Source organism: Orcinus orca, chromosome 3 (assembly GCF_937001465.1).
Source record: "Orcinus orca chromosome 3, mOrcOrc1.1, whole genome shotgun sequence".
Taxonomy (NCBI): Eukaryota; Metazoa; Chordata; class Mammalia; order Artiodactyla; family Delphinidae; genus Orcinus; species Orcinus orca.
The window spans coordinates 149,571,244-149,838,419 of NC_064561.1; the positions used below are offsets into that span (position 1 = coordinate 149,571,244).

The window sequence follows — 267,176 nt, forward strand, 5'->3', positions numbered from 1 at the left end:
CTGACTTTGTTACATTGAAGATGAAATACTGATCAAGGAAGTCTAGGCTTAGAGGCACTGACATGTTTGCAAACAGAACGTCTGAAACAGCTCAGGAAGGATGTAAGGGAATACGATTTCACTATAGATCTGACACAAGAAGGAAAAAACAATCCATTCAGATTAAACACACACAAAAAGACAACATTTTGAGTTTGTTATTCATTGATGTTATGTTTAATATCCATGATCATGTCACTAAGAATGACAATGAAAATAATAATAATTGTAATTCAACAACTTATTTTCTGCCTGGGAATATCTAATTACATGACCTTTGTTATTGAATTTAATCATAAAAGTTACCTTGTAAAATGTTAAATTTTAGCTACCATCCAGGCAAAAACATGAGGATAAGAGAGGTTAGGTAACTAGCTGAGTCATATAGAAATAATAGACAGAACTTGTACCCAAACAGTCTGCATCTAGATCTCTAGACTTTGAGCCCTCCCCTCCTACATGTTGGCTGGAAGTCTGAAGCAATTTTAACTTAGAATTGAAGATCAGAGTGTCAGTCTGACCAGCAGTGTGATTTCATGCAAAGATGACCAACTTCTCATTCTGATCATCTGGGTAAAATCTGATGGTACTTTCCAAGCAGAAGGGCTCTGAGAATCAATGGACGTACAGTTAACTAAAAGTGTCGGGCACATAGGATACTTTTCATAAAGGAGTAACCTTCCAAAGAGCTCGTCTTGGCAGAGTCGCTGTACCTGTAATTCTTTAAAAAAAAAAAAAAAAACCAAACAACAACAAAAATTTAATTCTATCAAATCAACAAAATCGATTCAACTTCGAATAACTCCATCCAAGATGATTGGATTTTCCCCTAATCTCCTCAGGGCCCGCCTTCTGAAGCAATTTGAAACCTGAGAAAAACGACACCACCCATCCTAATATCCTCTGGTTGGACAGCTAAAAAGTTGGACGGGAAGGTATAAATTCGCAGGGAAGGGATCCCTGAAAACTTCTCCTCCTCTCAGGGGCTGAAGCGATGGAGCCGAACTTCCCCCGCTGCATGCGCGAGGCCTGGGATTCCGCAGAGGAGTCCCAGGAACCAGAGATGCTGCAAATCTTGAGCTTAGCGGACCCTGAGGAATGGCAGCTCCCTTTCTATCCTACGCTGGGCCAGCTCTCTGGGGACGACGAGGACTTCAATGGGGAACAACTTTCTACCGCCTGCGGGCGTCTGCACCCACACTGCCCGAAACACCGACCCCGAGCGCAGAGCACCTGCAGGCTGAGCGCTGGGCCGCCCGCCCCGGACAAGACGCCCACGACCCGCCAGGAGCCACAATCGTCCTCAGGAGGTGGGGCCGCCGCCCACCCGCAAAGCTTCCCTGGGCGGGTCTTGCGGCGTCGGGAACCCAACATCTGGAACCCGCGACCTCTGACCGCGGGGACCCTTCCGGAGCATCGCCCTCCTCCTGGCCTGGAGAGACACCACCGGACGTCCCAAGGCTGGTGGCCGCGGACCTACACGCAGTGGCCGGGAAGACCCTAGGCTGCCTCTCCCGCCGCCTTTGGACCCAGGAGCCCTCATCTCCGCTGAGACCCTTCATTGGATGATCCCTTGCGACAGATGTTATTAAAATAACACCTCTCCGTTCAGCAATCATGGAAGAATTCGTCTTCAGAGACATTTGTGAAGTTTTCTTTCGCTTACTTAATAAATTATACCAAATTCCAACGCCTTTCTCTCTCTTACTTTGGCTTTTGGGGAAGGACCCGACGCAGGGGCGGGGTGGCCGGTGCCACTTCTCACCAGGGACCCTCAGTCCCCTGATTTGCTGGGCGGGGGGAGGCCGGTGGGGTCTCTTGGGCACACCGGGTGGCCAGGGGTCCAGCATAGGCGTTGCCAAACTGGGTCACACGTGCTGGGCTCCGAGACATCCAGCAAAGAGCGGCCAGCAGCCCTGAGAACTCCACTTTGCCCGACGAACGCTCCTGCGCCCTCGCCCTGGCCCTGGCCCTTCCAGTCCATCTGTGGGGCCGTCCAGTCACCTTCACGTTGCTCCACAGCCCCCAGCGCCTGTCGCCGCTCCAAACGCATCTAGAAGCATTGGCCTCGGGTAGCGCAGAGCCTCCGTCTCCCTCAGGCACTCTCCTGGGCGTGTCCCTTCTTCCTGCTCGCCCCAAAGCCGACTTCCAGCACCTCAGAGTTGACCTACAGCCAGAACGCTGGGGCCCCCGGACAGGAGAAAACTAGGGATTGTCTTTTGCGGCGGGGCGTTTCTGCGGCCAGATTCTCGAGTGGTTAGGCTCGCGTCACTTCCTAACTCCAACTTGGCGACTTCCCAAGGCGCCTGACTTCTCATTACCATTCGGAGTTGAACTAGAGTGTCCACCACCCAATCCGGGGTTTGAAACGGGGCCTGAGAGAGCAATGGCAGGCGAAGTGTAAGTGCTTAATAAATGTCAATACAATTATACTGAGAATTTCTCAACTGCTGTGATTTTTCTGGGGGCAAAATCCTTCACTGGGATTAATCTCACAGGAGTCTGAATGTGGGGACTCCCTGCCTCGGGAGCAGTTTCCTGGAAACCCTTCACCTCATCGCTCTGGTTTCTGGCATCCCACCCAATCTCACCCTTTCTCTCCTTTCCCTGCCAGGATTCCATGGGCCACCTGTGCAGCCTGGATGCTGTGACTCAACCAGTATGTAACCCTGGCCGGTCCCCAGGGAATGCAAAAATTATCCTTTTCACCCATCTGTTAGACCACAGGGTGATAGTTTACTTTTTTAGACTCAAACGGAACTTTTCCATTGAGGCCTGAGCATGGGAAATATACAGCTCATAACAAGAGGATGCGATGACATGGGTGTGTGTTATAGACACTGCTATGTCTTTATTAATGTACTTTAATTTCCTACTTTGTCTTTTATTTCTTAAAGAGTGTATGTGAGAAATGAAATCAGTGAGAACTGGAAATAAAGAAATCACTTTTAAGTTTCATCCTCCCTTCTTCAGTAGTCATTTCAAATACTTAATCTCTTAAGCAAATAAATGAAATAGCCCTTGAATTCATGGAAAGACACAATTGTCTATAAGCCCACTTGTCAGGAATCACTAGCAGTATTTGGAGTACAGTTCTACAGTTCCTTTAGCGATTCTAAAATCCAAAATTTTATGCAACCTACAATTTGGTGTGTAAATTTTGGTACAAAACTCATTTGACAGCAAAATATGGCATAGACTGATGTGAGGCCGTAGTGTACTCTATCCAAAGTAGCATGAGTATTCATAGGAATGATTGATTACTGGGACTGTCCTAGACCATGCAGACAGGTACACTCTATCACGCAAGCTCTTATTGTCACTTTATAATTCCTTACATTTTAAATTATAACACACATCTAGACCCCAGTATTTTAATAAATATATTAGAGTATCTTTAATATTAAATAATGTATTAGCAATATCTAAAAATACAATATAGGTTGTTTTTGGTTGTAAAGTTGACTAGTAATGCTGAATACTGTAGAAGTGCCCTTTGCTGGTAGGAAGCTGGAGTCATTGCAGTATTTGATCATCCGTAACATTGTCAAAGAAAATTCTGTTCTGGAATAGATTGCTTCTGCCATTGCCTGTAACTATTTCTAGTAATGGGGTTTGCATGCTCCATTTTTTCTTTTCTTTTTACTTAAAAATTTTTTTTAAATTGACTTGTATTAGTCACCTCTACCCCTGCCCTTTGTACTTCCCAACAGCTAAAACAATGACTCACAGTATAAAGAGAATTTTTTTAAGCTGTTAGGTTTTATTATCAAAAAAGATTGTTTTTTCTTAAAGAAATGTTTTTGTGTAATTTTTAAGTAAGGGAAAGGAATTTTCACAAATGTACACAATGTCAAAATTTCTTACATGATTGCTAATTCATGCAATTCAATATGGGGCATGTGGAGAGCAAGGTACCTATATGTAGCTATTTCCTCAAGTCTAGAAATGGATAATTTCAAGAAGGGAAGGCAGGCAGGGGACACAAAAGCACGAATAAACTAATGGGACTACATCAAACTAAAAGGTTTCTGCACAGCAAAAGAAACTATCATCAAATTGAGAAGGCAACCTACTGAATGAGGGAAGATATATCTAATCACATATTTGACAAGGGGTTAATACCCAAAATATACAGAGAACTCTTACATCCTCTTAAGGTTTTAACTCAAGTTATACAACTCAATTTATATGATTTAAACTCCAAAGAAAGCAAACAACCTCCTTGAATAATGGGCAGAGGACCTCAACAGACATTTTTCCAAAGAAGACACACAGATGGCCAACAGACCCATGAAAGATGCTCAGCATCACTAATTATCAGGGACATGCACATCAAAACCACAATGAGATATCATCTCCCACCTGTCAGAATGGCTATTCTCCAGAAGACAGTAAATGACAAGTGTTGGAGAGAATGTGGAGAAAAGGGAACACTCATATACTGTTGGTGGGAATCTAAGTTGGTGCAACTACTATGGAAAACAGTAAGGAGATTCCTCAAAATCTAAAAATAGAAATACCATAGGATCCAGCTTTCCACTCCTGGGTATACGTCCAGAAAAAAAGAAAGCATGAGTTCAAAAAGATACATGCACCTATTTATAATATCCAATACATGGAAGCAACCCAAGTGCCTAAAAAAGGATGACTGAATTAAGATGTGGTAAGTATATACAGTGGAATATTGCTCAACCATAAAAAGAATGAAATTTTGCCATTTGCAGCAACATGGATGGACCTAGAGAATATTATGCTTAGTGAAATAAGCCAGACAGAGAAAGACAAATAGTGCATGATATCACTTATATGTGGCATCTAAAAATAATACAAATGAATGTGTATGCAAAACAGAAACAGACTCACAGATATAGAAAACAAACTTGTGGTTACCAGAGGGGAGAGGGAAGAGTGAGGGACAAATTAGGGGTATGGGATTAACATATACAAACTACTATGTATAAAATAGATAAGCAATGAGGATATACTGTATAGCACAACAAGGATTACAGCCATTATCTTATAATAACCTATAATGGAATATAATCTGCAAATATACTGAATCACTATGTTGTATACCTGAAACTAACATAATATTGTAAATCAACTGTACTTCAATTTAAAAGAAGATGTGGTATATATTCACAATGGAATACTACTCAGTCATAAAAAGAATGAAATCCTGCCATCTGCAACAACATGTGGACCTTGAGGGTATTACCTTAAGTGAAATAAATCAAAAGATAAAAGACAAAAACTATATGATTTCACTTATATGTGGAATCTAAAGAAACCCCAAACCACCCCCCCCCAAAAAAAACTGAAACAAAAAAACTGAACAAACAAAACAAGAGAACAGATTGGTATTTACCATAGGGATGGGGGTTGGGGGCTGGTTGGAATGGGTGGTGGGGGTCAAGTGTATGGTAATGGACGGTAACTAGATTTTGAGGATGATCACTTTGTAATGAACACATGTGTTCATAATGCTGTACACCTGAAACTTCTATACCAATTTTACCTCAATAAAAAAGAAGGAAAGGCAAAAAGAATATTTTATAGATTTCATAAGTGATCACTGATATTGATGTGAAATAAATGTAGATGGATTTTAGAATAAAATAAGCTTCCTTTCTTTATCCACTATTCCTACCTACAGGATATATCCAAAGTCATATACCTAATGAATGCCTACACAATCTATTCAATTTACTTTTCTTCAGGAAGGAAAGATAAAAATAATATACATTTCCTGGAAGATTTGGGGGAAATAATGTGGCTTCAAAAGAGTCCCTGTCCAGCAACAAATCCAGAGAAATGAGCCTGCACCCTGCACTGCAATATCCAATCTAGAGAAAGAACAGATAAATACTATTTATTCTAGTAAATAGAGAGCCTTATTTAGAAGCTAGAATGGAAACTCCTGAAACCAGAAATTTCAAGCGTCTCTGTAAGTGGACTCTAGGTGTCTAGATGGTGGATCCTGAGAGCAGGAGCAGCTTCGAATGGCAAGTGATTATTGGGGGAACTTCAGAAGTGGTCCCAGGAAGCTGACTGCAGCTTTGCTGTGCTAAGTAGCAGAGATATGTCTGTTCAGGTGTGAACAGTGAATGGATGTTTGCATCGTAGAGAAAGGAAGGTGCCTGGATGGCTGTAACACACAGAGGAGTGAGGTTTCCCAATGGGGAGCCCGATTCCCTAGACAAACACCTACTGAGCAGCCCTCCAGCTGACATCTCTCTCCCTCCAAACTGTGCAAATCATGGCATTAGTTCCTTTCAACTTCCCTAGACAGAAGCTGCTCACTAAGAGGGGAGATGATGTATTAGGGGATCTTCAATTTACACACTCCAGATTACACTGTTATACTATTTAAATCAAACTTTACTGTTCTCTAGTGTCTTGGAAAAGCTTCTTGAATAATCACAATATTTTTCTCTTCCACTTTATTTATTTTGTATCTACCCTGGAAAATACAGTGTCATAACACAGAAACTAAATAAACTAAATATGGGGTCATATAATCTGACAGAGTGAAGAAGAAATTGTGAACACACCTTCAAATACCATCAGTTAGGTCTCCCCTATCAATTCCTTGGCTACATCTATGGTCAATCTGATAACTGATTAGGTCAATATCATATATTTGAGCAGTCAAAGTCAGCAATTAAACTATTCAATCAAATCTAACACAAAATTTAAATCTTTCATCATAATTACCTATTAAGTATGATTGGATGCTAGCAGAGACAGAAGACTCTGAGATTGCTGTGGTACAGATATATCTCACTAGGGCCACAGAAAGCCAGTATCTGCCTTCCCTCCATCAATGACCTTATTAATCTTTTTCTAGGCTGAGCCTGTGAATTGGATGTTCTCTCTCGATGATGAGATTTTCCTTCCTCTAGATTTTCCATCACACTACTGAGATCTAAGTTGAAAGGACATGCTCATATCTCTAATAATGCTATTTTGACTCTTCAAGGTAAGTATAGTACCCTCCCAGTTACTTTCTTTCAATTAACTTAGAAAACATTCTTTATAGCACTTATACTAAAAGAGTTCTGTTTGTTTATTTATTGGCATGTTTACTGTCTGTCCCTCCCATGAAACTCAGACACTTTAGGACTTCCCTGGTGGCGCAGTGGTTAAGAATCCACCTGCCATTGCAGGGGACACAGGTTCGAGCCCTGGTCCGGGAAGATCCCACATGCCGCGGAGCAACCAAGCCCGTGTGCCACAACTACTGAGCCTGCGTGCCTAAAGCCCGTGCTCCGCAACAAGAGAAGCCACCGCAATGAGAAGCCCACGCACCGCAATGAAGAGTAGCCCCTGCTCACCGCAACTAGAGAAAGCCCACGCGCAGCAACGAAGACCCAATGCAGCCAGAAATAAATAAAAAATAAATTAAAAAAAAAAGAAGGTCAGACACTTTATGGCAGGTCCCATGTCTGCTGGTTGATGGCTTTAGCTCCAGGATCATGTATACATGTAGTATAATATTGGTGCTTAGTAAGGCTTTGGGAATGAAAAAGGAATGAATATAGAAAAAAATATTCTCCAGCCACAGGCTGAACAGAGGAAGATCAGATATCACTGAAAAGGAGAAAAATAACTCTTGGGAGGATTTATTTGTTTGTGTTTCCTTGCTGCTTCTCAGAAATGCTGGTAAACATGCTGTGAGCATCAAATGCTGGGATGACCCAACCAATCAGATCTGACCAAAGCCACATTCAGCTCGGTTTTATTGGATGTCATTCAGAAGAGTATATTAATTTTCTTCTTCTCGGGGGTCTGGTATCCTGAAGCAATGTGCACTGAAGGTTAACACCAACGTCTGTGTTTCAGCATCTTAATTCTGATGTCTTAGAGGTCCTAGGCTAGAGGACTTCTGCTTCCTGCTTCTCTGTCTTGGCCCAGTCATGCTGTTTCACGGTGTAAGAGAGTGAAGGTTTGGAACTTCATCTGTCTTGCTGTGAGGGTTCGGTTGTCTACAAGCAAGGGGCGGGAACCTGGCTACTGCCTTCCCTGCACTGGGTAGAAGCCTGGGTCTGGACAACCTCCAGGGACTGAGCAGAGGCTCAGGGGAATGCTCCACTTCTGGTAGGATAGGACCTACAGTGTGGGAGAGAAATAATGAGGACTCAGAGACTTTCTCTGTGCCATGAGTAGTTTGGAAGCTCCCAAAAAGTCCTGCCTGGGAGTTGACACTTGGGTTCCTGCCTGGTCCAACTTCAGCCCCAGAGAAGCCGAATATGGCAGATCAGGTGGCTGCCTGGATCCAGAAAAGCTACAAAACCCCGGTGCAGGTAGTCACGGGGTGCCCACAGGGCAAGGACCTGGAATTCTGCCCTCTCTAAGCCTACCTGGTTGGCTATCTCAGCGCTTTCCCCTCTAACTTGGTTAGAACCATCCCCTTGAAGTCAAGTCCCATTGCTACAGTCACCTCCTGCCCAGTGTTCTAGTTCCCCTACTGTACATTTGTTCTCTGGGATATCTTTTCAAAATCATGCCTTCCATTTTATTTCTAGGGCTGCGTAGTTTGGGATTGTGCAAATATGCCTATTGTTTATATATTTTTTTATACTGTATTGGAAAACACGTCCGTTTTTTAACCACAATTTCAGGCTTGTAGAACTGGAATTCTGGGTCAAGAGTATTCTTTTTTTTTGAGAATTATTTATTTATTTAGGCTACACTGGGTCTTCGTTTGGTGTGCAGGTTCTTGATTGGTGTGTGCAGGTTTCTCTAGTTGCAGAAAGCGGGCTTAGTTGTGGTATGTGGGATCTTAGTTCCCTGACCAGGGATCGAACCTGGGGGCCCCCTGCATTGGGAGGTCGGAGTCTTAACCACTGGACCACCAGGGAAGTCCCCAAGGGTATTCATATTGAAATGCTTAATGCATATTGTCACGTTGGCTTTCCAAAGACCCTTTCAAATTCATTTCTCAAAAGCTGCTTTGGGGAGTTACTACTTTAGCAATATTAGAACAAATGGAAAAGATTAATACAGACCACTGTGGTAGTCAAAGTTATATGTCATGGTTTCACTTTACATTTCTTTGATCTTAAGGAGCCCTGGCCTGGGTCCCAGCTCCCCTTTCAGCCATAGAAGCCCCTATACCGCTTCCAGGCCTGACTCTACCCACCCAAATCAATCCACAGGCAGAGAATAGGGAAGCAAGTTTTAATCATTGCTCATAATTGGATCAACATAAGAAACATGACAATTCTGAGTACAACTGCAAGAAAGCTCCTTAAGACAGTATGCATTCCCTGAAGAGAGATTTCTAATTGAGAGAGCTGTCAGTAATCCAGGAAAGGAGGGACAAATAAGGACTGGCCCCACAGAGTCCTCCAGGCTCATCCCAGAGCAAGGCGGGGCCCAGGGGAGAAGTCCAGGCCAGGGCATGGGTTGAAGGGGCGCCGCGGGTCGGACAAGAGTCTGCGACTCCTTTCCTTGCCGAGTTCCACAGGGATTCAAGCCTCCACAGGGTTTCCGCAGCTTCGGGGTAGGGGATGGGGATCGTCCTGGGCTCCTGGAGGCCATCTGGCCGCGTGTCTGTCGGCCTCCGCTGCTGCGGGCATCTCCTGGCTGTTCAGGCCCGATTGTGCCCTGTGGTGTGTGGCTTCGGCCTCTTCTTGACGGGACTGTCGCTCCACCCCGGGTTAGCCGTTGGCTCCTGCGCTTGTGGGTCTCGCCAGCGTTTGTGGCCGTTCTCCGCCTGGCGACCGTCTGCATGTCCGGGGCAAGCGCGCCGCGGCAGCCCACATGCACAGTAGTGCGCGTCCTCGCAGAACTGGGGGCTTTGGCAGGAGGGGCGGCTCAGCGCAGGGAAGTTATCCAGAGCCCAGGCCCAGGCCTGTTCTCGGTTGAGGCCCGGTGGCATGTGGGGCTCTGGATGCGCCCTCTTCCAGGACAGCTCTTCCCAGGTGTAGTATGCGTGCGGTTCCATGGCTTCAGCCTCCTCCCAGGCCAGACGCGTAGCGGGTCTAAGCAAAGGGGCGAATGATTCAGCCCCATGCTGAGTGTTCCTTTTATAGGGTCTGTTTAGTACGGAAGATCGGAAACCCAAGTCCAGATAAGTGGGGATAGACTCTCATTTGCCTTGCAAATTGCCTCGGAGCCTCGCGAGATTGAGGAGAAAACTGCATCTTGCTGGGAGGGGTTTGGAAATTCCGAGTGGTTTTGGTGATTGAGTTAAAGGAGGGGGATGGGAGGGAACGAGGGTCCCTGGCAGCTTCCATTTACTGGAAGAAGCCTCACTACTTGGAAGGAACAGCTATGCATATCACACCTCAGGTTCTCTTCTTTTAGTACAACAGAGTGGATGGACCAGTGTTAAGACGTGAAACAGCCAGGTTCCATCTTTGCCAGAACACAAAGGTAGTTCATGCTGCAGCTGGACTGAAATTCCAGGTTCTCCTACTCCCTCATCAAGTGGGGAGATGAGGAACGGAGTGATTAGGTAGGGGTGGGAAAAGGAGAGTCCCATGCCTACTTAGAATTCTAATACTTCTATTTTGGTCTACACTAGCTCAGCCGAATCAAAGGGACACCTCAAGTTTGCCCTGATTTTCAAAGCTACAGGGCACATTGAATTGAGTGAACACCATGTTTTTAATCGTGTTTGTTGGTAGGGCCCCTATCCTGTTTTATGTAATTATGGACATTCTATCATTAGTGATTCTCATTTCTCTGCTCCCCTTAAGTGTAATTTTTCCTATTAGTAGCTATTGTATTTTTAATGTGTATTTGGTATTTTTCAGTGTTGTACTATATATAATACTGTTTTGCGTGCCCACGTATTCAATTCATGTAAAGGAAGTGTGTTCTATTCTGATGTTATTCATTACTTTCCATCCGTTTGCTAATTTACAAGATCTTTATATGCAAATTTCATCTGCTGCTTCCAACTCATGCCTATTCCTCTCTGATGAGCTTCTGCCACACTTTACCCCTCCACTGTACCCCAGGGGACCTTCAGATTGCTACTGAGTTACCATTACCGTATGGAATCATCTCTTATGGATCAGTGAGACACTTTCTCTAGGATAGGTACCCATAAGCACAATTGTGGCACAGAAAATGTATAAGCCCAATTTAAGAGAGTACTACCAGATCATTCTTTGGGATGACTGTGTTACAGCAGGCAGGTAGATAGAGGAGCAGAGGAATGGGGGCAGGTGCCGGGTGGCAGGAAATTATGCAGCTTGTAAACAGCAGGGGTCCATGGGCAGACAAAGAAAAGCAGGAACCTCCAGACTGACAGGAAACCACAAGTTTGGCGTGATATGTGTCCTGGAAGCAAAGAAAGGTGAGGAAAGGTGGGAATGTCCTGCACCTGAATGTAACCTGTTGCTCATTATGCTCTCATTACAATAAAAGTATCCTTGCAGATAAGAAGTACCCATCATCTTGTCAATTATGTTCGCAGCCACCTGTGCGATGCCGTTCGCTCTCCAACTCTAGCGCCTTCTCTAGCTCCCCAAGCTCCAGCTGAAGGTGAAGGGGGGTAAGTAAGAAGGTCTCTATACCATGGCTCTTACAAAGCAGACTGCCACAAATCGACCGGTGGAAAAGCACCAAGGAAGCAACTGGCTACCAAAGCCGCTGGCAAGAGTGCGCCCTCTATTGGAGGGGTGTAGAAACCTCATCATTACAGGCCTGGTACGGGGCATGCCCTGAAATTAGATGTTATCAGAAGTCCACTGAACTTCTGATTCGCAAACATCCCTTCCAGCATCTGGTACAGGAAATTGCTCAGGACTTCAAACCAGATCTGCGCTTCCGGAGTGCAGCTATTGGTGCTTTGCAGGAGGCAAATGAGGCCTATCTGGTTGGCCTTTTTTTAAAACAATAAATTTTATTTATTTATTTATTTGGCTGTGTTCGGTCTTCGTTTCTGTGCGAGGGCTTTCTCTAGTTGCGTCGACCGGAGGCCACTCTTCATCGCGGTGCGCGGGCCTCTCACTGTCGCGGCCTCTCTTGTGGCGGAGCACAGGCTCCAGATGCGCAGGCTCAGTAGTTGTGGCTCACGGGCTTAGTTGCTCAGTAGTTGTGGCTCACGGGCCCAGTTGCTCCGCGGCATGTGGGATATTTCCAGACCAGGGCTCGAACCCGTGTTCCCTGCATTGGCAGGCAGATTCTCAACCACTGGGCCACCAGGGAAGTCCTGGTTGGCCTTTTTGAAGACACCAACCTGTGTGCTATCCATGCCAAACGTGTAACAGTCATGCCAAAAAGACATCTAGCTAGCACGCCGCGTATGTGGAGAACATGCTTAAGAATCCACTAAGATGGGAAACATTTCATTCTTAAAAAAAAAATTCTCTTCTTCCTGTTATTGGTAGTTCTGAACGTTAGATATTTTTTCCCCCACGGGGTCAACAGGTACCTAAGTATATGATTGCAAGTGGAAAGATAGGGGACAGAAATAAAATATTGGCAGTTTTTCCATTTTCATTTGTGTGTGAATTCTTAACATAAATGCGGGGTCATAAAGCATTAATGCAAGTCAAAATGTTTCAGTGGGGCTTCCCTGGTGGCGCAGTTGTTGAGAGTCCGCCTGCCGATGCAGGGGACACGGGTTCGTGCCCCGGTCCGGGAAGATCCCACATGCCGCAGAGCGGCTAGGCCAGTGAGCCATGGCCACTGAGCCTGCACATCCGGAGCCTGTGCTCCGCAACGGGAGAGGCCACAACAGTGAGAGGCTCGCATACCATAAAAAAAAAAAAGAAAAAAAGTTTCAGTGAAGAAGTTCCAGCAGTTCAACTTTATAACAATTATAAATAAACCTGTTAAATTTTTCTGGACAATGCCAGCATTTGGATTTTTTTAAAACAAGTAAATTTCTTACTGACTGAAACTAAATGGTGTTTGTAGCATTTTTATCATACAGTAGATTCCATCCATTCACTATACTTTTCTGAGTTGTCCTACATGCAAGTACATGTTTTTATTGTTGTCTGTCTTCTGTGCTGCTCCTGTAAGTTTGCTATTAAAATACATTAAACTATATTAAAAAAAAAAGGTACCCATCATGCACCGATGCCATGACACTTCTGATCTAAGCTAAATAAAGACAAAAAGGCCTCCTCCCCTCGGGAATATGGAGCTGGGATGAAAATCAGGGAATATGACCCCCAAACTCCTCCTTCCCTAGTGAATATTCCGCCCCTTCATTTGTATGCCCCTCATAACTGGCTTGCCAAAGAAGCCCAGGGCAGCAACTCCTCACTGTCTGCCTGCTCTCCTTCTGAGAGTGTATTCTTGCTTAAATAAAATCTCACTTTACTTTCTTAACCTCCCTGCTTCATCTCCGAATTCTTTTGTGATGAGACAAGAACCTTAAATTCACCGGGACCAAATGCAGCCTTGACAGACAATAGTGCAGGAGGATTACAGATTATGCATACATTCCCCACATATGTGGTGACCCAGCATTCTACCTCATGCCATGAGCTGCATGGTTCCAAAGAGAGCAGCTATGGTGGGTGTTCTGATTCAACATTTTTCTTTTTTGATTTCTGACAGTGTCTCTCTTGAGGGGCCAGTTTACAGTTTGGTTCTCAGAGTCTTTTCCCAAGGAATGTTCAGTCTGATGTCTGCGTCTTCCTTTTCCATCAAATTTCAGTTATCTTCTTCCTCTAATAAATCGCATGTGTAAACAATTCCAGGGTTCTGTTTGTTTCCTAAAAAGCATAAAATAAATAAAACAGTGACAACACACTCATCTTCATCCTTACTAACTTATTACAATCTTCTTTCTTTAATTAACCTCTTAGAAACGAATCTATGGGCTTCCCTGGTGGCGCAGTGGTTGAGGGTCCGCCTGCCGATGCAGGGGACACTGGTTCGTGCCCCGGTCCGGGAGGATCCCACATGCCGCGGAGCGGCTGGGCCCGTGAGCCATGGCCGCTGAGCCAGCGCGTCCGGAGCCTGTGCTCCGCAGCGGGAGAGGCCACAGCAGTGAGAGGCCCGCGTACAGAAAAAAAAAAAAAAAAAAATCTAGGTGCCCTGAATGAAATATGTATTTTTGAAGTTTACTTTCTGTGTTCAGGGTATTTTGAGGATGTTTGTTTTGTTATGATCATGATTTTTCAATGAGAAAAAAGGAAAAAGAAGAAAAATTCCTCACAATATTTCATCTTGAACTTTTACAGTTTTCCCTTTGTACGTGTATTTCCATCAAGAAATAAATAAAATATTTAAATAATGACGTTTTGTTACTTTTCTATGTGTTACTTTAATTAAAGTAGGATCCCAGGACAAAGCCAGGAGCTCTTCTGATCTTTGCTGGTCACTAAACTAGCCCAGGGATTGGGGCATCAGGAGTCTGAATATGGGGAGGGGCCAGGAGTGGTGGTAGATGAGGGGCGCAGGTAATGGAGAGGAATTGAAACTGAAGATGGAAAAGCAGCTCCTTAGCTAGACCCAGAAGGAAAATTATCCAATAGGAAGGCTTCTAGCTGAACCAGAATCCAGAGCCACATTCGTCTTGGTCCCAGATTTGAAGGCTGACTTTGAGACCAACAATTGGAACTCCTTTGCCACTGGCCACTCTGACCACCCATCTCAGACACACACCAAGCCTAGGGCTAGGAAGGGCACCTGCCCACACACCAAGAGGAGGAAAGAGCTTCTGGAAGTCCATGCTAGCATGACGCTTGCAAAAGTCAGGATCAGAGATCTGTCCCCTACCCCTTTTCATTTGCAGACTACTAATTGGATGCAAATCATTAAGAAGCCAGAGGAATGAGGTAGAGATGCCAGAACACCTGGAAGATCTCAGAAAGGCCCCTGAGGAGGGCTAGGACCCTAGGAGGTACAGGAAGACTTAGTTGGGGTAGATCCCAGACCCAGTGACGTTCTCAGAGATCCTGTCTGCCGGATCTCCTAGACGACGAGTGCACGTCTGCAAATTTGACAAGCAGCCACCTGGCCACCTCCGTGTGCACAGGGGACTCCACCACCCTCCTCACGCCCAGGAAAGTGAGAGCACCAGCCATCTCCACCCCTGCACCTCTTCCATCGCCAACAGTCAAAGTAGGAATAGACCTGAGAAAGAATAATTTCGCATTTATGGACAATTTTATTAAAAGAGCAGAAAAAATGGGTACACATTGTTTGAAGACACAATGTCGCTCATCGTGTGAGCAAATGGAGGGATGTTGCTGCAACTTCCATAGCCGAGGACCACCCAATGAAGGGTTTCAGCGGAAATCTCACGCTCCTAAGCGCCGAAGATGGAGGCAGCCCGTATTCTTACAGGTCTCAGCTCGTCGGATCCGCTGCTACCAGCACTGGGACGTGCGGTGGTGGCTCCCGGGGCAGGAGCCAGGCGATGCTCCGAGGGGTCCCCGCCGTCAGGGTGCTAGGGCTCCACTCGTTCATCCTAGGAAGCAGCGTCACCTGCTGAGGGAGGCTGCCTGGCTGTGGCTGCGGAGCTCCTCGTCATCGGCGGCCACCTCTCCCGGGGGCTCCTCTGGCGCCTGGTGGGTCGCGGGCATCCCGTCCTGGGCTGGCGGTTCTGCGCCCCGCCTGGAGATGGTCTGGTTTCTGAACCCTAACGCAGAGGCTCGCAGAGACTGGAAAGCAGTTTGCAGTTTAAATCCAGGTGATCCCAAGAGAGGTGGCTCGGGCGGGGTCCAGAATCTGTCGATCTTTAGGCTGGGGGCGTCTTTGGCGCTGGCGACTCTTTTGCGCAACCCCAGGCCCGCTGCTCACCACCGGGAAGTTCTATTCCAGCACGTAGCTCTCAGACCAGCTGACACAGAGCACCATGCTAGCAGTGCTGGAGTAGAGACTGAAGCGCAGGTCCCTCTGCCCAGGGGAATGGCCGTGGAGGGGACGCCTAAAGGATAGTCTGGGATGTGGGAACCAGGAGGATTGGGGTTTCGGCTTCTGATCCTATCCCACGGTGAGCCAGCTCTCTTGGGACCTCCAGTGAGAATTGCTTTCCAGTCTCTGGGCTTGTGCATTGCAACTGTCGGCGACACAGACCCAGATCGCAGCGCATCCAGTGGCGGGGCGCAGAGACGGCCTGGGGCCGACCCCTGCGGCCCGTAAGGATCCATAAGAGGCGACCCCAGGAGAGGCGGACGCCGCGGAGACCCGTTGATGACGGATCTCAGAACCTTTCCAGGCGGGGTCGCCCGGCTCCGGGGGCTGAGCACTGGAGCCTGAGATCTCTCCTGGTGTGGACACTTCTAAGCCTCATAGCTCAGCTCCTGCCCGCAAGGAGACACCATCACCCGGCCCAGTGCTGCGGGAAGCGGAGCCTGTGCCTCCGCAGTCTGTGCTCCTAGGAGCCCTGAGACTTCCGCTGAGACCATTCATTGGACAATGCCTCTGGTTTTACTCACACGGGATGGGAGGGCTCAACAGAATAGGCTTGTGGAATAGATAGAAACAGCGGACAAAGAGAAACCAGAAGGCTGCTAAACTTTGGAATCCTAGGAACAAGAACAAGCTAGCACAAAGAAAAGAAAATTCCAGGAAAAAAAAATTTAAATTTAAGATCAGAGTATAGGAAGGTTTGAGAATATGAAAGAGAAGGGTTGAGAGTAAATAGTGTAGAACAGGGAGAAGGCAAGAAAAAAAATAGCATGTAAATGGAGCTTGTAGACTGAAAAAAATGCACAACATAAAAGTTGAAAAAAAAAAGTTGAGAATTATGTTCTATTCAGTGGACTTTCTGAGGACTTCAAGCTGGAGAGGCAGCCTCTCAAATAGCTCTGAGGGACCGCTCCAGAGAAGTAAGGAAAGAGCCGGGATATATGAGTTTTGCAACGAAAACCAGGTAGTCGGAACATCACAAGATTACTGTTAATTTTTAGAAAACCGATTTCTCAAGTTAGTGAATTTACCGCTTTTCTATGTATGGAAGATGCAAGAGTCGGGGCTCATTGGAAACATTTCTTTGATGTGCACCTTAGCTATCTAAGGCCAGTATCCTGTTCTTTCCCATCTTGAGTTCCCTCAGGACTCACCGTCTGGGGTGGCTGTAGTGCCTGATGGCTCGACGGCCCCAGCATCCTTTGTTTGCTGTTAGGGTAGGCAACATTTTTCATCCACAGGCTGTGATGAAAGAAATTGAACAATAGGAACCGAATATCATGTGTCTCTGATGTGGTAACTGTTGAAAATTAGATTGTGTCAATTCATATTTTTTTTCGAGTGGTAGATTTGTCAGTTTAATGCATTATTGTAAACAAGTAATAAATGTAAATGTATGCACCATTAGGGAAAATGTGTCTTTAACAAAAGATTAGGATTACTCTGTTGCTCAATATCATGTTTCTAATGGGGGAAAAAAAGGAAAACCTCTAAGTATTCTGTAACATTTTTAAAAATTTATTTATTTTATTTTATTTATTTTTGGCTGCTTTGGGTCTTCATTGCTGTGCGCGGGCTTTCTCTAGTTGCGGTGCTTGGGCTTCTCATTGTGGTGGCTTCTCTTGTTGCGGAGCACGGGCTCTAGGCCCATGGGCTTCAGTAGTTGTGGCACATGGGCTCAGTAGTTGTGGCACATGGGCTTAGTTGCTCCGTGTCATGTGGGATCTTCCCAGATCAGGGATCGAACCCGTGTCCCCTGCATTGGCAGGCATATTCGTAACCACTGCGCCACCAGTGAAGTCCCTTTTGTAATACTTTTTCTCTGAAAACATTATGGGTCAAGGAAAAAAAATGTGAATGGAGGGGAAATTTGGCAACTGTGTGTTTGGTAGGCGACACTGTAGTCATTTAAGGATGTTTTATTCTATTTCCTCACATCTTACTTTCTTGCAACTTTGTAAAGATAGATGAGGCAACTCTCTGAGCCATAGTTTCCCACTGAGGATGTGAAGTACTTTGCACAGCTCCTACCTCAGGAGCTCACAGTTAATGATATGGTTTTCTTATTCTTTAGCATTTTACCACTTGTTGTCCTTGCCCTGGGCTTCTGTTCCCAGTTGTACAAACAAAACTGAATGTAAATTCAGAGCGGAAAAAGAAAAAGATGAACACAAATGTTAATCTTTGCTCTCTCTCCCCTTAAAAAAAAAAAACCCTAATAAAAGTTAAAAGATCAAGAAGAAGTGGGGGAATAATTTAAATTTTTTACAAAAGGTTAAATTCCATAAATAGAAAAAGTTCTTTCAAACAAATAAGAGAGATGTGATTGGGCTCATTAAATTTTTAAAAAATGCAAATTAAAACAATGAGATATAATTTAGACTAATATATGCTAATATGTGAAACTTTTCATTATAACCAACGTTGGTGAACTAGTAACTCCCAAACACTACTGGTAGGAATGAATTTGATAGGATCTTTAGAATCGTAATATGGCAACATGCATTAAACATTTCAACATCAATACTCTTTTGACTGGAAATTTCGTTTCTTGTATAAGCAAGAAATATTTAAAAACAAACGTGTTTTTCAGTAAAGGACTGAGAAAAATAAATCATGATGCATCCGCACAGTCTAAACGTATGCAGTCCTTAAAAAATAGAATGGATGCATTATTTTGAAAATACATCCCAGAGGTTATCATTATAGTATGGGGTCCTCAGCTCTGGACAGGCTGGTGGCCGTAGCACCAGGGTTTGGAAGGCATGGTCTGAGTGGGAGGGGAGAGCACTGGGGTTCCCATACCCAGCTACGAATAGAGAACAGAATTCCAGGACCCCTGCCTCCGTGAGCACTGTCTCTCGGTTCTGAGTCCAAATGGGAAATTCTGGCATTTCTCCATCACATGCAGCTACTTTGTATGCAGCACTCTCCTGTGCTGGAGCTGAATTAGGCTCAGACGGGAGCGCCAAGACAAGACTCGGCCCCAGAGCCCCGAGCACCTTGGAACCAAGCCCAGCCCAGCTGACCCCCGCAGGAGAGAGGGACCCGGCCGAGGAACTCGACAGCCCCGTGCTCCAGCAGCTTCCCTTGGCCAGGCCTGCCAGACCCGGCGGCGACAGACAGCAGGACATCGAGACTCCTGACAGCGGGCCCCCTTCTGAGAGCCGCCCTCCTCCAGTCCCCGCTTGGTGGAGCCACGAGCGTCTCCTCTCGGGCTGCTTGAAGCGGTTTGGTCGCAAGCTGCGGCTGCTGCAGGTCCATCTTCGGCTCCTAGGAACCCTGAGATTGCAGCCGGAGTTTTGGGCACTTGCCCCGTGAAAAGATTCTGGGTTACAAAACCTGCCCTCTTGCATGGAATAAAAATGCAGTAAGACCTAACTTCCGAGTTCGTTATCAATGTTTGCTTCTCTTTCCCCTTGAGTTTCTCGTTGCAGTTCTGGTCGCTTAGCACTTGCAACTTGCTTGTTGGACAGCGAGCGTAGGGAAAAAAAAAAACTGATATATCCGCTATTTCGCCCAGCTGGTCGTTTGCCCGTGGCAGTACCGCCCGTGTTGCGGAGCCGGAGATTGCTCGCCGGCTGGCAACAGCGGTAGTCGCCTCCTGCGGGCGCTCGCTCCTTCCCGGTACTTTTAAGCGTCCGGGGACTGTTTTCTGGGTCGAGCCTCTGATTGGTGCACCGGGAGGGCGGGTTCCCCGTCCATCCGGAAGTGCTTCCGAAGGAGCGCGCCAAACCCGGTCGTGTTTCTGGGCCGCAGGCGGGTTGACTCTTTCTCGCCGGCAGCACAGCTACTTGAGCAGCCCCGGGTGTTTTCCTTGGCAAAAGCGGTAAGCTGCACCGAAACCGCTGGTTTCTCACCCTCTAGTTCCATCGGAGTGCGGGGCGTGGCGAAGCTCTCCGCTGCAGAACCCCTAAATTCGGCCAGGAGCTAACTGGGTCCTAGCATCGCCGCAGCCCCGCCTTACCACGCCTATCTCATAGTCGTATCCCTTGGGGGTGGTACGGAGCCCCTGTTCCCGTTGGCACTTTCCGCGGTTGTTCTGAGCCCGAGGGTTTTCTCTCACAGAACGCGTTTGCCTAGATGTGATTACGGTGAAAATAAGGACCTTTTTTTAACCTTTGAAATTTTGGTAATTACTTTGGGGGTGTCCAGACTGCACGGTTTGATTATAAGTGATTACCTTGTTCCATTTCCAAAGAATGACATTCTTTAATTCCTATCAGAGGCATTTTCAAGAAATAACATAAATTTAAGTGTTGCTTATGTTTATGAGATAACGTAGATTTAATTTTGGTTAGGCGGCCTAAACGGTTTGGTTGGCTCTAGTTATTTTGAAGCATGGTGGATTGTACATTCATTTACCGTTCTTCATTAAAGGTACTGAAGTTTTAAAATTTTGTATTGTTTTATGTACACCTTTAAGTAATTAATTTTCAGTATATTAGCTTATTTGGAAATGATTTAGATATTCAAGGAACATCCGTCATTTAACTTTGTATAAACATTTATGATACTTATAGCTACTTACATTGCTGTGAATTATGTATATGTTTGGATTTGATATTAGACATTTAACTGTCATCTTAGGTTATTTTTCTTGCTGACAAATTTTGTTAGAGATAGCATGAGCTTATTTGACCAGTAAGCTCATGTAGATAAAGTTTTATGTTTGCTTTATAGTAATCTTTACAATTCTGAAGACATGGGCATTTTACTGAAACCTAAAAACTTAAAGTAGCCTATATTTACCAAAGATTATTCCAGGACATATGAGCTTGAAAAACCTTTTGGGTTAGTTTCTATAATTCTGAGAGTTCATGACATAATTTATATAATTACTTATTTTTCTTTTGCCAATTAGAGATCTTTAAACATATCACACATACATAACATACATACTTACATATACATAAACCTTTAGATACACAGTAACAGATTTACACAAATAGACATACACAGATTGTAGATTTGTAGATATTGTAGATTTTATTTTAAATTTTTAACTATGTGTCAGGTGCAATAATACAAAACTCAAAAGATTAGCTGATTCAAAACTGTGATGCTGGGAGATGCATTAAGTTGATGTTACCCGTTTAGATGGCTAAAGCTTTCTACTAATGTTTTTTTTTTCCATTATAAAGATTCTTTTAGTGAAGCTATTTATGGAATCATTTTGTCTTTTAGTAGCTTCTGCATACAAATGAAAGAATGAATTCTATTGCCTCCAGAGTTTTTGGGATTCTCTCTGTTTTTCTGGGAACCCTGAAAGTGGTCTCATGTAAAAGTTCCCCGAAGTGGCCACAATAATTACAATTGTTGATGAAAATTCAGTTAACAATTAAGTTAAGAAGAAAAAAGGCAATTTTATTTGAGTCAAACTGAGGATCATAACGTGGGAGACAGGCTGTCTGAAGCTCTGATAACTGGTCCTACTGTTAGCAAAGACACAGTCATTTACATTTTTGAAACCAAGGATCCTTCATCAAAATGACATACTGACGTTTTACATAAAGTCTACCAAAGATACACAGTCTAGGTAAACACAAACGAATTGAGCAGTAAGTCTCAATGACCACCTACAGAGTTGGAAAGAATGCTAATCTTTAAGAAGTCACATTGCTAGCATCGGAAGAAAGGAACAAATTTTGCTGTGGAGCAGCAGGCATTCCCATCTTTGAGGAGGTCTGGTTAATATGTGATGCAGATGCATTAGGGAGGGAGGAGGCTCAAGTGAAGAGAGAAGAGAGAATTTTATGCTTAACTTTTCTTTACCTGTCTTAAAATATAATTTCCTTTTTCACTTTCCCCTTTTGATCATTAATCTTTAGATAGCATTAGGTGATCAAATATTTGTTCCCCCAATAACAGGGTCTTTGCTTATTTGCTCTGGATCCATCATGTCCCTCAGTCTTATTACCCCAGTTCTTTCTTTCCTTTTTAGGAGTTATGCTAGTAGAATGCCTGGCAAAGGCTGATAGACAATCGTGCTCCAACAGACGCTTACAGCTTTTTCTTTAAAAAAAATTAGGTCCAAACCATATTTGTGTGGTGGGGTCAAAATTCCCCGTTTTTGTTACCGTATCTGTTTGTCTTCTTTAGTAGCAATTTCTTGAGCTTATAGATGACATCTTTTACTGGATTAGCACGGTTAACAGAGAGCAGTGGACAGAAAATTTCAAGGCTTTATGGCGTGAGTATTTAAAGCTGCGTGTTTGGCTGCAGCATCAGCAAGCTGATTTCCTTTAGCTTCCATAGTGTCGGTTTGGAATGTCCTGGTGTCAATAATTGCTAACTGGTTTTTTGGCAGTTGTATAGCAGTTAATAATTGCAATCTGTTTTTCATTTTTTAGGTTGTCCTGAAGAGGTTAAAAACCTCATTGTTCCCATAGCATTCCAAAGTTGTGTGCCACTCCAGAAGGCATTGCAACTGTCAGTATAAATATTTGCTAGCTGGTCTTTAGCAAGTTGAAAAGCTAAGGTTAGGGCAATTAATTCAGCTTGTTGTGCTGACTTTTTCTGGTAAATAAGAGCTTTCACTTATGTTCACTGTGAATGTTATTGCATATCCAACTCTATAATGCCCCTGCTTATCCTTTAAGTAGAACCCATCTGTAAATCAAATTAGATTAGCCTTATCAATAGGAGCTTCTTGTCATTCCCAGGAACAAGAAGATAATCTGTTAATAAATGCAGTCGTGATTGTCTTCTTCCTGTAGTTCTGGAAGCAAAGTTGCAGGCTTAAGGTTATTACAGAAAGCAACAATACTTCATAAGAAACTAGTCGGTTTACAGAAGTGCTGAGTGTGGTGAGAGTTTAGAAGGACTCAACTGAGTGTGGAGCATAAATAAAGAACACCCCCATTGCTATTTCTTCAATAGTCTTATGTAAGAGTGAAATAGCCCCCATACAAGGTGGAAGTCCTTTTGCTACGGAATCAAATTTAGTTTCAGAGCATAAAAGCAAGTCATCTACAAACATTTTTGTAAAAGCATCAAAGTAAGACAACTCTATAAATGACAAAACACTTAAAAAACATGGTTAAAGACCTGATTACAATGCAGTTGTTAAGGAAATTTGGCTATTTCTGTGACATACAACACTTTAAAATAATAACTAGAAATATGACTGAGAACATACCACAACATTTCAAATTTTAGGGAGTTCATATAATTTCTAGAACATTAGAACCTTCTAAGAAGGTTTATCATTACTTATTTGACAATATTTCCCATGTAATTTAACATACCAAAAAAGGCTAATTAATTTAATATCTCTCTTTGAGGTGTTCAGGGACCCTCTGAAACATTCCGAAGTTAACTAGAGGTCAAAAGAACATTTAGAATTTGATTTGAGGAAATTTGTCAAAGACACCAAAAGGTTTTTGTTTTTTTTTTTAACATCTTTATTGGAGTATAATTGCTTTACAATGGTGTGTTAGTTTCTGCTGTATAGCAAAGTGAATCAGTTATACATATACATATGTTCCTATATATCTTCCCTCTTGTATCTCCCTCCCTCCCACCCTCCCTATCCCACCCCTCTGGGTGGTCACAGAGCACGGAGCTGATCTCCCTGTGCTATGCGGCTGCTTCCCACTAGCTATCTATTTTACGTTTGGTAGTGTATATATGTCCATGCCACTCTCTCACTTTGTCACAGCTTACCCTTCCCCCTCCTCATATCCTCAAGTCCATTCTCTAGTAGGTCTGTGTCTATTCCTGTCTTACCCCTAGGTTCTTTGTGACATTTTTTTTCTTAAATTCCATATATATGGTTTAGCATATGGTATTTGTCTTTCTCTTTCTGACTTACTTCACTCTGTATGACAGACTCTAGGTCCATCCACCTCATTACAATTAGCTCAATTTCGTTTCTTTTTATGGGTGAGTAATATTCCATTGTATATATGTGCCACATCTTCTTTATCCATTCATCCGATGATGGACACTTAGGTTGTTTCCATCTCCTGGCTATTGTAAATAGAGCTGCAATGAACATTGTGGTACATGACTCTTTTTGAATTATGGTTTTCTCAGGGTATACGCCCAGTAGTGGGATTGCTGGGTCATATGGTAGTTCTATTTGTAGTTTTCACAGCAAGATCCTTTTTGACCCACCTCCTACAGAAATGGAAATAAAAACAAAAATAAACAAATGGGACCTAATGAAACTTCAAAGCTTTTGCACAGCAAAGGAAACCATAAACAAGACCAAAAGACAACCCTCAGAATGGGAGAAAATATTTGCAAATGAAGCAACTGACAAAGGATTAATCTCCAAAATATACAAGCAGCTCATGGGGCTCAGTATCAACAATACAAACAACCGAATCCAAAAATGGGCAGAAGACCTAAATAGACATTTCTCCAAAGAAGATATACAGACTGCCAACAAAGTCATGAAAGAATGCTCAACATCATTAATCATTAGAGAAATGCAAATCAAAACTACAATGAGATACCATCTCACACCAGTCAGAATGGCCATCATCAAAAAATCTAGAAACAATAAATGCTGGAGAGGGTGTGGAGAAAAGGGAACACTCTTGCACTGCTGGTGGGAATGTGAATTGGTACAGCCACTATGGAGAACAGTACGGAGGTTCCTTAAAAAACCAAAAGGTAAAAAACAAACAAACAAACAAAAAAACCAAAAGGTTTCAAACGTTTGGCTAAGTAGGATCATAGTCGCTGTGAAACAATAGTCATTTAACCAAAGGGACAATAAAAAATTTCAAAGGCAAATACAGAAAGTTACAAGAGATTGCTTAAGAGTTAGTAAAGAAACTTTACAAGCTATTTATCAAAAGAGATTGATATTTCAAGAAAACTTTTTTCTCTTAACAGAGTAAGAAAACAATTTCTAGTTTTGTACAACTTTACTATCAAAATTCATTCACTTGATTAAATTCAGTCTATTCTTAGTCTTTCCTGACCATGTATAAAACTTTTTACAGGGTTCCTTTTTTAAAATTTCTTTTATTAAATTTTTTTTTTCTGATCCATGCATCCTTCATTCCATCACCAACGGCTGTGCTGCATCCAAGCAACAGTACACAAACTGGCAACCAACCGCAATTCACCTGTACAACGATCGGAGGCTTACAGTACATTTAATGCTTTTAAATTTGGAAACAAATTTTTTAAATAAAACCAAAGAACCCTCAAACCCAAACCTCCAACCAATCAAGTAGTGTAGCAATTTTAAGCATCTTACACTTCTGATGCTTACTGGAGCAACTCCAGTGTGAAAACCCAAATAACTCCTATACTAGAAAGATTAGTTTAGTGAAATTTTAATTACATAAATTTTTTAAAGCATAAACTTGTAATTTTTTGTCTTGGAAGTGTTATTAAATTTTTAATAGAAAACATAGGAATAAAAACATACTAACAGGGACTTCCCTGGTGGCGCAGTGGTTAAGAATCTGCCTGCCAGTGCAGCAGATGCAGGTTCGAGCCCTGGTCCAGAAAGACCCCACATGCCGTGAAGCAGCTAAGCCCGTGTGCCACAACTGCTGCGCCTGTGCTCTAGAGCCTGTGAGCCACAACTACTGAGCCTACATGCCACAACTACTGAAGCCTGTGCACTTAGAGCCCATGCTCTGTAACAAGAGAAGCCATCACTATGAGAAGCCCATGCACCGCAACAAAGAATAGCCCCCGCTGTCTGCAACTAGAGAAGGCCCACACGCAGCAACGAAGACCCAATGCAGCCGAAAGATAAAAAAATAAAAATAAAAAAATGAAAACATATTAACAAAATGTAGGCAATCATTTACATTACAAACGAGGAATTTGCAGTTTGTTGTTGTAGACTGACAAAAGAAAACTACCCATTAAGAATCTATGCACAATGTAATTGCAAATATGTACAGTACTTTAAAAAAGCCTACAAGGAGGACTTTATAGAAGGACAGTCGGCTAGGTTCTTTGTTAGACCAACCAGACGAACGAAATATTAAAACTCTGTGGACTAGTAATAAATTTACTCTTAAAAAAAAAACCCAGGGCTTCCCTGGAAGCACAGTGGTTAAGAATCTTCCTGCCAATGCAGGGGACACGGGTTCGAGCCCTGGTCTGGGAAGATCCCACATACTGCGGAGCAACTAAGCCTGTGTGCCACTATTGAGCTTGCGTTCTAACTAAGCCCGTGTGCTCCAACTACTAAGCTTGCGCTTTACAGCCCAGGAGCCACAACTACTGAGCCTGTGTGCCGCAACTACTGAAGCCTGCACGCCTACAGCCTGTGCTTCGCAACAAGAGAAGCCACCACAATGAGAAGCCCACGCACCGCAACAAAGAGTACCCCCGAGGGGCTTCCCTGGTGGCACAGTGGTTGGGAGTCCATCTGCCGATGCAGGGGACACAGGTTCGTGCCCCGGTCCGGGAGGATCCCACATGCCGCGGAGCGGCTGGGCCCGTGAGCCATGGCCTCTGCGCCTGGGCGTCCGGAGCCTGTGCTCCGCAACGGGAGAGGCCACAGCAGTGAGAGGCCCGTGTACTGCAAAAAAAAAAAAAAAAAAAAAGAAGAGTACTCCTGCTCGCCACAACTAGAGAAAGCCTGTGTGCAGCAACAAAGACCCAACGCAGCCAAGAATAAATAAATATATTAAAAAAAAACCCAACCAGTTTCCTTTTGTTTAAGAATATTCCAAAAAAAATATTCTTAAGAATATAATTTATAATAATTATAAATATTATGTTTATATGGTTCCAGTTGATGAAGCTGTTCACAACAGTTCCAGTAAATTACCCTTTAATTGATTGGGGGAAAGATCGGCATCTTAACAAAAATTAACGAAGGAATTTTCATCACAATGGTTTCCAGTTACACTATCACAGTTTCACAAGTGGATTGGGCCCCTGAATCCAGGGACTGAAAGAGAGCTGCAGGTCAAATACTGAGAATGAGGATGGAGAGAGGTTGAGTCCTGCATAAATGAATCCTACTGTGATGGGTTAGGTAGAGAAAGGGATGTGAGCATCCTTTTTACAGCATGAGAAAACGGTCCCCCCACTCAGCTCTCATTCCCATTCTGCAAAGCAATGAAGCTGGAAATCACAATCAGTTTAACATGTGTGAGTTGGCAGAACCTCTAGATACAAAAAACCAAGATGTCCTCAGCTCTTTGACTGATTAGGACGCCTGAAAAGCTGGGCACTTCCTCGTGATTACCACGCCATGACAGCTATCCAGTTAAAGGATGTGCAAAACAGAGGACTCTTGTAGATGAGATAAAATCAAGTCATCCTGAGGAATTAGGAAGTTCGTGAGATATGAACTGTTTTAGTCTTTCTAGGTATTGTGCATAAAGCTCTATGTCATTATGTCTTTGACCCAGAGGGGCTCCACGGCCCGGGAACAGCGTTCATACATGGGCAGGCCATGGGAGAAATCGATGACCTCGTCCTTTGTACCGTGAATGACCAACACGGGAGAGGTGACTTTAGATATCTTGTCAATGCTGGGGAAAGCATCAAAGCACTATGTTTTCCTGGTATTGGGAAAAGCCACATGCAATCCAGGCATCAGAGGCGAACGGAGAATTACGGCTGCACACTCATACCCGGAGGCCAGGTGTACAGTGGGGACGGTCCCAATGCTCTGACCATACAGGATGATGTTCTCAGCACTTACGCCATACCAGGTGCGCAGCGCCTGCCACGTGGCGTCGATATCAGCGTAGAGGTTCTTTTCAGGGGGCTTGCCCGAGCTGACGCGCCGTAGACGGAGTAGTCGTAGGAGAAGATGTTGCAGTTGATGCGCGAGCGGAGGCCGATGTATCACAAGGAGCTACACGTCTGGCCCAGGTCCACGGCACTGCCGTGGGAGAAGAGCTGCGTGTAGCCGCTGGAGGGCGCGCAGCACACGAACATGCAGCCGAACCGGTTGTCCCGGGCCGTGCGTGAGAAGACCTCGACGGCGTCCAGCTTGCGCCGCGAGTACTGCCAGTCGGCGCGCTAGCTCAGGTGCAGGCTGCAAGCGCCGGGCCCCGTGCCCTCCTCGGGCCGCTGCTGCGCGGGCTAGGCTGCTGCGCAGGCTGGGGGCCGCGCTGCTCGGGCGCCAGCACCGTGTAGGTGGGCTCGGGCCGCAGGAAGGCCAGCTTGGCGGCGATGCGGCTCGGGCAGGGCGGGCAGCAGAAGAGCCAGCACAGCTCTCCCGGCGAGAAGCCGTTCATCCTGACGCCTGGTTCGGGCATCGGGGCGGCCTCGAGCGGCCAAGCAAGGCGGCTGCAGTCCGTCGGCCCTGCGGCAGGAGGAGGAGGAGGAGGAGCGGAAGGAGAGGCGCAGGAAGGGCGAGGCGGGGCTGGCCTAGCCGGCGTGGCGCTTCGAGCTGCGGCGGGTCAGCTGCGGCCCGGGTGGCCGGACGAGGGGCAGGCGGCCGGGGCCCGAGCGCAGCACAGAAAGCCGCGGGCCACGGCTGCTGCTGACACGCCGTTTCCAGTGCGCCGCCCCCAACCCCCCTCACGCCCGCCGCCTCCACTTTCGGGTTATCCAGGGTTCCTGTTTTTAGATTTAAATTAATTTCTACAAACACACCACTTCATAACACAATCTTACAATAAAGCAGAAAAGATACTAATAGTCTGGAACATGTTCTGTGTCTCGGTAATAAGAGGTCAAAAGTAGGTAAACATAAATTCCTTTAGCAGTTAATATTAATGTTCAGTATTTTATCTTATTAAAAAATGATCTAGAGGGAATTCTCTGGCGGTCCAGTGGTTAAGACTCCGGCTTTCACTGCCATGGACCCAGGTTGGATCCCTGGTGGGAAAACCAAGATCCCACAAGCAGGGAAGCGAGGCCAAAAAAAAAAAAGATCTAGACATTCAATGAATTTCCATCATTTAATTTAGCAGAACTCTAAAGCTTCAAGTTACCAAATACCTGGAGAAACTGTTTTTAGGCAGATATAAAACATAATTATTTCTAAAGAGCTCACCCCAAAATTTTATCTCTATTTCATTACTTATGAAAATATCATACCAAGTTAATTTTATTGTTGACCAATTTTATAACAGAGATAACATGAGCTTACTGATTTTCAGTAAACCTAGGTTTAGTATATTGTATAGTACATTAAAAGTACTATACTTAACGTTGATGACTCTAAGTACATGTCTATATCAATTAAACCATCAACTTAATCTTATTTGTATTCATTAAAAATCCTAGATCATGTGATTCTTTAAAATTTTTGGGCTAGTTTATGTTATATTTAGAAATATTTGATTTGTAAGTGCTTATTTTTAAGTCAGCTCTTTAACAAATTAATTTCGATAACACCATCCGAAGGTAGACACATATTATATATATAACATACACACAGACATATGAATATCCAGAAGGACACAGAGATCTCATAGTTTTCCTGCTTGAGTTTAAAAAGGTTTCTTTTCCCTTTTATTCTCTCAGTTTTAAGTTCTAATTTAGCCAGAGCTGTAGTCTCAGGCGATAAGTACTGTGTTTAAATTTCAAGGGCATGGTAAGTATTATAAATCCAAGCTTTCCCCTAGAAATACTTTTATTCTCTGAGTCAGAATTTTGGAAACATGTTTTATCAAGCTGGCTTTCTCTGCTTATGAAAAAAACAGTTTTGGAATGTCAGAAGAGCTCTATCCTGGCCATTTAAGAGTTAAGATAATGCTTACAAGTGTTGGCTTCGTTCCAATTGTACATGAAGCCAGCTGGAGTTCCAGTGCCTGGCTGTCCATCAGGGAGCTGTAGCGCCTTTGAAGCATGTTTTCCCATTACTAATTTGGTAGTCTAATTTAGATATGATCTGAACAAATTTCTCAGGGCAGTGTGATGAATGCCATGTGTGCTGCTTCTGAGCCTAGCTCCCCAAGGAGTTACCCTGGGGTCGGTTCCACTCTTCTGTGTGTCTCGGTTTCTCCCTCTGACAGTCTAAAACTGCCGTGAGTGCTTGGAGCACTGGGTGATCAGCCATAATTATTGTGCATCCCCATGAGCAGAAGTTACTTAATGGTTGTAGTGGGATCCCCTGTGGGACCACTGCTAGTCATGAGGACTGACCCTCAGACACTTCTGCTGGGTTCCCAGGTGCCTGAGAATGCCTTGTGGCCGCAGGAGCAAGGGTCCCTTTTCTTTTGAGCTGCAGGCTAAGTCTCTCATTTCACTAGCAAACATATATACAACATATACACCATATACACATATACACCACATATACACAATATTTCCAACTTAAGCCAAAAACTTAAAAAGCCAGCCAAGCCAGTTCACTCTAAAATTCCCCCTAGGTCCTTGCCTAGGAAATGCCAGTACATCCCTGGGACTCCAAGTCCCAAGAAAAATAGCTTGAGTAAAATTTAGGATGTCATTTAAAGCAGTGATGTCCGGACATCAGGAGAACTCACCAAAGCACCTGAGGAATACCTAGACGCCTGTGGGGCTCAAAGGGCCGGGGCTGGTACCAAGCACCGGTTCAGGGTAGACTCCAGGTTTCTACTGGTGGGTGTCTCTGATATCCTGCCAACTATGCCAAGCAAATGTTTACAGAAATTCAATTAACAATGAAGATAAGAAGCAAAAGAGAATTTTAATTCAAGTCAAACTGGGGATTATAACGCAGGAGACAGACGCTGAGAAGCTCTGAGAACTGTTCCTCCTGTTAGTAGAAGGCACAGTCATATACATTTTTGAGACAAAGGATCCTACAACCAAATGACATGCTGACATTTTACATAAAGTTCACCAAAAATACATTGTCCAGGTAAACACAAAGCAAGCAGTATGTCACTACGACCCCCTATAGAGTTGTGAAAGAATGATAATCTTTAAGAAGTTGCATTGCTAGCGTCAGGAAAAGAAAAAAAACTTTGCTGTGGAGCAGGCATTACTGTCTTTGAGGAGGTCTGGTTGATGTGTGATACAGATGCACATTAGGGAGGGAAGAAGGAGGCCGAAAGGGGTGCAGGAAGGGAGAGAGAGAGAGAGAGTTTTATGTTTAAATTTAATCATCCGATAGTTCACCCATTTTCCCAAAAGGCACAAGATTGTATTTCCCGTTTTGGACCAAGTAGAACCCATCTTTGCCTTTAGATTCCTTAAGGCAACTTAACTCTGCCCGTTTTTCAACAGCGGTTCAAAAAACATGGAATCACGAGTTTTCCCCCTTTTGAACAGAGCAGGGTGACTTACCAAGAAGCTTCCACAAAGGTCCCTCAACAGAATTGGAGGGCACAACACAAAGGGAGTAGATAGAGCTGGGTTCCCAGATCAGTCACAAATCAGTGAGCACAATGGGTTCCAGCATCAGTTACTCACCAGCCTCCGGATTCTTAATGGGTCGTCTTTCCATCCTACTTTTAACGACAATAACTAAAAGAAAACTCAGAGTTTTACTGGATATTGAGGAAGAAACAAACTGTTCGCAAAAATGAAGATTTCAAACTGAAAACTCGTATGAAGCTCTAAGGCTTGACATCTCCGGGAAGCTTATAAAATAAACAAGAGGAAGTTGTTTGACCTTTACAATGATTGGCTATTAAATACAATGGAGGTTTCCAGAGGTCAGGGGATTGGTTAAAGTGATTATCTTATTCCGTTACAGGAAGACAAGGGTTTTTTGTTTTGGTTTTTAAATGATTTTCAAAGGTATTTACAAGAAATAGCTTGAGTTAAATTACCCTTATGTTTTGAAATAAACTCGATTTAGTTTTGTTTACGTGGCTTATTCGGTTTTGTTTGTTGGGGGGGGGTTTCAAACCTGGTTTCTATTTTATTTCATTTCACCCCACTTCATTCACCTCATCTTATCACCTGCAACTCCCATCTTTCTCGGTGTGAGCACGGCTCAGTTCTCAGTGTCCGCAGTTTCTAGGTGGCAGCACCCTCGAAAGCGCCAAAACGGACCTTTGACTTTGGCCACAACGCCGCTATCTGCGCTGTGCCTCCCTTGCTGGGCCCCGGCACCCTTAGGCGCTCTGTGTCAGTGTTTGGTCGGTCGCGGTCCCGGCAAGTGCACTAGGCCGGCGTTTTCTCAGAAGTAGTTTCCACTAGAGTGCAGCCGGAGCTTTCTCAGGGTCGCAGCCCCGCGGCCTTCCCCATGCCTCGCAGCGGGTGGCTGGCAGCAACGCAATTGCTTTGAGCCATTTTCAAACAGCGAGTTCCGCATTAGCTATGCTGCACATTTCACTCATGCTAGTCGGAGTGTGCCTGGGAATGCGCTTTGGAGCGTGGCAAACACCGATTTAGCGAGAGTGACAGCGATCATCTAATCCTAGGACTGCCCCTTTCAACGGTGTTTTGCTGTTTGTTTCTCGTAGGGCTAGTTTCTCTGAACGATTGGCTTGTAAAAATTCTTTTCTGGTGTTTTGCTGTGTTGTTTTGTTTTCACATGTATCTTCATTTTAGGATTTCTTATGCATTTGTAGTATTTTAATTTACATGTAGTTTTCTACCGAGTTCCTGAGTGTGTCTGCGCTCAGCGGCAGCTCCCTGGGCCGCCTGCACCCGGGAGCGGAGGAGAGCCGCTGGGTCTCGGCCGCGCTAGCGCCCAGTTCCGCTCGCCGCGGGTGCTGCGCGGGGCCCGGCTCCTGACGCCCAGTCCGCGTTTTCTCAGCCGCACTTTCGCCAGCAGCGCCGAGCGGGCGCTTTCACTTTGGCCGCCACCCTCAAGGCACCAAAGGGAACTCTTCTCCCTCGCGTGGGCCTGGGTCCTATGCTGTCGCCTTCTCGGTCCTAGCACCGCTCCGTTCGTGGCCAGCCGGTTCAGCGTCGCGGCACCGTGATTCGCGCCCGTCTGGCGCTCCGTTGGCGTTTTCGCTAGGAGCGAAACAGGCCGCCGTTTTCCTGACACAACGCGAATTTGCACCCAGTGGGTGTCCAGTAGGCTGCAGCACCGTTCCTTCCTCCAACCCCGAAGTTCTCGGCCGCTGACCGCTAGTTTCTCAGCGTTTCTTGGGGACTTTCCAAGGCGCCAGGCGCCTTACCTCGCTGAAGAAAAGGGGAATTCAACTAGAGTATACGCCGCGTGCGGGGCTGACATGGGGCACTGTTGCGGTCCCGCACACACCTGCGAACTCCCCCGGAGAGGAACCAGCACCAAGGAAGAACACCAAGAGCCAGTGTAGATCAAAATTATATTAGTAATAGGCGTTTATTAAGCACAGAAACACAAACCGATCGATCGGGGCCTCTCCCAAAAGAAGGGTGAGACCCCGAGCCTTCACACAGGTGCTGTTTTATACCCCAGGGTAAACAGGATGTTCGTGCTAATCTTAATATCTCGGGTCGGCCACCTGGAACTCAGAACTTTCCTGTTCACGATATGCTTGGCAAGCAAAGCTCAGTTTTCCCAGAGGCTAAGTCACGCGGTTAGCAATAAAAGCAATTTCAGTACAAACAGTTTCAAACCAAAGCATTCCACCATTGATTCCAGGCATTACAATCTAAACTATAAGTTCTGGGACAATGTGTCTCGCCACATTCCCCCCTTTTCTTGTAAATCAATCAAATCCTGGATTCTGTTTCATCGGTATCTAAATGAGCATATGTCCTTCTTAAAGCTAAGATTTTTATTTCACTAATTTTTTGCTTAACAAACTTAACTAAAGCATTAAGTATACAGGGCCCAACTAAGAGTCCCAGGAATGAAAGGATTACTGGTCCTGCTAAAGCTGAGAGAAGAGTAGTCATCCAGGGAGACCAGGTATACATTCTTTGGTACCAAGGCTCAGAGGCCTGTCGATTCTTTTCTCTTTCTTCGATATTCTTCCGCACAAGAGCAAGGGAGTCTCGCACTACTCCCGACTTATTAGCATAGAAGCAACATGTTTCTCCTAGAGCTGCACATAACCCACGCTCTTTTAAAAACAGTAAATCTAGTCCCCTTCTATTTTGTAATACCATCTCGGCTAAGGAGTCCACCTGATCCTGTAGGGTTGTAATAGATGCAGTAAGATGTCGTAAGTCAGCATCTATCAAAACCTCTAAATTCCTCAAATTTTGGTGGCTAGTGATGAGTCCCGCGGTTCCTATAGCCGCGGATCCGGCGAAACCTAGTCCTACCAACAGGGGAATCAGAATAGGTACCGCACGATGAGATCTTCGGGTCCCTAGCAGGTGGGCTCTTCCTTCAGTCCCTTGGAATAGATAAATCTGGGGTAAAATATGAACTAAAATACAGATGCTGCTAAATTTAGTAGAGCTTACACAAGGGGTGATGTCTTTCATACAAGCAAACCAAGTTCCCCGGGGGGAGCGCAATATATATTCAAAACCCGGCGCACTGGGAATGCTTATAGTATGATTACAAATATCATGGTAGGTGTTAGGGTCACGTTAAACCCTTCACGAATTACACATGTTCCATTTCCCTTTACATCTCCCAAAGTTACATGGGGGTCTTCCCAAGAGCACCCTCTTGCATCCGTTGTGTTGCAGATGTGAGTTTCATTTTGTCCTATTGAAGCCCCAATTGCTAGCCCCACATAATAGGGGGGCTGTGGTTTGTAACAAAGCCAGCAGTCCTCAGCCAGTAAAGGATAAGTTTTGTTTATGAGGACATGTACTTCTTCTACTTGTTTAAGGAGGGTGTACTGAGGTGATTCCTGCAGAAGGGTACTTTGGGTAGGAGGAGGCAGTTTAGCCTCCTCGTTGGGGGAACTCAGGGCTGTGACTGGATTGAAAACGGGTGCTTGAGGTCGGTATTGATTTCTGTTTGGTCCTATGGGATTTAGTGTTCGGGGCCTTTGTACTCGTTGGAGTGTGAATAAAGCCCCAGGGTCTGGACCATATATATATAATCTTATTCTCCAAGTTTGCCCCGTTGTCCATACCTTAGAGCTTGCTTCCTTAATACACAACTCCAAAGGGTTACATTCCCTTGGGTTTTTGCAGGTGGTACTTTGAACCCGCCATAAGGTGATCAACGGGTCCTTATTAGTTACCCAGGGGGCCAAAGTTTCACAGCCCCATGCTCCACAATAGTATTCTTCCTCCAGGGCACATTCTGGGCTTCCCTCCCTGGGGCAAGCGTACCATTGGGTATTTCTAAGGGCTTTGGTTACCTCAGCACTGTCACAGCCATGGGGTTGACTCCCAAATCTTCCGTAGCCTTTGTGGCCATAACCTCTAAGACTGTTCCCGGCAATATCACAAAGATCGAACCTCAAACAGGGCCGAGTTGAAGAGGTTTCATTTTTAGTTATAGTGAGGCCCGTAATTCCATCTCTCAATTCCCAGACATAAGGGTACCCTTCTGCTAACAATATGATTCCTCCTCCATCTGGTCCTCCCCCCCAAATTTTCAATGGTCCCCATATTAACAAGACTTGCGAATAATGCGCAGCTTCAATGGATCCTGCGGATGAGCCTGGGCTTTCCATGTTGGAGGTTCTCCTTCTGGCTCTCCCGCTGTGTGGTCCTTCTTTATCCTGCTGTAATGGATCCAAGTCCGCACGCCGTCAACCTTGACTGCGGTCGGGGTGGTCAGCACAATGAGGTGAGGTCCTGTCCACTTGGTCTCCAGTGTCTGGGGGTTATGTTTTTTCACCCAGACCAAGTCTCCAGTCTGTAAGGCATGGGGTACAGCAGGGGGTGATGTAAAAGCGTCTTTTAACAAAGGTTTAATAAAGTCTTGAAACCGTTGCAAAGCTAGAAGAGAAGTGATTAAATTTTCCCTCTCTACCAGCAGATGGAGCTCTTCCCTAATCCTAGGCAGAAGAGGAGGAGGAACACCAAACAATTTCAAAAGGGGAGAATCCCTTCATATAAGGGGTGCATCGGACCCTCAAGAGGGCCAGTGGGAGGACATCTACCCAATTTTGGCCAGTCTCTGTAATTAATTTTGTCAATGTCTCCTTCAAAGTCCTATTCATTCTTTCTATCTGTCCTGAGCTCTGGGGCCTATAAGCGCAGTGTAATTTCCATCTTACCCCCAGGGCCTTACTAACTCCCTGTGTGACCTGCGCTGTGAACGCTGGTCCATTATCTGTCCCTACCTGAAGCGGCAGTCCAAACCTTGGTAAAATTTCCTGCAACAATTTCCTTACTACTATTGAGGCTGTCTCTTGTTTTACCGGCCAGGCTTCCACCCATCCAGAAAAAGTGTCTATGGCAGTAAGTAAATATTTATATCCATATTTTCCCGGCTTAATTTCTGTAAAGTCCATCTCCCAAAATCGGGCAACCTCATTTCCCCGGTACCTCTTCAAATCCTGGTGTGAGATGTTAGCTCCTTGGTTCACTTGAGCACAAGTCACGCATCATCTTGTAATCTGTTGTATCTTCTCCTTTAGTCCTGCTATTCGAAAATGTTGTTTTATTAATTCATATAATTTGGTGGAACTCCGGTGGGTCCCTTCATGTAGACGATGAATCAATGTTTTGCCCAAAGTTTCCGGTATGAATACTCGCTGGTATTCATCTTGGATCCAATTCTTCCCTTCTGCCTCCGTTAATCCCCCCCCCTTTTTTTTGTAATCCAGTCCAAATCTTTGGGGGAATATTTAGGAAACCGAGGCAGCGATGGATCTGGAAGTAAATTGGTAAGCTTGGGCTTTTGAGTTAAGACCTTAGTAGGAGTTCCCATGGCTGCCTGTCGGGCTGCCTGGTCAGCGAGTCTATTTCCTTTGGCTATTGGGGTTTCATCTCTTTGATGTCCGGGACAATGTATTATAGCAAGTCTTTTTGGTTCCCATATTGCTACCAAAAGATTCAATATTTCTTGTTTATTTTTAATGGTCTTACCTTCTGCAGTCAGGAGGCCCCTCTCCTGGTATATCTGTCCATGTACATGGGTTGTGGCAAAAGCATATCGGCTGTCTGTGTATATGTTAGCGGTTTTGTCTTTTGCCAGTTGTAAGACTTTTGTAAGTGCAATCAGTTCCGCCCGTTGGGCTGAAGTTCCGACGGGAAGGGACTGTTGCCAAAGAATTTCTGAAATTGTAGTGACAGCTGCTCCAGCTTTGCGCGTCCCTGCATCTATTAAGCTGCTACCGTCAGTGAAAAGAGTCAATTGAGGATTTTGGAGTGGAATGTCAGTCAAATCAGATCGCAGGGTAGTGTAGGTCTGGAGGGCTGATAAGCATTCGTGGGGCTGGAAATCTTTTTCTTCTGATGATTGAACCGTGGTCGGCAAGAGAGTTGCTGGATTCAATGTTGATGTAATTTCCAGAGTTATCCTGGGTTGGTCCAGGAGTAATGCCTGATATTGTACTATTCGAGCATTAGAGAGCCAGCGCTCAGGTGGGATACGCAGCAAAGTTTCAACTGCATGAGGAGTAAAGACATTTAAGTTCTGTCCCATAGTCAGTTTATTAGTATCTCGCACCAGCAAGGCAGTGGCGGCTATCTGCCTTACACAGGGTGGCCAGCCGGAGGCCACAGGATCCAGCTGTTTAGAGAGATATGCTATGTGTCTGCGCCAGGGACCTAGTCTTTGGGTTAGCACCCCTCTATCTACTCCCGACCGCTCGTCGATGAAAAGTTCAAATGGTTTATTTGGATTTAGGAGTGCTAGGGCTGGGGGTGAGGTCAAAGCCTCCTTGATGTTCCTAAAGGCAGCGGCCCGCTTTTCTGTCCAATCTCTATAGTGGTTCCTCTTAATGCTCCATATAAGGGCTTGGCCAATTCGGCAAAGCGTAGTATCCATAGACGGCAGTATCCGGCTGTGCCCAGGAATTCCCTGAGTTCTCTCCTGGTCTTAGGCTCAGGGAGTGCCAATATGGCCTGTGTCTGTGATTTCCCCAGCCATCTCTGTCTGTCCTTCAAAATATACCCCAAATAAGTCACCCGATTTCGGCAAATCTGAGCTTTTCTCGTAGAGATTTTATAACCAAGTTCCTGTAGCAATTTTATTAGTCCTTTTGTCCCCTTTCAACATTTCTTAAATGTCTCCCCTGCTAAGAGTAAATCATCCACGTATTGCAGAAGAGTCACCTCAGGGAATTGGTTGTGGAAAGGCTGTAAGTCACATTGTAAAGCCGTTCTAAAAAGGGTAGGGACGTTTTTAAATCCTTGGGGTAGTCAGTCCAAGTCAATTGGGTTGGTTGTCCCTTTTCATTTGTCCATTCAAATGCAAATAGCGGTTGGCTTACAGGTGCCAAAGGAATGGAAAAGAAGGCATCTTTCAAATCAAGCACAGAGTACACTTTGCGTTGTGGAAGAAGTAGGCTTAAAAGCATATATGGATTTGGAACCGTAGGGTGTATGTCAGCCACCCTGTCATTTACTGCCCGCAAATCTTGAACAGGTCTATAGTCATTACTATTAGGTTTCTTCACAGGGAGAAGGAGGGTATTCCATGGGGAATGGCAGGGGTCTAGGATTCCTTCCTTCAAGAGCCATTGGATGTGAGGGGTAATTCCCCTCCTGGCTCGGTCATTCATAGGATACTGCCGTAACTGAATGGGGCAGGCTCCCGCCTTCAGTTCGATGACCACAGGCACTCTGTGTGCCGTTCCCCCAAAGGGATGGTTTTCAGCCCATACTGTGGGGAATTCCTGTTTTAATTCAGCAATAAGGGGGTCAGTTTCAGGGCAGTCTGGCCCCAATAGCAGTCCTTCCTCTTGCAAAGGGACCGTAATTAAAATTGTGGGTATCCTGTCTGGTCCGAAAGCAAATTTGAAGCCGCCTTTGTCAAACTGGATACTGGCTTTTAACAGCTGCAATAAGTCTCGTCCCAAGAGGCCTTCATATGGGCAGTCAGGCATGACCAGGAAGGAGTGGGTGACTGTCTGCCTAAGTCCACCTTGCGGTTAGTAGTCCAGGAGCATTGCTGGGTTCCAGTAGCCCCCTGTACAAGGGTGGTACCGGGCAATTTTGGTCCAGAGTCAGTTTGTAAAACCGAAAAGGTGGCTCCTGTGTCTATGAGGAAGGTCTTGGATTTTCCCCCAACTTTAAGGTTTATCAAGGGCTCGGGGGGGGGGTGCGGTTAGAGCCCTGACCCCTTCAGTCTGAATCTATTTCCAAAATCTTAGGGGCAGCCGGTGACTGTTCTTTCTTGGTCACCAAGTCTGGGCATTTATCTTTCCAGTGGCCTTCTTTCTTGCAATAAGCACATTGATCTTTCTTTAAAGGCACAGGAGGGCCGGGGGTCCTTGTCTCTCTTTTGGGTTGGAAGCCTGACCGTTTCCTATCGTTAGGCCTATCATTTAGGACTGCCGCCATTACCTTAGATACCTGCCTCAATTGTCTTATTTCGGTGTTATCTCGATTGTTATAAATTTTTAAAGCGATTTCCACCAATTCTGACAAATTTTTCCCTTCAAATCCATCTAGTTTTTGTAATTTCTTCCTAATATCTGGGGCGGATTGGGCCACGAAGGCCAAGTTAACAGCCCGTCTATTCTCAGGGGCCTCGGGATCGATAGGAGTCCATAATCGGTAGGTTTCCATGAGCCTCTCTAAAAAGGCTGTTGGGGACTCCATTTGTCCCTGAGTAACTTCAGTGACCTTAGACATGTTAGTTGGCCTCCGTGCCGCCGCCCGAAGTCCTGTCAACAGAGCCTGGCGAAAACGGGCAAGGGCCTGTCCCCCACCCCCGCTCTGTATTGGGGTGCCAGTCTGGCCTGGTTGTCAGGAGGACAGTCTCAATGAGGTTTAGATTCTCAGTTGGTCGCCCATCTGGCCCGAAAACCTGTTTTCGGGCTTCCCTCCGAATCTTTTCCCTCTCCTCGGTAGTAAATAAAACTTGTAACAGCTGTTGACAATCATCCCAAGTGGGTTGTAACAAAAACTGTCTCCAGGAGAGAAATCAAGGCCTGTGGTTTCTCTGAAAAGGGAGGATTTTGCAATTTCCAATTATAAAGATCAATAGTAGAAAATGGCCTGTATGTAAGAAAGGGTCGAGCTTCCCCCGGTCGGGAAGGCTGCTGACGCAAGGGGAGGATGGTTTGGGCTGATTCCTTGATTTGTCTCCTAGAGCGAGTATGATGTCTCTTTGTTTGGTTCCGCTGAGTGGACTCCGTGGAACTAGAATCTGCATTTGGGGAAACATAAGGAGGGGGAGGTGCGGAAACTTCAGGAGGAAAGGTTTCCTCTTCTTCGGCCTCCATGAGTGGGGCTGAAAGTCCTTTTGGATCGTTTGAATCACCCTTTTTATCTCTAGTAAGTTTTGCAGAACAAATCTTATTTTTGTTTTTGGTGCAGTTTGGGGGGGGGGAGCCAGGGTTTTAGCCATGTTGGTGGCTCCTCCACCAAAACTCGCCAACTTTCGATATAAGGAATCTGATCATCATGAACCTTAAACCCAATTGCCTCAGTGGCTACAATAGTAGGAAGGGAAAAACGTACCTTCGGATGGCCATCCCACACCAAATGCAGGCCATTCGAGTTCACAGAAAGTACGTAATTTTCCCGGACTTACTTGACTTCCATAGCCCTTGGCGACCTGCCGAAAGTCTCTGAAGTGACTTAGGACGAGTCCCAAGGGTGCTGGGGTCTTACTCTTACCTTGACCCATGCTTACTGTTGGATGAAAAGTTAGAACAGAGAACCACAAAATCCAAACAAAGATAAAAGCGAACACAGTAGTAGCAGAAAGCAAATAGAAAGACCAGTGACCTGACAAAAGAAGGTCCCAGTTCAAGGTCGGGAAGTTAGAATAACGAACCCGACGTTGAAACCCCAGCGGGGGATCACGGCGTCCCGTGATCTCCCCTGACTCCGGACTTATAGCCGCGTCCGGCAAGTCCCTATGAGTCTTAGAAATGTTGCCGGCAGCCCAAGTCTGATAACTAACCCGTTGGAGATGCAGGCGTGGTCGTCGAAGGGAGGGACCCTGTTTCAGATCTTTAACCTCCGCTTCGGAGCTTCCAAAGACAGGGAGGGACCCTGTTTCACATCTTTAACCTCCACTGTCCGATCCCGGACGAGACCCCAAATGTTGCGGTCCCGCACACACCTGCGAACTCCCCCGGAGAGGAACCAGCACCAAGGAAGAACACCAAGAACCAGTGTAGATCAAAAGTATATTAGTAATAGGCGTTTATTAAGCACAGAAACACAAACCGATCGATCGGGGCCTCTCCCAAAAGAAGGGTGAGACCCCGAGCCTTCACACAGGTGCTGTTTTATACCCCAGGGTAAATACCCCAGGGTAAACAGGATGTTCGTGCTAATCTTAACATCTCGGGTCGGCCACCTGGAACTCAGAACTTTCCTGTTCACAATATGCTTGGCAAGCAAAGCCCAATTTTCCCAGAGGCTAAGTCACGCTATTAGCAATAAAAGCAGTTTCAGTACAAACAGTTTCAAACCAAAGCATTCCACCATTGATTCCAGGCATTACAATCTAAACTATAAGTTCTGGGACAATGTGTCTCGCCACAGCACTGAGTTAGAACCATGTCCAGCACGGTATAAACGCTCGGTTAAGTTTAACTACAGTTCTCCTTATAATCGTTCTCCTACTGCGATTTCTCAGGGGCAGCAAAGTTCAAGAGGACTGAACTCGGCGGTGTCTGAAAATTTGTACTATCTTCCCTGGGAGCTATCCCCTATAATCTTCTCACCTCGCTTTCTAGTTTCCGGCACCGCAACCCAACCGCACCCTCCCCCTCGTTTCCCTGCCAGGATTCCATGTGCCGCCGCTGTAGACGTGGGTGCTGTGACTCAGCTGTTACAGAAACCCTGGCCTGTTAACTGGGAATTGCAAACATATTATTTTTATAATCTGTTGGACCACGGGGTGATAGTTTACTTTTTCAGACTCTAAAAGAATTTTTCCAGTAAGGGCTAGCTTGTGGAACATACAGCTTTAACAGGAGGGCTGCTGATGTGTGTTGTAGACACTGATAGGCCTTTATTAGAATACTTTGGGTTTCTACCTGTCCTTTGTATACATGGGGAAGGAAATCAGAAAGCACAGGAAATAAATGACATTCTTGAATTTAATAAAATTTTCATTTAATCCTCAACATTTCCAGTTAGTATTTCAAAATACTTAATTTGGGGAGAATAAATGAACTATCCCTTGAATCATGGTGAGAGTGATTTATCTGTATTAACTTGTTTGCCATTATTACTGGTAATATTTGCCGTACAATTCTACAGTTATTTTAAGCAATTCTAAAATCCAAAATTTTCTGCAGACATACCCCTTTGAGTTTAATCTAAGAGGTTAAAGTGTACTCTATATCCAGTTAACATGAATATTAATAGGAATGGGTGATTACTGGGTAATGTCCTGACCCCGTAGGCAGGGTTACTGTCTTGCATGGCAAGCACGTATCATCACTTCATGATTTACACATTCTGAATTCCAACCAAAATAATTTCTGAGATGATTTTGTGGACCTGTAATTTTTCTAGTTATATAGAAATGAAAAACAGAAATGGAATCATGATATACATACCATTATGTAACTAGCTCTTTTTTACTTAATATCTTATATCTACATAATAACATTGCATTTTTCAAGTGCATATATTCCATTTTGGATTCAATTTTTAAAATTTCTAATATCTTATTGTTACAGATTTCCCAACATCCATGTTTTGGATTTGATCATCCTCAACTTGTGGGAATTTTGTTTGTGTGTGTACTACAGTGACCAAAAGTTAACATTATGTGTCAAGAATATGTTCGTTGTGAATTTAATTCATATCTTTATATTCCCCTTTAAATTACTGTACCAAATGTACTTTCACAGCATTACAGAAAATGTATATTGCCCTACAATGTCATGATCATTGGTGTAATAAAGTATGTTTTGAATTTATATGTTTGTTTAATATTTTGTTTTTAAATTTTGGTGAGTTTGAACATCATTTTACTCTATTTTTAAAGAAGTTTGTGCTATTTTATTGCATTATGCTTCCAACAGATATTTTATAGCTATTTTTTTGAATTATGTTTAAATAGACTTCATTTTACCCTATTCCCAAAAAACTGTAGGTGAAAGTGAGAAGAATGGCCAATTTAGTTATAAATAAAATGAACAAAATTTTTAACTACATTCAACTTCTAATTGATATAAATGTTGGGACAAAATCCACTAGTTATATTATGCAATTACTGTTTTATGAACCCTCCTCTCAAATATTCTTACATTCTCATCCACCACTATGTCTTTGCTTATGTATCTGGGTTTTATTCAAAGCCCTTCGTACTTGCTAGCTATGTGATCTTGAGTTTCAAATGAAAAATGCAATATTAATACGTGACATCTATGGAGTAAATATTTAAATCCTAATACTTTATGTCATAGAAGATGATTGGAATAAGTGAGGATACCTTTGTTCCTCTGGATAGAACCATGTAATTTAATTCTTTTGGAAGAATACTATACTTATGGACTTGATGACATATTTATGATCGTTTAGAAAATAAAAATGAAGTAACTATGGTTCAGGCCTCCAAAATGGAGCCAAGTGGGCATTGTGGATATGGTTTCAGGCACCTTTCTGCATCACTGAGAACCTGAACTTTCTGAACTGTATCAAATTCAAGGACACCACCAGTCCTTTTCAAAACAATACCTGCTAGCAGCTGCTAGCCCAACCTTGTAGTTTCAAAGTTCCTCCCCTTCACAACTATGTAATGATTTCCAACACCAACCAAACCCTGCTTAGCAAGCATTCTTACTTCTTGCCAAGGCCAATCCTAATTATCGAAAAATAATTCATGTAACCTTGCTCTATTTTTAAGCTTCCCCCATTTTGTAGTTCATCAGAACACAATTCAAGTGCTTTCTTGAATCTATGCATCTCCTACTGCAGTCCTAACAAACCCCAAATACAAGTTTTTTTTTAACATCTTTATTGGAGTATAATTGCTTTACAATGTTGTGTTAGTTTCTGCTTTATAACAAAGTGAATCAGCTATACGTATACATATATCCCCTGTGTTCTTGGAATTTTTGGTTAACAGACTTGTGCACTTGCACAAGCTCAAGCATATAAAAGTCTAGCACAAAGGGCTCACTGCTAGAGGTTGAATTGTAGGTGATGGCAACCTTGATCTATTCCAGAAAAGAATCTCCTGTAACAGTCAAATGGATGATCAAATATTGCAATGACTCCAGGATTACACTGAGCAAAGTGCACTTCTACAGTATCCAGCATTACTATTCAGCTTCATGATGGTGATTATGTATGCTCTAACACACTATCTAAATACTAAAGACACTCTAAAATATTTACTAGAATCCCAATTATATATCAAACAACAAATAGATTCAGCAGAAAGAAATTTACCTAAGTCCTTATCCTTAAATGTTTAAGAAGATTCCAGCACCTTGATTCTTACAGAAGTTAAGTCAGATGCACCCAGCATGGTTCATCATTATGTCTTACATGATTTAAGGCTTTGGCTAGTTCTGTAGATGGTTTCTTCATTTGGTCCTTCAGTGGTTACCGGCTGCAATAGTCATGGTTTCCAGCAAAACAGAATCAATATAAAGGAGATTCTCAAGGTATCCTTGAGCTTGTGCAAGTGCACAATCCTTAAATATGGTTTTCTTCCAAAAGAAACAAAGGCCAAAGTAGAAAATGAAAGTATTTTAGAATAAAGTCATATCAGTGTCCACAACACACATCAGCAGCCCTCCTGTTAAAGCTTTCTTTCTGTTGGCAGTCTTAGAGTCTTCTGTTGTCTCATCATTGGGTCTTTCCCCCCTTTCAAAGAAGCTCTCCAGCAACGTTTGTTTTTTACTCATCTTGGCTAGGGCTAGCTTGTGGGCTTACCAAAACTGTGACTGCGAAAAGTGTGCAGTGTGGGAAAGAGGCATGGATGGAAGTGGCAAATAAAATAATGGGTGGGCCGTGCGCAGACTAAAATAAGTGTCGGATTCTGACTTAAAGCCTGCCACCAGATGCAGCTGTACAACTGAAGTACATCAACTCACTTGCCACTATAAAGCCTGCCACCAGATGCACCTTAATTGTCACTTGCCACTCACTGATAGGGTTTTGATGAGTCTGCAAGCGATTGATTTATTTATTATCTCTCTGCTAATGATGATTTGCTCCCCAGCACTAGCATCACTGCCTCAGCTCCACCTCAGATCATCAGGCATTAGATTCTCATAAGGGGTGCACAGCCTAGATCCCTTGCATGTGCAGTTCACAGTAGGGTTTCCGCTTCTATGAGAATCTAATGCCTCCGCTGATCTGACAGGAGGAGGAGCTCAGGCAGTAACGCGAGTGATGGGGAGCGGCTATAAATACAGATGAAGCTTCGCTTGCTCGCCTGCCGCTCGCCTCCTGCTGTGCGGCCTAGTTCCTAATAGGCCACAGACCGGTTATCCATGGCCCAGGGGTTGGAGACCCTTGTCCTAGAGTAATGAAAATAAAGGCAATAATAAACTAATGGGATCTAATTAAACTTAAAAGCTTTTGCACAGCAAAGGAAACCATAAACAAAACGAAAAGACAACTCACAGAATGGGAGAAAATATTTGCAAATGAAGCAACCGACAGGGGATTAATCTCCAAAACATACAAATAGCTCATGCAGTTCAATAAGAAAAAAACAAATAACCCAATCAAAAAATGGGCAGAAGATCTAAATAGACATTTCTCCAAAGAAGACATACAGAGGGTCTGTTTTGTTATGTTTGTTCCTTTGTCTTTTTAGATTCCACATGTAAGTGAAATCATACAGTATTTGTCTTTCTCTGTCTTATTTCACTTAGCACAATATCCTCTAGGTCCATTCATGTTGCCCCAAAGGGCAAGATTTCATTTTTTGTTTCTGAGTAATATTCCATTGCATAGTTATACCAAATCTTCTTTATCCATTCAACTATTGATAGGCACTCAGGTTGCTTCCATATCTTGGCTGTTGTGAATAATGCTGCAGTGAACATAGGAGTGCATATATCTTTTCTATTCAGTGTTTTTGTTTTCTTCAAATAAACCAAAAAAAATGTAAAGATTTTAAATATTTAAAAAATAAAATAACACTATAAAATAAAAAATAAATTTAAATGAAATAAAATAGTAAAAATTAAAATTCCTAAAGTTGCATATAAAATTTAAAAAAATTTTAAATAAAATATGATAAATTAAAATAAAATAGACCATGCTTGAAAATCCCCCAAGCGAAAGTATTTAAGCCCCCTAAGCAAAACTAAATCTATCCTATTTCAGGAACATAAGCGAGACTTAATTTAGCGCATTTCTTGTAAATGCCTCTGAAATCCATAAAACAAATGTCATCCTACAAAAATGGTACAAGGTAATCCCTTTTAATCAAACCCTGCAGTCTGGACACCCCCACCGTAGCTACCAACCTTTGCTAGGGTTAAGAAAAGTCCTCATTTTCAATTTAAAGCCATCGTGTAACATCATGCCTTTGAGCTTCCTACTAGACTTGGGGCAAATGTGTTGGCATTCTTAGTAGCATTAGAAAAAGCGCCATTTAAGCTCTGTTTACAATAGCCAGGACATGGAAGCAACCTAAGTGTCCATCGACATATGAATGGATAAAGAAGATGTGGCACATATATACAATGGAATATTACTCAGCCATAAAAAGAAATGAAACTGAGTTATTTGCAGTAATGTGGATGGACCTAGAGGCTGTCATACCGAGTGAAGTAAATCAGAAAGAGATACGCAGACGTATGTCTACTACTTGGCAAAGCAATGCTGCGGTCAGCTTGTGGGGATCGCTGCTGATGTTACCCAATAATCACCTGTCAGTTACCTGTTCCTGCTCTCAGCATGCATCATCTAGACACCAAGAGTCCACTTATGGAGGTGCTTTACATTTCTGGTCTCAAGAGTGTTCCCATTCTGGTTTCTAATGTAAATTTATTTACCTCTTGCTTCTGTTGATGAAAATTCAATTAATAATCAAGCTAAGAAGAAAAAAGAGAATTTTATTTGAGTCAAACTGAGGATTACAACCCAGGAGACAGACTGTCAAAAGTTCTGAGGACTGTTCCACCTGTCAGGAACTAGATGTGCAGTTTTATACATTTTTGAGACAAATAATTATGTCTCATATTGAGAGGTTAACATTATACATAAAGTTCATCAGGGATGTTTTGGTCAGTTGTGCACGTATACAGTGAGTTGTTAGGTCAATGTGTGTTTTGAGTACCACAAAAACAAAAAACAAAAACAAAAAAATTACAGTGCTGGTGTCAGAAAAAGGGACCATTTTTCTCAAAGGTTGATTGCATCCTCCTGCCTTGAGGAGGTCTGGTTAATGTATTATGCAGAGGCACATTGCAAACTGGGAAAACCCCATCCCAAATGGGGACATGTTATGTGGGTTTCAATTCTGACTTACTTTGTCCTGCCATAGAGAAATTTATTTTTTTCCTCATCAGTTCTCTAGATTAGATACTGCAGTGCAGTGTGGAGGCTTATTTTTCTGCATTTGTCACTAGATGGGGACTCTTTTGAAGTCACATTATTTTCTCCATATCTTACAGGAAATGTACATCATTTTTATCTTTCTTTACTGAAAAAAACAAATGGAATAGATTATGTGGGCACTCATTAGCTATATAAATTTGGATATGTCTCTCTAGGTGGGAAGAGTGGATAAAGAAATGGAGCTTATTTTATTCAAAAATCCATCTACATTTATTTCACATCAATTTCAATGATCATTTGGGAAATCTACAAAATATCCTTTCTGCCTTTCCTTTTTTTATGGAGGTAAAATTGGTATATAAGTTTCAGGTGTACAACATTATCATTCAACATCTATGTTCATTACAAAGTGATCATCCCCAAAAGTTTAGTTACTATCCATCACCATACACTTGACCCTCTTCATCCATTTCAACCACCCACAGCTCCCATCCCCTCTGGTAGCCACCAATCTGTTCTCTGTGTCTATGAGTTCATTTCCATATCTCAACTGTTGTAAATAACACTGCTGAGAACATTGAGGTGCATCTATCCTTTCAAATTAGTGTTCTTGTATTCTTCAGATGAATACCCAGAAGTGGAATAGCTGAACTGTGTGGTAGTTCTATTCTTAACTTCTTGAGGAATCTCCATACTGTTTTCCAAAGTGGCTGCACCAATTTACATTCCCACCAACAGTGTATGAGGGTACAATTTTCTTCACATCTTCACCAACACCTGTTATTTCTTGTCTTTTTGAGAATAGCCATTCTGATAGGTATGAAGTGATATCTCATTGTGGTTTTGCTTTGCATTTCCCTAATAGTTAGTGATGTTGATCATCTTTCATGTGTCTATTGGGTCCTCTGCATATTTGAAAAATCAGGTTGTTTGGGGGTTTTGTTGTTGTCAAGTTGTATGCGTTCTTTATATATTTTGAATATTAACCCCTTGATGGATATGTGATTTGCAAATACCTTCTCTCATTCAGTAGGTTGCCTTCTCATGTTTTTTAAAAATTATTTATTTATTTGGCTGCATCGGGTCTTAATTGTGGCACATGGGCTCTTCATTGTGGTGTGCGGCCTTCTCTCTAGTTGTGGCAGGCGGGCTCCAGAGCACGCGGGCTCAGTAGTTGCAGGGCAGGGGGCTTAGTTGCGCTGCAGCGTGTGGGATCTTAGTTCCCCGACCAGGGATCAAACTCGAGTCCCCTGCATTGGAAGCCAGATTCTTTTTTTTTCCGGGCCTCTCACTGTTGTGGCCTCTCCCGTTGCGGAGCACAGGCTCCAGATGCGCAGGCTCAGCAGCCATGGCTCACGGGCCCAGCTGCTCCATGGCATGTGGGATCTTCCCGGACTGGGGCACGAACCCGTGTCCCCTGCATCGGCAGGCGGACTCTCAACCACTGCACCACGAGGGAAGCCCAAAGGCAGATTCTTAACCACTGGACCACCAGGAAAATCCCAGTTGCCTTCTCATTTTGATGATAGTTTCTATGGCAGTGCAGAAGTTTTTAGTTTGATGTAGTCCCACTAGTTTATTTTTGCTTTTGTTTTCCCTGCCTACCTTCCCCTCTTGAAATCATTCCATTTCTAGACTTGAAAAAATAGCTACCTGGTAGATACCTTGCTGTTTCACATTCCCAATATTGAATTACATGAATTAGCAATCATGCAAGAAATATTGCCATCATAGACATTTGTGAAAATTCCTTTTGCTTGCTTAATAAATTCTACAAAAATTCCAACATCCTTCTTTATCCCATGGGTTCCTGCTTTGGCTGTTGTGGAAGGACAAGGAGCCCAGGCAGGGGTGGCTGGTGCCATTCAGGTTCAAGACAGTTAAAAATAAAAGAAAAGAAAAAGGAAAAAAAGAAAAGAAAAATAAAATGGAAAAAGAAAGGAACACATAAACCCCATTACTAGAAATATTTACAGGTAAAGGCAGCAGCCATCTATGCCGGAAAAGAATTTTCTCTAACAATGAAATAGATGATCATATACTGCAATAACTCCAGCTTTCCACCAGCAAAGGGCACTTCTATAGCATTCAGCATTGCTTGTCATTTTCATAACCAAAACCAACCTAAATTTATAATTTTGCATATTGCAAATACACTAATATTAAAGATATTCTAATATATTTAATAAAATACTAGGGTCTAGATGTATGCTATAATTTAAAATGCAAGAAGTTATAAAGTGATAATAAGAGCTTGCCTGGTAGAGTGTACCTGTCCGCTTAGTCTAGGACAGTCCCAGTAATCAGTCATTCCTATGAATACTTGTGTTACTTTGGAGAGAGAACACTATGGCCTCACGTCAATCTATGCCATAGTTTGCTGTCAAATGAGTTTTGCACAGAAATTTACACACAAAAGGGTAGATTCCATAAAATTTTGGATTTTAGAATCGCTAAAGGAACTGTAGAACTGTACTCCAAATACTGCTAGTGACTCCTGACAAGTGAATTTATAGAAAACTCTGTCTTTCCATGAATTCAAAGCCTATTTCATTTATTTGTCTAAGAGTTGAAGATTTGAAATGACTACTGAAAAAGTGAGGATGAAATTTTAAAACAATTTATTTCTTTATTTCCAGTTCTCACTGATTTCATTTCTCACATACACTCTTTAAGAATTAAAGGACAAAAAAAAAAAAAAGAATTAAAGGACAAAGTAGGAAATTAAAGTACATTAATAAAGACATAGCAGTGTCTACAACACACACTCATGTCATCGCATCCTCTTGTTATGAGCTGTATGTTTCCCATGTTCAGGCTTCACTAGAAAAATTCCGTTTGAGTCTAAAAAAGTAAACTATCACCCTGTGGTCTAACAGATGGGTGAAAAGGATAATTTTTGCATTCCCTGGGGACCGGCCAGGGTTACATACTGGTTGAGCCACAGCATCCAGGCTGCACAGGTGGCCCATGGAATCCTGGCAGGGAAAGGAGAGAAAGGGTGAGGTTGGGTGGGATGCCAGAAACCAGAGCGATGAGGTGAAGGGTTTCCAGGAAACTGCTCCCGAGGCAGGGAGTCCCCACATTCAGACTCCTGTGAGATTAATCCCAGTGAAGGATTTTGCCCCCAGAGAAATCACAGCAGTTGAGAAATTCTCAGTACAATTGTATTAACATTTATTAAGCACTTACACTTTGCCTGCCATTGCTCTCTCAGGCCCCGTTTCAAACCCCGGATTGGGTGGACACTCTAGTTCAACTCCGAATGGTAATGAGAAGTCAGGCGCCTTGGGAAGTCGCCAAGTTGGAGTTAGGAAGTGACGCGAGCCTAACCGCTCGAGAATCTGGCCGCAGAAACGCCCCGCCGCAAAAGACAACCCCTAGTTTTCTCCTGTCCGGGGCCCCAGCGCTCTGGCTGCAGGTCAGCTCTGAGGAGGGGGCTGGAAGTCGGCTTTGGGGCGAGCAGGAAGAAGGGACACACCCAGGAGAGTGCCTGAGGGAGACGGAGGCTCTGCGCTACCCGAGGCCAATGCTTCTAGATGCGTTTGGAGCGGCGACAGGCGCTGGGGGCCGTGGAGCAACGTGAAGGTGACTGGACGGCCCCACAGGTGGACTGGAAGGGCCAGGGCCAGGGCGAGGGCGCAGGAGCGTTCGTCGGGCAAAGTGGAGTTCTCAGGGCTGCTGGCCGCTCTTTGCTGGATGTCTCGGAGCCCAGCACGTGTGACCCAGTTTGGCAACGCCTATGCTGGACCCCTGGCCACCCGGTGTGCCCAAGAGACCCCACCGGCCTCCCCCCGCCCAGCAAATCAGGGGACTGAGGGTCCCTGGTGAGACGTGGCACCGGCCACCCCGCCCCTGCGTCGGGTCCTTCCCCAAAAGCCAAAGTAAGAGAGAGAAAGGCGTTGGAATTTGGTATAATTTATTAAGTAAGCGAAAGAAAACTTCACAAACGTCTCTGAAGACGAATTCTTCCATGATTGCTAAACGGAGAGGTGTTATTGTAATAACATCTGTCGCAAGGGATCATCCAATGAAGGGTCTCAGCGGAGATGAGGGCTCCTGGGTCCAAAGGCGGCGGGAGAGGCAGCCTAGGGTCTTCCCGGCCACTGCGTGTAGGTCCGCGGCCACCAGCCTTGGGACGTCCGGTGGTGTCTCTCCAGGCCAGGAGGAGGGCGATGCTCCGGAAGGGTCCCCGCGGTCAGAGGTCGCGGGTTCCAGATGTTGGGTTCCCGATGCTGCAAGACCCGCCCAGGGAAGCTTTGCGGGTGGGCGGCGGCCCCACCTCCTGAGGACGATTGTGGCTCCTGGCGGGTCGTGGGCGTCTTGTCCGGGGCGGGCGGCCCAGCGCTCAGCCTGCAGGTGCTCTGCGCTCGGGGTCGGTGTTTCGGGCAGTGTGGGTGCAGACACCCGCAGGCGGTAGAAAGTTGTTCCCCATTGAAGTCCTCGTCGTCCCCAGAGAGCTGGCCCAGCGTAGGATAGAAAGGGAGCTGCCATTCCTCAGGGTCCGCTAAGCTCAAGATTTGCAGCATCTCTGGTTCCTGGGACTCCTCTGCGGAATCCCAGGCCTCGCGCATGCAGCGGGGGAAGTTCGGCTCCATCGCTTCAGCCCCTGAGAGGAGGAGAAGTTTTCAGGGATCCCTTCCCTGCGAATTTATACCTTCCCGTCCAACTTTTTAGCTGTCCAACCAGAGGATATTAGGATGGGTGGTGTCGTTTTTCTCAGGTTTCAAATTGGTTCCGAAGGCAGGACCTGAGGAGATTAAGGGAAAATCCAATCATCTTTGATAAAGTTATTTAAGTTGATTTTGTAGATTGAGAGAATTAAAATTTTTGTGTTGTTTGTTTTTAAAGGAACAACAGGTACAGGGCTCTGTCAAGACAAGCTATTTTGGAAGGTTACTCCTTTATGAAAAGTATCTTGTGTGGCTGACACTTTTAGGTAACTGTAAGTTCATTGATTCTCAGGGCCCCTCTGCTTGAAAAGTACCATCAGATTTTACCCAGATGATCAGAATGAAAAGTTGGTCATCTTTGCATGAAATCACGCTGCTGGTCAGTGACAGAAGTCAGACTCCCATCCTGGTCTTCTGTTTGTCAATTTATAAGTTAAAATAGTTTCAGAATTTCAGCCAACATGTAGGAGGGGAGGGGTCAGGTCTAGGGACCTAGATGCAGACTGTTTGGGTACAAGTTCTATTATTTCTATATGACTCAGCTAGTTACCTAACCTCTCTTGTCCTCATATTTTTGCCTGGATGATAGCTAAACTTTAACATTTTACAAAGTATCTTTTATGATTAAATTGAATAACAAAGTCAAGTAATTAGATATCTCTGGCAGAAAACATGTTATTCATTTACAATTATTATTATTTTCATTCTTAGTGATATGATCATGAATATTAAACATAACATCAATGAATAGCAAACTAAAAATGTTGTCCTTTTGTGTGTGTTTAACCTGAGTGGATTGCTTTTTCCTTCTGTGTCAGATCTATAGTGAAATTTCATCCCTTTACATCCTTCCTCAGATGTTTCAGACTTTCTGTTGGCAAACATGTCAGTGCATCCAAGCACAGATTTCCTCTATCAGTCATTTATCTTCAATGTAACAAAGTTAGTTTAATTCAAAGTTTTTAACAAGCATGTTTTGACAACCTGCCGTTAGCAAGGTGCTGTGATGGTTTCTGCACATACAGAGCTGTAGAACTGGCTCCTGCTTTGGCAGAGCTGAATTTTAAGGGGAGAGCAAAGTCGCAGTCAAGAGACCATGAAGACACAGCCAAATCTTGTTCCCTATGGTAGCTGATTCTCTGCCTGGAAAGAAAACGCTAATGTTTGAGATTACTCCCACCAAAGCCAGTCTTTTTGCATGAGTTGAGGAAAAAAGAAAATGCTAGGATAAATATGAGGAAAGGAAACAGAAAAGCAGGAAGACAATCAAAGTGAAATAAAAATGAGAAGTAAGGAAATAAAGTGGATGAAAGTATGGACAACAGAAGAAGTAGAGGGTTGGAAGCTCTAGTCAGGCAGTGGTAAATCGAAGGGGTTTATTGGAGCAACATGGAATTTTTGCCGCTGACTTGGGAGAATCTAATAAAGACAGAAAGCTCTGCTGGCCAGGTTTAAGGAAGGGACAACAACACTATTCCTTTGAAGACATGGAGCTATTTAGCTCTGGTGGTGTAGAACCTCCCCAGAGAGTTGTTTGAACCCCCATGTAATTTCCCCCAGAGAGGTTAGGGACAGCTAGCCTGTGTCATAGATGCGTAGCAAGAAGCCACTACAGTGAGAACCAGCAATGTGGTCAGACTGTGGATGGTCTATATCAGTCACCAATGAAGTGGGGATCACCTGATTTCAGACAGTGTCTACCCATTGTTACATGTAGTTGGGATGTCTTAATATCTCTTTTAATCTATAAGAGTTCCCATTCTCTTATTTTTTCCCTTTCAATTTTTGCAGAAAATGGTATGTCAAGTACTATGTCCTACCTGTTTTTTAAAGTTTCATTCATAGATGACTTTTCTGAGCATCAAGAATGGGAAAGTTCCACTGACCCTGTAAGCCAGCATGAAGCAAACTAACCCTTCAATACTGGGCACGTGAAATAGCAAGATATCTACCAGGTAGCTATTTTCTCAAGACAGGAACGAGGTGATTTCAAGAAGGGAAGGCAGAAAGAGTATTTTATAGATTCCACAAATAATCATTGAAGTGGATGTGAAATAATGTATAGATGGACATTAGAATAATATAAGTCCATTTCTTTTCCCACCTATACCAAAAATAAGTTTTGGTCTATTGTTAGGGAAAAGGGTGTCATGAAAGAATATAGATAGATCTGTGAGAAGAGTTAACAAGGACATTCGTAGGCAGGGATTGCCTTCTGGTGAGAGAGTCAGGGACAGTCTTAGTGTGAGGCAAATATTCCCAGGGATCCTAAGTATATGGTTCAAAAAGTGGGTTCCTTTTCTTGGGGGTTAGGATTCCAGTTTGGGGGTGAGGATGCCTTGCCTATTGACTGCCTGTATATTGATTATCTTTATGCTTTTGAGAAAGAAGTGGAACAAAATGTAGGCTCCTGAAGGAGGAACCAGTTAATGTCTTTCAGCCCTAGTAACACAAGTAGGTGATAGCTGTGGGCCCACGTGATGTAAGGGAGCAGTGTGATCTGGAGAGCCTGGGAAACCTGGTTGGCACTTTTTGGTGTGCGAGGTCAGTAAATATTCTGATTCTATTTTGAACCGTAATTGTGCCCTGTAAGTGGAATTCTAAAGAGGTTCATTTTCTATAGTGAGTCATAGGGTACTTTCAGTAACGATAACTTTAAAAAGGAAATCAATATTTAGTTTAATTTTCTCTCTCTTGATGTGTAATTTCTTTCAGTTACCTCCATCCTTCTGTAAAAATCGATACAGCTGTTCAACCTTGTGTGATGATACTTGGTGGGATTAAAGAATGGGCAGTAGAGGAAGTACATCCTGAAACAGAGTAACCCTTTTTTGGTACCAGTGCACAGACAGCAAGCAGTTTGCTATTAGGGTGACCATGTCCTGGCATACAGGGGGAGAGAAGCAGTGATGCAAAGTTTTCTTATACAGGAGCTGGGAATAGTGGAGTGGACCGCAGTGAGGACTGTGATGTAATGGCTGTGTGAATGATCCAGGAAGAGACATGAGAAAATCCCTTTACACGTAGACTTGAGAAAGATAACAAGAAATTGGGAGGGAAATTGGCACCTGGAGTACGTGTTCAGATCAAATTCTAAGTCCCAGTTGCACATTCCTTGGTAGGGACTTCTGACTTGGCTTGGGTAAGATGCCAAGACCTAGACCATCAACCAATAGCCAGTTAGCAGAAAGGTTAAGCCTTAACTTGCCTACTGCTGCAGACATGGATGGGGAAGTGGGGAGTAGTTGTTAAAATGGGAGAGGGTTTCCTGCAGATATATCATAATTTATTTTTTTCCAATCCCTTACCGAAAAGCACATTTGTTTTTTAAAGTATAATTCCTTGCTTGTAAGAAGTGGAATTCTGGGCCAAAGAATACACAGTGAGATGCTTGATGTGTATCTGCATACAGTATTGCCTTTCCAAAGACCCTTTCAGATTCATTCCCAAAGGCTGTGTTGTGGAGTTACTACTTTACCAACATTGGATCTAATGAAAACGTTTAATATAGGTCACTAAGGTAGTCAGAGTTATGTCATGGTTTCACTTTGCATTTCGTTGATGTTAATGAGCCCTGACCTGGGTCCCGGCTCTCCTTTCAGGCACAGGCCCACCTGTACCACTTCCAGTCCTGACTCCACACACCCAAATCAATTCCACAGGCAGAAAATAAGGAAACAGGCTTTCATCATTGTGCACAATTGGAATACATAAGAAGCATGAGTACAAGACTCTGAGTACGAGAAAGCTCCTTAAGATAGTATGGATTCCCTGAAGAGAGATTTCTAATTGAGAGAGCTGTCAGTAATCCAGGAAAGGAGGGACAAATAAGGACTGGTCTGCCCCACAGAGTCCTCCAGGCTCATCCCAGAGCAAGGCGGGGCCCAGGGGAGAAGTCCAGGCCAGGGCATGGGTTGAAGGGGCGCCGTGGGCCGGACAGAAGAATGCGACTCCTTTCCTTGCCGAGCTCCACAGGGTTTCAAGCCTCCACAGGGCTTCCGCAGCTTCGGGGTAGGGGATGGGGATCGTCCTGGGCTCCTGGAGGCCATCTGGCCGCGTGTCTGTCGGCCTCCGCTGCTGCGGGCATCTCCTGGCTGTTCAGGCCCGATTGTGCCCTGCGGTGTGTGGCTTCGGCCTCTTCTTGACGGGACTGTCGCTCCACCCCGGGTTAGCCGTTGGCTCCTGGGCTTGTGGGTCTCGCCAGCGTTTGTGGCCGCTCTCCGCCTGGCGACCGTCTGCGTGTCCGGGGCAAGCGCGCCGCGGCAGCCCACATGCACAGTAGTGCGCGTCCTCGCAGAACTGGGGGCTTTGGCAGGAGGGGCGGCTCAGCGCAGGGAAGTTATCCAGAGCCCAGGCCCAGGCCTGTTCTCGGTTGAGGCCCGGTGGCATGTGGGGCTCTGGATGCGCCCTCCTCCAGGACAGCTCTTCCCAGGTGTAGTACGCGTGCGGTTCCATGGCTTCAGCCTCCTCCCAGGCCAGACGCGTAGCGGGTCCAAGCAAAGGGGCGAATGATTCAGCCCCATGCTGAGTGTGCCTTTTATAGGGTCTGTCTAGTACCGGAGGTCGGAAACCCAAGCCCAGATAAGTGGAGATAGACACTCATTTGCCTTGCAAATTGCCTCGGAGCCTCGCAGATTAAGGAGAAAACTGCATCTTGCTGGGAGGGGTTTGGAAATTCCGAGTGGTTTTGCTGATTGAGTTAAAGGAGAGGGATGGGAGGAGAGGAAGGTCCCTGTGGAGAGAGGCCCATTCCTGGTGGTTTCCATTCACTCTCTGCTTGGGAGGCACACCTAAGCAAAGTCACTGGGTTGGAGTGGGGAGTGCAGCGATCACGCCCCTCCCGAATCCGAGAGCGCTCAGTCCATCCTATCAGGGCAGGGTGGCTGGTCTCCCCGGCCACTAGTCCACTGTCGTTATCCCCTTGGCTTCCACGCCAGCAATCTCACAGCAGGTCAGCTCGGCCAGTCGCTGGCAGGCACTGGGCAAGGGGGTTGCAGAGGGTCGGAGGGGTAAGGGACACTTGCTGGGATTTGGTTAGCGCCTGAGGAAGCCTGAACTTCTGGGCAAGTTCGGGGAGGGTGTGGGGGGAATGCGGTGGAGGCGACGCCAGAGCCGCCTGCAGATGCCTGGAGAGCCCTGAGATGGACTCGGGGCCAAAAAGGGCCAGGGCCACGGAGGAGGGACGCTTCCCGGGCGAGTGAAGTCCTCGGGGCTGCGGGCGGCCCCTCTGCTGTTCTTGGAGGCCCAGCCTGTATCCGGGAGTCACACGAGAGGCCACGCTCCACCATCCCCGGCTCCGTGTGCACAGGCGACCCCAGCATCCGCCGGCGCCCAGCAAAGCCGGTGACCCAGTATCCCGCCCGGGAACCGGCAGCGGCCACCGCTGCCCGTGAGCCTTGTCTTCCCAAATAGACAAACCAGGGACTCACGGGACAAATAATAGACTGTGACATCGTTTTTCGTCATCTTTACTGACTAGCGAAAGGAAAATTAAAGGAAAGGGCTCTGAAGACAAAGAGCTTCCATCCTTGTGGAGCAAAGGCAGAGACGATGCTGTAACATAATTTGTCCGCGGAGATGAGGGACTCAGCGCAAATCTCGGGGCTCCTGGCAGCCCTGGGTCTTCCGGGCCACTGCGCGTCGGATCCGCTGCCACCAGCCTTGGGACGTGCGGCGGGTCCCGGGGGCAGGAGCCGGGCGACGCTCCATAGGGTCCCCGCCGTCAGCGTTCTCGGGCTCCGCTCGTCCGTCCGGGAAGCGGTGCCACCCGCCGAGGGAGGCTGCGGGGGCGGCGGCCGCCTCTCCTGGGGCGCCTCTGGGTCTGGGTGGGTCGCGGGCGTCTGGTCCGGGGCAGGTGGCTCTGCGTCCCGTTGCGAGGGCTTTGGCCTCCAGCAAAGTGTCTGTTTCGCTAACGGTCCCAGCGCAGAAGCCCGCCGCAGGGACTGGAAAGCATTTCCCAGTCGAAGTCTGGGCCGTCCCAGGAGAGCTCGCACGGGGCGTGGTAGAAAGGGAGCGTCCAGGGCTCAGAGTCGGCTGAGCTTGGCGCTGGCGACGTCTGGGGCCCCGGCTCCCACAGCCGGGAAAAGGCTGCACCATTGCGTGGGTCTCACACCGGGCGATACCGAGTGTCTGGGATTCGGAAGCCCCCAGCCCGCGAGTTTTTATGCTCTTTTGGCCTCCTGGCCAGATAGGGGGAGTTTGGGTGGTAACATTAATCCTACAAGATCAGAAGACCTGATAATATTAATACAAAACCCAATCATCTTGGATAAAGTTATTCATGGTCAAATCTCTTCAAGATACAGATTCCGGTTGAAAAGGAAAAGTATTAGCACACTGGAGGGGGAAAATGTTTGGGCGGACACTGGGGTGTAGAAAGCTCCAAGTTGCTTTCTTGGAACAGAAACCGAAACCCAGATCTCCAAGCAGAAGAATGCTTTCGGGGAGAGGGAGGCGTGTGGCGGAGAAGGGGGCAGAATGCCAAAGGCGGATTTTCCAAATGAAAGAAGGGCAAGGGTGGTGACCCAATTCTAAACTTGAACTTTCACTCTCCTAATGTTGTCTTCTCCAGGTAAATTGCTCAATTCAAAGGAATTAAGACTGTGTTCAGACCAGTGTCATGACAAGAAGCCCCAGAAATGGACTGCTTGGGTGGAGGGGCAGTTCCACCCCTCTCTGAATGAGTGACTCTCAGCAGATTATCTCCTCTCTCTAGGCCTCCTTTTGTCGTCTCTGAAATGGAAGGCATTACAAAGCAGCTTTCATGAATGTATCCAATCATAAAAGTAAATAGGATTACCTGGCAGAAATTTATTTGCCCAATTATTACCATTATCATATTAACGATATCATCATGGATACAATTCCAATCTTAATGAGAATAAATGTTAAACACTGCCTTTTGAGGGGAGTTTTTTCCTTGTAAATGGATTTTTTCCTAGGCATATCATATCTATGGTGTATTGCACTGTAATGCATCCTTTTCAACCTGTTGAGAGAAGTATAAGTGGATACATTGTAGATTTCCTTGACTAGGAATTTATTTTACTGTGATAAATTATAGTCATTCCTAAGACTTAGGAAGCACATTTTGGTGTTCTTCCCTGTACCGGGTGCTGTGATTGGAGCCACACACAAAAAGATGAAAATCTGGGGGCTTCCCTGGTGGCGCAGTGGGTAAGAATCCGCCTGCCAATGCGGGCGACACGGGTTCGAGCCCTGGTCCGGGAAGATCCCACATGCCATGGAGCAACCAAGCCCTTGTGCCACAACTACTGAGCCTGCGCTCTAGAGTCCATGAGGCACAACTACTGAGCCCACGTGCCACAACTACTGAAGCCCGCATGCCTAGAGCCCGTGCTCCGCAACAAGAGAAGCCACTGCAATGAGAAGCCCACGCACTGCAACGAAGAGTAGCCCCTGCTCGCCGCAACCAGGGAAAGCCCGCGCAGCAATGAGGAACCAATGCAGCCAAAAATAAATAAATAAAATAAATAAATTTAAAAAAAATGATGAAAATCTGGCTACACTTTTCAGTCCTTACATCTTAATGAGAGAGCAAAATGGCAGTCAAGAGACCATTCACGAATACAGCAAAGGGACTTCCCTGGTGGTGAAGTGGTTAAGAATCCACCTGCCAATGCAGGGGACACAGGTTTGAGCCCTGGTCCTGGAAGATCCTACATGCTGTGGAGCAACTAAGCCCTGCGACACTACTGAGCCTGCACTCTAGAGCCCGCGAGCCACAACTACTGATCCCGTGTGCCACAACTACTGAAGACTGCACACCTAGAGCCTGTGCTCTGCAATAAGAGAAGCCACCGCAATGAGAAGTCCAAGCACCACATGGAAGAGTAGCCCCCGCTCGCCGCAACTAGAGAAAGCCTGCGCTCAGCATCGAATACCCAATGCAGCCAAAAATAAATAAATAAATAAATTTTAAAAAAAAGAATACAGCCAAGTCCATGAGCATTGCCATAGCTGATTTGATGACCAGAGAGAAACATTCTAAATGTGATGCCTCCCTTCAAAGCCAGATTTTTTTTTGTTCCCTGTCCTATACAGTAGGTCCTTGTTGAATATCAATTTTATGTATAGTAGTGTGCATACGGTAATCCAAAACTCCTAATTTATCCCTCCCCTCCAGGCTTTCCCCTTTAGTAACCATAAGTTTGTTTTTGAAGTCTGTGAGTCTGTTTCTGTTTTGTAAAGAAGTTCATTGGTATCATTTTTTTAGATTTCACATATAAGTGATATCATATGATATTTGTCTTTCTCTGACTTCACTTAGTATGATAATCTCTAGGTCCATCCATGTTGTTTCAAATAGCATTATTTGATTCGTCTTTATGGTTGAGTAGTATTCCATTGTGTGTATATATATATATATATACATCTTCTTTATCCATTCGTCTGTTGATGGACATTTAGTTTGCTTCCATGTCTTGGCTAGTGTAAACAGTGTTGCAGTGAACATAGGGGTGCATGTATATTTTCAAAGTATGGTTTTCTCTGTACTTATGCCCAGGAGTGGGATTGCTGGGTCATATGGTAGTTCTATTTTTAGTTTTTTAAGGAACCTCCATACTGTTCTCCATAGTGGCTGTACCAATTTACATTCCCACCAACAGTGTAGGAAGGTTCCCTTTTCTCCACACCCTCTCCAGCATTTATTATTTGTAGACTTTTTGATGATGGCCATTCTGACCAATGTGAGGTGATACCTCAATGCAGTTCGGATTTGCATTTCTCTAATAATTAGCGATATTGAGCATCTTTTCATGTGTTTTTTGGCCATCTGTATGTCTTCTTTGGAGAAATGTCTATTTAGATCTGTCCAGTTTTTGATTGGGTTGCTTGTTTGTTTTCTTTTGTTTTTGATATTGAACTGCATGAGCTGTTTGTATGTTTTGGAGATTAATCCCTTGTCTGCCGCTTCATTTGCAAATATATTCTCCCATTCTGTGGGTTGTCTTTTCATTTTGTTTATGGTTCCCTTTACTGTGCAAAAGGTTTTAAGTTTAATTAGGTCCCATTTGTTTACTTTTGTTTTTATTTTCATTACTCTAAGAGGTGGATCCAAAAAGATATTGCTGCGATTTATGTCAAAGAGTGTTCTGCCTATGTTTTCCTTTAAGAGTTTTATAGTATCTGGTCTTACACTTAGGTCTTTAGTCCATTTTGAATTTATTTTTGTGTATGGTGTTAGAGAATGTTCTAATTTCATTCTTTTACATGTCGCTGTCCAGTTTTCCCAGCACAATTTATTGAAGAGACTGTCTTTTCTCCATTGTATATTTTTGCCTCCTTTGTCATAGATTGATTGACCATAGGTGCGTGGGTTTATCTCTGGGATTTCTATCTTGTTCCATTGATCTATATTTCTGTTTCTGAAAGCCAGATTTCTATTGTTAACTTCAGGAGGAAAAAGACCATAGTAGAAATAATAAATGCTAAGTAACAAAACAGAAAAATCAAACAACAGAACAGACAGTAAAGATGGCAGATGACTGAAAGCTCAACTAGTTGAAAGTTTTATGAGGGCAGTTTAGGACACTCGCAGCTGAGGTGAAGATTCAGACAAAGATACTCAGAATAGAAGAGCTCTGCCTTGGTGGATGGAGGATGAGGCCAACTCAGAATTGTTTGAACCTAGTCAAAGCTGAAATCCAAGGCAGAGGGGAGGCACAGCTAGTTTGTGGTGTGGGTACACCCAGAAGAAGTCACTGCAGTTGAGATCCAGCAATGGCGTTCGTCTGCAGATGCTCAGTATCAACAACCAACAAGGTGCAAAGTATACGACAATAATAGCAGGGCAGGAATGAAGAGGTATCTGAGCACTCTAATATGTGATTGTTATATGTCCTGAAAATATTCACATAGTACGCTACCAAAAATGGTTGTTAGGAAGGATAGTACACGGAAACAAGAAACATTTCTATTCATTAGATTACAGACTGGGAGACCGTAATATCAAAGTCTAAAGTTCAGAAGTACTGAATATCTATGTACAAGCAATGTCAGCTCTGCAAATCAAAATGATAAAGCAGGCAACGCAGAGGAAAAATGTGAAAGAAGGTAGCAACAGTCAATCCATATTTGATCAGCACAGAACGTCTAAAACTTAAATGGAGTCTGAAAATCATTATATGTAAGGTAAATATTAATTAAAACTGTGAAAGCATCGAAAGGGAAAAAATTAGAAATGTAGATTATGCAAAGAGCTGGTGAGGATTTGCTGTGAACTGACCTCTCAAGAGGCCTGGTGTTACTATTAATTCTGAAAAGCAATATGGCAGTATTTGTGGAAGTTATGTAGGCTTTTGTTCATTGTCCCTCTAAACCCCCTCCAGCATCTATATCCCAGAAAACATCTCATACAGGTCCCTAAAGTACACACATAATGGAGTTTTTCTCATTTTTGTTTGTGATAAAGGGGAGTTGGAGGCATCCATGATGTGTATGTAAAATGCTGTGTATTCATTCTATAAAATATTCGGCAGCAGTTAGATGAAATAGACAAGTTTTACATATATAGCTACATTGATTAATCTTAAAATTATAATCATTAGTGAAAAATTAAACAGAAAGAGACATGTGTCAGCGTACCATTAAATACATTAAAATGCATTCATACACTCAATATAAATTATATATGGAGACACATAATTACATTTAAAATCCACTAATTCAATTAGTTATCTCTTGCTCTGTAACAAACGACTCCAAAATTTAGCAGCTTACCAAAAATATTTATTATCTCACGGTTTCTGAGAATCAGGAATCTGGAATAGCTTAGCTGGGTGGTCTTGCTCCGAGTTCCTCAGGAAGGTGCAGTCGGAAGCTTTGCCTTGGGCTGGAGGATCACCTTCTAAGCTCCTTCTTGACAAGAGGTCTCAACTGCTTAACACAAGGGCCTCCCCACAGAGCTATTCATGATGTGGCAGCTGGCTGCCTCCAAAGGGGATGATCTAAGAGGGAGGAGATAGCATGGTAGAGTGATCAAAATGGAACCAGTAGCATCTTTTGTAACCCAATCTCAGGAGAGACATCATTTCTACCATATTCTATGGATCACACAGACCAACCCTGGAACAATGTGGGAGGGGACTGCACAAGGCTGTGAATACTAGGAGGCAGGGATCATTGTTGGTCATCTTAGAGGCTGGCTATGAAGTCACTTTAAAGTTTAGTCCAAAGGAAGAAAATGTAGTTGCAACATAATTCTCAAGGGTGATAGACAATACCATTAACGCTGCAAAAGCACCTATGAAGAAATTAAAAAACTATGCTTACATTCCCCAAAATCAAAGAAGTGGAAAAAACTGGGATATACATAGTTTGCCTACCATAGGTATTTTAAGTGGGTTATAACCACTGCTATCGAGAGTAGGGCAGTAGACATATAATTCAAGTAGAAAATTATGGCTGCTATATTTTGAACACTAAATTATGTAAGTTAAGTTTATTATGCACAGAACGTTATACAACATAAAAATTTCACTTCTAGCAATGTATTCCACCAAAAAAAACCTCCATAGAATGGAGATTATTTGAGCCAAAAAGTAAAAACAAGGAAATGTCTAATATAGGAAATTTGAAATAGAATATTTTTACACCCACCAAAAAAGGTATGTGTAGTTGTTGAAAGAGAGAATTTCATTACATAGTCATTTAAAAAATTGGCCAGGATATTAAGAGGAGAGAGTTAGTTACATAATAATGTGTATATCATGATTTCATATTAACATGTAACTAGGAAAAATACAAGTCCTCAATATCTTTTACGAAATACTAGGGTAGATGTACTTTAGGATTCAGAATGTAGAGGATTTTAGACAGATTAGAAGGTGCATATCTTGAGATAATATAACTGTGACCATCCTGGTGTGGGGTAGCATTCTGTAGCATGTCATTGATACTCATGGTGTGGAAAGAATGAGTATTCATGCTAACTGGAGTAAAGAAAGAGCATAATATACATTCACCTAAGATCAGATCTGTTTTGATATCACATAGTTTGGGGGCCAAACTGTGATCTACAAAGAGTAGATTGTAAGATTATATTGTAGATTATATTGGACTTTAGAACTATTGCTAAGAAATTGTACTGCAATCTCTGTGTTATTGGCCAGGAGGATTGTAGAATACTGTCCTCTCTAAGTACATTGAGGGACTATGTATTCACTTTTCATCTCCTCTCTCCCAGTGATTAGTTATTAGCTTGGAAAAAAGAAACAAATGGTAGAGTTAAAAGTAAAGATAGAATTTCTGGCAATCTTTTATCTTCAACAATTTCTCTTTTTTATGTGCACTTCTTAGAAATAAAGATCAAACAAAAAAAATTGAAGTATTTAAGTAAAGGCACAGCAGTGTCTGCAACATACCCCAATTTCTCAGGTGGTATAATTTATGTTTCACAGGCTAACCCCAACTGAAGGACTCAGAATTGATTGAAATAATAAGAATATCAGCCTGTGGTCCAACAAATGGACACAGACAATACTTTTTCAATGTTCCATGGAAAGGCCTGAGTAAGTTACAGCCTCAGCTCCAGTGAAGGTGGCCCAGAAAATCTCTTAACAGGAAATGATGGAAAGGGTGGTGTGGTATCTTAGAAAGTGAAGAGGTGAGGGGCAAAGGGTTTAGGAAATAACTCACAGGGGAGAAAGTGTAAACTTTGAAGAGCCACAGAACTAGTGCTGGTGAAAATCTTACTCCCCAAAATTTCTAGAAGGGAGCAGTTAGAATAAAATTCTAGTTAACATTTTTGAGTTTACATTGTGTTAGATGTATGCCTAAGGGAGTGTGGCCATTAAACATTGATATGGTGGGTTCCATAATTATCCTCCATTTTCTTAGTGAGGAAAATAAAGCAGAAGGGATCGGCTCACTTCTGGAAGTCACTACTGAAGTTCTGTGGGTTTTGGCAGGCAGAGGTAGAGCAGTGAGGTGAGAAGTGTCCAGTTACTGACAATTTCCATAGACTATAGAAAGCCGCTCCACGTTTCAGACAAGCCTAGACAAATTCCTCTCACTAATTTTCTTGCCATATCAGAAAGGCATTGCCTGATTGTAGAGAATAGATTCCATGAGGTTAGATCATAATTCAAGATCACAAAGCTGCTGGTTCGTGCTGTCACTGGACTGAGAACCTAGGTCTTCAAGCATATGTATCAGGCAGGGGAATTAGCAAAGGAATCATCATGTTAGGTTGGGAAAAGGAAAGTCTCATGACTACTTAGAATTGTAATTTTTCTATTTTTCTCTACACTAGATTACCTCAATCAAAGGAATATTCAAAATTGTTATGAATTTCAGGGGCTTCCCTGGTGGCGCAGTGGTTGAGAGTCCGCCTGCCGATGCAGGGGACACGGGTTCGTGCCCCGGTCTGGGAAGATCCCACATGCCACGGAGCGGCTAGGCCCGTGAGCCGTGGCCGCTGAGCCTGCGCGTCCGGAGCCTGTGCTCTGCAACGGGAGAGGCCACAGCAGTGAGAGGCCCGCGTACCGCAAAAAAAAAAGAAAAAAAAATTGTTATATATTTCAAATCTAGAGGGCCACTGGGTTGGGATGTCACATTTTCAAGAATGTTTTTTGCTGATCCCTATCCTCTTTTATGTAATTGTGTGTATTCTATTCTTATTTATTCCCCTTATATGCTTTCCCTTCTTCCACTGAAATTCTTGCCATGAATATTTTATTTAAAAAGTCTCTTCTTGTGTCAGTCTTGTAATATGTTGTTTATTCTTTTGTGTGCTTATATTTTCAATTCATGTAAAAAGTATTAGGTTATACATGTGATTTTACTTACTATTTCCCACTCAGTTGCAATTTCCCAAGATCTTTACGTGGACATTTGATCTGCTGCTTCCAAGTCTGGCACGTTAGCCTCTGATGTGTCTCTGCCACTTTACCTATCTGCCGTCCCCAGTGGGTGCTCAGATAGCCACTTAGTCACCATCACCATGTGTAATAGTCCCTTATAGGACCTGTGAGAAAATTTCTCTAGGATATGTACCCATGAGCAGAATTGTGCCATGGAAAATGCATAAACCTAATTTTACTGACTTTTGCCAGGTTGTTCTTTAGAACGAATGAAGCATTTACCCTCTAACAATAGTGCATGAGGATTACTTGATGCGCACATTCCACACAAACACTTGGAATGACCCCAAATTCTAACATTTGCCAGGGGCTGCATAGTTCCCGAGAGAGCAGCTGTGGGTTGGTGGCCACAGATGCAGTATTTTCTGATTTTTGGCAGAATCTCTCTTTGTGCATCAGCCTGCAGTGTGCTGAGAGTTATTCTCCGATTTTCAGTCTAAAATCTCTGTTCACCTTTCTTCTAGATTTTAAGTTATCTTTATCTCCTAATAAATCCTTTTCTGCTTAAACTATTAAGTGCATTCTTTTTTTTTGTCGCTAAACACCAGAAAAAGAAACAACAATGACAAAACATTCAACTTTACACTTTTTAAAGCTTGTTGCAGTCTCTTTACCTTTTAACGACCTTGATAGAATGAATCTAGATTTTCCTCAGAAAATATTCAAGTATTCAAGTTTTTTCCCCCGTTTTCAGGATATTTTGAGAATATTGGTTTGACATTGTTCATTTTTATTTATTTATTTATTTATTTATTTTTGAAGGCGAGTGGCCCCAAAATATGGAGTGGTTAGTTTTTTTTAATTTTATTTTAATTAATTAATTCTATTTTTGGCTGTGCTGGGTCTTCGTTGCTGTTCGTGTGCTTTTCTCTAGTTGCCGTGAACGGGGGGCTACCCCTGGTAGCAGTGCGCAAGCTTCTCATTGTGGTGGCTTCTCTTGTTGTGGAGCACTGCTCTAGGCATGCGCTCTGCAGTAGTTGTGGTGCGCAGGCTCAGTAGTTGTGGCTTGCAGGCTCTAGAGCGCAGGCTCAGTAGTTGTGGCGCATGCGCTTAGTTGCTCTGCTGCATGTGGGATCTTCCTGGACCAGGGCTCGAACCCGTGTCCCCTGCATTGGCAGGTGGATTCTTAACCACTCTGCCACCAGGGAAGCCCCTGTTCATGATTTTTAGATGAGAAAAAGGGAAATGTAAAACAAAACCCCCAAATTCTTCTCAATATTTCATCTTAAAAATTTAGCTTTCCTTTCTTATAAGCCCTTCCATTAAGAATTAAATAAGTTATTTAGGGCTTCCCTGGTAGTGCAGTGGTTAAGACTCCACACTTCCCACGCAGAGGGCGTGGGTTTCAGGAACTAAGATTCCCACATGCTGCGCGGTTTGGCCAGACAATTTTAAAAAATACATAAAAAATAGCTTTGATGATTTCATAAAATTATATAGGTAAGGTGATAGCTTCTGACACAATATAATTAATAACCTTAGTAAAGGTATAATCATTATTATTTGATCAATACTATTATGATAGAAGGATAATCCCAATGAAGAACAAATGGCTTTAAAAAATATCCCTAGATAGATTTTTACATTCTTATATGGACCCACAGTAAAATTGTAACAAGTATAGCCACCTTCCACTTAGCACCTTCCATGACCAAAGTTTACTCTCCAGTGTTATAAACTTAGCATAATCATTAATTTAACAAGCCTTAATTGAGAGCCTGCCTTTTGCCAGGTTTTATGAAGAGAGCTACACATACAAAGACAACTAAGGCCCGTTTCCCCTCTCCTGCCTGAAGCAGGTGCAGAATTCTGCAGCCTCAGGGCTGCAGCCTGAACCGCATCAGGCGCTGCGGGATTTCTCCTCGGGGGAACGCTCGGAGCAGGCTGGAAGGCGGGTGCAGAGCTGAGCGAGGTCGTGAGCCTGGGATACACAGCGATCCGAGGGCTTAAGGGCCGGGGCCGTTTCCTTTCGGGGCCCTTCATTTTCTACGTATTTTAAAAATTTTCCGAATTTAAATCACCCGCATTTGGTCAATAATAACGAACAAGATTTGTCCGTACAGGTTTTATAGATTGTGAGGGAATGTTTTTCAATGAAAATTTACCCCCCAGCCCTAAAGCAAGTAATTTCGTTGATTTATTCGTTTAGATGTTAAGGAGGAGAACAAAAAACTCAGTTAGATGGGAAAGTGCAAATCCTTAGCGCTCATTGTTTGCCTTTCATGTTAAGCCCTGACATGTATTTGCAACTATTAGCTTGCATTTCAAATTTAAGTTTGCTTAAAATAAGACTAGTGACCCAACTGTGCAACATTATTAGGTAATGATAAGAAACAAAAGACATTCACATTAAAAATGAGCAAGTGACTAGTAGCTATTAAAGGAAAAAAGCTTAAACCTAGCGGAAGAATGGGGAACATAAAGAGAGTAGATCTTAACTATTTTCAACACACACACACGACTTTGTGAGGTGAAGGATGTGTTGACTTGATTATGGTAATCATTTCACAATGTATACAGTATGTTAAGTCATCGTGTTGTACATCTTAAAAAATAAATTAAAAAAAAGAATGGGAGCACAGAAAGAAGTTTGAACCAGAGACACTTCCTCCAGATGAAACAAATTTCCTCCCTGTTCTCTCCCCTCCTATCACCCAATCACTTCTGACCACACAAACACAATGCACACACAGCCTTGTCAATTATTCTAACAATTCCAACACCAATAATGTGATAACCCAAATCATTATAATTTGGGGGCAGTGTTTCAAATCTTAGGTCTATCCCACTAGAGAGAAATTGTAACATCACTGCCTTTTAAAGTCACTTGAAACAGTTCTGCTTTGTGTGGTTGTGATGCCAACTTGTTACACATTTAGGATCTTTTTTATCCACTTTGGTTTCAATTTTAAGAATTATTTTACATAATTATAAGCAATTTTTAAAGTATTCAGACTTTTCCCAAACCAAAATCTACAAATTATAGTCAGAGGTGTTTAGCTTCTATCTACATGATATATATAAGGAGAGAGAGAGCCTGGCTTCTTCTCCTTTGGCTACAATCCTTCCCCCATCTTTCGGGATTCCATAAGGGAGCTCTCACTACATCTTATTGGTAAAGGACATAATTTGTGATGGAAAACTGAAATTTCCTCCTCTTCCTTCCCACATTTCTTATTGATTTAGAGTGAGAAAACGAGGGGGGGGGGAAATAAAGGTAGAGGGTGGAACAGGAGAAAAGGCATTCCCTCTCAGGATTAAAGCTACTTAATTTTGATTCATAATTGACAGCATTTGAATAAATGGATTCTACTCTTCTGGTTTCCTACCAATAGATGTGAAAAGATAAAGACTCTTCTCATCTCCCATTGTTTATAGTTATTTTGAGGTTTGTGAAAAAATGTTTTAGAAAATAGAGAAAATACTTAAAACATGGCTGGGGTAGGAGATAGTGGTAATTCATAAAATCTATTATTAATCACTCTAGAGATCATTGAACCTAAAATGTAAAGGCATGAGATCTAAAAACGGTTTTCACTGCCTAAAATAAAACTCTTTCTTTTCCAGCATCATCAAAACCTCAGAGTCATTCAGAAATTTGAAACTGCAGTCTGACTGCTGTCTCTGGACCACAGTCTGGGAGATGAGTGTTTGTGACCGATTCATAGCAGACACAGTGCAGAACTTTGTTAATACCTAGATATTATCCACCTCCCCATGCCCAACTGCCACACTCAAAACACGTCCATTCATACCTCTCGAGGCGGAGCTTTCCTTCTCTCCTTTGCACAGGTAAGTCAGTGCTGCTGCAACAGCCAGCAGGAGGGCCTGATTGGTTAATGGAAAACAGAAGAGGCTTTCCCTCCCCCCGCCCCCCCGCCCCCGCTTCCCGCCTTGTCCTCCTATTGGGCCGGATGTAAGCTGGGATTTGTAGTCGGCCTTGCTTCTCAAAGTGCGGTCCGCAGAAGGAGCGTGGGCCTCCCCTGGGAGCTGTACTGAATCCGCAGCTCGTTTTAAAGTCCCTGGCAGGTGATTCGTGTTCACGTTACAGCTGAGAAGCACTCTACAAGACTGGGTGCTGAGAGTTTGGGAACCAGCTCCTTGTAAGAGGCCCCGGGGACGCAGAGGAGGATGCGGTCGTCCGATCCTCGGGCGCCGGCTGGAACGCGGATGGCGCCTCGCTGCTCAGCCCACAACCATGGCTCCTGAGAGCTGTCGTTTGCCTCCTGCTGAGCAGCGGCCGAACTGCCTGCGTGATTCCGAGCCAGCTGAAGCCAGAGTCGGCTCCTAGAGAAGGGGACACCTCAGGCAACAAGTACCACGGTATCTCTCTCCTCTTTCCCCTCCTCTTCCCCTGGCTCTAAACGTGAGGACAGTTACCTTTGTGTTTTTGAGAATTACTGTGGGACTGCTAGTCTGCGATAGTTTACATACAAATTAAAATCGTTTGATTCTTGTTGGACAGATTGACTTAGAGGTTGAATCCAGAGGCAGATGGAAAGATCCTTATGAGTGGATAAAAATAAATGAGCATGAATGGATATTGAATTTTTGTCAAATGAGTTTTCCATATCTGTTGAGATTTTTTCTTTTATTCTTTTAATACATGTTATATGGTCAACTTGAGTTATATTGGTCAATCTGTCCCTAAGATACACCCAATTTGGTCTTGATATTACATATATATATGTATGTATATATATGTCTGTGTGTATATATATACACACACGTATATATGGCTGGTTTTAATTTCCTGATATTTTGTTTAAAATATTTGCATTATTTTTCATAAATGAAATTGGCTAGTGGTTTTCCTTTTTTGCAATATTCTTTTCAGTTTTTTAATCAAAGTTATTCTGGCCTTACAAAACGAGTTGGGGGGCTTCCCTGGTGGTGCAGTGGTTGAGAGTCCGCCTGCCGATTCAGGGGACACAGGTTCATGCCCCGGTCCAGGAAGATCCCACATGCCGTGGAGTGGCTGGGCCCGTGAGCCATGGCCGCTGAGCTTGCGCGTCCGGAGCCTGTGCTCCGCAACGGGAGAGGCCACAACAGTGAGAGGCCCGCGTACCAAAAAGAAGAAGAACAACAAAAAAAACGAGTTGGGAAATGTTCCCTTTCTCCAGTCTTTGGAAGCTTGTGCAAGTGTAGACTTATTTGTTCTTTTAAAAAGTTAGCTTCCTGGAGGGATGATGTTGAGGGCAATCAATCATGGTAAATAACAAGGCTTGGTTGGACCCCAGCCCCCAGATCTTGCCGGGGTAGGGATGGATACATTCTGAACCATGAATGTCACCATGGCTAATTCTGTAATGTTATGAAACATCAAAACCATGGTCTTGTAATACACTTTGTGGCTTAAATAGAATTCTTGCACAGTGAATTCAGTTTTTTTTCAATGAAAAGTTTTTTTTCCTCTACCAACAAGAATGAGTTATAATATAACTTTACTGATACTAGATAACTGTCAAATCTGTCAAAACTTAGAAAGTGTCGTACTTGGAAATTTTATGCAAATTCAGTATTTACTCTTTTCCTGAATACATTGTGTTTTTATCATAATAATCATAACACCAAAAAGCAACGATGTTTAAAACCAAGCCCTATAAACCAGGGCTCGAACCCGTGTACCCTGCACTGGCAGGTGGATTCTGAAACACTGCACCATGAGGGAAGTCCGGTTCCGGCCTTTGGTAGCTTACTCTTTTGTCAACCACCATCCCTTGTAATTCATCTGGATTTACCGGAAAGGGACCCCGATGCTTTCTCAATGCTTTTTTCTGGTGGCTTCTTTGGGAGCAGAAGATGAAGTTCCCTAGATCCTTGGTATATACTACACCACTTTGTTGCTCATTCATTATCTCACTCTTTGAGCACCAAATCAAATCCTGGAAGGAACTTAGGAATTAGGTGAAGAACTGGAATAAGATCAGGTTATTAGGACTGGGGCTCAAGTGATTGGGAACTTACCTGTGGCACTTATTATCCTCCATCAAGGAGCAGATGGCAGAGGGACCTGAGATGCAAGAGCAAATTGGGAGCTGAGGTCGACGCTGGGCACCCATCCCTGGTAATCCTGACAGGTGGTGGGAGCTTAATTAAAACCATTGAGGGCTTCCCTGGTGGCGCAGTGGTTGAGAGTCTGCCTGCCAATGCAGGGGACACGGGTTCGTGCCCCGGTCCGGGAAGATCCCACATGCCGCGGAGCGGCTGGGCCCGTGAGCCATGGCCGCTGAGCCTGTGCGTCTGGAGCCTGTGCTCCGCAGTGGGAGAGGCCACAACGGTGAGAGGCCCGAGTACTGAGAAAAAAAAAAAAAAACAAACACCATTGAAGCTGGGGAGGCCTGGGGTGGAGGAGGCAGTAAGGCACTGCAGCTGTCTTGGCTCCCAGCCCGTTTCCAACCTTGATGGCTTGAGGACAGAGGGAGAGAGATTAATCTTGGGGGGAGATGGAGGGGCTTCTGGGAGAACTAGCATAGATACAAATGGTAAAGGAAGAGAAAGGAGGTTGGTGAGCATTTCTACTGGAAGTACTGAGACTCAGGAATCACTCTATTTCCTTAGAGTGGTGTTTCTCAGCTCTAGCTGGGGCTAGAATCATCTGGGGAGCTTTTAAAACATTGATGCCCGGGCACCACACTCCAAGATTCAATCATTGTTAGTGTGAGGACTGAGCACTGGTGTTGTCTTTAAAACTGCACAGGTGGTTCTAATGTGCAACCAAAGTTGAGTACAAACAGCATTACCATCACCTGGAGCTCATTAGAAATGCAGACTCTTTGGTCCCAGATCTACTGGATCACAGTCTGCATTTAAACAAGATCCTAAATTGATTTGTATGGCCACTAAGTTTGAAAATCATTGCCTCAAAGGAAAATGGTCTTTAGGCAAATGGAAACTGGCTAGAGATGGGGCTAGGCATGGTTTCCCTTCCAGGCCTAGCCTGTCTTCCCTTCTTTATAAATGATCCCTTTTAGCTTCTTTCTTCATCATCTTCTCCTTCTCTTAATGCTCCTCTTCTGTAATCCTTGAACCATTTGATAGATGTGCCACCTTGTTCTGTTTATAGCCATCCCTTTCTGACCGCCCCCACCCCCCGCCGGTTCTTCCTGGCCTTGAATTCAGATGAATGATATACCAGCATTCGGATACACCCAGTCCTTTGGTATCCACACCTACTCGGCAGAGAGGATCTCTATGGCTGGGTCATCAAGACTACATTTTGCTGTACATGGGTCTCTATGATCCCCTCCTGCCCCAGCAGAACTGTTTTATCACAAATATCTCATCCCCAGCCTCAGCTCAGCTGTGTGAATAGCCTGTTGTTCCCATTTCCTTTGTATCTACCATCTGCTGCTATTGCCTAAGCTTCTTTTTTTAATCCCTAATTCATTCTCTCTCTCTCTCTCTCTCTCTAAATATATATGTGTATATATATATTTTCTCTCTCTATATATAATATGTATTATATATATATATTTAATTCAGGATCCAATCCAGGGTTACACATTGTATTTGGTTGTTTCAAATATTTTAATGGCTGCATAATATATTATTTTATGGATTATAAAATTATTTAATCACTTTCCGTAATGCTGGACTTATAGGTTGTTTCTTTTTTTAATTTAAAAGAATTTTTATTTTATATTGAAGTATAGTTAACAGTGTTGTGTTAGTTTCAGGTGTACAGAAAAGTGATTCAGTTATACATATATGTGTATCTATTCTTTTTCAAATTCTTTTCCCATTTAGGTTATTACCGAATATTGAGCGAGTTCCTTGTGCTATACAGTAGGTCCTTGTTGGTTATCTAATCTTTTTTTTTTTATTGGCCACACTGTGCGGCCTGTGGAACTTCCCCTCCCGGGGAATGAACCCGCATCCTCTGTAGTTGAAGCGAGGAGTCTTAACCACTGGACTACCAGGGAAGTCCTGGTTATCTATTTTAAGTATAGCAGTGTGTACATGTCAATCCCAAACTCCCAATCTATCCCTCCCTGCCACCCTTTCCACCTGGTAACTATAAATTTGTTCTCTAAGTCTGTGAGTCTGTTTCTGTTTTGTAAATAAGTTCATTTGTATCTTTTTTTTTAGATTCTGCATATAAGCAATATCATATGATATTTGTCTTTCTCTGTCTGACTTACTTCACTTAGTATAATCTCCAGGTCATTGTTTCTTAATCACAGCAAACTTTGAGAAATGTTTGTACAATGATTTTTCCACATTTCAAATTATTTCTTACAATTGATTGAAATTACTGGGTGTGAACATTTTTTAGAGCTCTTGATACCTATTTCTAAATTGTTCTCCAGAAAGGTTCTATTAAGTTATAACCTCAATAGTATGTAATAATGCTTACCTCAGCTCAGGTTTGGGCAGCACTGCATAGTAGTGTTTACAATTTTTTGCTAATTTAATTGGCAACAAATGGTTTCTCTGATTTCTTACATGTTTAAAGATACTTGTATTTTATTTTTATTGATATATAGTTGATGTATAATATTATGTTAGTTTCAGGTGTACTACATAGTGATTTGACATTTGCATATATTTTGAAATGATCATCACAATAAGTCTAGTAACCATCTGACCCCATACAAAGTTATTGCAACATTACTTACCATATTCCTTATGCTTATATCACATACCCATGGTTTATTTATTTTATAACTGGAGGTTTGTACCTCTTAATCTCCTTCACCTATTTTGCTCCCCCATCTCCCCTCTGGCAAATACCTGTTTGTTCTCTGTATCTATGCGGCTGAGTCTGGTTTTGTTTTGTTTATATGTTTTGTTTTTTAAAATTCCACATATAAGTGAGATCATGCAGTATTTGTCTCTCTCTCTCTCTGACTTAGCATAACCCTCTGGATCCATCCGTGTTGTTGAAAATGGCAAGATTTCATTTTTTAATCACCGAGTAATAATCCATATGTATATATATATCACATCATGTTTATCTGTTTATCAGTGAACACTTAGGTTGCTTCCATATCTTGGCTATTTTAAATAATACTGCAATGAACATTGGTTTGCTTATATCTTTTGGGTTTTTTTGCTTATATCTTTTGTTTTCTTCAGGTAAATGCCCAGAAGTGAAATTGCTGGATCAGATGGTAACTATTTTTAATTTTTTTGAGGAACCTCCATACTGTTCTCTGCAGTGGTTGCACTAATATACAGTCTCACCAACAGTGCACAAGGGTTCCCGTTTTTCACATCCTTGTCAACACTTATTTCTTGTCTTTTTGATGATTGCCATTCTGACAGGTGTGAGTGGAATCTCACTGTGGTTTTGATTTGCATTTCCTTGGTGATTAGTGATGTTGAGCATTTTTTCCTGTGTCTGTTGGCCATTTATATATCTTTGGAAAAAAGTCTATTCAGGCCCTCTGCCCATTTTTAAATTGGATTGTTGTTTGGATGTTGAGTGGTATTAGTTCTTTGTATATTTTTGGATGTTAACCCCTTGTCAGATATATCATTTGCAAATAACTTCTCCCATTCATAGGTGGCCTTTTCATTTTGTTGACAGTTTCCTTCACTTTGCAGAAGCTTTTTGGTTTAATATAGTTCCATTTGTTTAATCTTGCTTTTATTTCCCTTGCCTGAGTAAATCCAAAAACATATTGCTAAGACTGATGTCAAAGAATATATTGCTAATAGGCTAGAGGGAGCATTCCAAATGGTGCTTGCTAGCACTGGTGGAGCTCCCCAAAATGTTTGCCACCAGCATCTCCATCCACAGGGGTAGTCCCTGTTGCCTCCTGGCTCTCCGGGGGGCTCTTCAAGATCAGCAAATGGGTCTGACCCAGGCACCTTTCAAATTACTGCCTCCGCATGGGGACTTGGAACATGTGAGATTTTGTGTGCGCCCTTTAAGAGCAGAGTCTGCTTCCTTAGCCATCTGGTTCTCCTGAATGTAAGCCCCACTGGTTTTCAAAGCTAGACCTTCTGGGGGACTTGTTAGTGCAGAACCCCTGGGCTGGGGAGCCTGATGTGGGGCTTGGTCCCCTCACTCCTTGGGGAAGAACTTTATGATTGTAATTATCCTCCCATTTGTGGGTTGCTGACCCAGGGGTGTGGGTCCTGACTATACCTTGTCTCTGTGCCTCCTATCCATCTCATTGTGGTTCCTTCTTTATATCTTTAGTTGGAAAAGTTTTTTCTATTAGCCTTCAGGTTGTTCTCATAGATAGCAGCTCTGTAAGTAGATATGTCGGTGTGTCCATGGGAGGAGGTGAGTTCAGGGTCTTCCTACTGCACCATCTTGGGCCACCTCCCTGTCCTGTTGCCTAAGCTTCTCATTGCTGCCACTTTGTGGGGGTCTAAACTGCCTTCTTGGATTCCTTCTTCTAAATTCTTAGGTTAAAAAACATCTTTTATTATTTCATCCTCAATACACATCATAAAATATGAGCCATTATAGAAGATTTCATGAGCATTCAGTATGGTCTTTTTGGTCTTTAAGTCAACCCTATGGGGTCCTGGTGTTTCTTGTCTGGCTCTCCAACTAGACTGGGAGTGTAAGGAGGATGGGAACCAGGCTGCACTCATTTTTTGGGTGCCCAGGATAAAGTAGATACTGTATGTCTGTTAATCTCTATGTCTGTTACTTGAATTTGACTATGTTTAATGGACAGAATTAGTCCATTAGAAAAAAGGCATGATCAATCTATACGCAAAATGGAGGAAAACTATATTTTTTTCCATCAATGTTCCTGAAAGCAGAGGATTAGAAATTATCAACATAAGAATTATAAAGTAATTTCACGGTATATTTGATTTAAAAAGTCAAAGTTATCCTTTCACAGCAGGAACACACTAAAACTCTTTAACAGCTACTCTTTTTGGGGGGGCATTTATTCTTCATTGATGCTAAGTTTCTACCTTAAAAAATAACAAGAGGGCTTCCCTGGTGGCGCAGTGGTTGAGAGTCCACCTGCTGATGCAGGGGGACACGGGTTCATGCCCCGATCCGGGAAGATCCCACATGCCGCGGAGCGGCTGGGCCCGTGAGCCATGGCCGCTGAGCCTGCGCGCCCGTAGCCTGTGCTCCACAACGGGAGAGGCCACAACAGTGAGAGGCCGGTGTACAGCAAAAACAAACAAACAAACAAACAAACAAAAAATAACAAGAGATACTTTATTGAGCACTTTCTTTGTAGCTGGCATTTTGGAAAGCAATTTACCTGTTAACTCTCTGAGGCAGGTTCAGACTTACAATGGTATGACACAATTTTTTGACTTTATAAAGGTGCAAAAGCGATACACATGCTTTAGAAACCACAATTCAGATTTCAAATTTTGATCTTTTCCTGGGACAGCAATATGCCACACGATACCCTTATGATGCTGGGCAGTGGCAGCACAGCTCCGAGTCATGCGATCATGCGGGTGAACAACCAATGCACTTACAACCATCCTGTACCCTTACAACCATTCTGTTTTTCACTTTCAGTACAGCATTCAATAGATTGCACCAGCTGTTCAACACTTTATTATAAAATAGGCTTTGTGTTATATGATTTTGCTCAACTGTAGGTCAATGTAAGTGTTTTGAGCACATTTAAAGTAGGCTGGGCTAGGCTATGATGTTTGGTAGGTGACATGTATTAAGTGTATTTTTGACTCACAGTATTTTCAACTTGCAATGGGTTTCTCAGAATGGAATCCCATCATAAGTTGAGGAAGATCTGGGATCCATTCTTGCACTCAGATAGTTTGAATCCCAGAGCTCAGGATCTTGTAATTTTGCTCACTTGCACTTAAAAAACAAAACAAAACTGTGCCCTTTTATTGGGATGTTCAGAAGTAGAAAATGAAAATAGGTAGATGTAAGTCCATCTTAGAGAGAGAGGGGTTAGTGTTTTTCTACCTGCCTTTCTCTTACCTCTCCCCACTGCCCAACCTAAATACCAGGTTGCTCCCTCTTCCTAGAATAAGGCTGCTTGGAGACTTGAATTCCACTCTTGCCCCAGCATTAACTAGTACTGTGAATTGAACTTCGTGCAAAAAATCAGACAAGTGCTACCTGGAAGAGACGCCATGAGAAGGAGACACCATGAATAGTCTGGAGCAGACTTATAGCATGATTAGAAGCTGTGAATAACTGCGCCCAAATGACCTTTCTTTTTACCAGGCCCTGTCCAACTCTGCTTCTGTTCCAGCCCATACTACAGTCAATTCAACTTTGAAAAATATCATCTAGGATGGTCCAATTTCCCACCATTCTGCCCTTTTTTGATTTCTGACACTTTAAGAGGCCTGGAACAAACTTCATTTTATCTCTTAGCCCAGACACACTGCTTCTTTAGGCCTGGAGACAAAGCTATGGCACAGCTGTGCTTTTCCTGTGGACACCAGGCTTGGAATTCTGCAGTTGAGGAGGCAGAGCCTCAGGCGTCATTAGCCCTATCCCAGGAATCTTCTGGGCCAGTGGGCACTGCATTATTACCCCAAGCTGGGTGATCCCCTTCAGCCACAGCCCTGAATTCTTCTTGGACTTACTCCACTGTTTTTGTGGGCTGTCATGGTGGGTGTTGACCTTGCTCTCTGGTGACATTGATTTAAAAATGGCAGAACTGATGGAATTGAGGGGGTAATTGGGCCATTCCATTATGGAATCATTCTTACTAGTTGCAATTCCTGGAGTTGCTTTCATAGGGAAAACCAAAAGTAGAAAATTAAAAATCAAAATGTGGGTTACACTGTCCAAGATTTGTCTCCAGTACCCCTTTATATAGCTGAAAAACACTCATTTAAAAGTATCCATCTTCTACTTATTCTTTTCCTCTAGCTCAATTTGCATAATGAAAGGCAAATCATTAAATAATGAATCTGCTAAATAGCTTGCTGGAAGCCAATTTGCCATATTTACTTGCTTCTTTTAATCCTTTAGCTTACTGAGCAGTTTTCATTGACTATTCTTATCAACATTTTAAAGAATACTGAATTTGTGTCTGTCTCAACTGTTTTTTTTTTTTTTTTTTTTCTTGCTGTACGCGGGTCTCTCACTGTTGTGGCCTCTCCCGTTGCGGAGCACAGGCTCCGGACGCGCAGGGTCAGCAGCCATGGCTCACGGGCCCAGCCGCCCCACGGCATGTGTGATCCTCCCGGACCGGGGCACGAACCCGCGCCCCCAGCATCAGCAGGAGGCCTCCCAACCACTGCGCCACCAGGGAAGCCCTCAACTGTTTTTAACTTTGAAATAAATTTACTGTCAGTAGATTTGAAATAAAAGATTCCTAGAAAAATATCAAAACTGACCCTTTAATGTTAAGTGCTAATGGTACAAAATATAGAGAATGAGCTTAATTTTAAAATATGTATGTATTACATGCATTTCCACAAATATTCATATATATGAGACAAATATATGAAAATGTCAACCAACAGTGGTGTTAGTACCTGTTGAAATTATAGGTCATTTACTTTTTTCGTTAGTATGTTTTCATTTTACATGTTTTTCACAATGAGTACATATTATTTTTGTAATACTAAAAAGGGTTACCACAGGGATTAATATGCATTAAATATAACAAATAACTTCTGGAAATAGTCCTGCAAATTCCAACTCTGCCTCTCACCAGCTGTAGGACTTTGGGTAAATTAAAATAATCTAACCTCTCCTAGCAGGTTTTCTTACTTGATACACATGGATCATAAATTTCTTCCTAGTGAGGATTAAATGATACCACCTGTAGGGACTCAGGCACATTCAATAATGATTCTTTCTTTCGTTAGCGAACCGACTTAGGAGTCCAACCCTTAATCTAAGGCTGTGTAGCTGTAACCGCGCCTTCCGCGCTGGAGAGGGGGCGGGCGTGGGGCCCAGGCGGCTGCTCCTGCGCCGGCCTGTGCCGCTGCCTCCTTTCGCTTCTGCACCTTGGTTGTTGGGGTGATGCTTTCTCCCCGCCGGCCTCGGAAGGATGAGGTGCAGTCTCTTCCCCAGGCTCCGCGAGTTCTCGGTGGGTACAGGTGGGAGACCGGGGTCCGCAGCGGGTAACTGGGAGGCGGATGGCGCCCTCCACGCTCCCGGGGTGGCGGGGAAGGCATGCAGGGCGGGGGCTGGGGCGCGGGGTGGGCTGCCCGGAACTGTAGCAGGAAGCCTCGGGGTCGGTGGGGGGGGGGTGCCCGACGCTAAGAGGCCTATAAGGGCTGGAAAAGTTCCTCCTCTCAGAGGGCTTTAGCCACGAGCAGCTGGAACCGGGAGGTGGCCGGGCCGCGCTCAGGATTGGGCACGCCCAGGGCGCGCGGGTCGCGGAGCGGGCTGGGTCTCAGCCGCTCCGGCCCCTGCGCACTCGACGCCCCAGCGCAGCGTGTCTCCTGGTTTCTCCCGCTGTTCGTCCGTCCCCGGTCCCTCGGCTTCCGTTTACCACCCACCCAGATGGCTGGAGCCGCTGGCCTCTCTCCTCCAGGGGCCCACGGAAGCATTAGCAGCGCCGCAGGAAGAGAGCGAGGGTTCTTGTCTCTTTGGGGCCGCCCGGGGGCTGCGCTGGCTCAGGGTGCGGGGGGCGAGGGTGGGGACGGGGTGGGCTCCGCGCTATTCCCGAAAGTCGCCGGGGATTGGCGGCCACGAGAGGCCACCTAGTGGACAGCGAGCGTCGGAGCACCGGCGGGCCTGAGCTAGGGTGAGCGGGTGAAGCCGGAGGGCAGAAGCTTATCTAGAAAGGGGCAGCTCCTTGTAGGGGCGGCTTTCGGAAGAAATTGAGCTCTGCGAGGGGTTGGAATATTCACCTTCTTCCTTCCCCACCGTCTCCTTTATTCTCTTCCAGTGCATGGTCCTTTCTCGGGTCGCCCTCCTTGGCGTTTTCCATCCTCCCCCGAAAAGGATGCCGCGGGAAAGGAACATTCAGATCCTTTAACATTCATAGGTTGGAGTGTGAGGAAGGTTCACCTTGAAGCTAATGAGACTATAGCTTTCAGGGAGTGTAAAATTTGCAAAATTGAGATTATTTCCCCCTGTCTTTCTTAAAGGACCTCCCCCCGCCCCCCCGCCACCGTTATATAAGCTTTCTGCTCCACAAAATCTTGATGCGCCTTTGGCTGGAGTCTTTGGAGCTAAGATTGTATGTGAAGGAGGATTTCAAAAGATGCGGCTGTAAAAGAGGTGCTGGGGAGAGAGAAAGAGAGAAGGAACTAGAATGCCCTGATGGGGAAGGGAGTGGTTTTAGAGTAAAACGCAAAGCTCAGGGTGACCCTGAGAAGCCCCCGTATCTTCTGCTTTCCTTTCTCTCTCATCCCTGCTTCCGGTCCTCCCTCGTGCTTGTAGTTAACAATACTGGTTTATACTTAAAATTTTGCTAAGCAAGATCTTACTTTGTGTCCTTGTCACATGCAAAAAATAAGGGAGTGAGAGGAAACTTTTGGAGGTGATATATTTGTGGCATAGATTGTGGTTTTACCACTGTACACTTATCTCCAAACTGATCAAGTTGCATATATTAAATATGTGTCGGTTTTTGTATGTCAATCATACCTCAATTAAATGGTTTTTAAAAAAGTTACATTCACTAGTCTAAAAACTTTCCATATCAAGAGTTTAAAATGTATATGATTGTACTGACAGAAATGAAATTTCAGAGACCATATTAATAAAACTTATTTCATTTAGAATTCTAGATCCAGGGAGCATCTTTTGGGAAGAGGGCAGGAGAGAGAATTATCTCCACAGGTACTGGTGTAGCAGTCTTACCTGTATTAATGTGTCATGAGCTGTGACACCCTGTGTGGTAGACAGAATAATGGCCTCCAAAGATGTCCATGTACTGATCCTCAGGGCCTGTGAATGTTACATGGCAAAAAGGGACTTTGTACATATGATTATATTAAGGAATTTGAGAATAGAACATCCTGGATTATCTGATAGGCTCAACGTAATCACAAGAGTCCTTATAAGAGGGAGTTGAAAGGATCAGAGAAATCTGAAGATGCTTGCTGTTGGCCTTGACAATGGGGGAAGTGGTCATGAGCTAAGGAATGCAGGTGACCTCTAGAAACTGGAAAAAACAAATAAACGGATTCTCCCCTAGAGCCTCCAGGAGAAATGCAGCCCTATTGACACCTGGATTTAAGACTTCTGATCTCTAGAACCGTAAGGTGATAAATTCGTGTTGTTTTAAGCCACGAGGTTTGTGGTATTTTGTTGTCACAGCAGCAACTGGAAACTAATCTACCTGGTCTGTTCCTTGACATCCTCTTCTCTCATAATTGTGTAGCAGTCATACCTTTGGCTGTTTCTAAGACTCTCGATAACTTCGCTTCCATACTCTTACTTTTAAACATCTCACCCTCTGGCCATCTCCTTCTGTTTTTCCAGCTCGTTTTTCTCAAGTACCTGAACTCCTACAGTTTCCACCCCACCAGGGCCTTTAATTTCTTAATGCTACACCTTTTAAATTTCTCCCCTCATGTCTTCTCTTTACCCAACTTAAATTCCATGTTTATTATATCTGCACTCTTGCGTAAACCCTCAACATCTTTGCCCCTTTACCATCTTGTACTTGGTGAAACCACGACCCTGGTTAAGTTCATCTCTCTAATCATGCCTGTATCTTCACAGCCAAAAATGCCTGAAGAAAAACACACCACCATGCTCACTGACCTAACTTTAAATTCATGATTAGCAGCCTTTAAATTCATGATTACCAGCTTCAAGTTCTCATCTTACTTGGCCTTTCTGTAGCATTTGACCCAGCTGTTTACTTTTTCCTCCTTGAAATGTTTTCAATTGGCTGAGCATTTGTATACCAGCTTTCCCTGACCTTTCTGATGGCTCTTCAGTTCCATATCCCCCGCTGATTCCTCTTTATCTACCTGCCAATGGGTTGAAACATATCGAATATGTGAAAATTCATAATGATATTACAAAAAAACTCATTGCACAAAATTGGAAGTTTTTAAACACACCAAATAATTATTAGGAAACTGGTAAATAAATGTTTGTCCTGATTTTTCTTCACAAGCCAAATTTCAGGGTAAACATATAGTGATAAGGAAGTGTTCCTTCTTTTATAAGAAGTCCAACTAGTAAAGGTGGAATGTTAAAATTACAATATTGCCATTTTGTAATTTTTCAGTAACGGATCTAGATAATATCAATCAACAGCTCCTAAAGCCATTAGGTGAAAGTCTAATGGGGAACTTTGGAATAAATGGGTTGGCCTGAAACCGCTAATCAATTTTAACTTTACCCAAAGGGGACAACCGGACAACATGTACCTCTTGAAGTAATACAATAGGTGTATGCAACACGATTTATTAGGCAGTCTTGCCAAAAAACTCAAACTCAAACCTGAGTCGAATCCAACTTCAGATCTAACTACTGATTTAGAAAGTGGCACCCTGGGAATGCAATTAGCCAAATGAAGAATGTGGAGTATTTCACAGGAAATTATAATGGAATTTCTTTAGTAAATATCAACGTAAAAGAGAAAAAAGCTGTTACAGATTTAAAGAGAGGGATACAGAGAGTTAAGAAACACACTGACTGTCGTAACCTGGGTTCCCTAGAAAGTAGAGGCTGAAGCAAGAATTAAGATGCCAACAGTTCATTTGGGTTGTGCAAGCTCTGGTGATTATGAGGGAAGAAAGAGAGGAAAGGGAAGACAGTAAGCAAGGTGATGGGATGTTATCATTGCTGCCTCTGCCTTCACCAGGAGTGGGGAAGACACACAGCAGATGACCCAGCAGGTTGGGGGACTTGGCTTAGGACTTCTCCGGCTGGACTGTGGGGAGAAACAGCACCTTGGATGGTATGCCGAAGAAAGAATGATGTCTCCATTTCTCATTGGTCAAATTTTCCCTTTCAGGAAGCTAACTCTCTTGCACTGGGGTTGTTTCGTCCCAGTCTTCCAGGCTTTTCAGGATGTTAGATTCCATACTTGGTGGGCTTGTGTTTCACCCAAGACCCAAAGTGGCATGCCAACTAAGGAGGAGGAAGGAGGGTAGTTGAGGGCATCTAAGAAAATGCTTAAGTTTGTGTCTTAAAATTTTTCCCACTTAAGATCCACTCACACCTTCCCAATATATCCAGCTCCCAAACCACAATATGGGGATTCCCTTTTCTTCCTTGGGAACAAAAATGTCCTCACTCTTTGCCTGTAAGGAGAGGTTCAGGTCCAACTTGCCACAGATTCTTCTTCAAGGCAGCTGATCATGGTTTCCTAGAAGAGGAAGGCAGGAGTTAAATCAAGTAACATTCCCCAGTTCTGTGGCTGCTTTCAAGGCAGTCGAACAGTTCCTCGACGTTGCCACCAGGTGGAGCCATTGGACCAGGCCGGATTCCTAATGCCCTGAGTGAGGATGGTGGATACGTAGCAAGTGTACGTTATGAGATAATTGGTATAAGAAAACTTTGGAAAATGTTTCCAATTAAAAGCACACTAATTAGGGCTTCCCTGGTGGCGCAGTGGTTGAGAGTCCGCCTGCCGATGCAGGGGACAAAGTATACTAATTATAAAGTGTTATTAAGACAGTATCTACTTTTAAAATCTTTAGGTTTTGTGGTGGGGTGAGACGGGGACAAAACATTTTGAGTACAAATGATTTCTTTTCATGTCATGTCAACAACACTTATTAGAAGATTAAGTGTCCTTCCCTGTGCTGGGCCTTGGAGCTACAAAGACAAGACAGATATCAAGGCACTCATAAACCAGCAGGGAAGAAAACACAAAGGCGATTACAGTATATTCTGCTAAATATAAAGACAAAGATGTTAAATAGATGTTGGGGAAGATGGAGAAGGACCCAGCTTCAGGGAGAACACTCAAGGAAGATTCTCGGAGCAGATGACATCTGAACTGATTATCATTTAATTAAGGAGAACAGCGTGGGAAAGGCACAAAGTAACAGAGCAACGTGGATGGGTAGGTGACCTCCTATGATAAGTTCATCATTTTAGGGAGCATAAGGACCCAGGCTGGGAGTGGCTAGAGGACAAAGATGGGGACTGAGGTGGAAGTCCAGTTGCTAAGAGCCTTGTGTGCTCTGTTAAGGAGCCGTGCCCATAGGGGCAGGCAGACAATGTTTCCAAGGAGGAAAGCAGGCTGACAGTTTACACATTACACCTGCAGGAAGGGGTCTTTTGAAGGAATAGGTTCACTTCCCTTTGTTCTCAAAACACACTGCCCTGTCTCTCTTTTTATCACTTTTATTAGGAACAGAAATCCAGAGCAATATTTCTCCCCTCATTCATAGGCCCTAAAAAACTGTATGAGGATGATGCTAAAAAGCAACTGATACTTGGCTCTGGAGCTAGGCAGGAAATGGGGACTAATGGGGAAGAGCAAACTGGAAACCCCCTGCTCTAAAAGCACAATTCTTTGGGAAATTGTTGTCACAGAATAATTCAATACAAGTATTCTTGGACCCTTTTATTTTTTCCAGAAAGGCAGAATATTCAGGGAATCTTCAATTTGTGATGTCTTCCTTTAGTTGATGGGAACCACGGAAACATTTTAAGCAGAAGGGGGACATGGTCACATTCACATCAGAAAAGTTATGGTGGTGTTTCTAAGGAGGGTGTATTGGAAGAGGCCACAGGAGAAGCATGGACAGTTGTTAGGGGCGTATCGAAATCGTCTAGGTGACTGGTTATGCAGATTTGAACTTGGGCATTAGTGGTGGGAGTAGAGAAGAAGCCACAGGCGTATATAGCACATAAAATATTCAGGCCTTGGTGATGAACTGACATAATTTGATATAATTGGGTTTATATCTACCAGCTTATTGTTTGTTTTCTATTTGGCCCATAGGTTTTATGTTCCATTTCTCTTCATTTCTTATCTTCCTTTGGAATATCCAAATATTTTTCCATTATTTTCTTTATTGACTTATTGGCTATATATTATATTTTGGTTATTTCAGATTATTGGTTATATATTATATTGGTTATTACATATGTTATTTATATATTTTTAGTGATTACACTAGGGATGAAAACAAATGACTTATTTATTTAATATGATATATATTGATTTTACTGTTTTCCTTTTTTCTATTGACATCAATATCTAGGTCATCTGTGGGTTTAGTTCTGTTATCTGTTTTTTTCCACTTAATTATAGATATTTTGTTGCCTTATTACGTATCAGTTGATTGTGTACCAAATAGCACGGAAAAAAAAAAAGTAAGTAGAGCCTCCACCAGAGAGGGTTCCCCTTCTCCTCTCTTAGGCCGAGGGAATGAGGGCTTATCAGGGTTTGAGGAAAATTGAAGCTGGGTTGCAGTCTGTCTGTGCCCCATTTTCTCAGAAGAGGCCATTCTGTCCTTTACATTAAGAGCCATGCTCGTCTCCATTTGCAGCCCTAAAGACTGAGGGAGACCCAGGTCTGTTCTTCAGAAGTTCCCACCCCTGCTCCAGCGCCCCCTGCTCTGTGCAGCTCCTGTCAGATGTCCTGAGGGGGAGAGTAGCCATGGGCTTGAGAATGGGCTTCCCTGCTCATGAGTCTCGTTGCCTAAATGGCATAAGTCATTCTGCCCTTTAGAAGCTTTCTGGCCAACTCCCCAACCTCTCGTTCAGCCCCAGAACTTGGCAACTGTCACCTCGAAAGAAAAGCCTATGTATTTGAGGCACATCAAATTTTCCATTTGTCATTTTAGTCCTCCTATTTTCCCTGCAGAGGCCCTTGGCCTGAGCCAAGATTGAGTCTGTTTGCTCCACCTGGAATTGATAACTTTCCCTGTGGGGTGTGAGCGTGTGTGTGTTTTGAGGGTTGTGGCTGACACTTGTAAGCGCATCTCAGAACACTTCTTTTTTCCCTGGAATTTTAGCTCATGTAGTTTTTTTCGATTCTACAGTTCTGTGAATCCCCTGCAAATATTTTTATATTTCCAGCTTTTTCCAATTCTTACGGTGGAAACATTGGCCTGCAAGATTTACCATGCTCTGCTTAGAAGCAGAGTTCTCCCATTAACTTGTAACATACTTACATTCTTTCCCTAAAAAATTGCCCTGGACTGCATATCACCCTCTAACTTTCCCATTTCTCCTGTAACTCATAACCAGTTTTTTAAAATAGTTGTCTATATTTGCCCTCATCTTTTTTCTCCCTTTCCTAGTCACATTTCTGCCCATTGCAGTCTGGCTTACACCCGCCCCCCCCAAACTTCTCAGAAAGTTCTATTTCCAATGCCACCAAAATCCTTTCCTAGTCACCGTGTCCAGCGTCTGCTTTTCAATCATTATCTTGCTTAACTTCTCAACAGCATGGGAACTATTGAGCACTCTCTCTCTTTCTGGAAATGTCTTCTTTCCCTAGTGTCTGTGATATCACATTGTCATGCTTTTCTTTCTGCCCCACTAGCTATCTATCCTTTGTCATTCACTAATGTCGGGTTTCTGGTCTACTCCTTAAATTCTGGCATTCTTCAGGATAATGCCTTCAGTTCTTTTTAATCCCTCACTGTAGCAGAATAACATTTTTTAAATAACGTTTTTTTTGTCCTTTTTACTCCATACATTTACTGCCATTTAATCCAGACCAGGGCTGTCTAATGGACTTTTCTGAGATGATGGAGATATTCTGTGTCTGTACAGGACAGTAGCCACCAGCCATGCATGGAGAGTGAGGACTTGAAATGTGGGTAGTGTGACAGAGGAACTATATATTTAAAAATTTTTTTAATATTATTTTTTGGCCGTGCCGCGCAGCTAGCAAGATCTTAGTTCCCCGACAAGGGATTGAACCTGGGCCACCTCAGTGAAAGCGCTGAGTCCTAACCACTGGACTGCCAGGGAACTCCCTGACAGGAACTACGCTTTAAATTCTATTTAAGTCAGATTTAAATAGCCACGTGTGGCTAGTGGTTACTATATTGGGCAGCCCAGATCTAGACCAGGAGGTATTCATTACTTTATGGAAGCGACATCTTATTAGAAAAATCAGCAGAGACTTTTGTGCCTTTGTGTGGGGAATCATGGCATTGAAGAAGTCAGGGGAATTGGAAGGAAGATACGGGCTAGATATTACATCAGAAGGCAGAGGTTCCTGGCAGGGAGAGGCAGGGGATGTGGTGAGGAGGGGTCCCTGGAGCTGGAGGTGGGGCGTCCGATCCAGCATCGGCAGTCACGTCAGTGCCTCCTACCGGTCTGGTCTCCATTCGGGTTAGTTCACACCTTGGCTGTGCAGAGACACGCTGATGGCAGGCCTGTCTCTTGCATCCTCATTGACAGCAGCCAGCATGTCACCTGTGACTGTTCAGCAGCGGAGATGCCATTCTGTGCCCTCATATTTTACTCAGTAACAATCTGACTTACCCCCCACGTGGATAACATACAACAGCATGTAACGGGGATGCCCAAAGTTGTCAGCCTTACTGCTTAAAATATTAATGTAAGTTTAAAAATTTAAAAAAGTTAGACTTGCGTTTGTTTTTATTTATTGCTCTCTGGGACAGTCCCTCCGTGTGGAGTGGGCTTTTGTTTTCCCTTGTGATCTGTTGCTAGTTTCCGGTGCAGATTGCTTTGTTTTGTTAAGTCCGTGGATGAACTCAAATTGAAACATACCAGGTCCCCTTTCCTGCATGCCCTTTGCTACTGGGCTGGTCGCCTGACTGCTGCTTCTACTTCCTGTTTTTCTCTGAAAACGGTATGTGAAATCTTGGCTTTCGGCCGTTTTTCAGAGACTGGTTTAATGCACATGTCCCTGGAAATCCCCAAGTGAAATTTCAGTAGAAGGACTTAATATGTCTGAAAATCAGAGGGGGAGGTCAGTTCCTGAGATGGAGACTTGTCGCCTGGGAGTTCATTTCTCGTGGGACCTACCTTCCAAGTCCCCACCTTCACCTGCTGACTGTCTTCCAGTCAGTCACCTACCCTCCATACATTCATTCACCTCACACTTACTGAGCACATACTAGGTGCCAGGCCCAGTTCTAGGTGCTGGGCATATAGAATTTCATAATTCAATATCTCTGTGCCCTCATGGAGCTTGCATTCTAGTAATGGAGAAAGAGCAATAAATAAATACTTTTCCTGACATACTATATATGTAAGAAGGAATATAAAACATTAAGTGGGATGGAGAGTAAGGAGACAAGAGTGGGTGGTGATTTAAGAGAGGAGTTAGGGACAGTCTGTTTGGGAAGGTGACATTTGAGCAGATTGGGACCGTGGGAGACTATGAAACCTGTGAATGTCTAGGGAGAAGGATGTTCCAGACAGAAAGGCCAACCAACACAAGAATCAGCTTGGCTCGTTCTTTTTTTTTTTTTTGGCCATTTTTTTTTTGTTTTTAATTTATTTACTTATTTATTTTTGTGTGCTTTGGCTCTTCATTGCTGCGCACGGGCTTTTTCTAGTTGCAGTGAATGGGGGCTACTCTTTGTTGTGGTGCACAGGCTTCTCATTGCAGTGGCTTCTCTTGTTGCAGAGCATGGGCTGTAGGCACGCGGTCATCAGTAGTTGTGGCATGTGGGCTTCAGTAGTTGTGGTTTGCAGGCTCTAGAGCGCAGGCTCAGTAGTTGTGGCACATGGGCTTAGTTGCTCCGCGGCATGTGGGATCTTCCTGGACCAGGGCTCGAACCTGTGTCCCCTGCATCGACAGGTGGATTCTTAACCACTGCGCCACCAGGGAAGTCCCTTGGCTCGTTCTAGGAAAAGCAAGCAGGATAGTTTGGCCAAACTGCAGGGAATGAGGTGGAGAATGAAAGGAGTTGCAGCTGGAGAAATAGGCAAGAGCCAGATGTTTTAGACCTTATCGGATGTGATAAGGTGTTTGGGGTTTATTTAAAGTATTATGAGAGGCCATCGAAGCAGGGGTGAGACAGATCTGATTTACGTTTTAGGAAGAGCATTCTGGCTGCTCTCTGGAGACCTGACCATTGAGGAGTGAAAAAGGAATCAGGGAGTCCAGGTGTAGGACTATTGCAGTGATGTAGGTGGACTGTGGTGGTTGCTTTGGTCTAGATGGTGGCAATGGAAGTGGTGAAAGGTGGTGGGTTTGGAAGTTTGAATCCAATTTGATGAATTGGATGTGGGCGGAAAGGGAAAAAGAGTCTCCTATATTTTGAGTCTGACAAAGCAGGGGAATGTTTATTGAAATGAGGAAGGCTGGAGGGAGGGCTGATGAGGGTGAGGCGCTCACCAAACATAGACAGCTAGAGATATGGCCTGGGAATTTAGGGGAGAGACCGGAGATAAAGGTGTGGATTTGAGATTCTTGAGTGTCTAGATGCATTTAAAGTCCTGGATGTGAGTGAGACCATCCAAGGGGAGAAAAGCATATACGTAAGAGAGCTGAAGGCTGAGCCCTGAGATGTTGGAAGAAGGAGGAGGGGTCATATCTGAAGAGTTTTCAAGAGAAGGGGGGTGATTATCTGCTTCAGCAATGCTTCAATAGGTCAATTAAGACCAAGACCACCGGTTTGTGGACAAGATCAAGTTCAGGGAAGTGGTAGGGGTGAACACTTAATCAGTGTGGGTTGAAACCACAATGAGAAGTAAAGAAATGAAGATACAAGTATAGACAACTCTATTGAGCTGAGAAATGAAGTAGCACTTGGAGGGGGATGAAGGGCCTAAAGAGGCATCTTCGCTTGCTAACGTTGAGAGATATTGCAGAATGGTTCTGCTTTCAGAATTCATTTTTAAGAGCAAAGATACAGGGCTTGGAGGACAGAGCTTGCTCCCTGCTCCCAGCAGGGGCACTCAGAAGGGACTGACTTTTGCCTGAGAACTTAGCTTGGATAGAAGCAATGGAGCCCATTGACTGGGTCCAGCATAACAACTCTGCTGGGCAGATTGGGCTGGTCTTCAGATCCCCATTTTGTCCTGAAGTTTCACTGTGAACTTCTAATTGGTTGGCCTGGTCATGCAGCCTTCAGGAGCTCCACATGTGTCCCGCCACAGTTATTGGTGTAACAATCTAAGCAGCTGATGTGTCGTTTTTGAGATCTATGGACTATTACAGGTAGTGGGGCCGTGTTCTGGGTGAGAGTTCAAGGGCAAAGGACACACCCACGTGCTTCCTTCTCAAGATGGGGTTAAGGGAGGATTTATTATTTATTCTCTCTCTTTCTCTTTACCTTCTCTGCCCTGTTTGTGAAGGAGGAGAGTCTCAAGCACACCCTCTACATCTCCATTCCCCAAGAAAAGTAAATTAACATGGACTGACCTCAGCTGAGGTACTAGCCATAAGAATCCCATTAGAGAGTGTGATTAAAGCATATGGATGAGAATAGAATATCCCAGTTATCTTATGTTTTAGTGGACATTGTACTAAACTAAAACCACGGTATGACCTTGATCAAGTGTGTTATCATCTTTGGGCTAAGTTTCTTCACCTACCAAGTGAAATTTTGGGGAGGACAAGACAGTATCTAGAGTCTCGCTGGCTCATCAGGCTGGAGCTCTGTGACGTATACATTTTGCGGTTGCGGTGTGAGTAAAGCTGTGGTTCTCAACCTTGGCTGCACATTAGAATCATCCAGGGGGGCTTTAAAAATTCCTAAGCCTCCCCGGTGATCCCAGTATGCAGCAGGCGAGGGAGCAGGACCACTTTAGAGCCATGATCACCAACACAGGCATCGCCTGGCAGCTGGTTAGACACTTGGACCTACTGAATTAGAATTTGCATTTTATCAGGATTCCCACGTGATTTGCACGCACTGGAGGGTTGGAGAGGCTGCTTTAGGGCTTTGCTGACATCCACTGGAGACAGCAAATTTTAAGATTTCCCTGGAATGAATTGTTAAATCAAATCAAAACGCCAGATGTCACTTTAGTAAGTCAAACTTGTGAAGAACCAGCTTTGTGAACCTGGAGAACAATACCCAAGAAATGCATGATCATTCCCTTATGAGTAAATCGTGACTACAAGACACATACTAAACTCATTCCTTTTACTAGAAAAGAATGAAAATTGCTGGTGAAAGCACCTGACTTCTGTAAATATATTCTAAGATTTAGCTTTCTGCATGCAGATTTTCTTTCCAGTTTAATTTCTGGTATTGAAAAATACCAAAAGTAAAAATAACTCGAGTGTTCCCAATGGGGGAATGGTTAAATAAATTATTACTACATTCACTCAGTTGATTTTCAAGCAGGTACAATGAAGTTTTGGAAACATGAAACAAGACCCATGTCAATGTTTAGTTAAGAAAAATGAAGAGCAAGGTATATACTTGTATACACAGTCTGATGACAACTATACAACAAAAACAGAACAAAAACAAGCTCAAGACTATGCAAGGAGAAAAGACTGAAAAGATATGCATCTAAATGTTAACAACATATGCATCTAAATGTTAACAACAGTTTTCCATGAGTAGTAGACACTTTTCTATTTTCAAAATGTTTCTAAAATAAATGTTCTTTTATAATTTAACCCATCCCCTTGAACAACCCAGAATTTGTAACTTTAAAAAAAAAACCTCCTGCCCTCTGGTCTTCATGAATTGTCCACAGCCCACTTACCTGAAACATTTTAATCTCCTGCCCCTTATCCCTAAATTTCACAGAAATCTGATAGAGGAAAACACAATCATATAACATGATGGCTACATGATAACAGTTACGGCTTGTTTATGTGGCTCTGTGAGACTCATGCCACCATTTGAATTCTCTCCAGATCAATTTCTGCCTCGGCAGTTCATAGTAATGGCTATCTTGTGTTATGTGATTTTCTGAGGGAGGCTAAGTAATTACTGCTCACGTGTACAGACATAATTGCTGTTGAGGAAATGTAATTAAAAACAAAATCTTCTCTCAAGCTAGAAAACCTCTCCACAAAGGTAGAAGAGAAAGAAAACAGTTTTATTACTGAATAAACATTAAACGAGAATTCAGTGAGCATCCCAGGCAATCCACTAAGAGATTGCCAAGACAGAAGGAAATCTTACCCTCTTATATAGTCAAGTGGATACAACCTGTTACATAAATGTTTTCTAGGTAAACAGTAACTAGTCCTGATTCACTTTGTTATACAGCAGAAACTAACCCAACATTGTAAAGCAATTATACTCCAATAAAGATGTTAAATTAAAAAAAATAACACTAGTCCTCAGAAAGAGGAATTAACACCATTTGCCACACACAGTTCATCCTAAATTTACCTGGTAATTGGGATGACCATCTGTGTTAGCTAACTGGCTTTACCTAAAGGAGAAACAAACTTTATGACATGAAGTTTTACAATTTAAAGCAAGGCACCAGCTCAAGTTGGGCTCCTAGCCTCTCACAGGGACGGGGGCCCTATCTTTCTTGATGTTTCCATTTCCAAGAGGTCCTTGAGAAAGACATTCCTGGGTTGGAAAACTGACAAGAGGCTTATTTAGCTTTTAAAAATTTGTACACATTACAAAGAGACAGAGAAAGAACTTACAATGATAAGTTTTCTAAAGTTCATGTTCTAAGAGAAGGGAAGGAGAAGATGTCTCTTCCCTTCTTTTCAACTGGGAGAATTAAGCTTCTTGTTATTTTTTTAATTGAAGTATAGTTAATTTACAATGTCGTGTTGGTTTCAAGTGTACAGCAAAGTGATTCAGTTTATATATATATATACATATATGTATATATATATACACACATATATATTCTTTTTTATATTCTTTTCCATTATAGGTTATTACAAGATATTGAGTGTAGTTCCCTGTGCTATACAGTAGGTCCTTGTCATTTACCTATTTTTATATATAGTAGTGTGTATATGTTAATCCCAATCTCCTAATTTATCTCCTCTCCACCCCCTTTGGTAACTGTAGGTTTGTTTTCTATATCTGTGAGTCTATTTCTGTTTTGTAAATAAGTCAATTTGTATCACTTTTTAAGATTTCACCTGTAAGTGATATCATATATTTGTCTTTGTCTGACTTACTTCAGTTAGGTCCATCCATATTGCTGCAAATGGCGTTTTCATTCTTTTTTATGGCTGAGTAATATTGCATTGTATATATGTGTGCCACATCTTCTTTATCCATTCATCTGTTGATGGACACTTAGGTTGCTTCCATGACCTGGCTATTGTAAATAGAGCTGCAATGAACATTGTGGTACATGACTCTTTTTGAATTATGGTTTTCTCAGGGTATATGCCCAGTAGTGGGATTGCTGGGTCATATGGTAGTTCTCCTTTTAGTTTTTTAAGGAACCTCCATACTGTTCTCCATAGTGGCTGTATCAATTTACATTCCCACTAAGAGTGCAGGAGGCTTCCCTTTTCTCCACACCCTCTCCAGCATTTACTGTTTGTAGATTTTTTGATGATGGCCATTCTGACCGGTGTGAGGAGATACCTCATTGTAAGCCTCTTATTTTTAATTTGCTTTTGTCTTTACACTGCCCACAGCCTTAACTGAACTTTGTGAGAACAGTCTCTTGAAGGCTCTTACTGTATATTCATCGGTAGCCTGTGCTTCACCCCTCCACCTGACTGACCCCTCCAAGAAATGGATTAAACCAGTGGAAGCCCTTCTGATACTTGATTGTGGTTTCCCATCCCATTGGCTTTGAGTTTGATGAGTTTTACTTGCAAAGGTGAGTAGACCAGGGAAAAGTGAGGGGTAAATGGGTTTTATCTCTAAAACTAGGGGTGCTGCCTCTCTGCTCAGCCTCTCCCTAGCTTTCTTACCTCCATCTGAACCCAGTGATGCTTGGTACACTGCAGTCATTTACAAAAATTTTCCTTCCATAGAAGCCCAATCACTGTGCAGTTAACAATAATGTTCTCCATTTGTGTCACACTTTACGACTGAAGAAGCATGTTTACGTCTATAATTATTCTAAAGGTTACAACAACCCTACAATGTAAATGTTATCATCCGCATTTTCTATAAAATCTGCAGCATCCATTTATAGTTCAGATGTCGTATTTTAGAATTTTTTGTTTTATTTTCCATATATAACTTTAAACTTTACTTTCAAATTAAAATATTAAAGAAAATTTTAGAAGAAGGGAATGTTCTTATAATACTTCACTAATTTGCCTAACAATGGAGCCATGAAGTAGCTTCCTCTGATTTGTGAATATAAGATACATATGCATAAAATCAGCAGTTATCACTCGGTATGTGTGATCTAAAAATACTGAATGAGTAAACAGTGTTTAATGTTCACCACTCAGTATTACAGCCAAAGAAGATTAAACTTAGGCATCAAAATGAGAGGGAAATTCAACTCTAAGATGTGATAATCTCATCAGGACAAATTACACTTAAATGCTTCCTATCTAGAGTTCTAGAATTATTCCCAGATCAGTTCTTGGGGTTATAGTTTTCTTTCTAAAGCAAAGTCAGTAGGACTTCATTTGGTTTTATCCAGAATGATTTAACTGAATAGAATGCCGAGTTAAGAATTATTAAAATCTGGACATGCTCATAGAAGCAGGGAGCAGTGGGTGGACTTTTGAAGACAGAGGTCTCTTTAAAACTTCATTTAGGAATGTAATCCCCTGCACCCTCCTTCCTCAGGGCTAGAGTCATCCCCTTTGTTTTAGACGATCCAGTAACCATAACAGATGAATCCACAAAAAACTCTTGTTTATTACCTATTTATGTATTAACATTTTTTATTAAGGTATGATTAACATGTAAAACTCCAAACATATTTAATATATACAACTTGATGTGTTTGGGGATAAGTGTACATTTGTGGAACCATCATCATCAAGTCTATAAGCGTATGTATCACTTCCCAAAGTTTTCTCTCGCCCTCTTTATTATTATTATTATTATCATCATCATTATTTTGGGGGGTGAGAATAGTTTAAGATTTACCTTCTTAGCAAATTTTAAGCATACCATATAGTATTGTTAGCTGTAGGTACTATGCTGTTTAGTAGATCTCAAGAACTTATTTATCTCATATAACTGGAACTCTGTACCCTTTGACCATCACCTCCGCATTTGCCCCCCGCCCCCCCGCCCCCACCCCCCCGCAACCACCATTTTACTCTCTGCTTCTGTGAATTTGACTATTTTGCATTCCACAAGTAAGTGAGAGCATTTGTCTTTCTGTGTCTGGCTTGTTTCACTGAACATAATGTCCTCCATGTCCATCCATGTTGTCACAGATGGCAGGATTTCATTTTTCTTTTTTTTTTTTTTTTTCCTTCTTTTTTTTGCTTTCTTTTTTTTTTTTTTTAAGGCTGAGTAATGTTCCACATATGTAGAATATATAGCACATTTTCTTTATTCATCTGTTGATGGACATTTAGGTTATATCCATATCTTGGTTATTTGGAATAATGCTGCAATGAACATGGGCGTGTATGTGTCTCTTCAATATCCTAATCTGAATTTCTTTACATAAATACCTAGAAGTGGGATTGCTGGATCATATAATAGTTCTATTTTTAATTTTTTGAGGAACATTCATTCTGTTTTCCATTGCTATAAACTTGTCTTTTAGAAAACTGCTTTTGCTGCATTCCATGAGTTTTCATGTGTTGTGCTTCCATTTTTGTTTGTCTTAAGATATTTTTTTGCTTTTCTTTTGTCTTCTTTGATCCATATGTTGTGCAGGAGTATGTTGTTTAATTTTCACAAATTTGTGAATTTTCCAATTTTCCTCCTGTGATTGATTTCTAGTTTCTCAGCATGGTGGTGAGAGAAGATACTTGATAGGATTTCAATCTTAAGTTTGTTAAGACTTGTTTTGTGGCCTAACACATATGATCTAGCTTAGAGAATGTACTGTGTTGCACTTGAGAAGAATGTGTATTCTGCTGCTGTTGGGTAAAATGTTCTTTATGTGTCTGTCAGGTCCATTTGGTCTGTAGTGTTGCTCAAGTCCACTGTTGCCTTATTGATTCTCTGTCCGGATGATCTATCCATTGTTGAAAGTGGGGTATTGAAGTTCCTTACTATTATTGTATTGCTGTGTATTTCTCTCTTCATTTCTGTTAATATTTGCTTCATACATTTAGGTGCTCCTATGTTGGGTACATATGCAGTTACGATTGTTATGCCCTCTTGATGAATTGACCCCTTTATCATTATATAATGACCTTCTTTGTCTCCTGTGACAGTTTTTGACTTAAAGTCTATTTTGTCTGCTATAAGTATAGCCACCCCTCCTCTCTTCTGGTTACCGTTTGTGTAGAATATCTTTATCCATTTCTTTGCTTTCAGCCTATGTGTGTCCTTAAAGCTAAAGTCAGTCCCTTATAGGCACATATAGTTGGGCCTTGTTTTTAAAATCCATTCAGCCGTTCTATTCTTTTGGCTGGAGAATTTAATCCATTTGCATTTAAAGTAATTGTTGATAGGTTAAGACTTACTATTGTCATTTTATTAATTATTTTCTGACTATTTGATAGTTCTTTTGTTTCTTCCTCTCTTGCTGTCTTCCTTTGTGATTTGATTTGTTTTTCTGGTGGTATGCTTTTATTCCTTTCTCTATCTTTTGTTCAAATACTACAGGTTTTCCCTTTGTGATTTCCATGAAGCTTATCTAAAACATCTTATAGTTATAACTGTCTTTTTAAAGCTGATAACGTTTATTTTTTAATAGAAATAATTTATAAACTGTAGAGAAAATCCTCAAATATCTTAAACTCCCCCTCTTCCTTATTAAAGGAGTCAAAGAGGTCTGTGTGATGGCTGGTTGGTCATCCAAGCTGGAATTGGGAGGCCCCAGGCTCTCAGATAGACCAGGATAGCTGGAACTGTCTAATATCTTGAGTAGATATGTATGAGCCTAGATATTAGCTAATCGCTGGTCTTCATCTCCATCTTCATCTTAAAAAGGATGTCTCATCTTTGCTCCAAATCATGTGAGTTTTGCCCTTGATTAAAAGATGTGTCACTAGAGTCTATACAGTAGTTGCTCCTTTTCTTGCCAACCTTAAAAGCTCTTCCTAAAGAAGGCAGATTCTTACTCAAGATGGCAAACTGAGGATATATGTTTGTCTCTTTTCATTGCTTCATTAAACTAGTAGCCAACAAATAATTTAAAAAATCAAATAAATAAAAGTAAAGGGACTTCCCTGGTGGTGCAGTGGTTAAGAATCCACCTGCCAATGCAGGGGACACGGGTTCAAGCCCTGGTCCGGGAAGATCCCACATGCTGTGGAGCAACTAAGCCCGTGCACCACAACTACTGAGTCTGCACTCTAGAGCCCGTGAGTCACAACTACTGAGCCCACATGCCACAACTAGTGAAGCCCACATGTCTAGAGCCCATGCTCCGCAACAAGAGAAGCTGCCGCAATGAGAAACCCGTGCACCACGACGAAGAGTAGCCCCCGCTCGCCGCAACTAGAGAAAGCCCGTGCCCAGCAATGAAGACCCAATGCAGCCATAAATAAATTAATAAGTAAATAAATTTTAAAAAATAGATAAGCAACAAGCATATGTAAAAAAAAAAAAAAAGTAAAGATAATGGAATGGAGGTATCAATAGATGAAATATTTCAATTACTATTGCAAGTTGGGAAAGATAAGAGAGGAGGAATTTGCAACCCAAGGTGGGAAAATGCAGTGAAAGAGGGAGTTTTCTGCCATGGCAAACCCCCAAAAGTTGTGACCTTGTTAGCAGGTAGAGAAGGGGTTGCTGAAGCACAGTGTTTACTTAAAAGTCTGCCTATGAAAGCCTGTGCCCACTGGCTTCCCATTCCCTCTCTTATGTCTCCATTTGAGAGCAGGTAGCTGTAATTTACGTCCTGAATAAAAACTGAGAGGTTTTTTCCCTAAAGAATTTGAGCATGCAGGGAAAACTGGGGGCTACTAACATGTGTGTCAATGCTTTTCAGTTATGTTTTTCTTCTTTTTCTTTTTTTAAAATTTTTATTGGAGTATAGTTGCTTTACAATATTGTGTTAGTTTCTACTGTACAGCAAAGTGAATCAGCTATATGTATACATATATCCCCTCGTTTTTGGATTTCATTCTCATTTAGGTCACCACAGAGCATTGAGTAGATCCTTGTGCTATACCGTTAGGTTCTCATGAGTTATCTATTTTATACATAGTATCAGTAGTGTATATATGTCTATCCCATCTTCCAATTCATCCCCCTGCCCTGCTTTCCCCCCTTGGTGTCCATACATTTGTTCTCTACCTCTGTGTCTTTATTTCTGCCTTGCAAACCGGTTCATCTGTACCATTTTTCTAGATTCCACATATATGTGTTAATATATGATATTTGTCTTTCTCTGACTTAACTTCCCATTGCATGACAGTCTCTAGGTCCATCCACATCTCTACAAATGACCCAATTTTGTTCCTTTTTATGGCTGAGTAATCAGTTATGTTTTTCATCCTTCCTTCTAAAATCTTGTTAATGGATAAACTCTGCTATATATACACAGAGCTTTTACTCAGTCCTCCTATTCAAGAGAAAACTAGTGGTAAAATTATTTCGAAGTTATACTTTTATAGCCAGACAGAATATGAATCATTGTCAACAAAAATGAAGACTTTTCAGACATTCAGTGGCTCAGACATTTTTCTTATGCACTATTTCTGGAGAAGTTACTTGAGGATGTCCTAGAAGGAAATGGATATGAGAAGCATGTAGGCAGCATATGTGGGATATAAGGGAGACTGGAACTCTAGATCAACGAAGAGAGTATTTAGAAACTCTGTGGGGAAAAAAAAAATGTACATCCTAAAGCCAAGGTCCAAATTTGAAGCAAACAAACAGACAAAAATGCTGATGATTTTTGAGGAATGAATAGCCTGTAAGAAGGGAGAAGCCATTAGATCTAAACTTCAGGGTCATTTGGACGTGAGAGAAGGAATTGCAATACCAGGACATGGCTTGGCCTTGTAGTGATCAATATTACATAGGCATAACAATATAAGTGTTCCTTATTTGTTTTCAATTTTTAAAATCAACATGTAGACAAAACACAGATTTAAACATCGTGGAGATGGGCGTTGGTTAGGTCTGCTGCCTTGGTCAGCCCTTAGCAAGAAGTACCTTGGGCAGCAGCAGAACTCTTGTGGGTTCTTAAAAAGAAGCAATCTGACCAGGACGGATAGTAAGTCTGTGTGACAGTCATGGGGAAGTTTCTCTGTCTTGTAGGGAAGGGGCTGGAGTTAGGATATTAATGATGTACTTCTGGCATTAGCAGGAAATAGAAGCCTGAGTGGGAGGAGATTCAAGACTCCCTGATCTGGTGTGACCCTCATCCACGTTTTGAGAGATAAGAAAGGCCCTGGGGAGCTGGGTTCTCTCTCCCTTCTGCTGTATACTTTGCCCCAATAGCTGGACCGTACTCTTTATCAGAGACAAGAAAATGTTTACTATCACAATGAATACATGTCTGAGTATTTTATGTCTGCTGATCTATTAACCAATGGGGTATGTGATTCCTCACAATAAAAGTTTCAGGTCAAAAATTAAACATTATTAAGTTACAGTTGTCCTTTTAAGAAAGGTACTCGTTACACAAATAATACTTGTTCGTTATAAAATTGGAAAATACGTGTAGAGGAAAAGAAATATTCACTATAATCTAGTCTTGTAGGCTCAGTTGTTTCCACTGCTGTTTGTTGATCATTATTATACGGAGAGCTTGTTAAGAATCCACACTTCTTGTCTCTAATCCAGAACTACTGAGTCGAAGTTCCCAAGTGTGAAGCCTGAGAATCTGTGTTTTAGAAATTCTGGTGCAGCAAGTTCATTGATTTTGTAGATTCTACCACTTTCTCTGTTTGCAAGTAATTTTATTTATTTTTATAAAAATTTGGGCTAATATTGTATATTACAACAGAACCCCAATCCCAGTTAAGCAAAAAGAGTTTACTGGCTCCTGAAAGTTCTAAGGTTGGTTCTGACTTGGAGAACCACTCAATCCAGGGCATCTGCTACCTTTGCCATCTTTAATTTTTTTGGATGTTAAGGCCCTTCTCTCCCTTAACGACTCTAGGAAGAAAAAGTCCAGGTGTCAAGGGAATGAGGAACTTAAAATTGGTCTGATTCACTTGTTTGGCCTACGCGGTTTGGAGTCAGCACCGCTTGAAACACGTGGAGTTGTTTTCCTATGAGAAAGGGAAATTCTGTTAGTGGAAGAAAGAGGGGATGGACATGGGCTAATCAGACAAAAACCACATTTATGCAGCACACTGCACACTACACTACACAGGTTCTGCTTCCTGCTGCTTCCACCTAATATATACTCATCACTTTTTCATGTCATCAAGTATTCTTTGAAAATCGGATATCTGATTACCACTTAATATTCTACTTAATACTAACACTGTATTAGTTATCTTTTGCTGCAATACAAATTACCTCAGAATTTAGCAGCTTAAAACAACAAATTTATTATCTCACGCAGTGTCTGAATCTCAGGAACCTTTGAGTGGCTTAGCTGGGTAGTTCTGGCCCAGGGTCTGTCATGAGGTTGCAGTCAAGCTGTCAGCTGGAGCTGCAGCTCTCGAAAACTTGACTGGGATTGGAGACTGCTCTTCCAAGCTCACTCACATGGCCATCGGTTGTAGAGTGATCTAAAAGAGGAGAGAGAAAAGAGGGGAGGGGAGAGAGACAGAGAGACAGAGACAGGGAGACAGATAATGCACCCTCACCTGAACTCTCCCTCCTTCTCTGTCTCACTCTCCCAGATCACTGGTTCCTGCTTTCTGGCATCACCTCTCAGATAAACTCCTTGCACCAAGTGCTTAACTCAAGGTCTGATTTCAAGAGAATACTAAATAAATCAGCAGGGTTTTATAATTATATAGCAATCATCCTGTTGAATTAACTGTGAAGTCCCAGAAAAGACCAAGGATTCTTTGCTATTCTATGAAATATGTGGGACATTGTATACATTCTTTGTCTTATTATGCTTTTGGATTAAGAACCATCATTTCCTCATTTCCTTTACTTAACACATTACAACAGGCTACGTAATAGATGCTAATAGAAAACATTACTTCCCAGATAGGAGTTTTCTGAGCTATGTGTTTCAAAATTCACAAGGGTTTTCCTCCAAGAAAAAGAAAGTAGCTTAGATCCGCCATATGTAGCATCTTCTCTCTTGAGAAATCAAGGCCTCTAGCTCCTTTGGCAGGCAAGGTCATTAGGGAATGAGATACCGCCATTTAAACAAGAAGGGTTTACCCTGGCTGCGGTCCTCATTGGCCCAGACCTAGAACATGCCAAAGCTACTACTCAGGACAATTTCCAGCTTGCTGATGTGTCAACAAAGTACAAAGAACAATCTGACGTCTCCTGGGCTGACCATGTATCAACCCTTACAAGTTTACGTAGAATCCAATTGCTTGAGGAGTGACTTTAGAACAAATCTCAACTACCCTGGGCATATGGGAGAAGGGGAGGGAAGACACCTGTTCCATCAATGCCCTTTGTCCTCTTTGTACATGTCTTTAGAAATTATGGCTATACCTTACTTTATGCAATAGAAATCTACATGAAAAAATTCTGAGTTCGTCAACATGTTATCGCTGTTTAAAGTCACTATGCTTATCTCTAAACGCAAATGGTACACATTAATTATGCACAGATTTTTGTATGTAAAAACTTTTTTAAAATCACTGTAAAAATGGAGGAGAAGGAAGAGGATGTCCATTTACTCGTGCAGAGATGGGATAGTTTCAGATTTAGATTTTATCCTCATTAAAATTCTCAGCATTCAGAAAGGATGCTAGCCAGTCACCCAGAACAGCTGTCAGTTAAAATATTTGTGTCAGAACTAAACTGAAAATACAGTTCCCAAGGGACTTGGTAGAACTGTAATTATAAATTTACTGTGACTCAATGTATATTGAAAGGTTAAGGTGAAATGCATATACAAACGCTAATTTTTAAGCACTGAATATTTTGGTGAAGTGAAAAATCTATCATGTAAGGAACCCCTCTAATTTCTGCTTGGATTTTTAAAATATTGGATTACATGGTAAGTCACTGTTAGTACCTCTATTACTGAAATGAATTCACATAATTTTAGCTAAAAGCAAAAAAACCTTGGGAGTCTAGTAAGTGTAGCATTAGAGTAGGCAAGGGAAGATACAGTTTTTAAAATATATATATCTATTTATTTATTTGACTGTGCCGGGTCTTAGTTGCTGCACGAGGGATCTTCGTTGCCACATGCGGGATCTTTGTTGTGGTGTGCAGGATCTTTTAGTTGCAGCATGTGGGATCTAGATCCTTGACTAGGGGTCGAACCTGGGTCCCCTGCATTGGGAGTGTGGAGTCGTACCGCTGGACCACCAGGGAAGTCCCAAAGATACGTTTTTTATTTTTTTGCATGGCTGATCAAAATTTATTTGTGTGTGTGTGTGTTTTTGTTTTTTTTTTTTTTCCGGTACGCGGGCCTCTCACTGTTGTGGCCTCTCCCGTTGCGGAGCACAGGCTCCGGATGCGCAGGCCCAGCGGCCATGGCTCACGGGCCCAGCTGCTCCGCGGCATGTGGGATCTTCCCGGACCGGGGCACGAACCCGTGTCCCCTGCATCGGCAGGCGGACTCTCAACCACTGCGCCACCAGGGAAGCCCCTGGTTTTTTTTTTAATCTTTATTGGAGTATAATTGCTTTATAATGTTGTGTCAGTTCCTGCTGTATAACAGAGTGAATCAGCTATACATATACACATATCCCCATATCCCCTCCCTCTTGCGTCTCCCTCCCACCCTCCCTATCCCACCCCTCTAGGTGGTCACAAAGCACTGAGCTTATCTCCCTGTGCTATGCGGCTGCTTCCCACTAGCTATAGGTTTTACATTTGGTAGTATATATATGTCCACGCCACTCTCTCACTTTGTCCCAGCTTCCCCTTCCCCCCTCCCCGTATCCTCAAGTCCATTCTCTATGTCTGCGTCTTTATTCCTGCCCTGCCCCTAGAGTCTGTCATACAGAGTAAAGTAAGTCTGAAAGAGAAAAGCAAATACTGTATGCTAACACATATATATGGAATCCAAAGATACATTTTTTTTTGAACTACAGTCTTAAAGAAATTTCTCAGACTTTCTTTACTACTTTCAAGGAGTATCTGAAGACCCCAGATTAAGGCTAACTGGTTTAGATCACTTTTCTATTTCTTGGAAGTCTCTCTGGGTCATTTGGTGCCAATCAAGGCTAGGGCCCTGGTAATTCAAAATTATCACCCTTTCAATGCCTATCTTGTAACCTAAGATCATAAAATAGTCTCAGAGAGAGGGCCCTGACCATTGGGAGATGAGTTCATAGTTGAGTCCATGCTGGAGGTAACTCTTTACCAGCAGATTGTGCAGAGAAAATGTTTGATTAGCATTTTTAGACTGAAGTTCCCGTTTGTGAGGTCAGAGTTGGCCTGTCTGCTGCTCCTGCCTATGCTGGGGCCTGATCATAAGCTGGCAGTAGGTCATAAGGAAGCTTTTCTTCAAGCCTGAGACAGATAAGTTTTAGTCTTTCCGCTTTTACACTCTCCCTTCCCCCATCTTCCCATGCTCCCACCCGCACCTCCAGCCCCACCATGTACACACCACACACATATTCGGGCCTCTCTCCAGTAGAGGGAAGTAAGACATCAGAAGAGCCCTGAATGCAGTCCTCAGCTTCTTTCTCTCTCAACACACTCACACTCACACTGTTTGTCCTTAGGAGCAGGAATGGACCGAGGACATGGTTTGCTAAGCCCATGTCTACAAAGCGCTTTCTCATTTTTGACATCTAATGATTCCAGATGTGGGTTATACCTTGAGAAGAGCTAAATATTAGAACAAACGTGCTCCCTTCCTTTTCTGATCTTTTCTTTCTCATTGAAAGGGCTAAATGTTGAATTCACAATTTTTATTTTTTTTATTTTTTTAAAAATAGATCTTTATTGGAGTATAATTGCGTCACAATACTCTGTTAGTTTCTGTTGCACAACAAAGCGATTCAGCCATATGCATACACAAGTCCTCATATCCCCTCCCTCTTGAGCCTCCCTCCCATCCTCCCTATCCCACCCCTCTAGGTCATCACAAAGCACAAACTCTGCAGACCAGAAGGGAGTGGCAGGATATACTTAAAGTGATGACAGAGAAAAACCTGCAACCAAGGTTACTCTACCCAGCAAGGATCTCACTCAGATTCGATGGAGAAGTCAAAAGCTTTTCAGACAAGCAAAAGCTAAGAGAATTCAGCACCACCAAACCAGCTTTACAACAAACACTAAAGAAACTTCTCTAAGTGGGAAACACAGTTTTTAGAGTGAAGTCAAGGTTATCTTTCTCTAGAACAAACACTCAGATTTTTAAGTAGTTGGCCTTGGTCCTTAAAATTTGAGTTTTCTTTCCTTCCAATCCTCCCTTTAAAAAATGTCCATAAGAAAGATGTTGTTTGCATTTTGGGTAGTTAAATTTAGGACAATAATAATTCAAAAAACGTGTGACTGTATCTTGGTCAATAGGGCAGCAGCTGGAATTCCAGCATAAAACTCGTCAGTGGGGCAGACGCCATCTTGTTTCAGCAGCTTTTGTTTTGTTTTGTTAGCTCTATGGCTGTTGACAAAGAATCAGTTGCTGTAATTTGATACTGAATAATTTTCAGGGTTAATTTTCTTCCTTTTGTCTCTCATTTTTTTTTTTAAAGTTTGAAGTCATTGTAGGAGGATTATTAGATACGTCATCCCAGTGAGGACGCCGCCGTCCCAGGGATTCTGCTTCCATCCCAAGGACAGCTCTGCTGCACTGTGCCTGTCACTTTCAGTGCTCTTCCTACTGACCCTGAGTCCCCTATGTTACAAGGTCAAATGCTTGAGAAAGAACGTGATAAAACAGCCTAGAGAAACTTAACGTTTTGAGCTCTCTGTTCTCTGGCCTTGGACCCAGTTCCCCTGTAGGATCTTGAGTTTAGCGGGCCTCAGAATTGCCAAAGACGTGAAGCTAACCGGCCTTTGCTTTCTCCTTCTCAGAAGAGTCTTCTTTCCCCAGGTTCCTGACCCTCTAGCTTTCTCCAGGAATCTGAAGTTCAGTGACCGATCACAGCTTAATTAATGATAGTAGTAAGCAGCGCTGAGTATCTCTGGTGTTGAGCGCACGCACTCGCTATGTTAGATACCGTCTCATTTAATCCTCAAGGAAACCAGTGCAGATTATTATGTTAATTTGTGGATGATGAGGCTGAGGTTCTGTGGCTTGTCTAAGATCATTCAGCCATTAGAGCCTGGATTTGACTCCAGACTTTGAAGTGTGTTCCCTGCAGGACACCGTGAGAATGATCACATTTCTCGGGGGCTGCAGGACAAGTACCCGCATGCAGCATAATTAAGAGGCGACTGAGATACCGCCTTCGATCCAGGCTGTACCGTCACTTAGGTGTGTGACTGGGCAAGTCTCCTAACTCTTAGAACACCAGCGTCCTCCTCTACAAGGTGAGGGGTTCAGCCACATCTCAGGCCCCTGCTGTGCCAAGGCTCTGGTGTCCCCCAAGTCTAGACACAGGAAGGAAGGAGGCATTGCATCAGTAAGCTCCTGGGCCAGGCGAGGATTAAGTAGTGGAGGGAAGGCTGACCAGGTTTTCCTGCATTCTTGAAGGCTTAGATGCAGGCTGGACTCGGATAACCTGCTCGTGTAGATGAATGATGTGTGACTGACGCAGGCTGGGGACAAGTCTGAGCGAATCTCCAGGGATCGTTGTCCTTTGGGCTCTAGTTGGTGGAGTGAGAGCTGGAGGCCCTGTTCTGAGCCCTCAGGGCACTCCCTCCCTATGTCCTTCTCCTCCCCTTTAGTGCACCTGGCCTTGACCTGAGGTCCCCAGAGGCCTCTGTACCCCTCATGTGGGAGTCGACAATGCCAGGGGCAGGGTGTAGGTGGGGAAGGAAGGAACTGATTGGGATCTGGGCTCCATCCAAATGGATTCTCCTACTTGCCATTGGGAACCAGAGCCTTCTGCTACCTGGAACCTCATGTTCCTGTGCTAATAAGGTCCTCTTCCCACTCTTCCCAGCGCTCCTGGCAGTGCAAGGGACTTACCTGTACCTAAGCTTTCTTTTTTTTAAATTAATTTATTTTTATTTTTGGCTGCGCTGGGTCTTTGTTGCTGGGCGTGGGCTTTCTCTAGTTGCAACGAGCGGGGGCTACTCTTTCTTGCAGTGCATGGGCTTCTCATTGCGGTGGCTTCTCTTGTAGCGGAGCATGGGCTCTAGGTGCATGAGCTTCAGTAGTTGTGGCCCGCGGGCTCAGTAGCTGTGGCTCATGGGATCTAGAGCGCAGGCTCAGTAGTTGTGGCACACAGGCTTAGTTGCTCCGCGGCATGTGGGATCTTCCCGGCCCAGGGCTCAAACCCGTGTCCCCTGCATTGGCAGGCAGATTCTTAACCAGTGCACCACCAGGAAGTCCTGTACCTAAGCTTTCTGCATCCATCCATATAACTCACCAAGAAGAACTTTTTCCAAAAGCCTGTGTCCCACGCCTACAGGTTGCTCTCTGGACACCCAAGTAACAATGAAACTGTTACCAGACTAGGTTCATTTGCCCGATGTGCAACAAGCCAGACATTGGGATGCTGAGGTTTGCAGCAGAGAAAGGGTTTATTCATGAGACAGCCAAGTGGGAAAACGGGAAGACAAACCTCAAGTCGGCCTCCCTGAGGGCGAGGAGCTTGGGATATTCATGGGATAAAGCTGAGGTGTGGGGAGTGTGAGGGAAGGTGATTGGAAATGAGAAAAGGTGAGGTAATCATTGTCCTGTGCAGGTGCAACCAAGCTACAGGCTTTTCTCATGGGCTACAGGTTCAGAAAACGGTGGTGTTAGCACCTTCTGAGGGTGAGTTTTGGGCCCTCTGATGTCAAAAGGTCATGGAACGGAGGCTCGTGAATGCCCAGTTGGAGGGTTGGTGGTCTTAACCAGTCCTAACTGGCTCGAGCTCCAATTGGACACGGCTGATTCCAAGTTCCTGAAGAACAGCTTGGGCAAACAAACATCTTATTGTTTAGGCTATGTGACACTTGGAGCGTTTTGCAAGTTTTTTGTAGCGACAACTAAAGCGAGCTTGGTCAGTGAAGGCAGGTTACAGGTTTAATGGATTCTAACTGATAATTACCCTCCACTTCAAAGCTACCATTTGTTGAAGGTCTAAGTCCCAGGCATTTTAATAGCAGCCTTAGGTACGTTATCTAACTTGATTTATTCCTCGCCACCCTGTGAGTCAACTAGCATTACCCCATTTGCTTATGAGAAAACTGTTGCTCAGTTACCCAGCTAGTAAAAGGCAAACCGGTTTTCCTGATTGAAAGAAAAACACTGCCTTCCCAAGGCTATTTATCATGACCTTGTTTTCTTAGCCAAAAGTTAAAACACACATTCTGATCGGATACAGTGTACACCGGGACCCTCTCATAGAATATCTGAGGTCATTATTGTCCCAAACGAACTGGGAGACGTGTTCATACTCATAATTCACACTGACCTCTTGTCCCATCTCCCACACGCCCCAGTTCGGTGGGTGGGTATCAACCAGTCATTAGGAAGGAAACAACATGATGAAGTAAGTCATCCCAGTCAGGCTGCTGTGTTGGTTGTGTTTTGTTTTCCTCTGTGGGGTGAACAGGGGAGGGCCTCAAATCGTGGAGTAGCTCGAGAATTGTTTTGGTTTTCCTGTTACTGTTTTTAGGTGGAATGTCAGCATATGTGATTGCTAATTTGACAGACACTCTTTCTTTTCCTTTTTCTTCCTGAGCAAGGACCCAAAGGCCCAATTTTCCAGCAGATTCAAAGCCTACCTCTGTCTGCACTCTTCTTAGTACAGCACCATGTGGTTGCCTGTTCACTTCTTTCTCCTCTTTAATAATAGACTTTGTAAAGGAAGGTGATTAACCCGAAAGAAACCTCGAGTTGGTGGGGTTTCTGGCTGAGAGGGTTTTCTGATTCCTCTGAAATCACACACCAGGTGGGCATCCACCTGCTCCAGGAGTGAGTAAAGTGAGTCCTGGGCTTAAGGAGAGCTGGTGAGCTTCCCAGCGGGGGAGATGATAGACCCAGGGATGCTGGGCCCTCTCCACCCCCACTCAGTTATCTTTTGGTTTATACCTGAGGCAGGTGGCCCAGGCCCTGAGGCGCCGTAAAGTAATAGCTTGATGGTCTGTCACCAAGACTGCCATCCCTGGACTGACTCCTGGTCTCTTACCGCTGCAGACTGAGACCTGTGCCCCTCCACTTCCTGTGTTCAGCTCTGACCCCTGGGCTCTTGCTTCTGCTCTGCGGCTTGAGGAAGAGGAAGCATGGGAAAAGGAAGGGTGTTGCCCTGGAGGAAACAGAAGCTCTGCAGAGTCTAGGGGCTTAGGTGACTGGCTCAGCCGTTCTCACTGAGGTAGGGAGTGGACATTCTGAGGGTAGATTCTGGATCTTAAATATTTAGGAATCTGAGGGTAGAAGAAAGGGTACAGGAGAAAAGAAGAAATCCATCAGACCAAAAGGATCTGGTAAAAGAGGTCCCAGCACTGCAATTAGGGGACCAGTGTCCCAGACCTAGTGAAGGGTGTGAGGAGGGTGACCATTAGGCTGCCCTCACATCAGATGAAAGACTTTATTTTATACCAAGTTACTAACTTTAGATTTGTTAATCTTCCACCGCACAAAATACTCGAACTTTCTGTCATCTTTGCTGTTTGTTCATTTCTGGGCACCTTTTAACATGGGTGGGAGAAAGGGTGTGAACACATCACAGCCCCCATGCACAGGCATATTTATTCTTAATAAACCACCGAGACCAAACTCATGGTGGGCACAGGCGACTTTGCCTTTGGTCAAGTCTCTGAAGCTGAGTTTCCTCCTAGGAAAGTGTGGGAGAAAATACCCGCCTCATCTTTCACATACAGCTGTTGTGAGGATTCAGTGGGTTAACAGATTGTTCATTTATGTTTTTTTCAACAGATATTTATCAAAAGCCTACTCTGTGTCCACCCTCCTCCAGAGTTTGGGGGTTCTCAGTGAACAAGATAGACGAGGACTCTGATGTCAAACCACTTACATTCCATAATGCATCTGTGGTTTTCAATATTTTTTAAAAAAATTTAAAAGTTAGGTGCAATTATAACCATACCTGGAAGTCCACTATGTAAAATAAATAAAAAGGAATTAAGAGCAGGGACTTCTTCCAGCCCCAGTTTCCAGTGAACTTTGGGAGTACTGTTTGAGAACTACTTCTGGAAATTTCTTCACATGCACTTAGCGTGTGAGAACGCAGTGACTCCCGATTTGGCAAATACTGTGTGGGTAGGTCCACCCAGACCCCCTATGCTGGCTAAGACGAGAGCAGAGGGAGCCTTTACCCTGGGCCTGCAGGGCAAAGGCAGGGAGTAATCATCAGTGAGAGCTAGTGAGAGCCGCCGCCAAAGGAAAGGCTGCCCGTGGCCACTGTGGCTTCGGCAGAGGGATGTACCTGCTGCCAGACTGAAGCCTGGTCGTAAGGGGCTCTATCGCTGCATCCTCCCTCCGTCCAGTCTCCTGCCGATGCGCTCCACGGGTGGAATCCATCCAGAAGCTGGAGGCAAGGAACCCCTCCTGATGCAGGCACAGAGCAGGGTGGGGCGAACGGAGAACACCTGTGACAGTGCCCTGTGGTGTGCCCTGCGTGTGCAAGGTGCTGCAGATACGAAACAGGCGAGCCGCGGCCCCGTTCTAGAATGCACGTCAGTAACTCCAGGGGAGCGTGATGAAGACTAGTGCCGGCTTAGAATCACGGTCTAGATGAAGATCAAATGACAGCTCAAAGAGTCTAGAAGTGGGAATCCTTACACATAATAGGGCTTCTACGCAACAGTAGCCTCTGAACCAAAAACCTGATATTGATATGCGATCCCGTTCTTGTCTTTTTTTTTTTTCTGACAGGGTCCTCTCAAGGAGATGCAGACAGTGATCCTTAGATACTCAGCAACCTGGTCTCCTGGTCAGTAAAAACTGTTGTACTAATAGCATTAAAAGGTGTCCTCAATAACGTAGTAGTAAGGAGGAGGGGCATCCCCTCACTGCACCCCACCCACGTGCCACAGCAGCTCATGACGTCCTGTCGGCTCAGAGCAGCTGCAACTGTGCAACACGTGATAAACCACGAAGTAAGGTAGTACATGACATCTGCTACTTAAATTGTGGAACCTAAGCCGCAGCTCAGTGGGTTTGGCACACATGGGGTGGCCGTGTGTGTGTGTGTGTGGTGTGGTGTGGTGTGGTGTGGTATGAGATTTTGAACACTGAAAACGAAGATAAACTATGTGGTTGTATGGATTCCCTCCTGCATTAGATGATTCCCTTCTCATCTCAGTGCGTCTCCATCATGATGGGAGTAGATGTGGAGGTGGGTGAGGTAGGGCTCCTGTCACCCCACCCAAGCACTGGTTGCCCCTGTCCTGCAGTGACCGTCAGAAGGCAGATGCCAAGAAGCGCAGGGGATCTGCCAGTTCCCTGACCCCCTGTGGGAGCACCTGCCCAGCAAGAGTGGACAAGAAGTTTCATCCTAAATATTGTTGCTCATTCTCAAATTGAAACTCCACTGGTTTCAATTGCTATATTTAAAAAGGATAACCAACAAGGACCTACTGTACAGCACAAGGAACTCTGCTCAATGTGATGTGGCAGCCTGGATGGGAGGGGAGTCTGGGGGAGAATGGATACATGGATATGCATGGCTGAGTCACTTTGCTGTGCACCTGAAACTATCACAACATTGTTAATCGGATATACTCCAATAGAAGATAAAAAGTTAAAAAAAAAAACTCCACTGGGATTGTTAGGAAAAATTGAAATAAATTCTCAAATAGAGGGATGAAAAGAATTGTTTTTCGTCAGAAAAGATTTGTTGGTTTTTTTTAAATGCCAGCAAACTTGTGGCCAAAGCATCCAGAAAAGACTCCGAGAGTCCATGATTCTGATGTGATTTTTGTAAGAATTTGAAACTAAGTCATTTCGTTGCGATAGGAAGGTGGTTAACTGACCTTCTCTAAGAGTCAGCTCTTTAAGGAAAAGGGAGCTCACACCTATTTTGGCAACGTCCCTCCGTGCCTGAGACCCTGGGAAGGTGGGGAGCTTTCAATGAACTTTGTTGGCTCCCTTTGCAAAGCAAAACCGGACAGGGAAGGCGTTTGCAAGTTCCTTTCTGAACAGTAAGTAAGACAGAAAGATCAGAAAGTTCAGTTTGGAACATAGACTGTTCTAGTCTGACTTTGTTCTCAGAAGCTGCTGTGTTTCTGTTCACCTGACTGTGCTTTTTAAACGTGCACAAGAGAAAAGTGATCCGGCTGGGAGTGGGGAGGGGAAAGGAGCCCCAGGAGGTGGCAACAGTGTACACGCGGTTCAGCAGCTGAGCCAGCACGGCCAGGAGCATGAAGGGTGACAGCATGGGTTCTCGGGGCAGATGAAGCCTCTGGTCAGCTTCCGTCCCGGCTGCTCCGTGTGAGGAGAGCTGTGGTTCCTCCTTGTCACCAGGGACGTGACAGGAACGAGGTGCTCTGTGTTTCCGAGGAAAGAGTTCAGTGAACCCATCTGCAGTTTGTCTTCTGAGGTTCCTTATCAAGCAGTCAGAGGCGGCGTGCTGAGAGTATGAGGCTTCCTGATTGTCTTTCCGTGACTGTGTAAATGGTAGTTTTCTGAAACTACCATTTTCTGAAAACTACCAGGGTCGGTTTTATTAATGGAAAAACTGGCTGGAAGAATGCTTTTGGGGTTAAATGCCAAAACACAGCTTCCTTCTCTTTTCCCCTTTGAATGGAGTTGACCCATTTAGGTACTGAGAGTTGAAAAATGAGCCATTTGAAACTGCAGCTGGGCCTGCCAGAGAGGGAGGACGGCTGGGAGCCCCTGGCTCTGGGTGCAGCAGCTGGGGGAGGGGGAGGGGGAGAAGCAGGGCACTAGCATCGTCCTGCCCAGATTTTCTTCACATGTAGTCCCACCGTTAGCACAGAGGAGGGAATACCCTCCCCGCCTTCCTGTTTCTCTCCACACACATCCACACCATGATGCTGCTTCATGGTCCACGATGCCTGGACGCTGCTCCGCCATTAGTGTGTGCCTTGGGCAAGTTACGGAACTTCCTGTGAAAGGGAAGTCATAATAGTCTTTAGGCATTCTGAGGATTCCTTGAGACAATGCATTGAAAGCTCTTAGAACTGTGTAGAAAACAGTAGGTTCTCAGCCAATGCCGATAGAAATCAGGGCTCCTTCTGCTGCTAAGCCCTTTTGATTTCCCCGAGGCCCTTTGATCACTGGCTTGAGGGTGAGGCGATCCTGGGTACAAACAGCTAACTGGGAAGTGGAGAAGAAGAATTTGTCAACAGAATCCTCACCAGAAGCTGGTGAGAAGGTCAGTGACAACAGCTGATTAGGAGACCATAGTAAGCATTGAGGATGTAGTGATAAGGGACCCTTGTTTCAATGTATGCTGTTGATCGTGCCACACAGAGGTGGTACTTAGGCCCACAGATCTGTAGAGGATGATAGGTAAGAAAGAAGTTACCTAGATGCAGAGAGAAGTACATATAATGAATAGCAGTAGACAGGGAATAGCTATAGAAGGTTAGGATTAGCACCAAAAATCGTGACTTGAGAAGACTTCATTTTGGCTTGACCTGAGGCTGTAGAAATGACTTTACTTCCCCCAGGAGAACTGGGAACTGAACAGAGTGAAACTGGGAAGAGTTGCAGGACTTTGTAGGGAGAGTTTTGAGATGGAAAGGGTTAAGGCCAGAGATCAGGCAGAGAAAATCATTGCTGTCACTTTCACCATCAATAGCAAATATTTGCTGACTCTCTAGACAATTTTTGTCCCATAAGCAACACACTCATGGACTTTGAAACCAAACTGTTTACATGGAACAACCCTACTTGTATAATGTGTTTAATTTTTCAGATCATGGTGAAAGCTTTTATATTCTAAGTGACTGACTGAGGGGATATGCATGATGAATCTGCACCGAAGAGAAAGGCATAGGAGAAATAGGGTAAAGGTTACAATGTTAGTGAGGTCCTGGCCCCCCAACATGAAATTCTCCTTTAGCCCCTATGGCAAAGATAGTGCAATGTGTTCACCAAACTGTATACATTCAATTCCTGAGCAAACAAGAAAATCACATTTCCCACCAGATGCTCTTGCATCTAGCTGGGACCACAAGACTAGTTCTGGACAATAGAATATTAGTGGAAGTGATACAGCCACTCACGTTTCCTAGATCTTCTACTCTTCTTTTTCCTTTCTAGGAGGCAGAGCCACAGATGGAAGGAGCCTGGATCCCTGAGTTAAAGCTTAGAAGAAATCCACCTGGGAGAGCCACCCAATGAACATCAGAATGTGAGTGGACTAGAAATAAAACAGCTGTGGCTTGATGAAGTTTTAGGGTTGGTTGTTGTAGAAGCTAGTGTTAATGATCCTCAGACAGCAAAAATAGCCAATATTGGAATCCTATTATTAGAGTAACCATGGTGCTTTGGAGCAATAATAATTTCTTTTGCCTTAAGATTTTGGGAGGTTCCTGTTAAAGTGCGAATATAGAAGTATAATATATTAAGTGATTGAAATTCATGATATTTGCTGCAGTCAGAGACACATGAAAAGGCACAGATTTGTTCATTTATTTATTCAGTATTGAACAGGTGCCTACTACGTCCTAGGCAATGGCTAGATGCTAGAGGTACTAACAGTTTTTCTGATTGGTCGTTTGTGAAGGGCTTGTTTATCGGGATAGAGATTTTTTAGATCTAAGTGAGAAACATCCACTCTCTGGGATGTCTCCTTCCTAGTTTTTGTTCCTCAATCACACCCAGGAAGGGCAAGGGAGGAGTTCCAAACTATAAGCATCTGAGCTTACCCTTTGTGGCACAAGTGGAGACAACTCCCTGGTAGAGAGGCCCTGACCTGGGAGCAGGGAGGACAGGAAATTCTTGTGCACCCAAGTCGGTAGGAAAGGACTCATTTATGTTAAGATAGGCAAGATAGGAGCCGGGAGGACTTATAGGGAGCTTGGGATTCCTTGGAATTAGAATCTGTTAGAAGGTCTTGATGTCTAAAAATGATCATTGGTATTAAAATAAGCAAACAAAAGCAGTGCGATTCTTTTCCACCTATAGATATATGTCCTTTGGAATTCTTTCTGCTTTCTTAGTATGGTGGAGATTCTGAATAATGGGGTGAGGGGCTGAAGCAGAATTCTAAAATATCGTGTGAGCAATTTCCATATTTATAGAAAGAGATAAAAAAATCACCTAAGCATTGACATTTGTTTCACTTTTATGCATGAAGTCCTCCTTAAGAGAAGGATGAGTAGCCTTCTCTCAGTTATCAAAGATGAGACTCGAATGAGCTGATATCCTGAGAAAGGGGACAGAACGTTTTGTATCTGATGATACAAGCCCTTATCCAAGCCCTTCGCTTGGTAGGCAGAGTTCCGGAGAAGGGGAGACCAATTACATAAAGAGATCAGGCCTTCCTATGAGGAAGAAATGGGAATGCCCTGGACCTGCTAAAGGTAGATTAGAGAAGCCTTTAGGCTGAACTGGAGCCTGCTGACGGGGAAGGACAGCATGGACCCTAAAGCAGACCTTACCAGGAGGACAAGGGATCCAAGACTCAGTGCAGGGGTCTAAGGATTTGGGGTAAAGGCTGGTTTCAGGGCAGAGTGTGTTGAAGGCAGGAACCCCTCCTAGATGACACATTCACTCTGGCATGATTTCAAGCCTTTGCAGAAAAAGTGGCTAAGCATCAAAGGGTGGAAGAGCTGAAACCTTGGAACTATAACCCAGAGCAGGGACAAGCAATCGTTAGCTAGAGCAGGGCCAGGAGTGACAGTGGTGCTAGGCGGCTGATGACAGCGTCCAGTTCCCTCTCCCCCTCTTTCATCATTGGATTCTTGGACACTCCTTGTGCTCTTGGACAGGAAGTGGTGTGTATTGTGAAACTGTGAGAGGGGGAGCAAGCGGTGCTTGAGAGGACATGGCAGACATGAAGGGTATGTGAAACTTGGAACAATTAAGTAAGAAAAAATCATCATCATATTTTCACTCACAATAGTTTGCAGGAGGTCATATAGACCATGTCGGCCTTCAGTATATCTAAATGAAGAATGGGATGGAAATCGAGCCCCTAAGTACACACATGGAAGGAGTATAGGATTCGTAGCTGTGGTGAAACAGATAATTTCATGGGCGCAGAATTTGTGCCTGCCTTTTGAGTCTGGTCTGGCCTGAACATGTGACCAAGATGCATAATACATTAGCAGAACAATGAGATCTGTTCACATATCCAAGCTAGTTTTGAGTTCTGCAGAAACAGAAATCAAACTATCATCATTGCAGTACTGACTTAAAGGAGAACAGCAATTCATTTAAAACAGGTTCTTCAAAACTGGTTAACATACAGACTTCTTTTTAAGGGAAAATATTTTACAGATTTCCACCACTGACAAATTATCTTTACTATAATGATCTGGTCTTTCTCCCTTTCTTTCTTTCCTTTCTTTTCTTCTTTTATCTTGTGCTTGGGGCTCATTGAGATTCTTAAATCTTGAGTTTCTTTTTTTTTAAATCAAATTTGGAAAAATTTCAACCGTTATCTATTCCAATATTTTCTTCTATCCCCACTCCACCCCAGTTAATCCGATAACATAAAATTAGGTTGCTTGAAGTTGTTGCACAGGTCACTGACACTCTGTTTTATTTTTTTCAGTTTTTCCCCTTTCCCAGGGATTACTGTCCTGCACAACCTGGTGTCCAATGTCCGAAAATCATTGTTTTATATATTTTTACCCTGTGTTTTAGTAGTTTCCGGCAGGAGGGTACTGGTGCTGGCTACTCCATCTTGGCTGGAAGGTGAATGAACCATCAAGAGCCACTTTCAAAACCTCTCTCAAAAAAAGGAAACCTTTCTCTCCCAGAAGCCTTCAGAAACCTTTCTCTCCCAGAAACCTTTCTCTCCCAGAAGGCTTCTCCTTCAGGTTCATTAATCATTCACAGTCATGTGTTCACCCCCGTAACTCTGGCGGCACGTGACTAGTTCTGTGCATACTGCTCACACAGTCCACCTGCTTCCAACCCTCCCTGGCCGCCAAAGTCCTGCCTTAGAGAAGCACAGTCTCATCACAGACCCTGTGAGAATTTTGTGCACCTGGAAAAGCCTGGCTACTTGAAGGGTACCCGTGGGACCAGCAGTATGGGTACCACCTGGAAGTCTGCTAGAAATGTAGAATATCAGGCCCTACCCCAGCCCACTCAGTCAGAATCTGTATTTTCATAAGATACCTGCATGATTCATGTGCACATGAAAGTTTGAAAAGTGCTGTGGTTAGATCTCGGTGTCCTTTGTGACTTCTCAGAGTCCTCTCCAGGGTAGTGGTTCTTTAACCCAACAGCAGGTGACCTGGGCAGTTTTGATCATTCCAGTGAGGTGTGTCTAACCATGTTAGCAACATGATGGCTGTTGTTAAGGTTGTGTTGTCAGCAAATGTGTCTTCCTCAAACTCTTCACAACTTGGATTCACAACTTGGGGTCACGCAGGAGGACTTACCTCTGAAGATCCCAGGAGCCTGGCTGCATGGGATAGGCACAGGCTAGACATGAATAGCCCGGGGGTGTGGCCTCGAATGCCAGAGGCACTGCACTTTGCTGTTCCACTGGGGTTAAATCAGGTGGCTATAAATCATGATGTCATTGTGATCGATACTTTCAGGATCTTCACAGATAACATACTTCTTCCTGTAACAGCTTAGGAATGTAGGCATTATCTTAGAGAATGATGATAGTGATGGGTCCAAAATTTGATTTTCAGCTTTCTCATTTATTAGTTGTAAGATATTGGGCAAGAAGACTGATTTCTCTAGCCCTCACTTTTTTTGTAAATTGAAGGGATTAGACCGCTATTAAAGGACTCATATCCCATTAAAACAAACCAACCAAGCAACTCTAGCCAGGCAGAGTTAGAGTGATACTCTCTTTACAACAGCTGTAAAGCTTGACTGTGCTCATGCAGAAGACACTTTGTATCAATTTATGAAAACTGCCCAATTAGACCATGAAAATGATAAACACAGACTGACAGAGACTTGGAAAGGACTTTGAAAGACTACTAAGATTATCCTTCCAGAAGCATCTAAGTGATAATCACAAAGGTCACTGTGACCTGGTGAGACAGGCTGTAACTATGAGCCTGACTCACGTGCTCAAAGTCCAGATGCCTCACAGGGACACATTGCTTACAGAAACAGAAAGGAACATATCATGTACTTCTGCTTCTGCAGGTGGTGAGGCCCTAGCTAGACAAATATGAGCTTCGCTGGTTCAGCTTCTTCTTCGTTTAGTGAAGGTTCAGCGATTGTGGCTTGATATGTGATCAAGCAAAACCTGTCAGTTAAAAGCACCAGAAGCTTCTTCTTTTTTTAAAAAAAAATTAATTGCAAAATATTTCAAAAATACAGAAAATAATAGATACTAACAAATACTAACATTTGGTCCTATTTCCTTTAGATCCTTTTCTCTATAGAAATTAATTACACCTACAGTTAGTCACACCCATTCCTATGTTCACTCTAAAACCATGATTTTGAAGTTCTCTGCCTTTAAAAGTAGAGATTGTGGGCTTCCCTGGTGGCGCAGTGGTTGAGAGTCCGCCTGCCGATGCAGGGGACACGGGTTCGTGCCCCGGTCCGGGAAGATCCCACATGCCGTGGAGCGGCTAGGCCCATGAGCCATGGCCGCTGAGCCCGCGCGTCCAGAGCCTGTGCTCCGCAACGGGAGAGGCCACAACAGTGAGAGGCCCGCGTACCACAAAAAAAAAAAAAAAAAAAAAGTAGAGATTGTAATTTGATAGCGGTTACTGTTACAAAAAGAAACATACTCTAAAAAGTCAAAAATTGATATGTCTACACTATTTCTGAACAAAATAATGACTTTAGAATTCTTTAATTTAAATCACCTTCCCCTTCTTCTATTTTTTAAGTATCTTAGTTTTACTTCATTTAAATTCCTCTCTTCAGTAGTCATTATTATTGTTGTTATTTTAAATAGTGAATGAATATTTACCAAAGTATCAATATTTACCAAGTTCTTTGATCCATACTGGTTTTTGCTCTCCACTCATTCCTTTTCTGTTCAATTTCCTCTTTCTAAAGTACGTTCTTTAGTAGTTCTTTCAGGGACTGTTTGAAAACATACACGCTCAAACTTTATCTCTCCTCTTGAATGATACTAGCAGATATTTTTCCTCAGCACTTTCTATTATTTTGTGGTCTTTGTTTTTTCCTGTTGAGAAGTCTGCTTTAGTCTAATTGTTACTTTGTAGGTAATCTGGTTTTTTTTGTTCTGAATACTAAAATTTTCTTATTTTCAATGGTGTTCTGCAGTCTTACCCGGGTGAATCTAAGTGTGGCTTAATTTTTACTTAGCTTAGTGTTTAGCTTAGTGTTCATTGTGATTCTTAAATCTGAACATTTAAATCTTTCACTGATTCTGGAAAATTCTTATTGACTATTGCCTCTCCCCAGTAATTCTTTTCCTTCCTTTGTGACTTCTAGACATTGTCTGAACTCCTCTATCTCAGTAGTTAATTTTGTATACTTCCTGGAGAATACGGATTCTATCCAGTACAGACTCCCACTAATTGCTATCCCCAAGCTACAGATGTTTTAGTATATGTAATATATGCACCTCTTCTCATTTCTTTGCTTCAGTTTAACTTAGGTATCAAGACACAGGTTTTGGTGTGAAAGTCAAGTTCATATCTGTGTTCCATTTTTACTAGGTGTTATTTTTATTTTATTTATTTATTATTATTATTTTTGCACTACGCGGGCCTCTCACTGTTGTGGCCTCTCCCGCTGCGGAGCACAGGCTCCGGACGCACAGGCTCAATGGCCATGGCTCACGGGCCCAGCCGCTCCGCGGCATGTGGGATCTTCCTGGACCGGGTCACGAACCCATGTCCCCTGCATTGGCAGGCAGACTCTCAACCACTGCGCCACCAGGGAAGTCCTAAGTGTTATTTAACAATTTCCAAACCTCAGTTTTAGATTTGAACAGAGGTGCTCAATGGAGATAAAAAGTATGTACTTCTTAACGTTGTTGTGAGGCTAACATAAGATAACATGCGTAGTACTTAGGCTGGTGCCTGGCATAGGTAAGCGTTTAATAAAATGGAATAATTAAAAAATTGTCATCCTATCACCTGCTCAAGGCAAATCCCTACACCTGTGTTTGGTGTCCATCTCCTCTGCAATTTGCAATATTCTCTTTTTCTCTAGTATTTTCAGCTTCTTCACCTCTACTAGATCCCACCTCACAGACTATAAAAATACCCAGGTTCTTTACTTCGAAAATAACGAGTTCTATCTCCATCCTGAGATCTCCCTCCAGTTACCACCCTTTTATCTTCCTTTCTCCGAAAGGGCTTCTGCTACATTCTGCAAATTATCCTTCCCAAATCACTTTTTTTTTTTTTGCGGTACGCGGGCCTCTCACTGTTGTGGCCTCTCCCGTTGCGGAGCACAGGCTCTGGACGCGCAGGCTCAGCGGCCATGGCTCACGGGCCCAGCCACTCTGCGGCATGTGGGATCTTCCCGGACCGGGGCACGAACCCGCTTCCCCTGCATTGGCAGGCAGACTCTCAACCACTGCACCACCAGGGAAGCTCCCAAATCACTTTTCAACCAACTTTTGGTCTTTTTTCACAAGCTTAGCTGTGGGTTGTAAAATTCTGTATTTTTTTTTAAGTCTCACTTTTGCACATAGTCAGCCACTTTAATTATGATGATAGAGATAATAACTGTTTTGAGCCTTTGCTTTTTTCTAGGCATCAGGCTAAGTGCTTCATTACCATTGTCCCATTTAATCCTCATAACAACGCTTTGAGGCAGGAACAATTATTATTCCTGTTCTACAGATGTTGAACTTGAGATTTAGAGAAACTGAACAACTCACGGGAGTCGTGTTGCTAGTAAGTGAGGAGCTGGGACTTGAAGCCAAGGTTCCTTGAAACCAACTAATTGGAATCACTAGATGAAGCCAACTGTGATGCCTGCCCTACTTTTAGGATTCCAGCTACATCATCCAATCACAGTCCTTAGTGTTTAAGCCTGTCAGGTTTTCTGATATTTGTAGCCTGTAGTGTCCTGTAGTTGACCTAGGCTACCATGCTTTAAGTCCCTGAAGGGCTGGGCCTCTGGTTTGCTTCTTTATTTTTAATTTGTAATACCTAGCACAATGACTGGAACACAGTAGGTATTTGAATTTATGTTGAATGAAAGAAGAAAGTTTTTATTCTTTACCATTTCAGCACATTTCATCAGAACTATTCCATTCATTTGAACATTTAATCCAATGATTCTTACTTGAGCAAAGAGGTGGCAGAGCCCCTCTGAGAAGAGGGGCTCATGTCTGGATCACCTGGGAGAACTTTTCAAACCTATTTAGTTTTCCACTGCCATTTTGATTCTCCCCTCTGTGGGGCATGTTCTCCAAGTGTACTGACTGAGCCACTGAAAGAAATGTGTTATAAATCTCCTGTGTGTTAGGAGGGCAAAAAACTTTAGAATCCCTGAAAATCAGGTATTGTGTATGCCTGTTTCCACGCACACAAATTTTGTTGTTTCAAACAGATTGTAAGAGCTTATCAGGAATTCCTTCTTCATCTTGGAGAGGTTAGACTCATAGAAAGTAAGAACTGGAAGGGACCTAATATTATAAGAGCTTATCAGGAATTCCTTCTTCATCTTGGAGATGTTAGACTCATAGAAAGTAAGAACTAGAAGGGACCTAATATTATCTGATACACTTTTCATATTTCAGCGGTAAGGAATCTGAGGCCTTGAGAATTTAAGCAATGCTCCCATAGTTGGATCCTTTGCAATGGCCAGCAAAGTGTTAGGCACATAAAAATGTGCTCAATAAATACTCATTATGTGGATGAAAAAATTAGAAATAAAAATCAGATTGACATCAAAGTTGTCCTGCTTTTCTACTCTGCCTCGGAGCAAAAATGCTCTATTTTAACCACGTCCAATCACAAATGCCCAGTCAGAAAACTATTAATTGGACCCATCCTGTCTCTGCTATTCTCTCTCGTCCTTGAGTTCTTGGGGTATTATTGTAAGATATACTGTATGATCTAGTGCTTATTGTTTTTAATATTTTTCTGCACATTTTTAATATCTTTCTGCATTTTGTCTTCTGCACATTAAATGCTCTGAGAGTATCTTACTTTGTGTTGCTTTGTCTCCCTTCACCACCCCCAACCCTGGAACAGCTGGGATTCTAATAATGGTTAACTGAGTTATTTTTCATTGATCACTGATCGATTAACTGATGCCTAACGTCTGAGTAAAGTTGTTATTTACCTTTTTTGAATTGAATACTGTCATGTGACGTAGTTTTAAAAGTAAATGAGTGAGGGAAGGTTAAATTCTCTTTTAAGTGTAACTGTAGCAAAAAGCACATCGTGCTGACTTGTTCTTAGAGACTCAGAAGCACATATTTTGAGTGTAGCTTCCTGGTATTTACAAACACGTGATCTTGGTTTGCAAAGATGAGCACATTGGAGAACGATGTATTATTTACTTATTGCACAATCACAAACCCACAGCCTTGTGAATGTTAATATTTTCTGGGGATGATAATAGACTTTGGAAAGATAGCAGCTGCAAAAATAGTCAGAAGTTATCCACAGTTTTGGAGCCTGAATTCTCTCGCACAGGAAAAGACCAACACGAAGAGCCCAGAGTGGCAATAAATTAGCCTGGGAGTCAGGAGATTAAGAGTTCTAGTTCTGCTCTGGTTCAAGCCAGCTGTGAGACCTTGGATAAGCCTATAAATCTTGCTGGGCCTATAGCTTCTCATCTCTGAAACCAGAGGCTTGATTTTCAGGTGATTGGTAATGTCTCTTCCAGTTCCAACATTCGCTGATTTATTTGAATCAACAACCATTGTGATAGGAAGAACATGTAATGGTGATAGTGTTAGCACTGGAAAGATGGGTTGTAGAATGGAGAGGAATAAACTCGTGCTCTTTTGATAGAGGAGGGTCTTAATCCTTCAACCTAAAAGTTTGAATTTCACAGCATCTGAACGGAATATTTATGTGGTTATTTCACCGTTTAAAATGATTTTGAAGTCCCTAGATACGTCCAGCTAAACATTAAATGAGTGAGACCAAGTTATAACTGGATGAGTTTCATAGAGCTGGGAACTTTTCCACAATTCTCCATTAGTTGTTTTGTATTCCGGGACCACAAAGACCACATCTTCATGGTCTCCATCACCAAAACTTTGTAATCATTTCTGCAAAGGTATCACCCAATTCAGCCAAAAGTCCACTTGATGTGGAGGGCAGTGTGTGGCTAAGAATAACTGTGGCTTTGTGAAGCCTAGTCTGGCTGACGACTCACACGCCTTTTTTCCTTTTTTTGAGGTTGTGGTTGGTTGCTCTTTCTCTGCCTACCTCTGAGGGTCCTGGGTCAGGATCGTGTGATGAGCGAGCTTGTGAGCTCTTTTAGTTAAAAGATATTGAGACGTACTCTGGCTGAGCGATGGAGGTTTGGAGCGAGGATAAGCTACATATAGGGAGGACAGACTTCTAAAGTGGCTCCACAGAATATTCATGGAAACCCAGGAACGGCTGGGGTGACAGGTTTCAGGGAAAGAAGAACAACAGGATTTGGGAGGCAGAAGAGCCGACAGAGATCTGCTAGCTGAGCTGCCTTGCTGAATCCTCAGCACTGGAGCTTGTGCCCTTCACTGGAGCATCGCCATCGTGTGACTGGGTCATGTTCTTATCTTTGCTTCTCTTTGTGTGTGGTCGCTTCTCCTCTCAAAACAACTTCCTCAGGCTGTTCTTATTTCCCAAGGCAAATTCCTGAGACAGAATCTACCCATCTAACTGATAATCAGCATCTCTGTTTTGGGCCGTGTGCAGAAAAGAGTTAACACAGCAGGCCTGAGACTGCTCTCTTTGGAAAGGCCTGCTTGCAAGATTGGCCTTTGGCTGGTATGTGGGTGTTTCTGCCGTTCTCAAAACTGAGAAGGGTGGTTCTCTGTGCCTAGACTGTGTGCAAACGAGGATATTTATGCTGAGCACCTGCTTTCCTTCTGGGAGTCTGGAATTTTGATGCATGCTAGGCAGAGAGTGCAGATGTGACCAGTCCCCAGTAAACATGTTGAATGTTCTGTCTCTACTGGGCTTTCCTGGAAGAAACATTGCACACATATTACTACATTCTTCATTGCTGGAGAAAGTAATGTGTTCAAGTGTGTCCCTTCACAGAAAGAGAGCATAGGAAGCCTGTGCATGGATTTCTCTAGATTCTGCCTGTCTTTTTCCATTAGGATCTGGCTGTGTATCCTTACTCCATCACTGTAATAAATCTTAACCATGAGTCCAACTATGTGATGAGTCCCTGTAGCACATCTCTGAATATGGGGATTGCCTTGGAGATCCCAACACAGGCCACCTCAGAGGACCCAGGCCAACTTAGGTCTTGGCTGTCCTTGGGTTAAGAGTTCGACATTGGTCCCATTAATTGCATATGGGGGAGGGGGGGTGGAGTCGTGCTTGATCTCTCCAGCTTATGGAATGGTCTGAAGCAGTGGTTCTCAACCCAGGCTGCAAAACAGAATCTTCTGTGATGACTTAGAAATTAGACCCCATCCAGGATTAATCGGAACCCTGAAATTAGAATCTGTGGGGTGAGCCTGGATAGTGGCATGTTTTAAAAGCTCTCCAGTGATTCTAATGTGCAGCCAGAGCTGGGACTGCTGGCCTGGAGCAGTTTTCCTCCACAGGGCTCCAAGTGGCGGTTTCCTTTGGAAGGTGACTGTAAGCCTGGGAGGCACTGGGATTCATCTGGCCAGCACAGTGCTCATTTTTCACATGAAGAAATGAAGACCCCGTGTCTTCAGGCATCCCCCCAAAATGGGTGGAATTGCTTAGCTGTAATTGGGAATTGTGTCATTTTAGGGGTTCTACTGAGGCATCTTATAGCATAAAGTTTATGTTGGTGACCTTCTGTGCTTCCAAACTCTGGTAGAAAAACAAGCAGAAAAAAAGACATTAAAATATACATAGCCAGCTGCAGCAATGTATTGCCATTGACACACAGTCCTGAACATGGACTTCCACAAAATCGCTCTCTTATGAAATAAACAGTCACATGTGTTTCTCAGGGTGATTCCAAGATCCGTGTTAAATTGTTTTTCTTGATTAGAGAGATTCTCACTTTGTCTTTAGAAAAGCTGGTGGTCAGGAAAGCCCCAGTGTGTGGTATTATAGTGACCCTTCCGTTCCAGTGCAGGGAGCCCAGCAGCTGACCTTGGAGTACGGCGGGGTGGGTTCCTCACAGCCTCCAGCGCCAAAGCTGCTGCACGAACAAGCTCCAGCTCCCTGGAGCAGCCTTCATTCGGTACATCCGCCTTAATGCAATGTCCTGCTCACGCTGGACGCCTGGCAAATATTTGTTGAGTTGACCTGAGGTGATAATGGAACTACGGGAAGAAAGAACTGCTGCTAACAGGTGGGAGCTCACCGCCCTCCCTCCCTGTTTTCCGTAGAGCCCAAGGCTCTTCCATAAAGTGCCACTTTATGGATAAAAGCAGTTCTTTTCTATATGGAAGCAGCCTTGGACTGCGTGTCCTTAGGAAACATCCTGATGCCAGGTTAGGATGGAGTCTTTTCTTCGTGATAGCTGTAGAGTATTTGTAAGAGACCTTGAGTACCTATGGCGCCGTCCCATCCCCCTGCACGGCTTCCGATGACCCTTGCACAGTTGGAGATAAATAGGACTTAACTTCAGCCTCCAGCCTCCGCTTTGGAATTGATATCTTTCTTACCCACACATGCTGTGTATTCTCTCAAGCTGTTTACCTTTCCCCTGCTTTAGGAAGGGGCTTGAAACTCATTCATTCTAAGAACTTTGGGTTTAAATACCGTCCTGAGTTTTTGCACTTTAAGAACCTCAGTGAGCAAAGCTTCAGGTGGAGGAGGTCGCTTTTGGGGGTAGTGGTGGTACAGGGGCACTGAGGCGGTGACTTCCGGTACCTTGGCAGTCCGGCTGGAGTCCCCTCCTGTAGGCTATAGGCTGACCGCATCATGGGGTGGCCTGGCTCTGACTCAAGACATGTGGGCCTGGGGCATCCTGACCCTTAGAACCACTGCTAAGAGCACCAGCGGAGGAAACCCCTGTTCTGCCACCACCGTGTCGTCTCCAAAGCATTTCGTTTCGCCATTCCATTTTGTTTCCCTTTCTGCAAGCTAACCAAGGCATCTGGCAGCTGCAGTGCAGAGTCAGCAGGAACAGTTCTGTTTTCTCTTTGCCACTGGCACCGTCTCAAACTTGAACGAGTTCTCAATCCCCAGCTGTGCTTTTGGAAGTCTTCCTAAACGCAAGGAGGCTGCTAAAAGACCAAGAGTCTTAAACCGGCATGAAATTCTACACCAAGAGGCCTGAAGAAAGGTATTCAAATGAAAACACCATGAAACCAGAAAACAATATTCTTTTTTTTTTTTTTTTTTTTTGCGGTACGCGGGCCTCGCACTGCTGTGGCCTCTCCCATTGCGGAGCACAGGCTCTGGACACGCAGGCTCAGTGGCCATGGCTCACAGGCCCAGCCGCTCCGTGGCATGTGGGATCCTCCCGGACCGGGGCACAAACCCGTGTCCCCTGCATCGGCAGGTGGACTCGCAACCACTGCGCCACCAGGGAAGCCCGAAAACAATATTCTTATATGTGGGGTGCTTAAATACCCAGAAACAGAACTTCATAAACAGCTAGTAATGAAACTATACCAAGCATGAAAAAAAAAAGCAGACTGTAAAAATAGCATGTGCAGAATGACTTGTTATAGTAAAATACAAGCTATATAAAATATACAAATAAAATATATAAAATATACAAATATAAAAATATACAAATATATATATAAAATATACAGACCATTTATTGTTTGTTTACTATGTGCCAGGCACTTTGTTAAGTGCTTATATACTGTACTTTATTATATATTGTACAACTGACAAAAACCCAGGAAGGCAGTTCTTATTATCCCCGTTTTATAGATGAGAAAATGGAAGCTCATGAAGGTTCCAGCTTGCCCAAACTTGACCAAAGTCCTGTGGGAAAAGTCCATGCTCCATCAGAATATTTTGAACCATTACTATATATATCTGCAAGGATAAATCATTGGTGATAAATCATAATATTGGTTGATAAAGGATGAATGATTTTTATTTTCTTCATTTTGCTTATGTATATTTTCTAATTTATCTCCAATGAACATCTCTTCTTAACAGAAAGTTTTTTTTTTAAATGAATAACTTATATCAAATACCGAATAGTTTATAGATGAGTTAAATATATTTACTGTGAAAGGATGATTAAAAATTTTTGGGAGAATTCTCTTTATTCCTTTCATGAAACTATAAAGACTTCTAGTTATTAGTTTGCTAGGGCTTCCATAACAACGTACCACACAGGCTGGGTGCCTTAAACAATAGAAATTTATTTTCCCACAGTTCTGGAAGCTAGAAGTCTGAGATCAGCGTATTGGCAGGGTTGGTTTCTTCTGAGGGTCATTGTCTTTGGCTAACAGATGGCAGTCTTCTTCCTGTGTCTTCACGTGCTCTTTCCCCTGTGTGCGTGTGTCATAATCTCCTCTTCTTATAAGGACACCAGTCATACTGAATTAGTACCCGTCACCCACATCACCTCATTTTACTTTAACTATCCCTTTAAAGGCCCTGTCTTCCAACACAGCCACATTCTGTGGTGCTGGAGGTTAGGACTTCAACATATGAATTTTGGGGTTACACAGTTCCGCTTGTAACAACTTCCATGATAGAAATGTTTGACCTAAATAACTCAAGAAATTAAATTAACACCAGTGATGAAAACAACATTAGCCGAAGTTTGAGGGTATCCTGTGTCTTTTACTCAAATACTTCATTTGTGAAATAATATTTTTAGAGTAAACCTTATAAGACTTTCCCAAAGACTCCAAAAAGAGCCAAAGAAAGGTCTAATGATGATAATACAGATGTGCAATTGTCATACAATAGGAATTCAAACTCCTACAACAATCATCATTAAATCATCTTTATTAGTGGTCTGAACTTGTGACTCTGAAATTTCTCTCTTCCACATTTCATGAGACATATGCATCATTTTAGCTACATTTCTAACCTCCAAGTGATGAGACATAAATTCTCAGGCTGCTGTATCTGAAAATGCCTTTTGTGCATTTTGTTTTCCCCTAGTCGTTTGCAGTGATGAATGGTTCATTCAAGCTTAGGAACAATGGAACAGTATAGCAATGACCTCAGAGATGGTACAAACTGAAGGGAAGAAATTCCACTCCCTGCCCCCATCTTTGACAAGATCAACAAATTGTGTATACAGTATTAGGACCAGGCAGAGGATGGGCTCTTTCTCCAGAGTCCCTGATGCTGGTGGTGACTGGCCAGAAAGGAAACTCTGAATGAACCTTGTTCTTTTTCCCCTGTGGCTTTTCCTCATGCCTTTTCCACTAGCTTGTACACTCTCAGAGGTCTAGACCTGCTTCCTACCTGCCACAATCCACTTCACTCTCTGGCTTTTCCTATCGCCATCTCTGCCTGCCAGTTGAGTACTGTCTATCCAGCAAGGTCTGGTCAAGAGCCTCTTTGGGAATTCATTTCTTTGGGAATGCCTTCCTGGACTGGACCTTCAATATTACTGCCTTTCTTAGATATTTGTAGACTTGTCTAGAACGTAGCTCCTTGAAGACAAGGAACTCTTCTTGTCCCTAATATGACTTTATCTTAGTAATGCTTAATAAATAGGTACTAAGAGAATGAATAAATGAGTGAGCCTCAGATAATGGGGCCTTTGCTTTTGGCAAAGTTTCTGTATTAGAAATATATTGCTATATAACAAATGACCCCAAAACTTGGTCACTTAACATAACAAACATTTATTTTTTCTCAGTTTCTGGAGTTAGGAATCTGGGAACAGTTTATGTGAATACCTCTCCCTCAAGGTCTCTCTCAAGGTTGCAGTCAAAGTGACAGCTGGGGCTGCAGCCTCATCTGAAAGTTCAACAGGGGGAGGATCTGGTCCCAAGCTGGCTCATGCACTTGTTGGCAGGATTCATTTCTTTGCTGGCCATTGCACTGAGGGTCTCCCCCAGTTTCTTGCTACATGGACTTTTCCATAGGAAAGCTCGCAGCATATCAGCTGGCTTCCCTCAGAGCTAGCGAGCCAGTGAGAGAGGGAAGAAAGATGGAAACCAGAGTCTTTTTGTAACCTAACATTGGAAGTAACATCCCATCACTTTTGCCATATTTTATCCCTGTCCCACCAGCACTCAAGGGAAGGTAAATTACACAAGGCCATGAGATCCAGGAGGAAGGGATCATTGGGGCCTGCTTAGCAGCTGCCTGTCCCAGTTCCACTCTCAACAGGCATTTTTACTTGCTGCACTTGGTACTTTTCCCTCTAGGCAGTGAGTTTTAACCCCATAAAACAGGCTTCTGGGGGACCCAGCTCCGGGCTAGGTTTATAAATGCGAAGTCTGAATGAATGACTGTTCCTTTAATTTAAAAAGACCTCAGAAAGATCCAGACATTTGCTCCTGCTCCTCTTTCATTTTCGTGGCATTGACTGGGCTTTATCTTGAGTGATTGGCCTGGATTTTTCGCTTTCTTTACTCTTTACAGAATTATAGGCCAAACTATAATTCCGGGTTTCTTGTTGATCCATTACCCTTGTAGGATTTCTCCCACCATGTCACTATGAAGGCCATTATGGTTTCAAACTGACCAAACTTTTAAAGTCCATCCAGAAACCAAAAGGAGAAAACTTTGATTTTGTAGAATGCCATTGCATGATCTTGATTTAGGTTGAGAGGATTTTTAGAGTCGGGGTAAGAAATACTTATGCTCCAAATACCAAATTCCGACCACCAGTTGTTAATTCAGAACTGAACAGGGTCTGCCATATTAAACATGTAATATTCCATTAATGTAGACAGTTAGCAGCTCTTACAAAAGGACCAAAAGTACTAGAACTGGACGTTGAAGACTTGGCTCTTAAACTTGCTGTGTGATGTTAGGAGAATCATTGAAACTTCTGCCTTGGAGTCCCTATATAAAGTGAAGCTAATAATAGTGAGCTTACAGTATTTTTTTTAAGATCAACTAAAATAATTTATATCCACCAACAGTTTAAAAAAACTGCTTTCCGTCATCACAATTGGATAATCTATTTTTAAAAGATGACAATCATGTTGACTTTTTTGATATATGAAACTAGTGGCATGAACTAATGTTTTTTATTTTTAAATTTTATTTTATTAAACTATAGTTGATTTACGTGTTAATTTCTTCTGTACAGCAAAGTGATTCAGTTATACACACACACACACACGCGCACACACACACACACACACACACAGTTCTCTGTGCTATAGAGTAGGACCTTGCTGTTTATAATGTTAAGTTTTTGAAAAAGTTAATCAAAATATGGAGAGGCCCATGCTACTAATGGTTAAGAACAGAGTCTACAGAGCACAACTTTCAAGTTTGAGCCAACTTTCTAGTTGTATAACTTTGGGCAAATTACTCAGACCCTCTAGGCTTCAATTTTTCTCACCTGTAAAATGGGATAGTAATAGTAACTTTCTCATATGATCAATAGAGGTTAAATAAGTCAGATATAAAGTGCTTAAAATGGTAACTGGTACATAGTAAGTTCTCAATAAAAATTAATTTTCTTATGTGCATATGAATTACAACAATATGTGAGTGCAAGCCTTTAGGCAAACAATAGAAGTAAATTTGGAGGGGCTATAGTTAGGCTATATGTCATTTGTGCTTTTTAATTTTCTGTAATATTAATAGCTAACACATATTATACACATGTAAAGGTAAGACATTATCTAATTCTCATGTCAATCTTGTGAAGTAGTTACTATTCCCATTTTCAGGGTGTAGAAACAGACAGAGGTTAAATTGTCATTTTGCCAATAGCAATGTGGAAGGGATGGAACCCAAACATTGGTTTGGACTCAGAATATGTGTTTTTAATGTATTTGCTATGTTGCCTTGTATAATGATGCAATTTAGTAATATTAATGAACAAATTGTTGTTGAGTGTTTGCTATGTGCCAGCCACTTTCCTAGGTACTGAGGCTGCAGAAGTAAATAAGACGGCCATGATCCCTGATTTTAGTGGGGAGACAGATAATAAACACATAAATAAATACCTAGAAAAATCCAGAGTATGAGCTGTCCCATGGATTAAAATAAGATGGGGTGATGGGTAACTGGACAGTTATTTATTTATTTTTTGTATATATTTAAGTTTATTTTTTAAATTTATTGAAGTATAGTTGATTTACAATGTTGTGTTAATTTTCTGCTGTACAGCAAAGTGATTCACATATATATATATATACATACATATTCAGATATATATATGTGTATATATATATCCACACACATATATTCAGATATATAGGTGTGTGTGTATATATATATCCTTTTTATATTTTTTCCATTATGGTTTATCACAGAATATTGAATATAGTTCCCTATGTGCTATACAGTAGGACCTTGTTGTTTATCCATTCTGTATATAAAATCTTACATCTGCTAACCCTAAACTCCCACTCCAACCCCCCTGCCTTTGGCAACCACAAGTCTGTTCTCTACGTCTGAGTGTGTTTCTGTTTCATAGATAAGTTCATTTGTGTCATATTTTAGGTTCCACATTTAAGTGATATCATAGGGTATTTGTCCTTCTCTGTCTGACTTCCTTCACTTAGTATGATCATCTTTAGGTCCATCCATGTTGCTGCAAATGGCATTATTTTGTTCTTTTTTGTGGCTGAGTAATATTCCATTGTATATATGCACCACTTCTTTATCCACTCATCTGTCAGTGGATATTTAGGTTGTTCCCATGTCTTGGCTATTGTAAATAATGCTGCTGTGAATATAGGGGCACATGTATCTTTTTGAGTTATAGTTTTGTCTGGATATAATATAAAATTTACCATTTTAACCACGTTTAAATGTACGGTTCAGTATTGTTAAGCATATTCACATTGTTGTGACCCACAACACATATTTTGCAGGAGTTTGCAGGATGGGAATTCTAACCTGATTGCTCACAACAAGGCCTTCACTCGTGGGGACTCAGATCTCAGAACTCATGAGACATTTGCCCTGGTGGCACCCTAGTGAAATCAGAGATGCTGGACATACCACTGCAAACCCCAATATGTAGCAGTGTGTGGCTACTTAATTGATGCTCAGTTATTTAGAAACATATAAGTGAATGAAGGAATACAGCCAGTTTTTTTGCTAAGCAACGTTTACCATTGTATATAGACTCAGCTCTTGTGGTATCAGTATTGGACTAAATGATATTTTGTGTGTAGGTACAAAATGGCCAATGTGCATCCTCCAAGGGCTTAGGAATGCCAGAGAAATTGATTGCAAGGCTGTTTGCTGGACTTTTCTTCAGAAAAAAAGGAACGTATTGTTTTCTTTCCCTATAGGCCTCTAACTGCTAGGCATAAATTTCTTCTCAGACTTTCTGGAAAACCTCGCCCTTGGACTAAGATGAAAAAAAAGAAAACTCCAGGCTTTTCTTGGAGTAAATGCAAGTAAGATTTTGACTGAACTCTTCAGCTCCAAGGAATACTCTGTTCACTTTTATCAAAACACATGATTACCTGGCCTCGGGCCTGAGGGGCTGTGTCTGGGCTCTGCCAGTGGAAACCCAGAAAGATAGGAGCCTGCTGAGAACCTGCCAGAAAGTCAGTTATGTATCTGTTTTCCCCCAGGCTGTCACGCCAACTCACAAATTCCTTAATTTAAATATCTTTCCCTGACACAAACACAGAATCTTGCTAAGACTCTTGACTCCTTTTATCAGTCACTTCTTTACTTTTCATAGTGACCCTAAATTGCATTACTTTAGGAAAAACAACTCTCCCTTTTCTCAAGACAACAACCCACACATAGTAAGTAATTATGGTCACCAAGACGGCAAGGTGTGAGTTTTAAGTCTGCCTTGAAAGCTAGGAGGGTAGCTGTGAGTCTGGCAACAACCTTACAACATTTTCAGTTGAGTTTGACCCATCTTCCACTTTCAAACTTTTCTGGCCAAGTGGATCAGTGGCCTGTCCCAGGTCCTTTTTGAGCCCTTGGGCTCCTGCAAGAAGAGGGCTGATGGTTGAAAAGGCAGAGATTGACCTTTGGAGAAGCTTTTCTGCACTGTCTAGGCTGCACACTGCCCCTCTTGCTGCCTTCCAATCACTGTGCACTAAAGTGATTTTTGAAAATCCAAATCTGATCATGTTACACACAAACTGCCACAGGTCTACACAGCCTGGCATGGCCTGGCCCCCGTGCACGTCTCCTGTTTCATCACTTACCCTCCGCTCCGGCTATCCAGACTCAGTTCCTTCCGTCAGCCGTGCTCCCTCCCATTGACGGTCTTTGCACTGCTCTTCTGTCTTCCTCCAGCTGTCTCTGCCCCACTCCTGTGCCTCATTTGGACTGCAGCTCAGTTGCTACCTCCTCAGGGAAGCCTTCGCCAACCCTACGGACCAGCTCCTTTCCCTGTTTTCTACTGTCTGCTACTGAGCACTTGACATTTGTTCTGCCATCTGACTATAAGCTCTATAAGGGTAGGAAGGGGTTTTCTTCTGCTTTTATCTTTTTTGCTTGCTTGTATATCCAGTACATAGGAACAATGTCAGCACTTGGATGCTCAATAACTGTTTGTTGAATGAACAAAAAACACATTGTAAGGACAGTGACCAAGATACTACAAACATGGTGTCTTCCCTTCTTGGGATTCCCTGGAATTTTTGACATACTTTACAAAAAAAAAATGCCATTTCTGGGTAGTAGAGGGAAACAAATCTTATTTGTTTTGTGAGCAGAGCTATAAAGAAAGCAAATTGCACCCAACCAACAAGTGACAGGAAACCAGGTGTCTGACTAATTATTTCTGGTCCTTTTTACTGGTCAGTTTCAAAGCAGTTTAGCTTAATGAAACGTAGTAGATACTTACTGAGGAACTTTTATGTGCCAGGTATTGGGATGGTGGCTGCAGAGGATACAAACTGAGTAAGACACACTTTTGGCCCTTAGGAGTTCATAATCTGGAAGGGTGACCAAAAAATAAACAAATAGCTGGAGTAGAGGCAGAATATGGTTTTAACACCAAGAGCGGAAGGTGTCAAAATAGTGCTGTGAAGGATCTAAGGAGGGAAGGATTTCCTGGTCTGCCAATTCCTGCATCAATCCCAGGATGGAGGGGGTCATGCGGGCCAGCCTAGGCACGTGAAGAAGAGGCAAGACATGAAGGTCACTGTGGACAGTGCATTTTCTCTCCCAGCCTTACGGCATCCATAGTCCAGTTCCTGAGGTGAGGGTAGCTTGTTAAGATATTGTGTCATTTGATAAGACAGACAGAAGGCTATGTGTCATGAGTTCTTTTTACAAAGTTGTTAGGCAACAGAAAACTGGCCATAGTGGCGTAATCAGGTGGAGACTTATTTTTCCTCACATATAAGAAGTCCAGGAGTAGGCAGTCTGGGCTGATGTGGGTGCTTGAGAAATCAACAGGTTTCCAGCTCCTTCTAGCTTCTTGCTCCGGGCTCTGGGTGTCGTTATCCCCAGGGTACAAAAGGGCCGATCCACTGCAGGCTGTTCATTGGCATCCCAGCAGAAGGGTAAAGAAAACAATGAATGCTAATAAATGGAAAGAAAAACTTCCCTAGGGATCCCCAGCCGACTTCAGACTTCCCCTTCATCTCATTGGTTAGAACTGTGTCATACAGACACCCCAGTGGCAGGATTGGCTGAGAAATGGAGGCTTTCTTTGGTTTCTGTCTGTCAGTCTGAGCACAGAGCAGCCTAAGGACAGACCTGAAGGAGGAGGAAGGACCTGGATGTCGGATCGGCAGGTAGTGGTACCCCCATAGCTGGTGCTGCTACAATTCTCATTTTACACATGGAAAAACCCTAAGTATTGAGAGTTAAGTCACAGTTGCCCTAGGCCCCTAGTTAATAAGTAGAGAAACTGGACCCAAACCCAGGCAGTCTGATTCCAGAGCCTGAATTTTTTTTTTTTTTTTTTTTGCGGTACGCGGGCCTCACTGTTGTGGCCTCTCCCGTTGCGGAGCGCAGGCTCCGGATGCGCAGGCTCAGTGGCCATGGCTCACGGGCCCAGCCGCTCCGCGGCATGTGGGATCTTCCCGGACCGGGGCAGGAACCCGTGTCCCCTGCATCAGCAGGCAGACTCCCAACCACTTGCGCCACCAGGGAAGCCCCAGAGCCTGAATTTTTAACCCCGTGCTAGGATTTGAACTGGGGAGTAGAGGGAAAGGGCCTGTGGGGCAGGGGGACGGTGTTGACAAAGTGGGGAGGACCAGGTGAAGCTGTAGAGCTGGATAGGGGAGCCGCACCCAGGAGTGGTGGCAAATAAGGTGAGAGAAGTGGTTTGGCTTCATTCCGTCTGCCTGGTTAAGCCTTCAGGGTCATGAGCCTCGTCAGTCCTGAGATTGAAATAATGATGACATAAATAGGCAAGTGTTGGCAAGACGTGAAAACCTTGTCCAGAAGGCAAAATCCAGGTCAGTGACTATGACCAGGGTCAGTACATTGGGAGATGCCAAATGTGGGCAGAGCCAGAACCCACGGTTTGTGGCAAATCCAAGGTTGAAGCTGGAACACGCTGAGAAGCGGCAGCCAAGGTTAGGTCCAGCCATGTTCTGAAGGTTCAGATGCCTCATGGTCTTAAAGATATAGGAGCTGGAGGCCAGGGTCTGGGTCTGATGGTTTGGGGTCAGAGGGTTGAAGAACTGGAGCCCTGGTATATTACATACCTAAGGCCTGATTCATTTTATGGCAATATTTGTCCATTCCTGCACCTTTGCAACATTGTTGGCACGTTACTCAGCACTAACTTTCAGCCCCTCTAGTTAAACACAACATTCAAGAGGCTGTGATGACCCCAGACTATGACAGCACCAGAGCACGGCACAGGGAAGTGTTTTCCATTGAAACGTATTACTTTCAGATATTAGCTTCACCTGTGTTATCTCCCAGGCTAACTGGAGTGGGAACCCAAAGAGAAAGGTAGAATTCAGAAGGAGGGAGCTGGGCAAAATGGTAACCTCATCAGCTTTAGACTATGTACTTGTCTGTGCAGTTCCTGAGTGCAGAGCTTGTACCGCGAGAGTTCAGGTTCATGTGGGGAGACTTCACTTACAATGTGGGAGGCTCCATGAGAGAACATGGAGGGGCGGGCTCTCGGAGGGGTGAGCTCTTCATTCTAGAAATGTTTGCGAAGAGGCTAGAAGACTGCTGAGGAGAGAGGTTTCAGAAGTGTTCCTTGTATGGAGTGTGAGGATGGAGTTTGAGGGTTTCAAATCTGCATTTCTATCACTGTACAGCATATGCTCCTCTGAAACTAATCTGATTTTTAGGCTCCACGTGGTAATCTGAGAGCGCTTCTGTCCTGAGTCAGGTGGAAACCAAACGGTAGGAGGGATTGCAGAGCCGCCTTCTGCCTGGTACCAGATTCTTCTTCCTCCAATTGAAAAACCTAGCAGTTAAAGTATTTTGGAAAATAGTTATGATGACTATTCTCCAGCAAACAAGAGCATGGAATTCAGCTACAGGTGCTATGCATTTGTTTAAATGTACCAAGCCTCAGCATGTATGTGCCTAGTAAAAACACGTATATGTATACACATATATACATCCATACACATCTATGAAGAAAAGTAAATTCATGTTTATTGTAGCAGTTAAGCTCTTGAACACTGGAACTGTTGAGTTTGAATCCCAGCTCCTCTGCTTTTCCAGATCTGAATCTGGGGAGAGTTACTTAACCTCCATTTGCTTCAGTTTTCTCAACTATAAAGCAAGGGTAATAGGCTGTTGAGAGGATTACATGAGCTGTTACCTTGAAAAGACTTAGGACAGTGACAGGCACACAATAAATGATAGCCATTCTATTATTGTAGACTTCTTAGCCATCATTACAGTAGACTTTTTAGCCACCACTACTATAGACTTCTTAGCCATCATTACTATAGACTTCTTAGAAAAAAGCACATAAGCACAAAGAAGAGCTAAAACACTCTTATACTAAAGGAGAACCACTGTTAATTCCATGTTCCCAGTCTTCTTTCACGTGCCCGCCTTCTGTTTACTGTCACTCTGGAGTCACACTCCAGTGTCCCGGGTTCCAGGGCATGTGGGCCTGCACACACAGACGCGTGCACACACAGGCATATACGCACACTCACACCTTTTTATGCTTCTTGCAAAGATTAGACTATGTGCTTTCATGGTTAAATAACCCTGCACAAGTATGCATTCAGGATTAAGCTATGCACTAAAAGATCAAAACTTACTTTAAAAGTTATTATGGAGTCATGTTTCAAAAAGAACAAATATTTTGCCATTTTTCCATTAATCCTCAAATCGAGGAAAGTGTGTGTCCTACTATTGGCTGCTTTGTTGAGTATATATTTGAGTTACATAAACATGAAAGACCTTAGAACTGAAACATGCCTCATTTATACAACCCGTGTTTCATTTCAAAAGGGAAAGTGAGTGTATCACCAGCTGTAATTATGAATTCTCGGTGAATTGCCAATAGTTTTTCAAGGAGCTAACACGTCCCTTTTCCCACCTTGTTCTGCTTCTGTCTTCCTCACTTTCCTTTTCCATGTAGAGAAGTCAGGTGGGCCTCTGCTTACTTGTTTATCTTTGAGAGGGGTGATCTCTCCCTTCTCTGACAGTTTGTGATTCTAGGCTCCTAGAATGCGGTAAAGAACCATAGATACTGTTATACAGATCAGAAAGCTGGAACAGAGGGTGATAAAGTCCCAGTTTCCAGGGAGAACTAGGAGTGGGTATGTCTCCTGTTTGCTCTCTGTCCTCCAGAAGGAACATTCTCTACCCAGTTTCTTCACTTCATCACATGATGATTCCCACAGGCCCAGAGACCATATGTCTCATCAGTGAAAAACGTCACCCCATAAGTACATGGTAGATGATGTGTGATGATGACAGCATGGCTATTTATATTCTCCGCAGTTCTCAGTCCTAAGTTTCATCATCTGACCCTCCAGGCCTCATTTCCTTCGGCGCCGACCTTGCTGCAGCACTGAGTAACTGGGAATGGCCCCCTTCCCTCTCTGATAACCATTTGCTTTATCCCAGGCCTTTCTGGAGACAAGGAAGATTTTATTGGGAGGACTTAAGGCACAGAGGAAGTGATTTTTGTGCCCTTCAAACTAAACCATATAGATGATTAATTACCTGTCTACAAAGACAGCTGGTTCCGAAAACAACTGCTTTATAAAATAATTTTTTTAGAATGACATGACTGCTTGTACCAGCACTAGAGGGTTAATAACGGGGCAATAAAGGAGAATTTAGCGCTAAATATGAGTGTTGGCCTTTAACAGCTAGGATGGTCCCATGCTATCAGCATTACATTGAAAATAAGTTGTAGCAAAACCTAGTCTGAAAATGCCAAGGGAAACTGAGGTGTCATGCTTCTAGGTGGTGATTTAAGGATGTGAGAAAAGTAAAATCCCTTCTGCACTTAGGCTTATATTGCTAATAAACCAGAATTTAAAAGATGCATTCATGTATGTTGATACATAAAACAGCAAAGAAAAACATAGAGCAGGAATACGTTCCTTAATATACAAATAATGTTTGTAATAAATTTAAAAAGATAAATAGTAAAATAGACAAATGGCATGAACTGGCATTTCACAGATAAGAGAGTACAAATGATCAACGCTAGGGGCTGAATTGTCTTCTCCCAAATTTGTATATTGACATCCTAACCCCAGTACCTCAGAATGTGACTGTATTTGGAGATGGGGCCTTGAAAGAGGTAGTTAAGGTCAAATGAGGTCATAAGGATGGTTCTAGTGCGATATGCCTGGTGTCCTCATGAGAAGTGGAGATTAGGAAAGAGGCACACATAGAGGAAGACCATATGAAGACACAGAGAGAAAATGGCCATCTACAAGCCAAGGAGAGAGGCTTCAAATGAAACCAGCCCTGCTGACACCTTGATCTTGGACTTCTAGCCTCCAGAACTGTGAGGAAATAAATTTCTGTTATTTAAGCTGCCCAATGTGTGGTACTTTGTGATGGCAGCCCTAGCGAAGTAACACAATTAATAAACTTACAAATAATGAAATAAACTCATTAAACAATAATTTGACAGTGGAAATAAGTACTGCCACGTACTTTTGGGTGGGAGTATGATTTGGTATACTTGGAAGGGCAATTTGGTAATAGCATTCAAAATTTGAAATATGCATTCCCTTTCACCAGCAATTTTACTTCAAGCAGAAATTATGTGTCATTCACAAAGATACATATAAAAATATGGTCAATTAAATTTTTTTTTTTTTTTTTTGCGGTACGCGGGCCTCTCACTGTTGTGGCCTCTCCCGTTGCGGAGCACAGGCTCCGGATTTGCAGGCTCAGCGGCCATGGCTCACGGGCCTAGCCGCTCCGCGGCATGTGGGATCTTCCCGGACCGGGGCAGGAACCCGTGTCCCCTGCATCGGCAGGTGGACTCTCAACCACTGCGCCACCAGGGAAGCCCCAGTTGAATTATTTTTAATGAGCATTATACAAAACTACCTGGTCTGAAATTATTACACTTACTTGACTATTCTTTCAGAAAATTCAAAATATTTGCTTTAAGATTCTCTGATAAAACTCTTAATATTTGAGAAATCATCAACACAAGTCCTGGAAGACTTTTTGGTATTACGTAAAGTGAAGTGGCAAATTAAGACCACCAGAAAATTAACGTAGATTGTCTTGAAATATCCATCTAACTGAGATATTTCAGTTTTTGTAGAGTTGAAATGTTTTATTTATTATCTTTTTGTATAGTTGAAATGTTTCAACTATACAAAACTGGCCTCTTTGCAAAATGGATAGCATGGTACACGCACAACAGAAAGCTCTCTAAGTTTTAAGGAAAATGGGCGTAAAAGGTTTTTAGCAGCTAGTCTAAGGCATTATTAGTGTTGAGAAGGAATTCATCAGACTGACCTATGTTTTCCATGTCTAGGATATGTGAAGAAATGAATAATCACTTGAGCTGCATTGGCAATAAGAATTACTTTGGGCTGTATTTTGGAGAAACTGTAGACACAGGAGAAGCTCTGAAAACTGAGAAGTTATTCTTTTGTAAGGGATATTTACATTTATAAGGGAAAACTTCTGTAAGGGTATCTCCCTCTCTGTAACAGGAGGGGGAGGATAACCGAATCTAGAAACTTATCAATGGAGAAGACAATGACCTAAATCTGTGTAATAACCTTACCCTCGTTTACTGTGCTTTCCCCAGTAGCCTCCCATAACTAGCTCCCAACACCTTCTTTTGCCTTTAGCTGGAGGTGGTATTTAAGGTGGTGACTTGAGCCGTTTCTGGGAGTTACTCAGTTTTTCTGAGTATCTCCCATGTATACAGGAGGTACACGTGTTATTAAACCTCTGTTTGTTTTTCTCTTGTTGCTCTATCTTGTACTACAGGGGGTGTCCCAGCCAAGAACCTAGAAGGGCAGAGGGAAATTATTTTTCCTCCCTTACATGTCATCTGGAGGCTATGTGATGCCCCCTTGCTTCTTGTATGTTGGTGCCAATTCTCCGTCCTGTGAGGAGCTGCAGGTGCTGCCTCTGGTTTAGACAAGTTTTTTTAAAATTAAAAAAAAATTAATAACATCCTAATTCAAAGAAAAATTCTTCTGATGTCTGTTACTCTCTGAATGTGCTCAGTCCTGCATGAAATTTGGCACTCTATGTAGTTACTCCCTTAATTGCATTCATGTTTGATACGTCAAACAGTTCTCAGATCTGTCAACTTGAGAGCTTGAAGAAGAGCTCCCCTCTTGAGAGCATATTTCATATGAATCTCAAAGGCTCACATTACTCCTTACCTAATCCAAACTGCTGGTCCATGCCTTCCTCTGGCCATTGTTCTTAGTTTGCCTGCTTACTTTGAAAGCATCTCATTTTTTTCCTGGGTACCCCTTGCATAGTCAACGGCTTACCTTTAAACATGGATGCTCAAACAATCTTATACTGGGTACGATGTATAAGGTGAGGTCTAGGGCACCTTCTTGTACATGAAAGTGGAGGAAGAATAATTTAGATCAAAGGGTCCATTTCCCAAAATATTGGAAAAGTCTTCATTTCCCTTTGTATGTAAAACACCACCTAACAACCAAGTTAAGGGGGTTAATATTTTATATAGGCCCTTCATATGGTAATGACGCTTTTTAATAATTTGAGACATCAATGTTTTACAAATGTTAATGGATCAATGTCATATCATCACCTGCTGTAGCTAATAAACTGATTTCTAAAATCACAGTTCATAGTCTTTTTCTCTTTTAAGTATATAATGAACTCACAGGTTCTTAGGGCCCTATTCTCCATGGAAGTCACCAAGACCCCAAAGAACCTGAGAATGCTTATTAAAAACAGGGATTAAATAGATGCATAAACCTTCTGGGGCAAAATTATAAGGATGTGGAAGAATGAGACAGTACGAAGAAAGATTCTTTACTCCATGGCTGGAAGTTGTGGGAGACGAGATCATTAGGATAAAGTTCAATTTGATAGGATACAGTCAGTAATCTTTTTTTTTTTTTTTTTTGCGGTACGCGGGCCTCTCACTTTGCGGCCTCTCCCGTTGCGGAGTACAAGCTCCGATGCGCAGGCCGAGCGGCCATGGCTCACGAGCCCAGCCGCTCCGCGGCATGTGGGATCTTCCCAGACCGGGGCACAAATCCGTGTTCCCTGCATCGGCAGGCGGACTCTCAACCACTGCGCCAGCAGGGAAGGCCCCTACAGTCAGTAATCTTAAGGTTCATTGTATGGTGGTGCCTGGAACAACCTATCAGGAGATTTTAATCATTCATAAAAATTGAAACAAAATATTTTTCTAGACAGCGCTATGATCAGCTTTGCTGGGGGCTTTGGAGGTAAGAGTGTGAAACCTAAGGTAAAGTGCCTGTTGAACTTGTGCTAACCTATCCTGCTGGCCCTATCTCCAGGCTGGGTTAAAACACTCCTCTTTTCATATCCAGGGTTCCTACAGAACCTTGTGCTTACAGCCATCCTAGACATTGTCTCACTTTGCAATGTGTTTTCACTGCTTACATGTCTGTCTCTTCTATTAGATTTTGAGGTCCTTAGGAACAGGGAACTCAGCATTGTGCCTAGCATAAGCACCTAATAAATGTTTGATCTTGTTCAATTTAATGTAATTTGATTTACTAGTCAATAAAGGTTTGTTTGAAAACTCTGCTTTCTTAAGTATGCTGACTAGACCCAGATTGCCCAGCACAGAAGAGGCTGTTAAGAATGGATTCCCTTCAAACCCTCCTCCACTGTTGGTGGGAATGTAGATTGGTGCAGCCACTATGGAAAACAGTATGGAGGTTTCTTAAAAAACTAAAAATAGAATTACCATATGATCCAGCAATCCCACTCCTGGGCATATATCCAGAAAAGGCAAATTTGAAAATATTGAAAATATAACTAATTTGAAAATATACACGCACCCCAATGTTCATAGCAGCACTATTTATAATAGCCAAGACATGGAAGCAACCTAATTGTCCATCAACAGATGATTGGTTTAAGAAGATGTGGTATATATTTACAATGGAATATTACTTGGCTATAAAAAAGAATGAAATACTGCCATTTGTCATACTAAGTGAAGTAAGTCAGACAGAGAAAGACAAATATTATAGGATATCACTTATATGTGGAATATAAAAAATAATACAAATGAATCTACATACAAAACAGAAACAGACTCACAGACATAGAAAACAAACATGTTTACCAAAGGGTAAAGAAGGGGAGGGATAAATTAGGAGTATGGGATTAACAGATACAAACAACTGTACATAAGTAGATAAACAACAAGGATTTACTGTGTAACACTGGGAACTGTAGGACTCCCTGGTGGCGCAGTGAAGAATCTGCCTGCCAGTGCAGGAGACACCAGTTTGATCCCTTGTTCGGGAAGATCCCACATGCCGGGGAGCAACTAAGCCAATGCACCACAACTACTGAGCCCACTCGCTGCAACTATTGAGCCCGCATGCTGCAACTACTGAAGGCCGTGCGCCTAGAGCCCGTGTACCGCAACGACGAGTAGCCCCCGCTCGCCGCAGCTAGAGAAAGCTCGCGTGCAGCAACGAAGACCCAATGCAGACAAAAAATAAATAGGTAAAATTTTTTAAAAAATTGGGAACTGTATTCAATACCTTGTAATAACCTATAATGGAAAATAATCTAAAAAATATATATCTGAATCATTTTGCTGTATATCTGAAACTAACACAATGTTGTAAAATCCACTATACTTCAATTAAAAGAAACCCATGGATTCCCTTCAAACATTGCAAGCTCCCCATCATTTCTTTTTGCCATCTGGGGGTTTTAGCTATAAACTGACCTAGACACAAACACTCCCAGGCGCTTTGCTTTGGAGCTAGCTGCACATTTGCAGGGAATTCTCTGGCACAGGAGGCAGCTGCTAAGCCACATGTAAAGGAAGGTGGTGATGGTGAAATACTCAGTTTCCTGCTGCAGACAGACCCAACATGACTATTTACATTTGTGAAGAAGATGAACTATAGGGGGATTATCTGCTTCATACAAAATTTTTTTCACACGGTTCTTTTAAAAAACAAGTATGTATATATGCATTGTTCTTTTCCTGCAGAAAAACTAAGCATTTCACTAGATTCTCAAAGAGATCTGGGACCCCAAAAGGTTAATACCTACTGCTTGGTGTGAGTAAATAGAATTTGGCTTTCAAATGTCAAGCTTTTCCTTTTTTTTTTTTTTAAAAGAAAGTTGCTGCTTTATTCAATAGTGCTTTAAGTGGCAGAGGAATTTAGAACCAACCCACTTTATGGAGCCAAGTGTGGAAGGATTCTTTTTTTTTTTTGTCAGCGCCACGCGGCATGTAGAATCGTAGTTCCCCAACCAGGGATGAACCCGTGTCCCCTGCATTGGGAGCGTGGAATCTTAACCACTGGACCACCAGGGAAGTCCAAGTTTCTACTTGGATAATTTCTTTACAGGAAAGATAACATCAGAGCCTCTTTGTACTTTCTGCACCTTGTACAGCAGTACTCAGCCCACAGCCATCAATAGGGGTTTGTTTGGACAAAATGCATCGGTAGTGAAAGCGAGGCTTACTTGAAAACCATCACTATCCAGGGCTGCTGTCATTTGAAATTGCTGCTTGCCTTACCTATCATGCGTGTGCTCATTTGTAGCAGTTAGTGGAGAGAATGTATCCCTTTCTGAAAGGGTAGGAATTTTCCATTTTATTTGTACATTTTGAAATTTCCATATCCTTTTCCATGTTCAGCTACTATCACAGCTAACTTATTTGTATGGTACTTAAATTTGTAAAGAATTTACAATAGATTGTTAAAAGCTTCTGTGGGATACCTAGGTCTTCCTGGGAGTGGGACTTCTGAGATGAGAAAAATGAGACCTGGCATCTCTCAGAGAAGAGGTCTCTTTCCTTATTCCTTTCCTTAAATGAAAAAGAAAAGAGCAGAAGTCCTGTGAGATCCCACAGAGATTCAGGTTTTAACCACTGCAAAATAATCTAAGTAGGTCTGTAACAGCAGGAAAGATTTGAAACACCAGGTGACTTTTCTAACAAAGTTCACACAGTTTGGGTTAGGCTAGCACCTGACCACTACAAAGTAAAAGAAAAAAAATTTTTTTTCTTTTTTTAAAAAGACAGCTTACCTCGCTGGCTCAGCAAATGTTTTTCCCTATTATAGTTTGGAAAAGAGCATAACTTGCAGGCCTTCTTACCCTTAGCCCTTCCTCCCGCCCCCGACTGTACCATTAAATCCTAGCTACTGGGGTGTCTAAAAAGGATAGGGAATAAGTCAGTAATTGCAAAAACTGCCCCCCGCCCCCATTTTGTGCATGCCAGCACTTGCTACTTTTTAAAAGTTGGTTGCAATAATCAGTCAGAGGTTGTCTCTGCTAGCCAGGTCACAGCCTGAGTGGGCATTGAACTTTGGACTATAGCTGAGGGGCGAGGTAGACAACAGGGACTATAAATATGCGAGTTTCTGGCTGTGGCTTTGTGGAGCTGCCCCAGCTGAGCGAGAGAAAGGAAGCAGCAAGCTAGTCGGAAGGGCTTGTGTAAGTAGAAACTTCGTGTTTTTCCAAACTTGATTCCTTGACAGTTTGGTAAATGATTTGATTTTTGAGTCTTGATAAAATGTTTCTGTCCTTAGAATAGATTTGAAGAAAAGAGATGGGTAAAGAAAAGTAATACAAAAGAAAGAACAAAAGAGTCTAAACGCCGAGTGCAGTGGGGACACTAACAATTCTTGCTGATTTTTGCCCTGCTTTCTGCACAGCTGAGGATGAAGATGCGGGCAGAGGAGGCTGGAGAAATTGAATTCTTTTCCTCTGCAAAAAAGTTGTGATGTTACATAGGCAACCTTATATGTTCAAGCTTAAATATTTCCTGCCGAAATGCAGAGTGAGAGCTCTAGGGGCAAAACAGCCTGTGGGTTTGAAGAGCAGAGACTGAGATATGGCCTTTCTACAGTGCTGTAGAAATGACCAGGGATATTGTGAGCAGTTTCAAGGTTAAAAAAAAAAAAAAAAAGAAGGGAGAGCAGGTTTGGTCCACTGTGCGGAAGTGATCATCCTTGAAAGAGTTAAAACCCATGTCAGAATCGGGTGATCTGCGATTAAACGCAATGCCTCGCAGTTTACGTGGTGATGGGTGCTTTCAGGAGAATGAGGGGGGACCCTCAGATGCGGGTCTGAAGGTTAGGGGAAGAGGGTGGAAGAAGTTTCTGCGTGTTTTGCCTTTTGATGGGAAATTTTAAACAAATGTAGCTCTGTATGTGGCCAGTGAATCTAGGTTTTGTGATTGAAAGTGGTGAGATTAGTGAAATTCATAACTACATTTTAACGGTTATTGCATCAGCTTCCAGTAAATCTAGTTTTGTTATTTATCTACATTATTTTATATGGTTGTCTGACAGCTGTAATTAATCAGAAGTTTATTATGTAAAAAGTGATTTTAAGGAAACAAAGTAGAACAGCCTATTGATTATAGTAACAGAGGAAAATCTGAAAGTGTGAACTCTGTAATCCACTCTGCCAATGGCTTCTGTTATTTTTTCATCAAAAAAGTAAATGAGAGCAATGGGTGAGATAACCTTTTCATTTGTATTCACTCTCCAGCCCATTGGAATGGTATGCAAAGTAAGGGCGCCAGGCGCTGAGTTTATGCTGGGGTCTATAACTACTGAATTTATATTCTAGAAAGTAGGGAAGATCTAGCCATTCTAGTAAGAAACAAAATAGCTTGAATAATTTTGATGTTTTCTCTGTCATCTTAGGGCATTAAAAAAACCCAGATCCTGGCTACTATAGTTACTAAAGATGACCCAGCTAAAAACGGTCAATATATTGCAGTAGCTAAGAGGTCATGTGTTGGAATTAGTAGAACCAGTTTGAACCCAGTTTCCCTGTGACTTAGTACCTGTGTGGACTTGGGCAAGATGCCTAAGCTGTCACTTAGCCATAGTTTTCTCAACTGCAAAAGGAGATAATGGTCACATAGTTGTAAGGATTAACTGACATGATATTAAAAAAGTGCTTTGTGCTACCTGCAAATAGTTGTATAAATGCTCGATAAATGGTAGCTATAAGAAGGATAATTGTATCATCAGTATAAGTACTATCCTAAAGAAATTCCCTAGATTTAGTCCAGATATATCCTCTCCTTTTCTTAAGTATTGGAATTTTAAAGATATTAGAATAGTTGGGATGGCCTTAATAAATTATTTAATTTATCCTCTCTTAACACCCCCCCCCCTTTATTTCTCTTCCTTTAGTTAGGCTCTTATCAAGATATTCTATATAGCTAGGAATTTTGTGGTGTCAAATAATGTGAAAGATAAGCAGGTTTTTAAAAGTTCTCTCTATAGCTACCAGTGCATTAGAGCCCAAATCAATCTGATTTTAGCCTTTCTACTCCCTTCTTAACCCTGGGCTCACTCTAGGTAACTTATCGTTAGCTGCCCACCCTCCCCCCTGCCCAAGTACTTTTACTTTTTTAATCCCAGATCAGTGCCTGAAAATGTGCCAACTTCCTAGTTCTGGAATTTTGTCCTGATCTCTCTCCCTCAGACTTTTTTTTTTTTTTTTTTTTTTTGCAGTACGCGGGCCTTTCACTGTTGTGGCGTTTCCCGTTGCGGGGCACAGGCTCCGGACGCGCAGGGTCAGCGGCCATGGCTCATGGGCCCAGCCGAGCGGCATGTGGGATCTTCCCGGACCGGGGCACGAACCCGCGTCCCATGCTTCGGCAGGCGGACTCTCAACCACTGTGCCACCAGGGAAGCCCCTCAGACTTTTATATGAAAATGAGCCTGATTACTTTATCTGATTCACTTAGTGTGTCTTAAATAAAAATTAAATCATGTTTGCATAAATGTATGGATTTTTCTTTCTCTGCTTATCTCTGCTGAATATGCTCTTTTTTCCGCCACCTGTCTACAAATCACGTGTTTTATTTGTACCTCTCTGCAGAGAGCGCTGGCCCTTGTTTTGGGAATATTTCTTGTCATGTATTTAATACTTGTACATTTCTTGTCTGAGTATTTCCTACTCAGAGGGGTCATCTTTTTTACCCAAGAATGTGCTATCTAGTCACAGGAACTTCCTGAATGTAGTGGTAGCCAAGAAGTAGACTAATCGAGTGTAGATTCCAGTGAATCTTAAATGGTACAGGGGCCAGTGATTTGCAGTACTTCTTCCTGGTCTGGTGTTTTTTCATTGGTTGGTGTTTGTCTTGGATGTGATAGCAACATTTTGGTAGGCAGTAACATCTGAATCTCTTCACGTTGGTAGACTGCCCTCACTGCCACCTTCTTTCTTCCTGGGTTCTCTTTCCGTGCTGTCTTTTCATTTCTGTGGAGAATCCCCTACTTACCCTTTCCTTTCTTAGATTGGTAGAGGATAGAGAGAAGCAGGGAGAACTTGGTGTGTCTCAAATAAAAATCAAATCATGTTTGCAGAATGTTACTTGGTTGTAGAGGCCACATTCTCAAAATTTCCTTAGACATGTATTTTCTCCTAGACATATATCTTCTACTAGAGAAGTACTTGGCTGCCTGTTCAGGCAGATCTCCACTGCATGCTTACTAAAGTATCTTGCTAAGCCAGATAGTTAAGAGGTACTTTGACAGCTTCCCTGACTCTGGCTGATCTTTTCCCCTTTACAGGAAGATTTGGGGCTAAGAGGCCCAACGTAGTGAGTCCAACAACATGGAGACAGAATCCACTGGCTAGATATTTGTACAAAGTAGAATTGTACCTGCTGGGTTTATAGAAATTCCTTGTTATGACTGTGAAGATGACAGAAAGGTTTTCTCTTTTACAGAACAGCCCCAGCAATGTGGAGAGGCCTGGGGCTGGCCCTGGCTCTTTGTCTCCTCCCCACGGGAGGAACAGAGAGCCAGGGGCAGAGCTCCTTTTGTAAGCAACCTCCAGCCTGGAGCATAAAGGATCAAGACCCCATGCTGAACTCCTATGGTTCAGTGACGGTGGTTGCTCTTCTTCAAGCCAGCTGATACCTGTGCATATTGCAGGCATCTAGGTAAGGTAGTCTTTCTGTGGTCTAGCATTTCTTAAGGGGATAGCCATTAAATACATACATACATAAAATAAAATAAAAATAGAAAAGATATTTTTATTAAATTGCATTTTTGAAAAACTATACAAGTTTGCCTAGAATATGTTAGAGGAAAGAAGACTAGGAGGGTGTTTACAGTTGTTTTCCTGGGGCTATGGAAGCTTCTTCTTCTTTTTGTGTACCTGTATTTTATAGTACCCTACTAAATATGTACTACTTGTGTAATGAAAATGTTCTAAATTGTACTGTTGGAAATGGATTAGTTGTTTCAATATAGGAAGCAGAGACGAGAGCTTTGCTAGAGTAGAATGAACACTAGACTTGCCACCAAAGGTCTTGAGTCATTTAACAAATTTATAAATATATATTTGTTGGGTTATTTGCCAAATATTTATTGGGTACAATTCTCTGTAACTGCGAGATGGCTTAAAAATATACCCTTCACAGGATTAATTTGCGGACTAAATGAGCTGATGTTTGTGCAAGCGCTTAGCATATTGTTTTAACTGAGCATAAGTGCTCAATAAATAATTAGAAAAACAAAAGTTTTAGTCTTTTAAAACAATGCAAAAAAGAGGTATGAGTTAAGTAAAAAATAACAAGAGTTTCATTTAGGAAAATAGAGTGAGGAAAAAGGGAGAAGTCACTAAAATAAAATTAAATGAAATTATTCCTTTTTTTGTATTTTTTCCAAATATTTTAGATTGGAAGACCTGCGAGTAAAACTGGAGAAAGAAGGATATTCGAACATCTCTTATGTTGTTGTTAATCATCAAGGAATCTCTTCTCGATTAAGCTATGTGCATCTTAAAAATAAGGTTTCAGAACATATTCCTGTTTACCAACAAGAAGAAAACCAAACAGATGTCTGGACTCTCTTAAATGGAAATAAAGATGACTTCCTCATATATGACAGGTGTGTACACACATGTATACATATATGCATACATACCCACCCCCCCAAATTAAAAGATACCTGCTTTGTATTTAATTTAATAAGTAATTTAAAATAACACATCTGCTTTTATTACCAAATACTCAGTTTCAAAGTGAGCCCGTTCAAATGTTTGGTTTTAGTATTTTTGAAATGACTTCTTTTCACACAAGGGAATTCACCACTCCAGTAGGGAAATAAAGAAAATTGACTATACTTTTTTCCCCTGTAAATTAGCATTCTGATTAAATTAAAAAAAGAATCAATTTGTACCTCACATACAATTCTAACTTAAAAATTTTGCAGATGAATAACCATACTTTGCAGGCCACTTGCTTATCTCTAATCTAATTACTAAATTTTAAGTTTACATGCCTGCATTTCTGAACTATAAAATATGTTAATTATTTAGGTATAATCGGCATGAATCTGCTTTTGATTCCATGAATGAGTGAAACGTTTGTATTTTCAAGGAACCTCAACGCATACATTATTTGATATCACTGGGACTTCCTTGGTGGTGCAGTGGTTAAGAATCTGCCTGCCAGTGCAGGGGACATGGGTTCGAGCCCTGGTCCGGGAAGATCCCACGTGCCGCGGAGCAACTAAGCCCGTGTGCCACAACTACTGAGCCTGCGCTCTAGAGCCCACGACCCACAACTACTGAGCCTGCGTGCCTAGAGCCTGTGCTCTGCAACAAGAGAAGCCACCGCAACGAGAAGCCTGAGCACCACAAGGAAGAGTAGCCCCCACTGGTCGCAACTAGAGAAAGCCCGCGCTCAGCAACAAAGACCCAATGCAGCCAAAAAATACATAAATAAATAAATAGATTTGACATCACCAACATTTCTAGTTGGTGCTGGTTTTTTTTTTTTTTTTTGGCTCTTCAGGAATGGTAAGCCAGACTCTGCCAAGGCCTAAGACCTACTTGGTCTTACTCTAAATATTTTTAATATTACATGTCATTCTTTTAGGATTGCAAACTTCTTATTCTGTTGCAAAGTGTAACCCTTTGATAGTCATATAAAATTGTATATACAGGGTAAAATAGGGGTAAGAAGGACATTTCAACTCCACTATTTCTGAAAATGCCAAGCGTTGTATTTCCATTTCTTTCACTGTACTGAAATTTTTGTTGCATCAGATATTTTTTTAAATCAGTGGGCTACTGGCCAAGACTTGAGGATCTTTTTGTTATGCTGTGATTTCTTATTGTGTGGAATTTGTGCTGCTTTAGCAGTTATGAAAGGATCGTGTGATTTGCTGAGCCCAATTTATGATGTCAGTGGTTTGAGCATTGATAGAATTTACAAGTCAATTACAAAATTGTATTTGACCAAGTCACAATAACTAGATTGCATAGTTTTGACATTATTTGTTGTGACATATCTATTTCACATTTCAAAATCAGACTCACTATAGTCTTGTCGTGACCTGACCTGGTATACAGTGCCAGGGAGGTTGTTTGAGACCCCATTCAAGGAAATTTACTGAAGTTATGAAAGGGTCTTAGTTATAAGACCATTGAACCTACAGTACCTATCCCAGATGGTGCATGAGTAGGATCATGATACAGAAAATACTGTAATGACTTTGTTATTTTTTTCAGATGTGGCCGCCTTGTCTATCATCTTGGTTTGCCTTATTCCTTCCTAACTTTCTCATATGTAGAAGACTCCATTAAGTCTGTTTACTGTGAAAGTAAATGTGGAAACTGCTCTCTCAAGGTATTTTTCTCAATTATTTTTACTTAGAGAAAAGAGGAAATCTTTTAAGAACTATTTAAGTAAGTTAGTGTTTCATGACTAGCTAGTCAATGTTTCTGTTGGTGTACTAAAAATAAACTACAACAGTAATTTTTATTAATATAATTACATATGCTTCCTTTTATGTAACATATACTTTAAAACGTCTTTTCAAGATCCATATTGCTGCTTTTATCTAGAAGAAGTTTAGAAAACAAAAAAATCAACGTAGATTACGTATTTCAATTACCACCGAATGATATTGCATGAATATAAGTACTTAAAGAATTCAGCCAACATAAAATACATTATTGCAATATTCTGAATGTGCTCATATAAGAGCATAGTGATAGCAAAGATTATCCATGGCATTACCTGAAGTGGAATTGGGGCCCAGATAACTACTTAATTTACCAAGAATGTAAAACTGTCAGCTTTTCTGTGAAGCCCTTACACAGTGCACTTGGAATTACTGCATTTATTTCACAATGGAATAACTTTTTTATTCATTACTGATATTTCTCTCTTAGCAACCATGAGAATATTTATTCCTTGTCATGAGAGACACTATATTTACAAGTGGTTTATAAAAAAGATACTCAAGGAATTGATTTTAACTTGTATTAACTAAACTTCTTTTCCTCTCAAACTGAGAAGGAAAATAATTCCAAACAGTGTTTCCTTGACAGAGCAAGTGGGCAAAATTCGAACTCAGGTTTAAAAATAATCTTGAATTTTTATTTCTAAAATAAAGGAAGCTCTGCTTCCTTTATATTTTTCCCAACTCTAAAGAAAGCCATTCAGATTTTAATGAATCACTTAAGTTGTTAAGAAGCTCAACAGTTTAATTACTCTAGTTATGTCATTTTTCACATTTTAATCTTCATAATAATACCGTGAGGGTTATTTTACTCCTTTTACAGATGAGGAGACTGAAGTAATGCAAATAAAGTATTAACTCAATGTCTAACTTATACTAAGTGCTTAATGAATGTTAGCAATATTGATTCCTCATTTTTTGGGACTTTTTTTTCAGCATTCTGCATTTTCACAAATGCCTAATAGTTGTAAATATACCTAGGTATATTGAAACAAAGGTAGAAACAATTCTCATAACATGTGTAAAGTTTACAAACATCTGTAAATAGAAATGATATATCGTATTATCTGATATGTCAAATCAAATTGGAGTTTTTCTATTTCATTGCATCCTAGATGCCACCAATTATATGACACATTATTTATGTGTTATTAAAAACTGCTGTCAGTTAGAGTAGGATACAATACTATAAAACTATCAATAGTAGGATGCATTCCAATTTTAAAGATATTAAAATGTGAAAAAAATACATTGTAGAATCAATGAAATATAGTAATTGGTTTTTTGGAACCAATACGTATACCAAATTGTTTGTTTTTAATAAAACACTATTAAGTTCTCAAAAGTAATTCAGAAACAACCAAAAAATGTACCATTTATTAGTTGTATGCTAAAATCCAGTGGAATTTATAACTTTTCAAAACCTTCAAAATACCAAATCATATCACTTAGTGAGTGTTTGAATTTCTTATATGTTACCTTTAAAAATCATTTTTTCACGCATTCCTGCTAAATCTATAAATTTGCTGGTAAGTGATTTATAAATTTATTCCAGACACTGGAATATGAAGACTTCTGTAAAAATGTATCTTTGGCTACTGTGGAAAAAACAACCGAGGCTCCACAGCCCCATCACCATCACCATCACCATCACCATCACCATCACCATCACCATCTTGAGAACGGTCATCTTTCAGAGTATCCAAAACCAGAAGCACCAGATAACCCTGAGCATCCCCCTCCTTCAGGTCTTCATCGCCACCATAGGCACAGGGGTCACCAAAGACAGGGTCACTCAGAGAACTGAGATGCATTACAACTTTCTTTTCCACAAAAGAAGCTCTGACGAAGTGGATGCATAAATCAGTTACTCTGAAAATTTCCCAAAGATTCAGAATCAGCTCTGAGTAGCTGATGATGACACTGCCGACATCTGATATTTGAAAAAACAGGGTCTGCAGTCACCTGACAGTGTAAAGACAACCTCCCCTCTTTATGTAGCTGACAGGGCCTTCTGGCGGAGGAGCACGTCACTGAATCTTGACAGTGACGTTTGCCTCCAGCTGCCTGCCACGCAAGTCAGCAGCTCAAGCCTACAGAAGCCAGCACCAAATGAAGCTGAGAGAAGAAGGCAGAAATGTGAAAATGACCTTCAGATTAAACATTTACAATCGGATGTACTGCCTAAGTCAGTCTAGACAATTAACAGCTCCAGCATTTTTATAAGCTACCTAATTAATAGTGATCCAAAAATAGGAATTGGATTTGTGTACACATGGAGAAATTGGCTTCCACATTTTAAAATTTAAGTCAAAAAATGTTTACCCCCAACCATATTTTTATTACAGGGCAGCTGAAAGGTGGTTGCAGCATTTGGTTCATATGTTTTTCTTTGTCTTTCTCCAGCATTCTACTTGCATTCATGAGAACAGAAACATAAACTATGACCTAGGGGTTTCTGTTGGATAGTCGGCAACTTAGAATGGAGGAAGAACAACAAAGACATGTTTTCCATTTTTTTCTTTACTTATTTCTCAAACAATATTATCTTTGTCTTTTTAATCTTACGTTTTTAACAAATTAAACCTTTAAAGAAAGAAGTGATTTCTGTCTTTTCAGATCCAGAAATACTCATACATGAATATTTTGCTATGATTACATTTTAGATATCCATTTATACTTTTTTTACATCCAAGACTCATATCTTGATTTTTACTATCACATATGAATGAAGTCTTTATATCTTGCTTTCTTTGTCTAGCATTGTATCGTACTCTTTAAAATTTAAGATTGCCAGTCTTGAAAGATAGATGGGAAATGATAAAAGAATGTTGTCTATCTCTTGATTGCTTAGAAAGTATTTCCATAGTCAATGATGGTTCAATAGGTAAACTAAGTCCTATAAACCTGAACTTTTTTATGGCTGATACTATTAAGCAAGAATGCAGAACACGATTGGCAAAAGTGTGCATTTGTTTAAATAAACTCAATGAAGTTTAAAGCTGTCTTTTTGTTTTCATTGTAATTACTTAGTATGTTATATTGACAATAGAAGTGAATTTTCAATTGCTTTTAAAGAAATTAAATAGCAACTAATGAATTTACTTCCATACTCAAAACCGTCTACGCTTAAAGTAAGAATCTTTGCCAGCAAGTTTAAATTGAGAATCTTTGCTAACAGAGAGGCGTTGCTCTAAATCGTGAATGGTATTACGAAGAACTGCAATCTCCTTGTTCTTTTCTTCTTGAAGATGCTGAAGCTTCTAAAGAGAGCAGAAAAATTTTGTTATTGCTGTTCATAAATAATAAGATTAAGTACAAGGAACAACAGAACAACAGCAAAAACTATGCTTCTGGTTTAAGTAGAAGTAGGTATTAAAAAAGATACCATATTTTGAAAGGTCTATAATTTTGCTTTTGTGGGATTTAATGGGGTAAAACTGGTACAAGGATACAAAAACACACATTAGCACCATTTGTTTTAGTTTGTTCCATTCTCCCTATATAGCTTGAAATTATAAACCATAAATAAAGGAGTTGAACAAGAAGTAATCTGCTATCTGAGTACCTAAATAACTTCAGAATAGTAAATCAGCCTTAGTTCAAAGTACATTATGGAATTCCTTAGATGGTCCAAAGAGTCAGAGGACTTCTCTAATGTTTTAATTTACTACTAAGATTTACTAGTTTAAATTGAAAGAGACTTATAAAGATTATTAAAAATCTAATATCTTTATTGTGTGATATATTTTAAGGAAAACTGTTAAGTATGTTGTTAGTAAATATAACCTTTATGAAAACACACTAAGAGAATTAATTTTTTTAAGCAACAGCTGTGCAAGAAAAACTCACATACCCTTCTGTAGATACTGTGTGGCAAAACAGTAGAATCTGGATATGATTTTGATTTAGTTTGAACTCTTGCTAGTTTGGCATCAAACTGAATCAAGTTTAAAAAGAAAGTTGAGAACATTTTAGTTAAACAATTAGAAACAAATGTTTCTATAAATATAAGTATAATCCATTGTATCCTTAGACATATAATCTGTAATTCAAGTGTATTCACTGTATAACAGAAGATAGAAAAGTCTTTAAGAAAGAACAAGGAATACCCAAACAAGATTAACCCTGGCTGCATTTTAAAATTACCTGGGGAGATTTTTTAAAGAACCAAATACCTGGACACTACCTTAGAAATTCTGGGGTGGGGTCAGCATCATTTTTTTCTCAAGACATCAGTTGATTCTATCATGGAGGATTAAGAATCTAGTTAATTAGGGTTGAGAATCTAGTTAACTTAAAGATACATAAAAATATTTTCATGTTACTGTGAGTGTACTTTGTAAAGAATATGTAGTATAATCAACAGTCACGGGAGAAAAACATATACCCTTCTGCAGAAACTTTGAGGCTAAATAGTAGAATTTGGATATGATTTTATTGATTTAGTTTGAACTCTTGCTGGTTTGGCATTAAAGTGAATTGGGTTAAAAAAATTCTCATGGGCCATTGTTACAGTCATATTTTTTGCAAAATCTTCCATTATAATTTTTCCTTCAGGTTGAATTTAATGTAGCCTCACTGTGAACTAAGAATAAACTCTGTGAGATTGTGTTCTGGTTTGGGGAGAGAAATGGATTATAGTTATAATGAAGATAAACAGCAAAGAGTTCTGTATATCAAACAACAAACTTGGGCTAGACCAGTGACAGGGCCAGGATGGCAAACAAAATGCACATTCCCAATCAGTGGATTAGAAGTTGATGGCCAATCTTGAAACACAGTCTATTTTATATCAGATGGCCATCCATCCCTCACTGTGGTTTGTGGGTACACTTGACCAGAAGGCAGGAACAGCATCAAAGAGCCTCGAAAGTCAACATCAGTCCCCTTTTGCTCAATAATTACAGAATCTTCAACACTGTATCTCACCAAGCACCTCAGGATACCAAACTTTAAAGAACATGAAAACTAGATTATCTTAACTAAGTAGGTGAATTCTAACAACGTAAGGTAAAGTGGGAGTCAAGCTGAGGGAAGAATGATGGAAAGGGAGATTCGAAGGATCTAGACAAAAATGTAAAGGGCAAATATATTGTCAAAATATCAATGTCTTTGAGATTCTGACATCTAATTAAACAACCAACTGAGAAGGCTTTTGACCCAAGAACCGGAACCTCAGCCTTTGAGATGCCCTATTTAAAGTCCCTTTAAAAAAATCTGGTTTGTCTGCCTCTATATTTCTACATATTTATTGGGAACAAATTAGTCTCTTTTTATTTTAAATAAAGAAAAAGAAATTTCCAGTTAGTTCACCAGGGTTCCACAATTTCTGCTGAGGAGAGAGTAATGTTTAGGAGTAGAAACACTCTCCCCACAGCTGGAATGGTAGTCCTAGAAAGGCTGCATAGACTCAGCTGTAAAATGCAGGTAATATGAGTTATCTGTCTCTGCTGTCAGAGGAAAATACCCTCTCTGGAAACCAGGACCTTTTGAATGACTGAAGAGTCCCACCTTGAGGCCAAGTGCTGAAAGGCAGTGTAGCTAACAGTTGTACTGTACCAGGTTTAAGCATTGCATGTGATGGATGAAGAAAGAGCATGTGTGAAGCCCTCTCACAGGGTTGTTTCTAATCCTGAAATTTATCTCACTCTGATGACAAATAACCAAAGTATGGCCTAGACTAAGGGATGCATCCTCAAATCTAGCAGAGCCTTAAACACTTACCTCTAGCTGTAGTTTGATTATTTCACTTTGTTTTTCCTTTTCTTGAGTTCTTAACTTTGCATTTAACTCTGAGATTTCCACCTCCTTTTTCTCTATCAGTTCTTTATTCTTTTCTTCACTTAATTCAACTGCATAAAAACATAAATTCATCTTAACATTTCAAAAATCTTAAAAGATTTTTTTTGAATTTTAAACAATCTACAAGAAAGTGGAATTTATTAATAAAAACATGTATTTTAGAAACTGTTTACATGCAGGGTAGCTTTTATATATTTTTAACAAGCCCCTGAAAAATGCTTGCGACGCAAAGGTTGCCCATTGAATGCTTTTGAATGAATAATTTGTACACTTAAATATCTAGAGAATAATATTCTCTAAATGCCTAGAGAATAAATAGGAGATTTAATGGTTAAAGAGGGACACATCCTGGGTTCCTAGTTATAGAAGGCCTCAAATTACAGGATGACTAGAACTACATCAGCTTTTTCTGGCTCCCTCACCATTTCCCTTCATAAGCATTTTGTCCAATAAATTTCTTTGACTGTCTACTCCCATCTTGTCGGCTCCTTGGAGGACCTGAGCTAGCACAAGAAAACCGGTATGATGGGGCACTTACTGCTTTGTAAGAAACGAGGAAGCCATCATTAGTGGTATATGGAGTACTGGTAGTTCCTAGTACACAACGGGGGTCTGATTGCTGAAGATTTTACCAGAAGTAATCTGGGGGAAATGTCCTGGTGGAGGTGAATGCCTTGCAGGTGTAATAGTTCAGGCATTTGAAAGATAGAGGGAAACAATGCACACAAAGACAGTAGAGTTGGAGAGTTACTGCTAAATTAAATTGACATCCTACTGAGGGATAATGAGAAACAGCTGTTAACAAGAATTTAACGATTTAAAGAATAGGTGTGGCTAATTATTAGAGAAATGCAAATCATAACTACAATGAGCTATCACCTCACACTGGTTAGAATGAGCATCATCAGAAAATCTACAAACAATAAATGCTGGAGAGGGTGTGGAGAAAAGTGAACCCTCTTGCACTGTTGGTGGGAATGTAAATTGATACAGCCACTATGGAGAACAGTATAGAGGGTCCTAAAACACTAAAATAGAACTACCATATGACCCAGCAATCCCACTACTGGGCATATACCCAGAGAAAACCATAATTCAAAAAGACACATGCACCCCAGTGTTCATTGCAGCACTATTTACAATAGCCAGGTCATGGAAGCAACCTAAATGCCCACTGACAGACAAATGGATAGAGAAGATGTGGTACATATATACAATGGTATATTACTCAGTCATAAAAAGGAATGAAATTGGGGCATTTGCAGAGACGTGGATGGACCTAGAGACTGTCTAGAGTAAAGAGTAGAGTAAGTCAGAAAGAGAAAAACAGGGCTTCCCTGGTGGCACAGTGGTTGAGAGTCTGCCTGCCGATGCAGGGGACACGGGTTCGTGCCCCGGTCCGGGAAGATCCCACATGCCACAGAGCAGCTGGGCCCGTGAGCCATGGCCGCTGAGCCTGCACGTCCAGAGCCTGTGCTCCACAACGGGAGAGCCACAACAGTGAGAGGCCCGTGTACCGCAAAAAAAAAAAAGAAAAAAAGAAAGAAAAACAAATATCGTATATTAATGCATATATGTGGAATCTAGAAAAATGGTACAGATGAATGGGTTTGCAAGGCAGAAATAGAGACACATGTAAAGAACAAACGTATGGACACCAAGGCGGGGGGATGGTGGTGGTGGGATGAATTGGGAGATTGGGATTGACATATATACACTAATATGTATAAAATAGGTAACTAATAAGAACCTGCTGTATAAAAAAAATAAAACTCAAAAAAAAATAGAGAAAAGGAAAACAAAACAAAACAAAAAGAATAGGTGTGAGAGCCAGAGGGACTCTTTGGTAGCTTACAAACAGACTCTCACCAACTCTAGTGGAAGAGCAGGTAGAGCTGAGCAACAGAAAATCTAATCATTAAAGTTGCAGAACTCCAGAGATGTTGAAATGTTCAGCCAAAACAGGTCTGCTATGCTAAATCAGGGTCCTAGTTGGGAACACCTAAGATCCTGAAAAATAGGACAGGAACATCTGGATAAACACCAGTGAGGATGCTGGCTGTGACAACTCCCCTAAATGCTCGGAAATTGCAGACCTACTTTTTCCTGTTAAGAACTAGCACTAACCTAGCTGATGAAAGATGCTGCAGAGGCTCCTCTCAGAAGATGCCCTTCCCTCCTCTTTTGGCTGCCAGGCCAATAACTAGGGTTAAAGTGCAGTATAACCTGGTTGGGGGAGTGCTGGGGCTGATAAGGGGGGAAAGTGATTATACCCCAGAGAGCCGCAAGAATTAGCTAGGTTGTATTGGAAAGAGCCATGTGAATACCCTTGAGAACAGACTTTGAGGGTGCTGGATAGAAGAAGACTGAAAGTAAGACTAGGTAAGCAAGAATTCATTGACTTGAAGATATATACTCTTTAGGGACAGGGGACATAATACCCTAGCAAGGACCTAGGATATGGGACAAACTCTGTTAGAGTAGCCTTAGACCTCTAGAGAAAGCCCTGGCCAAAGCTGAGTGAAGTGGGAATACCTGAGATGCCCTGGCAGATAGTAGAGAAAGGCATAAGGAGGCTCTCGAAAGTTGGCATGCTTGAGTGGATATGTTATGTGAGGCAAGATAACTCAGCAAACGATCATGTTCCTTAGGAGGGCCCAGAAGACACACTATTAACCAAGACCACAAGGAATGTGCTGGTGAGAGAAAAACCAGCACCACCAAGAAGTTCAATGGTTGCTCTCATCTGCAAGCTTGGGCTGACAGAAGAGGTGGGTATAAAGTTGGGCTCAGTAATATCTATGCGGATGGTGTCCCCCCTCCCCCACCAAGCTGTAGAAGCCAGATGATGGTGCCTAACTGCCAAAACCCAGGAGGCCACAATTATCATAATGAGCAGGAAGGTCAGAGAGCGGCCAAAGGGGCGTGGTTTTCGACAGTTGTAGAGTTAGTTAATAGATGAGCAGCCAAGCTGCTTAACACCTAGTACAAAAGAATCCAAGTGGAGGAACAGGAGGCTGAGGGTACATGCCCCAGTTAAAAATTATTATCCTTTGCTCGGTTCCCCAGTCTGAACCACGTTTTTGGTCTAGAACCCGCTGGCTGAAAAGACACGGTTAGGTCCCTAGGAGGAAGAACATTTCAACAATCCCTCTTGTAGGTTTCTCCTGAGGAAGAAACATCCACAAGAACCATGGAGAACCTGCTACCTGAACTCCTATGGAGAAGTAGGTATGTGTAGTATAAGGAGGGGACAGTTGTGGCCATGAAAATGCATCTTTCAGATCTCCAGCTTCAGGGAACATAATTGGCTCATTGTCCTCATGACCATGTTTATGCTGAGCTCATGATTCCCAAGAGCTGCTCCTAGCCAGTGACTGAACTTGGCAGGGACACTAAGGCAGACTTGTTCCTGAGAGTTGCTGAACTTGGTTGATGGGCAAATTTGGCCCAACTTTGCTGAAACTTTCTTATAAGTGTGTCACAGTCTAAGACTTCTGCCCAACACACCTTCCTTTCTTCTCTTCTTCACAGAGGTTAGACCTGTATCATAAACCCACGGCTAACCCCGTCTCCCCCAGTTCCCTCCCTATCTACCCTCACAAATGTCTGCCTTAACAAACCTCTTGAATGTCTAATTCTGTCTAGGCATCTGCTTCTCAGAGAACCCAAAGAAACTGCAAAACTCTTTTCTAAAATGACTATAATTTTGTAGTCCCACTAGTAATGTATGAGGGCTCCAATAGCTCCACATCCTCACCAACACTTGGTATTGATAGTTTTATAGAAGATTTTAGCAGTTCTAAAAGGTGCAATGTGGTATCTCATTGTGGTTTTAATTTGCATTTCCCTACTAACCAATTATGTTGAGTGTGTTTTCATGTGCTTACTTTTCATCCGTATTTCTCTGGGGAAGTGTCCAAATATTTTGCCCATTTCCTTACTGGGTTGTTTGACTTCTTATTGAGTTATAAGAGTTCTTCATAGATTTTGGACATAAGTCCTTTATCAGCTATGCATTTGTAAGTATTATCTCCCTGTCTGTGGCCTGTCTTTTCATTTTCTTAACAGTGTTGAAGGACAGAAGTTAATAGTTTTGAAGAAGTTCAATTTAGAACTTTTTTCCTTTATTTTTTGTACTTTTTGTTTCTTTCTGAGAAATTGTGACTAACTCAGGGTCACAAAGATTATCTTCTATGCTTTCTTCTACTTGTCTTATAGATGTAGGTTTACATTCAGACTTATCATACATTCCAAGTTAATTTTTGCATATGGTGTGCATCTAGGCTCATTAAGAAAGTTTTTAATACTTTTATGAAACCAGTTAACTCTCAACATAATTTCATGAGACTTTGCTGAAGGAAGAATATTTCATTAGTGAAATTATATTCAATATGCTGAGTATATAAATATCAAAGTTAACTATACATTTTATATTAATTTTACAATGATATTAACTATTTCACATTAAATAATGTTAAGTGCAAACTCCATGAGTCCAATTTCTAAGTGTTATAATTTATATCACATAAATGTATATAAAGGAACAAAAACTAAATTCAAATGTGTCAAGGCAATGTTTATTCAGAATACTGGCAATTACTGAAAAAAGTTTGTGTAAATTGTTTTATGGTATCTTAGAATTCAGTAAATTTTAAAACTTACCTTTTTTCTGCATATCTTGATAAAGTTTTGTTATTTCTGTCTTATGTCCCTCCTCTTTGATTTTCATTTCACTCATAAGTTTGGCAATACTATTCTTATATTCCTAAAGATTAAAATATACATTCATCCTTCAATTTGAGTATGTGTAGACAACTTTTGATTAATTAGAAAAATGAAATTTTCAGTTTATATTAATTTTTGGTATATAATCATATCTAGAGGGGGAAGATATTGTTCATTGTTTGAATGCTCAGCTTTGAGAAGGACCAATTTCTGGTCCAAGTAGATAGAGACCATCTAGAGACAATGATTTCTTTTTTTTAATTTATTTATTTATGGCTGTGTTGGGTCTTCGTTTCTGTGCGAGGGCTTTCTCTAGTTGTGGCAAGCGGGGGCCACTCTTCATCGCGGTGCGTGGGCCTCTCACTATCGCGGCCTCTCTTGTTGCGGTGCACAGGCTCCAGACATGCAGGCTCAGTAGTTGTGGCGCACGGGCTTAGTTGCTCCGCGGCATGTGGGATCTTCCCAGATCAGGGCTCGAACCCGTGTGCCCTGCATCGGCAGGCAGACTCTCAACCACAGCGCCACCAGGGAAGCCCCCCCCCCCCGCCCCCTTTTTTTTTTTTTTTTTTTCCGGTACGCGGGCCTCTCACTGTTGTGGCCTCTCCCGTTGCGGAGCACAGGCTCCGGACGCGCAGGCTCAGCGGCCATGGCTCACGGGCCCAGCCGCTCCGCGGCATGTGGGATCTTCCCAGACCGGGGCACGAACCCGTGTCTCCTGCATCGGCAGGCGGACTCTCAACCACTGCGCCACCAGGGAAGCCCTAGAGACAATGATTTTTCATCTTTGCCTCTGAATTCTCATCACTATATTCAGAGCATATCATAGATGCTCAAAATATTTTGTTTAATTGTATGAATAAATGCCATGACAGCATTAAAATATGTCAAAAAAGCATCAAAGCTATATTTTAAAGCCAACTTTAGGCACTGTTTGATGGTCTGTGCGCGTACCCTAATGTAGGATGAATCCCTTTGAATGTGGGCTGAATTTCTGTTTCTGAAAATTATATAAACATTCCTAATTCCCAGAAGGAGGTTAAGCATTACCTATGGTAAGGGTTACTTTTATGGGGAGGCTAAAGAAGGATGAATTTGGGGTTTGAGAAGTGCTCAACAGCCTCCTGAGGTTAGTTTCTTAGGTTGTTGAAGCATAGAAGTGATTTATTATGCTAATACGGAGAGTGGCATTGAGAGAGGTGTTGAGAGAGAAATCCTCCAAAGATAAAATTTACAATTTTTCCAGAGGTATGTTTCTACATAGAGAAACCACTTACAGGCAGGAGAAAAGGAAAGCAGGAAGAATAAAAGTGAGGTGGGATAGTAAGAAAGAGACAACGATCAAGGCAAGAGGCCCAGAAAAATCTCTAAACACCATAAAAGCAGGGACTTTGTTTTTACTCACTGTTGTATTCCTAACTCCTAGTGTGTATCCCTTGATATATATTTTTTGAATGAATGAGAGTGCAAATAAGAATTAAGTCAGAGGTTCTTAGCCTAGACCCAGTGAATAGCTCCTCTAGATTATCAAAAATTCAAGGGGATATAGTTAGGAGTCCTACTTGGGCTATGTTTTTTTGCCAGGCAACTTGGAGGAATGGCTGAACATATCCAACCATTGCCTTTGATTAAAGCTGGGCAGGTGACTAAAGGGGTGAATCTCATAAACTGCTATTTTTCCTATGTTTGTATCTAGATTTCTAGATGGGCAACTATAGAGTGCCTTTCATAAACTTCTCCTGACTCAGATGGTTGTATTAAGCAGTTGCTGCCCTGGGAAACCACAAGAGACAAATCTATGTATCTTTTCCCCATTGACTTTGCCACCTGAAATGTTTCCATTAATTTGGTAAGATCCAGGATTTTCACTGCAGCCTTGAGGCATAAGCCTATCCTTAATGTCTGGGCTGGGGCCAGGCTGTATCTAATTAGGTTCTTCTCCCCTAGTTTAGCCTGTGCCAGCCCCAAGGAGTCCAATCCTTTTTTCTTTTTAAGAGGACAAAGTTCCAACAAGTTATTCTTGGTTGCCTTCTTTTCATTTGCTTTCTGGGAACTTTAAATTCCAAGGGACAGCTTCTGGTTATATTTTTGTTCTTATAAAACTTAATAATTCTTAACATATTCCATAAATATGGCCGTTAAGTAACTCCTAAGTTTGTTTCTAGGGAGTGGTTCTCCATATGTTTTGGATGTGCCTGGAGGTTTTGTACTAGAGAATTTTCATTGGATTGAGGTGATCTTTAGTTTGCTTTGGACAGCGATTAATAAGTTCAGAATCTTGGATCATGGCATTTTCTCTGTAATTCCCATCCCTCTGAAAATTCATAGTATTCTAGATAAAGCAGTATTCTATGACTTGACATTTTAGAAGAGAAAAGAGGCAAAAATTTTCCTCCTTTCACTCTGTCCCAGTTACACCCTGACTTCACATTTATTGTTGAACTCTAGAGGCAAGATATGAAAATGATGGAAAAATAAAGGAAACAGAGGAAAGGAAAAATAAAGGATGGGATATAATCCAGAGATATTTAAATTATTTCAAAATTGGTGATGAGAAGCTAAATTTTCCAAGAGCACAGTCGGATGCCATTCATTACTCCTGAGTATTACCCAGAAGCCCTGGAAGGGTTACAGAATTAGCCTGTATTTCTTCAAAGGCTCCTCAAGTGAAGAACCAGATTGAAATAGAGATGATCCTTCAAGTTGAAGTTCTAAGCTGGATATAGATCCAAGTTGAGTTTTGGAAATCTTAGGTCTGCCAGAGTTTGACATGTTGGCTCTTAGGAGATGAGAAAAAATTAGCATAATAAACTTCCCACAGGGCAGAGGGGTGGGAGCTTACATTTACTGAGGACTTTTTATGTTCTAGGTACTGTGTTTTATGTTCTATAATTGCCATCATGGCACTGCTCTTATAGGAGAGAAGAAAACATAGCAGAGGGTATGTTGGCCCTTGGGAGAAAATTAATTGGTGATCCACATAAAATGCTGTCTTCATTTAGATGGTACAACAAAATTGCAATAAATTACTCAAATCATAAATATTGAACACATTCACTTTATTATAAAAAAGTTTTAAAGTGCTAATTGAGTATATTCTATAGTAAAAAGTCTGGCACTCCCATATATATTTACTCTAAAAATTTTGGCTGTCTTTTTTTTTTTTTGGCGGTACGCAGGCCTCTCACTGTTGTGGCCTCTCCCGTTGCGAAGCACAGGCTCCGGACGCGCAGGCTCAGCGGCCACAGCCCACGGGCCCAGCTGCTCCGCGGCATGTGGGATCTTCCCAGACTGGGGCAAGAACCCAAGTCCCCTGCATCAGCAGGCAGACTCTCAACCACTGCGCCACCAGGGAAGCCCTTGGCTGTCTTTATTAATGAAAAAAACTACTTTATTTTTTCTAAGTTGGGAAGACAATGCTCCACAGGGATCTGATTGAATATGAAGACACACAAACTCACCTGTTCATGAGTTTTTAACTTTTCTTTCATAAGATCAGCATTTCTTTTTAGTTGTTCATTTTCACCTGTGTAAAAAACATCAGTGAATATCCTAATATATAGAACTTTTAAATTAATATGGGAATATGTTTAACATTTCAAGTTTCCATTCATGTATGTATTCAACACATGCATACAGCATCAACTACACACCAGGCTCTGTGCATGACATTGGGAATGTTGAAACAAAAAAATTATTTCTCTTCAAAGAACTTACAGCCTAGTGGTGAGACAGATGTGTAAACAGTTATGATATGCTATGATAATTGCTCTGTAATGGCAGTGTGTCTGAAATATGGCGGGGAGCTGTGGAAGAAAAGCTTAGGTCAGCTTGAAGTCAGGAAAGGATTTGTAGAAGAGGAACCACTTGAGCTGAGACTTAAATGATAAGTTGTAGGAATGTGTTCCAGATACAGAAAACTGCACAGAAGACTTTGGGCTTGAGTGAATATAGCACATTTGGGAAAATTGCAATTCAAATACAGTATTGTTGGAATGTAAATTTTAAGGAGAATGTGTTAAATAGGTTGGAGATGTAGCCTAATAGGAGGTAGACATATTCTATATGAATAACTTTGAATTTTATTTTATAGGTTACAGAATCATCAAAGAATTTTGAACAGTGAAGTGAAATGATTAGTTACATGTTAAAAAGATTATCCGGCAGTGCAGAGGATGAATGGGGGTGGGGGGTTGACCCCAGAGGAATGGATATCAGTAACAAGTGATCAAGTAAGAAATAACAGGAGCCTAAATTAGGTCACTGGCAGTAGGAGACAAAAGGAAAATAAAGATAACTATTTAGATGATAGAATTAACAGGAGACTTAGTGACCGATTGGATAGCACAGGCAAAAGAGAAAAGGGAATGTTTGCCTTCTAGTTTTCTGATTTGAGTGGTTGAAAACTGTTCATTGGTTTGGGAAAAATTAAAAGGGGAAGATTTTTAGGAGTGAAGTGATGAATCTAGATCTTTACCACACCAAATTTGAAATGCTTGAGGTATCCAGAAGAATATTTCTTGTAGGCTGAGAAACATTTAGAGGTGGCCAAAGGAAGACTATCCTATAAAGAAGACTAAGAAGAAGTGTCCAGAGACACAGGTGAGGGTGTTACTAAGAAAAGAGAGTTTAAGGGGGTTATAATCAATGGCAATAAATGCAGTAAAAAGATAAAAGGAAAGAACTTTGAATCTGAAAACTTTGGGAGATGTTCAATTGTTCTAAGTTGAAGACTAGGTGAAGGTAAGGAAATGGAGAGAGTGAGTGCAGACTATTCCCTTGAGATTCGATTGTAAAAGGAAAGAGTGAGGGTAATTGGAGGGAATAAACCCAAAGTCAAGAAAACTTTGTCTTGTTTGTTGAAAAGGTGGGAGAGATCTGAGTTGTTTAAGTGCTGAGAAGAATGGCTGAGAAGAGGGAAATGAAAGAGAGAAAAGAAGAGACAACTGAAGATGCAATATCCCAGAAGAGAGAGGCGAAGAGAGATGAAAGTTAAACCCATGCAGAGAAATAAACTTTGGATAAGAAGAAGGATTTTCTTTTTTCTAAGCTAATGAGGAAGGAAGGAAGGATATGCCTGTGTATGAATACAGTGGAGGAAGTGCAGTGGGAAGCAGGGGTGGTAGGTGACAGGAAATGAGGTAGTTTATACCTGACAGCTTTCATTTATTTCTGTGATATAGAAAGTAAAGTAGGTTGAAAGAGAAAGAAACATTTAAAGTTGGGGGCTTAAAGGATGAAAATTTAAAAAGCCAAGATAAATTAAGGGTATAAGTGATACTGGGACTCAAAAATTAAAAGGAGTCTGCAGTGTATGATTTTTCACCAATAAATAGCCTTCAGTAGCTGTAGCAATGTAAGTAAAACAGTGTATGGTTGGATTGATCTGTATTTGAGGATTAGTATAGTTTGTATTGCAGAATGGGTGAGGGAAACAAAACTACTGTCAAAAGAGAAGATGAGTGATATCCTAAGCTAGAAAGAAAGGGAGGTTTTAGCTTTCAGCAACATTATTAAGAACCACAGTTGTATTTATATAATGCCTTTCCATGTAAAACTTAAATAAGAAAAAATGAAATTAATTAAAGTGTAGTTTTGCATCTTTAATTTGTCCTACTGTTTCACACCTATCATAATTGACATTTTCTGTATATAACCAAAATGTTTCTCTTGATGAAGGATGATGGAGAAGGAGTGGTGCTTCGCAGTTTTCTGTATTCACTCTTGTTAACCTCTAGGTGTTTTTAGGAAAATCAGATATACTTAGATCAGGAAAGAGCCAATCCTGGTATAGTGCGTGGTGAGAGTTCAAAATAGAGTCAGGATCTCTACCTGAGCCAGACATTAAAGGTGTTCAGAGCTAAAATTAGGCCAGAAGTAGGATTGGAGCCAGGACTGGAACTGGGAATCAGTATGAGATAGAGGTCAGGACTTGAGTTCAGTGCCCAACTGGGATCAGTGACAGGACTGAATGAAACATTAGACCTGGATAACAATAATTCCAAGTTCTGTATTATCCACACTCTGTCATATTCACAAAGTAACTTGCTGGGATATTGATTGGGATCACTTTGAATCTATAGAACAAGTTGGAAAGAACTGACATCTCGACAATATTGAATCTTCCTTTCCATGAACATGGACTTTCTCTTTATTTATTTAGTTCTTCTTTGACTTACTGTATCAAAGTTTTGTAGTTTTTCTTATATATATCTTATACATATTTTGTTAGATTTATACCTAAGTATTTCATTTTGGGAGGTGCTAATGTAAATAGTATCGTGTTTTATTTTTAATTTTTAATTTAAAACAATTTATTTATTTATTTTTGGCTGTGTTGGGTCTTCGTTGCTGTGTGTGGGCTTTCTCTAGTTGCGGCGAGCGGGGGCTGCTCTTCGTTGTGGTGTGCGGGCTTCTCATTGCGGTGGCTTCTCTTGTTGCAGAGCATGGACTCTAGGTGCGCAGGTTTCAGTAGTTGTGGCTCAGAGCCTCTAGAGCACAGGCTCAGTAGTTGCAGTGCATGGGCTTAGTTGCTCCGTGGTATGTGGGATCTTTCCAGACCAGGGCTTGAACCCATGTCCCCTGCACTGGCAGGCGGATTCTTAACCACTGCACCACCAGGGAAGCCCCAAATACGGTGTTTTAAATTTCAAATTCCACTTGTTCATTGCTAGTATATAGGAAAACAATTGACCTTTGTATATTAATCTTGTATAGCTCAACCTTGCTGTAATCACTTAGTTCTAGAAGGTTTTTTTTTGTTGAATATTTTAGATTTTCCATGTAGATAATGATGTTATTTTTATTTTTTTGCGGTACGTGGGCCTCTCACTACTGTGGCCTCTCCCGTTGCGGAGCACAGGCTCCGGATGCGCAGGCTCAGCGGCCATGGCTCACGGGCCCAGCCGCTCTGTGGCATGTGGGATCTTCCTGGACTGGGGCACGAACCCATGTCCCCTGCATCGGCAGGCGGACTCCCAACCACTGCGCCATCAGGGAAGCCCCCCCATGACTCTTTTTGATTTATGGTTTTCTCAGGGTATATGCCCAGTAGTGGGATTGCTGGGTCGTATGGTAGTTCTGTTTTTAGTTTTTTAAGGAACCTCCATAATGTTCTCCATAGTGGCTGTATCAATTTACATTCCCACCAACAGTGCAAGAGTGTTCCCTTTTCTCCACACCCTCTCCAGCATTTATTGTTTGTAGATTTTTTGATGATGGGCACTCTGATCATGTGTGAGGTGATACCTCGTAGTTTTGATTTGCATTTCTCTAATGATTAGTGATGTTGAGCATTCTTTCATGTGTTTGTTGGCAATCTGTATATCTTCTTTGGAGAAATGTCTTTTTAGGTCTTCTGCCCATTTTTGGATTGGGTTGTTTATTTTTTTGATATTGAGCTGCACGAGCTGCTTGTAAATTTTGGAGATTAATCCTTTGTCAGTTGCTTCATTTGCAAATATTTCCTCCCATTCTGAGGGTTGTCTTTTCGTTTTGTTTATGAAAACTCTCTATTCTTAAAGGTGCTTAAATATATCTTATTTTTTTAGATTTTACTTTTTTTTCTAACTTACCTTTCAAATTATGTTGATATTCAATGGTCTGTTGTAGCCCTTTTATCATATTATGAAGAGTAGCACATTCTAAAACATAAAAGATAAATTTATTTGAATATTATTTGCTTTCATTTTGGAATTATTATCTCAAAGTTGAGACACTTAAAATAATATTTAATTGACAATTATGAGACCTAATAAAGCAACCAGATATCTCAAAATAAATTATATAACAAATACCTTTTAATCACTCTTTAAGCACTCTTTAAGTCAAATGCACTCCAGGATTTAGTAATGAGTTTTCTAAGGCACGATAAACCCAGTATGTAGGGATTCCCCACCATGTGACTTAGCAACATCTGCCCTAGAAGTAAGGCACATTTGGACATGTCTGGAGAACTATGAGGTGTGTATCCAAGTGAATTTTCCATAAAAGAACATTCTAAGGAAAGAGAGTCAAGGAACATTAAGTTCTGTTCGAAAAATAGAGCTGATGAGAAGGTGTCATTTGGGAGAAAATAATGCTTTTCTTCCTCACTGTTCTCTAACCTGTCCTCTTTGCCTGAGTCCTAGAGCAAGGGAGTAGCAATAAAAGTAAAAACTCAATGTGCTGAGTTACAAGGCATCAGCAACTTTGGTGCCAATGTCTTCTTGCATAATGGGAGATGGAACCTCCTTTGCAAGCATTAGTGCCCTGACATGTGCATATAAGCTTTCAGTATACCCTTGGTTATCACCAGCAACAGCTGATGGTAGCAACAGTGGTGGAAACTTCTGTAACTTTAATCAGTCCACTTGGCTGTAAGCTCCAGGATAGCGGGGACTATTTTCTTTTTTACTATTTCTCCTTAGTACTTAGAACAGTTGTGGTCCATAATAGTCTTTCCATAAATATTTGTTAAGTGATTGACTGATTGACAGGCAATATCATAGTAAGAAAGGAATAAGTGGAGAAACTATGGTGTGAAAATAATATTGTATTGATATTCAAAGTGCTTTGCAAATATTAAATCATTTAACCTTCTTAACCCTATGACATTGGTCCTAGTATTTGCCTCATTTTACATATGAGGAAATTGATACGCAGAAGTTTAGCAAATTATCCAAAGTTATAAATAGTAGATGGTAGAGCTACAACATCAACTCCAGCAGTCCAGCACCAAAGTCAATGATTCTAACTACTTTACTACCACCAAGAAGACCAGCGCAAGACCACTTCTTCAGAGTAATTTGAGTAGGTGGGAGGCCCTGGAAAGGGGGCAAGAACAGAGCCAGAGACAGACTCTGTGATAGTTATTGCTATCACGTTTTTACTATAAATTTGAGAAACCCAGGTTGTACTAGTTTAAGTTTATAATTATACTAGCTAAATATATAATGATGAAAACTTCATAAAGAATAACAATATTTTTAAAAAGAAAGATTAGGGCAATTTCATTCTTATGTGCTTGGCCTAACAGCTAATAAATATGGAACCTTATGCTCTTTCTTTTTGTTTTAGAGGCCCACGGCCGATATTCAGGCACTATGCATTAGTGTGACACACTGACTAGTTTCCATTTTAGTTGGGTATCTGTTTTGATGGTTAAATATTAAATACCACAGTTGTGTCTAACAATAAAAATTGTCTAGGTATAATAAAGTACTATTATTGAATGTTTACTCTGCCAGGCATTACACTAACTACATTATAAACATCATAATCAGTATTCCATCTGATACTGAGAAGTTGGTATAATTATTGTGATTTTGCAAAGGGAGGAAGTCACCCATAGATGTCTGGTTACTTAACAAAGATTCCACAGTATATGGAAGGTCTAGTTTCGAACATAGGTTTTTCGCATTTCAAATCCTGTGCTCTTAATTCAGTACTTCCTCAGGAATTGTAGGATATGCTGATGAAACTATGAAATTTGGAATCAGAGGAACCAGATTAGAGTTTTCTTTACTTTGTAGCTATGACACTCTGGGTAAGCTACTATTCTCATATATTAGACTGTTCTGACAAACAAATGAAAAAATATACTTTCTAAATTCACTCACAAATATTCAACATTGTTATTGTTGTTGTTACTATTTCTCTCCTCTGTGTCCCATAACAATTTGTATATATTGCTTTTCTCCATTGTTCACATTACATTTTAGTTATTTGTGGTTTCTCCCACTAGATAGTGAACTCTTTCAGGTAAAGATATTTATTTTGATATTCCTTGCTTCTAAAGTGGTAACTATTTCATAGGTGTTCAATAGTTTTTGTATTTATTAACTAACTGAAAGAACCAGTACTGTGAGGGGAGAATTCAAAACTTTACCTTTCAGTTAGAGGTCTTGCACTCAGTCTCCATGTACTTTTTTCAACTACACTAATAGAAATGAAAGTATTTTGTAGAAGTTAAAATCTTTATGCAAGTATAAGGTTCTACTCCTCCCCATTCCCCCTCTACCTTCCCCACCACCAGCTCAGACAAAGTTCCCACCATGATCCATTTTTTTTCTCTTGCTGTTTCTCAGTAATAGAATGATGGTTAAGTGACAACTGACATTACCTACTTCATGTATGGTACTGTATTAGCTGCTACAATTAAAAATGGAGGCATAGATCCTGCCATCACTTGTCTTTGTGCCTTTAAAAGCATGAATCCAGCATTTATGAAATATGGTACCTCAGTAATCAGCAAATTGAAAACAGAGCCCTGAAACTGAAAGTATACTGAATGTTCCCAAAATGTGTATTTTCAAATTTAGAACACAAGGTGGCTCTCTCAACACACCTTTTTTTTTTTAGAAAAAACAAAGGAAACTGGCTCAATAAGGAATTCTTCAAAAGGTATCAATAGAATACCATTCATTATTTTAGAATAATAGCTTTTAATTCTCTTTGCAAATCTTTACCTGCATTATCATTTCTGTTGGACTTTACAGTGTAATTTGAAGTATACTATCCTATCCAATTCTTAAAAACTAGAGCTCAGAATATTAAGCTACTGCTTATACTGTATAATTTAGTAAATCAGTGATTATTTTGAGGTCACATTTAGGCTCTATCATTAACAAGCAATTTGGGCCTTAATATCTATATCATAAAGCAGTTGTAAATATTAAATACAATTATGTATGAAAAGGTTTTTTTTTTTAATAGTATATGATCCTCAATATCAATATTACACCATCTTGAGCTGGCAAAGACTTTGTTTATCTGGTATCAAGTGAAGAAAATAAAATATCAAGATATCATTCTTTATTGTTGAACAAGTCCAATCATTATATGTAGTTTGTTCTTCCTCTCTAAGTGAATTAGTACACATTTTGCTTTCTAAGATATCATTCTCACTTGTTCTTTCACTTCTACTGCCGATTATTCAGCAAAAAGGCCATTAGATTTAGAATAAGTATAACTGTATTTTAAAGAAGTATTTGATTATGTTTTCCAACATACACATGAAACACAAGTTTAGTGAAAAGTGACTATCTCGCCAATCTCTGCCCCAAAACTAACCAGTTTCCTTCCCATCAAAGCAAGCACTGTTACCGGGCCATTGTTTAGCTTTCCAGAGATATACAAACATATAGGGGAGAGGGTGTTTGTGTGTGCATTAAGATATATTTTTATAAAAATGATAATATACTGTTGTGTACATTGTTGTTTTCATTTACTATATGTGGGAGATTATGTTATATCATATAAAGGTAGTTCATTTTTTTATCAGTTACATAGTATTTCGTTAAATAAACATACCATAATTTATTTAACCAGATATCCACTGGTAGATGTCACTCTTGGAAAGGCTTTCTCAGTTCTTAAAAACATAAAAACAAAACCCCCTATATTCTCTTCTGGTTTTTTTTTTTGTGGCTTCATTTTTTGACCTTTAATTAACTTTATTTTTTAGAACAGTTTTAGATGTACAGAAAAATTGGGAAGATATTACAGAGAGTTGCCAAATATTCTATACCTGGTTTCCCCTATTATTAACATCTTACTTTAGTACAGTATATTTGCTATAATTAATGAACCAATGTTGATACACTATTATTAACTAAAATCTATGCTTTATTCTGATTTTCTTAATTTTTACCTAATGTCCTTTTTCTGTTCTACGATTCCATCCACAATACCACATTTATTTATTTATTTATTTATTTATTTATTTATTTATTTATTTATTTATTTATTTATTTTGCCGTACGCGGGCCACTTACTGTTGTGGCCTCTCCCATTGCGGAGCACAGGCTCCGGACGCGCAGGCTCAGCAGCCATGGCTCATGGGCCCAGCCGCTCTGCGGCATGTGGGATCCTCCCGGACCGGGGCACGAACATGTGTTCCCCGGCATCGTTAGGCGAACTCTCAACCACTGCGCCACCAGGGAAGCCCCACATTACATTTAGATGTCATGTCTTCCTTGGGTCCTCTTTGCTGTGATAGATTCTCAGAGTTTTCTTGTTTTTGATGACCTTAACAGTTTTGCAGAGTACTGGCCAGGTATTTTGTAGCATGTCCCTCTATGTGAATCTGTCTGATGCTTATCTCATGATTCGATGAGGTTATGGGGGGGAAGAACATAGAGGTAGAGTGCCATCTTCATCACATCATAGCAAAGGTATATACTATCAACATTACACCACGTTGACCTTGATTATTTGCCTTAGGTCGTGTATGTCAGATTTTTCCACTATATAGTTACTCTCCACCACCTCCTTTTCCATTCTGTATGTTTCCCTATAGTGAAGAAAGTCACTATACACAGCCCACACCTGATGAGTGGGGTGTTATGATATAATTCCTTGAGGCCAAGTCACTTACATAAGTTATTTGGAATTCTGCAGAGATTTATCTCTTCATCCCCATTTATTTATTTATTTAATCATTTATTTTTATCAGTATGTACTCGTGGATATTTATTATATACTTTGAGTTATAATCCAATACTACTTTATCTAGTTTGTTGCTCAGATCATTCCAGCTTTGGTCATTGAGAACTTTTTCACCTGGGTCCTTTATCCCTTTAACATACCCCTATCATTGTGGAGTTTTTATTTTCTTTTTGAGCACTTTCTTATTTTCTGGTACTACAAGATGCTTTAGACTCATCTTATATATTTCTTGCCCCAGTCTTAGAATCAACCATTTCTTCAAGGAGCCCTGGTTCCTTTTATTATAAGACGGTATTAGAAACCAAGATCTTGGTGCTAGGTTCGTTTGTTCCTACTGATTTTATGCCCTCTCAGTTGACGTAGTGAGGAATTATATGTATACAGCTTCTTCTTCTTTTTTCTTTTTCTGATGCCCAGCTCTTTATTAGTAAGGACCCTCGGTCTGGCAAAGGGAAGGCTGGGATGGACAGGACTAGCATCCGTCTAGGGGGATCTTCCTGGTTATCAGGTGGCTTCTGCACGCAGGTGTAGAGGAAATACCTTATGGACGAGACCCCCCCACAGGGCACCACTGTGACTGGCAAGCAGCAGAGGTAGGAGGGGAGCCCTAGGCACAGCTGGGCTCCTGGGACAGCAGGGCTTCCATGCTGGGCACAGACGCACCTTTGGGGAACTTCTCTAACTTCCAGGCAACAGCGTTGCAGCACACAGAGCCCAGGTGATGAACTTGGAATCTGTTGAAAACAGCGGTTGTCAGCGGGCTAGGGCAAGGCCTTCCACAGGAAGACGTAAAGCAGGTGCATCTGCGTGCCATTCATCACACACTTCTGGAAAAGCGTGACCATCTCTGATGAGCTTGAGGGAATTCAGGCTCTCTTGGTACTTGGTGTTCTCCTGATGCCTGGAACTGGTTGCATGGGAAGCCCAGCACTACCAGGCCTGGGGCAAAGTTGCCACTGCAGCTGGTTCATCTGAGTGCAGTCTCAGACCTTTGTGCCGCAGAGAAATGCCGCTTTCTCAATGAGTAGCACCGTGCCAGGCTGGGTGCCCAGGCTCCCTGAGGGTTGATGGGTGCACAGAGAAGGTGTAGAGCAAGGAGAGGCAGTGTGGATGGCGGCTGCTGGGAGCTCAGTTGAGCGCATGGCGTGGACGTCCAAGAAGTGAGGGGAGAGCTTCAGACTAGGACAGCCCATTTTTAACACTAAAATTTTTGACCCATCTCACATTTCTTCTGGTGTAACTGTGAGGCAGGAATTCAACTGTACTTTTTCCATGTGTTTGAAGACCTGGACTGAGCCTTGTATTTGCCATTTCTCTTTTTTTTTTTTTAAGATTTTTTGATGTAGAGCATTTTTTAAAGTCCATTGAATTTGTTACAATATTGCTTCTGTTTTATGTTTTTGGTTTTTTGGCTGCAAGGCATGTGGGATCTTAGCTCCCCGACCAGGGATTGAACCTGCACCCCCTGCGTTGGAAGGCGAAGTCTTAACCACTGTACCGCCAAATCCAGGGAAGTCCCTGGATTAGCCATTTCTTAGCTGACTGGACTCAGACAGATTACCTTCTTTTTTTTTTTTTTTCTTTTTTGCGGTACGTGGGCCTCTCACTGTTGTGGCCTCTCCCGTTGCGGAGCACAGGCTCTGGACGCGCAGGCTCAGCAGCCATGGCTCATGGGCCCAGCCGCTCCGCAGCATGTGGGATCCTCCCGGATCGGGGCACGAACCCACATTCCCTGCATCGGCAGGCAGACTCTCAACCACTGCGCCACCAGGGAAGCCCCAGATTACCTTCTTTTGTTCATGTTTCTTCATTACCAAGGTGGAATAGTAATACCAGTCCTATCTGTCTTTCAGGTTTATATTAAGGATAAAATGAAATGATAGTCTGGAAAGTTCTATGTGAATTTAAAATATTTTACAAATGTGAAATCACTGTTACAGCAAAAAGCACACTCATTAGAATTACTATTTCTGTAGGCAGCAGAGAACTAACCTTCTTTAATTGCGACCTCCTTTGTTTGCATTACTTTCAATAAACAGTTAGCTTTTTCCAACTGCATATCCAGTATATTGTTCTTTCCACTGTTTTCTATCATCCTCTATAGAAGAAACAGAATACATATTACCACTAAATCAATGCTGCTCTTTTGATTTTTTACCTAAAGATATGAAGACTAATGAAAATACAAACCATTTAATACCTGAGAGTCTAATAATTAAGCCTGGCATATATTCTTAAATAAGCCAACTTTCTAATTTATCTTTAAAGAGTAAGATGATAAAAAGTTAAAACAGATGAACACTTTTGAAAAGTTATAAAAAGTAAAAATATGATCTAATTTGAACCTCCTTCTTTCCAACTATTCAACCTCCAGTTCTTCGATTAACAATTCCTTATAAATATTTCCAAAATATTTTGTGACTATACAACTATAGGAAAGGGTCGTATTTACTCTGTTCTGTACCTTGGATGTTCCACTTAGTACTATTTTCTTGGAGATGATGTCACATAAGCACATAAAGGTCTGCCTCATTCTTTTTAACAGCTGCATTGTTTCATTCATGAATATAATTTATTTAAATAGTTCCCTACTGAGGAAGATTTGTGCTGTTCCCACTTTTTGCTATTATAGACAATGAATAAATATTCTTCAACATATCTCTTTGATATCTTTGTGAATAGTGAAATAGCTGCCATGTATCCTTCAAGCACCTTCAAAAATCATCAATTCATGACCTGTCCTGTATCATCTATACCTTTACCCAATCCTAGTCTCACCACTTTTGAATTTATCTCAAAGCAACTCCTTGACATTATATTGTTCCATCCATAAATATTATCATTTATATGCATCTCTAAGAGATGACTCAAAAATACAATCACAATACCATTATAACATCAAAAAATGAACAATATTTCTTATTTAAAATGTCTAAGAATATAAGAGCTAATTCCAAATTAATCTTCAAATACTTTGTACAAATTCTTCTCCCACCAAAGTGCTTATTTCCTTCTCTTTCTCTCTTACTTTGGTCAGAATCACTTGGTTAAGAAAACCCAGCTTCATCGTTGAAAAAAAAGCTCATGTTATCTCAAAATACCCACTGTCACGAAAATTCTTTCATTATGGCAATACTAAATTGTACAGAGGAAAAGAAGGAATAGAGAAGGATGATAAGAAAAGGAGAGAAAATAGAAGTAGGTATTATTCCCGCTCCTATTCCTGTTTCACAAATCCACCTCCCAAGTCTTTAATTTATCCATCTACATTTCTCAACAGCTATTCCTACTCCTCTCCCAGACACAGGAGGAGAGAAAAAGCCTAATATATACTTGTGGGTATGGTCTACCATGTAATCTGTCCAGAGTTGGGGAGGGGGACTTTAAACAAGTCTGCTTTTAGGCAAAAGAGAAGAAAAAGGGAACAAATAAAATAGGAAAGACTAAAAAATTAAGAGTTAGTCATAATGGCAAGAGATTGAGGATTGAGTCTACTTCAATTCTTACTAAACCATTCTTGAATTTATGGACATCCTGGGTACTTACACATGTATTTCCCCTTTAAGTTTAGCAAAAGTGTATCAATTATTAATTCCCTTGCCCCCCAAACATGTTGATGTATTAGTATAAACGAGCCAAAACCACGTGTTTTAAATACAGATTTTAAAAATGAGAGAGAGGGGCTTAGCAAAATGCATTTCCATTATTTTTACCTTGCTTATTTTTTTGTACATTTTTTTTCTTCCCAACTCCCTCCATTGGCAAAATCTGTTCCACTTTTCCTTATATTCTACAACTGTTTGATATCATTACATACCTTTTCTATCTGTGAGAAGTCATTTATAAGTTTGTCAATATTCACATTGCTAATCTTTTTCATACATCCTTCACTGCTTTGATTCATATCTAAACTAATGAAGAGTAGATAGTGTTAAAACAAACAAACAAACAATATACAAAGCATATAATAGTGGTAATAGCTCAAATACTAAAGTTTCTGTACTCCACTCATGGGGTACCTACTTGAGCTCCATTGCACTCAGAGAATTTTTATTATACCCCCAGTATTAACCATGGTCAAATGAATTAAGGCTTCTCCACTCCTTTCCACACCCACACCAGCCAAGTTTTCTCTAAACCAATCTAAAATTAGTGCAATGATATGTGCATATGTAGAAATTATTTGTCCCTATTACACAAAAAACAAATTATGCCACTGTTCAACACTCATCTCTTTGCCATCAGTATGGCTGTACTTAAAATCTGATGCATTACTAAATCTGATGCATGACTTTTAAATATAGGTGTTCTCAATTTAAGATGTTTATAATATTTAATTATCATGCCACAAATATTTTTTGCTGCATTTCTTGGTAGTCTGCCTGTTGCTAGGAATAGAACTGTGTCACCTCCAAAATTCTTATGTTGACGCTCTAAACTCCAGTGTGACTGTACTTGGAGATAGAATCTTTAGGAGATAATTAAGGTTAATTAAGGATAATTAAGGAATGAAGTCATAAAGGTGGGGCCCTAATCTAATAGGACTGTGGCCTTATAAGAAGAGGAAGAGAGAGAGTGCTCTTGTTTTCTCTCCACATGTTCACACTGAGGATAGGCCTTGTGAGCACACAGTGAGATGGTGGTTGTCTGAAACCCAAGGAGAGAGCCCTTGTGAGGTATCAAGCCTGCTGGCACCTTAATTTTGGACTTCCCAGCTTCCAGAACTGTGAGAAAATAAATTTCTCTTGTTTAAGCCACTCAGCCTATAGGATTTTGTTATAGCAGCCTGAGTAGACAATACAATTATTGAATATTGTTCATATTTTGTATGGTAACCTGTTTGGTAAATAAAGGACATAAGGAAATTAATATGCTCAAACCAATTGCTAAGTGTTTCTATTCTCTTATTTTGTATAAGAATACTTTGGGATATAGCCAACTAACTGTTGAAGTGAAGAATGAGTTTCAGTTTTAGTTCTATGGAACCAATCACAAGAAATTCTGCAGAATTCCAGAGGTAAACTCATTTAGTTAGGATGGAGAAATTGACTTTTGCAAAACAGTAAGCATTTACATTTGAGGGTGGGAGAGTGTCTAGAAGAATCAGGATTAATATAATCTAAAAGTACGAAATACTCGTCTTTAGACTTTTCTCTAGCAAAGAGGAAGGAGAAAATACAAATTTGAAATTTAGGTAATCTAGACTAAGGGGCATGTGCCAATGCCTGGTGTGTGAAAATGGCAGTAACAAGTAGTCCAAAGTAAAGGTAAGTAAAATTCCTAAAGTAATTACTCAAAGTAATTTTGGGGATATATTGTTTAAAATGAGGTACACCAAAACATAGATATTGCTTGACAATTTGTTACTTCATAAAGAAATCCAATTTCCTTCCTCTTTTTATATTGCATTAACAACTATTAGTGGTTTTCAATCTGAATTTTAGCCGTGTATTTTCAGTTTATTGAATTATTATCCTCTGTATCACATATACTACTAAAACTCTTCAATAGTTAAAACTTGATCCTTAAGACAGGAGACTAACTGTAATAGCAACCCATGATAAATGCAGTAAAATTCCTTTTGGGGTAAAGTTTAGAAATCATTATGATTTGATATACTGTTTTTGAACTGTATACTGTTTTGATCTATAGGATAATCTGAAGTAGTTAATGATGCAAAATCCTCCCTCTCAACTTTTTTTTTTGTTCTTAACATTTTATTTTATTTATTTTACCCCCCCCCCCCCACCGCCCTTGGCAACCACAAGTCTGTTCTCTATGTCTGTGAGTCTGTTTTTGTTTTCTAGATAGGTTCATTTATGCTATATTTTAGATTCCACATACAAGTGATATCATATGGTATTTATCTTTTTCTTTCTGACTTCCTTCACTTAGTATGATAATCTCTAGTTGCATCCATGTTGCTGCAAATGGCATTATTTGGTTCTTTTGTATGGCTGAGTAGTATTCCATTGCATATATGTTCCACATCTTCTTTATCCATTCATCTGTTGATGGACATTTAGGTTGTTTCCATGTTTTGGCTATTGTAAATAGTGCTGCAATGAACATAAGGGTGCACGTGTCTTTTTGAATTATAGTTTTGTCTGGGTATATGCCCAGGAGTGGGATTGCTAGATCATATAGTAATTCTGTTTTTAGTTTTCTAAGGAACCTCCACACTGTTTTCCATAGTGGCTGCACCAACTTACATTCCCTCCAACAATGTAGGAGGGCTCCCTTTTCTCCACACCCTCTTCAGCATTTGTTACTTGTAGACTTTTTTTTTTTTTTTTTTTGCGGTACGCCGACCTCTCACTGTTGTGGCCTCTCCTGTTGCGGAGCACAGGCTCCGGAGGCAGAGGCTCAGTGGCCATGGCTCACGGGCCCAGCCGCTCCGCGGCATGTGGGATCCTCCCAGACCAAGGCACGAACCCGTGTCCCCTGCATCGGCAGGTGGACTCTCAACCACTGCGCCACCAGGGAAGCCCTACTTGTAGACGTTTTAAGGATGGCCATTCTGACTGGTGTGAGGTGATACCTCATTTTGATTAGTGATGTTGAGCATCTTTTCATGTGCCTACTGGCCATGTGTATGTCTTCTTTGTAGTTCCTAACATTGTACTATTATTATCATTTTTTAATTTATTTAAATTATTTATTTTTGGCTGTGTTGGGTCTTTGTTGCTGCACACTTGCGGCGAACGGGGGCTTCCCTTGCGCAGCTGGGGCTCTAGGAGCACAGGCTTCAGTAGTTGTGACACACAGGCTTAATTGCTCCGCTGCATGTGGGATCTTCCCGGACCAGGGCTTGAACCCGTGTCCCCTGCATTAGCAGGCGGATTCTTAACCACTGCGCCACCAGGGAAGTCCTGTAGTTCCTAACATTTTAAATGAAAAAGGTTTCACTAGGGTTTTGTCTCAGAACATGGCTCCTGAAATAAACTCATTTTAATTTGAGCTTGATTTTCTCCCAACTTCTCCCCGCTAATGAGACCCTTGAGGTGTTTTTAAACCATCACTAATATTATAGAGCCATCCTTATAAAATCATCATTAACATTCCACTGGCTGTTATCACATGCTGTTCCTTTTGTCACACTGGCCAAGCCATCTGATTGTTTCTAAGTGTCTTCATTGCCCCTCCTCCGATGTACGAAGGACAAGGTCAAGATCTTTTCAGTCTGTATGGTCTTCTTGCCCAGTGAACTAGGTGACAAGCTGGTGATTCAGGGGTCGTCAAATTCTTGGTGAGAAGCAAGGGGCTGACTTGTGACCTCCACAGCCCCAGATTCAACCATCCGCACAGTGGGTGGCAGCCCCATTTCCTTCTGTGCCCTTCTCCTGGGTCGCTGCCTTGCCCTCGCCCCTACCCTGCTCAGGCCGGCCCGCGGCAGCCCAACGACAGGCTTGTGTTATCTCCCCACGCCCCCTCCTTGCCACCCTGAATGAATTCACCCTCAGTCCTGAGGCCCGGGGATTCCAGTTTCCTCCACTCGCATCCTGCTGTCCTCAGGCGTGGGAGAAATGGCTGCGTCAGAACTCTGTTCTGACCCAGAAGGATGTGAGGAGGTGTTAAGTAAAGAATATTCACGGAAAAGAGAATTCCGAACCCGCCCACGAAAGGTCTGGAGCGTACCTGCTGTCTCCCACAGTTCCCTCAGGCTTCCCCCCCGCAGCTTCCTCCTGGTGCTGGTGCGCCCCTGACTGCTGTCCCTTCCCCCGGAAGCGGTTCCCCCAACAATGGGCCCGCCCTTCTCCTGGTCCCACCTGTGCTCTGCCCTAGGGCCCCTCCTCCAGCCTTACCTCCTTCAGCCTTACCTCCTTGGGCTGCTTAGGTATTTTCATGTAGTTTCTAGAATATGATTCAACACTTAGTGACTGTCAGATCAATAATTATTTCCCGAGCAAAGAATAAATCACATTGGGTTAAGTTTTTTATAAATTTATTTAATATTTGGCTGTGTTGTGTTTTCGTTGCTGCGCGCAGGCTTTCTCTAGTTGCTGCAGGCGGGGGCTGCCCTTCGTTGCGGTGCGCGGGCTTCTCATTGCGGTGGCTTCTCTTGCTGCGGAGCACGGGCTCTAGGCTCGCGGGCTTAGTTGCTCCGCGGTATGTGGGATCTTCCCGGACCAGGGTTTAGTACCTGTGTCCCCTGCATTAGCAGGCGGATTCTTAACCACTGCGCCACCAGGGAAGCCCGGTTAAGTTTTGATTAATGAGTCAGCACTATTGAATAAATAATAATCCATATTTATTCTAGCAACATAAAGTAGGCTTATAAAGTACCAGACACTATGCTGGGTGATGGAGATGAAAACGTGGATACAATGCATTCTGTGCAGTCCAAAGTCAGTTAATGGATACGATCTCTCTTCTACAGAGTTTTGTTTTGGTAGCTTAGTGGTTAAGGACGTGGGTTCTGCATGGATCCAACCCGCAACTCTTTTATTTACCAACTGGGTGATCATGGGCAATTTGTAAATTATACCTGCTTCAGCTTCTTTGCCTGTAAAATAGACATTAATTTATTAATGTCTACTTCATAGGGCTGTTGCAATGTTTAAATGAAATGATGCATTTAAAAAGTGAATAATGTACCTCCTGGCATAAGGTAAGTGTTAAAGATATTAATTATTATAATTAAAATTTTTTTTTCAAAGACTGTTTGAAAGAATATCCACTGCCAACTTTGCCTTATCTACTTCTGTTTTTTTTTTTTTTTTGAGTAGGAGATGGGAGATTTATTTTTCTTAATTTGATTTTTCTATGAAACCCAAAATTTGGCATGCAGAAAAATGTAAACTGTAATAGGATAATTCGTACTTTATTATTTGAAAGGTATTATAGCATGGTGGCAAGAGAACTAGATGAAAGTGGGAAATGTGGCAGGGGGGAGGGGGGAAATCCTCTTTCTGTTGCTAACCTGTTAGTAATTTGGGAAGGTTGGACTTCGCAAGTCTTTTTTTGTTTTTCATTTAAAAATAAGAGAGGTAGACTAAATAACAGAGATAAAATTTTAAGATTTTTAAACTAGTCTTATGATAAGACATTGCTCATCAAATATTTTGAAAATGTCATTTTCTCATATTTATTACCTCATTAATTTCACAAAATTCACACGTACACACACACATAATTTAATTTTTAAAGATCTTTCAAGAGATGAAACTTCTGGCTATCCAAGGAGGCTTTCCTTGACATTAGTAACAACACATAGGGATATTGAAAATGGCCTTTCAAATTGCTGGTTTTATACAATTAGTGTATATATCTATATCTATATATCATGTTTTATGTCACTTGTATCATAATAGGTTACTTAAACAAGCCCATTTTAAGATCCACCTAAAATGCTGCCTTCTCCATGGTGCATTCACTGATCATATCAATCAACATAATCTACTTTTCCTTGTTCTATGCTTTTATTACACTTTGGACCATGCTGGACTTCTTTGGCATTTCTTAGGGCTGTTTGAATTGATATCTTATCTCTCCTTCTCTCCTGTTGCATTATCTGCTCCTTGGAGAAAGAAATCTAGTGTGTGTGTGTGTGTGTGTGTGTGTGTGTGTGTGTGTGTGTGTGTGTGTATTTCTCCATAGTGCCAGCATAGTCAGAATAAATAAATGAATCAACATACCAGAAATAACTCATGAAAATTTAGCTTGATTTTTCTAGTTTGAAATGAGTCATAAGCGTCTCTTCCAATTTATAGGTGTTAGCATTTTTTGGAAAGAATCCTAGTGAATTCGAGATATATCTGTCAATGAGAAACTATATGAGCTTCCCATGATTTCATCTTTAAAAAGGGAATGTCTTCACAGTTGTATTCACAGTTTTATTCATCAAATACCATCTGAGAAACAGAATGGACTCATTGAACATTTGCTCAGAAACTGCCTGGAAAACCGTAAGAGAGAAATAACTTACGTTACTATGCCGTACTAACAAAGGGAGTGTAAAGAAAGTAATGTTAGAATCCATTAAAAAGTACCTTGGGGGCTTCCCTGGAGGCGCAGTGGTTGAGAGTCCGCCTGCCGATGCAGGCGACACGGGTTCGTGCCCTGATCCAGGAAGATCCCACATGCCGCGGAGCGGTTGGGCCCGTGAGCCATGGCCGCTGGGCCTGCGCGTCCGGAGCCTGTGCTCCGCAACGGGAGAGGCCGCAGCGGTGAGAGGCCCGTGTACCACAAAAAAAAAAAAAAAAAAAAAAAAGTACCTTGATTTGGAAAAATAGATGCATATGCACCCACATAATTGAAAAAAATTAGAAGCCAGTGATTTATGTATGTAAGTATCTTAAGATGAATGATACATTGATGTTTTTCCAGCTTACAAACAACAGCATTTTTTAATTCATTCCTAAATATTTAAGTACTTGCAAGGTACCAGCTACTGAGGATCTAGGTGCTAAGGAGAGCAAGTCAAATAAGACATTCTCCTTCTGCTTTGGAGCTTATAGTCTCACAGGACTGCTTTTTTAAGACCATCAGCACTTACCCATCTATTTATTCAAAAAATACATGTTGAGCACCAACCATGTTTGGGGATCTGTGAGAACACTAGAAATGAACAAAACAGACATCGTCCCTGACCCCAGAGGACCTACAGTGTTGAGATGAAGATAGATAATCAACAAATAAATAAAGGATAAATAAAAATTATAATAAGTGCAAGGAAAGAAACAAAAATCCATGATGTTGATTTAAAAAGTGAACATGAGTTGCTTTAGGTATAGTGGTCAGGAAGTGTCTCAGAGCAGATAAGGTGAAAGCGAGACCTCAGTGGTACATCAAAATGTTAGCTGTGGGCAACAGATAAATACTAGGGTTGCTTTTTTTTTTTTTCCTTTTTTTTTAAACCTCCTGCTTGCTCTCTTGGCACACTTCTCCCTGCTCTTATCTCTGTGTTTATCTGATTCCCTTATTTCAATATCTGCTATTGAACCACATTGTCCTGGCTTCAGTTGCAACTTCAGGTCTCAGTTCTGTGGCTCCCTGGTTCTCAGCATTGCCTGCAGTAATTGGGTAAAAGACACCCTGGGCACCAGGTCTATGACCCTATGAAACTATGTTGGTTGGAATCACCTCCATCCATCCTCATGTAGAGAGAGGAATTTGGACACAATCCCAGGATAAATCCTAAACCATGGAATATTTGGACTACTTTTCTTGAAACAATCAGCCTTATATATGTAAATATTCCATCTCTAAACAGGCTTCTGTTAAAAGTAGAATCATATAGCTAACTGAGCAGAATTTGTATTTTTGGTTGAGGACAGAAAGTACGAGTATTCTATTTAATTTATTAAGAAGAAATCAATATACTTTAGACAGTGAGCTTATGGTAAGGGTGACATATTTTTGTGAAAATTAAGGAATCTAGCCACCACTTAGTGGCTTGGTCTTCCATAGTTACTTGGAGGTGACTATAGGGTACTCTCAGGAGAAGTCAGATTTTTTCTCAAAATACAGTTTTAAGTCTGTACAAGTACATAAACAAATGATCCATGATTACTTTGATGTCATAATGTAGCATGAGTTTAATGATTTGGGTCTAAAATATTCCTTTGCTCCCAGAGAAATCAACTTGTTCATAACATACCTTCTTAGTGATAACTCGGTTGGGGGTAGAGGGAATAAATAGACTTTTAGGCATACCTAGCTTCAATCCTGGCTCCACACCTATGAGCTGTGTGATTCTAGGCAACTCAGTTTATCTCTCTTCCCCTTAGTTTCATAATTTTCAAATGAGAACAAACTTCTGAAGATTGTGGAAGAGCTAAAATGAGATATTACATCTTATCAGGGCAGGCTTAGAGTATGCCAGAAGTATTTGTTGAATGGATGATGAACCAATGAACAGTGTTAGTTCCTGAATCAATAAGCTATTGTAGTGTAATAAACTACTCTAAAACTTAGTGGTTTGAAACAACCATTTATTTAGCTAATGCTATTTCTGGTCAGAAATTTAGACTGGGCTCAGTGAGTAATTTTTCTAGTCTTGCCTGGGTTCCCTTATGTACCTGTGTTCAACTGTGGATCAAGTAAGGGGTGTAAGTGGCTTTGCTGGCCTTGATTCAGCTCTCACATCTTGGGATGTGAGTTGGGATGGCTTTTCACTCTGTCACTTGTTCTCTCATCCTCAAGCAGGCTTGACCAGGCTTGTTCTCAGGGAGTGTCAGGATTTCAAGAGAAGAAGCAGAGGCATGCAAGGCTCTCTAGCGGGTGAGGCTCAACACTGCCCCCAACCACTTCCTCACCGTTTTGTTGGGAAAAGTGCATTACAAGACCACCCAGATTCAAGTGGTGAAGGGACAGACTCCACCTCTTGATGGCAGGAGTTGCAAACAGGGTGAATACAGGAAAGGCAATAATTGCAGCCATTTTGCAAAAAAAAAAAAAAAAAAAAAAAATTAACCAATAACTATCTTTAGGTATACCTGTCAAAATAAAATAGTTGTAGAATGCATACTTAAGTAAAGGGGATACATGGCCTGATGCATATAATAGTTAAGTTTAAGTCCAAGTTTAAATCCAAACTTGGAAGACATCTGCCAAATGATTTTTGTGTAAGAAAAATTGAAATTTGGTCATTAGTTCTAATAGTGGTTAGAGAGCAGAATGAAATGTCTTTTGAGGCAACTCCTAGTTTAAATCATCCATGTAAAGGGGCATAAGTATCCTCCTAGGCAGTTGTAAATAATCAAGCGATATTAAAAAGAAATGGAGAAAATGAAGAGTCAGGTGATTCTTGAAACAGAGCTAGGGGGCTTCCCTGGTGGCACAGTGGTTGAGAGTCCGCCTGCCGATGCAGGGGACATGGGTTCATGCCCCGGTCCGGGAAGATCCCACATGCCGCGGAGCGGCTGGGCCCGTGAGCCACGGCCGCTGAGCCTGTGCGTCCGGAGCCTGTGCTCCACAACGGGAGAGGCCACAACAGTGAGAGGCCCGCGTACCAGAAAATAAAACAAAAAACAAAAGATCAAAAAAAACAGAGCTAGGCTTCTGGTTCGAGGTGGCTGCTGTTGCAGGGCAGACTATGGCAACTCAGGAAGCCAGTCAGAGGAGAGCAATGCTTTGGACTTGCCATCAGCTTATGATGTAAGGGATTAAGTGTTGCAGAGACCCAGCCAGGAGGCCAACAGTGAGGCTTTTAGCTCTGAGGAATCCCTTTCTATTCCTTGCTCTTCTGATGTGGATCCAGCCGTGTGGCTGACAGGGTCATTGTGCTCCGACCTGGTGTCAGGCCTGAGCCTCAGGTGTGAGAGCCGAATTCAGGTCATTGGACCACCAGAGACCTCCCGGCCCCACATAATATCAATCGGTGAGAGCTTTCCCAGGGATCTCCCTCTCAGTGCTAAGACCCAGCTCCACCCAACAGCCAACAAATTCCAGTGCTGGATGCCCCATGCCAAACAACTAGCAAGACAGGAACACAACCACCCCCATTAGCAGAGAGGCTGCCTAAAATCATACTAAGTCCACAGACACCCTAAAACACACCACCGGCTGCACCCCTACCCATCAGAAAGATAATTTCCAGCCCCACGCACCAGAACACAGGTACAAGTCCCCTCCACCAGGAAGCCTACACAAGCCACTGAACCAACCTCACCCACTAGGAGCAGACACCAAAAACAACGGGAACTATGAACCTGCTGGCTGTGAAGAGGAGACCCCAAACACAGTAAGTTAAACAAAATGAAAAGACAAAAATATGCAGCTGATAAAGGAGCAAGGTAAAAACCCACGAGACCAAACAAATGAGGAGGAAAAAGGGAGTATACCTGAAAAAGAATTCAGAGTAATGATAGTAAATATGATCCAAAATCTTGGAAATAGAATGGAGAAAATACAAGAAACATTTAACAAGGACCAAGAAGAATTAAAGAGCAAACAAACAATGATGAACAACACAATAAATGAAATTTAAAATTCTCTAGAAGGAATCAATAGCAGAATAACTGAGGCAGAATAAGGGATAAGTGACCTGGAAGATAAAATAGTGGAAATAACTACCACAGAGCAGAATAGAGAAAAAAGAATGAAAAGGATTGAGGACAGTCTCAGAGACATCTGGGACAACAATAAATGCACCAACATTCGAATTATACGGGTCCCAGAAGAGGAGAAAAAGAAAGGGTCCGAGAAAATATTCAAAAAAATTATAGTTGAAAACTTCCCTAACATGGGAAAGAAAATAGTCAATCAAGTCCAGGAAGGGCAGAGAGTCCCATACAGGATAAATCCAAGGAGAAACATGCCAAGACACATATTAATCAAGCTATCAAAAATTAAACACAAAGAAAAAATATTAAAAGCAGCAAGGGAAAAGCAACAAATAACATACAAGGGAATCCCCATAAAGTTAACAGCTGATTTTTCAGCAGAAACTCTTCAAGCCAGAAGGGAGTGGCAGGATATATTTAAAGTGATGAAAGGGAAAAGCTTACAACCAAGATTACTCTACCCAGCAAGGATCTCATTCAGATTTGATGGAGAAATTAAAACCTTTACAGATAAGCAAAAGTTAAGAGAATTCAGCACCACCAAACCAGTTTTACAATGAATGCTAAAGGAACTTCTTTAGGCAGGAAGTGCAAGAGAAGGAAAAGATCCACAAAAACAAACCCAAAACAATTAAGAAAATGGTAATAGGAACATACATATGGATAATTACCTTAAATGTAAATGGATTAAATGCTCCAACCAAAAGACGTAGACTGGCTGAATGCATACAGAAACAAGACCCATATATATGCTGTCTACAAGAGACCCACTTCAGACCTAGGGACACATACAGGCTGAAAGTGAGGGGATGGAAAAAGATACTCCATGCAAAGGAAATCCAAAGAAAGCTGGAGTAGCAATTCTCATATCAGACAAAATAGACTTTAAAATAAAGACTATTAGAAGAGACAAAGAAGGACATTACATAATGATCAAGGGATCAATCCAAGAAGAAGATATAACAACTGTAAATATTTATGCACCCAACCTAGGAGCACCTCAATACATAAGGCAAATGCTAACAGCCATAAAAGGGGAAATTGACAGTAACACAATCATAGTAGGGGACTTTAACACCCCACTTTCACCAAGGGACAGATCATCCAAAATGAAAATAAATATGAAACACAAGTGTTAAATGACACATTAAACAAGGTAGACATAATTGATATTTATAGGACATTCCATCCAAAAACAACAGATATACTTTCATTTCAAGTGCTCATGGAACATAGAGCCATGCATAGATCATATCTTGGGTCACAAATCAAGCCTTGGTAAACTTAAGAAAATTGAAATTGTATCAAGTATCTTTTCCGACCACAACGCCATGAGACTAGATATAAATTACAGGAGAAAAACGGTTAAAAATACAAACACATGGAGGCTAAACAATATGCTACTAAATAACAAAGAGATCACTGAAGAAACCAAAGAGGAAATACCTAGAAACAAATGACAATGAAAACACGATGACCAAAAACCTATGGGATGCAGCAAAAGCAGTTCTAAGAGGGAAGTTTAGAGCAATACAATCCTACCACGAGAAACAAGAAAAATCTCAAGTAAACAACCCAAACTTACACCTAAAACAATTAGAGAAAGAAGAACAAAAACCCCCGAAAGTTAGCAGAAGGAAAGAAATCATAAAGATCAGAGCAGAAATAAATGAAAAAAAAATGAAGGAAATAATAGCAAAGATCAATAAAACTAAAAGTTGGTTTTTGAGAAGATAAACAAAATTGATAAACCATTAGCCAGACTCATCAAGAAAAAAGGCAGAAGACTCAAATCAACAGAATTAGAAATGAAAAAGGAGAAGTAACAACTGACACTGCAGAAATACAAAGGATCATGAGAGATTACTACAAGCAACTCTATGCCAATAAAATGGACAACCTGGAAGAAATGGACAAATTCTTAGAAAAGCACAACTTTCCAAGACAGAACCAGGAAGAAATAAAAAATAGAAACAGACCAATCACAAGCACTGAAATTGAAACTGTGATTAAAAATCTTCCAACAAACAAAAGCCGAGGACCAGATGGCTTCACAGATGAATTGTATCAAACATTTAGAGAAGAGCAAACATCGATCCTTCTCTAACTCTTCCAGTATGTAGCAGAGGGAGCAACACTCCCAAACTCATTCTACAAGGCCACCATCACCCTGATACCAAAGCCAGAAAAAGATGTTACAAAAAAAGAAAACTACAGGCCAATATCACTGATGAACATAGATGAAAAAATCCTCAAACAAAATCCAACAGCACATTAAAAGGATCATACACCATGATCAAGTGTGGTTTATCCCAGGAATGCAAGGATTCTTCAGTATATGCAAATCAATCAATGTGATACACCATATTAACAAACTGAAAGATTAAAAACCATATGATAATCTCGATAGATGCAGAAAAAGCTTTTGACAAAATTCAATACCCAGTTATGATAAAAACTCTCCACAAAGTAGGCATACAGGGAATCTACCTCAACATAATAAAGGCCATATACGACAAACCCACAGCCAACATCATTCTCAATGGTGAAAAACTGAAACCATTTCCTCTAAGATCAGGAACAAGACAAATTTGCCCACTCTCACTGCTATTATTCAACATAGTTTTGTAAGTTTTAGCCACAGCACAGAAGAAAAAGAAATGAAAGGAATCCAAATCATAAAAGAAGAAGTGAAACTGTTACTGTTTGCAGATGACATGATACTATATATAGAGAATCCTAAATATGCTACCAGAAAACTACTAGTGCTAATCAGTGAATTTGGTAAAGTAGCAGGATAAAAATTAATACACAGAAATCTCTTTCATTCCTATACACTAATGATGAAAAATCTGAAAGCAAAATTAAGGAAACACTCCCATTTACCATTGCAACAAAAAGAATAAAATACCTAGCAATAAATCTACCCAAGGAGACAAAGATCTGTATGCAGAAAACTATAAGACACTGATGAAAGAAATTAAAGATGAGACAAAGAGATGGAGAGATATACCATATTCTTGGATTGGAAGAATCAACATTGTGAAAATGACTCTACTACCCAAAGCAATCTACAGATTCAATGCAATCCCTATCAAACTACCACTGGCAGTTTTCACAGAACTAGAACAAAACATTTCACAATTTGTATGGAAACACAAACGACCCCAAATAGCCAAAACAATGTTGAAAAAGAAAAAACGAGCTGGAAGAATCAGGCTCCCTGACTTCAGAGTATACTACAAAGCTACAATAATCAAGACAGTATGGTAGTGGCACAAAAACAGAAATATAGATCAATGGAACAGGATAGAAAGCCCAGAGGTAAACCCATGCACATATGGTCACCTTATCTTTGATAAAGGAGGCAAGAATACACAATGGAGAAAAGACAGCCTCTTCAATAAGTGGTGCTGGGAAAACTGGACAGCTACATGTAAAAAAATGAAATGAGAACACTTTCTAACACCATACACAAAAATAAACTCAAAATGGATTAACGACCTAAGTGTAAGGTCAGACACTATAAAACTCTTAGAGGAAAACTTAGGCAGAACATTCTATGACATAACTCACAGCAAGATCCTTTTTGACCCACCTCCTAGAGAAATGCAGATAAAACCAAAAATAAACAATTGGGACCTAATGAAACTTAAAAGCTTTTGCACAGCAAAGGAAACCATCATAAATAAGATCAAAAAACAACCCTCAGAATGGGAGAAAATATTTGCAAATGAAGCAACTGACAAAGGATTAATCTCCAAAATACACAAGCAGCTCATGGGGCTCAGTATCAAAAAAACAAACAATCAAAAACAAACAAACAAACAAACAAACAATCAAATCCAAAAATGGGCAGAAGACCTAAATAGACATTTCTCCAAAGAAGATATACAGATTGCCACCAAACACATGAAAAGATGCTCAATACCACTAATCATCAGAGAAATGCAAATCAAAATTACAATGAGATATTACCTCACACCACTCAGAATGGCCATCATCAAAAAATCTACCAACAATAAATGCTGGAGAGGGTGTGGAGAAAAGGGAACTCTCTTGCACTGTTGGTGGGAATGTAAATTGATAGAGCCACTATGGAGAACAGTATGGAGGTTCCTTAAAAAACTAAAAATAGAACTACCATATGACCCAGCAATCCCACTACTGGGCATATACCCTGAGAAAACCATAATTCAAAGAGTCATGTACCACAGTGTTAACTGAAGCACTATTTACAATAGCCAAGGACATGGAAGCAACCTAAGTGTCCATCAACTGATGAATGGATAAAGAAGACATGGCACACATATACAATGGAATATTACTCGACATAAAAAGAAACAAAGTTGAGTTATTTGTAGTGGGGTAGATGGACTCAGAGTCTGTCATACAGAGTGAAGTAAATCAGAAAGAGAAAATCAAATACCGTACGCTAACGCATACATATGGAATCTAAAAAAAAAAAAAAAACGGTTCTGAAGAACCTGGGGCAGGAGAGGAATAAAGACACAGATGTAGATAATGGACTTGAGGACACTGGGAGGGGGAAGGGTAAGCTGGGACGAAGTGAGAGAGTGGCATGGACATCTATATACTACCAAATGTAAAATAGATAGCTAGTGGGAAGCAGCCACATAGCCCTGGGAGATCAGCTTGTTGCTTTGTGACCACCTAGAGGGGTGGGATAGGGAGGGTGGGAGGGAGATGCAAGAGCGAGGGGATATGCGGATATATGTATACGTATAGCTGATTTACTTTGTTATACAGCAGAATCTAACACACCATTGTGAAGCAATTATACTCCAATAAAGATGTTAAAAAACAAAAACAGAGCTAATTTGGACCCTCCGTCCTCTGCCTTCTATGAAGGGAGTCATTAGCAGCCTTGCCATTAGGATCTTCAGAAAGGATTCGTGAGTAAAAAACAAAACAAAAAAGCGAAAAACTAACAAATTGAAACTAGATCTATAAATAGGCAATATAGGGCAAGCAGGGTAACTATAAACATTGGAAATATTACATTGTTCTGGAAAAAGAAGCCTAGTCAGGTCAGAAAATAATCAAGATTTTACTTATGTGTCTCAACCCTCAGTAAAAGTCCTCCTCTTTTCTTCACCATTTCATTTGTCATGGTTCAGTAAATCCTCAGATAATTGCCTTCTCACAGTCTCTTTAACAACTCGTTTCTACTATACTCAATTTGTGCCTAGTAACCTTAAGACAACTCTCTCTCTCTCTCTCTCTCTCTCTTAGGTTCATCGGATGTTACCAAAATGAACTTAGTCTTGGCTAATAAATGCAGTGTGACCCACATAAAAGAAAATATAAAGTTGAGAACCAGTACCACTAACTCTGAAGCCCTTGGAATTTTCTGGGAGTTCTCTTCATCCTTCTCACACAAGCCTCCGTCTGCCTCCTCATCCTCTGCTAGGTAAATGTTCTTGTCAAACATGAGATGAAAGATACTTTTAAGATTGCTTCTTAACCAGGTAGTGCACAGAATCTACTACTTCACCTTGAATGTATAGCATTTCAGTTGCACTGAGGTTTAAACAGGCTTGTATAGGTATGCTATAGGTATGCTTATATAGCATAGGTATGCTTAATCATAGAATCTGACAGTGTTTCTACAGAAAAATGCATTCAGACTACTGAACAATTGAATTGTAAATGAAATTCTGGAACACATTAATTGTACATATTATATAAAATAAGTAACCGGGTTAATTTTTTAAAGAGAAAACTTTCATATTGACTACATAAAGTTTAGAAACATTAAACAACATAGAATAACCTGAACAAAATAACAAAGATTAAAACGAAATTGCAAAATAAAATGCAAATGGTTGCAAAATGTCAACTCCTCTAAATTAATCTATAAATTTAGGCTAAACCATAAAAAGTTTAGCTCCAGTATTGTGGTGGTTGTGCATATTGCTTTTAAAACCAATGCAACTTAATGAGGTAAATTAAATGACTTTTACGTATTTTAAATAACATCCTCATAACCTATAAAAATGGTCTTAAGTCCATTCTCTAGTAAGTCTGTGTCTTTATTCCTGTTTCACCCCTAGGTTTTTCATGACATTTTTTTTTTTAAATTCCATATATATGTGTTAGCATACGGTATTTGTCTCTCTCTTTCTGACTTACTTCACTCTGTATGACAGACTCTAGGTCTATCCACCTCATTACAAATAGCTCAATTTCGTCTCTTTTTATGGCTGAGTAATATTCCATTGTATATATGTGCCACATCTTCTTTATCCATTCATCCAATGATGGACACTTAGGTTGTTTCCATCTCTGGGCTATTGTAAATAGAGCTGCAATGAAGAGACTATGGGGAGGGGGAAGGGTAAACGGTGACAAAGCGATAAAGAGGCATGGACATATATACACTACCAAACGTAAGGTAGATAGCTAGTGGGAAGCAGCCGCATAGCACAGGGAGATCAGCTCGGTGCTTTGTGACCGCCTGGAGGGGTGGGATAGGGAGGGTGGGAGGGAGGGAGACGCAAGCGGGAAGAGATATGGGAATATATGTATATATATAACTGATTCATTTTGTTGTGAAGCTGAAACTAACATACCATTGTAAAGCAATTATACTCCAATAAAAAAAAATAATAAAAAAAAATGGTCTTTTTTATTTAAAATGACTCCACCTGGTTACATAAAACTTCAATTTTGGATTATTCAATCAAAATGCCATAATTATAATTTTTTTTTAAAAATTATTTATTAATTTATTTTTGGCTGCATTGGGTCTTAGTTGTGGCATGCGGGATCTTCATTGAGGTATGCGGGATCTTTCGTTGTGGTGCGCGGGCTTCTCTCTAGTTGTGGTGTGGGGTTTTCTCTTCTCTAGTTGTGACGCGCAGGCTCCAGGGCACGTGGGCTCTGTAGTTTGTGGCACGCGGGCTCTCGTTGAGGCGCCTGAGCTCTTTAGTTGTGGTGCGCAGGCTTAGTTGCCCTGCGGCATGTGGGATCCTAGTTCCCCGACCAGCGATCGAACCTGCGTCCCCTACATTGGAAGGCAGATTCTTTACCACTGGACCACCAGGGAAGTCCCTATACTTATAATTATATTTAACAAATTCTAGAGTGTTCAGGGTAGTTGAAATAAGATGTTCATAAGTATTAATTACTCACAAAACATTTTTTTGGGGGAAATATAATTCTATCAAACCTCAATAAGAGCAAAACTAGCATCAGTTAAATAACCACAGTTAAACTAAAAAGAAATAAAATTATTTTTAAAAAGAGAAAACAGATGCCCTGTTGTGGCTGTGGATGTTCAGGGGTCCCTGCTGTGAAAGCTGAATCAAACCTGCATGTCCTATAAACACTACCAAATGTCAAATAGATAGCTAGTGGGAAGCAGCCACATAGCACAGGGAGATCAGCTCAGTGCTTTGTGTCCACCTCGAGGGGTGGGATAGGGAGGGTGGGAGGGAGGGAGACGCAAGAGGGAGGAGATATGGGGATATATGTATATGTATAGCTGATTCACTTTGTTATACAGAAGTAACTAACACACCATTGCAAAGCAATTATACTCCAATAAAGATGATAAAAAGAAAAGAATAAAGACTAGGTGATAAACAAAACAAAACAAAACAAAAAGCCTGCATGTCTCCTGGCTCCTTGGGTCCTCACACTGTTACCCTTTTTCTCGAGGATTTGATTATCCAGCGGTTCCCCTGATCCTCTCGGGCCTCTGCCCAGGACTATACGTGAACTGCAGGGGCAAAAGGGCCACTTGGAAAAAGCTGGAATTTAAACTGTTTCCACCAATTTTGTCTATTATGATCTCCCCCCACCCCACCCCTCCCCACCTTAGCTCTCTGAGCTTTCTCTCAGTTGACAGAGCTGCCAACCATCTTTCTTGAGGTTTTTCTCACTGGAGATAATCTGCCCTTGATAGAAGGAAGTCATTCTTTCTCATTCTTTTTCCAGGTCTTCAGCCATCCCCGTGGATAAGTATTCAGGTGTTTTCATACAGTTTGGGAAGTTATTTTTTTCTTTATTTGCAAGTGGTAAATACCCTCCTCTACTAATTTTCTGCAAAGGTGCATTTCAGGTTCTTGGTGAAGTTCAGGAAGTATTTGCAATTTCAGCTGAAGCTTTTGAATCTCATTTTTAAGCTGAGAAAGTGAAAAGCCACTTCTTAGCTTAAAAGTTCACTGTCTTTCCTCCATGTCCTGAGCACTCCCAGCCTGGCCCCAAATATTGAGGCGCTCTCTTAACCTGACCTCCTCTCCTTTGGGACCATCTTTTAGGAGTTCTCAATCCCCACCCCAAAAAAGCGTTAAAATAGTTAAACAAGGAAGCTCTTAGACTGATGTGGCGCTAATGTAGTGGGGGCTTATGTAAGCAAACCAAAATTTAAGCCTGTAAATGCCTCAAGGTTACAAAATCAAAACGCTTAGGACAATCAATCACAAACAGCTGACTAGGCTTTAAGCTACAGGCAATCAAATAATTAATTTCTTTCTCCTGGCTCCTATCGGTGGAGCGCTCCTAATCACTGTGTTTTGGTGATGCTTGATTGGAATCTATTTCTGCGCAAATAAACCCTTAAACTTTTAAATATGCCTCAGTTTATCTTTTTTGTTTTTTTTTTTTTTCGGTACGCCGACCTCTCACTGTTGTGGCCTCTCCCGTTGCGGAGCACAGGCTCCGGACGCGCAGGCTCAGCGGCCATGACTCACGGGCCCAGCCGCTCCGCGGCATGTGGGATCTTCCCGGACCGGGGCACGAACGCGTGTCCCCTGCATTGGCAGGCGGACTCTCAACCACTGCGCCACCAGGGAAGCCCTTAGTTTATCTTTTAACACAAGTTATCAAAACGTTTCTTCCAACCATACATGGTTGTCTGGAAGAGGAATTCTGGGTGGTTTTCTTCATCTTGTTATATTTCCTGATAGATTGGCACTCAAACTCTGCCCCAGGTGGTGCCCCTTAACTTGGCTGTGCTGTGGTGGTCCAGGCAGACCCTGCCCTACCTTTGATGGGGCTCCTTGGAGATTTCACTCCCTTCGTTCCTTCTCTGCCCACTTTCTTCTTAATGCTCACTCTCCCTGATCCACTGTCGTGTTCTTACATTTTTTTTTTTCACTAATCTCTCTTAATGATCTCTGGATCTCCCATCAGAATGCCTCATGGCAGTCACCACTGAGAAGGGAGTTGGTTCTCATCTTCCTGGGTTTTAGGGCACTTTTCACTCTTTGAATTTCACGGCTAGGTTAAGAGAGAGGCTTTTGGCTCTATGGAGGTTGAAGAAATGTAATTTCTATTATATCTATTATTGTAAATTCAAATATAAATTTCATATTGTGCCTCAAATTAGTTCATTAATCTACCCTGCCTCTGAATTCTATTTGAAGACTGGGAATTGAGGTCTAGCCACTTTCCTGTATCTTGAATGTGAGAACAACTCAGATAAATCTGTTTGCAGCTGTTCCTGGAAAAATACTCTGCTATCTCCTCTGAGATTGTGTTAAATCTTCACGAATGGAGTTTACCCCTTTAATAAGAGCTTCTTCTACTTCATGGTAGATATTTTTATGACATAGATTCTTTCTCAAACTTGGCCTGGAGCTCTGGGAACCTGTGTTCTACCAGAGAGTCAGTCCAGGTTTTCCCATTTCCTCCATCTACCCAGTAGCTTTTCCTACTCCCCCACCCTTCCCTAGTCACAAGACAGTAACAATATTTAACTAGTCTATTTCTCTCCATAGTTAGAAGGTAGAAGCAGAAGTCTCAGGACTTTTCTGACTCAACAGTGATGCTTGCAGGAGGGGAGGGAGGGGAGAAGAGCCCTCACTAACCCTCCTCTGTTTCTTTTCTTGGTTGTCATCTTCTAAATGTATGACATAAGGTCATGGCTTTTCTCTTGTCTCGTTGTTGTTGTTGTGAACTTTTTGACTGCTTTCATCTATTCTTTTTTTGTTGTTGTTCATCTTACTAGCTTATAATATGGTGAGCTGCTGTGATCTGTTCATTATCGCCCATCTTTACCAAGAAGCATCAATAACAATTTGATTGTAAAGCGAATTGTGCATATAGTTTGAAATGATTTAAGGGGATATAGTATTTTAATATCATTATAACTCCTACAAAATAATTTATCCATTGGCTTCCTATGACACTGCATGATTCTCAGTTTGCTTCGTGTCACTGTCTCCTCAGCTACATGGCATGAATTAAGAACACTTCGTGTCCACTTCTTAGTGACATTGCTGCAGAAGGGTGATTTCCAGTTCCATTTAAGCTGATATCGTAATCCCTACAGAGTTTATATTAGGATTTTAAAGAGAGAATCTAGGTCAAACAGGAAGAAGTGACAAGCTGTGCCTTGACCCTTTATCGGCTGCTCTGGATCCCACGGTGTGATTTCACTTTGCAATCAGGTCTCCATCAGGAGCTGCGCTGTTTATTTGCCAAAATATGTTGAACTTTCTCAAAGCCTTGTGCTTTGAGAAAGTTGTCTTATTTGGGACAGATAAGACAACAGTGGGAAATAAAATACCACTGAGAACCAAAAAGACTCATTTCAGCTTTAGGAACCAGAAATACTCAGAAACCTAAGTTATAATGGGCTCATAAACTCAGCTGAAGGGTTAAGCACCTCTAAACTGCTGGGCTGAACCAACCTCTTCATCTGAATCTTTAGGCCAAAACACTCAAAACCAGCTCCCAACAATAAAGCCTATTCCATCATCACTGCTGAGAAATATTAAAAAATAATATTGCCAAAAAAAGAAAAGAATGGGAAAATAACCACATGGGAAACAAAAGGAGGTAAATTCCACCTGGATCCTTTTGTTCACTGAAGGAATCACAGAAAATCACAGAAAACCAGCTGCCCAGGGTTAGCAAGTGGTACAATAAAATGAACACTGGCAAAATAGCTGTATGGTCAGGCCATTCAAGATGACTCTTCTCTTACTCTCCCTGCATCCCCTGCTTGACCAGACCCTCCTTTACTCACATGACTATCCAGTCTTCTTAATTATAGGGCTTAATTGGTAACTGCCTACGTGCTTGCCCCGGCTCCAGCTGCTGGTTTCCCTGGTAACTGATGAGCCAACCTGACGTCACTTGCCCCTATAAATGGTAGCCTCCTCCTCCTGGCAGTAGTAGAGGTTCTTGCAGTCGTCTGTCTTACACGGTGTAGCTCCGTGACCTTTTGCTTTGAAGTGGTAAGCTTCCCTGTCCAGTAAACTGTTGATGTTTCTGTTGCTATTTCCAGGCTCCTTCTTCTGTCTCAAGTCTGGCAACTACAAGGCTTGTAGTTCTGTGAGGTGCAGCCCAACAATTGACGAGCCAGCCAGGAGGCCAAAGAGACCCCCATGAGCACCAAGACGTCAGGAAATAAGAGCGGGGAATGGACAGTTGCAGGGGGAACCCCGGTTTGGCTGTCCACTAGTAAGTGGGGCCCTGTGGTGGCTGTCCTTGAGGAAGGGGTGTCGGCAAGAGAGTCCAGAGGGTCATGGCCCGTCCAAATTGGGCTCCCAAGGTGTGGGACCTACTGAGAGCACTGAAGAAGGGGAAGATTGGGATGAGGTCATAAAGGTCCTTATCCCACAGGATAGAGATGAAGAGCAGCTCCCTTCAGAGGCAGCTGACTACCATGAGAGATGTCTTTCTCTTCCACCATATTGATGATATCCTGTTAACCTCAGAGTTTCTTTCTAGTATTAAAAGTAGCAGCCCTGCACTTGTGGCTTGTCTGATTGCACGGGGCTGGCTGGTGAATACAGACAAAATGCAAGGACCTGGATTATCTATCAAATACTTGGGTGTTATCTGGTCGGGTAAGACAAGCATAACCTAAACCATTACAGACACAGGCATTAGGGATATTAACGCAGGGCCAGGCTTGTGAATTGGATGTGGTCAGTTAACCAGAAAGGTTTGCTTTGGGCCTGTGGCAATGGCAAAGTGATGAAAGAGTACCCTTGGGCTTCTGCTATGAGCTGTGGAAGGAGGAAGAGTAAGGATGGTGTGATGGAGCGGCAGCTGCATGTGGGCTACAGTGTTACAACAGGTGGCAGACATTACAAAAGGCCCACCCAAGTCATCCTGCAACTCAATAAAACCACTAGTTGGGGATCTATAACAGCTGTGTGTGATGTATGGCATCCCCATGTCCTTCAATAGCCACCAAGGAACCCACTTTACCAGCCAGGAAGTTCAGGCATGGAATGATAAAAATGACACACTGACCTTTCCACCTGCCCTACAACCCCACTGCTGCCGGGCTAGCAGAAAGGGTGAGTGGGCTACTTTAACAACCATTGAGATGGAAACCTGCTCTCTCCACGTGTGGACGGGGAAGCTAATTCAAACCCTGTGAGCTATAACTGAAGAAGCCAGTGGCTACGCCATGTTAACCCAGAGGCAACTAGGCAATGGTCAACTATCGGTCAGGACAATGATTCACTTTCACCCTTGCTGCAGGATCTACACCACTCCCCATCCCTCCCACAGCCCCCCGCCGGGGGAACACACTATAAAATGGCCCTAGGATTGGCAGGTAAAGCCCCAGTGGTTTGGGTTTGCTGAATAGGGTTAGAAAGGGACTTACAGATCTCACCTGGCTTCTACCTGGCTACATCCAAAACTACTATAGTAATCTGGGCCCCTTACTGGAGAGAGGTACCGTCACATTAACACTGTGGTCTGTTTACATATGTGGTCTCCAGTCCTCGGCCCCGGCTGTGGAGACTGAGGGTGGACAGGCGGTGTGGTACTGCAGGCCAGGACAAAACCACAGGCAGGGGTGGTATTTTCTCAGAGTGCTCTTACTGCTTGTAATTGGCTTAATGGTCATGATCTCCCCTGTATTGTGCCTGTCCAGCAACTCACATTTCATCCCTAGTCTGTCTGAGGACAAGGTGACAACTGTGGTCTCACTGCAAAGTGAGTCTGATTGCTGGATGAGCAGTAAGATGCCGTGAAAAATCGACCCAGCTAATGTGACTACGTGGGGATGACTGAAGACTCTCCTCTTTCCTGTCCCGCATGCCAGGCGCCTGGCTCCAGAATTTTCCCACCTCTTGGCAAATCACTGTTTTTAGCATCCTAGGTACCTTACACTCGATACTCTGTAGCTGCTGTTGTTTGTATTGCATTTGTGGTATTTTGTTGCTGTGTACCTCTACATACCTGACCCCAGGGATATCGTGGAAGAGGGGCAGGCCAAATTGTAAGGGTTGTGCGGGGTGCGTAGGGGTGGAGTGTATCCTCAGGCCACTCAAGATGACTGTTCTCTTGCTCTCTATAAATCCCTCACAAGGCTATCCAATCCTCTTAATGATAGGGCTTAATCAGTAACTGCCCAAGTGCTTGCCCACTGTCCCGGCCGCTGGTTTCCTTGGTAACTGATAAGCCAAACTGACTCCAATTTCACCTGTAAATGGTAGCCTCCTTCTCCCCGAGTAGCAAAGATTGCTTCTGTGTCCTTCCTGGTGTCTGCCATACACAGTGGGGTGTTACTCCAGGAACTTCTGCTTCAGACTGGTAAGATTCTCTATCCAATCAACTGTTGATAGTCTCTGTTGCTGTTTCCAGGCTCTTTCCTTGGTCTCGAGGCTGGGCAACAAGGCTTGCAGGCCTGTGGGGTGCAGCCCAACAATACCATATAACCAATTTTAGGGGGAAATGGGATTGAAAGATTTTTATGACTGGACCTGGGTTGTAAAAAGTTGAAGAAAATCCAACGTCATAATCCTTCCTTAGGGAAGGTTAGATATGGCTTGAAGCGCCAGCCTCCAAACCCTCAGACCAGAACTGCCTACATAAATTGTGGAGCCCTTGCACACAAAACTAAATTTCAAGGCAGAACAGAGCATTAAACCAAGGACAGACCCTTCTGTATGTGGAGCCCTGTGCTTGCACACGGGTCACACACCCATGCAGCTGGCCTGCCTTCCACTCCTGCATTCTTGCCCCACGGATTTTTACGTTTTTCTAGCTCCTCTTTTTTTGTCTTGAAAGTTTAGAGTCTGTAGCTGTGTGCTGGGAATGCTTGAGATGCAGAGGTGGAGGGAGGCGCAGCGCCCCCTGGTGACTTCTCCAAGCATTGCACAATCTCCTGAGAGGAACGCAAGCATCTTCCAGTTTCTGTCTTGGGCTTTGTCACAATCAGTTTTATAGCCATAGACCAGTGTAAACAATACTTTAAAACGAGCTCAGAAAATACTGTGTCTGTCAGCGAGCTATTCAGAAGGATACCAGTGAATTTAGTTACTCCAAATTTCTTTGTTTAGAGCCAAGCCTCCTCCCCTGATGATTTCTGTTATATTTGATGGAGTCAGGGAGAGTTGGCACACAAGGCAGGGTAAGACCACTAAGTCAATTCATTAAAAATAAAATCCACATGGGCCATCAATCTTCCAAAGTTAAAACTCAGTTTTGATTAAGGGTTGGCTCTAGATTGAGATAAGAATTAGAAATGCCTAACCTGAAACTCCGCAACAGTCTAGAGCCCGGGACAAGTTTGTGATGAGCTTTGAATATCGGGCTAAGGAACATAACGGTTATTTTGGTTAAGACATGTGGATGCCAGAGGATTGGCATGATCATACCTATGTTCTAGAAAGATAATTCTGGCGAGGCCAAAACTTACGGAAGAAGTTGAAGTTGGGAAATCAGACAATAAAAGTCTGAACTCTTCAAAAAAATAAGGAATATGTAGAAGTTGAATTCTTTTTCATTTTTTACTTGAAGTATAGTTGATTTACAATATTAGTTATACAACACAGTGACTCAAATTCTTAAGTTATATTCTACTTAAAGTTATTATAAAATGTTGGCTATATTCCCTGTGCTGCAGTGTATCTTTGTAGCCTATTTTATATATAGTAGTTTGTACCTCTTAATCCTCTACCCCTATCTTGCCTCTCCCTACTGGCAACCACTAGTTTGTTTGCTAGATCTGTGAGTCGGTTTGTTTCATTATATACACTCATTTTGAGTTCACATACAAGTGATAACATATAGTATTTTGTCTTTCTCTGACATTTCACTAAGCATAATACCCTCCATGACTAGCCATATTGTAAATGGTAAAACTTTATTCTTTATGGCTGAGTAATACTCCATTGTGTACATATATCACATCTTTATTCATCTGTTGATGGATACTTAGGTTGCTTCCATGTCTTGGCTATAGTAAATGCTGCTATGAACACTGGGTGCATGTATCTTTTTGAATTAGTGTTTTCATCTCCAGATATATACCCAGGAGTAGAATTGCTGTATCATGGTATTCCTATTTTTAGATTTTTGAGGAATCTTCATACTGTTCTCAATAGTGGCTGTACCAATCTACATTTCCAACAACAGTGTAGGAGTGTTGCCTTTTGTAGAAGCTGAATTTTGGTGGTGGAATTTGGTGATGGAATGGGTATCTGGAAGTCAGAGTGGACATTTGGGGCTTAGATAGTTTGTAACTTAGATCATCATAATTGCTGATGCCATTATTTGATATAGGGAGCATCAGCAAATCAGCCATTAAAATTCCTGATGGGGGTGGATTTGGGGGTCCTCCATTCTGCATAGTAAGACAGTAATAAACCAAGATACTTATCCTTTTTTTTTTTTTTTTTTTTGCGGTATGCAAGCCTCTCACCGCTGTGGCCTCTCCCGTTGCGGAGCACAGGCTCCGGATGCACAGGCTCAGCGGCCATGGCTCACGGGCCCAGCCGCTCCACGGCATGTGGGATCTTCCCGGACCGGGGCACGAACCCGTGTCCCCTGCATCGGCAGGCGGACTCCCAACCACTGTGCCACCAGGGAAGCCCAAGATACTTATCCTTTTGACTTCCACCATTTTCAGTCATATCTTTAGAGATCTAGTTCATTATAACTTTTGAAATTATCAAGCAAAATTAAAAGTTAATTAGAAAATATCTTTAAAGCTAAAATAACTAAAATATAGCTAGATATAGATATAGATAACTAGAATATAGCTGAGATAGATTATCTTCCAAAGAGTCCTGATAAAAGCTGTGATAATGTAAAGTATTATGCTATGCATAATACTATGTAGAGAACTCTATCAGAATGGGTGACTTCCTCAATTTGGGGTAAAAAGTTTGAATTCTGTAATCCCATACTCATTGTGATGGCAATGAGATTTTCTTTACAGAACCTTCTGATGGCTCTGTAATCTCACAAGTTTAGAATACCAAGCTATGTAGTAACAATATTTTCCTAAGTTTGAGTTGAGAGGAAAATTACCAGGATTTGAGACCTCCAGAAACAAAAAATCCTTAATGATGGTGGAGACTTTTTTTTTCCCTCTCTCTTCATCTTCCAGAGGGAGCCCCCTGAGCCTGTAATTCTGAACCCATACACTGATTAAACCCAACTTCACTGGTACAAGTTTTAAATTCTAAGTTTTTAAAACAAAGTTTAAAAGTTTCAAAAACTAGAATAAAGCTTTTGATTGATGTGGCCTAAAAACTATCCTGTGATGCTCTTGTAATTTCTTTTTCAAATGTTTGTGGTTATAGAAGGAATATACTTTAATTCGTGATGAGTCTGAGAAATCAGTCTTATAGGTGCATTGTTCAAATGTGCAAGGATGTTTTTGGGTTTTCACAATGACTGAAGACCTTATTAGAATTAGTATCTGGAAACCAAAAGTACATCTTATAATGCAGGGGACAGATGTATACCTGAAATCCTGGATAACTGTCGGATTCTTTGTTTTTAAAAATATTACCAGAATATATGCAGCTGTACTGTGTATGTATAACCCTGTTCCCCTGGCGTATACATGCTATCTCAATATTCAGGGTTTCTTTATATCTCCTCCAGTTTCTAGATGGTCCAGTTGCTATTGCTGCAAAACAAACTACCCCCAAACTTAGTGATACACCAACCCTTTTAGCATAGTTCACATAATCAGTAGATCAGAAATTTGGACAGGGCTTGGCTGAGCAATTCTTTTGCTTCTTGTATCTTCAATTGAAGTCATTCCATGGTACCCAACTGTTGGATAGGCTGGTGTGCAGGGCAAAAGATGATGTCCCTGCTCTTCTGGCTTCCTGACAGTGGTGGCTGGAAGGCTGGGCTTAGCTGGTACTATTGTCTAGAGTGCCTACACATGATGTCTCCTGCATGGTGGTCTCGGTGTTGTCAGAGTTCTTATGTGGTGGTGGGCTTTTCTGAAAGGAGTTGTCCCAGGAGAGCTGGGAGGAAGGTGTATCACCTTTTGTGACTTAGTGTTCAAAACCATACAGTGTCACTTCTAGCACATACTATTGGTTGAAGCAGTCACAAACGCACCAGATTCAAAGCATGGAAATAGAGTTCTATCTTTTAAAGGGATAAGCATCAAAAAATTTGCGGCCATTTTTATAAACTACAACTTGAATTTATTCATTTAATATTGAGTGTGTAATACATGCTAAATACCCTGCTGGGCTTAGGGACAGTGAACACAGGAAATAAAACACCCTCATATTAGGTGGGAGAAAGACATGAAAACAGAATGGCACAAATAACTACACAATAAAAGTAAGTGCTGTGAAGAGCTAACCTGGTCTGGGGCTCAAGGAAAGAACTTCCTGTAAAAAGCATGTTTCAGCTGAGATCTGAAGGATGAGCAGAATGTAGTCAAGCTGCAGAGGGGAGGAGCAGACATTCAGGGTGAAGGAAGGTGGCCCGGGAAGGCACAAGGTGTTCAAGCAACAGAGAAATGCTATATGGCTGGACATTGAGAGTAAGGGGGAAGTGACCCATGTCTTGTATCCTTTTTACAGGAGTTTGTAAGTTATCACAGAAGAAATGACAAATGTTTTTATCAGGTAAGTTGAGACCTGATCAGATCTGAAGTTGTACTGTAACGTTTTTGCTTGCTTTGGGCCCCAAGTGAAGGGAGTTGTCTTACTCATAATCAGTTTATAGTACAGCATCAGTGGTGCATGCCAGGCCCTTTTCCTCTTTTTATATCTTTTCCCCTTCATCTTCCTGCTTCTATTTCCCTTCTTCCATCAAAGGCTGCTACTCTAAAGTGATTAACATAAATCCTTGGCAAGGTATGTATCATTCAAAGATATGGTGTAATTTATATATTGGGTGTGCCTTACATTTACATAGAGTATTATGTGCTAGCTCTTGTTTTGTCTCTCTTTTTCACATTCAACATTTTATCCCCAAAGTGTATACTTGAGGTAGTGGTTAAAAGCATGACCTCTCAAAACTAGGATTTCTCCATTTAAATCCTGGTTCTGCCACTTTTTAGCTATGTGATCTTTTTTTTTCTTTGCGGTACGCGGGCCTCTCACTGTTGCGGCCTCTCCCGTTGCGGAGCACAGGCTCAGGACGCGCAGGCTCAGCGGCCATGGCTCACGGGCCCAGCTGCTCCGCGGCATGTGGGATCTTCCCGGACCGGCGCACGAAACCGCGTCCCCTGCATCGGCAGGCGGACTCTCAACCACTGCGCCACTAGGAAAGCCCTCTCCATACCTCAGTGTCCACATTTAGGAATATGATAATGGAGCATTGGGTTGAATAAAGGTGGTACAGATAAACAAAGGGCATGGCAAACAGTAAGTGATGTTAGCTAGTATTATCAGTCAATGTTAGCTAGTATTATCATTCCCTAGTAGTTAACTAAATATTTGCTATCATCATCTAGCTCATTGCTTCTGACCACTGAATAGGATTGTCATATGCCTCCACCCCATTTGGTTTATGTAGTTCCTTGATGACGGACAACAGACTCCAATTCTGTTATACCATTTCTCCCTTATAAACCTATACAAGAGTTTCTCTGAAGAACACACAAGTAATACTGGCAAGTCGCAGGGTGTGTGCCTACCCAGTTCCACTAAATACTGCTGAATTGATCTCTAGGATGGCTATAGTAGTTTATACTCTCACCTAACTGATCAGGGGTACGAAAGCCTGGACATCTTAGGACAGTTCAGGACAATCTTGAATATCCTGTAACTCTCTGGGGGATGGGGGCAGGGGAGACGAGGCTTTCTCGGCCTGCATTGAATCTTCACTTCTTGTTCTGCCCACTCCTGCTTCCTCCTCCCTGCCACAGATGTTGGTCCCTAGGGCACTCCCTAAGAAATACTCTGCATGCTAAACTTTGCGTCCTGCAGAACCCAACCTGAGACTTCATGCTATTTTTCAACTGAATTTTAAAACCTGATTCTATGCAATTATGTTAAATTACTTGAATGCTCAATCTCAAAATGCTACAACATGCCACTGAGAAGACCACCTAATTTTGTCACACCATTGAAACGATTGTTTTTAGGAAAATACATTCTATTCTTTTTGTTCCGCTTCCTCTATTTTTGAAAACCTAGTTTCTCCCTGCAGCTCTATTAAAGGAAGTAAAACATTGAAGGGTAGCAGAATATGCCACCCCAAATTATGCTTCTTTGGCATAAGATTATTTTGAGCTGATTATTTTGAGAAACTGCAGGAGAAGCTCTAAAAACCAGTAGAAGTTACGCTTTTGTAAGAGTAATTTACATTAGAAAGGGGGCCTGTACTAGGAACAGAGTTATTACCAGAGATAAGTCACCTGAGGTGCTTACCTACAAGGCAAGGCAACGTTTGTTTGACAAATATTTCATTTCCTCTTTTCACCTTCCCGTGAATTGCCTTCTCTCCCTTTTGAAACGCAGACCTCTATCACTTTCATTAGGTCAGGATGTTATTATAAGCCTCAATTGTCTGGCTGCCTTTTGAGTCTCACATCTTCGGAATGCTCCTGTGTGTTAAGTACATAATTAAAATAGTGTTTTCCTCCTGTTTATCTGTTATGCCAATTCAGTTCTTAAGTCAGACACAGAACCTAGAAGGGTAGAATGGAAAAGTTTTCCTTCCCAACAATATTAACAGGCTAAAAATGGATTTTCTGACTCTAGCAAGGGCCCTATGTTTATCAAAACTGAAATTCCTTGTTTGTAAGGAGTTATCTACAAGTCAGTGAGTTATATTTCTGATACTGATCTAAAAGAAAATACAGATCTTCCTTGACTTACGGTGGGGTTATATCCCAATGAACTCATTGTAAATCAAAAATTTCCCGAGTTGAAAATGCATTTCACACACCTACTAAACATCATAGCTTAGCCTAGTCTACCTTAAAGATGCTGACAGCTAAAAATTTTCACCTGCGCTCTGGTTCTATAAGAATCAAGCCACGGCAGTTGCTGACTTTCGGCACACCCTGAAAGGAGTTCAGGGAGATGAGGAATGAGGTACTCTGTGCTCTGAGAAAAACTGGCAGAACAGGGCTTTTGACAGTTAAATACTTTCAGCAGGAGATTTTATGAGCCCAAATTCTTGCATCTTCTCATATCTAGAAGAACACTAAAATCATTAACAGACATCTGCCCCTTGTGACTAGCAGCAAGCTTCTTGTGACTAGCAACATTCTACCAAAATGTGTGCTTGATCGCACGTATCCCCCTTCACTAAAATTATATACTGACCACGCTCCCACCTCTTCCGAGCAGTTCCTCAGAACTATCTGAGGGGCTGTCTCCTGGGCTTTAGTCCTCATTTTGTCCAAATAAAACTTAAACTCATGTTGTGCTTTTTTTTTTTTTTTTCCAGTCAACAGTTTGGCAACTAATGAAGGGACCCAGAGCAGTCTTCTCTCCTTTGCCTGAACTCTATGAGGAACCAGAGTTTGGTACCAGCAGAGGCCTCTTGTGCCCATTCACCTCCCTCAGAGAGTCTAGACGAATTTGGGTGAGTCTCTCTTCCCTGGCTCTCGGCTCTCCCATATTGGTTGATATCCTGAGTTTTATCTGGCAGTATGTAACAGTCCTTGGCCCCTCAGGTGAAAGACACTGTTGAGGGGTGTGCACACCCAGCTGAAAGATACTAGGGAAGGCACCCACCCCGTTGAAAGACACTGAGCTGTCTGGGCTGAGTGGTTAGGTAGAAGGCTGATCTGACACCTCTCCTGAATTTGGCTGCCTTACTGAGTTTGTTGGGATAAAAGTGAAGATATTACATGAAAGCTTTGCTCTGAAGAAGGAGGATAAGACTGCTTCCGGTTGGTTACGACTTTCTCAGGAAACAGAAATTTATGGGAGTGGTGGAGGCAGAATCCTCACACTGTGCAGTGGTCCCACAGGGCAACCTGTCTATTAATTAAAAGACGTGCTCATCCAGGTATCATGTATAAGAATTGGCCATTCAATGATCTGAGTACCAACGGTGGTCTTAGACGACCAAAGGGAGAAACTGAGACACGTAAGAGGGCTGCGATGACTCTAGAGCGGCGTCTAGAGGAGTTAAGCTCACAAGCAGCACACTGGCCCACATACAATCTCATTAGTAGATTTTATCCCCAACAAATTCAACTTTAAGATGGGAAATAGAGCTCTCAAACAGAAACAAGGGGTGTCAGAAAGCCAGCCTCTGACCAACACCCCAGCCAAGTTTATAAACAAAACTTACTCTTAAAAGCACTTACCTAATTGGGCATTAAAGGAGGATCTTGCCCAGAAAATGGCCAAAGTGGACTCTATAGCAGACACAGTTGTTAGAGAAAGCTGGCATGATAAAACACCTTTCCAGAATTCTGACCCTGAGGGAACAAGTCTTTCTAGGAAAACTTGCTTTTCTCTCCCAGTGCCTTGAGATGTAAATGTTCTACCAGGGTTCTCAGGAATACTTACCTAGACTACTGTAATTCCTGAGACTGAGGGAAACAACAGGGTGGGGGGGACGAGGCCTTTTCATATTTAACTTATTCCAAATGTTATTTATAAACGAATGAGTTTTATATTGTAATGCCTAATTCATGACTAAATTTTAAAGTGAAGTTGAGACCTCTGCTTGTGTCTTTCCATATGTCTATGTGTGCATTATAAATATGTCTTTACCTTTGGATGGTATTATCAATTAATTTGGAAATGAGCTCTACTTAATTGGCTTAAAGGAAATTAAGTGCTTATATGAATTCTCAGAAATATAAAAGGAAACTGCCAGAATGAATTTCAGGTTCACACGAACTGCGAAATATTCATTGTTAATACCTGGTATTAAAGTTTGTCAATTTAATTAGTATAGACATGTCTTTAGAATCATCAATATTAAGTATAATACTTTTACTGTATCTAGGTTTAATAGAAGTCAAATAAGATCTTATATGTGTTGCAGATTTGTCAGCAAGAAAAAACTTGGTATTATTTTTATTTAAAAAATGTAAATGAAGTAAGAGCTTTTGGGTAAATGTCTTAGGAGTAATTATGTTTTAGGAACGTCTACTTAAAAATAATCTCTCCAGATATTTGGTAACTTGAAATTTTAGAGTTGTGCTAATTTAAATGAGGAAAGTTTATTGAATAGCTAGGTCATTCCCAAATAAAATGAGGTACTGAAACACTAATTACTAAACATTAGCTTGTATTTACAGGGAAACTAAAGATATTTAAGACTATTGAGAAATATGGTGCCACATGAGATTTTCTATAAGAAAGCACATATTTTTAGAAATTATAATTGGTATTTATGTTTGCCAATCTATAGAATACTAACATAAAAGACAGTTCATATTTGCTTGATCCTTAGTTTTCACTAGAAATTAAGGTTTTGAAGAGTTGAGTATTCTAGTTTAAATATGTAATTAAAGCTACCAGAAATAATTAGAGAAATATTTCAGTTTACAGTAGCAAAGTAGGATGTGGGTTTTCAGTAAAAGAAGGTATGAAGAATAGAATTGCATTTTGTTAAGGGAAAAGAAAGTAATTTTGTCCTAGAGATGGTTGTTTCTGCATGGGAACAAATAAGAGACAAACTAATACTGATACAGAAAGTTATGGAAAGTTCGTGGAAAGGGACCCCGAGAAAAGAGTTTTGTGCAACGTCGGGATTGGCTAAGTTTAGAATAAATTTAATTAAGTAAATGAATTGTTATTAAAAGTAGGCTGATGCAAGACTGGAGTTCAGTTTTCTTTCTGTTAAGAAAACAAAGTTGTTTTTTGACCATTGAGCTGCTTTTATAACAGAACTTAAGTTTCTTTACCTTTTAGAGTTTATCTTTTAAGTGATCTGTTCTGTATTTTCCTTTGAAATCTTTTGTCACATTGCTTAAGTGAATATGTATTGTTTCACAGTGATCTATGGTCCTATTTGACCAAATGTTTTAAAACCTTTCTGACATTTTTTGACAAACTTCCCAAATCAAATTCCAGTGAAGTTCCTTTGACCTCTAACTAACTTTTGGGATATTCCAAAAGGGTCCCTGAAACCTCCCAAAGACAGATATTAAACTAATTAGGTTCATTTAGTACATTAATTACATGAGAAGCATTGTCAAATGAGTAATAAATCTTCTTAGGTTATATTGTATGGGTAAATGTTATTAATATAGATATTCTAGAAATTATATGGAATTCCTAAAAATCAGTAGGCCTTGGTAAAGTATTATCAGTCATAATTCTAGTTATCTTAAAATGTTTTATGTCATAGCAGTAACCAAGTTTCTTTGTCAACTGCATGGTAATTAGGTCTTTAACCGTGCCTTAAGTCTTGTCATTCATAGACAGTTACTGTTTTACTCTGATGCCCTTGCAAAAATGCTTCCTCTTCAAGAATATTCATAGCAAGAATATGCACTTTTTGACAAGTGCAGGCTTCTGATAACTTTCAGATTATACTGCTGATGGGTAAGAAATTAAAGAATTCTAATGGAAAATCTCTTGGCTTCATAAACTTAACAAGGATTAGTTACATGAGACAGTGAACTGGTGAATATGGTTATAATTTTTTATGGCTTCTGTCTGAAATATTATTGGCTTTTAATCTTTATTTTTCCAGCTATAAGGAACCCTTCCCCTTAAGCTAATTATGACTTACATCAATTTAGTAAATTATGCCTTTGTAAGCAGAATTGAAACATATATCCTTTCTCTCTACCTGATCCCTCCAGAGATTGGAAACTCGTGGATTACCAGCACGTTTATCAGGTAAATTAGGAAGGCCACCTCCTAACAGGTGCAGGAATCTCAAGATATTTTGAGGACCTTGAAAAGGGAGAAATTCACTCAAAAATTTCCAAGGCAAAATCAGTGACAAGCCCTTGGCATAGCTTTCCTACCCTTGAAAGGCCTTTTAAAAATTTGAGATTGCTTAAAAAGTTCCAGCAAAGCCAACTTTAAAAGAACCTATATGATCAATTACACTTGTATAGATCATCAGGCCAAGTTTATTGAAACCAGACTTATTTTGCAAACAAATTAGTCTTATTTTGGCTATATTTGGTAGAAATGAGGGTAATTTTAGAAAAAGATCGTTTCAGTGGACATTAAATTATAGTTTTGTTAGTTGAGGTCTGTATTTACTAAGACTCACTTCCCTGTAGCTCCTTGCTGTTACATTATTGTAAAGTTTAATTGAATTATTTTGAGGACACTCTAAGTTTGCTTCTGAAGTTTACCTCAGTAATCTATCTTTGGATGAAGATAAGATGCCCCTGGGGCGCACACGGCCCCGGCGGGGAGGCGAAGCGGCTGGCGGCTGCGGAACCGGCAAAGGCTGCCTGTTTCATAACCATCACTCCTTGCTGACTCGCGGGCTGCGAGGCCTGGGTTGGGTCGGGCTGCGAGGCCAGGGTCGGGTCGGGCTGCGAGGCCAGGGTTGGGTCGGGCTGCGCCGCGGGGGCCGCTTGGAGTGGAGGCCGCTTGGGGGCTGGCGGGCTGGAGGACTGTTGAACACGGGTTGGAGGAACGTGCAGCAACCATGAGTTGAACAGAACAGAGGAGGGCAAAAAATAAAGTGCTTCGTTAGCATGCTTGGAGGGAACACAGTAAGGAAAATTGTCAGCAGAGGTGTCTAGATGGAGAGGATGGAAATGCATGTTTGAGGGGAAGGAGAATCTGTTCTTCCAAAGCAGATGGGCAGTACCCTCAGGGGTTCAGGTACATGTGCTGATTTTTTGGCAGTTTAGTGTGGAAACCATTGATCACCTTGTCCTCATTTCTACTAGTTCTGTGTTGTCGAGGGAGCGTGCCCAAATGAGCAAGTTATCGCAGCAGAACAGTACCCCGGGCGTGAATGGAATAAGTGTCATTCATACTCAGGCTCATGCCAGCGGTTTACAGCAGGTTCCTCAGCTGGGGCCCGCTGGCCCTGGGGGCGGAGGCAGAGCTGTGCCTCCAAGCAAGCAGAGCAAAAAGTGTTTGCCCGTGGATCGCAACCGTGACGTCAGCGCAGAGAGAGGAACAGCATGGCGGTGAAAAAGAGCCTGTTGAAAAGCCAGCTGAAAGCGCAGGATACGCTGCAGAGAGTGAATCAGCTCAAGGAAGAGAATGAACGGTTGAAAGCAAAAAGTAAATTGCTAAGGAATTAAGTGTACTGAAAGATTTATTTCTTGAGCATGCACAAAACCTCGCAGATAACGTGCAACCCAGTAGTACTGAAAATATGACAAATTCTGATAATGCAGGACAGTAGACCTCACCCCTTCCAAACGTCACAGCTTGTGGCTTGAACGTTAAAGGTGTGACCACCTACACCACTCGTATCAGTGGCTGAATCTCCATTATTCAAAGATCCACTGAAGGCTGTTTTCTAGGATCAGTACTGAAGAATTGATTAGCTAAAAATGTTAGCCATGTAATTTGAATATCTGGTTTTAAATGATAAGGATTTTTGTGGGGATAAAAAAAACATTTTTAAAGGTATTTGGTAAAAAAAAAAAATGCCCTGGAGCTTGATGCTTTTAATAAATCCTGACTTCCCAAAGGGGGAAAAAAAAAGATGCCCCCATGACTGCAACCAGGAGATTATGCATACTGGAAAAGACATCATTTAAAGGACTATCTCCAACCTAAATGGGAAGGACCCTTATCAGGTACTTTTAACCAGCTCATGCACAGTAAAACTAAGGAAGTTGACCCCTTGCATTGGACTGGCCTATGGAGAGGACTGCTGACCTCAAAATCATCTTAAAAGTGATGCTTAAACAGGGGAGAAACTACAAGACCAGGACGAGAAGAAGACTATATCTGAAGTAGACAGCTTACCTAAGATGATGGATCAGGCCTGTATACCAATTACTTTGATAATTGCTCACACTTTTGCTTACAAACCAAATGTATTTCTTTCCTGGGACTCCCTCTCTTGGCCAATCAATGAGACTTGCTCTAACCATCACCAAAAATATAAATTTTCTTTTAAAGGTACTCAAATTCAATCAGAGCAAGGAGCAAATTTTCAGCCAAAGAATGTAACTTCCCTCAGTTGTGCGCTGGATTTATATGGCTAACATCAGGCTATGATTTTTAAGACCACCCCCCTCCCCACCTTATGTTGGGAACAATTAAACCATACTAAGGATTTCCAGCTTAATAACACTAGGAAATTGGGCTGGGTGCCTTATGAATAAGCCTATATATCACTTCCCTTAAAGATACGAACTGGTACAGAACAGACTAAGTCAAATGACCTGGGGATACACTGGGTCGCACCTAATGGAAGTTCTTGGCTTAAATTCTTACTTATGACCTTACTAATACTACTAGCTAGATTATTTGTATTGCTTATTTTACAAGATTGTTGTTTCTTACATTACCAAATGTGTGAATGAACCTCTGATAAAATGATGACTAAGTGACTTGAAGTTGACCAGACATATAGTTCTGTATGAGATCAATGATTGTAATAGTAACTCTCAATATGGGAAGAAGCTCCAAGAGGGAATCATTTCTAGGACCATAAGGGACTAGTAAGACAGGTGGTCCAGGGGCTTTTGGCTACAGTTAATAGGGCCTAGTCCAGTAATAGCACATTGAGTGGTATCAATGAAATCCTTGCCTAGGAATGAACATTCCATGCACTGTGGGACAAAATGGTCATGAAATGCCTCCCAAGCCATCGTCAAATGTATGGCCATGAGGGGCACTGCCAACTGAAAATTGTCGCTCGCTATCTGGTTCTATAAGAATGAAGTCACTAGACACTGCAGTTGCTGACCTTCGGCACACCCTGAAAGGAGTTCAGGGTGGAGATCAGGAATGAGGCACTCTGCTCTGGGAAGAACTGGCAGAACAGGCCCTCAGATAGTTAGATATCTTCAGGAGAAGATTTTATGAGCCCAAGTTCTTGCATCTTCTCATATCTAGAAAAACACATCGTTAACAGACATCTGTTCCTCATGACTAGCAGCAAGCTTCTTGTGACTAGCAGCAAGATTCTGCCAAAACGTGTGCTAGATTGAACGTGTCTCCCTCCACTAAAATCACATGTATGCTGACCTCCCCCGCTACCTCTTCTGAGCAGTCTGTCAGAGCTATCTGAGAGGCTATCTCCCAGGCTATAGTCCTCATTTTGTCCCATATAAAACTTAACTCACGACCCTCATGCTGTGCATTTTTTTTTCAGTTGACAGCACTCAGACACTTACATTAGCCTAAAGTTGGGCAAAATCATCTAACACAAAACCTATTTTATAATATGTTGACTATCTTGTGTAATTTACTGAGCACTGTATTGAAAGTGAAAAACTAAAATGTTGTAAGTCTGGAGTGGTTGTAAGAGTATTGGCTGTTGGTTCTTGTGATTGCATGTGTGATGGGGAGCTGTGGCTCCCTTCTTCTGCCCAGCATCATAAGAGGGTATCATACCACATATCACTAGCCAGGGAAAAGATCAAAATTTGAAAAATGGTTTTTACTGAATGTGTATCAGTTTTACACCATCATAAAATCCAAAAATCTTAAGTTGAACCATCCTGAGTTGGGGGCTGTCTGTAGTCCATTATTTTAGACTCAGTAGGAATGCTAGTCAGAATAGTAGCATAATGAAACTAAAGACTAGTAAGTCATCTTTCAGTTGAGCCCATCTGAGAATCACTCAGAAATATCTTATTGGGATGTAAGCCTTTGCCCTTATATGTGACCTTAGGCAATCATTAACTTCTGAGGTTGCTTTGGTGTTGTTAAAAAGACAAACTGAGGCATATTAAACATTTTAAGAATTTGTGAGCAAAAATCAGTTCAAATTGGGCAGCTCCAAATGGTAGGTGGTTAGGAGTTCTCCATCAACAAGAGCTGGGGAGAGACTTTTACAGAGAAAAGGCAGAAGCAAAGCGAGGAAATTGACTAAAGCTTAAAGCCTACTTGGCTACTTGTGATTGGTTGTCCGTAGGTTACAATTTTATAACCCTGACGCATTTACAGGCTTAGATTTTGAACTGCTTATATAGGCTGCTGTGACATTAGAGCCACCTCATATAAAGACCTCCTTTTTTTTCCCATTTTTATTACAGTGCTTATTTCTCTTGCATGCCATGATTTTTTTAACGTCTTTATTGGAGGATAATTGTTTACAATGGTGTGTTTCTGCTTTATAACAAAGTTATACATATATCCCCATATCCTTCCCTCTTGCGTCTCCCTCCCTCCCACCCTCCCTATCCCACCCCTCTAGGTGGTCACAGAGCACAGAGCTGATCTCCCTGTGTTATGCGGCTGCTTCCTACTAGCCATCTATTTTACGTTTGGTAGTGTATATATGTCCATGCCACTCTCTCACTTTGTCCCAGGTTACCCTTCCCCCTCCCCGTAGTCTCCAGTCCATTCTCTAGTAGGTCTACGTCTTTATTCCCCTCTTGCCCCTAGGTTCTTCATGACCATTTTTTTGTTGTTTTTTAGGTTCCATATATATGTGTTAGCATACTGTATTTGTTTTTCACTTTGTGACTTACTTCACTCTGTATGACAGACTCTAGGTCCATCCACCTAAATTGACTACAAATGACTCAATTTTGTTTCTTTTTATGGCTGAGTAATATTCCATTGTATATATGTGCCACATCTTCTTTATCCATTCATCTGATGATGGACACTTAGGTTGCTTCCATGTCCTGGCTATTGTAAATAGAGCTGCAATGAACATTTTGGTACATGACTCTTTTTGAATTACGGTTTTCTCAGGGTATATGCTCGGTAGTGGGATTGCTGGGTCATATGGTAGTTCTATTTTTAGTTTTTTAAGGAAACTCCATACTGTTCTCTATAGTGGCTGTATCAATTTACATTCCCACCAAGAGTGCAAGAGGGTTCCCTTTTCTCCACACCCTCTCCAGCATTTATTGTTTATAGATGTTTTTACGATGGCCATTCTGACCAGTGTGAGATGATATCTCATTATAGTTTTGACTTGCATTTCTCTAATGATTAATGATGTTGAGCATTCTTTCATGTGTTTGTTGGCAATCTGTATATCTTCTTTGGAGAAATGTCTATTTAGGTCTTCTGCCCATTTTTGGATTGGGTTGTTTGTTTTTTTGATATTGAGCTGCATGAGCTGCTTGTAAGTTTTGGAGATTAATCCTTTGTCAGTTGCTTCATTTGCAAATTTTTCTCCCATTCTGAGGGTTGTCTTTTGGTCTTGTTTATGGTTTCCTTTGCTGTGCAAAAGATTTGAAGTTTCATTAGGTCCCATTTTTTAATTTTTGGCTTTATTTCCATTTCTCTTGGAGGTGGGTCAAAAAGGATCTTGCTGTGATTTATGTCATAGAGTGTTCTGCCTATGCTTTCCTCTAAGAGTTTGATAGTGTCTGGCCTTACATTTAGGTCTTTAATCCATTTTGAGTTTGTTTTTGTGTATGGTGTTAGGGAGTGTTCTAATTCCATTCTTTTACGTGTAGCTGTCCAGTTTTCTCAGCACCACTTACTGAAGATGCTCTCTTTTCTCCATTGTATATTCTTGCCTCCTTTATCAAAGATAAGGTGACCATATGTGCGTTGGTTTATCTCTGGGCTTTCTATCCTGTTCCATTGATCTATATTTCTGTTTTTGTGCCATTACCATACTGTCTTGATTACTGTAGCTTTGTAGTATAGTCTGAAGTCAGGGAGCCTGATACCTCCACCTCCGCTTTTCTTCTCAAGATAGCTTTGGCTATTCGGGGTCTTTTGTGTTGCAATACAAATTGTGAATTTTTTTGTTCTAGTTCTGTGAAAAATGCCAGTGGTAGTTTGGTAGGGATTGCACTGAATCTGTAGATTGCTTTGGGTAGTAGAGTCATTTTCACAACGCTGATTCTTTCAATCTAAGAATATGGTATATCTCTCCATCTATTTGTCTCATCTTTAATTTCTTTCATCAGTGTCTTATAATTTTCTGCATACAGGTCTTTTGTCTCCTTAGGTAGGTTTATTCCTAGATATTTTATTCTTTTTGTTGCAATGGTAAATAGGAGTGTTTTCTTAATTTCACCTTCACATTTTTCATCATTAGTGTATAGGTACGTAAGAGATTTCTGTGCATTAATTTTGTATCCTGCTACTTTAACAAATTCATTGATTAGTTCTACTAGCTTTCTGGTAGCATCTTTAGGATTCTCTATGTATAGCATCATGTCATCTACAAACAGTGACAGCTTCTTTTCCAATTTGGATTCCTTTTATTTCTTTTTCTTCTCTGATTGCTGTGGCTAAACCTTCCAAAACTATGATGAATAATAGTGGTGAGAGTGGGTAACCTTGTCTTGTTCCTGATCTTAGTGGAAATGCTTTCAGTTTTTCACCATTGAGAACGATGTTGGCTGTGGGTTTATCAAATATGGCCTTTATTATGTTGAGGAAAGTTCCCTCTATGCCTACTTTCTGGAGGGTCTTTATCATAAATTGGTGTTGAATTTTTTTGAAAGCTTTCTCTGCTTCTGTTGAGATGATCATATGATTTTTCTCCTTCAATTAGTTAATATAGTGTATCATGTTGATTGATTTGCGTATATTGAAGAATCCTTGCATTCCGTCGATAAACCCCTCTTGATCATGGTGTATGATCCTTTTAATGTGCTGTTGGATTCTGTTTGCTAGTATTTTGTTGAGTATTTTTGCATCTATGGTCATCAGTGATATTGGCCTGTAGTTTTCTTTCTTTGTGACATCTTTGTCTGGTTTTGGTATCAGGGTGATGGTGGCCTCATAGAATGAGTTTGGGAGTGTTCCTCCCTTTGCTATAATTTGGAAGAGTTTGAGAAGGATAGGTGTTAGTTCTTCTGTAATTGTTCGACAGAATTTGCCTGTGAAGCCATCTGGTCCTGGGCTTTTGTTTGTTGGAAGATTTTTAATCACAGTTTCAATTTCAGTGCTTGTGATTACTCTGTTCATATTTTCTATTTCTTGCTGGTTCAGTCTTGGAAGGTTGTGCATTTCTAAGAATTTGTCCATTTCTTCCAGGTTGTCCATTTTATTTGCATAGAGTTGCTTGTAGTAATCTCTTGTGATCCTTTGTATTTCTGTAGTGTCAGTTGTTACTTCTCCTTTTTCATTTCTAATTCTGTTGATTTGAGTTTTCTCTCTTTTTATCTTGATGAGTCTGGCTAATGGTTTATCAATTTTATCTTCTCAAAGAACCAGCTTTTAGTTTTATTGATCTCTGCTATTGTTTCCTTCATTTCTTTTTCATTTATTTCTGATCTGATCTTTATGATTTCTTTCCTTCTGCTATCTTTGAGGGTTTTTTTTTTGTTGTTGTTCTTTTCTAATTGCATTAGGTGTAAGGTTAGGCTGTTTATTTGAGATTTTTAAAAATTATTTTAATTTTATTATATTTCTTACATCTTTATTGGAGTATAATTGCTTTATAATTGTGTGTTAGTTTCTGCTTTATAACAAAGTGGATCAGTTATACATATACATACATACCCATATCTGTCCCCTCTTACCTCCCCCTCCCTCCCACCCTCCCTATCCCACTGCTCTAGGTGGTCACAAACCACCGAGCTGATCTCCCTGTGCTGTGTGGCTGCTTCCCACTAGCTATCTATTTTACGTTTGGTAAAATATGTCCATGCCACTCTCTCATATTGTCACAGCTTACCCTTCCTCCTCCCCATATCCTCAAGTCCATTCTCTAGTAGGTCTGTGTCTTTATTCCTGTCTTACCCTAGGTTCTTCATGACGTTTTTTTACCCCTTAGATTCCCTATATATGTGTTAGCATATGGTATTTGTTTTTCTCTTTCTGACTTACTTCACTCTGTATGACAGACTCTAGGTCCATCTACCTCATTACAAAGAGCTCAATTTCGTTTCTTTTTATGGCTGAGTAATATTCCATTGTATATATATGTGCCACATATTCTTTATCTGTTCATCGGATGATGGACACTTAGTTTGCTTCCATGTCCTGGCTATTGTAAATAAAGCTGCAATGAACATTGTGGTACATGACTCTTTTTGAATTATGGTTTTCTCAGGGTATATGCCCAGTAGTGGGATTGCTGGGTCATATGGTAGTTCTATTTTTAGTTTTTTAAGGAACCTCCATACTGTTCTCCATAGTGGCTGTATCAATTTACATTCCCACCAAGAGTGCAAGAGGGTTCCCTTTTCTCCACACCCTCTCCAGCATTTATTGTTTCTAGAGTTTTTGATGATGGCCATTCTGACTGGTGTGAGATGATATCTCATTGTAGTTTTGATTTGCATTTCTCTAATGATTAATGATGTTGAGCATTCTTTCATGTGTTTGTTGGCAATCTGTATATCTTCTTTGGAGAAATGTCTATTTAGGTCTTCTGCCCATTTTTGGATTGGGTTGTTTGTTTTTTTGATATTGAGCTGCATGAGCTGCTTGTAAATTTTGGAGATTAATCCTTTGTCAGTTGCTTCATTTGCAAATTTTTCTCCCATTCTGAGGGCTGTCTTGGTCTTGTTTATGGTTTCCTTTGCTGTGTAAAAGATTTGAAGTTTCATTAGGTCCCATTTTTTAATTTTTGTTTTTATTTCCATTTCTCTAGGATGTGGGTCAAAAAGGATTTTGCTGTGATTTATGTCATAGAGCGTCCACCTATGCTTTCCTCTAAGAGTTTGATAGTGTCTGGCCTTACATTTAGATCTTTAAGCCATTTTGAGTTTGTTTTTGTGTATGGTGATAGGGAGTGTTCTAATTTCATACTTTTACATGTACCTGTCCAGTTTTCTCAGCACCACTTACTGAAGAGGCTGTCTTTTCTCCACTGTATATTGTTGCCTCCTTTATCAAGGATAAGGTGACCATATGTGTGTTGGTTTACCTCTGGGCTTTCTATCCTGTTCCATTGATCTATATTTCTGTTTTTGTGCCAGTACCATACTGTCTTGTTTACTGTAGCTTTGTAGTATAGTCTGAAGTCAGGGAGCCTGATTTCTCCAGCTCTGTTTTTGTTTCTCAAGATTGCTTTGGCTATTCGGGGTCTTTTGTGTTGCAATACAAATTGTGAAATATTTTGTTCTAGTTCTGTGAAAAATGTCAGTGGTAGTTTGATAGGGATTGCATTGAATCCATAGATTGTTTTGGGTGGTAGAGTCATTTTCACAGTGTTGATTCTTCCAATCCAGGAACATGGTATCTCTCTCCATCTATTTGTATCATCCTTAATTTCTTTCATCAGTATCTTATAATTTTCTGCATACACGTCTTTTGTCTCCTTAGGTAGGTTTATTCCTAGATACTTTATTGTTTTTGTTGCAGTGGTAAATGGGAGTGTATTCGTGATTTCACTTTCACGTTTTTTATCATTAGTGTATAGGAATGCTAGAGATTTCTGTGCATTAATTTTGTATCCTGCTACTTTACCAAATTGATTAATTAGCTCTAGTAGTTTTTTGGTAGCATCTTTAGTATTCTCTATGTAGAGTATCATGTCATTTGCAAACAGTGACAGCTTTACTTCTTCTTTTCTGATTTGGATTCCTTTTATTTCTTTTTCTTCTCTGACTGCTGTGGCTAAAACTTCCAAAACTGTGTTGAATAATAGTGGTGAGAGTGGGCAACCTTGTCTTGTTCCTGATCTTAGTGGAAATGCTTTCAGTTTTTAACCATTGAGGATGATGTTGGCTGTGAGTTTGTCATATATGGCCTTTATTATCTTGAGGAAAGTTCCCTCTGTGCCTACTTTCTGGAGAGTCTTTATCATAAATGGGTGTTGAGTTTTGTTGAAAGCTTTCTCTGCATCTCTTGAGATGATCGTATGGTTTTTCTCCTTCAATTTGTTAATATGGTGTATCATGTTGGTTGATTTACATATATTGAAGAATCCTTGCATTCCTGGAATAAACCCCACTTGATCATGGTGTATGATCCTTTTAATGTGCTGTTGGATTCTGTTTGGTAGTATTTTGTTGAGGATTTTTGCATCTATGTTCATCAGTGATACTGGCCTGTAGTTTTCTTTCTTTGTGACATCTTTGTCTGGTTTTGGTATCAGGGTGATGGTGGCCTCATAGAATGAGTTTGGGAGTGTTCCTCTCTCTGCTATATTTTGGAATAGTTAGAGAAGGATGGGTGTTATCTCTTCTCTAAATGTTTGATAGAATTCGCCTGTGAAGCCATCTGGTCCTGGCTTTTGTTTGTTGCAAGATTTTTATCAGTTTCAATTTCAGTGCTTGTGATTGGTCTTCATATTTTCTATTTCTTCTGGTTCAGTCTCAGCAGGTTGTGCATTTCTAAGAATTTCACCATTTCTTCAGGTTGTCCATTTTATTGGCATAGGGTTGCTTGTAATCTCTCATGATCTTTTGTATTTCTGCAGTGTCAGTTGTTACTTCTTCTTTTTCATTTCTAATTCTCTTGATTTGAGTCTTCTCCCTTTTTTTGTTGATGAGTCTGGCTAATGGTTATCAATTTTGTTTATCTTCTCAAAAACCAGCTTTTAGTTTTATTGATCTTTGCTATTGTTTCCTTCATTTCTTTTTCATTTATTTCTGATCTAATCTTTATGGTTTCTTTCCTTCTGCTAGCTTTGGGGTGTTTTTTTGTTCTTCTTTCTCTAATTGCTTTAGGTGTAAGGTTAGGTTGTTTATTCGAGATGTTCCCTGTTTCTTAAGGTAGGATTGTATTGCTATAAACTTCCCTGTTACAACTGCTTTTGCTGCATCCCATAGGTTTTGGGTCATCGTGTCTCCACCGTCATTTGTTTCTAGGTATTTTTTGGTTTCCTCTTTGATTCCTTCGGAGATCTCTTGGTTATTAAATAGTGCATTGTTTAGCCTCCATGTGTTTGTATTTTTTACAGATTTTTTCATGTATTTGATATCTAGTCTCATAGTGTCGTGGTCGGAAAAGATACTTGATACAATTTCAGTTTTCTTAAATTTACCAACACTTGATTTGTGACCCAAGATATGATCTATCCTAGAGAATGTTCCATGAGCACTTGAGAAGAAAGTGTATTCTGTTGTTTTTGGATGGAATGTCCTATAAATATCAATTAAGTCCATCTTGTTTAATGTATCGTTTAAAGCTTCTGTTTCCTTATTTGTTTTCATTTTGGATGATCTGTCCATAGGTGAAAGTGGGGTGTTAAAGTCCCCTACTCTGATTGTGTTTCTGTCAGTTCCCCCTTTTATGGCTGTTAGTATTTTCCTAATGTACTGAGGTGCTCCTATGTTGGGTGCACAAATATTTCAATTGTTATATCTTCTTCTTGGATTGATCCCTTGATCATTATATAGTGTCCTTCTTTGTCTCTTGTAATAGTCTTTGTTTGAAAGTCTATTTTGCCTCATATGAGAATTGCTACTCCAGCTTTCTTTTGATTTCCATTTTCATGGAATATCTTTTTCCATTCCCTCACTTTCAGTCTGTGTGTGTCCCTAGGTCTGAAGTGGGTCTCTTGTAGACAGCATATATGGGGTTTTTTTTTTTTTTTTGCATCCATTCAGCCAGTCTATGTCTTTTCATTGGAGCATTTAATCCATTTACATTTAAGGTAATTATCGATATGTATGTTCGTATTACCATTTTCTTAATTGTTTTGGGTTTGTTATTGTAGGTCTTTCTCGTGTGTTTCCTACCAAGAGAAGTTCCTTTAGCGTTTGTTGCAAAGGTGGTTTGGTGGTGCTGAATTCTCTTAGCTTTTGCTTGTCTGTATAGGTTTTAATTTCTCCGTTAAACCTGAATGAGATCCTTGCTGGATAGAGTAATCTTGGTTGTAGTTTTTTCCCTTCATCACTTTAAATATGTCCTGCCTATCCCTTCTGGCTTGTAGAGTTTCTGCTGAAAGATCAGCTGTAAACCTTATGGGGATTCCCTTGTGTGTTATTTGTTGTTTTTCCCTTGCTGCTTTTAATATTTTTTCTTTAATTTTTGTTGGTTTGATTAATATGTGTCTTGGTTTGACTAATATGTGTTTCTCCTTGGATTTATCCTGTATGGGACTCTCTGTGCTTCCTGGAGTTGATTAAGTATTTCCTTTCCCATATTAGGGAAGTTTTCAACTATAATCTCTCCCAGTATTTTCTCAGTCCCTTTCTTTTTCTCTTCTTCTTGTGGGACCCCTATTATTTGAATGTTGGTGTGTTTAATGTTGTCCCAGATGTCTCTGAGACTGTCCTCAATTCTTTTCATTCTTTATTCTGCTGTGCAGTTGTTTTTTCCACTATTTTATCTTCCAGGTCACTTATATGTTCTTCTGCCTCAGTTATCTTGCTATTGATCCCTTCTAGAGAATTTTTAATTTCATTTAATGTGTTGTTCATCACTGTTTGTTTTCTCTTTAGTTCTTCAAATGTTTCTTGTATTTTTTCCATTCTTTTTCCAAGATTTTTGATCATCCTTACTATCATTATTCTGAATTCTTTTTCAGGTAGACTGCCTATTTCCTCTTCATTTGTTAGGTCTGGTGGGTTTTTATCTTGCTCCTTCATCTGCGGTGTGTTTTTCTGTCTTCTCATTTTGCTTATCTTACTGTGTTTGGGGTCTCCTTTTTGCAGGCTGCAGGTTCCTAGTTCCTGTTGTTTTTGGTGTCTGTCCCCAGTGGCTAAGGTTGGTTCAGTGGGTTGTGTAGGTTTCCTGGTGGAGGGGGCTAGTGCCTGTGTTCTGCTGGATGAGGCTGGATCTTGTCTTTCTGTTGGGCTGGTCCCAATCTGGTGGTGTGTTTTGGGGTGTTTGCAGCCTTATTATGATTTTAGGCAGCCTCTCTGTTAATGGATGGTGTTGTGTTCGTGTCTTGCTAGTTGTTTGACATAGGGTTTCCAGCACTGTAGCTTGCTGGTCATTGAGTGGAGCTGGGTCTTGGCATTGAGACGGAGATCTCTGGGAGATTTTCACCATTTGATATTAGGAGGAGCTGGGAGGTCTGTTGTGGACCGATGTCCTGAACTTGGTTCTCCCACCTCTGAGGCACAGCCCTGACACCTGGCTGGAGCACCAAGAGCCTGTGATCCACACGGCTCAGAATAAAAGGGAGAAAATGAAAGAAAGAAAGAAAGGAAGAAGATAAAATAAAATAGTTATTAAAAAATGATTATTATTAAAAAAATTTATAAAGTAATAAAAAGGAAAGAAGGAAGGAAACAAACCAAAGAACACATCCGCCAATGATAACAAGTGCTAAAAACTGTACTAAAACAAACAAAAAAACCGGACAGACGGAACCCTAGGACAAATGGTAAAAGCTAAGATATACAGACAAAATCACACAGAGAACGATACAGATACACACTTACAAAAAGAGAAAAAGGGGAAAAAAATATATCGTTGCTCCCCAAGTCCACCTCCTCAATTTGAGATGATTCGTTGTCTATTCAGGTATTCCACAGATGCAGGGTTCATCAAGTTGATTGTGGAGATTTAATCCACTGCTCCTGAGGCTGCTGGGAGGATTTCCCTTTCACTTTGTTCGCACAGGTCCCGGGGTTCAGCTTTGGATTTGGACCCGCCTCTGTGTGTAGGTTGCCTGAGGACGTCTGTTCCTCGCTCAGACAGGACAGGGGTAAAGGAGCAGCTGATTCGGGGGCTCTGGCTCACTCAGGCCGGGAGAGAGGGAGGGGTACAGATGTGGGGCAAACCTGCGGGGGCAGAGGCCAGCATGATGTTGCACCAGCCTGAGGCACACCGTGCGTTCTCCTGGGGAAGTTGTCCCTGGATCACGGGGCCCTGGCAGTGGTGGGCTGCACAGGCTCCCGGGAGGGAAGGTGTGGATAGTGACCTGTGCTTGCACACAGGCTTTTTGGTGGTGGCAGCAGCAGTGTTAGTGTCTCATGCCCATCTCTGGGGTCCGCGCTGATAGCTGCAGCTCGCGCCCACCTCTGGAGCTTGTTTAAGCAGCGCTCTTAATCCCCTCTCTTTGCGCACCAGAAAACAGGGAAGAAAAAGTCTCTTGCCTCTTCGGCAGCTCCAGACTTTTCCCCGTACTCCCTCCCGGCTAGCCGTGCCATAAGAGCCCCCTTCAAGCTGTGTTCACACCGCCAGTCATCTCCCTGCGATCAGACCGAAGCCCGAGCTTCAGCTCCCAGACCCCGCCCACCCTGGCGGGGGAGCAGACAAGCCTCTTGGTCTGGTGAGTGCTGGTCGGCACTGATCCTCTGTGCGGGAATCTCTCCGCTTTGTCCTCTGCACCCCTGTGGCTGTGCTCTCCTCCGAGGCTCCGAAGCTTCCCCCCTCTGCCACCCACAGTCTCTGCCCGCGAAGGGACTTCGTACTGTGTGGAAACCTTTCCTCCTTCACAGTTTCCTCCCACTGGTGCATTGCCCATCCTTATTCTTTTGTCTCTGTTTATTCTTTTTTCTTTTGCCCTACCCAGGTACGTGGGGGAGCTTCTTGCCTTTTGGGAGGTCTGAGGTCTTCTGCCAGTGTTCAGAAGGTGCTCTGTAGGAGCTGTTCCCCATGTAGATGTATTTCTGATGAATTTGTGGGGAGGAGGGTGATCTTCACGTCTTACTCTTCTGCCATCTTGAAGCTCCACTAAAGGCCTCCTTGTTTAATTTAACTGTGTAATAGGACTTGTCTCTTGCCAGCATTATCAGAACTATGAGGCTTAGTCAATAATTATAGTTTAAGGCCTTCAGAGGTGTTAAAAACCACAGATCCGAAATAGTCACTTATGCTAGGCTCCATGTTACCAAACTCAGACTTAATTACAGTTTTGGCTCTCCAGAAATCGAATCTTAAACCAGTCAGGAATTGCCTGATGAGCACTAGTTAGGTAATCTGCCTGATAAGACTCCTGTCATCCCCTAAAGGAAAGAAACCTTGTGATAACCCACCCTCTTTTATGTCTAGTATAACTTCCTTGTTCCTGCTGCTTTCTGCCTCTAAAAGTCTTTCATTTTGTACAGGTCCTCAGTGCTCCTTTCTCTATACTAGATTGGATACTGCCTGTTTCATGAATCATTGAATAAAGCCAATAAGCTCTTTAAAATTTACTCAGTTGAATTTTGGTTTTTTTGACAACACCATATGCCATGTGGGATCTTAGTTCCCTGACCAGCGATTGAACCCGCACCACCTGCAGTGGAAGTGAGGAGTTCTAACCCCTGGACTGCCAGGGAAATCCCCGAATTTTTTTTTTTTTAAATAGAGGTAAACACTGCATGAGGCAACCTTCCAGGAAACTTCAGTCTGAGCTCATTTTGCCTACTGGAAATGTTCCTATAACTGTGTCTATACTCCCCAGTGCTCTGTCCACTATTACTATAAAATGTAACTAGTCCAAAAATTGAGATAACATAAGACCACAGAGGTGGGAGCCACCGATTCTGCCTGTGGATGCTGGGGAAGATTTTACAGTGGAGGTAATTCTTATAGGTTTGAGCCTATTGTAGAAGGATGGTAAGAGTTTTTCACACTACATAATTAAAAAATGATGTCAACAGGTGATTCTGGCTTGCCCTTTTTGCAGGGAGTTCTTGCTGATTCTCTCCTCCTCTTCCCCTTAAGAATCAGAAAATTTTAAACAGGCCAGCACCTTCTGGAGGTGATCTAGCGTGAGAATGCTGCCAGATAGGGATGATCTACATGGATTGAGACTACTCAACCTAATCAGAACTTCTCTCTTGGGCTGTGCCAGGAAGTAAAAGGAGGAATATGGATAAGAGAGCCAGAGCTCCAGGAATAGGATGGGATTAGAGGGGAGGGATCACTAGATGAATGCCTCTGAGGAAAAAGAAGAGTTAATAAAAATTATTGGGTCATTGTTGGAGCCTGGCTTGGTAGCCAAGAATGTGACTTCTTTTGCTTCTTGCTTCCTTACTTTTTAATGTATGTACTAAGATCCATCACATAGTGTAGTAGATAAAAAATGGCCAAAAATCCACTGGAGCTCCTGCCTTTAAGAGGTAGGTCTGTTTCCCCATCCTTTTCATTTAGATTGGCCTTCATATACTGCGGAAGAAGGAATGTGAGGTTTTCCAGACCTTAAGAAGTTTTGCACCTTTCACTCATCTTTTTCTACTTCCACCATGTGAACAAGCCTCAGCTACCCTGCTACAGAGGTAATGTGGAAGAGACTGAGGCTCTCCAGCCAACAGCCTACCAATTGCCCAACAGGTAAATGTGTCCATTTAGACCATCCAGCCCTAGCCAACCCATCAGCTGACAGTTGATGAGTAAGCCTAGCTGAGACAGGCAGAAACATTGCCCAGCTAGGCCCAGCTAGAAGGCCCAACCTGCTGATTTGTGAACTAATAAATGATTATTGTTTTAAGCCATTAAGTTTTGGAGGGATATTTTATGCAGCAAAGGCTGAATATATTGCTATTATTTGAAACATGAAAGAGCATAAAATATTTGCCATGGAAAGAAGTTTGACTTTTTTTCCATTTATTGTCATTTTTTCAGAAATGATCCTCTTTCAAATTAGGTAAAATGTAGCTTTCCTGATTGGATGTAAACAGTGGGACAGTTTAGGAGAGTGAAGTACTGAGATAACCAGAGCCTGAACTAAGGTACTGGAAGTGAGTATGCTAATAAAAGAATAGGTTAATGGGTATTTCAGACTTCTAGATCTGATTCCTGAGCCAGGCTATTGATGACATTTTCATTTTACAAACATTTCCTGTATTGTGAATAATTAAAGATTTGTGTGCCAATGATTGTCCTGAGAATCCCAATAACTGAAGCTGCTGAAAAATCCCAAATTGTGCAATAACTTGGTTTTTACCCTTCAAAGCACTGGTCATATAAGTGAAGACAATAATTCAAATAATAATTCAAAGAAAGTTAAAAAAATAATGGGAACAATAAAATATGAAAATGTTGATTGAGAAAAAGACCACAGGCTAGAACTCAAGTTCATTTCCCTGCATTTTGCCTTTCAGAGAAAGTTACGTGATAGGACTAAATTTCAATAGAAAATTTAAAATGTTATGTATTATTTTATGATCCTAAAATAATAAAATTTGATTATAGACAATGTAGGAAATTACATCAAAATAAAAATTAGGGAATTTAAACACCCATATTCCTACCTTCCAGAGATAACCATTATTAACATTTTGATGTATATACAATAAATCTTCTGTATCACACACATACCTACACAAAATTACATATGTAAATATATGTGTATTTTACCCAATTTAGATCATAATGATTATATTGCTTTATATGTTCCCCTTTTCTCTTATTAGCATTTCCTATCCCTTAAAAATATGAATTTTAATATTTGCATGGCATTCTATTTTATGGGTATATCAAAATATATCTAATGTTGGAGGATAATGTTCTAATTTTCCAAAATATGTGTGACATTTAGGCACATAATTTTTGGATATATCTCTAATTAGTCCTATAATTAAATTCCTAGATGTGTGATTACTAGGTACCGTTTATGAATGTTGTCAAGGCTCGAGACACATATTGCCAAATATTCTTTTTAAAAGTGCCAATTTTTGGGCTTCCCTAGTGGCGCAGTGGTTGAGAGTCCGCCTGCTGATGGGGGCGCGGGTTCGTGCTCCAGTCTGGGAGGATTCCACATGCCGTGAAGCGGCTGGGCCCATGAGCCATGGCCGCTGAGCCTGCGTGTCCAGAGCCTGTGCTCCGCAATGGGAGAGGCCACAACAGTGAGAGGCCCACGTACAGCAAAAAAAAAAACTGCCAATTTTGAACTTGCACCTTTAGTCACTAGGTATTGTCATAAATGACAATAATTTACAAGACTTCCAGGATACATATGATAAGTAGACCACTTGCATCTATGAGCACAATTTTTTTTTTTTTTAACATGACAACAAAATTTAATGGCATATTATTCAATACATCTGTTGTGTCTCATGGCAGTTTGGTCCCCTCAGGTCAACCACTTCCCAAGCAGAAGCATTTGTTTAGTTCATAGTCTGCTTAGCTCTTTATTGATCTATAACTTTTGAATCTTGATTTCTTTCTTTTTTTTTTTTTTTTAACATCTTTATTGGGGTATAATTACTTTACAATGGTGTGTTAGTTTCTGCTTTATAACAAAGTGAATCAGTTATACATATACATATGTTCCCATATCTCTTCCCTCTTGCGTCTCCCTCCCTCCCACCCTCCCTATCCCACCCCTCCAGGCTGTCACAAAGCACCGAGCCAATATCCCTGTGCCATGCGGCTGCTTCCCACTAGCTATCTACCTTACCACGTTTGTTAGTGTGTATATGTCCATGACTCTCTCTCGCTCCGTCACAGCTCACCCTTCCCCCTCCCCATAACCTCAAGTCCGTTCTCTAGGAGGTCTGCGTCTTTATTCCTGCCTTACCCATAGGTTCTTCATGACATTTTTTTTCCTTAAATTCCATATATATGTGTTAGCATACTGTATTTGTCTTTTTCTTTCTGACTCACTTCACTGTGTATGACAGACTCTAGGTCTATCCACCTCATTACAAATAGCTCAATTTCGTTTCTTTTTATGGCTGAGTAATATTCCATTGTGTATATGTGCCACATCTTCTTTATCCATTCATCCGATGATGGGCACTTAGGTTGTTTCCATCTCCGGGCTATTGTAAATAGAGCTGCGATGAACATTTTGGTACATGACTCTTTTTGAATTTCGGTTTTCTCAGGGTATATGCCCAGTAGTGGGATTGCTGGGTCATATGTATGAGCACAATTTAAGTTGAAAGCCAGAGTAATGACCTTGATGCTTTATGAGACTTCAGAGAAGTAGACTAAGATATTTAGTAATGTTCAACAAAAAGTATAATCAAGCATTCCATTCCTTGGGCATTCTAGTTAATCAAGGGTTTACCCTCTGTTACTTCTTTTACAGTAAAACTGAAATTATATAGAAACTAGTGTTCCAATTACTACAAGAATTTTCAGTCACTCTAAATATAGACAGAAAAAACAAGTAAAACAAAATATCTGACGGTGAAGAAGAAACTTAGAGCAGTGAACAGTCATGGAGACAGCCAAGAAGAGCCAGAGTTCTCTCTCTTGATAATTACATCCCCTACATTCTGAACAATTATTTCCTGGCAGAAGGAACTCTAGTGGTCTGGCTCTGTCTCTAAAGTCCAGATTTTCTGCATGAGATCCAAGTCTGCTGTAGAATCAACAAGATGTATAAGGAAAAAAAAAATTCAGGAATAAATGTGAAAATAGAGGGAAGAAAAGTGGAAGACTCCATAGATGATGGTGGTTCAGGGATATAGTGGAGTAAAGAAGTAGCAATATAAATGTCACAGTAACAGTGGCAGCAAGCAGCCACTGATGGAGAGAAGGAGGGAAGAGAGAGAACATTAAATAGGCTTGTTCTTTATGGAGAAAGAGAAAAGTGGTGGGAATTTGGGTCAAAAGGGCCCTGGATACAACTTCGGATTGAATAAAGGGATAGGAATTATTTGTAATTTTGAAGTAAAAATCACATTTTCAAAACCTTCAGTTCTTGTCACAAGTTCTTCTGTCTTTTCTCAAGAAACAGCTGATATTTGCATTCCTGGGGAACACATGTCTGACTAGGATTCCTTGAAATAATTTCCTTTAATTTTTTTTAACAACTTTGTTGAGATATCATTGACATATAAAATTGTATATATTTAAGATATACAGCTTGATGTCTTGATATACACATACATTATGAAATGATCACCACAATCAGGCTAATTATGGACAAAAAAATGTTGCCTCTCATTTCAGTAAACAACAAATGTTGCCTGCCTTCAGCCACTGCAGCTGCCTCTGACAGTGCACCCTGAGTGGAATTCACAATGGAGAAAAATAGGATACTGGTCCCAGATAAGATTCATATCTAAGGTATAATTTCCAAGAGCCCAGAATCTTGCATCTTTCCATACCTAAAAGAGTACTAAAATCCTTAACTTGAGATTTCTGCGTTTTTTTTTTTTTGTAATTAGTAGTAATCTCTTGATGTTGGACTACATGTTTTTTTGTTTTTGTTTTTTTCCCCCAATAAAAACTCCTTTATATCCTGGCTCCTTCCTTACCTCTCCAGAACAGTTCCTTAGAGCTATCTGAGGGTCTGCCTCCCGAGCTATAGTCCTCAGTAAGGTCCCAGCATAAAACATAACTCACAACTTTTAGGTAGTGCATTTTCTTCAGTCGATACATATATATTACATATACATATATATTACATATATATTACTTCTACATAGTTACCATTTTGTGTGTGTCTACATAGTTACCATTTTGTGTGTGTAGCGGTGGGAAGGGGATTTAATCCTCAATAAATTACAAGTATACAATATAGTATTAACTATTGTCACTATGCTGTACATCAGATCTCCAGAAATTATTCATCTTGTATAACTGGAACTTTGTACCCTTTCACCAACATAATCATATTTCTCCACCCCCAGCCCCTGGAAAACTACCACTGGACTCTCTGCTTCTGTGAGTTTGACTATTTTAGATTTTACATGTAAGTGAGTTCATGCAGTACTTCTCTTTATGTGTCTGCCTTTCTTTGCTTAGTGTAATGTCTTCCACCTCCATTCATGTTGGCAGTATTTTTTTACTGAGGCTGTATTCCAATGTGTTATATATCAATATTTATCAAGTATCTATCTACCTCATAGTTTTTTTCTTTTAATTGGAGTTTAGCTGATTTTCAATATTGTGTTTCAGACGTACAGCAAAGTGAGTATAATATGTATATTATATGTATTTTCAGACTATTTTCTGTTACAGGTTGTTGCAAGATATTGAATATAGTTCCCTGTGTTATACATTAAACCCTTGTTGATTACCTATTTTGTGTATAGTAGTTTGCATCTGTTTATCCCACACTCCTAATATGATCCTTCCCCTACTTTGGTAACCATAAGTTTGTTCGTTTGTTCTCTATGTTTCTGTTTTGTATATAGATTCATCTGTATTATTTAGATTCCATGTATAAGTGATATCATATAATATTTGTCTTCTTCTGTCTAACTTCACTAAATATAATATTCTCTAGGTCCATCCATGTTGCTGCAAATGGCAGTATTTCTTTTTTTATGGCTGAGTAATATGCCACTGTGGGGTGTGTGTGTGCGCGTGTGTGTCACATCTGAAGTCAGTTGTCAGTTAATGGGCAGTTGGGTTGTTTCCATGTCTTGGCTATTATAAATTGTGCTTCTGTGAACATTGGAGAACATGTATCTTTTCAAATTAGAGTTTTCATTTTTTCCAGACATATACCCAGGAGTGGGATTGCTGGATGATATGGTAGCTCTATTTTTAGTTTTTTAAGGAAACTCCATAGTGTTTTCCACAGTGGTCACACTAATTTACACTCCCACCAACAGTGTACCAGGGTTCCCATTTCTCCACATCCTCTCCAGCCTTGTTTTTATGGCTGAATAGTATTCCATTGTGTGTGTGTGTATATATATATATATATATATATACAGACATTTTTCTTATCCATTTATCAGTTGATGGACACATAGCTTGCTTCCATATCTTGGCAATTGTAAATAATGCTGCTGTGAACATTGGGGTGCATGTATCTTTTTGAATTAGTGTTTTTTATATATATATATTTTGGATATATACCCAGGAGTGGAATTATTGGGTCCTATGGTAGTTCTATTTTTAATTTTTTGAGAAACTGTCATACTGTTTTCCACAGTGGCTGGACCAACCAACAGTGTACAAGGGTTCCCTTTTCTCTACCTTCTCACCAACATTTGTTATTTGTGTTCTTTTTGATGATAGCCATTCTACCAGGTGTGAGGTGATATCTTATTGTGGTTTTGACTTGCATTTCTTGTAATGATGTTGAGCATCTTTTCATTTTCATTTGGAAAAATGTCTATTCATGTCTTCTGCCCATTTTTTAATTGGGTTGGTTTTTTTTGATGTTGAGCTGTATATATATTTTGGGTATAAAGCCCTTATTACTCATTTCATAAGCAAATATTTTCTCCCATTAAGTAGGTTACCTTTTTGTTTTGTCAATGGTTTCCTTTACTGTGCAAAAGCTTTTAAGTCTAATTAGGTAACATTTTTAAATTTTGCTTTTATTTCCTTTGCTTTAGGAGACAGATCCAAAAAAATATTGCTAAGATTTAGGTCAGAGTGTTCTGCCTATGGTTTCTTCTAGGATTTTTATGGTTTACAGTCTTAACATTTATGTGTTTAATCCATGTTGAGTTCATTTTTGTATATGGTGTTAAAGAATGTTTTAATTTAATTCTTTTACATACAGCTGGTCAGTTTTCCCAGCACCACTTGTTGAAGAGAATGTTTTTTCTCCATTGTATATTCTTGCCTCATTTATCATAGATTGACCATAAGTGTGTGGGTTTATTTCTGGGCTCTGTGTTGTGTTCCATTGATCTATGTGTCTGTTTTTTTGCCAGTATCATACTGGTTTTTTTTTTTTTTTTTTTTTTGCAGTACGCGGGCCTCTCACTGCTGTGGCCTCTCCCGTTGCGGAGCACAGGCTCCAGACGCGCAGGCTCAGTGGCCATGGCTCACAGGCCCAGCCGCTCTGTAACATGTGGGATGCTCCCAGACTGGGGTACGAACCCGTGTCCCCTGCATCAGCAGGCGGACTCTCAACCACTGTGCCACCAGGGAAGCCCCATACTGTTTTGATTACTATAGCTTTGTAGTATAGTCTGAGGTCAGGGAGCATGATTCCTCCAGCTCTGTCCTTCTTTCTCAAGATTGGTTTGGCAATTCAGGGGCTTTTGTGTTCCATGCAAATTTTAAAATTGTTTGTTCTAGTTCTGTAGAAAATGCCATTGGTATTTTGATAGAGGTTGCATTAAATCTGTAGATTGCCTTGGGTAGTATGGTCATTTTAAGAATATTAATTCTTCCAATCCCTGAACATGGTATATCTTTCTATCTGTGTCATTTTCAGTTTCTTTCATCAGTGTCTTATAGTTTGAGTACAGGTCTTTTACCTCCTTAGGTACGTTTATTCCTAGGTATTTTATGCTTTTTGATGCGATGGTAAATGGGATTATTTCCTTAATTTCTTTTTCTGACACTTTGTTGCTATTGTGTAGAAATGGAATGGATTTCTGTGTATCAATTTTGTATCCTGCAACATTACTGAATTCACTGATGAGCTCTAGTAGTTTTCTGGTGGCATCTTCAGGGTTTTCTATGTATAGTTTCATGTCATCTGCAAACAGTGACAGTTTTACTTCTTTCTTTCCAGTTTGAATTCCTTTTATTTTTTTCTTGTCTGATTGCTGTGGGTAGGACTTCAAATACTGTGTTGAATAAAAGTGGTGAGAGTGGGCATCTTTGTCTTGTTCCTGATCTCAGAGGGAATGCTTTCAGCTTTTCATCACTGAGTATGATGTTAGCTGTGTGTTTGTCATATGTGGTCATTATTATGTTGAGGTATGCTCCCTCTGTGCCCATTTTCTGGAGAGTTTTATCTTAAATGGATGTTGAATTTTGTCAAGAGCTTTTCTGCATCTATTGAGATGATTTATGGGTTTTATTCTTCAATTTGTTGATGTGGTATATCATATTGGTTTGCAGATATTGAAAAATCCTTGCTTCCTTTGGATGAATCCTGCTTCTTCATGGTATATGATCCTTTTAATGTATTGTTGGATTTAGTTTGCTAGTATTTTGTTGAGGGTTTTTGCATCTATGTTCATCAGTGATATTGGCCTGTAATGTTCTTTATTTTGTGATATCTTTGTCTGGTTTTGTTATCAGGGTGATTGTGGCCTCATAGAGTGAGTTCAGAATTGTTCTTCTGCATTTTTTTGGGAAGATTTTCAGAAGGATAGGTGTTAACTCTTCTCTAAATGTTTGGTAGAATTCAACTCTGAAGACATCTAGTCCTGGACTTTTGTTTGTTGGGAGTTTTTAAATTACTGATTCAATTTCAGGGCTGGTAATTTGTCTGTTCATATTTTTTATTTCTTCCTGGTTCAGTCTTGAGAGATTATCCGTTTCTAAAAATTTGTCCATTTCTTCTAGGTTGTCCATTTTATTGGTGTATTGTTGTTCTTAGTAGTCTCTTATGATCCTTTGTATTTCTGTGGTGTCCATTGTAACTTCTCCTTTTTCATTCTTGATTTTGATTTGGCCCCTCTCTTTTTTTCTTGATGAGTCTGGCTAAAGGTTTATCAACTTTGTTTATCTTTTCAAAGAACCAGCTTTTAGTTTCATTGACCTTTTCAGTTGTTTTTTTGTCTCTATTTCATTAACTTCTGCTCTGAGCTTTATGATTTCTTTCCTTCTGCTAACTTTGGGTTTTGTTTGTTCTTCTTTCTTTAGTTCCTTTAGGAGTAAGGTTAGATTGTTTATTTGAGATTTTTCTTGTTTCCTGAAGTAAGCTTGTATCACTTATAATCTTTCCACTTAGAACCGCTTTTGCTGCATCTCATAGGTTTTGGATTGTGTTTTCATTTTCTTTTATCTCCAGGTATTTTTTGATTTCTTCTTTGATTTCTTCTGTGAGCCATTGGTTATTTAGTAGCATATTGGTTAGCCTCCATGTATTTGTGCTTTTTGCAGTTTTTTTCTTGTAGTTGATTTATAATCTCACAGAGTTATGGTCAGAAAAGATGCTTGATAAGATTTCAATTTTCGTAAATTTACCAGTGCTTCTTTTGTGGCCTAACATGTGATCTGTTCTGGAGAATGTTCCAGGTACACTTGAAAAGAAATGTGTATTCTGCTGCTTTCAGATGAAATTCTCTATATATGTTAGTTAAGTCCATTTGGTCTAAGGTGTCATTTAAAGCCAGTGTTTCTTTATTGATTTTTTTGTCTGAATGATTTGTCTATTGACGTAAGTGGGGTGTTAAAGTCCCCCACTATTGTGTTATTGTATATTTCCCCTTTATATCTGTTAATATTTGCTTTATGTTTTTAGGTGCTCCTATGTTGGGTGCATATATATTTACAATTATTATATCTTCTTTTGGGTTGATCCCTTCATCATTATATAATATCCTCCTTTGTCTCTTGTAACAGTCTTTACTTTAAAGTCTATTTTGTCTGATATATGTATTGCTACCCCAGCTTTCTTTTGATTTCCATTTGCATGGAATACTTTTCCCCATCCTCTCGCTTTCTGTCTGTGTTTATCTTTAGATCTGAAGTAAGTCTCTTGTAGGCAGCATATGTATGGGTCTTGTTTTTGTATCCATTCAGCCACTCTGTGCCTTTTGATTGGAGCATTAACTCCATTTATATTGAAGGTATTTATTGTATGTATGTTTTTATTGCCAGTTTATTAAGGGATTGTTTTTATAGGTCTTTTCCCCCTTTCTTCTTTTGTTCTCTTGTGATTTTGTTGACTATCTTTAGTGTTATGTTTAGATTCCTTTTTCTTTTTGTGTCTACATATATTACAGATTTTTGGTTTGTGGTTACCATGGGGTTTTTATATAGCAATGTATATACGTGATTTTTTAAAGTTGCTGATCTCTTAATTTCCAATGTATTTTAAAAACCCTGCATTTGTATTGTCCTCCCCTCATGATTACTGTTTTTGATATCACATTTTACATCTAATTATTTTGTGTATCCTTTAACTTCTTATTGTGGATATAGATGATTTTACTACTTTTGTCTTTTAACCTTCCACTAGTTTTGTGCATGGATAATTTCCTACCTGTTACTGTATGTTTACCTTTACCAGTGAGCTTTTTCATTTTGTAATTTTCTTGTTTTTAGTTGTGTCCTTTTCTTTTTTGCCTAGAGAAGTTCCTTTAACATTTGTTGTAAAGCTGGTTTGGTGGTGCGGAACTCTTTTAGCTTTTGCTTGTTTGTAAAACTTTTGATCTCATCATCAAATCTGGAGAGCCTTGCTGGGTAGAATATTCTTGGTAGTATGTTGTTCCCTTTCATCACTTTAAGTATATTGTGCCCCTCCCTTCTGTCTGCAGTGTTTCTGTTGAAAAGTAAGCTGATAGCCTTTTGGGAGTTCCCTTGTATGTTGTTTGTTGCTTTTCCTTTGCTGCTTTTAATATTCTCTGTGTGTAATTAAAATGACAAAATTAATTTGTCTTGGTCTGTTTCTCTCTGGGTTAATCCTGCGTGGGGCTCTCTGCACTTCCTGGACTTGGGTGACTGTTTCCTTTCCCAGGTTAGGGAAGTTTTCAGCTATTATGTCTTCAAATAAGTTATCAGCACCTTTTTCTCTTCTCCTTATATAATGTGAATATTAGTGTGCTGGCTATTGTCCCAGAGGTCTGTTAAACTGTCCTCATTTCTTTTCATTCTTTTTTCTGTTCAGCATTAGTGATTTCCATTACTGTCCTCCAGCTGATCCACTCCTTTGTATCATTTAGTTTACTGTTCATTTCTTCTAGTGTATTTTTATTTCAATTATTGTATTCTTCATTTGGTTGTTCTTTATATTTTGTAACTCTTTGTTAAAAACTAACTTCTCCCTCTGTGCAACCATTCTTCTCTGAGTCCTTTGATCATCTTTACGATCACTGTCCTGAACTCCTCCTAGGGTGGATTGCCTATCTCCACTTCACTTAGTTCTTCTGGGGTTTTATCTTGTTCCTTTGTTTGGAACATGTTCCTTTGTTTGGAACATGTTTCTTTGTTTGGAACCTGTTTCTCTGTCCCCTCATTTTGCCTAAGTTGCTGTTTTTATTTTTATATATCTGGTAGGTTGGTTATATTTCCCTACCTTGGAGAAGTGGTCTTTTGTAGGAGACATACTATGCATCCAGGTAGCATATTACCTGCTCATAACCCAAACTATAGGCTCTAGAGGCTTCATCTATGAGGGCTTCAGGGGTCTTTCTGTTGTGGTGGGCTGACTATATGGGATTCTGGTAGGGTTGGTTGGCCCCTGGTCAGGTTGATTGCCAGGCCCTACCTTGTCCAGAGGCTGCCAGCCACTGGTTGGTGGGACCAGGACATGAAGAAGCTGACTATGGAACCTCAGGGGGCTCCAGGTCTTATGCTGGCTCACTGCTGGGCTGAGTCAGAGTCTAGAAGACTCAGGGTGTTGCCTACCCACTGGTGGGTGAAGCCAATTTCTGGGGTTAGAGCCAGGTCCTGGAGTCTGGTTGCAAAACCCAGGGACCCCAGAGTTGGTGTTGGATTGCTAGTGGGGCAGGGTAGTTTCTGACACAGTTGGGTCTGGGGTTCAGGGTTTCCTAAAGCTTGTTGGCCTGCTAGTGGGCAGGGCCAAGGCCCAGCTAGTCTCAGGACAGAATCTGGCCTGCTGATAGGCAGGCTGGGTCCACAGGCTGTAGGATTCTGGGTTTCTTGTGTCTGGTGTCTGCCCCCTGGTGGGTGAGGTTGGTCCAGAGGCTAGAACAGGCTCCCTTAAGGGCAGGGCTTGGGCCCAGGGTATTCTTGGACTGGTGCCTGCTCACTGGTGGGTGGAGCTGTACCCTGGGCCCTCTGGGAGGTGGCAGGGTCATGTCTAGAGGTGGCAGGGTCATGTCTAGAGGTGGTTGCGGGCTCAGGGGATCTTAAGGCAGCCAGTCCCTGATGAGTGGGGCTGTGAACCCACTCATTAGTTGCTTGGCCTCAGACATCCCAGCACTGAACACCTACAGGCTGTTGGGTGGGACCGTGTCTTTGTGCTAATGAGCTAGAGGAGGATTCCACAATGGTGCTTGCTAGTATCATTGTCCATGTGGTAGAAGGAGCTCCCAACAACTGCTGCCTACAGCGTCTGTGTTCTGAGGTTGAGCTGCAGTTGCCTCCTGCTTCTCCTGCAGACTCTCCAGATCATCAGGTAGGTCCAACCCAGTTCTTACCATTTTTTGACTTTTTTTTTTTGATGTTTAGTTGTATGAGCTGTTTGTATAGTTTGGACGTTAACCCTTGTTGGTTGCATCATTTGCAAATATTTTCTACCATTCTGTAGGTTGTCTTTTCATTTTGTTGTTTGTTTCCTTTGCTGTTCAAATGCTCTTTTTTTTTTTTTTTTTTTTTTTTTTGTGGTACATGGGCTCCCACTGCTGCGGCCTCTCCCATTGTGGAGCACAGGCTCCTGATGTGCAGGCTCCACGGCCATGGCCCACGGGGCCAGCCGCTCCGTGGCACGTGGGATCCTCCCGGACCGGGGCACGAACCTGTGTCCCCTGCACTGGCAGGCAGACTCTCAACCACTGCGCCACCAGGGAAGCCCCCTGTGCAAATGCTTTTAAGTTTGATTAGTTCCCATTTGCTTATTTTTTCTTTTCTTTTGCTACATTTATGTCCAGGAATGTTTTACCTGTGTTCTCTTCTAGCAGTTTTACGGTGTTATGTCTTATATTTAGGACTTCAAACCATTTTGAATTTATTTTTGTATATGGTGTGAGGGAATGTTCAGATTTTGTTGATTTACATGTAGCTGTTCAGCTTTCCCAACACCACTTGTTGAAGAGACTGTCTTTTTTCCCTTGTATGTTTTTGTCTCCTTTGTCATAGATTAATTGACCGTAGGTGCATGAGTTTATTTCTGGGCTCTCTATTCTGTATCATTGATCTATATGTCTGTTTTTGTGTCAGTACCATGCTGTTTTGATTACTGTCACTTTGTAGTATAGTCTGAAGTCTGGAAGGGTTATGCCTCCAAATTTGTTCTTTTTTTTTTTTTTTTTTGCGGTGTGTGGGCCTTTCACTGTTGTGGCCTCTCCCGTTGTGGAACACAGGCTCCGGATGCACAGGCTCAGCAGCCATGGCTCATGGGCCCAGCAGCTCCGCGACATGTGGGGTCTTCCCGGACTGGGGCACGAACCCGTGTCCACTGCATCGGCAGGCAGACTCTCAACCACTGCGCCACCAGGTAAGCCCACCAACTTTGTTCTTTATCCTCAGGATTACTTTGGCAATCCTGAGTCTTTTGTGGTTCCATATAAATTTTAGGATTGTTTGTTCTAATTTTTTGGGAAAATGTCATGGGTATTTTGATAGGGTTATCAAGTCTGTAGATTGCTTTGAGTAGTATGGCCATTTTAACAATATTCTTCCAATCCAAGAGCATGGGATATCTTTCGTTTCTTTGAATCTTCTTCAATTTCCTTTATCAATGTTTTATAGTTTTCAGTGTATAGATTTTTCACCTCCTTGGTTAAGTTTATTACTAATTTTGTTTTTTTTGATACAACTTTGGGATTTTTTTTTAACTTATATTTTGTTGGTGTAAAGAAGTGCAACAGGGGCTTCCCTGGTGGTGCAGTGGTTGAGAGTCCGCCTGCCGATGCAGGGGACACGGGTTCGTGCCCCAGTCCGGGAAGATCCCATATGCCACGGAGTGGCTAGGCCTGTGAGCCATGGCCACTGAGCCTGCACGTCTGGAGCCTGTGCTCCGCAATGGGAGAGGCCACAACAGTGAGAGGCCCGCATACCGCAAAACAAAACAAAACAAAAACAAAAACGAAGTGCAACAGAATTCTGTATATTAATCTTGTATCCTCCTATCTTGCTGAATTCATTTATTCTAACAGTTTTTGTGTGCAGACTTTACAGTTCTCTATATCAGGTATCATATTATCTGCAAATAGTGACAGTTTAACCTCTTCCAATTTGTATACCTTTTTTTTCTTGTCTGACTGCTGTGGCTATGAATTCCAATACTCTGTTGAATAGAAGTGGTGAGAGTGAGTATCCTTGTCTCGTTCCTGAATTTATCAGGGAGGCTTTCAACTTTTCATCACTGAGTATTATGTTGGCTGTGGGTTTGTTATAGATGGCTTTTGTTATGTTGAGATATGTTCCCTCTATGCCCACTTTTGTGAGCATTTTTATCATGAATGAATGTTGAATTTTATCAAATACCTTTTCTATGTCTGTTGAAATGATCATGTGGCTTTACTTTTTGTTAATTTTGTGCATCATATTAATTTGCATATATTGAACCTTCCCTGCAACCCTGTAATCAATCCAGCTTGATCGTGATGTATGCTATTTTTTATGTATTGTCAGATTTGATTTGCTAAATTTTGTTAAGGTTTTTTCTTCTATGTTCATCAAAGGTAGTGGCCTGTAATTTTCTTTTATTGTAGTGTCTTTGTCTGGTTTTTGTATAAGTGTGATGGTGGCTTCATGGAATGCCTTTGGGAGTGTCCCCACCTCTTCAATTTTTTGGAACAGTTTGAGCAGGATTACCTATAAGTTCTTTATATGTTTGGTAGAGTTCAGCAGTGAAGCTGTCTGGTCCTGGACTTTTGTTTTGAGGAAGTTTTTTAAAATTACAGGTTCTGTTTCACTTCTAGTGATCAGTCTGTTCAAATTATCTGTTTCTTCTTGACTCTGTTTTGGCAGGATCTGTTTCTAGAAACTTGTCCATTTCTTCTAAGTTGTCCAACTTGTTGGAACATAACTTCATAGTATTCTCTTAAGATATTTTAGTATTTATGTAGAGTCAGTTATTGTTTCTCCTCTTTCATTTCTTATTTTGTTTGTTTGGGTCCTCTCGCTTTTCTTCTTGGTGAGCCTGTCTAGAGGTTTGTTAATTTTTGTTTCTTTTTCAAAAACCAGCTCTTAGTTTTATTGATCTCTTCTATTATTTTTTTTCATCTCTATCTCCTCTCTGATCTTTATTTCCTTTCTTCTGCTGACTTTGGGTTTTGTTTTTTTTTTCAAATTCTTTTTGGTGGTAGATTAGGTTGTTTGAGATCTTTCTTGAGGAAGGCCCATATCATTGTGAACTTCCCTCTTAACAACTGCTTTTGCTGTATCCCATAGATTTGGTAGGTTGTGATTTCATTTTTGTTTGCCTTGATTTTTTCTGAATCCTTCTTTTGTTTCTTCATTGACGCATTGGGTTTTTTGTTGTTGTTGTTGTTTTTTGCGGTACGTGGGCCTCTCACTGTTGTGGCCTCTTCCGTTGTGGAGCACAGGCTCCAGATGCACAGGCTCAGTGGCTATGGCTCACGGGCCTAGCCGCTCTGTGGCATGTGGGATCCTCCCAGACTGGGGCACGAACCCATGTCCCCTGCATCTGTAGGTGGACTCTCAACCACTGCACCACCAGGGAAGCCCGACCCATTGGTTTTTTAGTAGCATGTTGTTTCATCTCCATGTGTTCATTATTTTCCCATTTTCCTTTCTGTGATGATTTCTAATTTCACACTGTTGTGGTGAGAAAAGTTGCTTTAAATAATTTCTGTCTTAAATTTGTTGTGGCTTGTTTTATGACCTGGTATGTGGTCTCTTCTTGAGAAAGTTCCATGAATACTTGATAAGAATGTGTATTCTGTTGTTTTGGTTGTACTGTAGTGTAGACATCAAGTCCAAATGGTCTGTTGTGTCATTTAGGATGTCTGTTGCTTTATTGATTTTCTGGATGATCTGTCCATTGATATCAGTGGGGTGTTAAAGTTTCCTACTATTATTATATTATTGTCCATTTCTCCCTTTATGTCTGTTAGCATTTGTTTTATGTATTTAGGTACTCCTGTATTGGGTGCATATATGTTAGCGAGTGTAATATCTTCTTCTTGTATTGATCCCTTTATTATATAATGCACTTATTTGTCCTTTTTTTTTTTTTTTGCGGTACATGGGCCTCTCACTGTTGTGGCTCTCCCTTTGTGGAGTACAGACTCCGGACACACAGACTCAGTGGCCATGGCTCATGGGCCTAGCCACTGCGTGGCATGTGGGATCTTCCCAGACCGGGGCATGAACCTGTGTCCCCTGCATCGGCAGGCAGACTCTCAACCACTGTGCCACCAGGGAAGCCCCTGTCCTTCTTTATAGTGTTTGTTTGAAAGTCTTTTTGTCTGATATGAGTATTGCTACCCTCACTTTCTTGTTTCCATATTCATGAAATATTTTTCCATCTCCTCACTTTCTGTCTGTGTGTCTTTCACCCTGAAGTTGAGTCTCTTCTAGGCAGCATATTGTAGGTCCTTGTTTTTTTTTATCCAATCTGCCACCCTATGTCTTCTGATTGGAGCATTTAGTCCATTGACATTTAAAATAATTATTGATAGGTATGTGGTTATTGCCATTTTAAACTTTGTTTTCCAGTTGTTTTTGTAGTTCTTCTTTGTTCATATCTTCTTTGTGTTTTTCCCTTTGTGGTTTGAAAATTTTCTTTTATAGTTTGATTTTCTTTTGTAGTATGCTTGAGTTCCTTTCTTTTTGGCTTTTCTGAATCTATTGTATGTTTTTGATTTGTGGGTACCACGGAGTTCAAGTCTGTTGACCCATAACTATGTCTACTTGCTTTAAACTGATAGTCATACAAGTTCAAATACAGTCTAAAAGATCTACATTTTTATACTTCTCTCTCCCACATCTCGTGATTTTGATGTCCTATTTTACATCTTCATGCTTATCATTTTACTGTTAATTGTAGTCATCATTTTTATAAAATGTTTTTGTTTTTTTATTCTATTGCTATATACTGGTTTATTTAAGTGATTTTCAATCCTTTTTTATATTCGCCTTTCCTATTGTGATTTTCCTTTTCCTACAGATTCTTCTTTTTTTATTTCGAGAAGATCCTTCAACATTTCTTTTAGGGTAGCTTTAATTTTGCTGAATTCTTTTGGTTTTTGCTTGTCTGAGAAATTCTTTCTCTCTCCTTCTATTCTAAATGATAATCTTGCTGGGTAGACTCTCCTAGGCTACAGATTTTTCCCTTTCAGGACTTTGAATGTATCATGTCACTCCCTTCTCGCCTATAAAGATTCTGCAGAGAAATCAGCTGATACCCTTATGGTAGTCCTCTTGTAACTGACTCTCTGTTTTTCTCTTGCTGCCTTTAGAATACTCTTTAACTTTTGCCATTTTAATTATATGTCTTGATGTTGGTCTGTTTTGGTTCATCTTGTTTGGGACCCTCTGTGCTTCAGGTACCTGGATATCTGTTTCTTTGTTTAGGTTTGGGAAGTTTTCATCCATAACTTCTTCAAATACATTTTAGATTCCCTTCTCTCCTTTGGGAACCCCTATCATGCATAGGTTGGCATGCTTTATGTTACCCCATATATCTCATATGTTGCTTTCATTTTGTTTTTTCATTTGTATTTCTGTCTGCTGTTCTATTTAGGTGATTTCCATTATTCTGTCTTCCAGATCACTTGTTTATTCTTCTGTGTCATTTAGTCTGCTATTCATTGTTTCTAGATTGATTTTTATTTTGGCAATTGAATTATCTATATTTGATTGGTTCACCTTTATATTTTCTAGTTCCTTGTTACAGTAATCTGCATTTCTGTTGATAATCTTTCTTAATTCCTTTAGCATTTCTATTACCTCCTTTTTTGAACTGAGGATGTAGTAGGGTGGTGAGGTGTGTTTCATTCTTTCAGGTGATTTCTCTTACCCTTTTAATTGGGAGTAGTTCCTCTGCCTTTTCAGGTTACTTAACTTTCTCTGATTCTATGGATTTAGGAGAAGCAGTTACCTCCTGTGGCCTTAAAGGGGTGTTTTTATGTGGTACCATCCCTATGTAGATTGCATACATTCAATGTTTTTGGTGTGAGGGCTGGTTTTGGTATGGATGCCAGCAACATCATTCCTCAGAGTGTGCTGGCCGTTATCCCTTTGACTGGTGTTGGTGGATTTAAAGCCTGTGCAGGATGTGAGGCAAGGTTTTCTCTTTGCATTGTGTCTTTCCCTGCCCTGTCAGGGATGGGGTCTGCTCTCCAGCTGTTGGAGTAGAAAACTTGAGGGTCAGGTTTGATCAGGCTCCATTGCCATTGAGTGCATGCCCAGCCCCAGTAGAGGTGGTTGCTGAAGGAAATGTAGACTATGTGTTCACAGAGGACCTAGGCACTGCCTATGTAGGCATCCATGGTTCTGCTCAGCAACAGCCCAAGGTGGTATCCCTTTCTCTGTTGTGTTTGTCCTAGATCTAGTGCAAGCCTGTGGTGTATCTCAGTTTCTTTATCCCACATTTTCTTTATCCATTCATCCATCAATGGGCACTTGGGTTGTTTTCATATCTTGGTTATAGTGAATACTGTTGCAATGAACACGAGAGTGCACATATCTCTTTGTGATCCTGTTTTTAATTCCAGAAGTGGCACTCCTGGATCACATGGCAGTTCTATTAATTTTTCTAGCTCCTTTCTGGAGTTGGAGTTCTTGTGTTTGCATCCTGACTCTAATATTAATTTTGTGACTTTTGTCATCGTTAATAAACTATATTCCTCAGTTTCCACATCACTAAGCTGGGAATAATAGAATTTACATCATTGGATTGTTGTGAGGATAAAATAAGTTCATGTATGTAAAGTGTTTAGAAAAGTGTCTGGCATATAAGTACTTAATAAATTCTAGAAATTCTATCCTTTATGAAAAACGTCCATTAGATGGAATTATCAGGTTATGTAGACTCAGTGGTGTGCTGGAGCTGGTTTCAACTGTCTCATGAGAGGTGATTGTGCAATATTTCTGACTGTGTTCAGTGATGAAGCACTGATGGCTTAAAATCAGTTACATTGGGAATCTTTACACCACAGAAATTTGCAAATACTACAAGTCTGGACTCGCTCCTCCCCCCACCCCCCATCTCCCCGAACTGGTTGTTAAGCGGTGGTGTGCTAGTAAATGTTTATCAGAAAAAGAAACTTTTATCTCTAGCAGGTGATTCTTTGGATTCTTGGACACTATAAAATATTTTTCCCTTTCTTCACACTGAATAAGATCAGAAGCTTTTACCCTATCAAGGAATGTTACATCCTACACTGTTCTTAGAATACTGGACTAGTCAGAAGGTCTATGCTTTTGTCCTGGCTCCAACACTTATTAATTAACTTTGGGAAAAACTCTTAGATTTTCTGAGCCGTGGTTTTCTTGCCTGTAAAATGTTAAAAATAATGTCTGAGTTGCTTACAGATTTATGTTTAAATGAAATAATACATATGAAAGTACTTCATAAAATTAAAACACTATGCAAATTATTTTTATCATATTGTATCATCTAAAGGAAAGCTAATAATAAAAATCTTTCTACTTTGAACTTCTGCAAAATCTGTTGGGAAAGCCAAAGTGCATTACAATTTCCTGACAAAGTATTTCATCCTTACAGAAAATGCAGGTAACATCTCTTAATGTGAAAAATCTATTATGCTTGAAGTTCTGTCTGGGTGATTTTTATTTTTATTTATTTATTTATTTTTTTAACATCTTTATTGGGGTATAATTGCTTTACAATGGTGTGTTAGTTTCTGCTTTATAACAAAGTAAATCAGTTATACATATACATATGTTCCCATATCTCTTCCCTCTTGCATCTCCCTCCCTCACATCCTCCCTATCCCACTCCTCCACGCGGTCACAAAGCACAGAGCTAATCTCCCTGTGCTATGCGGCTGCTTCCCACTAGCTATCTACCTTACGTTTGGTAGTGTATATATGTCCATGCCTCTCTCTCGCTTTGTCACAGCTCACCCTTCCCCCTCCCCATATCCTCAAGTCCATTCTCTAGTAGGTCTGTGCCTTTATTCCTGTCTTACCCCTAGGTTCTTCATGACATTTTTTCCCTTAAATTCCATATATATGTGTTAGCATACGGTATTTGTCTTTCTCTTTCTGACTTACTTCACTCTGTATGACAGACTCTAGGTCTATCCACCTCATTACAAATAGCTCAATTTTGTTTCTTTTTATGGCTGAGTAATATTCCATTGTATATACGTGCCACATCGTCTTTATCCATTCATCTGAAGATGGGCACTTAGGTTGTTTCCATCTCCAGGCTATTGTAAATAGAGCTGCAATGAACATTTTGGTACATGACTCTTTTTGAATTATGGTTTTCTCAGAGTATAACCCAGTAATGGGATTGCTGGGTCATATGGTAGTTCTATTTGTAGTTTTTTAAGGAACCTCCATACTGTTCTCCATAGTGGCTGTACCAATTCACATTCCCACCAAGAGTGCAAGAGTGTTCCCTTTTCTCCACACCCTCTCCAGCATTTATTGTTTCTAGATTTTTTGATGATGGCCATTCTGACTGGTGTGAGATGATATCTCATTGTAGTTTTGATTTGCATTTCTCTAATGATTAATGATGTTGAGCATTCTTCCATGTGTTTGTTGGCAGTCTGTATATCTTCTTTGGAGAAATGTCTATTTAGGTCTTCTGCTCATTTTTGCATTCGGTTGTTTGTTTTCTTGATACTGAGCCCCATGAGCTGCTTGTATATTTTGGAGATTAATCCTTTGTCAGTTGCTTCATTTGCAAATATTTTCTCCCATTCTGAGGGTTGTCTTTTGGTCTTGTTTATGGTTTCCTTTGCTGTCCAAAAGCTTTGAAGTTTCATTAGGTCCCATTTGTTTATTTTTGTTTTTATTTCCATTTATCTAGGAGGTGGGTCAAAAAGGATCTTGCTGTGATTTATGTCCTAGGGTGTTCTGCCTATGTTTTTCTCTAAGAGTTTGATAGTGTCTGGCCTTACATTTAGGTCTTTAATCCATTTTGAGCTTATTTTTGTGTATGGTGTTAGGGAGTGATCTAATCTCATACTTTTACATGTACTTGTCCAGTTTTCCCAGCACCACTTATTGAAGAGGCTGTCCTTTCTCCACTGTACATTCCTGCCTCCTTTATAAGGTGACGATATGTGTGTGGGTTTATATCTGGGCTTTTTATCCTGTTCCATTGATCAATCTTTCTTTTTTTGTGCCAGTACCATACTGTCTTGATTACTGTAGCCTTGTAGTATAGTCTGAAGTCAGGGAGCCTGATTCCTCCAGCTCCGTTTTTCATTCTCAAGATTGCTTTGGCTATTCAGGGTCTTTTGTGTTTCCATACAAATTGTGAATTTTTTTGTTCTGGTTCTGTGAAAAATGCCAGTGGTAGTTTGATAGGGATTGCATTGAATCTGTAGATTGCTTTGGGTAGTAGAGTCATTTTCACAATATTGATTCTTCCAATCCAAGAACATGGTATATCTCTTCATCTATTTGTATCATCTTTAATTTCTTTCATCAGTGTCTTATTATTTTCTGCATACAGGTCTTTTGTCTCCTTAGGTAGGTTTATTCCTAGGTATTTTATTCTTTTTGTTGCAGTGGTAAACGGGAGTGTTTTCTTGATTTCACTTTCAGATTTTTCATCATTAGTGTATAGGAATGCCAGAGATTTCTGTGCATTAAATTTGTATCCTGCTACTTTACCAAATTCATTGACTAGCTCTAGTAGTTTTCTGGTAGCATCTTTAGGATACTCTATGTATAGTATCATGTCATCTGAAAACAGTGACAGCTTTACTTCTTCTTCTTTGGATTCCTTTTATTTCCTTTTCTTCTCTGATTGCTGTGGCTAAAACTTCCAAAACTATGCTGAATAAGAGCGGTGAGAGTGGGCAACCTTGTCTTGTTCCTGATCTTAGTGGAAATGCTTTCAGTTTTTCACCATTGAGGATGATGTTGGCTGTGGGTTTGTCATATATGGCCTTTATTATGTTGGGGAAAGTTCCCTCTATGCCTACTTTCTGCAGGGTTTTTATCATAAATGTGTGTTGAATTTTGTCAGAAGCTTTCTCTGCATCTATTGAGATGATCATATGGTTTTTCTCCTTCAATTTGTTAATATGGTTTATCATGTTGATTGATTTGCGTATACTGAATCCTTGCATTCCGGGAATAAACCTCACTTGATCATGGTCTACAATCCTTTTAATGTGCTGTTGGATTCTGTTTGCTAGTATTTTGTTGAGGATTTTTGCATCTATGGTCATCAGTGATATTGGCCTGTAGTTTTCTTTCTTTGTGACATCTTTGTCTGGTTTTGGTATCAAGGTGATGGTGGCCTCGTAGAATGAATTTGGGAGTGTTCCTCCCTCTGCTATATTTTGGAAGAGTTTGAGAAGGATAGCTGTTTGCTCTTGTCTAAATATTTGATAGAATTCGCCTGTGAAGCCATCTGGTCCTGGGCTTTTATTTGTTGGAAGATTTTTAATCACAGTTTTAATGTCAGTACTTGTAATTGGTCTGTTCATATTTTCTATTTCTTCCTGATTCAGTCTTGGCAGGTTGTGCATTTCTAAGAATTTGTCCATTTCTTCCAGGTTGTCCATTTTATTGGCATAGAGTTGCTTGTAGTAATCTCTCATGATCGTTTGTATTTCTGTAGTGTCAGTTGTTACTTCTCCTTTTTCATGTCTAATTCTATTGATTTACGTCTTCTCCCTTTTTTTTTTTGGATGAGTCTGGCTAATGGTTTATCTATTTTATCTTCTCAAAAAACCAGCTTTTAGTTTTATTGATCTTTGCTATCGTTTCCTTCATTTCTTTTTCATTTATTTCTGATCTGATTTTTATGATTTCTTTCCTTCTGCTAACTTTGGGGGTTTTTTGTACTTCTTTCTGTAATTGCTTTAGGTGCAATTAGGTTGTTTATTTGAGATGTTTCCTGTTTCTTAAGGTGGGCTTGTATTGCTATAAACTTCCCTCTTAGAACTGCTTTTGCTGCATCCCATAGGTTTTGGGTCATCGTGTCTCCACTGTCATTTGTTTCTAGGTATTTTTAAATTTCCTCTTTGATTCGTTCAGTGATCACTTCGTTATTAAGTAGTGTATTGTTTAGCCTCCATGAGTTTGTATTTTTTACAGATTTTTTCCTGTAATTGATACCTAGTTTCATAGCGTTGTGGTTGGAAAAGATACTTGATACAATTTCAGTTTTCTTAAATTTACCAACACTTGATTTGTGACCCAAGATATGATCTATCCTGGAGAATGTTCCATGAGCACTTGAGAAAAATGTGTATTCTGTTGTTTTTGGATGGAATGTCCTATAAATATCAATTAAGTCCATCTTGTTTAATGTATCATTTAAAGCTTATGTTTCCTTATTTATTTTCATTTTGGATGATCTGTCCAATGTTGAAAGTGGGGTGTTAAAGTCCCCTACTATGAATGTGTTACTGTCGATTTCCCCTTTTATCGCTGTTAGTATTTGCCTTATTTATTGAGGTGCTCTATGTTGGGTGCATAAATATTTACAATTGTTATATCTTCTTCTTGGATCGATTCCTTGATCATTATGTAGTGTCCTTCTTTGTCTCTTGTAATAGTATTTATTTTAAAGTCTATTTTGTCTGATATGAGAATTGCTACTCCAGCTTTCTTTTGGTTTCCATTTGCATGGAATATCTTTTTCCATCCGCTTACTTTCAGTCTGTATGTGTCTCTAGGTCTGAAGTGGGTCTCTTGTAGACAGCATATATATGGGTCTTGTTTTTGTATCCATTCAGCAAATCTGTGTCTTTTGGTGGGAGCATTTAGTCCATTTACACTTAAGGTAATTATCGATATGTATGTTCCTATTCCCATTTTCTTAATTGTTTTGTGTTTGTTATTGTAGGTCTTTTCTTTCTCTTGTCTTTCTTGCCTAGAGAAGTTCCTTTAGCATTTGTTGTAAAGCTGGTTTGGTGGTGCTGAACTCTCTCAACTTTTGCTTTTTCGTAAAGATTTTAATTTCTCCATCAAATCTGAATGAGATCCTTGCTGAGTAGAGTAATCTTGTTTGCAGGTTTTTCTGCTTCATCACTTTAAATATGTCCTGCCACTGTCTTCTGGCTTGCAGAGTTTCTGCTCAAAGGTCAGATGTTAACCTTATGGGGATTCCCTTGTGTGTTATTTGTTGTTTTTCCCTTGCTGATTTTAATATGCTTTCTTTGTATTTACTTTTTGACAGTTTGATTAATATGTGTCTTGGCATATTTCTCCTTGGATTTATCATGTCTGGGACTCTGTGCTTCCTGGACTTGATTAACTATTTCCTTTCCCATATTTGGGAAGTTTTCAACTATAATCTCTTCAAGTATTTTCTCAGTCTCTTTGTTTTTCTCTTCTTCTTCTGGGACCCCTATAATTCCAATGTTGGTGCATTTAATGTTGTCCCAGAGGTCTCTGAGACTGTCCTCAGTTCTTTTCATTCTTTTTTCTTTATTCTGCTCTGCAGTAGTTATTTCCACTATTTTATCTTCCAGGTCACTTATCCGTTCTTCTGTCTCAGTTATTCTGCTATTGATCCCATCTAGAGTATATTTAATTTCATTTATTGTGTTGTTCATCATTGTTTGTTTCATCTTTAGTTCTTCTAGGTCCTTGTTAAATGTTTCTTGCATTTTCTCTATTCTATTTCCAGGATTTTGGATCATCTTTACTATCATTATTCTGAATTCTTTTTCAGGTAGACTGTCTATTTCCTTTTCATTTGTTAGGTCTGGTGGGTTTTTATCTTGCTCCTTCATCTGCTCTGTGTTTTTCTGTCTTCTCATTTTGCTTATCTTACTGTGTTTGGGGTCTCCTTTTTGCAGCCTGCAGGTTCGTAGTTCCCATTGTTTTTGGTGTCTGTCCCCAGTGGCTAAGGTTGGTTCAGTGGGTTGTGTGGGCTTCCTGGTGGAAGGGACTGGTGCCTGTGTTCTGGTGGATGGGGCTGGATCTTGTCTCTCTGGTTGGCAGGTCCATGTCTGGTGGTGTGTTTTGGGGTGTCTGTGGACTTATTATGATTTTAGACAGCCTCTCTGCTAACAGGTGGAGTTGTCTTCCTGTTTTGCTAGTTGTTTGGCGTAGGGTTTCCAGCACTGTAGCTTGCTTGTCGTTGAGTGAAGCTGGGTGCTGGTGTTGAGATGGAGATCTGTGGGAGATTTTCACCATTTGATATTATGTGGAGCTGGGAGGTCTCTTGTGGACCAGTGTCCTGAAGTTGGCTCTTCCCACCCCAGAGGCACAGCACTGACTCCTGGCTTCAGCATCAAGAGCCTTTTCTCTACACGGCTCAGAATAAAAGGGAGAAAAAGAAGAAAGAAAGAAAGGAAGGAAGGAAGGAAGGAAGGAAGGAAGGAAGGAAGGAAGGAAGGAAGAAAGAAAGAAAGAAAGAAAGAAAGAAAGAAAGAAAGGAGGGAGGGAGGAATGGTGGGGGGAAGGAAGGAAGGGAGAAAGGAGGGAAGGACGGAAAAAAGAAAGAAGGAAGATAATGGAAAATAAAATAGAGTAAAATATAATAAAGTTATTAAGTTAAAATATAATTATTAAGAAAGAAATAAAAAAAAACAAACAACAAATGGACGGATAGAACCTTAGGACAAATGGTGGAAGCAAAGCTATACAGACAAAATCTCACACAGACGGATACACATACACACTCACAAAAAAAGGAAAAGGGGAAAAAATCATAAATCTTGCTCTCAAAGTCCACCTCCTCAATTTGGGATGATTTGTTGTCTAAAGGAGGGAAGGACGGAAGGAAGGAAGGAAGGAAAGAAAGAAAGAAAGGTAAAGTAAAATAAAAGTGTTATTAAAATTAATTATTAAGAAAGAAAAAAACTTAAACAAAAAAACAGACGGCTAGAACCCTAGGACAAATGGTGGAAGCAAAGTTATATAGACAAAATCTCACACAGAAGCATACACGTACACACTCACAAAAAGAGGAAAAGGGGAAAAAATCATAAATCTTGCTCTCAAAGTCCACCTCCTCAATTTGGGATGATTGGTTGTCTATTCAGGTATTCCACAGATGCAGGGTATATCAAGTTGATTGTGGAGCTCTAATCCGCTGCTTCTGAGGCTGGTGGGAGAGATTTCCCTTTCTCTTCTTTGTTCTCACAGCTCCCAGGGGCTCAGCTTTGGATTTGGCCCCGCCTGTGCGTGTAGGTCGCCGGAGGGTGTCTGTGTTTCGCTCAGACAGGACAGGGTTAAAGGAGCCACTCATTCGGGGGCTGTGGCTCACTCAGGCCGGGGGGGAGGGAGGGGCACGGATGCGGGGCGGGCCTGCGACGGCAGAGGCCGGCGTGACGTTGCACCAGCCTGAGGCGTGCTGTGCGTTCTTCTGGGGGAGTTGTCCCTGGATCCAGGCACCCTGGCAGTGGCGGGCTGCACAGGCTCCCCGGAAGGGGGGTGTGGATAGTGACCTGTGCTCGCACACAGGCTTCTTGGTGGCGGCAGCAGCAGCCTTAGCGTCTTATGCCCGTCTCTGGGGTCCGCGCTTTTAGCCGCGGCTCACGCCTGTCTCTGGAGCTCCTTTAAGCAGCGCTCTTAATCCCCTCTCATCGCGCACCAGGAAACAGAGGGAAGAAAAAGTCTCCTGCCTCTTCGGCAGGTCCAGACTTTTCCCCGGACTCCCTCCCGGCTAGCCGTGGCGCACTAACCCCCTGCAGGCTGTGATCACGCCGCCAACGCCAGTCCTCTCCCTGTGCTCCGACCGAAGCCAGAGCCTCAACTCCGATGCCCGCCCGCCCCGGCGGGTGAGCAGACAAGCCTCTTGGCTTGGTGAGTGCCGGTCGGCCCTGATCCTCTCTGTGGGAATCTCCCCGCTTTGCCCTCTGCACCCGTGTTGCTGCGCTCTCCTCCGCGTGTCCGAAGTTCCCCCCTCTGCCACCCACAGTCTCCGCCCGTGAAGGGGCTTCTAGTGTGTGGAAACCTTTCCTCCTTCACGGCTCCCTCCTACTGGTGCAGGTCCCGTCCCTATCCTTTTGTCTCTGTTTATTCTTTTTTCTTTTGCCCTACCCAGGTACGTGGGGACTTTCTTGCCTTTTGGGAGGTCTGAGGTCTTCTGCCAGCGTTCAGTAGGTGTTCTGTAGGAGTTGTTCCACGTGTAGATGTATTTCTGGTGTATCTGTGGGGAGGAAGGTGATCTCCGCATCTTACTCTTCTGTCATCTTCCTTCTCTTCACCCGTCTGGGTGATTTTTAATTTTTTTTTAACTCAGAAGATAAAAGTAAGGAGTGAATTATTTTTGTTCAAGTAATAATATACACGTTATTCTGTAGCTTCCCAGTAAAATATGCTCTTCATGAAGAGTGATATAAGCATTACTCAGTGTTGTAACACACAGATTTCACAGTAAACTAAAGGTACTGAGTGAGACTGAGAATTTGTTAATCCTCCTCAGCTAGTCTTCCAGCTGAAGAGGGGAAATTCAGTCTTCTTTTTCAGTAAGGAGATAGAAAGTCAATGCCACAGAGAAGACAATAAATGCTGTAAGACCTCCAAGACCTTAGAAAAATGTCATTTCATATGGGAAAAAAGGTAACGTACCTGAGTTGAGAAGGATCTGTGGTTATTTTAATCATGCAGCTGCAGCCTTTTATTTCTTAGTAAATTTTATGGCCTCAGAGATGCATCATTCAGATTCACATTTACCTGAAATTTATTATAACTTTATTTTGTGCTAGGCTTTCTGGTTACTCTTTTTAGAGCAGCTTTCCCCAAGTGTTAATAGACCCAGTGATGGGTACTCCTTTACCATTATATTTTCCATTGTTGAATAAATTGGAAAATGTGTTAAATTTAAATAGATTTAACAGTAGAAGGTTTAAAATGTCAATTTGTACTCTGGCTTTCCCAGAGGGAAATGTAGTATGAAGTGTTTTCCAAATTGACTACAGAATCATTCATTTAAGAACATTTCAGGGAACAGGTATGCCCCAGAATACCTGTTGGCAAACCCATCCTAGGCAGGTTGTTAGGTGAGTTAAAAACTAGAGTGTGATAAACACCATTAGAAGTGGTTCAGAGGAGGGAATGATCACTCAGGCCTGGAGGAGATCAAGGGGGCTGCATGAAGGAAGTGTTTGAGCTGGGCCACGAAGGATGAGGGAAAGTTCGACAGGCAGAGTTGGTAGGTGGGAGCTTTCAGGTGGAGGAAGAGGCAGGAACAAAAACAGAGATGGGAAAGCACAAACTCTATTCAAAGAGTGGCAAATATCTCTTGATACCTCCACAAGGGGATCTTAAGTTCAAGTAAACGTTCCCCAGATGACTACGGACCACACTTGGCCCCAGTCTACTGATGAGACTGTAAGACAGGGCAGTATCAGGCTTTCTGTTTTACAGTCATAGTTGTAGCAACAGTCCATGTAGCAGAATACACAACCATTGACATAGCTGTCCAGTGTTTTCTTTCCTCTCCTCTGCCAAGTGACAGCTCAAGTGCAAGGGCAGGGGAGTCATATTGGGCAGGTAAAGGAGTTCTCCCAGGCTCGGAAGCTCTTTGTTGCTCTTATTACAACTCCACAGGCATAGCTTTTAGTGTCCCCATAGGGGATGTACTCAGAGTCACCATGCTCAAGTCCAAAGCATGGTTTATCTCGGCATCTAGAGTTTCTCCTTACCCAGATGCAATTTACCAGTCAGGTCATTTTAACCATGAGCAATTTTACTTGTGTAACATAGTTTACATAATATTCTTTGATTTCCAAGGGAACAGAGCTTAGCCAAAGGTCAAATTCTTATTCAGAAGCTGTGCCCTTTACACACAGCCCTTAAATATTAAGCTAGCAAGGAGATTGGGCAAATGATGTATTATATTGGATTCCAACTAGAGTTTGGATTCAAGTAACTTCTACCTTTTCCCATTTCTTACCCTAAACAGGGAACATGCAAAGACATTTAGTATTTTGTTATAAAACTCTGTAAATATGAAAATATTATAACACTAGATTTCAGCATTAGTATGTTTTGATAGAACCATTAAGAATTTAAAATACAGGAACACATGTGTAGCCATCTTGATTAATCTTTCAGAAGATTAACATGACATTAACCTTCTGAAATAGAAAGGAACGTGCTCTTCTGATCCATGGAAATAAGAGTCCTGCCTTTCCCTTCACTGCTGATCCTTGAAGCATCTAAAAAATATCTGGTGCTTCAAATGTGACCTTTAGTTTTATAAATGTTAAGGCAGTATATGTTCCAGTATCTTAGGGTCAAATGAGACATGAGTTTCCAAACTATATTTCTAAACAAGGAAGTAGGAAAACCTCAGGCTTCACCCATGGTTCTTTTAGATAATGGCTGCTCAAAGAGCAGAAGGCAGCAGGTGGAGAAATTTTGTTTTTTAATTTTTATTTTATATTGGACTATAGTTGATTTACAATGTTGTGTTAGTTTCAGGTGTACAGCAAAGTGATTCAGTTGTACATATACATATATATTATTCTTCAAACTCTTTTCCCATTTAGGATATTACAGAATATTGAGCAGAGTTCCCTGTGCTACACAGTGTGTTCTTGTTGGTTATCAATTTTAAATATAATAGTGTGTATATATCAATCCCAAACTCCCAATTTATCCCTCCCTCCCCACCTTTCCCCTTTGGTAACCATAAGTTTGTTTTCTATGTCTGTGAATCTGTTTCTGTTTTGTAAATAAGTTCATTTGTATCATTTTTTTAAGATTCTGCATATAAGTGATAGCATATGATATTTGTCTTTCTCTGTCTGACTTACTTCACTGAGTATGATAATCTCTAGGCCCATCCATGTTGCTGCAAATAGCATTATTTCATTCCTTTTTATGGCCAAGTAATATTCCATTGTATATATGTACCACATCTTCTTTACTCATCTGTCGATGGACATTTAGGTTGCTTCCATGTCTTGGCTATTGTAAATAGTGCTGCAATGAACATTGAGGTGCATGCATCCCTTTGAACCATGGTTTTCTCCAGATATATGCTCAGTAATGGGATTTCTGGATCATATGGTAGCTCTATTTTTAAATTTTTAAGGAACTTCCATACTGTTATCCATAGTGGCTGTACCAATTTACATTCCCACCAACAGTGTGGGAGGGTTCCCTTTTCTCCACACCCTCTCCAGCATTTATTGTTTGTAGATTTTTTGATGATGGCCATTCTGTCTGGTGTGAGGTGATACCTCATTGTAGTTTTGATTTGCATTTCTCTAATAATTAGTGATGTTGAGAATCTTTTCATATGCCTCTTGGCCATCTGTATGTCTTCTTTGGAGAAATGTCTATTTAGGTCTTCTGCCCATTTTTTGATTGGGCTATTTGTTTTTTGTTTTGATATTGAGCAACATGAGCTGTTTGTACATTTTGGAGAATAATCCCTTGTCAGTTGCATCATTTGCAAATAGTTTCTCCCATTCCCTGGGTTGTCCTTTCATTTTGTTTATAGTTTCCTTTGCTGTTCAAAAGATTTTGAGTTTAATTAGGTCCCATTTGTTTATTTTTGTTTTTATTTACATAACTGTAGGAGACAAATCGAAAAAGATATTGTTGTGATTTATGTCAAAGAGTGTTCTGCCTGTGTTTTCCTCTAAGGGTTTTGTAGTATCCAGGCTTACATTTAGGTCTTTAATCAATTTTGAGTTTATTTTATGTGTACTGTGTTAGAGAATGTTCTAATTTCATTCTTTTACATGTAGCTGTCCGGTTTTCCCCACACCATTTATTGAAGAGACTGTCTTTTTTCCATTGTATAGTCTTGCCTCTTTGTTGTAGATTAATAGGCCATAGGTGTGTGGGTTTATTTCTGGTCTTTCTATCCTGTTCTATTGATCTATATTTCTGTTTTTGTGCCAGTACCATACTGTTTTGATGACTGTAGCTTTGTAGTATAGCATGAACTCAGGAAGCTTGTTTCCTCCAGCTGCATTTTTCTTTCTCAAGATTGCTTTTGCTATTCAGGGTCTTTTGTGTCTCCATACAAATTTTATGATTTTTTGTTCTAGTTCTGTGAAAATGCCATTGGTAATTTGCTAGGGATTGCATTGAATCTGTAGATTGCTTTGGGTAATATAGTCATTTTCACAGTATTGATTCTTCCAATCCAAGAACATGGTATATCTTTCCATCTGTTCAGTTTCTTTCATCAGCATCTAATAGTTTTTGAAGTACAGGTCTTTTGCCTCCTTAGGTAGTTTTATTCCTAGGTATTTTATTCGTTTTGATGCAGTGGTAAATGGGATTGTTTCTTTAATTTCTCTTTCTGATCTTTCATTGTTAGTGTATAGAAATGCAACAGATTTTTGTGTATTAATTTCATACCCTACAACTTCACTGAATTCACTGATGAGTTCTAGTAGTTTTCTGGTAGCATCTTTCGGATTTTCTATGTACAGTATCATGTCATCTGCAAACAGTGACAGTTTTACTTCTTTTTCGATTTGGATTCCTTTTATTTCTTTTTCTTCTCTGACTGCTGTGTCTAGAACATCCAAAATTATGTTGAATAACAGTGGTGAGCGTGGACATCCTTGGCTTGTTCCTGATCTTAGAGAAAATGCTTTTAGCTTTTTACAGTTGAGTATGATCTTAGCTGTAAGTCTGTCATATATGGCCTTTATTATGTTGAGGTATGTTCCTTCTATGCCCACTTAATGGAGAGTTTTTATCATAAATGGGTGTTGAATCTTGTCAAAATCTTTTTCTGCATCTACTGAAATGATCATATGGTCATATTTGTCCACTTGTTAATGTGGTGTGTCACACTGATTTATTTGGGGATATTGAAAAATCCTTGCCTCCCTGGGATAAATTCCACTTGATCATGGTGCATGATCATTTTAATGTATTGTTAGATTTAGTTTGCTAGTATTTTGTGGAGGATTTTTGTGTCTATGTTCACCAGTGATATTGGCCTGTAATTTTCTTTTTTTGTGGTATCTTTGTCTGGTTTTGGTGTCAGGGTGATGGTTGCCTCATAGAATGAGTTTGGGAGGGTTCTTTCCTCTGAAAATTTTTGGAAAGGTTTCAGAAGGATAGGTGTTTACTCTTCTCTAAATGTTTGGTAGAGTTCAACTGTGAAGCCATCTAGTCCTTAACTTTTGTTTGCTTGGAGTTTTGAAATCACTGATTCAATTTCAGTACTGGTAATTGTTCATATTTTCTATTTCTTCCTGGTTCACTATTGAAAGATTATAAGAATTTGTCCATTTCTTCTACATTGTACATTTTATTGGCATATATTTTCTTGTAGTAGTCTCTTATGATCCTTTGTATTTCAGTAGTGTCCATTGTAACTTCTCCTTTTTCATTTCTAATTTTATTGATTTGAGCCCTCTCCCTTTTTTCCTTGATGAGTCTGGCTAAAGGTTCATCAATTTTGCTTACTTTTTCAAAGAACCAGCTTTTAGTTTCATTGATCTTTGCTGTTGTTTTCTTTGTCTCTATTTCATTTCTTTTTTTTTTTTTTTGATTAGGGGTATAGTTGTTTTACAATATTGTGTTAGTTTCTACTGTACAGAGAAGTGGAGTTCCCTGTGCTATACAGCAGGTTCTCATTAGTTAACTATTTTATACATATTAGTGTATATATGTTAGTCCCAATCTCCCAATTTATCACCCCCACTTTCCTCCCTTAGTGTCCATACATTTTTTCTCTTCATTTGTGTCTCTATTTCTGCCTTGCAAACCAGTTCATCTGTACAATTTTTCTAGATTCCACATGTATGCATTAATATACGATATTTGTTTTTCTCTTTCTGACTGACTTCACTCTGTATGACAGTCTCTAGGTCCATCCACATCTCTACAAATGACCCAATTTCTTTCCTTTTTATGGCTGAGTAATATTCCATTGTATATATATGTACCACATCTTCTTTATGCATTCATTCCATGACCTGGCTGTTGTAAATAGTGTTGCTATGACATTGGGGTGCATGTGTCACTTTTTTTTTAGTATCTTTATTGGAGTATAATTGCTTTCCAATGTTGTGTTAGTTTCTGCTGTATAACAAAGTGAATCAGCTATATGCATATGTATATCCCCATATCCCCTCCCTCTTGCATCTCCCTCCTACCCTCCTTTTCCCACCCCTCTAGGTGGTCGCAAAGCACCGAGCTGATCTCCCTGTGCTATGCAGCTGCTTCCCACTGGCTATCTATTTTACATTTGGTAGTGTATATATGTCAGTGTTACTCTCTCACTTCGTCCCAGCTTACCCTTCTCCCTCCCTGTGTCCTCAAGTCCATTCTCTATGTCTTTATTCCTGTCCTGCCCATAGGTTCTTCAGAACCTTTTTTTTTTTTTTTTAGATTCCATATATATGTGTTAGCATAAAGTATTTGTTTTTCTCTTTCTGACTTACTTCACCCTGTATGACACACTCTAGGTCCATCCACTTCACTACAAAGAACTCATTTTCATTTCTCTTTATGGCTGAGTAATATTCCATTGTATATATGTGCCACATCTTCTTTATCCATTCATCTGTCGATGGACACTTAGGCTGCTTCCATGTCCTGGCTATTGTAAATCGTGCTGCAGTAAACATTGTGGAACATGACTCTTTTTGAATTATGGTTTTCTCAGGGTATATGCCCAGTAGTGGGATTGCTGGGTCATATGGTAGTTTTATTTTTAGTTTTTTAAAGAACCTCCATGCTGTTCTCCATAGTGGCTGTATCAATTTACATTCCCACCAGCAGTGTATGAGGGTTCCCTTTTCTCCACATCCTCTCCAGCATTTACTGTTTGTAAATTTTTTGATGATGGCCATTCTGACTGATGTGAGGTGATACCTCATTGTGGTTTTGATTTGCATTTCTCTAATGATTAGTGTTGTTGAGCATCTTTTCCTGTATTTGTTGGCAATCTGTATATATTCTTTGGATTAATGTCTATTTAGGTCTTCCACCCATGTTTTGATTGGGTTTTTGTTTTTTAATATGGAGCTGCATGAGCTGTTTGTATATTTTGCAGATTAATCCTTTGTCCATTGCTTTGTTTGCAAATAGTTTCTCCCATTCTGAGGGCTGGCTTTTTGTCTTCTTTATGGTTTCCTTTGCTGTGCAAAAGCTATTAACTTTCATTAGGTCTTGTTTATTTTTTTTGTGGTACGCGGGCCTCTCACTGTTGTGGCCTCTCCCGTTGTGGAGCACAGGCTCCGGACGCACAGGCTCAGTGGCCATGGCTCACGGGCCCAGCCGCTCCGCGGCATGTGGGACCTTCCCAGACCAGGGCATGAACCCACGTCCCGTGCATCAGCAGGTGGACTCTCAACCACTGCGCCACCAGGGAAGCCCCTTGTTTATTTTTGTTTTGATTTCCATTACTCTAGGAGGTGGGTCAAATAAGATCTTGCTGTGATTTATGTCCAAGAGTGTTCTTCCTACGTTTTCCTCTAAGAGTTTTACAGTGTCTGGTGTTACATTTAGGTCATTAATCCATTTTGAGTTTATTTTTGTGTATGGGGTTAGGGAGTGTTCTAATTTCATTCTTTTAAATGTAGCTGTCCAGTTGAAGAGACTGTCTTTTCTCCATTCTATGTTCTTGCCTCCTTTGACATAAATTAGGTGACCATATCTGCATGGGTTTATCTCTGAGCTTTCTATCCTGTTCCATTGATCTATATTTCTGTTTTTGTTCCCATTCTGTACTGTCTTGATTACTGTAGCTTTGCAGTATAATCTTAAGTCAGGGAGTCTGATTCCTCCAGCTCTGTTTTTTTTCCCCCCCCTCAAGATTGCTTTGGCTATTTGGCGTCTTTTGTGTCTCCATACAGATTTTAAGATTTTTTTTGTTCTAGTTCTGTGGAAAATACCATTGGAAATTTGATAGGGATTGCGTTGAATCTGTAGGTTGCTTTGGGTAGTATAGTCATTTTCACAGTATTGATTCTTCCAATCCAAGAACATGGTATATCTTTCCATCTGTTTGTATCATCTTCAGTTTCTTTCATCAGCATCTTATAGTTTTCTGCATACAGGTCTTTTGCCTCCTTAGGTAGTTTAACCCTAGGTATTTTATTCTTTTGTTGCAATGGTAAATGGGAGTGTTTCCTTAATTTCTCTTTCAGATTTTTCATCATTAGTGTATAGGAATGCAAGAGATTTCTGTGCATTAATTTTGTATCCTGCAACTTTACCAAATTGATTGATTAGGTCTAGTAGTTTTCTGGTGGCATCTTTAGGATTTTCTATGTATAGTATCATGTCATCTGCAAACAGTGATAGCTTTACTTCTTCTTTTCCAATTTGTATTCCTTTTATTTCTTCTCTGACTGCTGTGTCTATGACTTCCAAAACTATTTTGAATAATAGTGGTGAGCATGGACATCCTTGTCTTGTTCCTGATCTTAGCAGAAATGCTTTCAGTTTTTCATTATTGAGAATGATGTTTGCTATGTGTTTGTCATATATGGCCTTTATTATGTTGAGGTAGGTTCCCACTGTGCCCATTTCTGGAGAGTTTTTATCATAAATAGGTGTTGAATTTTGTCAAAAGCTTTTCCTGCATCTATTGAGATTATCATATGGTTTTTATTCAATTTGTTAATATGGAGGGTCACATTGATTGATTTGCATATATTGAAGAATCCTTGCATCTTGTGATAAATCCCACTTGATCATATTGTATGATCCTTTTTATGTGTTGTTGGATTCTGTTTGCTCGTATTTTGTTGAGGATTTTTGAATCTATATTCATCAGTGATATTGGTCTGTAATTCTATTTTTTGTGACATCTTTGTCTGGCTTTGGTATCAGGGTGATGGTGGCCTTGTAGAATGAGTTTGGGTGTGTTCCTCCCTCTGAAATTTTTTGGAGGAGTTTGAGGAGGATGGCTGTTAGCTCTTCTCTACATGTTTGATAGAATTCACCTGTGAAGCTATCTGGTCCTAGACTTTTGTTTGTTAGAAGATTTTTAATCACAGTTTCAATTTCATTACTTGCAATTGGTCTGTTCATATTTTCTATTCCTGGTTCAGTCTTGGAAGGTTATACCTTTCTAAGAGTTTGTCAGTTTCTTCCAGGTTGTCCATTTTATTGGCATAGAGTTGCTTGTAGTATTCTCTTATGATGCTTTGTATTACTGCAGTGTCTGTTGTAACTTCTCCTTTTTCATTTCTAATTTTATTGATTTGAGTCCTCTCCCTCTGAGTCTGGCTAATGGTTTATCAATTTTGTTTATCTTCTCAAAGAACCAGATTTTAGTTTTATTGATCTTTGCTATTGTATTCTTTGTCTGTTTTTCATGTATTTCTTCTGTGGTCTTTATGATTTCTTTCCTTCTACTAACTTTGGGTTTTGTTTGTTTTTCTTTCTCTAGTTCCTTTAGGTGTTAAATTAGATTGTTTATTTGGGATTTTTCTTGCTTCCTGAGGTAAGATTTTATTGCTGTAAATTCTCTTAGAACTGCTTTTTCTGTGTCCCATAGGTTTTAAATAATTGTGTTTTCATTTTCATTTGTCTCTAGGTATTTTTTGATTTCCTCTTTGATTTCTTTAGTGAGCCATTGGTTGTTTAGTAGTATATTGTTTAACATCCACATGTTTGTGTTTTTTTTACATTTTTTTTCTTGTAGTTCATTTCTAATCTCATAGTGTTGTTGTCAGAAAGATGGTTGATATGATTTCAATTTATTTAAATTTACAAAGCTTGTTTTGTGTCCTAGAATGTGATCAATCCTGGAGAATGTTCCATGTGTACTTGAAAAGAATGTGTATTCTGCTCCTTTTAGAGGGAATGCTCTATAAATATTGATTAAGTCCATCTGACATATGTGTCCTTTAAGGCCTGTGTTTCCTTATTGATTTTCTGTCTGGATGATCTATTGATGAAAGTGGGGTTTCAAAGTCCCCCACTAGTATTGTGTTACTGTTGATTTCTCCTTTTATGGTTGTTAGTATTTGCCTTATATATTGAGGTGCTGCTCTGTTGTGTGCATATATACTTACAATTTTTATATCTTCTTCTTGGATTGATCCCTTGATCATTACGTAGTGTCCTTTGTCTCTTGCAAGAGTTTTAAAAGTTTATTTTGTCTGAGATGAGTATAGCTACACCAGCTTTCTTTTGATTTCCATTTGCAATGAATACCTTTTTCCATCCCCTCTCATTGTCTGTATATGTTCTTAGATCTGAAGTGTGTCTCTTGTAGACAGCATATATATGGGTCTTGTTTTTGTATCCATTCAGCTAGTCTGTGACTTTTGGTTGGAGCATTTAATCCATTTACATTTAACATAATTATTGATATGTATGTTCTTATTGCCATTTTGTTAATTGTTTTGTATTTGTCGGTCTTTTCCCTTCCTTTCCTCTTCTCTTTTGTGATTTGATGGCTAAATTTACTGTTGTGTTTTTTATTCCTTATTCTTTTTTTGTTTGTGTATCTATTGTAGATATTTGGTTTGTGGTTACCATGAGGTTTTGATATAGCAGTCTCTATATAAAGAAAATTGTTTTATGTTGCCAGTCTTTTAATTTCAAATGCATTTCCAATGTCCTGCATTTGTACTCTCCTCTTCTCATGATTGCTGGTTTTGATATCATATTTTTTTGTGTGGACGATTTCCTACCTTTATATTTGCCTTTTCCTTTTGTAATATTCTTGTTTTTAGTTGTGGCCTTTTCTTTTTCACCTAGAGAAATTCCTTTAGCGTTTGTTGCGAAGCTGGTCTGGTCTGGTGGTGCTGAATTCTCTTAGCTTCTCATTTTTGTAAAGCTCTTGATTTCTCCATCAAATCTGAACAAGAGTCTTGCTGGCTAGTGTATTCTTGGTTGTAGGTTCTTCCCTTTCATCAGTTTAAATATATGGTGCCACTCCTTTCTGGCCTGTAATGTTTCTGCTGAAAAATCAGCTGATAACCTTATGGAAGTTCCCTTGTATGTTATTTGTTTCTTTTAGTATTTTCACTTTGTCTTTAGTTTTTGTCAGTTTGATTACTCTGTGTCCCAGTATGTTCCTCCTTGGGTTTATCCTGCCTGGGACTCTCTGGGCTTCCTGGACTTGGGTTACATTTTCCTTTCCCATGTTAGGGTATTTTTCAGCTATTGTCTATTCAAATATTTACTCAGGTCCTTTCTCTCTATCTTCTCCTTCTGAGACTCCTATAATGTGAATGTTGGTGCATTTAATGTTGTCTCAGAGGTCTCTTAGATTATCCTCATTTCTTTTCATTCTTTCTTCTTTACTCTGTTCCACAGCAGTGATTTCTATCATTTTGTCTTCCAGTTCACTTATACATTCTTCTGCTTTATTTATTCTGCTATTTGATTCCTTTTAGTGTATTTTTCATTTCAGTTGTTGTATTCATCTATGTTTGTTCTTTAGTTCTTTTATGTCTTTATTAAATATTTCTTGTATCTTCCTGGTCTGTGCCTTTATCTTTTTCTGAGATCTTAGATCATCCTTACTATCATTACTCTGAATTCTTTTTTGGGTAGATTGCCTGTCTCCACTGAGTTGTTCTTCTGGGATTTATCTTGTCCCTTTCTCTGGGATATAGTCCTCTGCTGTCTCATTTTGTCTTTTTGTGATTGTGGTTTCCATTCCACAGGTTGCAGGGTTGTAGTTCTTCTTGCTTCTGCTGTCTGCCCCCTTGTGGATGAGGCTGGTCTAAGGGGCTTGTGCTGGTTTCCTGGTGAGAGGGACTGGTTCCAGCCCACTGGTGGGCAGAGCTGGGTCTTGTCCCTCCTGTGGGCAGGGCTGTGTTAATGGGTGTGTTTAGTGGCCAGCTGTGGGCTTAGGAAGACTTTAGGCAGCCTGTTTGCTGATGGGTGGGGCTGTGTTCCCACCCTATTGGTTGTTTGGTCTGAGGCATCCCAGCACTAGAACCTATTGGCGGTTGGGTGAGGCCAGGTCTTGGTGAGAAAATGGTGGCCTCCAGGAGGGCTTACGCCAATGAGTACTACCCAGAACTACCGCCACCAGTGTCTCTGTCCACACAGTGAGTCACAGCCACCCCCTCACACACCCCTAACACCCTCCACAGGAGACCCTCCAATACCAGCAGGTAGGTCTGGCCTAGGGTCTTATGAGGTCACCCTTTTTACCCTGTGTCCTGGTGCTCATGAGACCTTGTGTGTGCCCTCCAAGAGTGGAATTTCTGCCTCCCCCAGTTCTGTGGAAGTCTTGCAGTCAAACCCTGCTGGCCTTCAAAGCCAGGTGCTCTTGGGGCTCCTTTTCTCAATGCCAGACCCCCAGCCTGGGTAGCCTGATGTGAGACTCACAACTTTCACTCCTGTGGGAGAACCTTTGTGATACAATTATTTTCCAGTTTGTGAATTGCCCACCTGGTGGGTATGGGATTTGACTTTATTGTGATTGCACCCTTCTTGGAGCTGGAGCCTCCAATGGGGGAATCTCTGCTTTGTGGCTTTACTGCTCTTAGGCTCCTACACAACCTACCTAAACAGCTTCCCTCCCAGACTTGACTTCTTATTGGCTTCCCATTATGACAAGGAGCTAGTCTGACAAACTGACTTGTTCTAATGTGTGAATGGTAGAGGGAGAACTGTTTACCCCTCCCCTCTTTCTAGGCAACATGCTCAAGCTCTCCCCATGTCACAAACACCCCCATGTACATCATGCATGCTTTGATGCATCCAAAATATGGCTCTAAGAGTC

General features: G+C 41.2%; 5 protein-coding genes, 2 long non-coding RNA genes and 3 pseudogenes across 9 annotated transcripts; 5 read left to right on the forward strand and 5 right to left on the reverse strand.

The window, feature by feature from the left end:
• Positions 1-1,033: 1,033 nt before the first annotated feature.
• On the forward strand, positions 1,034-1,543 carry ANXA2R (annexin A2 receptor). Its single transcript, XM_049707878.1, has one exon. The coding sequence runs from the start codon at positions 1,034-1,036 to the stop codon at positions 1,541-1,543; it is 510 nt and encodes a 169-aa protein (XP_049563835.1).
• Positions 1,544-11,577: 10,034 nt separating this feature from the next.
• On the forward strand, positions 11,578-12,326 carry LOC101284225 (histone H3.3C-like; annotated as a pseudogene).
• An 8,351-nt stretch (positions 12,327-20,677) lies between these two features.
• Positions 20,678-41,317, reverse strand: LOC125964039 (uncharacterized). The gene is made up of 3 exons (XR_007476556.1): positions 41,000-41,317; positions 31,177-33,152; positions 20,678-24,003 (listed from the first exon to the last, which is right to left on the reverse strand). It is a non-coding gene; the product is annotated as an uncharacterized LOC125964039 (long non-coding RNA).
• On the reverse strand, positions 26,549-31,168 carry LOC101284477 (alpha/beta hydrolase domain-containing protein 17C-like; annotated as a pseudogene).
• LOC117199968 (endogenous retrovirus group S71 member 1 Env polyprotein-like) lies at positions 32,992-40,940 on the reverse strand. 2 transcript variants are annotated; one of them, XM_049708192.1, is made up of 2 exons: positions 40,598-40,940; positions 32,992-35,425 (listed from the first exon to the last, which is right to left on the reverse strand). In XM_049708192.1, exon 2 carries the CDS (start codon positions 35,238-35,240, stop codon positions 34,152-34,154), a length of 1,089 nt encoding a protein of 362 aa, XP_049564149.1. In that variant the 5' UTR covers positions 35,241-35,425; positions 40,598-40,940; the 3' UTR covers positions 32,992-34,151. The 2 variants fall into 2 exon arrangements, with proteins under 2 accessions (XP_049564149.1, XP_033277078.2); XM_033421187.2 differs by having other exon boundaries at positions 32,992-35,567.
• Positions 41,318-51,218: 9,901 nt separating the features above from the next.
• LOC105747809 (annexin-2 receptor) lies at positions 51,219-51,728 on the reverse strand. The gene has a single exon (XM_012531628.2). It carries the CDS (start codon positions 51,726-51,728, stop codon positions 51,219-51,221), a length of 510 nt encoding a protein of 169 aa, XP_012387082.2.
• Positions 51,729-69,745: 18,017 nt separating this feature from the next.
• On the forward strand, positions 69,746-154,078 carry SELENOP (selenoprotein P). The gene is given in 6 exon segments (XM_004265957.4): positions 69,746-70,012; positions 113,748-113,838; positions 148,047-148,262; positions 149,002-149,214; positions 150,842-150,959; positions 152,633-154,078. Coding segments are annotated over 5 exon segments (1,167 nt in total). The 5' UTR covers positions 69,746-70,012; positions 113,748-113,824; the 3' UTR covers positions 153,239-154,078.
• Positions 154,079-154,113: 35 nt separating this feature from the next.
• CCDC152 (coiled-coil domain containing 152) lies at positions 154,114-178,029 on the reverse strand. 2 transcript variants are annotated; one of them, XM_049708194.1, is made up of 7 exons: positions 177,854-177,940; positions 176,029-176,134; positions 165,069-165,133; positions 161,548-161,650; positions 156,805-156,932; positions 154,934-155,017; positions 154,114-154,340 (listed from the first exon to the last, which is right to left on the reverse strand). In XM_049708194.1, the coding sequence occupies exons 1-7, from the start codon at positions 177,938-177,940 to the stop codon at positions 154,191-154,193; spliced, it is 723 nt and encodes a 240-aa protein (XP_049564151.1). In that variant the 3' UTR covers positions 154,114-154,190. The 2 variants fall into 2 exon arrangements, with proteins under 2 accessions (XP_049564151.1, XP_049564150.1); XM_049708193.1 differs by lacking the exons at positions 154,114-154,340; positions 154,934-155,017 and adding an exon at positions 169,182-169,250 and having other exon boundaries at positions 156,744-156,932; positions 177,854-178,029.
• Positions 178,030-178,769: 740 nt separating this feature from the next.
• Positions 178,770-216,472, forward strand: LOC117199969 (CCAAT/enhancer-binding protein gamma-like; annotated as a pseudogene).
• A 10,014-nt stretch (positions 216,473-226,486) lies between these two features.
• On the forward strand, positions 226,487-233,241 carry LOC117199971 (uncharacterized). The gene is made up of 3 exons (XR_004481334.2): positions 226,487-228,325; positions 231,899-232,015; positions 232,582-233,241. It is a non-coding gene; the product is annotated as an uncharacterized LOC117199971 (long non-coding RNA).
• The last annotated feature ends 33,935 nt before the right edge of the window (positions 233,242-267,176 follow it).

What these genes read in the sequence shown, in the direction of transcription:
- ANXA2R (XM_049707878.1), top strand. Translation starts at nt 1,034, where the DNA reads ATGGAGCCGAACTTCCCCCGCTGCATGCGCGAGGCCTGGGATTCCGCA.
- LOC105747809 (XM_012531628.2), bottom strand. Translation starts at nt 51,728, where the DNA reads ATGGAGCCGAACTTCCCCCGCTGCATGCGCGAGGCCTGGGATTCCGCA.
- CCDC152 (XM_049708194.1), bottom strand. Translation starts at nt 177,940, where the DNA reads ATGAATCAAAGCAGTGAAGGATGTATGAAAAAGATTAGCAATGTGAAT. An exon ending in GGAGGTCGCAATTAAAGAAG is followed by an intron (nt 165,134 to 176,028) that starts GTTAGTTCTCTG and finishes TTTTTTACACAG; the next exon opens with GTGAAAATGAACAACTAAAA. An exon ending in AGTTAAAAACTCATGAACAG is followed by an intron (nt 161,651 to 165,068) that starts GTGAGTTTGTGT and finishes TTTAATCTTTAG; the next exon opens with GAATATAAGAATAGTATTGC.
- LOC117199968 (XM_049708192.1), bottom strand. Translation starts at nt 35,240, where the DNA reads ATGGAAAGCCCAGGCTCATCCGCAGGATCCATTGAAGCTGCGCATTAT.